General features: G+C 41.0%; 10 protein-coding genes and 1 long non-coding RNA gene across 21 annotated transcripts; 4 read left to right on the plus strand and 7 right to left on the minus strand.

Moving 5' to 3' along the window:
* Positions 1-25,205: 25,205 nt before the first annotated feature.
* Positions 25,206-27,771, minus strand: LOC120506400 (translation initiation factor IF-2-like). Of its 2 annotated transcripts, XM_039717936.1 has the most exons (3): positions 27,446-27,771; positions 26,877-27,268; positions 25,206-26,669 (listed from the first exon to the last, which is right to left on the minus strand). In XM_039717936.1, exons 1-3 carry the CDS (start codon positions 27,747-27,749, stop codon positions 26,643-26,645), a joined length of 723 nt encoding a protein of 240 aa, XP_039573870.1. In that variant the 5' UTR covers positions 27,750-27,771; the 3' UTR covers positions 25,206-26,642. The 2 variants fall into 2 exon arrangements, with proteins under 2 accessions (XP_039573870.1, XP_039573869.1); XM_039717935.1 differs by lacking the exon at positions 25,206-26,669 and having other exon boundaries at positions 26,807-27,268.
* ATP1B1 (ATPase Na+/K+ transporting subunit beta 1) lies at positions 27,695-41,912 on the plus strand. The gene is made up of 6 exons (XM_039717933.1): positions 27,695-27,992; positions 30,414-30,542; positions 37,371-37,526; positions 38,189-38,373; positions 39,816-39,896; positions 40,507-41,912. The coding sequence occupies exons 1-6, from the start codon at positions 27,893-27,895 to the stop codon at positions 40,771-40,773; spliced, it is 918 nt and encodes a 305-aa protein (XP_039573867.1). The 5' UTR covers positions 27,695-27,892; the 3' UTR covers positions 40,774-41,912.
* On the minus strand, positions 41,536-132,965 carry NME7 (NME/NM23 family member 7). Of its 4 annotated transcripts, XM_039717931.1 has the most exons (13): positions 132,785-132,838; positions 125,677-125,743; positions 114,028-114,135; positions 110,524-110,690; positions 105,416-105,526; positions 101,751-101,801; positions 99,148-99,355; positions 95,724-95,829; positions 82,599-82,663; positions 81,729-81,797; positions 78,048-78,149; positions 57,084-57,191; positions 41,536-41,988 (listed from the first exon to the last, which is right to left on the minus strand). In XM_039717931.1, the coding sequence occupies exons 3-13, from the start codon at positions 114,028-114,030 to the stop codon at positions 41,956-41,958; spliced, it is 1,023 nt and encodes a 340-aa protein (XP_039573865.1). In that variant the 5' UTR covers positions 114,031-114,135; positions 125,677-125,743; positions 132,785-132,838; the 3' UTR covers positions 41,536-41,955. The 4 variants fall into 4 exon arrangements, with proteins under 4 accessions (XP_039573865.1, XP_039573864.1, XP_039573863.1 ...); XM_039717930.1 differs by lacking the exon at positions 125,677-125,743 and having other exon boundaries at positions 132,785-132,965; XM_039717929.1 differs by lacking the exon at positions 125,677-125,743 and having other exon boundaries at positions 110,524-110,714; positions 132,785-132,965.
* BLZF1 (basic leucine zipper nuclear factor 1) lies at positions 132,898-141,387 on the plus strand. Of its 5 annotated transcripts, none has more exons than XM_039717924.1 (7): positions 132,898-132,992; positions 134,453-134,509; positions 135,846-136,285; positions 136,912-137,111; positions 138,674-138,802; positions 139,398-139,617; positions 139,795-141,385. In XM_039717924.1, exons 2-7 carry the CDS (start codon positions 134,491-134,493, stop codon positions 139,978-139,980), a joined length of 1,194 nt encoding a protein of 397 aa, XP_039573858.1. In that variant the 5' UTR covers positions 132,898-132,992; positions 134,453-134,490; the 3' UTR covers positions 139,981-141,385. The 5 variants fall into 5 exon arrangements, with proteins under 5 accessions (XP_039573858.1, XP_039573859.1, XP_039573860.1 ...); XM_039717925.1 differs by having other exon boundaries at positions 132,936-133,067; positions 139,795-141,386; XM_039717926.1 differs by having other exon boundaries at positions 132,991-133,072; positions 139,795-141,387.
* A 242-nt stretch (positions 141,388-141,629) lies between these two features.
* Positions 141,630-151,471, minus strand: CCDC181 (coiled-coil domain containing 181). Its single transcript, XM_039717923.1, is given in 8 exon segments — positions 141,630-142,993; positions 142,995-143,109; positions 143,682-143,836; positions 144,478-144,624; positions 146,633-146,877; positions 146,995-147,517; positions 148,019-148,197; positions 151,119-151,471. Coding segments are annotated over 7 exon segments (1,389 nt in total). The 5' UTR covers positions 148,175-148,197; positions 151,119-151,471; the 3' UTR covers positions 141,630-142,945.
* A 3,608-nt stretch (positions 151,472-155,079) lies between these two features.
* On the minus strand, positions 155,080-166,511 carry SLC19A2 (solute carrier family 19 member 2). The gene is made up of 6 exons (XM_039718048.1): positions 166,219-166,511; positions 165,470-166,075; positions 162,192-162,414; positions 158,812-159,004; positions 157,797-157,938; positions 155,080-157,560 (listed from the first exon to the last, which is right to left on the minus strand). Exons 1-6 carry the CDS (start codon positions 166,402-166,404, stop codon positions 157,435-157,437), a joined length of 1,476 nt encoding a protein of 491 aa, XP_039573982.1. The 5' UTR covers positions 166,405-166,511; the 3' UTR covers positions 155,080-157,434.
* Positions 166,512-172,701: 6,190 nt separating this feature from the next.
* F5 (coagulation factor V) lies at positions 172,702-206,809 on the minus strand. Its single transcript, XM_039717898.1, has 25 exons — positions 206,553-206,809; positions 203,419-203,510; positions 202,312-202,434; positions 201,027-201,239; positions 198,079-198,222; positions 196,940-197,161; positions 196,228-196,393; positions 194,386-194,563; positions 193,224-193,326; positions 192,637-192,848; positions 191,746-191,896; positions 190,899-191,111; positions 187,202-189,140; positions 185,009-185,174; positions 183,650-183,883; positions 182,954-183,164; positions 181,948-182,127; positions 180,766-180,882; positions 180,192-180,263; positions 179,036-179,127; positions 177,597-177,752; positions 176,602-176,746; positions 176,334-176,482; positions 175,394-175,576; positions 172,702-174,593 (listed from the first exon to the last, which is right to left on the minus strand). The coding sequence occupies exons 1-25, from the start codon at positions 206,711-206,713 to the stop codon at positions 174,405-174,407; spliced, it is 5,811 nt and encodes a 1,936-aa protein (XP_039573832.1). The 5' UTR covers positions 206,714-206,809; the 3' UTR covers positions 172,702-174,404.
* On the plus strand, positions 187,615-197,585 carry LOC120506385. The gene is made up of 2 exons (XR_005628505.1): positions 187,615-187,750; positions 196,947-197,585. It is a non-coding gene; the product is annotated as an uncharacterized LOC120506385 (long non-coding RNA).
* A 4,494-nt stretch (positions 206,810-211,303) lies between the features above and the next one.
* On the minus strand, positions 211,304-235,817 carry ATG3 (autophagy related 3). The gene is made up of 12 exons (XM_039718173.1): positions 235,649-235,817; positions 232,933-232,974; positions 229,737-229,786; positions 228,508-228,578; positions 226,733-226,840; positions 225,107-225,156; positions 223,125-223,206; positions 222,435-222,469; positions 221,544-221,699; positions 220,807-220,934; positions 215,307-215,375; positions 211,304-213,742 (listed from the first exon to the last, which is right to left on the minus strand). Exons 1-12 carry the CDS (start codon positions 235,718-235,720, stop codon positions 213,661-213,663), a joined length of 945 nt encoding a protein of 314 aa, XP_039574107.1. The 5' UTR covers positions 235,721-235,817; the 3' UTR covers positions 211,304-213,660.
* A 173-nt stretch (positions 235,818-235,990) lies between these two features.
* On the plus strand, positions 235,991-246,624 carry SLC35A5 (solute carrier family 35 member A5). 3 transcript variants are annotated; one of them, XM_039718170.1, is made up of 7 exons: positions 235,991-236,281; positions 237,235-237,387; positions 238,109-238,207; positions 239,366-239,502; positions 242,678-242,745; positions 244,005-244,800; positions 246,248-246,624. In XM_039718170.1, exons 2-7 carry the CDS (start codon positions 237,258-237,260, stop codon positions 246,314-246,316), a joined length of 1,299 nt encoding a protein of 432 aa, XP_039574104.1. In that variant the 5' UTR covers positions 235,991-236,281; positions 237,235-237,257; the 3' UTR covers positions 246,317-246,624. The 3 variants fall into 3 exon arrangements, with proteins under 3 accessions (XP_039574104.1, XP_039574106.1, XP_039574105.1); XM_039718172.1 differs by lacking the exons at positions 235,991-236,281; positions 237,235-237,387 and having other exon boundaries at positions 238,109-238,206; positions 239,364-239,502; XM_039718171.1 differs by lacking the exons at positions 235,991-236,281; positions 237,235-237,387; positions 238,109-238,207 and adding an exon at positions 239,002-239,163.
* A 4,063-nt stretch (positions 246,625-250,687) lies between these two features.
* CCDC80 (coiled-coil domain containing 80) lies at positions 250,688-271,937 on the minus strand. The gene is made up of 8 exons (XM_039718168.1): positions 271,328-271,937; positions 269,045-270,945; positions 264,740-264,896; positions 260,737-260,873; positions 259,954-260,102; positions 255,643-255,746; positions 253,992-254,072; positions 250,688-252,025 (listed from the first exon to the last, which is right to left on the minus strand). Exons 2-8 carry the CDS (start codon positions 270,935-270,937, stop codon positions 251,679-251,681), a joined length of 2,868 nt encoding a protein of 955 aa, XP_039574102.1. The 5' UTR covers positions 270,938-270,945; positions 271,328-271,937; the 3' UTR covers positions 250,688-251,678.
* Positions 271,938-288,358: the final 16,421 nt, after the last annotated feature.

Genomic DNA, 288,358 nt, shown 5'->3' on the forward strand with positions numbered 1-288,358 from the left:
GTTTAATTTCCCTAACAAATTGAGGTATTAGGAATCTTAAACCCTAGATGTTTCTCAAAGTTTTGTAAACCAAGAGCCACCCAGATGCTAACGTAAGAGTAGAGGGAAATTCCCTTTGGGAACATATGACTGGCCCATGGATGTAATGGGCTGCCAAACAGTGTTATTCAAACTGTGACCTGTGACGTGCAACAGGCTGAGATAGCAAAAGCCCAAGGCAAGGAGAATGAGGTGAAGGTGTAAAGTGACACACTGTTCCTTTTCTTTTTCCTCAGGTGGGCCCTGGGAAAATTAGAATATACTACAGCTATACCTTCCAAATCAAGAGTCAAGTTCTCCTGTGCATGAATTCAGGCAAACACCAGAAAGAGGCCTACAGGACAACAAGTATCAAAAGAAATAAGATGTAAGAAAACAGGTAAATGTTAACATTCAGTGTTTCCCAGTGTACTGTATTTTGTTTCCCCCTCCTTGTTTCATTCCCCTTTTAAGACAAAGAACTGTCATCTGGAAAAGAAGAAATTTCTTCTTGTTTTGTTGCTTTAGGGCATATAGGAAGGCTTGAAAAATCTTAGGTATTTGAAAATTACTATCTATTTTCAGAACTGTCACAAACACTGAGTCTGTTTCCCAGAGGTCTTTTGTGGTGACCTTCAGATGTTGGCTATGAAGTCTGAATTCTTAGGGAAAGTAGCTGGGTCTTTTTTTCTTTCCAACAGTTTATTTTGTCCTTTCAATTGAAGAGATGTTAATGAACACATACTGTTATAAACAGCTTTTCATGCCTTGTACTGGAGCTCATCTCCACCATAATAACTCTGCTGAAAAGAAAAAAATTATCTCCAAATGTGGATTCAGTCCTGTGTGAACTTTTGCTTTCCTTTCTTCTGCAAGGCTCTCTCCCTCACCCAGAATGGGCTGCCTGCCTCTGTCTATCCTGGGATGTCCTGTGTTACAGGGATCAGTGACACAACCTAGCCTTATCTTGTACTAGGAAATTATAGAGCTATCAAGAGGTCAGAAAATACCTTTTCTCTCCCTCTCCTCCCACCAGCCAACTGCAATCAGCACAAGCTTTACTGTAAACACAGTGGTAAGAGGAAAAAAACAGCAGCAGGAGGCTTTTTGCTGGTGTGGCTTAATATTACTATCTGAGAGAATAAACTCCAAATGCAGTACTGAGGTTTGCTGGTTACACCATTGCCCCTGTTACTGTATCTTGTTTAGTAGAAGCAAAAAATGAGATTGGAAACTGTGCAACCACTGTGGCAGGATTTTATGAAATGCTGCAGCATCCCAAGGAGTGAAGGAACTAAGCTGTAGGTACCTAATAAAAGCATTTGATAATGTTTTAAGGACATCCACATATATATATGGGGCCTTTCCAAGGGGGCCTTCAGAAAACACTGTGTGTCTCTTCTCATTCTATCTCGCCTCTGTTGAGATACCAAGGAATCCATAGCCAGGATGTCATCAGGCCTTTCTGGCTGAAGGGTACTGACTGCAATAGTGTCTGACTCAGTTTCAGGCTAGTGGCCTCCTGAAACTCTCAGTATGTGCCAGATATGAGGAGCTCTTCATCATGCAGGTATCTCCAAAGAACCAAATTGAGGCCAGTTTATCCTGTCATGTAGAGTACTAATCTGAGGCTGAGTCACAATTTAATCTCACCAGACCAGGTTTTGAATCAGGTCAGAGGATCGGTTGCTTATTGTCAAAATCCTCAATCTCTCCATCTCTACTTGCCAGGAAAGCTGTTTAGCTTCCCACCACTGTTTCAAACATTGCTCATTCAAAGTGGCCTGTGCTTGACTTCTCTTTAGTGCAGCTCCCTGGAGAGGAGGAAACACAGCACACAGCGTCACCCTGGGCCAGGGCTGGCTGCCCTGGGTGCATGACCTTTGCCATGCTAACCTGCCCTCATCTTGCCCAGCAACATTAATTGCCTCTTAGGGCAGCTTTGTCGCCAGCTCTGGGAGGTTGGGACAGACAGCTCATGCTTCCGCTAGTCAGGAGCCAGTAATAGCCACTTTGTGTCCTGGCATGAGAGAAGGAGAGGCTGGTAATACCCCTGTTTCAGTGCCCCATTAGAGTGGAGAAATCCTCAAAATGTGGGTTAGTTTCAGCTGAGCCCCTTCCCTCTCCATCCCAGCCTCTTCCTCATCTTGTTTCAGCTCTGCACCACAACCCACGTGAGGAGGGCGTGATGCTATTTATTCTTGTTTCCTCCCTTTCTGAGATCCTATCAGGAACACCAGTCTGAGTCAGAGGCAGAGGCTGTGACTGAAATGAGAGAGAAAACTTGGAAATGCACAGATTTCAGCCCAGTGTGGCTCTTTGGAAAACCGGGCCTCAAAAATGTGTGAGATACTCAGCAAAACAGCATGTAAAGAAAGACTATGTGAATTAGAAACTGCCTAGCAAGCAGCAAGAAAAGGAGTGGCTGGCTTGTCATAGGTAAGGAACAGGACTCAGAGGAGTGTTGTAGCATGGGTGTTACATGACCTTCTACCCTCTTGCAATAGCTGCTATTTTTGGACATTTGCTGAGAAGAATCCCTCCAAGATCACTCTGGTTTATTGGGTGGTGATAGCTGGGTTTTCCAGCACAAACAGAACTGTGCTACAGTGATATTTTTCCACATGCATTTGGATGAAAAGTCTTTTGAAAGACTACTCTCTGCATTTGGCAGGTAGGGGCGGGGTACAACAAACCAAAAACATATGTCCAAATATCCCAGTCCCATACACTTAGATATAGCTGCTTACAACATGTGTCATTGCATATTAAGCAGTACACATCTGGAAGGATCTGAAAATACTTTCCACATCCAGATCTCCCCAGCAATAACCACGTCTTGGGCAGATTGCATTTTTATTGCCTTCACCGGCCTTGCTGAAATTATACCCCAGTACTTAAGGTGAACAGTGTGAGTAATGGTACTTCAGCAGAACAGAGCCATTTACTTCTGCTCAAGTGAACTGGTGCTTAATGGTCTGTACAGTTATATGACCTCTGGTTGCAATCTGATCAGATAGCACAAACTAAATGCAGTGGAGTCTTGCTGATAATGGGAGGAGAATGGAGGCTCAGGATCTAGGATATTGCCCAAAGTAGGGACAACTGGTCAGCAGGTGGCAATCTTATATCTCAAGCAGGAAAGGCCCACCGCTGCTAGAAAAATTTGCTACCAGCCATGTCTTCTGTGAGATGTGTAACTGAGAGATCTGGATGCTTTGTGTATTGGTTCTAATAATGTTTAATTTTTCTTTACAGGTTGTTAACAGCCCACCTTTGCCATGTCCCAGATGTTTTAACTTAGTTTCCCTTCCTTCCATTCTGCTGTGCCGTCAAGTTGCAGATCTGATAGGTTATACTCAGCCTCCTCCTTGGCCAGACAGTAGTACAGGTCCAGATGCGCAGCCTTGCTATTTTCTGCTAAAAAGCTGCTATGGAATGGGTGCACCTAGCCATGTAGTCTCATTAACCAGATCTGGTGCTCAGGTGTGTGAGAGAAGGGCACCTTGGTCCTTGCAGGTATGAATGGCTCACTGACTTCACTTGCCTGGTTTGTCCATGCAAAGTCAGCTGCAGCAGTTTGATCAACACCACCTTTTACACAACACTTCAGCTTAAGCACTGCTGCTTATATAGTGCTACTTCCGGAATGTTTTAATTTGGGCCTTTTTATACACAGAAAAGAGTCGTACAAACCATTTCCAAAGCATTTGACCTCATTTTCAGCCTGTCAAGTGGGAGAGAGGCCGTGAAGCATAAGGAGAGTAGTTGAGACCAGGCAGGGAGTATGCAGCAATGGCAGCATTTATGATATATGTAGTCCTAACAACAGCAGCTTTCTCTAAGCCAAGATTTCCTGTGCTAACATCTTGGGGAATCCTTGAGTATGGCCTGTTACCTGAAAGGCACTTCATGCTCTTGGGGGGAGGGAGGAGGTGAGAAAAAAAAATTATGCTGCTGCTTTTAAACTGAATTTAGCATTAAGGAGAGTAACTTGTTCCCAAAACTGAAGCCACAGGGCATGGGAAACAGGCAGAGCTGGAGCCAATATCCCTGTCCTGAGTTGTCTAGGTGGACTGAGACCTTGCATCCATGCATGTGAAGTGCTGCAGGAAAGGGACAAGTGTTGGTGATAGCCAGCCACTTTCTTGTGGACTTTGCTGAGCCTGTATAGTGACCAAACTTCTAACAGACCTCAGAGTACCAGCCCCCAGTAGTCTGCTAACACTGCTTACACTGCTTTCAGGAAAGCAAGGTAAGGGGTCTAAAACCAGGTGACCTGGGCATGGTTACATGACAGGTTTGTTGCAAGACAAGCAGTTATACCAGAGCCTCCTGAATCCTTTCTCTTGGGTTTAGAGCAGCTGCAGTTGCCGGTTCAGATCTCAGCCCCAGAACAAAACAGCTAATTTGGGCCTATTGCAAGTGAGATATGAACCACTGAGGATTAAAAGTCACTTTTCTCATCCTGCCAACAGTCACCAACTGGAATTTGACAGCTAAGCATTGCTAGTCTGTGCTTCATCTAAACTGGCAGCCTTCTTGCTGAAGTCAAGGTCACCAGGAGTAGCACAGTACAGTGAAGAGCCAATTAAAGCACACATGAGCCACCTAGGCACTCACAGCAGGGTTGATTTCTCACCCCTTCTGTTGCCCAGTTTTCACAATGCATATCTAGAGATTCAGGTTATAACCCCAGAAGTGTTGCAACTTAGGGCTTGGAGCACATTTTGTCTGCAATGTTTGCACAGTCTGTCTCGCGAGCAGCCATGGCTGTCCCAGGCACACTGGCAAAGCAGGTGGGAATGGCTGGATGAAACTTCCAGGTAGCGAGCAGGGTTTTAGCTTCCATCCCATTGTAACCCAAATGGTGTCAAGCATAAGTTCCCTGAAACTGAAACCTCCCTACCTACTCCTTGCCTGCAGCATTTACCCTGAGAGCTTGTGGAGCTGCAGCAGTACAGATCAGTGGTGTGTGGGGAAAAAAGGGCGAGCATCAGAGTGGTGCTGGCTCAGACAGCTGCTCACACCCTGCCCACCAAAGCAGGAATCTGCATTCAGAACCTGACCCAATTCCAGGCCATGCTGGCTTCACAGTAAAAACACTGGGGTTCTCAGGAAGCACTTGCACAACAGCCAATACCAGCTGAGCTGCAGGCCGAGACAGATGTGTCATCAAAGCAGTGTTGCCACATGTGTTGCAAGGACAAGTGAAGGGCATTGGCTTTTTGTGTCATTCATATCTAGAGGGCCATTTTCTCTTTTCAGATGCAATTAAATTGGAGGGGAGAAGAGATAACCATGGTTGTGACTTCAGGACACCAGTTATCACTGTGAATGTGTACCTGGTATAAGGACAGTTCTTTCAGTAATGCTCATGTTGCTTTTATGCTTCTGTAGAAAACTCATTAGTGGATTAAGACCAGGAAAATTATAGGGGCCTTTTCTTCAAGAGAAGGGCTACGACCTGGTGGTGTGAAATTACTGTTTCAGAATTTTTCCCTTCATATTTGACATTTGCTGTACATCTGCCCAGGAGCTCTGACCCATCTCTCATGAACAGCCTCTAAGCATAAGTGAGCAAATGTGAAGGAAAATATATTTTCTTTCACCAGTATGAAGAGGGAAAGCAGCAATGATGGGAAAAGTCCTCTCTTTAGTATGAACCAGAAGTCTTCCAGGTCTATGGCTCAGAGTGGATTGGGAGTGCTGGGATGGATGAGAGGGCTTGGAGTGGTGAACCTGCCCTGACCTGGTCATACATGCTCCTTGTGACCTTTGATGAAACACTGGTTGTTTCTCTCTGAAAACCATTTGCTTTCCACCTACTGTGTCAATCCTCAGAAAAGCATGCCTTGGAAAAAAATGGCCTGGTCATCAGCCTGGTAAGTCAGACTTCTTGTCTCCTCTCTCTTGCTCTTGACCTCTTTTCTCAGTGAGAAGCATATATGCCCTAGACCCACAGAATCCACATCAAAAATCTCTGCTTTAGCTTCCCTGGATCTGGGAATATCTAGAGAACTAGAAGAAGAAAATGAGAGCAGAAGATGATGCAGGGAGATGTCAAAATAAATAGACAGGAAAAATTAGATCAATGTGTGATCCCAGGCTAGCGGATGGGTCTGTGAAGGAAAGGAAGGAACAGGAATTTAGAAGAGTTCTCACCCTAAAGGAGCTGGGTGAGAGATGTGGCAAATTTTACTATAAAAGTCTCCAAGACTGAAAGATGTCAAAAGGCTGCTAAGAGCAGGGAAACAAAACAGCATTCATCTTGGAAAATGTGAGGCATAGGGATCACCACAGCCCTATGGAGAGGTTCACATTTTTCCTTAGATGGCCCTTGTTTAGTTATGCTCTGCACCAGTACTTACAGCACAGCCCTGCTGATGCCACAGCTTAACCCTGCAATGTTAGCAAGTGTCTGCATGGCTGGTCCCAAACCACATGGGGCAAGGTGCCACATGGCTTTCCTTCTTGGCTAGCACCCAAGAAGGAGCTGTAGCAGCTCTACAGGTCCCATCCCCATCCCTGTCTGCCTGGGGGTGTCCCAGTGTCCTGGCCAGCTCGGGTGGGGGCTGGGAGGACAGCGGTGCTGGTGTAACTGGTTTGGGCAGCATACCAGACCAGAGCCAGTACAAGACAGTGCTGCCTTGGCCGAAGGGCTGTTCTGCTCCTCGGCACCTCCGTGGGGCACGGCAGCAGCAGGGACCGGCATGCCGGCTCCTCGGCACCTGCGTGAGGCTGGGCCGGGGCCGGGCCGGGCAGCGTGGGGAGGGAGCAGCTGCCACTGAGGAAGGGCCCCATGCTGTCAGGTGGGCCGTGGAAGGCGGTGTGGTGTCGGAGCAAGCAGGAAGGAGCACGCACCGGGGCCAGGCCGAGCTGTGGGGCAGGCTAGGGGAGCGAGAAGCACGGCGGAGCCTCAGGTGGCTCCGCCAGACCGAGCGGAGGTGCCTCACATCAGCTCCAGCCACGTGTGCACAGGGTCAGGGCATTGGCACCGCCTGGAGCACCCGCAGTGCCACAGTCTGGTCTGCAGGGAAGCAGTGTCCTTGCAGAAAAATGACTCTCAAGGTCCCTCTCCTTTGCTGTCCCAAATCGCCCTTGATGGTAGTGGAAAAAGCCAAGCCTGGAGTCCTGTTCTGCAGCATTTTCTCTTGAACTCCAGAAGGCAAGTTGATGTTGCTGTAAATGCAGCAACATACCTCGCCAGTGAGGCATTTCTGTGTGGCTGACAGGGATTTTGCCTAAATGTCATGCAGGAGGCCAGAAATATGTCATCCTAGCCTTAACCACTCTTTCTTCTCCTCCTGCTCTAAGGACTGGCATGAAATAATGAAAAGGGCATCTCGTAAGGACAGCTAGCCCGTCTTCTACCAGTCAAAGTCTTAGCTGGAGATTCCTAAGCCCAGGAAGCCTCCTTGGAACACGAAATAATGAAAAGGGCATCACGTAAGGACAGCTAGCCCCTGTCTTCTACCAGTCAAAGTTTTAGCTGGAGATTCCTAAGCCCAGGAAGCCTCCTTGGAACAAGCGAAACACCAAATCCAAGACCTTGAGCTGAGACTCAGTCCTCACTGTTATCAGGCTAGAAAGCATGAAGCCAGGCAGGATTATTTCCTACTTTTGTTTTAATTTCTTTTGTCTTGAGGCCCTGATGATATGGACAGAATTAAGAAACTTACCCTTGTGCTTCTTTGGGAATATTTGCATGCTTCTTGTATCCTGGGAGCATGCAAATTTCCCATCCTCTTACCACAGATTGTATGGTTTTTTAACCCCTGTTTTCTGCAATGCATTCCAGTGAGAAATGTGTCCTGTAAGTGTTTTGTCTCAGACCATCCTGGCCTCCACAAGCCAGGACTTGTGGAAAGGAAATCTATTCAGGCTAGGAATGTGTTAAGTATTCATTGCTGAGTCTCCCATCAGGGGCTGTGATGTGCCAGGGATTTTCCACCAGTTCTGCCTTTTCAGCTGGGTGCATTCTCCCACAAAGATCTAGTCCCAGAAGTGCCATCTTCACTGCTTAGTCACTCAGGTAAAGAAAATAGTTTGAGCGTGGTTCTCATGCTGCCTCCTTCCTACCAGGCACTTGCCTTCATCTTGCATTATAAGTGAGGCTAAATCTTTCTGAAAATCTATGTGTCAGCACTGAATTATTTATAGTCATGTCAAACATTCCTGAGGATATGGATAAAACCTGGAATAAAGTATCCTAGTGTGCCACTGATGACAAAGAAGTATTGTGCCAGTCAGAGAACCAGCTTTGATGTGATACAGACAAAGATGATTTTTGCAGGCTGGGGAGCAGGTGTCAGGGGGGTGGTGCTTGCTGTAGCAAAGTCAGTATGTTGTATTTCAGGATTACCTTAATAATCACATCTATAATAATTTTCCCAGCAGCTGACTGCAGCAGCAGATAAAAACCTAGAATTATGTTTGTGAATTTGATAGAGGAGATTGCAGACTGTTCCCAGGCCATGTTTGTTCTCTTTGCCAAAGCCAAGTGTTACTTAAATAGAAAGCTCGAGACACTAGGCTGCAGCTGAAATATGACCCATTATACAAGCCTGAGAAGCCACAATTAAAAACTCAAGAAATTCTAAATAATTTCCCCCAAATAAAACTAGAGATGGGGAGGTAATTTTATTGCTGCACAAGTTATAAATCCAGATCTTGCTTTGTAGATGTTTTTATTCTTTATATGCTACTTGTCCTTACTTAAGGAATAGCACAGGCCTTATACATCTGCATATAAAGTATGCAATAATACATCATTATCCTGCTTGTTCTTTATTCATTTTCTATTTAAAAATCTTCCAGCAACTGGAGCACTCATCCTTATATTCAAAAACTGCTTGACATTAGTAACTACCCTCTCCTATTTCCAAAATAATTAAGGTCTCCACACCTTTGCACTTTTTTATTTAATTTCTGTCTGTGTTCTGACATATGTATTAACCCAGCCCACTCCCACTACCCTCCCCTAAAGGAAACTGTGACTGACAGATCCTGTCTTCAGTTAGGGAAGGTCTCTCAAAACTGGCATTTAGGAATTCTCTCTGGCTGCTTTGGTACTAGGTGCATTGTTCACACAAATGGGCTGGACCATTGTCAAAAGAGTGGTTAAATCTCAGCCAAACCTGAGAGGGTTCAAGTGGGCAAGAAATTATAGCCTTTCACCTGTTTTGATCTTCTCAGTCTTATCATAGCAATATATGCTTGCTTGGTCACTCCCTTTCGAAAAACAGTCAGTCTGATGAAAAAATAGATCCTTTGGTTTGCTCTATATTTAGGTAAAATCAATCTTGATTCCAGGACTATAGAAATGTACGCTTTTCTTTTTATGGTAATGCCTAGATGGGGTAGAAACTTCAAAACCATAAAGGAACCATTGACATCCTCAATGTCCTGAGGGCTGAGGACAGATCATTGAAGGGAAAAGTGAAATAAAAGGTGGGAAAATTGGACTTACTGCTGTTGGCTCCTCAGCAAAGCTGTGTGACTTCTCACAGTGGAGTGAATATTTGTCTCCAGGTTTGTTTTTCCCTTCCTAAGGGGTAATGATGGTATTGATAACATGTATATGGATTATTCTGTATTAAAAATTTTTTGCTGTCTTGAGGTATACTAGTTGGGAGTATATAGGAGAATACACATCCAACTTATCACAGTTCTAGCCTTAGCATAATTTAAATTATACTTGAAAAAAAAATGCAGCATAGTCTATTTAAATAGCTGAGAAGATAACTTCTCTGGGGTATGAATGGCATCTCCATTACTGAAGTATTTTTGTCATGGCTCTAGCAATATATGCATATGCTGGAAAACTTTCATTGTAGGCATACCCTAGAGGAACTGGGTGTCCAGCTGGCTGATGAAGTCACCTATGTATCTAACTCTCTCAAACACACTCAAAATCACTGCCTAAAGTTTCCCTTTTGGAATAACAGCTTAACACATTTCACCAAGTTCCCTCCCACCCTTGTGAGGTCTGGATGAACAATGTGGTATCATCTTCTCTCAATCCTAAATCCAGCAACAGCTCACCCTGCCTTCAGTGCTGCCTTTCATACATACACCAGGCAATAAAGCTGGCAGAGGAAGCTTGGGGTGGGCTGGGCTGGAGAGAAAGTGGAAGGGTAGGATGAGGTCTGTCAACAACATGTTTTTAACTGGCATATAGAGGGACATTTCCCTTTAGTGACAAGACCTGCACCTGTGATGCAAATTAAGTGGAGTATTTGCAGTGTCATACCAGTTTGTGTAGGTTCCACTTGTTTAAGATACACACAAATCAAAAACCTATTTTCCCCTTTCTTTTCTGCCTCTGGAGCTAATGCATTTAACTCTCAAAGAGGAGACAGCTTATTGCTAGCTTCAGATTCTCTTGATGTTAGTTTTCTTTTTTAAAAAGCTTGCCTATTATTCTATATTAATTGTATCTTTCTGTAAATAAAATCATTGGAATGGGTCCACTTCCCTCCCCTCATTCTGCTCAGTTTCTTCCTTGATTTCTTTCACATGTCCCTTCCCCAGTGAATACATCTGAATGCTATGTGTTGTTAATTAAGGATCTTAATTGCATATTTGTCTTTGCAAAGCCTGCCAGTATTTACAGGCAACTGTGATTGATTGACAGTATGCGAAGAACAATGGAGAAGCCTTAACAGGGCTTGGTAAAGCAATTCAATCAGTGGAGAGCATGCTCAGGGGAAGAGTTTCAGGCAAGGATTTCAGGAAAATCTATGCTTCGTGACTTTTATTTCCTTAATCAACGGCAGGAAACAATTCACCCCTGCTGCAGCAGTGATAAAGTAGCTCACCTAAAGCCCACTGCTAGATTAAATAACCACATGGCTTGAGGTAGAACAAGCTGTTCTGGAACATGCACTTTTGTGGTTATTTGGAGAAGCCTTAAGAAACTGTGGCTTTTCTCAGCATTGACCTGGAGCTGGGATATTTTGACTTTGGGCTCTGCAGTTGTGCCAGCACAAGGTGCTTGTGATGCTGGTGCAGAGACACTCCCCTCCCAGCTGAGGTCCTGAGTGATTGACCCAATGCTACACAGGCCAGCCATCTGTTCTGCTGCCATCCCAAGGTAAAGCTCAAGCACACTGGAAGAGAAAAGGTCTGGATTACCTCAACTCATGCAGAAAGTCTCCCACAGACAAGGTGAGCTTCAGTTGCAGCCACCTGCCCAGGATGTCAGGAGAAAAGCTCATCCCAGATCTGTGCACCATCCACAGGGCTTGCCTGTCTCACATGCTGTGGTCATCTCTGGTACCACCAAATCTGAGTGCCAGATGCCTTCCCTCAAAACTTTGCCTTCTTCTCACATTCATAAGGGGCTAAAAATTGCTGCTAGCCCTGATTTACAGGAGACAAGTGGAGGTACAGAGATGTCACCTGTAACCTCTTCAGTTTCCTAAGCAATGATGAGAAATTTTAGGGCAAAACGGAAATTAAACCTAGGTTTCACAATGATGTTTCTTGGGGAGTTACCTCAGGAGCTTCCAGCCCATGGAGCCAAGTAACACATAGGAAGAGGTGCAGTGGTCAGGCAAAACTCTGAGACAAATCACAGCAGTCTGGGATCTGTTACATTTGGAAACAGTAGCATTATGCAGCAGAAACTGCTTTCCCTCCATCTGTCATGCCTGGAGTGGCATTTACGCATGTAGATCGCTATGCCAAGGGGTCACGTTACAGCCCAGTTCTCTGCTAACCATGTTACTGCATGTTTTTGTTTCACCTGTGTGTGCAAGTCCAATACATGTTACAGCTCAGAGGACAAATTCCTTGCTGAAACAGAGTTTGACCTTCTGTTTAGCAGCAGCAATGACCACTGTTGCAGCAGGAGTGCCAGGCGTGTTCGTTTTCTGTGCAGACAGATCTGCTCACACCAGTGAAGAAGGCCACCAAAGAGAGGTGTGCACTGTAAACCTCAGGGGCAGGAGGGTGTGATGCTATCCTGACCTATAAAAGTCTGCACAGCTATTATTTTTTGCCTATTTTACCTCCTCCTCCCTGTCCTGCACTTGTCTCCTCAGTTGGGTGCTGGCAAAGCACATAGGAGACCTGGAGTCAATATCTTTGCCTGCTGCAGTCCTTTGCATTTGAGCTGGGTGAACCTCTTGGGGCTTGTCTGTACCAGGTGAAGTAAATGCCTGGGAAGTCATACCTTCCTGTAGGCAGCAGTCAGATAAATTCACCCAGGAAAACATGGCATGACTGTCTCCTGATCGATTTAGAGCTTGCTCACACAAAAGAGGTTGCCTGGGCTGCGGGGATGGCCCAGTTCCTGAGGAAAGCAGCTGGTGAGCCCCTGTGGTTTACAGCCCTCCTCATTAAATTCTAAATGTAAATTAGCACCAACACAGGAAACTTTAAATAAAAAATGGGCACACTGGATCCCTCTATATGTCTGTCTAGTCTAGTATCCTCTCTTTGTCAGTGGTTGATAGCAGTTGTTTAGAAAAAACTATGAAAAAGGCAAGCATGTAGTGGTAATTCTCTGGTGTGCTTCCCAGGCTGTGGGTTCTTGAAAGCTTCCTAAAATCTTGCTGTTTAATAGCACTTAATAGATCTGTTTGCAACTTTGTAAAATCATTTTTTGAAATCTGTTTTAGGCATCTGTAGCACTGCTGGCAGCAAGCTCCAGAATTTAATTACCCATTTGATGAAGCTTTTCCTTTTGTTAGCCTTGAATCTGACACCTCATAACTTTATTTTATGCTGTTTCTTCTGTATAATCCTGTCATGTGACCAAACTGCGTGCAAGTCACCAGGACAATTCTCAGCCTGGTCATGTCTATAGCTGCATGCTGTGCAACTGTTGTGGTTATATTGTGAACATATGTGGCATATGTATTGAGGGGAGGTTTTATTTCACTTAACCAAGCCCATACCAATACCACTCTCAATTTTAAATTCCATTACAATAACCTGAATAGGTCTGCCAATTATTAAATTCTTTTCTTGGAAATGAAAGTTTTGCCAATGTGAAGCACTGATACATCACAGAAGCATGGAATATGCTGGGTTGGAAGGAACTCATCAGGATCATCAAGTCCAACTCCTGACCATGCACAAGACACCCCAAGTGTCACCATGTGCCTGAGAGCATTTGTTCAAGTGCTTCCTGAGCTCTGGCAGACTTGGTGACCATTTTCCTAGGGAGCCTATTCCAATGCCCAACCACGTGCTGGGGGGGAGAACCTTTTTGTAATAACTAACCTAAACCTCCCCTGACAAAACTTCAGGCCATTCCCTAGGGTTCTGTCACTGGTCACAACAGAGAAGAGATCAGTGTCTGTCCATCCTCTTCCCCTTATGATGAAGTTGTAGAAAGCAGGTGTAGTCAAAAAAGTTTGTCCTTCAGCCACAGCTTTGTACAAACCCTTTTCCAGCACCAGTGCGTTTTCAGGAGTTGTCGTGTCTCTCCATGGAAATGGTGTGTGTCAAGGCTGTGCTTTGTACCAGCCTGTAACTCACAGGCAGAAAAGAGTGCTTTGCTGCACAAGTGCTGCAACAAGGCAGCTCACCCCTCTTTGCCACCAGATCCATCTGTAGGCCAACAGAAGTCTTCAGTAATCCAGCCTTTGAGGCTAAACCAGCCTGATGGGGTGCAAAGCTGTCCTTCAAGTCATGTGAAAGAAAATGTAAAAATATCTTTGTGAGGTCTAAGGAGCCTCCCCACTCAATGCCTGTATGAATGGCACAAAGTTCATGAAAACCTGTGCCTATGATTTGTTTAAAAAGCCACATCCCCAGTCCATATCTGAAAGTCTGATAAGAGACTTGATTTCTCAGGAACCCTTGAATTTCCATTAAAAGAGGTGAGAGAGATTGTGAGTTCTGCTCATTTGAAATTCAAGTCATTCATGTAGGAATACAAATATGGAGTTGGACTTTTATCTTATGATATATTGGCCTTTGTCTTGGGCTGTAGTAAAGCAAATATGATAAGCTAACAAGTAGAAATTTTCAGCTACTTTCTAAGTGTTACAGCATCAAAGAACCAAGCAGAATTACTGAAAGGTCAAAGGCATAGATTAGAAACATCATTAAGAAATGGTAAGAATTACTGATAAGCTTTAGTGTCTTTGTTTTATTACTTCCCTGTCTCAGTCAGATCTGCAAACACACTGATTCACGTTTAATTGAACAACAGCTTCATTGTGAAACCTGCCATTTTTAGCTCCAGTAAAGAAAATATCTTTAAAAACACCGCCCTCGCTTTCTAACATTGTACAAAGAATTACAGCTCATCTGCCATAGGATATACTCTACAAGTGGCATCATCTCCCTTAAGTCTCCTTTTCTCTGTCATACATGGTGTGACAAGTAGCAGTCTGAGAACCTGTGTGCTGTGTGTGCCTCTGTGCAGCAGGGCTCCTTCCCCCTTCTCCTTTGTCCTCCTCAATGCCTCATTCATCACCAGCAGCCTCTGGGCCAGTGTCCCAAAGCTGCAGAGCAGGGAAGGCAGGTCATGCAGGAGGTGAGTGAGGGTGACTTTCACTTTGAATCCCCAAAGCCCTGCCCATGCTTCTGGTTGAGCACAAGCAAATGTGTCCCACTTCCCTGAAAGCAGCACTCCATGGAGCATGTTCTGCTTCCACTGGCCATGGGCTGTACCATTCACTGCCTGTGATCAGATGTATATATTTGATTGCTGTCACAGAAATAAAAAGGATTAGCTGGCTCTGTAGAGCATTGGCCTACATTTCACCATTTTGCTCATGAAGCTGAGCTGGATAGGAGTGTGAGAAAAAGAGCTTTTGAATGCCCTAGTGCTTACACAGTTATGTCAGAAAAAAAAACAAAACAAACCAACAACAACAACAAAAAACTTGTCTCAAGAACTAGTTTCCTTTTGGGTGCTCTTCTCTGTGGCTTTCACTGCTGCAGAGGCGAGCCCCACCTCACGCAGGTCATGCAATGCAGAGACGATAAGGGCGTGCAGTCCAGCCTGGCTGTGGCTCCAGGTGTGTGCTGCTGGCACCTGCTCTGTCCACGCAGTAGTCTGGTGTCCTTGGTGCAGCTCCTAGGAGAGGCACACACCTAGTGCAAAGTTTAGGCTTGAGGATGACACATGAGAGGCTTTTGACCGGTCTCTGATTCAGGATACTGCATCCACGTGCTCAAGGGTGCATTCACCTCAGATTATTTCAATTCCAGCATACAGGCACAGTGCAGTGGAAGGTGCAGTGTCTTGGAGAAGAGATATCCTATAGCAGATGAGCTGTCATTCTTTGTCTGTACAATGTTAGAAAGCAAGGGCAGTGTTTTTAAAGGTATTTTCGTTACTGGGGCTAAGAATGGCAGGTTTCACAATGAAGCTGTTGTTCAATGGATGATCCTTTAGGTCTGACAGTATGCAGAATGCCCCAGGGTATGTCATACATCCTGTGTCTGCCTCAGGCCGTGGGAGATTTCACATCTCTAGTGTCACATAACTTCACCACAGTGATCTAAATTGATGTAACCAAGGTAAAAGTGACACTTCAGTACATATAAGCCCTTGATTTTTAAGTTGGTTATTTACAGTAGATCAGCCTGTGTGAGTCACAGCATCTGACCTGAACAACACATTCCACTTCTTGGGTAAGGATTTGTCTTGTTCTGTCATTTTTTGCCATTTTTAAACTCCTAGTGAAGTCAAGGGTGACAGAAGGAGGCTGGAAACTTATCTGGACCAGTGAAGCCTTCTTTTGCTCTGGGTTTTGACCTTTAGTCATTTTACATTCAGCCAAAATTCTTGGAAGTTCTTTCTTCCTAATCTGTGCACTACAGATTATGAAAAGCTGATGAGAAAAGCTAAATCTCATTTGCTTAGAAAGAATAATTCCATTTTTTTCCTGTGGCAAATGAGAAAATCAGGCAAACAAATGCATTTGTCTTAGGCTTAGTTGAATACTCTGTTTTATTTGGCTTCATGTAAGGGTACTGTAAGAAGGGCCTGGGCATAGGTCCCTGATGGGTTAATAACTCAAACTTTTTTTCTACAGGGTTTTTCAGAACACTGTAGTTTTCCAGATGGAGAACTGGCAACATGAGGAAAGGTCTAGACCCAAGGGGTCCTGGCAGTAGAAAAGCAGGATGGGTGGTTGTCCATGAATGGTGCAAGAGAAAACCGTGTCTGTAGACCTTTACCGTACAACGGTGCCCAGTTCTGCTGTAGACCCCTGGCTTGGCCAGAGGGGTCCATGAGTCATGGTCCAAACACAATGTCACTATAATTTGATTTGTGAGTGATGTCTCCAGTGCCCTGGTAAACATCTGTCCATTGTGAACAAGGCTAAGTCACTTTTCTTGCTTTCTGACTGAGGGAAAGGTAAGAAGTAGTGACTTTTGTCCTTAGTATCATGTTAAGATGCAGCACTGAAGAACTGCTCACGTGTTCTGAGCATTTCTGATGATCCCAGAATGCTGAGACAGTGCAGCACAGTAAGGGTGGTGTTATATTTGAATTAATTAAGTCTTGAATTAAGACTGAAATATTTAAGAGTTAATTACCTACCCTAGAGAGGCTATTCTCCATTTTTCTGTCCTTCTCATTTTTATGCTTTATTCCAATGTGTGTTTACATCTCTCTGCACTGCCCAGCCTCATGCTGTCATTTGGGTGATAAACAGAAAAGGCTAAATTTGTGGCTTATGTATGAAGAAACCTCGAAGGTGCCCACGAAATCCTCCTTTTGGCTCCTGCAGCGTGCCTGAGGTTGGCACCACCCTGAAAAGGTTACAGGTTTTGCTGACACATTAAGATAAGAAAAAAGGACTCACCTTACGTCCTCAAGAACCTCGGCATAGCAGTGACAATAAGAGACAGGTATTTGAGGTCAGGAGAAGTTTGCATTCATTCTGGTGTAAAAATTTTAGCCTCCCCTGTAAAAATATTGGTGTTTCCCCTTTAGGTTTTTTTAACTGCTTGTAGACAAAAGCTGCATCCCCAAGAAGGCAATAACTTACGATTTTGCACAAAAAGGCATGTCTGTCAGAGGGAAAAAGATTATAAGGAGTAGTTTTCTAAAAGCAAAACTGATTTCAATTGAAAGCATGTATCCAGCAAAATGCCTGGAAAATGTGACTTCAGCAAATACCTGACTTTATGTTTCAGCCAAAGATAAACTATCAGGCAGACTCAAGAAGTAATGGAATGAAATTATACTGTCTGTGTTGTGCTGGAAGGGCATAATAAATGATCCCTAGACTGCAGTCTCAAAGGACTGTGGCATTTTCATGAATTTTCTGTACAATGTTGCTTGGAGTCAGACACAGCAACCACTATCTTGTTCTTCCCACTTTGCCTCTCCTGTTCAGGTCTGTTGCAAAGCCTGATGTGGAAAGGGTATAAAAAGAGTGCTAGATCTGCACAAAATAACTTCTGAAGTGGAAGAATGAGAGTGGAGAGAAAAGGTTCTTCCCTGCATACTTGTGTGTGTCTGGTCTCCCCCACTTCTGCTCCTGACACCTCTTTTAGATAATCCCATACAAGACCCTTCTCTCTCTTGAATAGCTTATTTACAAAAGAAAATGGAGGGGAAAAGTCATCTAAGTGAACAAGAGGCATGAATTTGAAATAGGTGAGTCAATTATATTAAAGTGGACACCTTTAATAAATGTGGGTTAAATCAAATGCTCTTCTTAAGCTAAAATGCTGGCATGTGGCTTTAAAGTGGTTTAAATAAGTTTTTAAGTTTCATCACTTGAAAAGTTCATTCAAATTAAGTTTCAGGAGCATCTCCATGTAGGTAAACCCACAGTTTCTCACACTGATGAAATGGGGACTTTCCTGCCTTAGGAAGATGCTGCTGCCAGACCCAGTTCCCCAATACCTAGAAAGCACTTTGCTCTGCCGGAGGCACGGGGTCAGACAGGCACAGCCCTCTCTCCTAAGTGCAGCAGACACAGGCTCTGGGCAGCTGCTCATGGCTCTGTGCACGGCTCCCAGCTGCAGCCTCTCTAGACACCTGCCATCTGGCAAGGACAGTGCTGTCACCTGCACAGAGCCATAGCTGAGGTGGCAAAACACTGGTACTGCTCTTTCTTCTGCCACCAGCTCCCCATGTCCCACATGCACCTACGGGGAAGCGAGGCCAGAACCATGGATGTGCACTTAGTCTCTAGTGTGCTTGGAAGTCCAGGGGGGAGAAGAGGATTTGCAGGCCTGTCCAGTGCCTGATGTGGATGACTTTCCTGTGCCATTTCATTAGGGAACTCAACTGCAGCAGATTCCTGGAAATCTGATCCCTGAGATAAATGTGGAAGAACAGAAACAGCACTATCTGTCCAGTGCTTCAGACTGTCAGTTCAGAGGCAGGTCAGAGCCTCCCTGACCTGAACAGGGCTGTCAGTATACAGACAGCTGCTCTCACTCATAGACACCCAGTGGACCTAAGTGGAGGCAAAAGTTATACTAAACAGTCACACAGCTTTCAGAGTCACATGAGCACTACTGACATGCATCTTCTAAGAGACTGATGACATTTAAAGCTCTTTGAGTAAACTATTTGCTTTACATTTATAACAGGATAATCATCCCACTGCTTGCCCTGGGAATGAAGCACACTGATCAGCCTTCCCAATGACCAAATGCTTGCCATCTCAAAAACATTCTCCTGGAGAATAAAATACACATCTTTATTGTACAGTTCTTCCTCATCAATAATGCTGGGACAGATTCTCTTACAAAGATATCAGGTTTAAGAGAGCAGCCATCTTACTAACCACACCAGCCTATTTCCAGATGGCATTTTGAACACAATATAGACCAGGGACCTTGCTACCTAATCCATTATGCAATTAATTAGCACTTATAAATTAAGTATGGGTCTAGCAGAATGTATCCTTCCATGTGGCAAGCCTCATGCATCAAGGACAGACCATGAGCTGGTGAATCACCACAGGTGACACAAAGGCCACCTCAGCCAGTCATTTCACTGGAAAAATGAGAGGCAATTCCCATGCGCTAGGAGGCTGCATCTGAAGAAGGAGAAAGGTTCTCTTTGTACACTCTTGTGCTGTAGGTTGTTTGTTTTCTGGTGGTGTTGACACGTGGATGCTCAAATAGCAGCGTGACAGTAAGACAGGCACCTCCCTCATCAGGTGAACTACTGCGTGTCCACCGAGGTTTACGGTTCACCTGTAACTGCACGCCCCGTGGGAAGGCTGATTTGTGAGCACCCTGAGGCTAATGGTGATTTACTCAGCCAGACCAGGAACAGCTCTGAACCCTCTTGCTGGGCTGTGGTGAAATGAACCAGTGACAGGCCAGTGCTGGCTCTTACTGTGCAGTGTGTGGCTGTGGTGACACCTCCCTCGCCCCTGCACCCCACTGGCCTTTAAAGCTCACCCAGGTGAACTTGCAGGGGCTGCAGTCACACCATTAGGCTGTGTGACCATTAGGCTAGGGTGAGGTGCAACGTGCTGGATACAAACTGCTTCTCCAAAGTGAGCCACAGATTAGGCTGGGGACTATGCCCAGTTTACTTAGCTGCCAGTGTACTCCTTGGCTTGGGAAATCCCTAGGTGGCAGACTCCTGGCACCTGGGAGGTCACACTGGTCCCTGTGTACTTGCTCTGTTCTTAGGCTCTTTTTCTAAATACTTGGTACTGACCACAGCTGGAGAACCCACACTGGATTAAATGGACCTTTGGCATGTTCCAGGTGTTTCCAGTGCTTGCAAGTCACCAAAACTAACAAAAGTGGTTAGCTAAGACCATTTTGGTAAGGAGTGTTCATTTGTGAAGTGCTTTGAATATCAGGCGATAGTAGTTAATCTTTGATTACCAGTAGTGACTGCTTTTCCAAAAGGAAATATGGGTGGGGAGAAAAAGGAATTTCTATTCAGTTCCTGGTCCTGGTTGCCTGGTGAATTATTTTAACATGCAAAAGAACAGATTTGCATGTTGGTATTTTGGGGATGTTTCCTGTGAAAGAAAAAGTGCAACTCAAAACTAGCTGACTTGGAGGTCTTGTCACAATTATATCCTCCAAGGATTTGTGTTATTCAGCTGATAAATAGGGTTTAAATAAGGGAAAAACAAAGGTATCACCTTATGTCAATAACAGCAGCATCACAGCACATAACCTGTCCCGTTGTTAGGGCAGACACAGTGGAGCTGTTTGCTCATGGTGTTCACTTCCCCGTGGCAGTCACTTGTAGTATCTTATTTAGCCAGGATTGAGAGTTTCTGAGAAATGCCTGATCAGTCTGTGGCCACAAGCAACACAAGTGGCCAGGTCCCATCATGATGTTGCAGGATAGATTCACTTTGACACAGATCTGGTACAAATGTCCATGTCAAATATATCCTGGCTATCTGAGCACAAAGGCAAAACAGATTTTCCAAGGTATACAAGCATCTAAAAATACACACTGAGGATCATCCAGCTTTTTTAATCATTCACACAGGTCAGGTTCTTAACTCCTACTAATTATAATAAAAAATTATATGAGAATTATAATGAGAAAAGTGCTTTTTAAGCACCTGTTGGATGTGTCTGCCCCCTTTGGCCTGCATGATAATGCCTCTCAGGCTGTATAGTGTGCTGCAGTCCACAGGACTGGCTTAAAGAGAAAAAGGAATTTCAGACTCCAAAATGGTTACCATGCCACCAAATTCATACAAGTGAAATGAAAGCAGACAGCTTCCATCACAGCTGCTGATGTCTCTGGTCATAATAACTGGATGTTCAGGACTATAGAGGGATTCTCCCGTGAAAATGTGTTTGGTTTTTACATGTCATGTGTCACTTCAAGAGAGGGTGTTGATCACTTCAGGATGTCACAGTGGAACCAGACATCCCAAGCCAAACCAAAGTCCACCAAGAAGGCCACAGTGGGAAGCAGGCTCTCTGGTTTGCAGAGACATCCACTTTCAGCTGGTAAGAAGCTCTAGTACGGACAATGCTAGAACAATCTTTAAAACTACCACATCCATCTGTGAATAGTTTCAGGGAAAAGACCTCCTATGAGGAGAAGGAGAGAGGCCTCTGGCAGGCATTGTAAATCATGTACCATCCCACTGATGTTTAGGAACAAGTCAAACCTGAACTTACCATTCCCACTGCCAGTTCCTGTGTGGTGCTGCTTAGATAAGTCTTGCTCCTGATGGCTAAAAATAGAAATGTTTTTCTGCTCTGATTTTGTTTTTCTTTTTAGAAATTTTGTTTTTCTTTTTAGAAATTTTGTTTTTCTTTTTCTTTTAGAGAAGGCCTCAAAAGAGTTTTGGAGTTTATTTAGTTCTCGTTCTTTGACTTGGTTTCCTGCTGGATGTCCTGGGCTGGCTGGCGCTGGAGACAGCAGAGCTCTAACTGGAGCAGACAAGCAGGCTGGTGCCCAAATACAACCTTCATCAGAAACCCATATGGGGCTCATGATGGGGGCCAAGTGGAGAATGAGGTCCTGTGATCTTACTACCTGATTTGAAAAGTGCTGGCAGCCTGTTTAGAGGGCGCACAATGTTTCTATATCCAGTAGGAACCAAATGGGGACAATTTTTTTGGACCAGCAGGGTTGAAGCTGTATCAATGCCTCAAACTTGCAGCTGCTGGCTGCATCAGGAGCTCATGTAGCTGCCTGAGCTTGGTGGCTGCATACCAGGAAGCTGGCTACTGCTCCAGTAAGGTTCCAGGTGCCTGTTATCACAAAATATGTGCTCTTGATAGCTTCATAGCTAGTTCCTGGGTAATGCTGCTTCCCTGTGTGGTGATCACTTCCAGATGTGCCAAGGAAAACAGGGTAGATTTCATGCAAGACAGTATTTTCGTATTATTTTCTGTGAGATCAGAGTAATTTTTTCCTTATAAACCCAAAAGCAAAATTCTGGCAATATGACGTGACTTCTGCTGCCTTCCCAAGTTGCCTTTGTCTCTATCAGAACAGTGTTGATATCTGGCAGGTTTCACTGTAGCAATCACCAGAACCCCATACTGTCCACTAGAAGTATCTATTCTAGTTGTCAAACAGCAGGCACACATCATGTAGTCTCTATTGCATCCCCCTTTTCTGTCTTCACCTGCCATCCAGTCCACCCCAAAACCCTTCCTTTGTCCTGCACATAGTCACCAGTTCAACACAAAGTGAATCTTTTTTTCTATCACTGAGCATTTAGACCTTCTCCCACCAGGACTGGTCAAAAGACTGCATCAGCTGGTCATTGTGGCAGGGAAAAGTTGTTCAGCTCACATAAACTAAACCAAATGAAATGGTTTATTGACTTATTAAGTGTTGTATTGCACTAAATAGTTATTTAGTTGTTTGGTAATTTGCACTGTTCATATGTTCTGTATTCTACCACCACACGGTCTTTTCCTATTCCCCCCCCTCTAAGTGTCCCCCTGGTTTACCCCTCCCACCCCCTCCCCTCATCCCCCCTCATTTGTATCCCATTGGCTGTAGTCCCTCTCCTCCAGCCCCCTTTCCCAGCCCTTAAAACCCCCTAGAGGCAGCTAGCCCGGCCTCTTTTTTCCATGTGGGTAGTGGAATCATCTGATGGTTCTCCTGGGAATAAACTGATGACATTTGTCCCCATGTGGAGAAGAGTGCTTCTGGTCTTTTGCCCTTGTCCATGTAAGATCGTGTGGGCTGGGGTCCATAGCTAGCCGGATTGGACCCAAACAGCCCATCCAGACACAGATTCATACAATTAAGGACATATAATTAATGGACAATCCATGAACTATACATTCAGAGTCTATGTCAGCAATACAGCAGTTCAACCACTAGGTTAGACACTTAGAAAACACTTATAAATATCTGTTGGTTCCTAAACACACCTTTACAGCTAATCCCCAGACACGTGGGCACCAACCCCTCTCTTATTGACACAGGAGTCACTTCTGGGAGCACAGCTCTCCCCAGTTATGTCCTACTCCCACTGGAGTTGTGGCCACTCCAGCGGTGGGGGTGCCCACACCACTCCCAACAATCAGCTAATGCATCTGCTGGCAGGAAGGGACACCAGTAGGGTCACCCTGTTCCATGTGAGTCCCACCTGCTGCACCCCATGGGGTCAAGGCCAGGTACTAGGTGCCTGCTGCTGATGGTGTCACATGGATGCATCTGAGCTTCACAGAGGCTGTGATGTGCCAAACTAGATTCTGACAGTCTGAGGCCTCTCCCTGCTCTGTTATTGGTTTTTATTTTTCTTTCATACAGTCTTTCCAACCAACTCATTCTTTGTTTCCAAATTGTCTTTGTCATTCCCTGGTTACCATTTAATCCAGCTGACAGATGACATCCTCTTTAGCATGATCAGCTGATGTCTGCTTCTTGTTTTCTTCTTCAGCAAAACAAGTTTGAGGCAGATGCCTCAGACACTTTTGGGTTTTCCATCCATACATGCTCCTTAGTGTCACTTGTTTTATTGGCTGTTGTCTTACACCTCATTTTGCCAAGGGTGAGCTGTGGAGGCACTCCACCATAACTGAAATTGACATTAAGGAAAAGAATAGTGTCCCCATTTCTGAATTTGGGGGGAGGTTATTTCTACACATATTTACTTTCTCAGGGCCTACCAGTTCATGAATCCTTGACCTTAGTTACCTCACCTTGCACAACTATGTGCAGTTAATCTGTTTAAATTGTGCAGTCATTGCGCTCAGAGAACCAACTGCATGTCTGTAAATCTAATCGCTAGTGACCCCACACCTGTAAGAGGAAAAAGGAGTGGAAGGAGGAAGACTTGAAAGACAGTTTTGTCCTGGGAGACAACATACCCTGCTTGAGCCAGTGTTATGTGTAGCAGCCCCTAAATGGGTTTTTTTCTTCTGAACATCCCAGGCAGAAAATTGGAGAACAATCCCAAGGCAGTGTCCTGCAGGACAAAGAAGCTGGCATGGGGACCAAACACTGGCATGTACTTTGCTGGGACCCTGAGGGCAGTTCTTGAGGGTCACTACTCTCCCGCTCAAGGCCACCAGACAACTATAAAATGGTTGTTTGCCACCTGGCATCTTGATAGCAGTCTGAGGGCTGCCATTCAGTTCCTTGTCCTCTCTCACCTGTTGAGTGTGATGCAGGCTTGGTGCCAAGCAGTTGAGCAGCTGAACTTTTCCAGCTCCTGGGCATACCCATTCCCATTTGTTTGCAGTGACAGCCCATGGAACAGTACTGACTTGAGGCCATTTTGCACACTTGTGTCGCCTTGTAACTTGCACTTGGGTCCTGTGCAAGTTACAACACCCTGAGTTGTTCCCTGCCCTGGCATGCTCATCACAGCATCACCCACAGCCATCTTCAGAGATGTTTCTAGATCACACATTGCCCAAACTTTCTGTGTGTGACCATTAGCAGCACAGTCTCCTTTCCCCCACAAAAATGGCACTTAGGGGCAGAAATCAAGCCAGACAAATCCTTACTTTGCTTTGCTCTGCATGGGCCATTTCTCTTTTGCTGCTACATTAGAAATAGTTGTCCACCCTCCTGCCCCATAGTGAGCACCTTTCTTTGCTCTGGGTGCTTTCTTCCAGTCCCACGAAGCAGGAGGTAGAAAGGAAGCAGGAAATCTCTTTGATGGCTATGCTCAAGGCAGTGAGATAAACGCTTAGCAACTTTCATCCTGTAGGCTGTTCCTTCCTAAGTGTCAGTGCACAGCTTTCCCTAACCCCATCCTTCGTACTGCAGCTAATCTCCTGGACATGCATTACTTTGCACATTTTGTTCTTGGCAGTTTCCACCATTGCCTCAGGCCCTTATCGCCTTAAAAAATCAGATCATACAGTTGTGGCCTTAGAGACTGCCTGATTGATATCTGAACAGCCAAACAAACAGTAAATTTGAATAAAATTTGGCACCTCATTGCCTATTAGTTCTGCTGATTCTGAGAGGATAATTCACAGACATCAAGGTAAAGTGCATGTCCTGAGCATGCACAGGACAAAGTCTGCAGTTTTGTAAAAGGTTGGCAGGAATGGTTTGAGACCCTCACAAAGGGCATTTTGCCCATTCCACATCCTGCATGCCCCAGCCTGTGCAGTCACAGGGATTTGATACTTCTGGCCACCACCAACCCAACAGGACTTGTCTGTGTATTTATACAGAAATGCAAATGCTTGCAGGAAGATGAGAAAGTTTCCCAGTGATCCTTGAACAAACACTGATGAAGTCAGAAGCTCCTGCAGCTCGGCTTCCACCAGCAGCACTGGAGCTTGTAGTGATGGTGTGCTGTGCTCAGAGGAAGATCGTGTTTCTAGGTGGCCATTTACTATGTAATTGTGATACAGTTCTTTAGATCTTCTCTAGTTGATTTCTTCAAAGTCACTTTCTGTGGTCATAGGAAATAATGCTCTGGTAGAGTGTATTCCTATTAAAATCTCTGATTTCAGTATCACCTTGAACCTCCCTGAATGTCCCATGCCTGTTTTATTTTGGATGACCCTATTGCTCAAGCAGTAGGCAGGAAGGAGAGGCTGCACAGACTGCTGCTGTTGCATGTGCCCTGAGCTAACTCATGTGCTGTTTCTCCCACAGGGCAGATGAACTGGGTCCTGTCCTGTAGAAAACATGAGACATAACATTGCAGGGCTGTCTGGTGAGCAGATATCATGCCTGGGTGACACCACCATGCACCCATACATAATTCCCTAACTGCTGTCCTTTGTAGGGTAGCACACCTGAGCTATAAAATTGCACCCTGGGTGTTAGAAGGATAGTTGGTTCAGCTCTTCTGTTGCCACTGCAGACTTGCAGCTGCAAGCTCTCAGCCCAGCAGCTGAGAGGAACAGACTAGCTGGCAAGAGCAGCAACTGCACTGTGGTCTGAGGAGTCAAGAATGGATGTTTTTTCCTTCAGCAGTGCTTGTGTAGTTATTGGTTTGATTGTAATCACAGCTGCCTTAGGTTGTAACTGATAGTACCCTCCCTGTAGCGTAGATGATGTTCGCTTGGGTATCGGGTAGTGCTGTCTGTATTTGCTTTTGTTATCAACCACCATCACCAGGATTCTTTAAAAGACTGGCTCTGACCAGACACCAAGAAGAAAAGAGAGATGTCAATTACCCTCTTTCCCATGGCTTTCCAGCTTTTTCCCATCACATAAACACCACTGAGAGCTGATTCTCCTAACCCAGGATGAAAATCTGTGTGGCACACCTGGCTCCCTTTGATCATGTATAATGTATCATGATGCATTCATCAGACCAGCCACTTCCAATTAAACACATGCGGCCATCTAGGCACCCAACCTCCGTGTGTCTCTAACCCATAAGCCTTCATGGCTTTGAGAAGTCTGGTTGCATGTCTAAAGCTAAGGAAGCCATCCTCAGTCACTGCCATGAGTGTAGTTGTAACCCTGAGGGTATCGGGCCTGTCTGGACCTAGACCTTGAGTGGCCCCAGCAAAGTAAGATTGAAAGCCTAAAAAAGCAGGTCCCTTAGTTGCTTCAGGGGCTGGTTCAGGATTGTAGCCATGGAGAAGGGTGACTCATTATCACTTGTTCCCTTTAACAGCTTAGGAAGGGTATGTGATAGTGGTGGCCAGACCACTTCTTCTTGAGACCTGAGAAGAGCATGTTGAGTTTGGGTGATCCTTGATTCCAGGCTAGGTCATTCTTGCAGGGAACTGCCAGAATGTGCACCTGCTAGGTAGTATTAGGTAGTATTATGGAAGGGCTCATCTTATGTGCATTCATTGCAGCTCCAGACCTTTAGAAGAAGAAAAAAAAAAAAAAAAGATGAAAAAATGGAGCTAAAGTTCAGAGAATGTATCAGTAGCTTAGGGGCAAGATAATATGTGGAATACAATATTACAACCCGACAGGAAGTTCAGAAGTAAACTCAAGTAGGCTTGCATGCACAAATTTAATTTAACTGTCCTGTAATGGTACCAGGGGACCAAGGCACATGGGTTACCTGTGATGACAGAGGTGTCCCCGCAGAGAACCCCCCAACCCCACCCTGCTGGGCCCGGGGTGCGCTGCCGACGGCTGGGTATTCCCCGACCCCGAGGCGGCTGTGGCGTTTGTGCAGTGCCCTGAAGGTCACCCCGCAAGGGCGGCGGCTGTCGCGTGTGTGAGTCGTGTCCCTCCCGCCACAGGGGACGGGCAAGTCCTGCTGCCGCTGGGGAGCTCCTGCCCGCCCCTCCCGGCTGGTGCTCCCAGGGTGCGGGCGACGGAGCTCGGGGCCGGGGCGGGAGTGCTGTCGGCGCTCATGATTCCGCAGTCGCGTTACACTCCGGTGAGCCCGCCGGAGTGTGGCGAGTCCGGCGGAGCGGGGCGGGCGGCCGTACGGGGCGCCGGGAGCTCCTGCTGGGAGACGGACGGTGCTCAGCAGCGCCCGGCCGACTGGCTCTACTGCGGGGAGCCGGGACCGCAGGGCGCGGGCGGGTCGGGAATACCGGGAACGGGCGGGCGCGTGTGCGGACCAGCGCGCTCAGGTGCGTGGGTGCGGACACACAGGCGCCCGCGGTAGCGCGCACGCACCTGCCCGGCCCAGCGGGTCGGAGCTCCGGCGAGCCGCGGGCGGCCCGCGCCCACCCTTCCCCCTGGTGTAGGTGCCGCAGCCCCCCGCCCCCTCCCTCCTTGACGCTCCCGCCGCCGGCGCGCCCCCACTGCGCCCCTCCCGCCCCGGGCCCCGCCCGCAGAGCGCTCGGCCGATCCGCATTGGCGGCGGCGCGGGCAGGGCGGAGTCCGCGGTGTATATGAAGGGGCGCTGCGCGGGGAGCGCGGCTGCTCTGTGCCCCGTGCGCTCCGTGGTGCTCCCCTCGCCGCTCCCGCGGTCCCCCATCCCCGCCCCCGGTCGCCTCCCCCGCTCTGCCCCGTCGGGCCGGCGCCGCCGGGGCGGGCGCGCCCACCCGCACCTTCCGGGTCCGCTCCAGCCGCTGAGGGCTTTAGATCTCTGCACGGCGCTCGCCCACCCCGCTGCTTGCCATGGCCCGCGGGAAGGCCAAGGACGGTGATGGCAACTGGAAGAAATTCATTTGGAACTCGGAGAAGAAGGAGCTGCTGGGCCGCACCGGGGGCAGTTGGTGTGAGTGCGGGGCCGGGGGGCGGCGATGCGGCGGGCTCTGCAGCACGGCCCCGGCGCTCCGCCTCCGCCGGCTGCGGCGGGGCTGCGGCCGGGGCGGGGGGGGGCTGGCGACGGACGGGGTCCCCCTGTTCGCTTCCCTCGGTGTCCCCTGGGACCCCGCGGTGGCTGGCGAACGCTGCCCCCCGAGTGCGGCTCCAGGTGGGTCCGGGGGTGAGGCGGGGTCGGGCCGACCTTGTCGAGGGCGCCTCGTCCTTGGGTCTCCTTCCTTTCCCGGTGGCTGGCCCGGCCCGGGAGCATCGCCGTCGGGGGACCTTGACCTCCCAGCTCTCATCTGCTATAGACCTTACAGAGGCTTTTTTTTTTTTTTTTTCTGTTTTCTCTGGATATGTGAAACTAAGCGAGTTTTACTCCGCTGAGAAAGAGCAATTGACTTAATATCTCCGCAAGAAGGAAATGGCTCTATGTGCATTCCTCATAAATGCTTGTGCTGTATTCATTGCATTTAGCTTAAAGAGGTTTTTAATTTCTTTACGCAAATAACAGTCTTCCAGTTGCTGCCAACCACAGCTGATGTTGCCACCCTTGCGATATTGAATTCAGCTCCTATTGTAATGGATCGGCCCGGAGGTGCCACGTCCAGAGCAGGCACCTCTGGCAGACGGACTAGAGCAGGCTTCTGCCGTATCTTTACGTGAGCAGAATGGGGTTGTGAGTGCGCATGGAGAGGTATTTTGTGCTCCTGAGGCACCAGGCAACTGCGCAGTGCTTCAAACGTGGAGGTTCAACCAGGTCCTTCTCCCACTGTCTGTACCTATCTGCCTAGGACTGATTTCTATTTGCTGAGTCGATCTACAGATCAGATTCTTCTGTTATAAGCCTACCTGTTGCAAGAAGCTTTTTCCTTCAACCCTGTGATGCACAATTTCTAGATCCACTGCGTATTTTCTGATATCTTGGAGTGGTTTTGACCTTTAAGGTGTCTTTGGCGTTTAGAGCATCCTGTCTGGCAACCTGATTAAATAAGCTACCTCCCAGTGTTTGCCTTTTGATGTTACAAAACTCAAAGGCATTATGCTGCAGACAACAGCATTAGTGTTTGGTTTGTTACAACAGCACCTCCTGTGACCGTGCTCTGGAAAAAATTTCCACACGTCCATGACGTCATGGCCATTTGCTTTATGCTGCCTGGATACCAAAGAGTGCTTTAACTCCTGGAGCACCGCGTGCGTGCGAGGAAGACAAGAGCATGGAGTGCCTTTCCGACAATGTCCCTCAGCCTTTGTTTCTCTGGGTGGCCCTCCTGTTTGCCTGTCTTTCAGAGACTTAGAACAATCACAACTGCCAGCTTTCATTGTGAGACTTCTCTAATGATGTAGGGTGTTTTTTTAATGGAGCTGGGCAGTGAGGAGGAATATTTCCACCCACTACTTATTCCCCTTCTCTGGTAGCTCATCACTTCAAGTCTTTCGAATAAACTACAGCTGTTTTGTTTGTGATTAGGTGAGGACAGTCTGAGATCAAGCAGGCTCGCTCTGAAGTTGTCTTTGGCCTCTGTCTGTCCCTGCAGCCTGATGAGCAATGCAGCTGCTTGGTATGGGCTGGCCTTGTAGATGGTGGTTCATAGAACACCATATTACCCTGCAGTTAATCTGTTCAGATAATCCTTGTAAACTGGTAACTGATACCCAGAGCTGGGCTGCATCTCCAGACTCTTCTCAGTTCTTCCCAGTTCCCCTTCAAGATGATTCTAGACATTTCTTTTGGACTGAAACTACATTCAGTCTTTGATTGTTATGTAATTCATTCTCTAATTGGTATGAGCAGTGCCCGAGTGCTTTCCTACATTTGAGATGGACTATTGAAGTTAATTGGGCCTGTACTCTTTACCCTTGTCTTTTTTTTTTGAAGTCATGGCCTGAATTACTAGAAGAGATCAGGCTTCACAATGGCTTGTAACTGTGAATGAAACACTTAATGGTACTGCTCCTGGAAATAGCTTTGAGCCCCAGAACTGTGTGGAATGAGTATCCTTCAAGCACACCCATGCTTGCTGTGGGGCAAGCACTTGGATCACTGACTATGTCAAGTGCAAGGGCCTGTGGTGGTGGTGCTGGGTCAGCCAAGGGATCCTTGAGGTGTGGGGGAATGTGGTTTATTTTTATATTTTATAAGCCCAAACCCTGATTTACAGATTTCTAAGTTTTCAGGGGCTCATGTTTCCCCACCACCAAACAACTGGAGTGCCTTATATTTCCTGTCTGCATCAGGGTATAATCTCACTGTTAAATAGATGTCTTTGCAACATCAGAATTCTGTGTGCTGGGCACCTCCTTGCAAGTGGCAAAGGTTGGAAGTACTGTCCTGAAACACGACTTTCATGAGGACTTGATTTGATTACTCTTTCTTTGTTTTCTCTTGCAGTTAAGATCCTCCTCTTCTATGTCATCTTCTACGGTTGCCTGGCAGGTATATTCATTGGGACCATCCAAGTGATGTTGCTCACTGTCAGCGAATTCGAGCCCAAATACCAGGATCGAGTGGCACCTCCAGGTAACTAAATAGGAGGCCCGTGTTTGACTTTGTGCAAGCTGTTCTGGGAAGGCGGGGTTGGTTACTCACCTCAAGAAGGAGGATGAAATAAGCATGTTGTTGCAGCAACACATATTTGTAGGGGGTGGGTATGATCTCAGCCTTCTGTGTTAATAGTACTGGGGCTTGAAGAAAATCTTCTAGAATTAAAGGTTCCATCACAGGAAAAATGTCTCTTCTCTGAGAGGAACTTAAACCTGCTTTGGTTTTCCCTTCTCCTAAGCTGAAGTGATGGGGTGAGGCTAAAAGGCTTCACTTTTGGGAACAGGCTGTATGAGGAAGCTGGGTTCAGTTTTTCTTTCTTCAGAACCACTCACGTGGGTAAGTAAAGGGATAAAGACAAAATGTTGGCTCTATCAGTGGAAGCGGCATGCACAAGGAGCAAGGGGAGAGTGCCAATTCTGGGAGTGCTCATGGAATTGCTTTATCCAACACCAAAGTACCCCACGCTCTAGAGATGCTGTGGCACTCACTAATAGGAATTGCAACTGACTGGCATGGGAGGTGTAGAGAGGGTGGGTCTGGTATCTGCTGATGTATGACCTGTCCTCACAGAGATGGAAATATCTGTTCAAAATGATGCCTGAGCAGTGCCTGTGGCCAGCTAGCCTTGGGTAGGGCAGAAGGAGTGAGTGGCCCTTGCCCAGGCTGCGCTGCGCCATCCGGCTCCCGCTGCGGCTGGAGTGCAGGGGGAGCTGCGCAACTGCTGCTTTCCCACATTGCAAATGACCTTGAGGCTGCCTGGCCTGGGCATCCTAACGATCCATCTTCAGTTGCTCTGTGAAACAGTTCAGAAGCTTTTAATAACAGTGGTATTTAAGTGACAATTGTGAGGCTGATGGCTTGTCGCTGCACAAGTCAGCCCTGGTGGTGCGCTGTGTCTTGCAGTTCCACTGCCTGCAATGCTGTGCTGTGAATCCCTGCTCTGAACAAAGGGAATGTCACAGTCACCAAATGGTGTTGCAGATCAGCTAAGTCATCTTTTCCACATAACTGCTTTTCTACCAGCATGCTTTAAACACAGAACAGAGGCTTGAACTGCTGTCTTAGTGTGTTATACTTCTTCATGTACCACCACCATGGCTGGGGCAAATGCTGTCTTAAGCACTGAAAGCAGTTCTTTTAATCCCTGCAGTGGACCCTTACATTTGCAGGAAAGACTTGTCACTGATACTTCCCAGAGCCCTTGGCTGGATCTGAAAAGCCAACATGGCTAATTCTAGGGTAACTGTTACTCAGTAATGTGTTTTTCCCCTTCATGAAATAATTAGCGAAGGCACCCATCTGAGGTCTCACCCAGATAGATCTGCTGTTCAGCCAGATGTCACATAATTACCTGTTCTAGGTAAATTGTTTGCTTTCTGTGAAACAGCAGTTTATGATTCCAATTTCAAAGCAGCTCTGGTAAAATTTTTGTGGAAGACTTCAGCCTTCAGACTTCAGAGGATTTTTACTAATACCTTAATTGCATACTGCACAAGTTTTTCTGGGGCTTTTTTTTTTAACAAAGAAAAGGAATTTAATTTCAAGACACTCTTGTAGTGTGTGCTGCAAAAATCAAAATGGAGGAACGATGACGAAGTTGTCAGCAATCTTTTGTAATAAGCTTTCAGGATGGGTACTGAAATTAAGGGGAACAAAATCCCACCTCCTGAAATGTGTGACAGTGGGCAGCCAGTAAACAAGGGTTTTGAACCAAGCTGCAATGGCATATGCATAAAACTTCAAAGAAATAATTAGTAAATAGAATAGGATCCTTTGCAGAGCATCATTTGGCAGCACTTCCTACAGATGTGGACAAGCTGATGTAGGACATGGCAGAGGCTGGCACTTAGTACATTCCTTGTCCTATAGCACAGCAGCCGTGAAACTGTGAGTCCAAAATCGCCTTTTAATGCAGGCTTTCAGAGACACAGACACATAGTGAGTGGCTGCACTGCTGTTTGGGGGCCAGCAATCCTTGTGTTTTCAGGCTGTGCAGGATTCTCCCCAGTGCTTCAAGCACAGCTGCTGTTCTGTCAAGGAACATGTGTGGTGAGCACCAAACTTGAAATTTCTGTGATCTGAGACACCTGCAGCTGATGAACTATATAAAGTAGGATGCTGTGCAATTCTAATTCCTGGTTCTTGTGGGAAAATTTGTGAGTCAAGTAAGTATACTGGCAGCCTGATAAAATCCTGGATTTTCTAGGGAACCAGAAAAGCTGCTTTTATTGTTGTTACAGTGCTCTGTCCTTCTTGGGCAAGTCACTGTTATGTCAGCCCAGAATGTTTTGAGAAAGGGAAAACTAACTTGCCTTCAGGATTTGCAAGCAAAAATGCTGTAGGGCTGCTATAATATCATTCTTGTTCTGAAATACAACAGATTTCATAACAGCAGCAGAACCTACAGGGTGTTGTATTGAGTTATTGACATGGGTATAACATTGAAAGCCATAAAGTGCTATTTTTGTAGCCAAGTGCCATTAATATGGTAATTGGTTTCTGCATTGAACACAACAGGAATGTTATACAGGGCTTCAGGGCAAGCTGAGTATTGTACCTTTCCATTACACTATTTTTTTTCGTTCTTTCATCTTGTGCTGGGGGAAGGGACAGTGCAGTTCACCTGCCCATCCAGCCCTGCCATTGCAACAGCCCCAGCTCCCAGTTCCATGTGTGCTGCAGGCTCGGACTCTGCTTTGAACACAGAGCACTTACCCTGCTACTAGTGAACTATGAGGATATTGCCTCTTAAGCATCATCCCTAAAAAATAATGCTTCACTCCCCCTCCCTACCCCAATACAAATGGAGCTGTGTATCCTGCCATCTTGTGGTGTGTGTCCCATGGAACAGCATTCCATCACGGCCTGGCTGAGGGGACGGAGCTCACTGCAGCCTGAAGCAAAGCTTTGTCAGTGGTAGCTGGAAGGAAGAATCCCTGCTCCAGCCAGGGGATTTCGGGTGTTCCTGCTTCAGGCACTGCTGGGCAGTGAATGCATCACAGAAATGCTGCTTTGGTGTGTGTCCCCCACATGGCTTATTTAGCTTGGACAGCAGCAGGAAGGTCACAGGGAGGCTTCAAAGGAATGCGTGCTGCCTCCTGTGAAGTTGCACTTCTTTGCTTCTCTCATCTCAGCAGCACCTGTGCTTGGGAAAATCTCAGTCTCTAGGATGTTGCAGCCAAGCAGGTTTTGCTGTGTTTGCAGAAAATTCACACCTGCTTTTTGCTCTATGGGGATGAGGTTGACTGGAAGCTTGGAAGGACATTGTTTGATATGGTGGCTTTTAAAATCTGTCCTCACATAGTGAGCTGGGGGAGGGTGTAGTGACCACTCAGTTTGTTGTTTGTGCCATCTTAGGAGTGTTCATACTCATTTGGAACAAAGATTGCATGGTACTTGGAGATGACCACAGTGTGATGGAGCAAGAGTGGTTACTATGGCCTTATACAACTGTTCCTAATAACAAGCCTAACTTCCCACTTTTAGTTTCTTCCTCTTTACCCTCAGGATACTTCTCCTGAAGTCTTGCTCTTGCAGCTTACAATGATAAAATCTATGTGGAAAACTGTTTATAAATGAACTTGAATAAACAAGATTTTAATCTGCAGTGGCATTTTGGAAGTGCAACTGTAGCTGAAAAAAAACTCAAATGACTTTACGTGGGGTTTTTTTGGTGCTTGATGTCCTTGTATAGTCACAGCCAACAAAAAGTGGTGTCCATTACCAACTCAAGGCATTGCTCATCATTTATATGGACAATGTCAGCCAAGTGAAGATGAGTCTTATTTCGTAACAAGGCACTCTGAAGTGCCAGTTGTGGCAATTTTCTAATTTGTCAGTATTTTAGCAATGAGTTACTTCATTCTTTTGTGTGGAACGAACAGCATAACCATGTGACACCACGGTGCATCTCTGTCATAACAGCTTGAGATGCAGAGCTGTGTCATACATATTATAGTCTGAGGATGGGGTTGTTAGACTCCTGGCTCTGAAAGCACCTGTGGGTTTGTTTCTTTCCCCCCATAGGACTTGCTCATGAATGGCTTCCTCAAGTGCATGCAGCCCCTAAAAGCTTCATTTATGCCAGCCACACACTTCCTTAGGTGTCTAGCAATACATGCCAGGTAGTACTGCAAGGGCTTGGCTTTTAAGTGTGTTTTCTTGTCCTGCTTGCTTAAGTTGCCAAGTGGGGGTGAGAGAATGTTCCAGAAAGGTTTGTGTTCTGCAGAGAACACAACATTGTACAACATGCTTGGTTTTCCACACAAGATTGCTTAAGGTTTCAGTGATAGCCCTGCTCTTCTAACACCACTGCAGCTTTTAGTTTGCCTATGGGATGTACAGAAGGAAATGAGACATCAGGGCTTAGGCTTTGCATCCAGTCAGTTGCAGGCATATGAGAATGGAGGTTGTGGTAGAAGCCATTAACACAGTTTTTTTAATTAGGATAAAGGTATTTTTCATTACAAGTCTTTAATATTCATAAAGATTGTCTTTCTTGCTTTGTAAGTGGGAAGATTGATCTCCACTTTGCTCTTATCTTAAAGCAACCACTTGTGTGTGCCAAAGCCTGATCTACTCTGGTTCGTCCATCCACCTGGAAATGCTCCCAATTAGGCAGAAAACAGCCCAGATTGGGCCACGGGCTACCTGGCAGGAACAGTGGTTCCTTTGTGCTGGCCGCTGGAACAGCTGTTTGGACATACTGCCTGGGCTTCATGGCAGTTCTGTGGAGATGTGCAAGACAGGGATGTTTTGGGATGGCAGTCTGTTCTCCAGCCAAGTCACTTGTCTGATGGGCAGAGGGTTGGCTTTGGACTTCACCTATCAATGGCCAGGATCTCTTAAAGAGAGAACAGGGATCTTCTACTGGGTGCCTTTTACAAACCACAGGGTTTATTGCTGACCTTCACATCACCTTTGCCAGGCCTGTGTGGGTGCCGTATGTGTTACCTCGGCCAAGAAAAGAAACAGAGATGGGGAGGTCCCGAGCAAAACTGACAACTTCACTTGCCTGACTGAAACTTAACAAGCCTGGCCATGTTTTCTTATTTTTTGATATTTATACACTTGAATATGTATGTGAATATGTATGTCACCTGTAACTTGAACTCTGGAAATGACAGACCCAGGAGAGGACCCAAGGCCTGGCCTGCCTCTGCTGCAGTTCCAGACAGTCACTTCAGGTGACTGAGTCTGTTCTTCCCAGCTGAGTGGTAACATGAGAAGGGCTTAGCAGGATGGGATTGAAGTCCCTTACTAAAATGGAAACTGGCGTATTTTTTCTATATATAACTGTTTGTCAAGCAAGAAAACTAGTAATTGCTTGAAAAAGGGTTGAAAGCCACTGACTTTGGAGGGTAGGATGTCATTCTGCTAGAGGAAGAGAGAATTGCTTCTAAACTTGTAAACTCAACCTGGTCTGTTTGTAGCAGAGGGATTTTTGAGCAGTTAAAAGCTGCTTCAGGAATTAAACTTGAGACACCAGAGCTCCTTGCTGGACTTCTCGCAATCTTTGGTGATCAGGAGCTGTTTAGGGGAACAAAGGTAATCTTTGTCCTAGGTTACACATTCCAAGTTAGTGTGTAGTGGCAGGGGGGTGGGGGGGAGTGGTGAGTTGGTTTGTGGAGGGACTGAGCTGAAGCACTCAAGTGGCTTTGGAAAAATTGCTGGAGTCACAAGCTCTTGTGGGTTGGGGCCAGCCAGCTAAGCTGCCTGAGTTTTGCACCAGAGGAGCTTCTTGGCAACAGGCCTGTTTTGAAAGCTGTCAGAGCAAATGCTGATCCGTTGCTCCTTTTCTTGATCTTGCTAAAATGAAGAGGACAAACTGAAGTCAGGACCTCAATAATTACAGCGGCTGCCACAAAAGCAGCATGAACTTGGTTCCCGTTACTTAAAAGTGTTAGCCATGCATCAATACTTTCAATTAAAATGTGACCTAAACATTGCACAGGAGCAACTATTTCCAAGCTCCACAATGAAGAGCAAAGGAGATGGTGCTTTTCATTATCTGTAGGCATTTCTTGTTTATAGTCTCTTCTCCGTGCATCATTATTATATTCTATATCTAGCTGGTTAGCACAGCCCAGAAAATGGAGAGTCTTTTAAACAATTCTTCTGTGTGGTGGCATTTCCTAGTCAACTCCTTGGTGATGAGCTGCTGATAAGAGAGCCCAGAAGATGAGTTTTACAGTCAGAAATAGCCAATTAGGCAGTAAAAACAGAGGAGGCAGTGCTTAGGCAGCTAAATTTACTAAGGGAGAAATGTCTCCTGCCCCGCATCCCACAGGGGAGACACAAAGGCCACATGGATTCCAACTGGCAGAGCGTGACTGGACTTGGGAAACCTCTTGTCTTTTGTTGCAGGAGCTCACGAGTGGAGAGCTGTGCTGTATCTTAAACACAGAGTTTGCAGACACTGAAAGCAGCCTATTAGGGATACTCGTGTTCTGTGTGGTTGATCTCACATGCCACTTCTTTTCTGTCCTCGAGGAGGAGGTAGAAGTGCACAGTGAACCTGTGGTTGGCTGTTTTTCTTGAAGGAAGCCTAGATTTGTAGCCTCACTTCTCCATTTTGTGATTTTTGGTTTTTTACCTGACACAAACATTGTGATAAGTATTTTAAGACAGTTGCTGGAAAGAGAGAACCTCTTCTCCAGTAAGCTTAAGCTGTTTTGTCAAAGTTCTTAAGTCTGAAAAATAGAGATTATTATTATTATTAGGAGTTATGTTCTTGGTATTGCCTGGAGGATGTGCAGCTCTGAGGTGTACTTAATGTTTTCTCCCTGATTTTGCTTTTCTTAGGACTGACTCAAGTCCCCCAGGTTCAAAAGACAGAAATTGCCTTTACTGCCTCTGAACCCAGAAGTTATGAACCGTATGTGAGGAACCTTGATAATTTCTTAAGGGACTACAGTGCTGAGCAACAAACTGAAAACATTGTGTTTCAGGACTGTGGAGGTAAGTCTTGATTTGTTTCCTACAGCTGATGACTGAATGACCTCTGTCAGGCCCACCAGAAGCTGAGGTTGAGCAGTGGTGGTCTTGGTCTTCAGTGGTTTCCAGCAGCATGTGTGTTAACTAGCTGCTCATTAATTTCATTTGGGCAGACCACACTGGGCCACTTAGCAGCTTATTGTAGGGTTGGGAACCCTCACATTTCACTTGGAGAACTCACTCTGAAGATGGCACTGACCTTATTCTCTCTGAAAGCCACAGGGGTTTTACTGATGACTTGCTAAAGCTAGTGTTGGTCCTCTTCGTGCATGCAGTCAAACATCTGGGAGGTGTTTACCCTTAATAGGTTATTTGTAATCATGTGAATGAGACTCTCACTTCATAATATGCCTCTATCAAATATGAGGGAAACCCACTTGTAAAAGCTGCCTGGAAAAAAATTAGTCTCTCAGCCAGATGACTCTAGAAGAAATCTCAGTTATAAAACAAAGCTCCATAAAACTTGCTGGTCTGGGAGCAGCCCTGTGTGGGGGGTGGCTGGGCATAGGTCTGTGGAGTGCCTTAACTGCCCTGGTGAGGGAAATCCTACCTGCCCAGGAAAGTGTAAGTGACACGCACAAGATCCCACTGCATATGGTTGTGTTTTCCTTCCCCTGCTGTGACAGAGACACCTACTGAATACAAAGAGAGAGGACCATATAATGATGCCCAGGGCCAGAAGAAGGTCTGCAAATTCAAACGTGAATGGCTGGAAAACTGTTCTGGATTAAATGATCCCACCTACGGCTACAAGGATGGCAAACCGTGCATCCTTGTCAAGCTCAACAGAATTATTGGCTTCAAACCTCAGGCAAGTATCTTTTTTCCCTTTCTAGCAGAAGCTACTGATCAGGAAGAAGGGTTGGCTGCAGATTTGCTGTACCTGCTTTTTGGTCTCCAGAAAGAGATCAGTATTAAACCCTTTCTGCAGAGGACAAACTGAGACAATTTGAGTAATTTGCTTTAAATATGCTTTTAATTGAAAAGCAATGAATGTTGTGCACTGCAAGTTGGTAACAAGTAGCACTGAACCTCACAGTGCAACCTTCTGGTTATTTATCTGGAAACTTCTGAGCCTGCTATTGGAGTTGCTGTAAAGGGGTGTTTTCTCCAAATGCCAAATTCCATTTTAAATTCCTGTATGCTTCCATGGCACCATCCCAGACCAACCCTGTCTGTAGTAACATCAGTACAATTTTTCATGCCCTGATGCACTCCATTGTTTTCCTCAGGCAGTGCCGTCTTGCCATAACTGCTTAATTAATTTATGAAATGCTAATATTAAATACCAGAGTGAAACACAGGCTCTAAAGAGTAAACTACATTTGAAAGTCAGGCACAGCTGAAAGAAAGGCGAGGAGGTCTTTAGTGAATTTAGTGTCGTTTTCCAGAGGCTTTAGGGTATCTCTGCCAACTGGTTGCTGTGTCCTTCACCCGAAGGGAAATCTGCAATAATGCCAGAGGGTGTTAATCTGGGTATTGATGGATTTTCCTTCTGTTTTTTTTTTCCCCCAGTGCATTAAAATGCTAAAAATTTCTTTTAAGTATTCAGTGGCAAAACATGTGCTGTTGAATAAGGTGGCGTGCAAAACCTGCCACTCTGTCTTCTGGATGGAGAACAGTGCAAATGGCGTTCTAGGCCACCTTCGCTCCCATCTGTCAGGGCACTTGAGGGTGGGAATTGGTGCTGAGGAGTCCTGAGGAATGTTTTCTTTCGAAGGGAGCTTGTCCTGTGCTACAAGAAATGAGAACTTTTGGTTTATCTGATGCGTGGTGGAAACATTTTAGCAGAATGTATTATGGTGAGACTGCCACTCTTTGTTTTATCCTGTGCATTTTCAGTCCTGATTGCACACACCTGGCAGGCAGGTGGCAAATCCTGCACCACTGCAATCCTGCCACTACCTGAGCTTGCAAAAATGAGCACCACTAGCTACAGACACTCTGCCATGAAACACTTTCCCCAGGGACACCATGGAATTACACCCAGCCTGACCTGCTCGTATCTGCAGCAGGTGAAGCTGTAAGAACAGCCAGCAGTTCTGATTGAGTCAAGATCCCCTGCTTCCAGTTGTGTTACACTACTTGTCTGTCCCAAGAACCACTGAGAGCTGTTGCCTCTGAACCGTGCTTAGAAGGGATTCCAGTTAATGGTGTGTGTTCAGTACTGTTGATCTTTGTTGCTGCAAAGGTGCTCCAGTCTGGAGAGGAGTGTCCAGTGTGTAACGTCCCCTTGTTCTGGATTTCTTCTAGGCTCCAGTCAATGAAAGCCTCCCTCCTGAGGTTATGGCAAAATACAACCCAAATCTCATCCCTGTTCACTGTGTTGCCAAGGTAAGTTGGAAATGCAACAGAGCAGAGTTGGGAAGCTGCAGGGGATGACTAAGCCTTTGTCCAAGTGTAGTTATCCCCTCGCCTGCCTTTCCATAGACAAATGGGGTAGTTCTTACTTGGGATAACAGAAGTTTCTTAAAGCCCTGCTGATGGATGAGTTAGTGCTACCTTCACAAAGTGGGGTAAAAGCAGGGCATGATAGTTAAAGGTATCGTCAAAAGTAGCCATTTGGCTTCCTAGTGCGGTGCTGGAGCCAAAAAAATAAAAAGGCCACCACGGAAGGTATTTCATACTTGGCATGTGCAAAAGCAGCTGAGAAACGGCAAAGTTTCTGTAGCCAAAGCCTGTCCAATTGTACCATGGGACACTCTGGTGGTTTCTAACTGTGTAAGTGGCTGTGGCTTTAAATTAAGCAAAGCCCTTTTCCTGGCTGATGTGTGCTGACACGTCCTGTGAACCATTGGCAGCTCTTGTACTGTCTTGGTGGGGACCAGCACTGACCAAATGGGAGATCAGAGTCTCAGCTGAAAATCAGCTGCTGTTTATACAGCTGAGGGCTGCCAGAGTTTGGGTGGTTGTCATTTCTTGTGCCTCCTCTTCCCCCCCACAGCGAGAGGAAGATGCAGACAAAATTGGCACGGTGGAGTACTATGGGATGGGTGGCTACCCTGGCTTTGGGCTGCAGTACTACCCCTACTATGGGAAGCTGCTGCAGCCACGGTACCTGCAGCCACTGGTAGCCGTGCAGTTCACCAACCTGACCTATGATGTGGAGGTGCGTGTGGAGTGCAGGGCCTACGGGCAGAACATCGTCTACAGCGACAAGGACCGCTTCCAGGGACGCTTTGATATTAAATTCGACATAAAAAGCAGCTGATCGTAAGCACAACTCTCTTCCTTCCCTCCTCCTCCTCCTAGCCATTTAAAAAGGTTAAAAAAAAAAAGAACAAAAAAGAAAACCTACTAGTCTTGAACAAACTGTCATACGTATGGGACCTACACGTAATCTATATGCTTTACACTAGCTTTCTGCATTTACTAGGTTAGAATGTAAACAAAGTGTAGCAATAGTGACAAATATTTATTCTACTGTAAATGACAAAAGAAAACAAAATTGAGCCTTGGGACATGCCCATTTTTACTATAAATTATGATTCCATAACTGACTTGTAGTAAGCAGTGTTTCTGGCCCCTAAGTATTGCTGCCTTGTGTATTTTATTTAGTGTACAGTACTATAGGTGCATACTCTGGTCATTTTTCAAGCCATGTATTGTATCTGTTTTCTACTTCTTGTGAGCAAAGACTTTTGCTGTCCAAGGTGTAAATACTCAATGGGACTAGAACTGGCATGAAACTTCTCATTATTTTGTTCCTTTTCAAAGAAAGACCCACCTGTGAGACAATATTAAACAGCACTCCATAAGGCTTCTGGCTTTTCTGTGGTGTTAGGGTATTTTATTTGGAGGGGTGGCAGGGAAACTAACTTAAGTGAAGTCAAAGAGACTAGGTGATTGTGTACTGTGCTTTGTAGTGAATGCTGTCTCTCTCTCCACCTCTTCCCTTATCCTCCAGTATGTTGTGTGAGAGACCGGGTCAGGCTATCACTCTCCGCAGTGATAGGCATAACTCTTTGCTTTGTATATTTTCTTATCTTTTTCTTTTTCTTTTTTTTTTTTTCCTGCTGAAGGCATCGCACACTGTGGTGCTAATGTCTTTATTGAATGTTTTAGCCATTTTCATGGTGGAAGAATTTTATATTTATGCAGTTGTACAATTTTATTTTTTCTGCAAGAAAGTGTAATGTATGAAATAAACCAAAGTCACATGTTTGAAAATAAATCTTTATTTTAAACTTTATAAAAGCAATGCAGTACCCCATAGAATGGTGTTAAATGTTGTCTAAAGTGCAAAACTCTATGTTCTAACATGTAATAATAGCCAGGAGTACAGTGCTCTTGTTGATCTTGTATTTCAGTCAGGTTGAAACATTGGACAAATAAATGAATGAACACACAGTTCTGTGTGCGTGTCTGTTGCAGTGGGTGAGGATGGAGCCTGTTAGTTGTCCAGAATCTTGAAGAAGTACTGCACCTATTTCAAACAGAAAATGCATCTTTATCATTCCCAGACAGTCTCAGCACAAGGGAGTTGAAATGCCTGAAACATTGAGCTGTTACACATCAGTGCTGGGGTCTGTTCATTACTTGTTTTCCCTCTCCCTGCTCTGGATGAGAGGCTGCTGTGCCTGTCAGGATCCCAAAAAGTCTCTTCCCAATTATTGCACATGCTCCACCTTGGGAGGCACAGCCTCTGTGTTCCAGACAAAACAAATCCTCAGTACAGGTTAAAGCTTCCAGCAGCCAGAAGGGAGGCTTCGCACTGAAGCCACAAGAGTTTCAGGGCAACCACTTGCTCTGTGTTACTGCTAGGCCAGTGGCCAGGGCTGAGGACAGGCTGTGCCTGCTGGGGCTGCTCAGAGGTGACAAAATGTGGCAGCTGGCTTTGTGCAGAAGTCAGGCTCATTTAGTGCTACATGATGCAGATTACCAGGGAGAATGTCTCCATGTAAAGTGATAAAACAGGACTATCCTAGAACAAGTCTTGATAAAGACTTCCTAAGTGGAACATACAATCCTGGAGAAGCAAGATGCTGAACTCTTTGCCATCTGCTGGAAAGAAAAGCATGGTTACAATATGCTGTGGTGGTTAGTGCAGCCATTTAGTTATTCCATGTTGTTCTCAAGGAGCAGGTGCCAGCAGAAATTGCACCTTCAACTTTCTTTTGCTGCTGTACATTTAGAGCAAGGATATAAAAGGCTGTGATGAGAACCATAAAATACTCCCTAATGGAAACTCCACCTGCAAAAAGAACTGCAGGAAAGCTGAGCCACTTTAACTCCCAACAACTGATGGGTTCCTACTGCTACCATTATGAGTGGGGATGGTGTTGCATGGCTCAAGGTTTGGTAGGCTCAACTGCCCCTACAATTCAGTTCCTAGGTGAAAAGTCTGTGACAACAACAAAAAACCCCAAACCAACCGACAAGGCAAAAAAATTCCCAATTTTAATTGTATAAGACCCAACTCATGGTTAGGTACTTTACTGCCTTTTAGTTCTCTATATGAGTGCAAAGTCCAAGCATGAGCAACTAATAAAGTCTGGTTTATTCCAGGGGTTGGGACAACCATTGCGGAAAACTTAAATGTGCTTGTGTTCGCTTCAGTGAACAAATGTCCAGAAGGGCTCGTGTAACATACTCTTAGGAATTGCATATGAAATTAGGCAAAAACAAACCTTTACCCAACATCCCTGCCCCAATCACTTTCTTGTCCCACATCAGTGAAAACAGAATGGCTGCTCCTATCACTAATTAACCAGGCAGGAAGGGCAGTAGTTATCCTAGCCACATGCCCTGCAGCCACCCACTGAAAAGTCCCACTGGCTCCCAGGCTTCAGGACAATTCTGCTACCAAAGGACCACACCCCCCCATGCCCCAAAAATAAACACCCTCCTCAGTGCACCTGGTCAGACACATCCAATTCCCCCATTAGAAATGGCACTGTAATTTGTCAGATCTACTGGCGATGGAGCACTAGAAGACTGCAGGATGGTAAAAAAAAATTCCCAAACAACTTAAGTCCAAGGAAACCTCACCCCACCCCACAACAAGCAGGTGTAGACTTTTAGCTGGGCACCCCGTTCGCCCAGTGCTTTGGATACACAACAGCCTTGATATCAAAACGACCTTTCACAAGTGGCACTGACACAGCCTCTTCTGGGCCGGGGCTGGTCAACAGCCCAGGGGCAAAGGGACTGCAGGCAGGGCAAGGGCCTCAAGGTGTGACATCTCACCAATCCAAATTAAACCATGCCTTCAAGATTCCTTATTTTAATCTGTGCTCTATCCACTCTCCTTAGAAGACATTTCTTTCCTTACTGCCTAATAGGACATTACATTATAAACTGCCAGTCTGAACATGCTGTGCTTTCTGCCAGATTGACTCAGCAGAGTTAAGTATAATTGTAGCCATTAAAGTGAGTTTTATCTCCTTTCTTGTTATATGGAACACCTGCATTTAATAAGAGAGACACACAAAAGCACTAGAAAAATAAGCAGAGAGAGACACATACATATATTTAACAACACAAGCCTTTAGGGCTGTGTCTGCACAAACACTTGCACTAGCACACACCAGCTATCAATTTTACAGCTCTGAGCACTGGCACTTCTGGACTTACGTTCCCAGCTTGGCCAAGGGCAGGTGTCCAGCACGGGGCAGGCACAACCCTTGGTGTGGGTGGGAAGCTGTGCCAAGAGCAAAGAAAAAGGTCAAGTGCAGTGGAATATGCTTCTTCCTAGGCAATAACTCCGTGTCCATCCTCAGCCCGGGGTGCTGATACAACTGCTGCCACCACAGGCCTGTTTCCCTGCTATGGAGTGGGTTTAATAGAGCTAAGTCAACTCCCCCCACTGCCTGGGCTGCCTCAGCTGGAGCTGCACAGCCACCCCTGGGCTTTAAGTACTGATCCACCCCTGCAGTACACACTGACAGAGGTGAATGCTGGCCTTGCCCAATGCCTGCTCACTTGACACTAGCAACAAAGGTCCCTTGATTTTGTACAATCAATTTTCCCAAGCTGGGCTGCACATCCTCAGTTTACTTAAAACCTATGCAAAATCTCTTCCTCCTCAATTAGCTTTTAGTGGATTGTTCAAGACCCACACAGACTCTATTGGCAAGGCTCAGACATCAGAACAAGCAACATTACATTTCATATACTGTGCAAAACCGGTGCCTGTATGTTCTCTTTAAGTATAATTATCTTTATGTGGGTCAGCTGCCACCCAGCTCCTAGTAAACCAGTTAAGAACTGGTATATCTGTGGTATGCAGAAAGGATCCTTGTCTCTATGAACCTCACTCTTGGGAGCATGGCAGTGCTGGATAAGAACCACCAGAACTTAGTCACCCATCCCATGACCACAGGTATGGTGTTATGAGAACAATCAATACTTCAGAAGAACCAAGATTTCAGCACTACCAAGAGATTTGGGGTGCCCCCATCTTATGAGGCCCCAGCTGAAGACACCTTGAAGAACCCCCATTCTAAAAGCACCAGGTCCTTTTCCAAGGGGATCCAGGACTTGGTGATAACTTGCATCCAGATGGGGATGGTATTGATAGTATTTTAGATAGTCCAAAATACCCTGTATTTTAGGAAATACAGTTCCTTGCTTACCCAAGGTCTGAGCATAGTCCAAACCACAGAAAGGGGAGCTGTGCCAGTACAAAACATCTGAACAAGCCTCACATTTCACCAAGGGCAAGGTCAGCCTCTCTGAGCCAAGCACACCTCTGATCTCTACAAGATCCAAGGCTGACAGAACACAAATCCACACCAGGAGCTGATCTGAAACCAACCAACACATTTCACAGATGCCACCCAAATGCTTTTCCAATGATGCTAACATTCAGGTCTGCTCACTGTTTCCCAGGGGTGAGACAGGATCTAATTTAACATCAGTAGTCCCCTTGCAAACCCCAGGAACCATCTACCTGCTTTGCAGCAAGCAGCTATGTCCTCTCTAGCTCCTGTTCAGGGACAAATAGCAATAATGCTCAGGAAATAACAACGGGTGAATAACCGTGACCTTCTGTCTCTGACCCCATAAACCACTTCACTGAGGAGGAGCTGAGACCTGCTTCAGTTCCATGAAGTTTTGCTTCAGTCACACTCACTCACAGCAAAAGTCATGTTAATGAAGTTGGCTGCTGTCTCTGAGCATTTCCACGTTACCACAAAGTTTCAGGAGCTGATACAGTAGGCAATAACAAAATCCAGCCAAATGCCCTGGCTGAGCAAGCAAGTATCGTCTGAACAATGTGTGCCCTAAGCATACGGAAAGGCTAGGCGAAATTATAAAGGGGGAAGCAAATCAAGTGAGACAGCCAGTTTTCCAAGGGAGAGCAAAAGATCTGGGGCCCTGCACAGGCACAAAGTGTGCTGAAGATTCCAAGTGTAAGAATTACGGGCACTTACAATATAACTCTCTTTCTGTCCAGAAAACAGTGCAAACAGCAGTGCTGATGAGAGGTTCCTGCTGAGCAGCTCTGGCATTAGAGCTTTTGTCTACAGGCCAGACCCAGGCACACCTTGGGCTGCAGCAGCACTCCACACAGGCAGAACTGCAGCCTCAAAGAAAGCCCAGCACTGAAATAGTACTTCAACTCTCATTCCCCTTGCTCCCCTGGGCTGGCAGTTTTTGGTAAGAGACTCTGTTAGTCTCCTTCATGGCAGAAGCCAGGGGGCTGACAGGGTGACACACTATCAAGAAAAAGGCTGAGTTCAAAGATTCACTTCTCATCCATCACCAGAAAGGTGACAGTAATTTTCAGTCCTTCCTCATCTCTGTAGAACCAAAACTGGCAGCTGGGAGATGGAAGCCTTTTCCATCCCTGTATCCATGTCAGGAATCTTGGTGCCTTCCAGACAGCTAGACAGACACTCACCAGCACCCTCTCCCCAAAACCACCACAACACTCTATCTCCTTGGTCAGTGTAGGCATTCAGGCACATGATCCAGAGTCTTTGCTGACCCAAAGTTTCAGAATCAGTACATTTTCCCTAAACATTAAGGTCTGATAAATTTTTACATGTTAGCTCAGTTTGAGGTCACAAGTAGGAAAAAAAAAGCTTTTTTTTGCCCATTAACATTGGTTTGTACATCTGCATGAACTCACCAATGCTGTTAGCAAAACACACTTACTAACACCTGACACCTATACCACACTTCAGCTACAGTTCACTCAGCTGATTCAGATGACTAAATCATTAGATTAACACATGGAAACCCCCATGGATTCATACCAACCTTTCAGCCATAAGCACTCCAGAAAGAAGACTGGTTGTCAAAGAAGATAGTCAACTTACTTACTATTGTATGTGTTCTGAAAATAAAGACTTATTTTCCCACAAAAATCTGAATAGGGTTTATTTTGTTTAAAAAAAAAAAAAGGGCATGTTTATCACTCCTGCCTCTCTCCCAGGCATCACACAATGTAAGAAATAAAGCCAGTCAGGCTGCCCAAGACAGAACAATTTGTACACACGCACTTCAACTATCCACATTAATTTCTTAAGTAGAGTTGGTCTAAAACCCCCTATGCACTAAAAAAGCCAACCTTGCAATGGAAGGTTTTATTACATAAACACTACACTATGTCATGTGCTGTTATAACTGTCACCTCAAAAATTGTGTATAGCTATGTTCAACGCTGAAAACACAGTGGAAGAGAAGGGCAAGGGAAGCTATTTGGAAATTGTAACAATAAAATAAAAGATTAGAAAAATGTGAATTCCAAACAGGATGGAAATGAGAGGACAAGACAGTAGTGCATTATAACACAATCACAAATACCAAGAAAGTGAGTTTTATGCTATTCACTATAAGAAGAATAAGTGAACTCCGGAACTACTTTAAAAAAACAAGATGTTGTTTTTATATCATGTGTAACTACTGTGCTGACTCAGATCACTGATACAGATATGTAGCTGGAACTGAACATATTAGTTCAGAACTGTCCCACCTGGAGTTCTGCTTCTTATCTAGTAACATCTTTGGTCACCATCAGAACACATCAATGGCTTGGTAGAGTCACTTGAATGAAATAAAGTGTAAGATCCCATCTCCCATCAGACATGACAAACTCCAACATGACAGCAAGTACTGCTTTCCTGAGGACCCCAAGCAGCTCACTGAGTGATCAAGATCACTGCCTCTGCACTTCACACTTATCTTGAGGGACACTTGCTTGCCTGCCTCACAGTCAGGAGTTGTTGTGGAGGCCTTGTAGGGTGCCCTTGAAGCAGCAAGCTGAGGTGAGACAAGACACCATAATTACACCACACGTGTCAGTGCAAGCTGCAAACACATCTCAGGCACTGGATAAAAACACTGGAAAGGGCCCTGCTGCTCAGAGATACCTGCAGTATCTAAGTAAACCTAGGTTTGGATGTGTTTGTACAAGCCACAGCCTGCTCATAGAGCACTGACAGTCATGGTCCTCACGAACTACCAGGTTATGGCCAAGACAGGAGGGAGTGATCACACAGAGACAAGAACATGTTTTCTAACCACATCATAGATTCAAGTGAGGATGGAAGCAGCAAAGAAGCAAAAAAAGTAGAAGGCACCCATCATTGAAAGTCCTTCCTGAGCAACTGTGATGTTCAGCAGATTATTACTTGTGCAGGAGACCTGTGGGAATCCATAGGATTGGAGGATTTTAGGAAAGTTGAGAAAAAGAAAGGCCTCAGAGACAGTAAGGATAGTGAAATGCTAAAGCAGCAGAAAAGATATATCGGCAGTAGTGAAGACATGAGAAATAGAACAATAAAGCTGCATAGTTTGGCTTTCTAAGTTGCAAAAAGTATATTTTAGTAAATATTTAGAAGGTTAAATATGAACGGGGCTCTATGCTTTGTCTCTTATAAACGAACCATTGTATGAGAAAAAAAGCTGCTATTGTTTTAACCAAAGCTACGTGTGCTTCATGTGGTTGGATAGAACTACTGTCCATATGCTTTTGCTCTATGTGATTGGCTGAGACTGGGTCTGAGACTGACTTAGAGTATGTTGCAACATTAAGTTTCCTTGACCTGCTGTCTGGATTGTGAGCTGCTCGCAAAGATCCATTGTCATAGTCATGTAATGAAATTGATGCTGCTTAAATAAACAGCTCATGACGCTATTCAGAAGTGGTCCCATTCCGTTCATGTCTGTATATAAACGGCCAGCGTCAGAGACCCAATAGGGTACACATGGCAAGAGTGCTAAATTTATGAAGGACAGCAACAAAATATCCTGAAAGAAATTACCAGTGGAAGGCACCAGCAGCAGGGGCCTTCCATGCGCCACCACAAGCCCCTACTCTGATTGTGGCTCAGTGTGCTGACAGGAAACATGCTATCTGCACCAAATTAATGGTCTAAATTCCCCAAGCATAGTGCTCAAAGTACCTCCTGAGAGATGCCACTGAATCTAGAAAGCTCCATTTCCTTGTGGAATGGGTCAGTATAAAAAGGCCAAGAGTTTGTTTCAAGTCTCATCAGCTTTCACTGATTTCAACAGTGCCGCTGAGTGCTGAACCATGTACTGCCATGGCAGGACACCTCAGAGATCTAGTTACTATTCAATGGCTGGACTAAGGCAGCTACCTGAGGAAGCCCAAAGTTCCAGTTTGTGGCTGGATAGTCTTGGCACACTGCGTCTCCCCATCAGAACAGTAGTAACTGGCACCAATGTAGAAGGAAACTTGCCCACTTAGCAACTCTGAATACTCCAGAGAGAATTAACTGGTCTGGTATTATGCCTCTTGCTCAGAGACTTGCTGACATCTGTCAGCATGCCAGCATATCTCAAGAATAGTTGCGGATGCATCATTACCGCCTATGTGCCAGTGCACTTAGGGGTTAAAGACAAAGAGGAAGAATGCAGCTCTTACTGAAACTAGAAGATGCTGGATGACTTCAAGGAGCCCTAGACTACAGCCAACATCCTTTCAGGTGACCAGTGCCATCCTATTTTGTGTTTGCACAGCTGCTAGCACAGGATCAACACAGTGTCTAAGCCCAGCACTACGACAGCACAAAACCAGTAGTGGCATGAGACTATGCTTTGAATCATTAGCTATTATTAATTGCTAAAGAAGAAGTAGTTTCTAGAGCTTGACAAACTATAAAGTCAATGTATCTCATGGTATTAGCATCTATGACAGACAGGAAACCTTATTCGCAGTTTTCTATCCATATTAACATACTTGGCTTTGAATTTTTCCTCCCATGCTCCATATATATTTCAACCCATGTATGAAAATAGCTGACTTAAATTCTCCTCTTAATTACTGTTGGTTGATGGTAGTCAGTGAAGGAAACTGCAGTGAGATGGGAATCCTAGGAAGCACCAGCAGAGATAATAATTTGTCTATTTGACCTCTGAGAGAGAGGTGGGAGGTGCAACTGGCTGAGGTCAATAACAGGAAACCACATAAAAATTTATGGGCATTTCATAGGATGTTTGTTATAGAACAACAGTGTTTCTCTTACCCCCCAAATAAGGTGCCCCTTGCAAGGGGCCCTTGCTCCAGAAATGAAGGATATTCGGAGCTTCTATGTGGCTGTACAACTACAACATGCCCTTACTGCTCTTGCTGTATAAGCTGTTCCCCTGGGCCTTTTTGTCTTCTTTGTTGTAGTTTGCCCATAGGGCAGCTGAGTTGCAGCCCAACTGTTGCTCTGCTTCAGCTCAAGGAAAAGGAGAAATGGAAAAAGGACCTGGGCTTTTTGGTTAAAAAATGAGAACATGCTGAGGGAAAGAAAGTAGGCAGCAGCCTCAAAGTCACAAACTGGGCCTCAGATGAGTTATCAAGAAGTGCCACACCTTCCCTCCACCTTGACCTCCCCTCCACAAAATTACTTTGCTCAGCGCAACACAAACATGTGCAAAGAGCCAAGCCCTGTTTATCACATAGGTTACCTTCAGGATCAGGTGAAACTTAAAAGAGCTTTGGCAGCTGCTTGGTTCACACTCATTAACTTCATCTCTCTGGCACTTATAGACTTGGCAGAAGAAGGGGTAATTGGACCTCGGATTTTACCCAGAAGTGGAAGCACAAGAGGTGAACTATTTCACAACTCTGTTTAAACAAGTTCCTGGTTTAGTTTGCCTGTCTAGCCCACAAACAGAATAATTATACAACCTATGCTCAAAATGAAGCTGCACGTGACCTAATAATACAATAATCTTTTAAAGAGAAATCACCAACGTCTCCAATATCCATCCATCTATTAATGATATTTCTAATTCTTAATTTCCTTCAGAGAGGCCTAGACAAAAGGATTACTTAATTTTTGGTACAAGTATATGTACAGCACCAGGAAACATTGCGAGTCAGCATTCCAGTGCTAGCTAACACGTTCTGATATGCAAAACCACCACCAAGTAAGATTAAGTTTTCTTACACTCCAGATTCTTTCCAACCTGTTCCCACAGCTGTTAGATAAAAAATCTCAGAAAGTTTAAATGGAGAAGCACTTGAATCATAATAACCATTACCTGATAGACCTCTCTAAAAATAATTTTGTACCAGGAGAGACTAAAATTTCCAACTGACAGACAAAAATATCTATTGCTTGGATGAAAACTTGGGAGAAAAAAGTGCTAAAGCCAACCTCACTCAAACCACCCAATCTGAGTGCTTTGAGTGAAAAGCATTTTACCCTGGATTATGCAGCTCAGTGTGGGCCTCTAATAAAAGACTTCATTCCAAAATTGCTGTATGACTGAGTGAAACAGTGGCTTCTTTATTAAAATATTTTAAAGACTCCTGAGGGAAATGCAGATGGCTGAAATGCCCTCAGTGAAAGGTTCATTGCCATGCTATGCACTTCTGCTGTGTAATGTTTTACAAGCTGGGCTGCTCTGTGAATGGGGAGAGTTAGTTTTCGGCTGGCAGAGGCAGCTTGCATAATACCAGACAAGTTAATCGGTAACAAGCTGTGCAGGAGACCTTTGTTCCAAGTGTGACACACACAAATTCCACACTAAGCACATCGACGCTTCTGACAGTTACTCATTGACATGCTTTATTAAATTGCTTGGACTATACCTCAGTGCACCAAAAAGGACTAGTTTAACAGAGCTACATCCTTCTGATGTCTTCCATCCTAAACTGTTGCACTTTAACCTCAGCCCACAGATCAGTTCATTACTGGTACAGAAGCATTTCCAGGGTGGATGATAGCGAGCACCTTGCAGCACACCCACATGTCCAGACAATGGCAGTGGGCAGCCAAGGAGGCAGCACACAGGAAAGGGCAAGGTGGCAGCCAGCAGAGTGCTTCAGTAACAGGAAGTGGTTGTGGAAACATGTGTTGCATTCCTCCCTCCAAAGCAACTGCTCTCCTGTCCAGGCTGAACAGCTTGCTAAAACCACCCTGCCCTCAGCCTCCCTGAAAAAATGGAAAGGGAAAGGAAAAATAAGGCATGCTTCTCCTGGCACAATCTGGAATGCCAGACCAAGGGCAGCTGGCCTTTAGCTGGTGGAATATACACTGAACCAAAAGCTTAGGAGCAGCACAGCTCTTAACACTCAGCAGAGCATTCAGCATTTCCTCCTCCCACAAGTCGGAGGAAAACTATCATGGTTTTCACTGTCCACAGCACCAGCCTGGACACAACACTTCTGCTGAACTGGACCATCCTGTCACCGCTCACAGTACAACATCACCTTCCATCTCCCCAAGGCCGGATCCAGGTGGCTGAACTTCCAATGCCAGAGCTATGGGAGTCTCGGTCCAGCAGATGACCAGAGCTGATCTGTCCCTAGGTGATATTACTTGTTTGCTTTAATGCCCTAAGGAGAAGTAAGCCAGTCTCTCTGGTACAAGGCTGAGCAAAGGAACAAAGAGCCAGCAGTTTATTGTACAGTCAGCCAGTCCCCAGCCCTACACCTGAACACCACTGTACAGCTGAAATTCAAAGAAGTGATAGCAAAAAAACCAACTGTCATGACAGCTCCCTCAGAAGACAGATGAAACCCACTCTTTGATAACAGCAAAGTCATCCCCCTTTGACAGGCTATTTTCATGTCTGTAAGTGCCACAAATAGCTCTAAGGCAAGGGAAAAGGCCAGCAAACGATACTCGAGGAGCTCCTCGCTCCTGCCTGTCTGGAGAGCTGCCCGTGACGCTGAAAACTGACACGGTGCCGATGCCCAAGGAGGAGCCTGACGCAGCCGGCGGCCATGCGGCGGCACACGCAGCGCCAGCTGAGAGCGCCCGTGGGGACACAAGATTGGGAAGGCAGTTGGCACATCCCTCACCCCCACGAAAGTGGCTTGAGAGATCACCCCCCTCTGCAGTTCCACTCGTAGCATAGCAGGCACACAAAGGCACGGGTAAGCACACACCCGCAGCAGCTGTCACGATATCGTCCAAGGATTAGTCACCTAATAACAGCGTCACCCTCGGCAACAGGGAGAAGGCTGTTTCACCCAGAACTCAAGTTTTATCCATCCCACAGCAAATACTTTCTCATGCATGTCTCGCTGAGGGCACCATCCTCTCCTTCTGTGTCAAAGTACACACACAAACACACATATGACTATTAAGCACTTGGTAATTATGCAAAGAAACTCCATGAGACTGACTGATTGCCCCAACACCATGGCACAGGAACACAAAGCCAGCCTGGGTGGCTCAGCAGGCTGCACTGCAATGGAGAGACCTCTCAGGTGACCCCAGATGTGTGCATTCTATGATCCCCAGAGTGATTTTCTACACTGCAAATGCCCTTATGGAACTGGTCACACACACAAAAAACCTAAACCAAAAACCTTGAACTGCACAGTATGAGCAACAAGTTACAGGAAGAGCATGCCAAACCCCAGAAACTCTGGTTTTGTTATAACTGCAGCTCTGGGCCACCAGTTTTTTAATTATGTGGTTTCCTGCATAATCTGAAAGGTACTGAGCCACTTGAGACCCAGAGAACTGAGGTGTGTGTACAGCACCACCTCCTGTGGGAAGTTTTACTCACTGTAGTTTCAGTGATGTGATTAAGGCCTTTATGACTGATTTTTAATTTGCATTCACTTCTTTAAAGAGGGACACAAACTATGAAGTCTGATAGCCACAATAATTGCATCACTACTTTGATTAAGAACTATTCCAGGAGTGATCAATTTTAAGGAAACTTCTTTTGTCTAGAGAATGATGATTCATCAGATCCAACGGTTTTCAAGCTTCTATTTCATCAAGATATTTATCAGAAAAGTTTCTCAGGTCAAAGACGGTGAGTTGAGAAACAGAATCATCTTTCACCACACATAGATGACACATCTCTAGTCTGTGAAAAAGAACAGTTCCTTGGCATATAAAATATGCATGTTCCAGTCCTGGCTCTACCTGACTCAGAAGGAACATGAAAGCAGGTGAGTACTGTAATTGCTTTCTCCAAATAGTACCTGCTTTATACAAAACAGAAAAAAAACTTGACTACTTGAGAGGTAGAGCTGTACCTGCTTTGGATGTGGGAAACAAACGCAACTGCCTGTTCTGAATGAATGTCCTACACAACATCAGCTGCTGGTTGAACCTTCAGTCATGGAACTGCACCATCTCACAAATACTCCATTGCTATCGGTCTCCCTTCTCTACTCTTCCTCCTTTCTTTCCTCTTCTCATTAAAATGGGAAACTGGTGACAAGGCTGAGAAAACAGACTGTTCTGAGCTATTTGTGTCTATCCATTGTCATTTGTAAAAATACATTTTGTACTGATAAGAGGACACACAAGTCTATGAAGTGAATAATTAAGTGCCTGACCTAGTAAGTCAAACAACTCATCTAAGAGATGAGGGCAATATTCACATTCCTGTATCACTAAACTAGAATGAAAAAGAGCACTTAAAGTTCAGCAAATGGAAATACACTGATTTTACTACTGTGACCAGCCGCATTTAAGGTTCAACTGCATCTTCCCTTCTTTCTTGAGCCAAAGTGAGTTATTCATTAATTCTGATATTCTTTAGTCACTGCCTAAAATGTGAAGTAGTTTGTAGAACAAAAACAGGAGTTAAAGGTCATACTGGTGGGAGCAAGTGCTTGTATTTGCTTTTGGGGTTGGTTTGTTTGTTTGAGGGGGTTTTAAGATTAAAAGTGAACTTTCTTTTTTTCAGATCCATGGAAAGGAGGTCTAAGAGAAAACCACTGAAAAATTGCTGTACTACATTATTTAAGTATAGTGTTTTAAACGACTGGTCCTTGTTGTTGTGTCTCCTTTCACCAAATGCTCCTCAATCATGATTTTTGGGAGAAAGGTCACAACCTTGCCCTTCCTAGTGACAGTCAATGAAGTGCAAAACACCAAAGCCACCAAGAGTTTGGCTATTGACTTCAGGAAGCATTTTATCTAATTTCTCAATTACCTAGTTCAATTCGTCTAAGAAGTCTCCATTTGTGGACAATGAGATAGCAGTTGCCATTGCAAATTCTTCAAATTTCAGCTAGATCTGAAACTGGGTGATGACAGCTGCAAGAGGGTGAAGAAATATTAAGATAAACAGTGTCTTGCACTAAAGGTACCAAAGTTCTCAGGAAGGCATCAGTGTATTCCCTTCTACAAGGGAACATGCTTCTGTTGTGCTTCCATAAACATTATGCATTTTAAGGCCCATCACAGAATACTTGGTCAACCCGTTCCATCTCAATTTGGTTCTGGAAGTTCAAAAGGCACAAAACCAATTAAGACACAAACAACCCATTCAGCTTTCCATACACAGTGTCAACAGCAGCAGTTCCTCCACATTTCCTCCAGGATCCCTTGGGCACTGCAGGCCCTGCACACACCCTGTGTGCACACAGGACACACAGCCACAGCAGAAGTCAGGACTGTGGCAGGAACACCTGATAAGCTGCTTCAGCATTAACAGTGTGAATACTCCACACACCAACCAACAGGTACAGCCAAGGCTTCCTTTGTACAAACCCACTGTGCTCAATTCAAAACATTCACTGCTCTATTTACTCACTAAACAACACTGAGTGATGTCCTTTACAAATGCAGGCTTAACCTGCAGAAGAAACTACAGATTGATGAACAGCAATATTCTGCACACAATTATGCCTATGGTAAAAAAAAATCTTAGATCCCTTTTCCAAAAAAATACAATTAATAAGCTACTGTTAAAATGATCAGACTGCACCAGGAATTGCAAAGTGTGTAGTCAGAGTAATACCAGATCAACAACTTTGGTTATGACTGAGCTGCAGGATTTGAAAGACAAACACATGTAATGGAGACCCTTGAGAAAAAAATGCCAGCCTCAGTTTTTGTTTTGGAGAAGCAATTCTTGCCTCACTTATAGCAGCCCTAAACTCAATTTAAACAACCAGCAAAACCTGCTTTGCACCAGTGGAAAGGCAACAGACAGTGGAAAATTCTGATGGATTACTAAAATGCTCTATGAGTGTTGGCCTGTTTAATTTTTCCCTTACAGGCTGTGCCTTTTGTTCTGCTGCCATGCCTGAGAAACTTCAGGTATGCGGTGAAAAAATACCTGTTTGCTTGTATAAATCCTAAGGGAAAAACAAAAAATTGTCAACTTTTAATGACATCTTGAAAACGGTCAAAAAAGATGCAACTTTGTTTATAGTGGTTGCCATGCTCAGTGTTGAATTTCACTAGCCTGTGCCTTAAACTAAATGGGATTTCCTAGCAAAAGCACTTTAACCCACAGGTTATTTCATGGAGGAAGATGATGTTAGCTCTTCCTCACTCCTCCATGAAACCACCATTTTGACAATGTAAAATTATCTAAGTATGACAGCACTTGCTGCTCAATGATTCTGCTATACCTGACAGCAAAGCACTCACAAATACATACAGGCAGCAAAAAATAAGCTGTGCATGCACTGGAAAGGCATCTCCATTGGCACAGAGATCCATCCAAGATTACACATCACTTCAACCCCCTGCTGTGGACCTTAGTCTTGAGGCACAGAATTAAGTGAATGAACTTGTTCTGGTTTTCTTTACAAATTCCTGTAATTTAACATTTTCTCATTTTATTGGACTTTTTAATTTTGGCATACAAAGCCAAAATCAGATAATAATTAGTAAGTTAATTTAGAACACAGGAAATATTAACTGATATGTGTAAGTATGACTGTCTACAAATAAACCTGGGCCCTATCTGGAGGATTTGAATCCCTAATGTCTGTAATATTCCAAGCTCCACACAAGTTCACTGTAGACAGAATCTAGCTCAGGAGTCAGGGTGGTCATCCAAGAAAGGGCTAAGGAAGTGTCGCTGCAGAAGCACTGTCAGGTACTGATGTTCAGACCCAAGGACACATTCAGACAAAGAGAAGACTCTTGAGTTTCATTCCATTGAATACTTCATTGTACTATATTCATTCAAGAAAACTGCATGGATGAATTTTTTTACAGTATCAGAATTAACTGAATCAAACACGCTTAATCAACTCTCTGTTTTTGTGTCTAGTCTGGTCTACAACACAGCTGCCCCACAGAGAAAACACTTACTGGCTTAAAAGAGTGTCAAAAGAAGCATTTCACTTTACAACTTCCCATAAGAACATGTTTGTCTAGCAAGCCTTACCTCTAAAAGCCCATCTTCAGGCAGGTCTGTGCAGTGAACAGCATTCTGAATCTTGTCCTTCCCAAAGACAGCACGCAGAGTTCCAGGTCGGAGGTGACGGGCCAATGCCTATTGAACACAACCAAACCAGACCTTTGTGAACCACACTGTTCATCTGTATCATGGATGCAAGAGAACCTTATATTATTATGCTATTAAAATATGTATATTAAAATATTTGTAGTACACTGTAAAAGAAAACATAGATTGAAAGCAGCCCACAGGAGAAGGACCTGGGGGTGTTGGTGGATGAGAAGGTTGACCTGACCCAGCAACATGCCAATTGTATCCTGGGCTGCATCAAAAGCAGCATGGCCAGTGGGGCAAGGGAGGGGATCCTCCCCCCTTGCTCCACACTGGTGAGACCCCACCTGGCATTCTGCATCCAGCTCTGGGGTCCCCAACGTAAGAAGATTGTGGACCTGTTGGAGTGAGTCCAGAGGAGGGCCCTGGACTGAATGAAGCACCTCTCCTGCGATGACAGGCTGAGAGAGCTGAGGTTGTTCAACCTGGAAAGTCTCCAAAAGAACCTTAGAACAGCTTTCTGGTACCTAAAGGACGCTACAACAGAGCTGGAGAGTGACATTACTAGGACAGGTAATGATAGGGCAAGGGCAAATGGGTTCAAACTGAAAGAGAGCAAGTTTAGAAATACACTACAAAGAAATTCTTCACTTTGAGAGTGGCGAGACACTGAGACAGGTTGCACAGAGAAGTTGTGGATGCCCCATCCTTGGAGCTGCTCAAGGACAGGTTAGATGGGGCTCTGAGTAACCTGGTCTAGTGGAAGGTGTTCCTGGTTATGGCAGGAGGGTTTGGAACCACTTGATCCTGAAGATCCCTCCCAACACAAATCATCCTATGAGTCTATAAAAGAGAAGCACTCCAACCTGTACTACACACATAGCTGCTGAAAAAACATGACCATGACTATGAATACCTGCTTGAAATTGGGCCAATCAAGCCAGATTGGCTGGCATACAGGACCCTTCATATTGCAGAAACACGTTACTGGTACTTGTATTAACACAGTCAGCTCATGTTAAGACCTTTGCAGGTCTCAAGCACAGGATGGGCTGTCTGTGAGCAGACACAAATGTGCTGCCTTGCAGATTGCTTCCCTTAACACGGAGCTACTTGCTTCAGAACATGACATTTGTGAAGTCCAGCTGCTGAACAACTTCTCAGTCTTCTCCTCTGACACTGTGACTAGTGCCAACATCTGATCCCCTCTAAGGAACAGTCCAGACCCTACATCTTTCTTTGTTCTTTGAAATTAGCATTTCAATACTCTTCCTCATCTACAATGCCAAATATCTCTTAGGACTCTCAGAGGTCTTTTTACTAGAGCAGATACTCAGGTCCTGAGATAACATTCCTCCCCTACATCTTTACTCTGGTATTTCCCTCATACCCCAGAGGACTGCCTTCACTGGCTCTCCCCTCCACCATACTCTTTCTTTCAAGCCACAATGAAGCCCTGCTGTACTTCTCTGCACTATCACCTTGCACTGTTGTGTTTTACCCATTTCCTATGCCACCCATTTCCTATGCCACCCACGTATGTGGCCTCTCTTCCCAACACCCTGGAGGTACTTCTCCAAGATCTATCTCATGCACAGTGAAATTAACCCAGTTTTCCCTTCTTAAAACCCTTTGGATGTTCTCTCACAAGTGCCTGTGAGGGGACAGGTGGACGACTAGCTTACACTACAGCTACTGAGCAAAGAAAAGAACTCTTTCCTTGCCAACAAAGCGTTCATCGGTCCCTTTCTGAAGACAAACTAGGTACATTAGCGTGTAATCACTTTGGAAGTGGCCAGTGCAATTTCACTGCACCACTCCCGGGTGTTTGTTTCAGTGTCACAGCTGGAGGTTACTGTTCCCACAAATGAGTAATCAAACTTGGATTGTCCAAGCATTTCTTAAGTTTCAGTGTCAAATGGGTTCAGACTGACTTAATCAGTAGCTCTTAGCTGACCTGAAAAACCTTGCACAGGTACAAATGAAAACCAGTCCATGATGCACAGTCTCCTCTGGGATGGCAGTAAATGTTTTAAGCCAGTTCCAAAAGACCTCACAAGAGCAATATCTGACAAACAACACCCTTTGTCCACTTTCCAGCTTCACCCATTGTTTATGTCTCATTACTAAGACAATTGGACTTTAGCTCAGCAAGTCCTAGATATTTTCCTGTCATAACAATTAACGATTATTATGGTCTGTTACCTACCCGGAAGACAATTAAACTGCTTTAATGTTTGGAGTGGGTATAACCCAAAATATGATATGAGGAGAAGTTTCAGTTCCTCATTGTTATTGTGTGCACATGACAGGTTATACAAGATCTTTTGATATGAATGTCAAGGACATTTGAATAAGACACACTCAACATCAAATGAATTTTGCTGAAGAGGAAAGTTCAAGAGTTTCACCTAAAAAAAAAAGCCCCGAGGAGAAAAAAACCCTCCTCTACATGGTCCTCATTAAAGGCTTGAGATAAGGAAGTCTGCTGGAGAAACAAAAGTCACATGCCAGTTAACTACGTGATACTTTAATCAAGCCTTCCTTCAAGCACCTGGTGATTGCAGTAACAACTAGTTGTCAGGAAGCCAGCAATAGCACTGAAGCTTTCAATCATTTTAATGAAAGTTTGGGAATACTAGAAAAAATGATCATGGCTATGAAACCTTTGGAAACAATTTAGGAACAGCTCAAATCCAAAAAGCTAAAGCTTGGTACTGTGAAAAATGTGTATTTTATGATTGGCTTTTCACAAGTATTAAAATGAATATTGTACGTGGATTACTATTAAACTTTTAACATTTCAAAAACAAGTGATTGGCATTTTTCACAGTACTTTATATTCGGTTTACTTCCTATCCAACAAAAACTCTCTTGCTCAAACTGTTCTTTCCTCCAACAGGTCCAGAAAGGCTGCTTCTTATGAGAATTCCACAAGATTTTCCTTGACTCATCTTCCTTATCAAATACACTTTTCTTTTTTTTTCTTCTCTTCTCTCTGTTTTTTAAGAGCAGCTATGGTCTATTAACTTACCATTTGTCCTAAGCTGTCATTTCTACTTCACAACTTCATGACAAAAGACATCGTGTTTCTTCCTGTGGACTCACTCTTTCTTATTTATGTGAGGAAAAGCTCCTGCTGTTGCACTGTGCAATTTCCTGTCCTTCCTTCCATTTTTCAATGCAGGCTGCTACACATTCTAGCGCCCTCCTGAAACTCTTGCACAAAGAGGGATGAATTTTGTTCTGCCTGGGATTGCACTGGGTCAGACCTGCTCAAAGGTAGCAACTGCTTCAGCACTTTACACTATTAGCACCTGATTAATAAGAATCTAAATAAGCCTTTCTTGCCATTAGCTAACAAACAGGATGAAACTGTCTCTACTTACATTTAAACAGCCAAAAAAAGTACAGTAATTGTCAACTCCAAAGTTTTACTATTCCACTGCTTTCTTATTACACCACTGAGGAATCATGAAGAAACAAGGCCTCTGTAAATGATGGAGAAAGAGCTGTACAGCTCATATATTGTGTCCTTGTGTATGTGTGGTTGAAAATCTTGGGAATGTTTCAGGGAAGAAGAGAGCTCATTATGGAATTTATTGCTCATAGCAATTATTAATACTTCTGGTCCATGACAGGAAGCTTATCTATCATTTTATTTATAGATCCTCATCTGTCACAACAGGGAGATACAAACAGTGGGCTTTGGGTCAGTTTCCCCATGCCCCAGCAGCCCCTTTTAAATCTTTTTCCTAAGATTTTGGCTGAGTCTAGTTTCTGGAGTATGTATTTTGTGCAATGGTTTTCAGAATTTTTTTGAAAGGAATTGAGAGTGGGATGATGGAGGAGTTAAGGGCAGCTACAGCTCTACCATATGCATGAGAGGAGACTGATGTGTGTGTGCTGGAGTTTCATGTGCATGTGCAAATAGGGATGACACAAAACTGGCACCTCCCACAAGAAGACACTGTCTATGGCAAACCAAACCAGGGCTGCTGTACCAAAAGGCTTCAGCCTCTGGTCTTATTCAGCAGGTTATTTGATCACCCCTTACAGCTGGGCTTTGATCTACGATAGCCCTTTGAAGATCCTTATCCCATGTGAGATACAGATGCATGTATTTTGTGTTTCTCTTTATCATGTAACTGTGTCCAATGCAACACTGCCTGCATGAAGTACTTAGCACATTTCTAAGATTTTTCTATTTCTACACAAGTGAAAAGAAACAAAAATGTCACCAATGCCAGTAATATGTCAAAATCAAACTGAAAAATTCATAAACACATTCATAAGCCAAGCTCATTACCTGCTTTTCCTCCAAAAGGCTGTTTTTTACATGGCCTGGATGGAAGTTATGTAGAATACTAACATGTATTCCAGCCAAAACTGCAGATTTCAAGAAAATTTAGCAAAATCTGAAAATTTCAAGAAAATTTGGCCAGCTTTTTTAAAGCACTGTCCTGAATATTTAATTGGTTATCTACATCCATCACTGAATGGAGCAAAACTACACAAAGGAACTTTTACAGCCTAAGATTTTGTTTTTCTTAAACATGAACTAGAGTGAAGGAACCTTGAAAATTTACCAGCCCTCTTGAATGAAGCAGAATAAAAACAAGAGTTTGAAACCCTCTCTAGCCAGGTTCCTTCTTTTAGGCAGGTTGCTTCTTTTAGGCAGGTTGCTTCTTTTAAAGGAACCTGCTTTAGTGGCAGGTTCCTTCTTTTAGGCAGGTTGCTTCTTTTAGTTTTGCTTGCAGATCAGCAGCATTCAGAGGATCTCTTGGGCTGCAACAGACTGCACAGATACCTCTACACTCTCAGTAAAACAGTTTTCCTATTCCAGCCGAGCCCTGACTGTGCCCCTGCTCCTTGCTCTTCTTGGCATTCCTCATTCATCCCTTTCTGAAGGCTTTGTGTTGACTTGGTTTCACCACCTCTGTCTTCCCCACCCTACACTCACGAAGCTTCTTCCTTCTGCAGCTCTCCATGCTCTGCTGCTGTCAGCAATGAGATGGTCCCTCTCTCCCCTTGAGGGTGCCACCAAATCCAGAAGGCAGAGCCAGCCTCAGACAAACAAGCAAATGCCTTTCTCCTCATAAGGACCAGTAATGCTTTTGTCAAGAGAACAGAAAACACATTAACTGTGAACAAATAAAATAATGTAAATTCCACCACTCACCTTGGAATTTGTCTGGCTGACCTTTAGGCATTGGAAAGCCTACTGCCTCGTCCAAGCAAGGCACCTGAGCTTCCTCTCTAGTGCATAAAAATTATCTAAAACAACATTTGCAGCACAGCAATTATGGAAGCTAATGGGTAAGTGCCTCTCTCTCTTCACACTATCATAGCTCTTAAGGTGATTTTTATTTTCAGGGCATTTTAGCACCAGTCATATCAAACACTGATGGTTGCATTAGGTAGCTGGACAAAATACTCATTCGTACAAGCCATCAGCAAGAAGTAACACGACAAAAGCAGTACAGTCTTTGTCATACAAAACAGGATACTAGACAGCACCTCCTGCAATGCTGATGGAAGCTATAAACACTTTTACACTACTGTTACTGTGAGAACAGCCTCAGATCAGTCCAAGAGAGTCTTCACAAAAGTTCTCATCCAAAGACAAATACTTAAGTGCCAAAGTGAAATCTGTGGTCACAGGTGACCTTGCGCATGACACCGAAAGGGCTAGCTTGCCTTGGCTTGCTTCACCTTTTCTTTGCAGGTCATACTCCCTCCAAACTCTAGCCAACGACTTGTGATGTATGTGCTTCCTGATTTGTTATCTCAGCTCTGCCCTCGCTTATGTTGCTCAGTTTCACGCAACAGACCACTTGGAAATTGTTATAAATATGGTTAGTAATTTGTGGGAATAAAAGATATATCAAAATATATATGTATAAAATGAACTACTGGTGTACAGGGTGGGGGGAAGAGATTCTTCCCCAGGATGGCGAAACCGTGGCAGATGGACAGAGAGGCACCACAACATTTGCATTCGAAGGAAACTTTGGCTGCACAGGAGATGGGCACTCACAGGACCCTACACCCAGTGACACCCAAGAGATGATGGCCCAGACAAGATACCTGTCTGAGAAGACCAGAGCCATCAACACCTTCCATCTGAATCCCAGATTCCGGGAATCAGGGAAGAGTATTATTCTATTCCTGGACGGAGGCTTTGTGCAGCCCGAGCCAAAGGAAGAAACCAACTTGAATATGAAGAACTCAGAAAGAAACAAAGACATCCTGCCGCGGGCGAAACAAACTGTATAAGAACCGCTGCCTCGGAGCAGCCAGTGTGGACAGGAAGAATTGGTGCTAGCGAGGCCAATCTCATGTTCACCCGGATCACCTCCCGGGGGTGATACGCTGTCTGATTGGTTGGTGGCTGTCGAGACTGTATTACGGTCACGAAATAAATTTTATTTTTTATATTTTTATTAAAATTGCTATTTTTCTTTTTTCATCTATAACAGAAATCAACATCAGCTGCTACAGAACACAATTTTCTATTCCTGCAGCAATTCAAGGTCCAGTTCATCACCCCTAAACTAATTCTTCTGTCTCTCTTACAGAGATACTAGGCAGCTGTAAAAACTTTAACTGGGGAAGAAGTTTGCCTTGAAACCTGGGGTCTGCCTGTAGAAAGGTGCTTCATAAACCTTCTAAATACAAAACCAGGTCAGTGTTAAAGAGTACGTAAGAGGCTTTCTTCAGCTTACATTTCACAAACCAATCCAGAACAGAAGTCACTTGTTGAGTGACGTTTTCTCTTTGTGTTCCACATGAGCTGCAGCAATGTCATGTACAAATAGAGAGTCAGTATCAAAGGCCTTAAAAAGACTTCAAGGGAGTCACTGTAACCTCAAAGTGCTTTTGTACTTTCCATGTATCACAAAAAAAAAAAATCAAGTCAAAGTAACCTCCTTTAAACACACACATTAAACTCCCCTTGCCTTTTAATTTTTATCACAAGCCAACCTCAAGAACCTGGAAAAGCTGCATTCAAACATTCAAAGTCTTTACAATACGTAGCCTAACCGTCTCTCCCCTTAGCGCTGTAAACTTCAGCTAGACTTCCAGGATGTCTTCTCCTGGTTGATGGCAGAATACATCACTTATTGTCTATTCTGACTTTTAACTAAGCCAAGTCCGTGTGCACCTAGTTCTGTACGTGAAAGAGGGTGGCTGTAAAGGTTTGTTCAGCAAATTAATTGATCTGATCCAGGCAACAGCAGTAAAATTTTCAATTGCAAGGCCTATAAAAAGTGCATGCAAGGCGAAACTCCTTCCAAAATCAAACAGTTTTGCAACAGTAGCAGCAACGTCTCAAACCATAGTTTATTTTATTACATAAGCTTACTCTTGTCTGTTAAAAAAAAAATAAATATCCGTCTACTTTTGTGTTGATTTTAAAGCCAGCCAACCTCCGAACTACCGGTCTGAAGCCCTGTGTCTTTCAAAGTTTTGTTAATGGACCTAAAATTATAATCCACACTCCAGTGTTGGCAGTTTTCCGGAAGCTCACAAGTCTGTACAAGTTGTTACACTGTCTCCTCCTCACCCTCCATCCCCCTCAGGCACTTTGATTCTCTCTGTTTCACTCCCACACCTTCCTTACCACTCCTCCTCCCTGGCAGCCCAAAGATTCTGCACCAGCTCTCTGCGAGTTCTCTGCTGTGGGCAGCATACGTGGCGTATTTTGCCAGCCTGAGACAGTATTTTCACTGGTCTTGGTGCTTCTGGTTGATGTGCAAGTGATTCTAATGATAAGTGCCCTACTCAGAAAGTTTGTGTGGCTGTCTGCCATAGACAATGTGCTGAACTCGGGCAGCCATATGCCTGAGTTAAGCGTAAATGGATGGTGAAGCCTTGAAGATAATTGAGCTACCAAATACAAGCTGGTCACAAAATAGGAATAAAGATAAAATATCCAGCTTATCCCATTATCTGGGTGCCATAAAGGATATTTATGTCACTTGACAAGCTGGAAAAAGAAAGCATTTAACAACTGAAAAGCATCTAACCCCACAAGACATCAGAACGTGCAGTATAAGTAAATTTCATTATTAGATACTTTAAGTTTTAAAGGTGAGATGGTCCTACTGATGCTTTTCCTGTGCTTTCCAAGCCACCCAGTATATCATCCATTTATTAATTCACCTGTAAAACAAGTACAAAAACACACTAGGTTGCAAAACATATTTTGGGATTTTATTAACTCAGATTAGCAAAATATGTGAAGAGCCTCTAGTAAAACCCACTAGAAGATTGCAAGACATTATTTTTCATCTGCAGATATTTTGGCTGATTTTTCCCCTGAAAGAACAAGAACAATTACAAATCATCTTTTCCTCTGATTTTTTTGAGATTAAATTCTACATTTGTGAAGCAGTCCAGGTATTGGAGCTTTACACTTTCCAAAGCAGAAAAAAATGCTTTGAAATTCTACTGAGACTTCCCAAGCTGAACCAATTTCGGACCATTCACTTCAACAGAAGATGGAGATTGATTGAAAGATAAAATTCACATTCCTGCTGCAAATCCCAGAGATCATTCTCATTTGATTCTTAGCATCAAATGAGAGAGACCTTCCCCTTCCTTTCTGTGCCCTAAAGCCTCTTTAGTGCAACCTTGGAGGTAGCAGTACTGCCATCTTCCTACACAGTTGTGAGCAGCCCTGTTCTGATGGAAGGAATCACTCATTATTTGTGTTACAACTGCTTTTTTAAAGCCCCTGCTCTGTTCAGGACTATCTGTATTAGGCAATGTGCCTATACATACTAACAAATGGTTCTTGGCCTGGAAAACTTATAGGAAAACTTATAGGAAGAGACACAAGGAACAGAAAATAGCAGAACAGACCCCATTTTCTGGAGTGGGAAACCAAGAGAGTGAGACAGTAATTTTCTAGGGGCACAAAAGAAATGTGTAATTCACAAGAATCACAAGTTCAATGTCTTAACTTTCAGCTCAGATCTTTAAAATCTCAGATTAGATCCTCAACTATTCTCTCTCCTTGATGTAATGCTTTGTAATTCCTGGGTAGCACTCTGACAAGAAGCTACCACCTGCAGAACTCAGACCATACCAGGTCACCTATGGGAACTTGAGAGCTGCCATGGGAATATGAAGAACTGCTGTTCACCTATCTTCCACTCTGACCATGTTCTAGTCCCTTGAGGTGGGAAGTCAATGGAAGCAGAAAAAGGAAAAACTTCTTATTAGGAGTATTGAAGGGAAGTCCCATGTACACATCAGATGCAGTCTATCATATTGTAAGTGAAAGCAGCTGATAAAAATTCAGCTCAGGTGGCCCTGCAGCAGAACAGAGAATGTCAGCCTGAATCAAAGAGACCATCAAGCAGTACCCCAAATTATTCAGCAAGTTCTCAGAAACTGAATTAAGCATTTTGTATCCAGCTTCTAAAATGCTTTTGTTTAGTTAACAGTATCCTCAGGCAATGAGACCAGTGATACATACTGAAAACTACTGCTGCAGTTTTTCTCACAACAGTGTTGGCTGTCAGCAGTTGATGAGAGGAGGAAGAATAATAACAATAATAACAACAACAATACCCATCATCATTACAAATGTGAAATCAGACTACTTTTTGTACAGAAGGGAAGGCTTAGGCCACAGTATTTGTCTTCATCCACTTTGAAGCATTCATTAATGTAGTTCAAGTAGAAAATAACTGCAGATACAGAATCACAGAATAAACTGCCTTGGAAGGGAACCACAAGGATTGTCAATCCAACTCCTGACCCAGCACAGGACACTCCAAGAGTCACACCAGGTCTCCAAGACCATTGCCCAAATGCTTCTTGAGCTCTGTCAGGCTTGGTGCTGTGACCACTTCCCTAAGGAGCCTGTTCCAGTATCCAACCACCTTCAGGGTGAAAAGCCTTTTTCCTAATATCCAACTTAAACTTCCACTGACAAAATTTCAGGCCATTCCCTCAAGTCCTGTCACTGGTCAGCAGAGAGAAGAGATCAGTGCCTGCCCCTCCTCTCCCCCTCACAAGGAAGCTGTAACTGCAATGAGGTCTGTCCTCAGTCTCCTCTTCTCCAGGCTGAACAGCCCAAGTGACCCCAGCCACTCCTCATATGGCCTCCCCTCAAGGCCCTTCTCCATCCTCATTATCCTACTTTGGACACTCTCTAACAGCGTTATTACCCTTCTTATGCTATGACCAGAACCATACACAATGTTCCAGGTGAGGCCGCCCCAGCTCAGAGCAGAGCAGGACAATCCCCTCCCCTGCCCGGCTGTGATGCTGGGCCTGATGCCACCAGGACAGGGTTGGCCCTCCTGCCTCAAATTCAACTCTCCATCGACCAAGACCCCCAGGTCCCTTTCCATGGTGCTGCTTTCCAATGTCTCATTCCCCAGTCTTTCTGTACATTCTGGGTTGCCCCATTCCAGGGGCAGAATCCAGCACTTTCCCTTGCTGAACTTCACATGGTTGGTGACTGCCCAGCCTTCTCATTTACCAAGGTCTCTTTGTGGGTTCTCTGCCTTTGAGGGAGTCAACAGCTCCTCCCAGTTCAATATTATCTGCAGACTTACTCAGTATCCCTTCCAGCCCTGTATTCAAGTCATTTATGAAGATGTTGAAGAGCAGAGGGCCAAAGATGAAGCCCTGCAGAAAGCCACAAGTGACAGGTCACCAGTCTGATGTCATTCACTGTAACGCTTTGTGCCCGACATGTGAGCCACCTGCTCACCCATCCCATGACATATTTATCCAGCTGTATACGGTACACCTTGTGCAGAAGGATCCTGTGAGAGACAGTGCCGAAAACTTCACCAAAATCCAAAAAGATTACACCAACTGGCTTCCCTTGATCAACAAGGTGGATCACCTTGTCATAAAAGAAAATCAGGTTTGATAAGCAGGACTTTCATTGCACACACAAAGTCATGCTGGCTGTGACCAATGATTGCATTGTCTTTCAGGTGTTTTTCAATACCTCACAGAATAATCTTCTCCATAACTCCAACTTCTCTCATATTCATCATTAAGAGTACCTAAGATACACTGTGATCTGCAGATCCTTTCTTTGACTGTTACTAGCTCTACTACCAATGTATTGACCGAGCAGAGCCTGAATAAGAAATCCTCTGGAATAAGGAAAAGAGAGAATTAAGTCATGCACTTCTAGGAATTGACCATTCATAATCTGCTGACTGAAAAACATGAAACTTTCTGGAACAGTTACAGCCAACTTCAGGATACTCACAATGACAAGATCATCATGGCTGTGATGCCTTGAGAGGCTACCTAGAACAGAGGCTAGACAGTGCTAAAGGAAGAGAGTTGGTATTTATTAAAAAGGCCTTCAAAGTATACACCTTGGGCAGTACGAGACCTTGGCTGAGGCTACATCCAAGAGGGATGACAGGTCATGCATTTTCACACTTTTCTAAGTTTTGCCCCATTTACATATTGGGGTGAATTGTTGAATTCCAGCTTCAGATTATGAAGTCCTGTCCTACCAGTTTGCTCTCCTCAATTCACTGCTGTTTACACCTTTTGGGCCTGAAGCTGTAACAGTGTCCTTGGTTCTCGGGCTGGAAAAGGATTGTTTTGTCTAACTAAACTCTGAGGAGAACTTGCTAACACTTTATATGAAGTTCAGAATTATATACCAATGCAGTACAGAATCTGGAAAATATGAAAGCTAAAACTTAAGGCATCAGTTGTGTGGAAAAGTTAACTGTTTCACTGCCCTTTTTCTACATGGTTATAACTTTCTCTATTGCACAATTTCATCAAGCAGCTTTCTGTGTTGACTCTTGCTAACTGCCCTCTACAGAATTCTAGAAAAAGCACTTGCTACTCTACCATGTTCTTCCTTGATTTTCTTAAACATTCAACCTTTATTATTTTCTTAATTTTAAAAAATGAAATATCACTCATATTACCTCATAACATGAAGTATTTGCAACAGCACAACATAACCAATATGTTCCAACCAGAGGCTGGGACGAATTGTAGTGAAGGACAAGGCTATCTACAGTCAATAAAAACCTGAGGCATGCATGTAAGCAAACACTCTTAATCTATTCAAATCAAATATTCTACAAACACACAAGGTCACCATGACCAAAGTGCTAAGAAACTAAAGGAGAAAATAGTTGTTTAGTGAAGTAATAGTATAATTTTCTTTCCCAGACAGAGTGACCTCAGAACTTGCCATATCTTTTGGAAACAATGCTCCCTTTTTTCAAGGAAGAACTGAAGATATAAGCTGGTTTATTTTCCTGAATATTTATTTTCTGGTATTTTATATATTCAAAAACACTGCTGTCCAAGGTAAAAGAGTGATTTGCTGTCTGCTGTAACAAGCAGAACATAAGGGAAGCAAAGAAAACAATCTCATAAATTGAAATTAACCCAGAACCACAATATTCCCAAAAATGTTCTTACCTTGCCTTTATGGACTGAATATATTAATTAATCTATTCTCAGGAACCTCTGCAACTACAGCAGAACCTTAAATAGGTGCAAAGGAAAAAAAAGGGAGAAAAAAATACTAAAAAAAAAATGAAAAGAAAGGGAATCACCAAGGAAGACAGACATCCTCTGACTGCAGGAGGACACTACAACCTTAAAGTTCTGATGATCAGCTATTTCTATTGCTGACAAAGACTGTTTTCATGAGAGGGTTATACTCTTGCTTTTAAACAGTATTACAACCCTCTCCTAGGCCAGGTAAATGACAATGTAATCCAGTGCAGCTATGAGAAAGAAGCCCTGGAAAGAACCCTGCAGATTACCTTTGATCAACCTAGCAGTGCAAAATTACATTGTATATTTGTCTATACTAGGCTGGTATCACATGATCAGCTGCTATGTTAGAAGCCTATCTCTTTTTCTACATCAGTGGGAACCAAAACTTTTCCCTTTAATCCATCTAAGATACCTAAGTAGATATGCAACAAAGATATGATATATTGAAACATACTGATTTTGTATTATTTAGACAAAAACCAAGCAAATGCCGAAAGAAACTAGGCAAGCACTTCTAAAATTTTGTGTGGTCACTTTTAAAATAAAATATGAGCCATCAGTATGAGATACTAAATCTGTAATACCACCCTGAAGCATGGCATTTATTCAAAGCTTGGAGAGAACATTACCAGGAAGATCCAATACAAACAGGGTGTAGAAGCATTCATTTTGCAGAACAAGACCTTAGATGGACAGTTATTACTAAAACTCTGCGCAGTCAGAAAAACCCCACCCCCTCAAGGCTGAATAGACAAATTTATGTAACTCACAGCATTTGTAAGAATTTTGTGTTCATCACAGTTGCTTAAAATAACCAATTCTTTAATAACACACACCTACCACTTTGATTTGTGCTCAGTCTGAGTGCACAGTGAGCCTTTAAGATTTCTAAGCCAGTCTTTCAATCTTCATTCCCACCTACGTACAGATGCAATTAGTCTTTGTAATTTCAGATCAGATTAAATGTCTTCGTGTGTCTGCAGAGCTGATCAGTACCAAGGTCTTGACCAAAAAAAATTGAGTTTTCTTAAAAAGTAAATATTCTAGGTGCAGCTTAAACCCTTACCAAAACGGCTAGTCCTGTGACACTTTTCAGGGAAAGCCCCAAACATCCAGCTCCAGGATATCCTGGCACATTAGCCATTCTGGAGAGTAACTAGGAGTTCTCCATGGTAGTTCAGCAAGCCAAGGAAGATCAGTAACCAGTGCTGTAAATGCTTTGTGGCACTGCCCTGCTTTCCTTCAGTCTCTGGGATCATGTTTCACTCCTATTGCTGAAATAGGGCAAGTTATTCCAGCCTGGAACAAGGCGAGAGGTACCCTGAAAGAAACATTTCCAAGCCAGAGACACATTGACTTAAGGGAAAGACAAAAATGCAGATGAGAATCCTGAAGCTTCTGAAGCTTATGCTACTTTCTAGAAGGACATACAGAATCTTTGACAAAATATTGTAACTTCCTGCAAATGTCCAGAAATCAATTTAAAACATGTCTTGTCATCAGGGGATACTAAAATATCATAGTGTCAGGTAGCAGAGTAAATTCCAAAAAAACCCTCTACTACATAGGCTGGAGAGATTTTGGTAGTCAACTAATTATAAAAAAATACATTTCAGCAACAGGAAATGAGATGCAATTATACTCTCAGTCCTCTACCAGAGGGCACAAATACCTTCTCTCCAGAGGATGAAAGCAGCAGACTCTCCAGTATCATGCCTCTGTGGTGGCAGTGGGCCTGGTAATGGACAATGCAGTATCTTTTATTAACTATTTTACCAAATTACTCAAATTTGGGACCATTGCACTCAAATCCAGTGAGCTGACATCCAGGATGTGTTTAGGCAGCAACAGTTGCACTGATAACACATTCAAGTTCAGTAGCTCTGGAGCCGTAGACAAGGAGTGGCAGATAAAAGTGGTTTTTTTCCAGCCGTAACTTTGCCAACATGCCTCAATCACACTGGATTTAAAGTAGCGTTAGGTCTTGAGGGCTCTGTCAATATTTAGTCTCCTGATGGAGACTGTCAGTCACCACTAATAACAGCAAATTTAATCTAACCATCAAGAATCAAAGTGAGCCTACAAGCTCCAGCTCCACATGACACTGAACAGCCATCATACGACAGCAACCTTGCAGCAACAACAAACCACATCTAAAGCAAACTACTTGCAAGCAAAGGGTTCCTCCACTACTACTGCTCTGATTTTTGTTCTAATCTCTGCACAAAGACATATTGCCCTGGGGCTGAAATCCCTCTTGCCGTTAAAGGCCTGCCCATCACCTTCAAAGAGTGGCTTGGAGGAGACAGTCTGCAAGAAACACAGCTCTAAGCTGGTCACCTCAAAACTGTAAGCAGATCATGTATCCATGCCACTACAAAGCACACACACATGCGATCAAAGCAAATAGGGCAGCAGGGGTAGGGTGGGTGTCAAGACCTATCAGACCTCTGCAGTACATATTCAGAAGCAAAAAAGGCATCAGGAGAAGTTACTATGAGCACTGAATTCATGCCTGTAAAAATTACTTCTTGGATTCTTGACTCTCAGCGGCTCCCAGGGCTACACAGAGCTTTGAGAGGAAGAACAAATAATTACCAGTTTTGTTCCTGGTGCAGTTAGTGCAGACTCCATGCATTTTAAACCAGGGAAAGCAACTTACTGCCACAGGTGTGGTGTTTGGCATCCACAGACACAGGCTTGTCTCTGGCAAGAAACTGTAATACTGTTGGAGGTAAATTTCAAATCATACACCAACATACCAACAGTCTATAACAGTGGTGACAACTCCTAGTTTGCAGTCACATTGCAGCTATGGGTCATTAGAGCACAGCTACCTCAGCACTTCCTTTCTTCTAGATCCCTTGCCTGTGCACAAACAGGTGACATGGAAAAAGGCAGGAGAAGTTCTGAACCTGCAGATACCTTGGGCTTTAGGAACCAGCAGTGCCAGCTCAGAAAATGGGGCTGCACTAGAAGGAAGAATGCATTTCCGCAGACAAAAACTACCCTCTACCCTGTCTCCTAACTAAGAGCCTTAGCTCTGTCTAGAACACTTTTTCATTAGACCTGCAGAAGCTAATGTAGAAATTAAAAACTGAAAGGACAGAGTCAAATGATTGACCCTAAATAACATCTAAGCAATTCAATCATGTTTTCCCATTGCTGGCTTAAACAGCAGGATATTGTAACTGGTATTGATTGGTCCATTTGCTACTCTAGCTGCTAACAGTCTGCCTCTGAATGAAAGTTTTTATTTTTATTACATGACTCACACTATCTGAGCAGATAATCAATTATATTAAAATCTTCTTCATTAAAGAGTTAGATTAAAATAATCTTATTTCTCTTGAAAGACATTATGTACTTCATTGTCAATACTCTCATCAGGGCTCACTAGGCTATAGGGAGAATCCACACTGAAATAGCTATAGAGGTATAACCAGAAAATGAGTACTTGGAAGCTCAAAAACAGCCTTTATATTCCTTTACATCTTCCACTGAACTATTCCTTATATGATGCAGTATGAAAATGCTGTGCTGATAATGTAGCTCTAGGAATGAACATGAACATTTTAGGCCTCACATATATCTATTTTTCACTGCTAGAGATTCACAGGAGGTCTATAAAAACAAAAATCTTACAGCAACAGTGCTCTTTGGCTCATAGCTATCCTTATTTAACTGATGTGATTAACTGAGGCAGAAAGATATTGAACTTTTTGTCCAAGGTCACACAGTGAGGTCAGGAATGGAGCTAAAGCAGACTCCAGCTCTTTCAGCTCACTGCTTTGTTTTAAACCATCTAATCTCCCTTTCAGCTCTTTCATGCAAAAGTCCAAACGACTTGATACACTGTTACACAAAAAGGTGCAAATCCCCAGTGTAAAAAGAATGCAGGTTAGGATTTAAAGCAAGCATATGAAAATCCCCTTTCAGTCCACAGGATGCAGAAATATTGCAGCACATCCCATCACTTTAATAGTATTTCACAATAGAAGGGACTTGAGTCACGTTTAGCGTACTGCCAATGCCAAGTAAAAGCTCTTAGGAATACTAAAATTTATGCAGTCAGCCAGGAACATGTAGCTGATGTAGACTCTTGGAATAATGTATTATAACCAACTTTTAAATTTGCATATGAACAAAAAAAAACCAAAAAAAAAAAACCACCCCAAACAAAAAACACCACCTTAATTTCTACAGCATTTTCCAAGTGTTTTATGAATACTAAGTAAGCATCTTGACAACTCCATGACAAAATGGTACCAAGCAGTTATTTCAATATAGAAGCTGCACAAAGATGTGAAAACTAAAGCTGTAGCTTCAGACCTAAGTAATAACAAAAAGTCTCCAACTGCTCCAGCAGCCAAAACTGTACAAACATTGTGAAATGAAATATCAATGCCAGCAAACTCAAGTGGTGACAGGATTCCCCGGCCACCTTCCCCTTGTTCCAAGGTTTTCCATTACCGATTTTACATCCTGGTCCATGTTAAAGCAAGCCAAATCAATGCAGAATAGGTTGTTTTCTTTTTCTTCCTTACTGAACTTAAAAAAGCTTTCTTCATAATACACACTGTGCTGCATTTATCCCTACCCCTCCAAGCATTTTAATTTCTTTACAACAAAGGAGAAACACAACTTCATTTCTGTCAGACTTTGGTCCAGTTAGTAACTTTTACCTCCAAGTAATAGTGTGTACTGAAAGTTGAAAAGACACATGTTCTGTAAGAATCAGATTTAATTAATTTTTTAAGTCCTCTTCCTAGCTTTCTAGAACAGTTACCTCTTTACCATAGGTAAATTATTTTAATTATTTTTTCTTTCATTTTTTTCCTTTCATTTCAACTGCACCAGTAGAAACAGAGTGAAATAGCACCCAGCAAAAAATGTGTAATTTAAGAACCTGCATAGCAAGATTTGATAGTGTATTTTAAAAAAGGGCTTAAGTGATCCAGACACACCATGGAAATCAGTGGGACCTGAAGTCATTTCATAAACGCCATTCTTATTTGTAATTTAAATATCTCAACAAAAGTTCTCAGCTGCTCATATGATGTCAGCATTTCAAACCTTATAGTTTTGTGTGCATAGCTGAGTCTGAGGATGCCTCCCCTCTCTGAAAAGCTGCAGTCTTGTGTGACATTCAGAGACCTTTTTAAACAGCTCTTATTAACATTGCAAATAAACATTTTCAAGATGGGCATCAGTATGACTGGTGGCCTTTTATAGGGGTGCTGCAAAAATAAGTGAAGAGTAAACAGCTGTTTATTACAGCAGATGTGGAGAAAACCTTCCACTTCCAAGGGCCATATATTAGCGACAGAGGCAAACCAGGACAGAGAAGAAGGGGCAGAGCAGGACACCAAGAGCAAGGCATACAAGGAGTCTGGGACCTGACTGGAGAGTGCAACTGGAAGACAAGAACAAGCATCACGACTGGACTACAGAAGGGCCTGAGGTGAGACCACCAATGACACAAAAGAATGAGCTGCATTCCAGCAGTTGAAGGCACGCATGATTGAAGAGGCTGACAGCTCACCAAGAGTAGAGTCAGCCAGGCAGACACTCAGCAGAAAAGTGCCAGCATACAAGAAGGATGCAAGGAGCAGCAAGATCTGCAGAAAGGCATATATCCTACTGCATGTACTATCTACTGGGGACAAATGTTCCACAAGCCAGAAATCTGCCACACTGAGCCCTTCAATCAGACCACAGTAATTTTGGGAGTGAGCACGTTCAGCACAGCTCTTTCCAGAGAAGTATCTTTATCCCACCACCTGCTTTCCAGGTCCAATAGAGCTCTTCACACATGACTACAAAGAAGCTCAAACCAGGTTTTTGTTTAGTTGTCTTCCCTACTACCACAGAGGAGGTTTTAATAAAGTATTTATAAATTTCTTTATAATGAAGGGCATTTTTGGCAGAGAACTTTATCGACCTGCAGTGCTAACAAACTATTACCCACTTATAGAAAATAGCTCAGAGTTCCAGTTCATTTTTGGCATTATACACTTGTTATAAATTGTTATCTTATTAAAGTCTAATCCTCAAAATAGAAGAATTCTAATTCTTTCCTCAGCCCTAAACATCCTGCAAAACCAAGAACAGACTGAAAGGCCTGTTAACATTCACAGCCAGTTTAGAAATCTGATGTGCCACAGAGTAATTATTACATTTGTTATGGAATTAAGATATAACTAACAGAACAGGTGATGGCAAAGATTCATTATATAAGTCAAATTCCAACACCTTCACTCACTTCAGATAGCACTTTGCCTTGAAAGCAATGACAGTGATTTCAATGGCAGATAATGTACTCTTCAACAGGAGCCAAAGTGACCCAAATGGGTCCATTTTTGTAGTGAACTTGGTCTTCTCCTGTGTTTTTGAACAGACTGGACACACATCAGAATCTAGCATACGTAAACAGACAAGATATAAAGAGATCCAGATCTCTTAACGGCAGTGCACTATTTGCAAGACACTTAGATGCTTCTTAACTACTAGAATATCCATCAAGTCCAAATTATCTTCATGGTCTGCATATATCCGCTTTCAGTAATGAAACTGCTGTTATGGTTTCTGCTACTCCTATTTTAGACAAAATTGTAACCACCTCCTATCGTAACCACAAAGTGCAGGTGTGAGCTTCTCTGGCAATTCCAGTTGGGAATGACAAAAGCCAAGATACCTTAACCTCTTTATCCTCATGGACAAGCTACAAACTATCTGAAGAGACAGATTAATTTCAGGCAATGACTAGTCTTGAGAGCATCTGCAGTTACTGTACATAGGCTTTATGTGCTTGGAGAATCAATTAATTTGCAATTTTTGCAGAAAGCAGTGCACAGAAATATAACACAGCTGCCTGTATTCCAAATGTATCATTAGTGAAACTGCTCTGAAGTCAGTCCAAACTTACAGCCTGTGCTTCCACTAGAAGCAGGCAGACACTCATTTTCACTTCACAAGTCAGACATTAAACCATTACCAGGGAAACACAAACAGCATCACTAGGTCACTGAGGAGCAAGAGATCTGGGAGACAGGAAATTAGTTCCCTCCTCTGTGGTTTTCTTTTGTTACCCAGAAAAGCCATCAGTTTATACATCCCTCAGTTCCTCAGCTCATCGACAGCTGCTTACACACATTGTATAGTTATTACAGTTTTTCATGTAAGTAAGGAAAACCAACGAAACTCCCCTTATACAGGAACAATTGTCTTTCATAAATAAAAGCCACCGTGATGTTTGCAAACATAGGTTGATTTTAATGCATCAGGTATTAAACAAGCAGACATATGAAAAATACGTAATAGGCCCAAATAAAATGACTGCATCTTTGAATGTTTTAAAGACCAGTAACCTTAAACATGGAATTTGAAATGAAACTGAAACCACTATATTGTGTACATTACTACTGACATACCATCCTATAGTTAAAACTAAGTCAGATAAATGGCTTATGCTCTGTTTACAAGATGCTAACCCAGGAGAGAAATATTTGAATGTTACCAAACAGAAAAGGCAATAAAGGTTTGGATAATGCCTTTAACCTGTGCTTTCTATAATGAAAACTCTGAATCTGAAGAAAAACATATCCTGAATAATTTGTTCTCCCCTTCAAACATTCATCTGTGTGATTATTTTCCAAGAAGATTGGTGACTTTCCTCAAGTCTGCAATAAAACATTAAATCATAACAAGAAAAACATACAAACCCTGACTTCACTGCCTGCAAATTGCCTTTCACCTCATTGCTCTTGTGCATAGATCAGGCTTCACTGTTTAACAGAAATCTGCAAACTTTTTGAGACAGTACTTATGCCTGTCTTCAAATTGCACACAGTATTTACAGATATGTAATTATACACCTCAAGAAATGAAAAATAAAAGCTAGAAGCAAACAGGTAAGAGAACTTTGACACACTTTTTTGTTTGCTTCCTTTTAAAAATCAAAGGAACCTATTCTCCTTTCAGTTTCATCCTAGGAGAATGCCACAGACTGCAGTAAATTAACATGTGATCACACTAGCATCCACAAGAAATAACTGCTCATTCCAGGGCTCTGAAGCTTTGCATTCTTATATTTGTGAATCCTTTAACAGATATTTTTGCCTAGATAGCTTTCCTTTCACATAAATGTCATCACAGTATTTTATAATTTGGTTTAGGTAAGATCAGAAAGGTTGCTAAAGTATTTGCAAATTGGTCCACCAAGGTCAGTGTCTGACCTCGTATAATAATGTAATACTGACATGTTCCTAATGAAAGCAGCAGGCATGTGGCAGCCATACCACATTTTGACACTTTAATTCACTTAGAACATCAATTTTTTATGCATTATTTATCACTCAAGAAAGTACTTACAGGGTCAGTAGGACCACAGAAGTCTCTGAACACTTTTGAAGGATCGAATTGTCTAATCTCCATTGCTATGCAGGGGCCTGAACACAATTCTGAAATCATCTCCTGGAAGAGAAAGCAGATGGAAAAAAGTTGAACACTTTGGGTTTCAGCAAGGGTTGCATTTCTCCCCAAAACAAGGCCCAAATTTATAGGAAAGGAACAATTAAGAAGTATGCATTTAGGAAAGTGAGGACACTAAACAGATACCATTGGTTTTCACCACAAAAGAAATGTTTTCCAATTTGCTACTTGGTTTAGAAGGAGGAAATTGAGAAAAATTGGATATTCAGCTTCAACAGGATTCTGAATAGCACATAACACCAACCACAATACTTTAAATTCTTTTGTAGGTACATCCTCATTGATCTGGACCTATATTCCATGGCAGTAACTTGTCAAACTAGACTGAATCACTGGAATGCACTTTGCTGGGTTTTAAACCTGAAAAATCATGCTATGTTCAGCCAGTTCCACAGGCAGCAATGTTCCCTGCCAGAAGCACAGTACACAGCCTATATCTGTTTTCAAATATACACTCACTCAATGGCTTTAAGTCATTAAAATGTCTCCTGGGCTTTTGGTTCTCTCTATCTTTTCCTCACAGATTACTACAGGAGCTGAAACACACAAACCAACAGAATCCGTGCCTGTGGCACAACCTGTTAGGGAAAGGGTCTGGCAACATTCTTGTGATGTACTAATATCAGGATCTCAGTTACAGTGAAATCATCTGTTTCCCTGGAGTCTCCAGAAGAGTAAAGAGACATCGTGAGTTCTGTGTGGGTGATGAAGATTGGTCTTAGTTTTCATAAGCTTAAATTAACTCTGGGCATTAGTGCCAATTTGGAGTTTGTTAATTAGAGGTATAGGTTTCACAAGCAGAAAGAATCTATTTTGATGTTCCAGTCTGACTTTCTTTTTTAAATCATGCCCTTATAATTGCATACTTGTCTAGAAATCTGGACAGACAAGTTTTAAACAAATCAAGACAATTAAAGGAATCAAAACCAATGAGGGAAGACAAAACAGAAAGTAAGCGAGGATAGGTAAGGACTAGCAAGGCTCTGCAATCATGCCCATCAGCCACAGGCAGATCAAAGATGAGCCATGGCAAAGCATACAGAGTGATGAAAGAGCAGAAGGAAAATAACAACTAAGTCCTTCTCGTCCTTCTATGAATCATGACAGAAAATAAATACACAATGACTCTGAGTCAAGCAGCACTGTTCCAAAAGCTGCTATCCCCATACTAGATTCCATACTGAGAACGTGTGCCTAAGCTCCCCTCTCTGAATTTTGTCTGGTGCCTCTATCATCAACCAGATCCTAGGAAATTTAGGTAGAAGTATTCATTAAGGACATGAAAAGAGTGCAGACTAGCTTCATGCTCTACAACATAAATAAATATTTTAATTGCAAAAACTGTTTCATCACCAACAGATCCTCTGTTCAAAACAGGTCAAAAGCCCATGTATTTCATTCTGCTAAGAAACAGTAAACAGTTTCTTCCTCTTTTAATTGTTTCTGTCTCAGCACAAACATCCCACCAGCAACAGTGAACAACATGACTGAAGTTACTCCTGACTCCTTCATTACTGCACACAGCTGAAGACCTGAAGACCAGCTGCCACCAGGTACAGCACAGAGGCAGGTGATTCTGTGTCAGACAAGCCTGATCTACTTACGCAGCATCATCAAGTCCAAAGCTGAGTCTAAATAGCAGACAGCACTTGTCTGGTGAGGATCCCAGTCACAGATACATCAAATTTTCGCTGGCAAATAATTTATTCATCAAATAGCATGGTTTGTCTGGTCAGCCAGAACCATTCCGGAAGGTGCATCAAGCGCAAGGATTTTTGATTAACAAAGTGAATTCTGAGCTGAAATAATCTCACTTCTTTTCCCCCATTTTCTATTCTGGCGAGAGTACGAAATACAAAGCAAAACAGCAGAAAAACTAAGCAACAATATGTAAAATCCCATGTAGGAGATACTAACAAAGCTAAAATTTTGGGCAATTGTACAGCTTTCTCTTTTCACAGAATACTTTATATACAATGTCAAACCTTTATCTGACTGACAAAAAATAACCAGAAGAAACGGAACTACAGTTTTTTAAAAGGATTTCTGGATGCTAGTATCTTCTCTGCTGAGTTATTTTTGGAATGATAAATAAAATTTAGATCAAAACAGATGTTCTGAGTCACATACAGAATTGGTCATATTCTTTTTCCAATATCCTGTTTTGTAACACACTTTCCTATTTGGACTGCACCAGCAATATCCATTGCTGTTCCTATGTGTGCCTTCTCTAGAACCCTTTACCATCATGATTAGCTTTTCTGTTTTCTGCTTTTTAGATATTGAGTGCATGAAAATATTAATTTTATTTCTTTTCAACTGAGTCAATCCAACAATATAACTTCCAGGACAGAGCCCCAGATTCTCACTTTTCTTGACATCACCTACAACGCATTTTATTTATTGACTTACCTTGTTTAAATGTCAACTTCCCTTCTGAGTAACTCTCCAATTAAATTATATAACTAAAATTTGCAACTTGTTAGAGGGTTAGAGATTTCCCATTTTGTTCAAAGCAGAGACTTTTGCAGCACTACAGGACTCCCCAGACCCTGAAATACTGGTCAGATACTTCAATTTTTAAATTCTGCCACATACCCACAAGTATGCCTGTCCAATCCCCCTTTGGTACTTGTCAAAAATGATTTTCAGAGGAGGCTTTATGAGTATCCCCCAATCTGAGAGTGAACAGCACTTCTAACCTATTTAAAGACAAATCTACAAACCCCGTTGAAATTAGTTAGCCTGAACGATCATAAAGGAGGAAGAAAAAAAATCATTTTCAGAGTAATATTAGTAAATATGTAGAAAACTTACAATAATGTAACCATTTAAAATTTAAGGATAATTTGCAACATAATAGCATGGCAGTGAAGCTAAACTCATTACTATGAGCAAATTACACAGTAAAGTAAAAATTACTATGAGTAAAAGGAACCAAAATCCTCTGAGACAAGGTGATCCAGAAATACAAACTCATCTTCTTGTATTCCCATTGTTCTATCTGCAGTCAGGAAGTTTTACGTGACAGTACAAGAAAGCATAATACTATAGAGAGCCTCAGATGTCCACTGGGATTACAGCATATCTCAAACTTCTTAATTTTTCTGAATATTTACGGAAGTCACATAAATAAACCAAAGAATAGTTCAAGATGTCATTACGAAAGCCTCCAACACAGCAGCCTCATTGTAAATAAAATTAATATGTATTTTGGTCCAAGCCACTGTTACAACATCCAACCAAAGAAAGACGCAGGTGTGATACATTCTCATAGCTCAACATCAATAAAATAACTTTTCTGGGGGAAGCCGGAGACATGTCTCTGTTGTATTTTACAAATTCCTCGACTGAACAATTTTCATGTAAGGCTCTCCTTGATTATGACACACATAACACAATTCTCACAATGAATTAATTTATTTGAGAACAGACTAGAACTGTACAATACCAGGTTCATAAAAGAAACCACATCACAATCCCAAGCAATAAGAAATGTGGTAATTTCCTCACTTGAGCATATTTTATTTTTAAACAGATTCCTGTTAAACTTATGCTTACCAGGTATTCAGGGACAACGCCTTTGTAAATCTCATAAAATTCTTCCACATTTGGACGCTCCATGTTGAACTAAAAAAACCAAAACGTTAGCCAGTCTATATTAAACAAAAACAGGAATACAAAGACACCCATTCTTAACCAGCAAACATTCAGAATCGTCTAACTTTTACTAGGTAAAAGGAATGGCTTTAATATTGCAATATGAAGCTTGTCAGCAACTTAGTGATGGCACAAGCAACATAGCACACAGTATCTTTTTCCACATCAAATACAAGCAGACAATGCAATGTTGGCTGATCCCACTAAGAAAGGGACTATTCTTCATTTGTGATAGAAATTGAGTGACAGAAGAATGTCAGATCTTGAGACTCTCACCACAACTGAAGGGCAGAACTCTTGGGAACAATCTCTGTGCCAAATCCCTTTAACTGCTGAGGGTATTCAGGGTGTCAAAACCCCTCAAGTACCTTTAAAAGCATTCCCCATAATTCATACTAAATATATATTTTTAAAAAAATTAAGGAAGGATATTAACAATAGTTTAATTAATCTTAGCTAGTACATTTCAAAAAGATATCTCAAATTGCTCCAGAAAAGGCGAATATAATTACCTCCCTGCTAACTACAGGGAAACTCAGATACAGGGAAGTGAAGTATCTTGGCTCAAGGTCACCAAGCAAACAGAAACAGATTAGCTGATCAGCCAGATACTAAAACACAAATATCACAAGGACAATGCTGATCCCAAAACACTGCTACAGCCTACACAAGAGTTTTATACTGCAGGAAGACACCTGTGCACAGCTATGACGTGCATACAGCACTACTCCAACTTCTGTTTATCATAGAAACACACAAAAGGAAACCTACCATCTGCAAAGCTGAGATCTCAAATCCTTCCTTGAGGATGGCTTTTATAATCTTTCCAGAAAGCCCTGAGGAAACATGGAAAATACAGCACTCAATTTCAAAAAGCAGATTTTACTACTGAAAGGTATTATGCCAATATACTGCTTATTCCCAAACTGAAAAAACAGTGTTTGTGTAATGCTTGAGAGGAAGAAGAGAACAGAGTTGAGTTCACACTGTGTTCTCTATGAGCTTACATGTTGATGGCTTCAAATAATTAAACTCCATGCAGGTGTTGAAAAGCATTTCTATTAAAAAAGGTAATTAGTGAAGGCTTTGCTTTTCTCAGATCAACTGCAAGACACCCAGTTGCTGCAAGACCAAGATTTAGATTTTTAATGAAGACCCTGGCAATACTGACGCTTAATCAGTCACCAATTCAGAGCATCATCTGTCTTTTTCTTTTTGCAGGTCCTACTTTAAGCCAGAAACAATGCAGGATGATAACAAATGTTGCCAGTAAACTAGCACAGGAGCTCATGTCTGCGATGGGAAAATCACATTGGTGCAAAATAACCTATTCCTTCTAAGTTTACAGCTCACAAATATGCTATTGCTGATGATACTGTTGCTTATTCTCTCCAGAACACATCCTAAAGACTGAATGATGTTGTAAAACAAAACATGGAACTTCAGAAAACAAGAACCACTGATTTTCCATCGAATGTATATTTTAGATTTGCCCATGCTTATAAGATCAGGCCATTTTGAAGATTATGTCAGCCAAGCACATTACTCTGTGTGAGTGAATTTCAGAGAATTTCTGGACATTTATCTAGAAAAGACTTAATCACAGAAAAATACCCTGTAACAAATGACAACGGCAGGATGTGACTCCTGGTCATCAGATCCTTTTATTAAGTAGTCTTTAAATTGCAGGATATTTAGTGCTGCATACATTTAGGAGATGAGAATAAAACAAAGATAGTATGGAAGTTATAGCATGCTTGAGATACAGCCTTCTAATACCTGTGGCATAGGACTGGGGAGCTTCCCTCCACATCAAAAGGTCAGTGGAAGCTCTGAGCAAACGAGACTGAGGGTTGAAAGGCTTTCAAAAATTGTATTTACAAATGAATATGAAAAAAATCCATGTCTCAAGTATTTTCTATCACATTTTCACACTAAGGTTTGTGTAGAAAAGCCTTCCCTCTACAAAATATTGCATATTTCTTCCAAAAATCTTCCAGCTACTGAAGGGAATACCTGAGATTTCAGTACATGCAGCTCTTTCTATGTTTATAGAACATAGAAACGAGCAGAGGCAAATACAATTCCTATCCCACTATATGTTCCACCACGTTTTGGTAAAAGTTTCCTTTTAACACTACTGTGAACCCAAAGGAAAAAAAAATCCCCCTTTTTTAAGATTAAAAAAAAAAAAATTGCAACCACAAAATGAAGGGACTTGGACAGGTTTGCCCAGGAAATGCAAGACCACATCAGAGAGAGAACCCAGAGCTCTGGTTTCTTTTTGTCCACCCTGCTGGAAAGGCTGAGCATCTCATATGCTTCCACACAGATTCCACTGAGGCAGTGAGCCTTCACTCTTGTTTTCAGAGATGAATGGGCAGTTTGTAAAGAGATCAAGTGACTGGCTGGGAATCATTCACGAAATGAATAAACAAATTGAATAAATAAATGCATTTAATTAATTAACTAATTTAATTAACTAATTAAATATGTGACACAGCATAAACATTTCCTCATTCTCAATCTTCAAAGACAACACTCTGGTCAACTGCTTCACTAGAAACCAGCAAAGATGAAGAAAGGGCACTGGCAGATAAATGGTCACTGTCACTTGCAGGGAAAAAGCTATGAGAAAGGTAAGGGATGGCTGCTTTGCCTGACAGATATCCATTTCACACTTTATCAGTCAAGAATGGGCTACTTGCATAGGCACTCTAAGCCAGCAAGGATCTAATTAAAATACATCAAGTTATGGGGTACTATGGAGAATCTGCTTTTTACAGAACTTTTGTCTTCAGCAGTTTTACATGCTACAAATAAAATCCATGTTTTAGAGAAGCAAAAGCCCAGCTTTCTGGGCTGTTTCTCTACTGAAGTCACTAAGACCTATCTCTTGTGTAGAGAGGAGATAGGAGACTTTAAGATTAAAGACCTTTGCATAAAGGTGTTTAATGCAAGGTTTCGTTAATAATTGTGATAAATCTCTCAAGATTTTCCTCTACACTATATTTCTGAGTTCACTCTCACTCATCAGAGCAGCAGAGCACTTCATTGCTCCAGAGAAATTGCCTATGTCTGCAACATCCAAAATGCTTAACCAAAGGACTTGTCAGCATTCAGACAGAAAGACACCTCATCCACAAAATTCAAAGTGCCTTGAGGAAGAAGGGCCATGAGGTTTCATTTATGTTTGCAAAGCAGGATGTTAGCTCCACTTCCAAGATATGGAAATTGAGGCAGAGGAGCATAAGCAAGTTGCCAGTGGCAGCACCGATCCACAGATCCAGTGATTTGCCCTCCCTTGTCCCAGTTTGGGCAATCCATGTATCATTCCTCCTAGGGACACTTTGCTTTCCATTTGCCTTTCAAATTCTACCTGAACCAAAATAGAAACAAAAAGCACAAAGGCAATCCCCAAGCAACAGATAATGTAAGCTCAAGGCTCAGCTTGGGATCTGTCTGAAGCTTTCAGCCAGCTGCATGACTGAACTGGGACATATCCTCTTCTTTGGGAGCAGATAAGGCTCAGGAAAATATGAGCTAATTAGAGTGCCATTTCAGCAGCTTTCAACAGTTCTTTTCAACTTTAAAATCCAAATCTGTAGTGAAAAAACAACTTTCTAAGGACCCTTCAAAAAGGGTCAGTGAATATTTAAAATGTAATTACAGTAAGAACACAAATCAAAGCCACAGATTAGGCACCAGTTATGATGAATTTTCAGTCTTAAAGTACAAAAGAATCCCAAGCATTACTAAATACAACTGAGGGAATTTAACACTAATCCAAGCACAAAGAGTGAAAGAAAGGGAGCACGAGCACACATTTTTTGTCTGCTGGGCAGCATTATATTACTACATACCTAGTACAGGACATAATTTTCCAATATAGACAGAAATAATTTTCCAATATATTTTAATCAGGTAAAATGATAAAGTACCAAGACTTCCTCAGTACACTGATATTATACCTTTGTTGCTTTACAACATACAGTATTTGAAAATTGTCCTCAATTAAGAAACAGAAAGTAGCAGGGAAGACACCAGACTGAAAAATGTTACCACTGTTTGCAGAATTATGCATTGGGATAAAATGAAACAGTTTAATGCAAGTCACTTTTAACTTTAATCAATGAGCCACAGCAGCTGTGCTACTGGGACCTTTCAGTCCCTGTACACTATGAACCATCACCCCTAGGAGTAGGAATGTTTCATTGTCTTCCTTTTCTTCTTGACCTGTTTCCTAATTTAACCATTCCTCTGTTAAAAGCTCATTAGGCAAGATAGCAGACTGCTCTCAAAGAAAGGCAAGAACTAGATTCCTCATCTCAGCCTTCATATGTAATTTTTTAAAATCCTTCCAATAATTAAAAATAATTCCTCTTAAACATCAGGGGGTTTTTGACAGGAATACAAAAACTGCCATGGCTGATCAGATTGATGATCCACCTCATCCAGTAACATATTTCTAAAAGTAACCTGTACTGGGTGCTTAACGTATCAGTAACTATAAGTAGCAATTTAATTTCATGTCTTTTTCTGACATTTTAAAATGCAATTTTGCTTCATAGTATAATCAAAAAATCTGATTCTTTCCTGCCAAGTGGTAAAGTCCTATTTCAAAACTCCAGAGAACCACAATCAGGCTTGACTCCAAGCAAAGTCCTTTTTGAACTCTAGAAGATAGAAAAGTGGGATTTAGAGTTGGGCCCTCCTGCAATGTATTTCAGTTGAAGTTCTTGCTAATCTTCGTTTCAGACAACATTGAAAAACACTGGTCAGTAAGTAAATGACAAATGTCCTCTCAAAAAGTGTACTTCTTCCTGTCAGTTGGTCAACCTATACCCTGAAGAACAAGGTTTCTCTCTTCTTCTTTTTCTACTTAGGAATAACATAACTCTACGCATTTTTACTATGCGGCATAAATACACCATTTCTAGACTCCCCAAAAGTTTGGTCATGGTAATAATCTATAATTATTGGTATCCCAGCCCCACTGTGTACTGTGTGAAAAAGGATATACAGTCAATTTGCACCTGTGCTCTGGCACACCAGGGAATGACAGAGGGTCTCCTGAGATGCAACAAAGGAGAGGGGGACCTCAAAAGCCACCCAGGCTAGTGATGAGGAGGGAAAGAAAAGACCAGTGGATACAGATGGGAGAGAGAGGAGCTTGTGAGAAAATGCTGAGAGAATATTGTTCATAGTGATAGAGTCCAGGATTTTCCATTATCCCTCATTTCTGTCTAGGTACTATATTAAAGGAGAACCTCAAGAAGTTTGAAGGGCAGTTTTACAGACATTTATGGAGAACTTTGTCAACACTGCAGCACTGGTAAAAACCTTTACAGAAAATATTCTTTGAAAATACTAAAAATTAAAGGAGTAAAAACAAAGATATCACCATGGCCTTACTGGAAAATAGAAGTCAGGATACTGCTAGCACAAGAAAAATTATGCATGCAGATATTAAATCTCAGGGGGCCTTGAAACCAAAACGACCAAGTGTGTGACACAGCTGAGAATGGGAACTGACACATTCAAAGGAGGCGGAAGGTTCAAAGGCTTAATTTTAGCTGAAACTTTCTGAACTGCTATGAACAAGGCAAGACCACACATGTGAATGCCAAACAGGGCATTATAAGATGCAAAATGATGAAAATCCATAGGGGAAAAAAGGTATTCTGGCAACTCTTGCATGGGAACAGATGGGAAGAGTCACACCTTTCAGATACAAAGGCAAATAGAGAAATCTAAGGCAAAGATCAGAGCCAGACTACACAAAGTATCCAGCAATTTGGGTGGGCAGTGTGAGCCATTGGAGAAGAAAATTTGAAGAAGAAAGCAATATTATGAAGAAAAGTCAGTATTTGTGCAACAGTTATGCTGAACTCAAACTGACAGCTGTGTATCTCAAAAAAAACCCAAAACCCAGAAAAGCTTCGTTTTCTGTCTTTCTTTGTTCTTGTGTTAAGAGAAAGTTTCAAAAGAAATATCCAGTTTGCTTTGCTCTTTCTTTCACAATGTTCATTACTTTACACTCCTTTAGCACATCCAATCAGATTTTATTTTTCTTTTAACTTAAGATTATGGTCAATCATTTTAGCATGTAGAATGTTTCTATGGCTATAATGAGTTTCATTTATTTTTGCTTATTCCTTATGTGTGAACAAAACTAAATATTATATTTTTAGCTGAGGCTGTACCACTGGATTATATGAAGGCATCTAGTATTGTAATTCAAACCATTCACACAATCTTAGTAGCATATCTTTCCTTTTCTCTGGTTATTCCTCCTGACCACTGTGCATGGGACTTCTCATGAATGGTTACAGCTACAAAGATGAAGTGTTTAAAATCACTCCTTGGAATGTGCGTTAGCTCATAATTACAAACAATAACTTTAATCTATTATTTCACTGTCAATTAAATGAATTCTGGAGGTTAAAATCTTCATGTGATCCCCTACAATCTGGAAAGTTCACTGTCCTTGAACAATAGTAAATACACTGTAAGCTCTATAATTTATTTCCCACATATTCCTATATTCTGTGCCTTGGCTGTTTTCAGATCCAGTATATCATCTTTCTCCTTACACCCTGATTTGAAAAGGGCAGTAAAAGAAGAGACTTCAATATATTTACCTTTTACTCCAAGGTACAGTGAGTTAGATTAGGCATGGCCACATTTTTTTCATTTTCCTAAAATGTTCACAAAAATTTCAGGTTCCGTTACATCACCAAACATCAGGCCAGTGATACGCTACAAAATATTCCTTAATGATTACATTAAATCTTCTTTCTTCTAAATTAGTAAATATGCTCATATTTATTACAGGGACATACAGAAAGCTGTATGTCCCTGTCTTACCCATCTCAGGTTAAATAAATTAAACCCATAAAGTTTCCATTGGCAAAATTTCTTATTCTTTTGCTCTCTTTTTTTGTTCTTTTTGAAACAGAGTGCCCAGAAACTGGATATGATAAGCAAGTTGGATTTGCATTAAGGAGAACTAGTGGGTACACAGTGAACACAGATTGTGCCTGTTTCATCACTACACCAACAATTTCTCAAACTTTTCACTGATACTCTGCCAGTTCTTCTTTATTTTATTTCTTTGCATTTATTTTCCCTTCTCCACAGTAGTGTTATGCAGTTTATATTTAGTTCCATCATCTTTGCATCACATAATTTCTGCAATTCATCATGAATGAATGTTCTGATGTTCTGTTTACAGAAATGTTCTGTTCACATCCTTCAAAATTTCAGTAGGCACTCGGTACTATGTGTGAACATTGCAAGCATGCTCTGTCCTCACCCATCCAAGCCACTAATGACAATATTGACAAGAACTGGCCCCAGGATGCCTCATAAGACTTCATTTGTAAAACCCTTTTAATTTTACATGCTCATGTCCAGCCCAACATTCAGGAAAACATTTAAAGCTATGAAGATGCCTATGTTGTAAAGACCTAAACATACAAATTATTCCAGTAAAGGAAAATTCTGGTTTCCTGGCAGCAAAGAACTTTCACAAGGGGACTGATAACCAAGTGAATTAGGCTACCTTACACTGTTTTACCTTCCTTTAGAGAAAGCATACTTGGAGAATTCAGAGATCAATACAGCATATTTTCCTTCACAAAAGACATGCTGGCAAATGCCCATCAACCACTGACTGATTCCAATGAAATTATACACTCCTGATTCATCAGTTTCCTTGGTATGAAAGAAGTTTCACTATTCTGGTCCACTCTTAACATTGACTTTTCTCTAACCCTTTACAAGTGAAAATCCCAAAATGCAGTAGAAAACACTCATTTCTAATGTCTTTTTTTTTTAATGATAATACCATCATCCCTGCACAGAGACGATTTCCAGTAACATGAACACCACCAGTGTAAGTCTACTGAACACAGCAGCAAATACATTCTTTCCAGTTGGAGGATATTTATGAGCTTCAGCAAGGATTGGCTGTGCCATTTGATTTGTTTGGTTCTCTGAAGTGTATCTCCTCCTCTTCCTTCCTGTCTCAAACTGTCAGAAAGGATTTCCAATTCAGTTCACCTCCTCCCCTACCAAAATCTATTCAAATGTAAAATATATTTTTCATACATCAAAAAAATAACGTCACTTTCCCAGTAGTCACTGAAATTCAGAATCACTCTAAGCTGGGAAACCAATACTAAGGTGCTAAAACTACAGGCAGAAATAAAGGAGAAACACTATGGGCTTGGTTTCAAAATTAAACATCCCAGGCAAGGAATATCCATCATTACAACTACAGCAAAGAATTAACAACACAGATGGAAGCGTATGGATGACAGATCTCATGAAAGCAAATTTTTTCTTATTCTAAAAAACGGTAATGAAGTGGCAAAGTAGGTTGTTTTCACTTTAACCACTTTTTTCTAGCTTGTCTAAAGAGAAAAAAACCTAACCAAACAACCAACCAAAAAAATCCCAGCACCACTAGACACCACCAAATGCTTCAACATCCTATATATTATATATATTCAAGGAAAACACAAGAAACAAACTGCATTTCATTTGACATAAAATACCTCTCCTCCCTGGGGAAGTCTGCAAAAAAATGCCTGCAGCTGAAAGCAGTGTTTTACTAGTTAGTAACACGACTGCAGCACTAAGATTGCCATATTGCATGTGGGAATACCCTGAGGTCACATCTCAAACCATCCACTTTAAAGTAGCTGCAAAGATTTGTGTTCATTCCACAATTTATTTTTTTTTACTTCCAGATTCTATCTGCAAATAATTCCTTCCACACTTCAAATCGTTAAGTTCATCAAGGCTAGCACTGATGCCCCTTTGCACTCAATCTTGTAGACAAAATCCAAAGAAAGGTTCTGCCTACAATGGGTGAACTCCACAGCATCTGCACTTCACCTTTCTATTACCTGCACACTTATCACAGACAGATGTACTTTCAGATAACTTATGAGAAAATTGGACTCCTCATTTTTTCTCAAGGCAGTTTTCTGAAAACCCTGTTCTAATTCTAGGTCTCCTGAAAATAAAAACACTTAATTATTCAAACAGTCACCTTTCTATTATCTGCACACTTATCACAGACAGAAGATGTACTTTCAGATAACTTATGAGAAAATTGGACTCCTCATTTTTTCTCAAGGCAGTTTTCTGAAAACCCTGTTCTAATTCTAGGTCTCCTGAAAATAAAAACACTTAATTATTCAAACATATGTCTCAAAGGGGAAAAAAAATGATAACAGTTTCCAGAGTTTTTGTATCTAATGAATACAAATTGCCTTGAGAAAAAACTATAAAATAGGTAAGTCATGCTGAGAATGATAATATGTTTGTATCTCTACTATATCATCCTCTTTCTTTTCCAGCTTATTCAATTTCCTAACTACACACAATGTAAGTAACATTATATGGAGGTGAACTGGACATTTTCATAGTAATGCCTTCTCTCTTTCAAAGAGCAACAAGTGTACTGTGTGTCAGGACAGTTCTTCAGCTGTCTGCAGTCAGATAATCCACTACAATGCTGGATTCCCATGCTCTACAGTCCTCTCCTCACTCTCTCCTGTACAGTAAATTTGCTTGAGATTCTACATAAGTAAACCTTGTTTCTGTACCTGCCTGAGTCTGAACTACCATCCTTGGTATTCTTTTCATCACATTTAGATTTGTCTTTGGAGCTACAAACTACTCTTTCAATTGGAATTTTTCTGCCTTTGAATAAAGAAGGAAATAAGATTCTTACGATTTCCTGTCGTGCAACGTTTTGTTAATCAATGTAAAGTTATACAACTTTCTATACAAGCTTAGTAGCTTGTCTGCTAGCTACTAAGTTAATATAAGTTTTATAAGTTAATATAAGTTTTATAAGGTCTCTAAGTTTTATCATCCACTCAGAACTGGTCTAAAAACACATTTCCACACAATATCTTTTCCATTTGGCAAGAAGATATTCCTGTTCCTTTTATTTTCTATGAGATTTGAATTGTCTTTAGTTGAAGAATACTGTGGAAGACAGCACTATTTTTTTTTTAATTAAGAGGAAAAATGAATTAACTTACCAGAAATGTTAGAAAAAAATCTCAAGCTTAACACATACAAGGAGAACAAACCTGTCTGGGTAGTCAGTCTCATGCCTAGGACCTCTCAAAACCATAGAGGCTTCCTTGCCTCTAGGCAGGGCTTTCAGTTTGCATATTACACACTTCTGACCTCAGCCTTTACAGCCTGATCATCTATATTTCAAAATTTTTCGCCTGCTAATTTTCCAAGGAAACATCAAAGAAACTTTAAACCCGTCACAAAAATACTAAAGTCTACTTCCTACAGCAAACATGACTAAACTGTTACACATAAAAATATTAAAAGTTAATCCCACTCGGGTGCTATTTCTGCTCACAAAACAGTCGAATCATAACTGTCCTAAGGGCATTAAACTGATGTTTATCCATTCTGGAGAATTTACATTTGGCTTCTGGGCACTAGTGCTAATACATCCAGATCTACTAACATGAGGGGAATGGCAAAAAGAGAATACTTAAGTGATTGCAACTATGATCATTTATCTCCAGAATCAGAACCCCATGAAGCAGGAGGATTACAGAACACAGACCCACACTAAAAATTTCAAATTATTAAACAAATTAACCATACAATCCTAGAGCTGTGCTCACTAGTTACCATCCTCCTTGACTGAAAACTGGTCTCAGAAGAGGAGGAAACTGAAAGACACCGAGAACTTAACAGATTCTAGAGGGGATAAACCACATCACGTCTCCCTGATGCAACCCTGGTCACAACAAATTTGCTTGGAGCAGCATCCGGTTGCTTTTGCATTCTTCTAGCTCTCAGTGAAGAGGAACTGGACTGCTCTTGCAAAGCCTCTTCAGAGTTCACCTCACTGCTGCCAGCCAGAGAAGGAAGGTCTCCATCTCCACTGGGAGCTGTCACCAGTGAGCTAAAGCTGTCTAGTCCAGAGCTCTGGGCTACACTGCCTTCCACGGCCTATCCATTTCTGATCCTCTCTCTACAGAAGATGTTATGCTAACACCAGACACAAAATAGCTATGGCCTGACTTCTTTAAGAGATGTGCATGGCACACATTCCTAGAGGGCCAGCGATGCCAGCATTACCAACACTCTTGACAGCTGAGCTTAAACTTCACCTTAGTCCCCCAAGACCCTTTATCAGGCCAGGGTTCCCCTACAGCCTGGCAGACATGCTGACAATCCTGCTTACAGGAATTCTCAGGTGCCTGGGCACTGCACCAGGTCCCACTGTGGTTGGCTGGGCTGTGCTGCTGTGGCTGCCTAGGACCTGACACTTCTGTACATCCGTCAGAAGAGAGGCAGCAAGGCCAGAGATAAAACCAACACTGATTTTCCTCTACTATATCACTGGAAAGGCCAGCTGTGGCAATCAAAGTCATTTCCTGAGAGTACTGTGCCCAAGAATTAACTAGCATAAACTGGAGATTACATCCAGCATTTTGTCAGCAAGTTAAGCTCACTGAAAAGCACCCTAGTTTACAGCTGCCATTAAAGCAAATCATCTTCCAGGACAGAAAATCAGGAAGATTTTTCCTTCTAAGAATCAGTTATGCAACAACAGACTCTGGAGGAAAAATAAACACTGAGGAAAAGGGCCAAAAAGCAAAATTCAAATAATTAATTCAGCCAAATGTCTCTAAAAAAATAAAAACTAAATCTCCGTATAAACTGAAGTACGTAAGTGAAACTTCATGTAATTGTAAACATGTAATGAGTAGCTTATATTCATGGTAATTAGATAGCCAAGTTCAAAGCCTCAGCAATGCATAGGAAATTGCAAAAAGGTTTATTTTTAGATACTCAATACTGAAAATTTGTAGAGCACAAATCAAAATTGCAATGCAAAAGAGGCTCTGATGCTTTGACCCACATGATTTTCTCTCCATGCCTCTGGCTTTGACAAACCACCTTTTCCCACTGAAGGCCACACAGGTTCTCCTTTCCTCTCCAGCTGCTGTGTTTCCACTTACCTGACTGTGCGTGCAGCTTTTGCTTTACCTACTAAACTGTTCTTATCTTAACCCATGAGTTTCATCACTTTTACTCCTCTGATTCTCTTCCCAGTCCCTGAGAAGTGAGTGAGTGGTTGTGTGGGGTTTGGTGGCCAGCTGCAGTTAAACCATAATAAAGTGACATAGAAAAGTAAGTTCTGATTTCTTTGTTTTTGAGGGTAGTAATCACAGCAGCTTGGAGGGAGAACACAAAGTGCACTTTTTGTCTTTCAAATTTTAGTTGTTTTTTGGCAGCTGTCCTCTGACTTTCCAGACCTCTGTGGTGTGAGAAAAAGGACTATATAGGAAACATTAAGACCTGAGGCTCTGTAAGACCTCAGGACTGTATAGGGGACATTAAGACCAGCACTCACACTGCAAAGAGCTGGATGTGCACATACATTTTTTGTTTACCTACATCCACACCACCTCTTCCCCCTCCTCCTACCCTCACCACCACCCTCACCCTCCTACTCATACTCCCAGAGGGATGTGCAAAAAGGGTCACAATTTGTCTTCTGGCAACTCAGAAAAATTAAGAAAGTTCAAGAAAAAAAAAAAGGAACAGACAGAACACTATGAAAACTACAGAGATGAGTAAGATTAAAAATAGGAAAAGATGAGTCTGAACCTCTGTATGTAATAGAAATTTTATCTTAAGTCTAAAAAAAGCCAGTCCAAGCCATCTACTTCTCTATTTTTACACTCAAATGAAGGACCCTAACAATCCTGCCACAGAAAAGCTTGTCCTCTGCAAACACATAGCTAGGTAAAATCAGAGTCCCAGCTGCTCCCCATATTTCTGTAAAAGAAACATCACTGTGTCTTTGCTGCATGGCAAACTTATCAGCAGCAGATACCATGCAAGGTCTGGAAGAGATAACAAGCGCATTATCAGGAGCAACCACAAAACTCCTTCTTGTGAAAGCCTTTTTTTAAATTTCAGCAAGCTCTCCAGACATCCCACCTGAGGTGTGAAAGGCCTGGAAACTGCTCCAGCCACTTCTGCTGTTTCCATTTAAGCTATCTACAAAGAAGCGATTAGAATGTTGCAGTGTGCCCTGCATCTTACTAAGAAAAACATGACTAAACTGTTACTGCTGATATTTATTCTGCATTCAAAAATACTGTTTCAGTGCCTGTGTCAAAATATTTTACTTCACTCACTGCTCCTACACATGCTCCTGGATCTAAGTACAGGACACACAAGCGAGGTCATTTTTGCATGGTAACAGTAGAGCATTAAACATTTCCAATACTCAAACTCCCAGGGCACTCTCCAGTACAGAAAGCATCACAGAATCAACCAAATGCTTTAGGTCTTTGGCTCACTTTCATAAACAAGCCTTTCCTAATTTCTGTCCCCACTGCATTCAGAAGATTTGCAACAGCACAAATCTCCCTTTCTGAGTTATTTTAATCTGATGTGCTAGTGCCTGAGTGGAGGGCCCTGGATCATGGCTAGGTGCCCTGCTTTCACTCTCTTGGAGGATGCTAACCTCCTGCAGGTGACTGTGCTGGGCAAACAGGAGCAAGGACATGGGAAGTGGTCTCAATAAGATACGCCAAACCTCACATAGGTTTTAATCCTTCTCTTTTTTGCCTCTCCCTTCTTATTCTGAAGTGAACAGATATTTGCATGGAAAGCAAATGACCCACTCACTCTTCATAGAAATGAACTGCAGAAATACTAAATGTGTATGAAAGACAATGTATCTGCAAGAGTTGCACATATTGTGAAATACACCCTGTGCTCATACAGTCTCATCCTCCCAAAAAGAGGGTACAGGAATGGTCATGGATACCATGGACACATACTGCTTTCTCCTCTGCTATCTGCATTGCTTACCTTCATTAACAGCATGAGGCTTAATAATGCAACAAGTACAGTTTGTGAATTTGGCACTGCTGACTGGTCCACGACCTCCACTGGAGGGAAAGAACAACTCCAGCTCCTGAAAACAAATGTAATTAAACACATTTTAATCTAGCTGCACATATCAGCTTTTATCATGAGTAACAAGATCTGAAGTATCCATAATCACAGAAGATTAACATTAGCACAGATTTTTTTTCTACAAATACTTCTTCCCTAAAATATTATCTCAAATGTATCTTCTCCTCTCTGGCACCATTGCTATAATAATAAAAACAGGACTGGAGTATTTCTTGCAATGTCTTTCTTTTCAGTTCTACAGTGCAATCTGTTCACACTCAGAGCACTCAAAATGCTGATGCAGCAATAATTTGGTAGAGGTGTTCCCAGTTTTACCAATGCTCACTCTTTTTTCCTCGGTATCCTTCTAAATCCACTCCCCTATACACATTTTTTATTTTTTTTTATTTTTTTTCAAATATTCTATTCTCTACATGACCAAAAATACAACTACTATCCATTTCTCAGTATGTTTTCTTTCCATATACAAAATGTAAATTTGGACCTCCTTCCAAATTGTTTACATTTTCTTCCTTTCATCTTAAGCAATAAACTTGATCTAAAATTGCTGTGTCACTTCTTAAGCCTTATTAGCCCTATAATTTTTTTTTAAGTCCTAATGGATTGAAGCTGATGAACTCAATTGTTTCAATTTCTCAGATAAATCAAAGGAAACGTTTTGCCTTCAATCTCTTTCTTCCCACCACCACTATTTAGCCATCAGATACCTTGGGTCTTAGACCATACTGGAGTGAACTTAGCAGTCAGGTTTCTTTCCTTGGTGATATTTTTTCCACTGTTCACAGCTTCACACTTTTTCCATACCATTTATTCACATATGTTACACAATCTGCCAATCAACAAATGTGCAAAACACAGGTTCCGTTTTTGTACCTATCCATCAAATTCAGTAAGAGAAATGACACATCTCCATTTAAGAGGAAACATTTCTTCCAAAAAATACTAGTACCAAATGTATTTGACTTTTTCCTGTGTAACAGTAGCAATGCTAAAGGCCATTTCCTGCAATTGTCTCCCTTAATTTACTAGCTCAGCTTAAATGGAATAGACTTTCATTTAGCTCATGGTACTTCAACAATTTCTGTAATACCTTGTTGAAGAATTACACAATTCAAACTTGTCATGCTTTGAATCTTGGACACTGGATCCTGGACAATGGATCTTTCAAAAGAAGGAAAAAGCACTTTTGTTTTTCTGCTGGCAAATAATCCACATTTTAAGTGGGCATACCTGAGACAATAGGGTTCATTCCTTACATCCTTCTACTGAAAAAATTCTGCATGATTTAAGGGACTTGTCGCACTTTCTTAATTGCTATTTACTCTAAAAGAAGCAGCCAGAAAAAGGCAGTAAAATACGTGTAATAGTTAACACTTCGTTTTATCCATTAAAATTCATAAAAGGAAATTAACTCAATAATGCTGAAGGACTTGCATAATGAAAGGCCAGACTATAATCTTGTGGAGCCTTAAAAAAAACCAAATAAAATTTCCTTACCCTTTATTCCTGATCTAAAGAAATTACAAAATTTGGCCTGCAGAGAGACAGCAGCTTACAGTGCATCAGAAACATACTTTCACTTGTTATTTAGCCATCAAAAGAACAATGCAGCTTTCCACTCTAACTGTTCATCTTACAGTACATTCATTAAATGTGGTTGAGACTTCAGTTTTCTGTCAAGAGAGTTCATTTATGTCCCTTTATCTTGTAATTCCTTCTTTTCAGCAAACTTCTGCAGGCACAGCCAACTAGTTTCCATAGCAACTGCTATACAGCCATATAATACTAGGCCTACAAAATTAATAAAGACACAGGGGCACTAAATTCACAATTTTGTTTGATTTATTAAAGATAGGTATCAATAACACCACAAAGATGCACACACCTACAGATGTTCAGCAAAATAATCCCAGTGTCATAAAAATGGTGCAATGAACAGGGCCTTCAGACAGCATTTCAAAAATAATGAAATGCAACAAGAACAAACTAAAACCTAAGCACATACTTATGCTTCTAACCAAGAATTTATGCTAATAGATACTCTTTCCTACACTCTCAGCTCAGAAGCTAGAACAGTTGTCATGGTAGTACACAGGAAAAAATAGAAACTTTCACCTGTATATTTGAAGACACCTAACTATTTAACCAGAACTCCAAAGACTTTGCTGACTATAACTCTCTTTCACCAGAAAAGATCACTTATCCAAACTTTTTCTGAGTCTGCAGTACGTTCATCAAGTCAGCCAACAGAAAAAGTTCTTCATGTCCACCATGTGATTTCTTGCCAAAACCTGAAGCACAGAGAGAGGATCCAGCAGCTCAGACACAGTGCAGAGCAGCAAGGTGAGTGCTTGGCCAGCAGAAAACTGCCCGTGCTTTGCAGTCAACCTCACAGCCTAACAGCATCAGAAGGGGAGGCTACCCAGCTCTGCCCTCAGCACCAGGGTATGATCTCTGGGCACATTTTCTAGCATATATTACTTGGCAGCTCATTAGGTATTCTGAGGCAGGTCTCTCTCCAGCTGTGCTACTGCAGCTGTTCCAATTTAAACAGAGGGAAGACTTGAATCAAGGAAGCAACAACTGGTATCTTCTCCTAGCTAAACTGGTATGCAGCTGAGACACAACAGTGACACATCAATCAACCATGAGATAAATTTTATTCTTGCCATCATTTATTAGCATATCTATCCCACAACAATGCACACAAAAGTCACCTTAATTCTATAGAAATGATAGTATCTATTACCCAGTCCCGGGGCTTTTTCTTAGCACTGAGAAAGAAACATGGCAAACAAAGCAAAACAGAACCAAACTCCGCAAAGCCATGTCCAGTGTGTTACCTCTCAAAGCACAAAGCATGACAAAGTGGCCTGGTTTTTAATTTTTCATTCTGAACAATAATAGCAAAGTAGGCTACAAACAGAGCACTAGTGAGAACTGTGAAGGAGAATAGATATGTGAAACACAAGAGGGCACAAAAGAATTTAATTGTTTAATCCCTTTCTTTTTATGACCAACATTGGTAGACTATAGGTAGATTACAGAGATTATGCAATTAACTCACGGTTTGTGATGTACAGGAGACATTAAAAATGACCAGGCATGCTCTCCTGATCAAAGCATCCAAGATTCACTTTTGTGATAAACAAGATTTCTGTTTTCAGTTTATTTTTCTATGCTAAAAAGGAGCACATGAAGAATATGTAAACTAGTTTTGGACTCCACTGTGGAAACAAAATGAGAAATTCCTAATCCCATTGTTAGCAGATGAAAGTAAAAATAAACCTCAGTCAAGAAAGAGTAAAAAACTTACTTTAGCAGCTGAAGCAACTGAATCTGGGCCATGAGCTGCATCTCTGAGGCCACAATGTCCAAAGCTTTCTGAGATGCTGTCCAGAGTATCACTCTCAGTCGTCACAGGGTTTGCTGGCCCCACTATTGCTCTCCACTTACTCACTGCATCATCTCCTAAGAGCTCCATAGCAAGGATGGGGCCACTCATTATTAACTGGAGAAGCTCACTGCAAAATGGAAACAGCACATGGTGATCCATGCTACAAATTAAAGCCAACAAAAATATGACCCAGTGGAGATGCTCAGAACTCAAACTGGCAAGACCTCGAGCATACCTGATCTAACTTTGAAGCTGACTCTGCTTTGAGGAAGAGGTCATGTGCAGACATTCCCTTATTATGGTTGTTGGAAAGAAACAACATGTAGATAACCCAAACTCACTCAAGCTACTCCGAAGAGTCTTAGATTTCAAAAGAATTTTTAAAGGATCCGCACTGGTGTCCTGGTAACAGTGAAAGAGAGACCCTGGTAACCACTTGTCTGACTGGAATGAGTCCTAAGCTTTCCTCTTCTGCACAGCAGCATTTCACGACTCTTATACATGACCTGGATGTGTATCCCACTGACACAACACCAGCACTGTTTTCAAGCTGAATTTTCCACTGCCCCACAGATCTCTCCTATGGATTTTGCCCAGCTAAAGTTCAAAGTGGGAGACAAGGGAAGGAGTTGAAAAGTCTGTGTGGGATAAAGGATTTACTCACAAGGTGAGTTATTACATCTTGGCATCTTGAGATTTTAATGGGATGAATCCAAGTAAGGAGAAGAGGTTGTCAGGAGCAGCCTGCCTCCCGTCCTGACCACCTCACAATAGAAAACAACCACTCAAAAGTGGTAACCCAAACATTCCATTTAAAAACCAAACAAAACACCAAAAACTATAATTCAGTATCCTCACAAAACATGCATACCAATAAGCCTGTCTTTTTCACTGTTTAATCTGGACAGAAGAACCAAGGAAAACACTGACCCTGGTTTTTGTACTATTTTGTTTAAAAGAAGAGCTTTACACAATTATAACAGTGGATGCGCATGCTTCTCCAACTACCTTCTTCCTAATGATCACTGGTCAAGAAGAGAAGAGAAATCCTAGTAGTTTTTTGAAAAAGAAACAATGTCAAAACTATTAAAAGTTACACAAAGAACACAATAAAAAGCAATTGGATGTCAGGTTCTGTTGGTCAGAGTCTGCTTTTTTAGGACAGTTAAATAGTACACATACATACACCCAAGAAAAAAGCAATTTCTATAACACTATTTACCGTGCAGACTAATCCTTGAATATTATTTTTTTAAAAAATATTTAATATGAAAACCATTATTTTCCAAACAATAGAATTGTTATTTTTTCCTTACTATTCACTAGACTTACATTGACTAGTGAACTTGCAAACTAAATCTGAATTTAAAGACAAGATACAACATCAAATATAAACGAGTTGTAGATTTCACACTTTACTGCCTTGAAATTTCTTGTTTCTACTTGACTTGGAATGCTCTAGAGAGCTATTTATTTCTAATTTAGAGAAAAATCCTATACAGAAGAGGTAGCCAATAGGACTGTAGGATGGGAAACACGCACATCACAGTGGACAAAGGCTACAGCTCCTCAGACAATTACCATTAGTATATATAGACACCTGTGAAATAACACTTCAGGCAAAATTCTTATTATTTATCAATATAATCAAGCAGGCTTACTCAGCAAAGAAAAGGCAATTCCAAATCATGCATTCTCTGACCTCCAATGCGGTCAGACACAGCCTGGGGCCATGTCTCTCTGAAGGGCTTTGAGTTTAGACCCACAACAAATCAGCTGCTGTTGATGGAGAGCAGCTGGCAATGCTAATTCTCAAGCACTTTGTGACAGTACTAAAACCAGGTCTTTCAACCACATCAGTGCAAACCCACACAACCAATATGGCTGAAAAACACAAGGCACTTCTCCCTAAAGAGGCAGAATGCACAATGGAGAGGGAGGAAAAGAAAGTTGCTGGCACTTTCAGGGAAAGTAGAAACAGCTCAGTCTATAGGTCATGAGCGTCCATCTGGTCAGTTATGGAAAGACTAAGGCTTTCTCACATCAGGTGGAGCAGTCTAGCATCATGCAAGTTTGACAGTTGTCCAAGGGTAGCAGTACAGTAAAAACTACCCCATGAACTATCCTTTCAGTTATTTATGATTTGGGATACTTGTTACAAAATCAATTCTTACAACTAAGTGTTTCCCCTAATTCTGCAAGCTCCACTCTGATCCTGAAGATACCCCTTCTCTTGGCTTTGAAGTTTTGTCCTGCTAGGAGCATTTTCACTCCTGAGAGACAAAAGACATTCCCCTGATACCACTGGGTTGTAAAAAGTGTGAGTTAAAATCCTGAATAGCTGAAATAAGGATCTCTCCCTGGAGGAAGAAGAAAAAAAGATGCATGCTTTGCAAAGGGCTCCACTCAACTAAGACAAGCTCTGATTTTCAGATGGTCCTGTGGCATCAAATACGGTAAATTAATTTCATGCATTCAATAAATAAGCTTAATACACATCAAGCTGAAATTTATATACCTACTGATAAAAAGGTTTTGCTCGATAATCAGCATAGAAATCAGCTGCTTCTTTTCTGAAAAAGTAAAAAGACACAGATATAGTTACATATATATATAGATAGATAGATAGATAGATACATACGTACGTACATACATACATACATACATACACACACACACACATAAAACCCCACCTGAAAACCATAATTATCATTCAATCAAATATCATTCATAAATATTTCTACAGGTAATGTCTCCCTAAGCTGGACAACTTGTTGGGTGCTCATGTCCCAAAACAGAAACTACATTTAAATTTGATATTTTGTGTGACTATCAGTACAGCTGACAACTCCTCGTTCTCCTGCTCTGAGAAGGATTTACTAAAGCCCATTTCAGGGTCATTGATGGTCCCTACATTCTCAGGCTGAGAAATAAATGCAGCAGAATCACCTTCTTGCTTATTTGCTGTTATGTTGGTTTTATCATTCATCAGTTTGAGCGGGAATACTGGTAAATGAATGGTTTTAAAGCATAAACAATTTATCTGCTCCACTGGAATACTTCTTTATCAAGGCTAGTGTAACAAAATATCACTCAGTGTCCTCAAATCTTACAAGTTGCATAGGCAGCACAATGCCCTCCATATTAAAACTGGATTTCTTCCACACTTTCACACTTCAAAACTCAATTTGGTCTTGCAGTCTCCTCAGGGAACACAGCAGTGACTACACAATGCTTTCCTCCAAAGCAATGGGGTTTCAGCAGTGACGGGTCTCCTTACACTGCCAGACAAAGGCTACTAGGCATACCCTGTGTGTCTGTAGCACAGCTGTTACTCAGCCTTTCCTCAGGAGCTGGAAGCAAAAAGACGTCCTTTTCAGACAGGGTGGTGGCGCTTCCCAAGCTCTGCATTGCTCCCACCAGCACTGGGCTCAGCTACCCAGCTACACAGGTTTTGGCGACCACCACAGTGCAGAGCTATCATCCATCCACCAATGGACACACCATTTTGTGGCTTTTCACCCCACCAGCGAACCTATTCTCTTCCCTGTCTTCTTCCCCAACTGCTTCTCATATTTTACTATTGCTTACTGAACTGCTTTTTCTGCATAGTAACAGCTAGAAAAATCCACGGAGTTTTTCAGTTCTAAACCTGCTATTGTGCAGCTTCAGAATTCCTGTTGAGAACACAGGCTCAGTATTGGCTTTCTCCAAATCCTGGTGTGTGTCACTTTTTGAAGCCAGAATTTGTAGAGAAGGACAAGCTCTTCAAGAGGATTGACAGGTGACAGAAAGCAATATTGCTGACCTCTACTCTGGGTACAGAGTTCATAATAAAGCAGGGCTGTAGGGTGAAATTCCAAATTGGAAAGTTGTTTCTACTTGCAGCACAGTCTTCTGATTTTTTCTGGTCTTCATGAGTTTGCTTATTTTCAGCAGCTCTCTTTTACTGACAGAAATTTCCTACATATTTTTCAAATAACAGATTCCAAGTATGAACAAAGGCATAGTTCTGTTATCTGAAATGGAACTTTTGACACCTCTCTCCCATTTACAGTCCAGACTTAAACCAAATATTGCCACAGGAAAGAAATAACATCAAGAAGAACATAAGAAGAATTTAATTTTCTTAACATTTATCAATGTTTGAACAGTAACATTTTTCTCCAGCTTTTTTATCAAAACAACCTGAGTAATTCCTGGTTTGTTGCTTTTAGTTCAGTAAAAGTATGAGCCATTCAAAATCCAAAATATTTTTATCAACCATACAGTAAATTTGCTTCCCTTCCATTTCAAATTAAGGCAGAAGCATGATGTAAAAATTATGTTAGACATAGGAACTCTTGCAATCTCATACTTCAAGCCCATACTCTGCAAAAAGTTTGCCTACAATTCATTATTTCACCAGATAATGCTCTTCTGAAATTAATTCACCAAAGAATTTTGGAAAGCAAATATGAAAAAGGTATGTGAAGAGATTAAGTATTACCATTTCTGATTGCAAAGAAGTTTTTGAGAGGTCTGTTTCTGAAACGAATTGAGCTCTACCACTCAGTTAACAATTCCCACTGAAATAAATATCAAAGTGCAGTTGTGTTGTGTAACTTGGTTCCTTTTTAATTTTATTATTAGTTATCTGTTTTCAAATAATGGAAAACAGTGTTCACCTATGTATAACAGACTGAACTGACACAGAATTAAAGGAAGAGACTGATGAAGCAAGTGCCTGCCCACACTTTCATATCTTGGCTACAACTTTTACAGAAGGCATGAATCTACTTAACAGTGATTGACAGACAAATGTTGTTAATAATCACTTTAAAGAAGGCAGTAGACGATGATGATGATTTGAACAAGCAACCCTGCAGAAATCTAAGGGTAGAAGATTTTAGCAAAGCCATAGTTCTATCACTTTAAAATGGCACAGTCCCAAGAAACGGAGTAGATAGTATGCAGAGAAACCACAAAACACTCAAGACACTATTTAAATTCATTCAGTATCACAGCCCATTCTTGTGCCTATTAATAATTACTTTCAATTATACAAGACAACCAGAAATTTTTATATTGCAGTAGGCAGTAAAAGTTCAAGTCTCCATTTCTTCTCTTCAACATGAGTCAACACTAAATCACATGACTTGGCTCAATAGTTTGACTTCTCAGACATCACTCAAATAAAGCATCACCCAAAAGAACACTTCAGGATCAAATCTCTCATATTGCAGGAGAGAGGAAGCAAAAAAAAAAGCTAGCCTGAAAGACATTATGAATTGCAAAGAAACATTAGAAACATGTTTGAACTCGTGGAGTTGTTGGGTGGAGGATATGGGACCAGTACCATCAGATATTGCAGCACATGCAAGCAGAGACAAGAGGAGGAAGTCTTATAGTTATTTCATCAGTATTTCAGAAAGCCAAAAAGGTTCTGAAATGAAAGAAAATTGTTGCTGACCTCACACATAAAAATAAGAATACATGAAAATGGTATTATGTAAGACAGATAGCTTTTCTTTCCAAAAACATGACGCATATGAATAGGTTTGGCAAAGCAGCAATGGAGAACTAATGCAGTAACTTTGGGAAAGTCTCCTAAGATAAAATAATTTATGTTCTCTTTCCTCTAAAGCATGCCTTCTTTTACATCTTGGGGCTCATTAAGAAGTGGAGAACACTGAAGATTGGGGGATTAGGAAGATGCACGAGTAAAACCTGTCCAACCCTGCACCATCAGAAGATCACTTGCTTTGCCTAGGCCTTTCAGCAAAAATCTGAGAGCAAAAATTAAGACAACAGATTTACTGAGAGCAAGCAAACCAAATACTTTAAAGACAACATTATTATAATGAGCAATGCCATCTGTATGAGGAAGCCTTGAGGTGAGGACATACAGACATGTCAGTAGTAAACACTGCTGGATTTCTAAAGCTGTGGTAGCCACCTTGGATTCATACAGACATGACATATTTCATCACCCATACTCATTTGCACAGCACTTTTTAATACTTAGCTTAAATCTCTAAATACTTTCAGAAATCTACAGAACTATGAAACTGATGAGTTTCGTGAGTTACCTCTCTTACTCACTGAAACGGATATGATGCATGGAACAACACAGAATAGCTTTAGAGAATATTCTTAACTGCAAAAATATTTAGATACAATAGAGCTGACCTTAAAAAATCCTTACCTTGAAAGCAGCATCATTTTGGCCTTAGTTATTGTCAATCCAACATTAATAATGATATCAAATAATTCTCCCATCTTACGCATTCCATCAGGTTTAATCAAAGCCAGTGTTCTAGGGAGGAAAAAAAATATATTAGAGAGGTACAGCCAACATAACTTTCCTTAGAGCATTTGGTGTGCATGTTTGGTCCATATTCAGACAAAAAAAACAGCACATCAAAGAGAAAAATTTTGTCACTGTCACATATTCACTGTCCCAGTGTCTCATCAATTTCCATGTAGTTCTTGAATGCCTGTGCAACACATTATTCTGATAAGAACAAGCTTTGCACATTTTAATTTCCTTGGCTTTCTAACCCAAGTCAGCTCACAATGTTCAACCAGCAGTTATTATTTACCAACTTCTCCCTTTGCTCTCAGAGCACACAATTTGACCACTTCTTCCTTAGATAACTGGTATCTCAACAGCTCCTCAGTCTGGGTCAGAACACAACTGAATTGTTAATCTCTCCCTATGCTTGCTCAGCTCCCTTTTTCCCTAATGTTAATCATACAAATAAAATTGAAGCTGTTAAAATTCCTGTTAAAAATATTACTTAAATATGTGCCTCTTCCATAAAACTCGAAGTTAAATAATTGTTTTATTAATACTTCTAAAATACTTGAAGTCCTCTATGAGAAGAAGATCCTCTTGTCCTTGGTACAGTATAAAAACTTCATGGTATAGAATGTGCATGCCAAATAGCTGAGACTGTTAATAGACACAATAAAAGGATGGAAGAGGAGGTTTTTAATCTCTTATACTGACTGACAGCTATATTCTATATTCTAAGGGACATAAACCCAAAAATCTCTACACTCTCCCCCACATCTTTGTTTCCAAGTACATCCTGTCTTCTAGGTAATTATCTTCTTACACTGTACATCCCCAGGGCCAGGACTGTTTTATTAGTGAGCTTTGCATAGCACTAAGAACACCATCAGCACAAAACATATTATTAATCAAAAATAACAAGCACCGAAAGAAGATTTGTAAAATTTCATTTTCTATTTGCATTTATCTTGTGGTGAGTCAGCTTCAAATGTGCTTGGCTTACAAACCAACAGATTTATTCAACCCTGCATCTCAGAAGCGCCACGTCTCTGACAATCCTAAAGAGCAGCTTCCATCTTTTACACTGTTTCCAATAAAGAAGGTTCTCCAAGATGGAATTTTTATTGCAGTACTTCCTTGAATGAAAGACAAATAATTGCAAATTTCCTATTTTATATACCAGCATAGCATGGAAAGCAGCCCTTAGGTTAGCAGCAACATATTCCAGTCAGGGCAAATATGCTGAGATTATAGGAGATGGATGAACTTCCACTACATTTGCTCTGAACCTTAACTGACCTCAGATTGACAGATGCTTTGGCAAGAGACAGACTATTTCACAGCAAATGCAGAGCAAGGGAGGTGTTAGGACCAGGAAATGTAATCAGGAAGATTTGAACATATGAGACATTTTATCTGCAATTAAGGGAGAGGTGTAGATGACCTTCAGAGCTCCAAAACAAACAAATTTCCTCAAGCACCACAAAGCTCCCATACACAGAGCACCTCAGGCTCAAACCCATTGGGAAGAACGATACAAAAAGACTGATGAATTAAGGCTGCAGCCAGAAACTGCATGGAAGCAGTCAACTAACACTGTGCTTCAGTCCACTGCAGTGCAGGCTAAAGTTGGTTTAACTGCATTTTCAGATCAGGAAGAGCTGACCGCTCACCAACACTGAACAGTTTGCCAGCATACTCCATGCAGCCTTAGAGCCTGGGCACCTCTTCCCCAAGGATTTCACAGCTCTCCCTCATTTTATGATATTATTTATCATATCACAGGGTGTACCTCGTGAATTGAGGCCCATGAGGAGGAGCAGCTGAATGTTTGACCAATGAGAATCACACAATGCATGACCTGCATGCTGGTACAAGAAGTTCTCAGTACTGTCATTTACCACCAACAATAAGGATCAAACCTCTGGAATGGGATCTCCAGCACCATTTGCATTTCCTCAAGGAACACTTTTTTGAGTTTATGTTATTACACAGGTTGTTTGAGACAGACTGGTAATGCTAGAAATAAATTGTCCCTTGCTTTTCTAATTTCAAGAGTTTTAGTAATAGTGTAATTCCTACAAATTTGCAAAGAAATATTGCATGATAAAGCAATTTACCTAGAAGACATTAATACAAACTGCAATAACACTGATATTTAAACTTTAACGTTTCAGAAGCAAGCAGGATACAAAAAGCAGACTTCAGGATGCTGAGGACTGTTTCTGAGATTGGATTTTGATTCATATGCCCTATTTTTAGTTTTAATTAGGAATACGTTTCATGGGGTTTGGCATGATGCAGTCTGCAGTGTAGATTTGAAAACAGCTTAGTTAGGAGCCAAGGAGAAAGAAGGAAAATTAAGCTCATTTTCAGAGTACTGTGTGACAGTACTGCAATGAGTACTGAAACGACAGAAAATGAGAACTGATCAAAGGAACAATGCACAACGCATGCTGTGACTATGCTTTTGAGACCTACTTACTTCTAATAATAGGACTGCTGCATGTACAGTAGCTTATGTCTTGAAGGGGAAGAAATGCTGATTATGTCAATGATTAGAAGCATAACATATCCCACTCAAAACAGAACTTAAGTATTTCTGGGTGACACACAAGTTTTCTAACATCATTTTCAACAGCAGTGATACTGACTCTAAGTAATGCCTATTTAAGCAGGACACACTGGCCAGACACATGTTTACTTCAGGTTACAACCATCCAGGATCACAAGTGAAAGGATAGAGAAAGAGAAAGCCCTGTTCCCTGCCAGTGATGCCTTATGTCGCACACTGTAAGTAAGCACATGCTGATCTAACCATTTTAGTCACTGTTTGTGATAGTTTTCTTATGATACACTGGGAAGAGAACAGAAATGCAGCACACAACAATATTGAAAAACAGACCCAAGACTTAAGAAAAGTAGAGATAGAAACTGAAATAAAACTGTCTTAATAATTCTAGCTTAATTCTAGAAAGTGCCTGTGCAAATCTAGCCTTTTTCTACGCATCTGTTTTGTATCTCATGTACCTAGAGTCACATTTACTTGTTTTGCTGACAAAAATAAAGGTTCCTAACTCAAAACATTCGAGATTTTTTTTTATATTCACTCCACAGTCTCCCTCAAAAGCCTCTACCGAGCCTGTCTGAGCACACATTGAGTGACCAAAGAATGTATTTCCAAAGTCAAACTGATCTGCCATAGTCCCGTACAATACAACAGAAAAAAAAAAAAAAAGAGAGAAACATTTTGCTTCATACAGCAACCTTCAAATTATTAATATAATTCCAATTGCAGATTATTTTGGGAATTATCACGCACTGCATAAATCTTATGACATCTAATAACTGCTGTAAAACCTGCTATGAATAGGCCAAAAAGACAAATAACTCACATGCAACTGTTTTGCTCACGGAAACTTTTTTAATATGACCCTATTTCCCCAGTGAAAGCTTCTGTGAAGAAAGTGAATTTGGAGGATCCCTTGCCTGAGTAAGGCACATTCCTTTGGGCTATTCTGAATGTGCAAAACCACTTGAATATCTATGTTATCTTTCAGCCAACATTCTTAAAATGTTTTCCAAACAGCTGACATGTCATAAATGCCTTTTCCTCCTTTTGTAGAGCAGTACAAAAATTTGCCTCCTCCTAAGACCAACACAATTACAGTGTTGCCATGTAGACTGCAACGCTTCCTACAATAAAAAATGTCATTTTATCATTAGCTGCCTTTTCCTGGTATAACTGCAGGAGCACTGCAAGAGCACGAGGCATTATGTTAGTTTAGGCAGAGCAGGAAATATACAACTTTACACTGATATAAAGATCTACCAAATCTTTATAATCTACCCAAAGCTGCACTGAGGAACAGAAAGAGTACCCACATATACAGAATCCATCCCTTTGTGTTCCTGACCTCCTTTGCTGCCCTTTCATCATGCCCAACCCCAGCTTAGAGAAGTACCAGAACACCTCTGGAAAGACATAATGGCAGGCATTTTCACAGCAATTTTTTTTGTGCAGTTAAGACAAAGATGTGTGTTAAAACATGCAGCTCTTCTTCTATGTCTGGTTATGTACAACTCTCCAAAAAGCATTCAGAACAAGCCCATTTACTGGGAAGGAGCAAGAGAGCAAGTGATTAAGACTCTCTGGAATATCATACCTAAGAAAATGTTCCGTGTTCTTTTCAAAAAGGCTGGAGGAGATTATAGAAGTGTATTAATTTGTAAATTCAGAGATTACCTGCACTGCCATTAAACCAGATGTAAATTTCTTGTAAATTAACCTTAGTGTCCTCATATTTTCAGTCCTGATATGTGCTCTCAAATGGCTTCTCAAAGTCTTTTCCAAAGCAAGTCTTTAAATCAAAAATATGAGTCTTATCTTCATCCATTATAAATAAACAAGCCTGTAATTTTTACCAACATTCTTACACTGTACTTTCTGTTCTCACGCACACAGAGATTCAGAGAATCTGAAAAAAATTCTCAGAAAAAACCTCCATAGTGAGGAAAAACAACAGAGAATGGGAGTGGTCCTCTAGTATTTTCATTTATTACTACTAACAGCAAGTAGATCAGACTAATGAGGCACTAGGCTTCTGCACATATTCCAGAGAGACAGCTGCAACTTTCACAAGGTCCAGACCTTTCAAGCCCAGCACACATTAGTTACCATATCAATTCTGCCCCAGGAGAATCCACAAATCAAAAGAACCCTACTGTTGCCTGCCCTGGCTGAGTAACAAAGCCAAATAGAACCCATTTTCCTCCTCCCCCTCCTCTCTCCCAAGATACCTAGAGGAGCCAGCAGCTGACACCATAGACAATCTGAAGTACCACAAGCATGTACCACTTTGCTTCTCGGCAGTCATGAGAAAATCAGATCCCTCCAGACTGCATGCAAACATGCAGCCATCTCCTCTTCTGCCCACATTAGTACAGAAACCTCATTTCTAGCAAACATCTACTTCGAAACCCCAACCACAAGATTCCAAAATCTCCCTTCTCACCTTTCTTCACGGCTCCCAAGCTTGCGAGACGTGTACAGATTCCCATAGTCCACTATGGTGAGGTGCCGGGAGAACACAGTGACTTTGCTGCCCACATAGAGATCCTCAAGGTGCAAGCTCTCATACTTGGTGCGCCTCAGGAACGTGCGACGGTTCTTCACATCGTACTGCAGCAAAAACAAGATTAAAATCTACCTAAGCATGAGACTTAGTTGTGGGCAAACTCAACTTAATCTTTACTGTCAGAAATTTCTATAGTACTGTGGGATTGAATCTGATCACTTAATCAACTTAATTCCAAGCTCTTTGAACTTACAGGTATACCAAGAAAGCTTAAAAGTCTAAACCACAATTACAAATTTATTCCATTTAAACAGTCTCAGGCTAAGAGCTATCTTTGAAAATTTCTGGTTTGTAATTTGCTTGTTCTAATTCAAGCTGTAATAAAAGGTTCAGGTTCCTGGTGAATGCTTCTGCTCAGCTTCACTGAGAGTTCTCCCAGCACATCTGTGCTGTTTTGCAAGCCCAGTGGCTCACACCAGAACAAGCAGGATACACACTGGCAGGTCTGCTCTTCAGGGCATCATTCCAGTGATATTATACGCTATTTGACTGCATAAGACTTGGCATTAGGGACGGAGAGATGATTGCAACACTCGGCTAAGATGTTCTCACTGCCTAGAGCTGCAAGCTCAAAAGCCTGTCAGAACAATTCAGTTGCATTATCACTCCAAGCAAGAAGCCAGACATTATTGTGTACTTTTCTGGGTGGGCTGGCAAAGCACAGAAGTCAACCTGCTGAACAGTTTCTTCTCTGCAAGTAGATATTACAGATGCCTTTCAATTCCTGGGGAAGTGGAAGCCTATGAAAGGAAGAGCTTTGTCCTCTTCAGGCCAAACTTCCCCTTCTGTCTCAACCTACAGGTGCTGTCCTCTACTGCAATGGTGTATCCATTAGAACAGCATTAAAAGAAAGAACATCATTCCCACAAATTTGGGAGGGGAAAAAAAATTAAGAGCAAAATTTCATGTTCTGAAAAGTGAGTATACAGTCCTGTTAGAAGGCTAGAAGAATTCTAATTGTTTTCAGGATAGCCAAAACTTTGCAGATTAAAGAACTGAAAATTATTTTGATACTGCCTTCTGCTGAGGTATGATTGTAAAAAAGACTCCTTCCCTCCTGAAATGTCCTTAGCCCCTCATATATGCTCCTACTAAGTGTTCACTATTCAAGTGCAGTAGGGAATGAAATGACAACATGGTTAAAAAAAAATCAAAGAAACCAACTTGAATTTGGCTACTTATTTCACCTGAACTTTGTCAGGAAGCCTATTAGCCTGTCTCAACCATAAGCAAATTATTCAGTATCTTGAACAAAAGTCTGAGTATTTCCTTGGTTATTTCACTAATGGTTGCTAGAAAGGCACCCCAAGGTGCTTCTCTCTTCTCAAAAAGAAGAGGGGATCCACCTGTGTTAAAGGATTCCTCTTTAGAGTGGACTTTTGAATATGTTTAAAAAACCTTTTTATAAACTTAATGATAAGCCACAGCAGAAGAAATATAAAACTGTTTGGACTGTTCCACTCCCGCCCATATACATGTAGAAGTAAATTACCCAAAACAAAATAGTTCTCTGACAACAATCTGTCCTTATTAAAGATTTCTTATCTCTTTTTAGGAAATCTCTTGTAGAAAGAAACATTAAGTCTTTAAGAATTCCCCATGAGAGTTGTGATCTATGGAAAACTTGGAGAATGGGGCCTCTGTCAAGAGATCCAGTTTGACTGAAAGAACTGCTTGCTGTCCTTGGACAAAAATCTATGCTGTCTTCTTACAGCAGCAAAGCAAGCTGGAAACTTCTCTCAGTATACCCACTGGCATTCTACTTCACCAAGCAAGACATGAAGGACAGAAAGAAAAGTTAAGCTCAGGACTTCATATAACACAAGCCTTCAAGAGCTCTGCTCCACCTCGGTGAGGTGTGTGATAAGGGAGAGCTGTTGTCAGGGATGGGGGGGAAGTGGATGAAACATCTTTCTCATACGTGGGGGAAAGCTAGCTCATAACCATCACCTCCCTTCTCAGATATGTTAGAGGTAAGAACAGGTTGCCATCTGCACAGGAAAGTACTAGAAGATGCAGAAGAATAAGGCAGTAATAATAATAAAAAAAAAAAGCACCAAGTTCTGCAGAAATTTAAAAAAACTCCAGAAAATAATTCTAAATGTAATATCTGTCCACAAACTCATCCTCAAAAGTGATTTTGAGATATTATTTCTCTAAGGGTGTTCACATTTTTGTTCTTCTAATGCCTGTGCTGCCCACATGCAGTCTATGGCCATGTACACACCACACTACTTTAACCTAAGAGCACACCAAAAAAATGCAAAAGTCTGCCAAGACACAGGTACTGCATTAAGAAGCTCAAGAACACCTTGGAAGCTCTTGGTTTTGAGACATGTAGGTGAAATGAACAACAATTTTGCCAGCCTACACATGGTTGTGTAGGAAGATTATTACAGTTCCTGACTGATCAGCTACACTGTTTCTGGGAAATAAAAATTAGAAACCTCACATTTTAAAAACTGTTCACATACAGACATCATACAAAGACCTAACTTGGTAATCAGTGCAAAGTGCATCTTTTCACACAACTGGGTATTACTGCTTCAGTGAGGAGCAGTTTGGGTAAGAAAAAGCCAATTCCTCTAGATTTCTTATTTCTGCAGTCAATTTTTATAGCAGGAAAGTTAAAATTTGATAATGAAATTCCTAAGTGTGAAAATTTAAATCTAGGCTATTCTTAGACTCTTCACTAAGAATTGGAACAGTCTAATCCCTACCATTTAATCATTCCTAAAAGGAAGCACAAAGCATTGGTTGGCATGAGGATTATCTTTACAGTACATATTATATTTTTATACACATGCCTGCTACTGCAAAATGCTGGTTTTCACTGCTGTCAATAAGCAATGGGATTAGTTGTATGAACGACAAGTCAAAAAGGTCTGTGCAAGCACCACTGATGAAAAAATTTGGATCTCACTGTCTGAAATGTCCTACCTCTCATTAAACAAAATTTACCATCTTCTCTATTTTAGTAAGACCCTTTTACAGTTTACTCTTCAGAGACTTCTGGAATTCCTGCTGAAGCTTAGTCTCCCGTTTGGAATTAGCATCAGCTTACTCTTCTCAAGCAGTAGGCCAGAGTTGCTGAGTTTCAATTCTGAAACCCACGTAGAGACTGAATGAAAACAGATTTATGAAAATAATCTCTCCACACCAAAGCAAGCTTTAAGAAAGAAAAAAAAAAAATCATAAATGCAGAAGCTATTCCATATGCTTCACTTGCTTTTCTTTTCATTTTAGAAACAGAGCAAGATACATTTTAAATTAAATTTTCTTACCTGGAAAATTATTAGGCATAGGCAGTGACTTGCCATTTTATGAACTATTTAATTGGATACTACATTTATGGCAACAGATTTTTTCTTACATCCTTACCATTTCAATTGATGAATCTTTCGGATAATACAGAAGTTCATAACGCCGAAAGAGTGAAGCATTTGGGTCGTACCATTCAGCAATGAAAGCATATCTCTCATCTTGACTCTGGAAGAAGAAAAGGGGCAAAATTGGCTATTACAGAAAGCATACATAGTCTATACAAAAAATACACAAATAAAAAGCTTCCTTCTTTTGTTATCAGAAAAGTAAAAAAAAAATCACTTGTAAATGGACTTGCACACTCTGCATATTATCTCCTGCCTACCACAGCTGGTGACATCTTTTCATTTGTTAGCTATCATCTTTTAAATGGGATGGAACTTGGATCATGAAAGTTTTCCAGACAATCTCATAACTTACCCAGATTTTATCATTCATGAAGCACAGACTGCTGCTGAAATTGTTGTCAGACTTCCCAACTTAGTCAAAGTATTTGATTTACTTTCTTTCATTAAAAAATAGTGTTCACCTACAATTAAATTGCAGACTCTTAATATATCTTCTATATATTTTACAAGGAAACATCTTCCTAAACAGTCATATCTAAATTTCTCTTAATGATGAGATGAATATAGTCAAGTTAAAGACAACATTAGTTTAATTCACTACCTAACTTCCTGAAATTTACATAAAGCATAAATAGCTCGACCTCATTTACAATTCATTTTCTGCCCCTAAGGAGTGCAGATGACAAAAATGGATTGCAGTAATTCCAGAAGTGTAACTACATTAGTAGCTTCTCTCCATGCCTCATCCTCAGAGGACACCAGCCCCCACCAAAGCAAGAACAAAGGCAAGGCAATGTGCAATTCTCATTCCTCTTAGTGGCACATGTTTGTTAGTTATTGATGCAACATCAGTTATTTGATATCTAGAATAGTTAGATTGAGCTCTAAATTTTTAACTCCCACATCTCCTCTAAATCTGACTGCTATTCCTATGGGCAATCACGGTCTTATCACAGACTTCCACACTTCACACATATCTGCACGCTTATACACTTTAAACGTTGAGGAACCACTGGTAGTTTAACTTAAAGCCAGGTGGGCCTCTTCAGTACATCAGATTTTAGAAAAGTGCAGCATTTCAGTTGTTACAAAGACCACTTAATAACCAAAAAGACAAAAGTTCTGTAAGTTCCATGACTATTCTAAAACACCAGCAGGAAAAGAATGATAATTTTCCAGCATCTTCAGCTTACCACTGATTTAGGACTAAGCGCTTTTGCAGGTTGAAGTTCTAAGAGAAGCAACATCAGAAAAGAATGAGATAATGAAGAACAAATTCAGAATTTTACCATGTGATGAATACTAGTACTTAGCATCATGTCAAATGCCCCACCATCCTGTCAGCTCTTATGGTACTCCCTACACTGCAAACACAGTATGACTGTACTGCAGAAACACTTATGCCATGGGGGCAGCACAGTGCCCCGTGAAGGATGCAAAGTTTCTATTTCTCTCTGTGCAGAAGGCTGTGCAACACTGGAAACCTTATTAGCATCAGCTACTCCAACTTCAGTATTATCTGTACAGCACACACTGCAGCCTTTGACAAGAGTTAAGCTCATCTTTTACGTGCAGCATCCAGCATGAAAACTCCCTAGGGACTTAGCCTGGTTTCCGGCCCTTGCTTAAGCTGGATGTGTTTGCGTCATTACTGCCACTGCCATCGTTTTGGAGAAATGCAAATCAGAACAAACTCTGTCTTATGGCAAAACTCAGTCCTGGTTTTTCTATATAGGCAATAAGGACTAATAAGGGTTGGCAGACTGATTTCAACTTCAATCTCACACTCATACTACTGGACAACAAGATATTTGATCAATTGATTTGTCTGACCATCACCTTGTCAAGAATGGATTCTATAGAGAAGCAATTATCTGCCAAAGAGCTTGTCTAAAAAGAAAAACAGACCAGTTTCATAGAACCATAGAACGGTCTTGTCATAGTTGAGACAGAGAAAATACAAAGCAACACACTCCATTTTCAGAAGGTTTCAAACCTGTTTTTATTATAGCATGCATGCTTTTTATATATTCTTACAAAACTCCTAAGTTTACACTTTACTCATTGGTCACAAAAGACAAACAAGGTGCATATTGGAATAGGCAGTTGCAGGTTTCTCTTATTAATCCTTTTTTCTTTCTTGATTTCTATGTCAATGATCTTGGTAGGAAATTCTTTTGGGGGTAAACATGGATCCGCTTATCAAATTTCTCTCTGGCTCACAGAAGTTGCTGTAAAACTTGTTCCACATGGTCTGGCTTGGAAGGGACCTTAAAAATCACCGAGTTCCAAACCCCCTGTCACAGCAGGGGCACCTTTCACTACACCAGATTGCTCAAAGCCCCATCCAACCTTGAACACTCCCAGAGATGGGGCATTTCTCAAGTACTACCTCCAGAAAAAGACTCTTGATGGATGAAATAAAATAGATGCACCATATTTAATCAATGCCTCTTCATAACATGAAGACATATAATTGCATTACTACATGCCACTTTTTCATGTTATAGCATTGTTTTCAACTATATTTTCCTGGTAGCAGTTGCCACAGAAGTTACCAATTTTCATTTAAGTAAAACTTCCAAAATTTCTAAATTATTTGTCTCAGGGAAGTAATGTATTTATGTGAACAACCAAAGAAAGCACCATTAGATTTTTTTATTTAGTCACCAGTATCAATCATCAGCACCTTCAGGTTTACAGTGAGAAACTGCATTGTGTGCCTTGTGTGGTGAGGAATTGCTTCTTTTTTTTTTTTCTTTTAACACAGTCTTGGATTTAAGAACCTGATTTTCATTAAGAATCTGAAATTAATTTTATAAGATTTTTAATAAGATTTTATTCAATGTCTGAGCTATTCATATTCGTTATCAGCAAGCCCTGCTGGCCACTAAATAGCAGAAATCACCATTCTGTATGATCTTGTTTTGGCATTGTAAGCAAAAGCAAGGTCAAAATGCTACTTAAACTCAAAAAAAACTGCAGAGCTAATCCTCAAACACGCAGAAAATGCTATCAGTAAGCAGGACAGCTTGAATCCATTACTGTTATGTATCCAGAAAATATGGAGACTTAATATTTTTCAAAAATGACCAAAACAAAGCCTCTAAAGCTTCTCCTAAGCCATAAATATAATTTTCTCTGCTGTATGGACACAGAATTATTGCAATAAATATTTATACATGTAGAGAACAGTATCAGAAAAAAGTTAAAAGCTTATGGGAAACATTCTGACTGGAAACATTATCTTTGTGAACATGTCAGTTGTTTGAGGCAGACACTGCAAAGTGAAGAAATTCAACATTGAAAGCAAATTGAAGACCCTGCCAAACATGTACCTAAAATAGAGCAAGACTCTGATCTTACTATTGCAGATTCATGCAAATAGTCTTAAAACAGATAAAAGGCAATATAGAATACAGTCATGATATGGTGAGCTTATTCTGGGAAGCGCTTGCGAGGCATTGCTGTGAAACTGCCACTCTAAGTCATCAAAAATACCAACCAATTTCAAAATGTAAGTTCTTAAAAGTGAGTACATATTAAGTTCACGATATGTTTTTAAATGAGAACAAAAACTTTTATTTACTTATTTAATTAAGTAGGATTTTGAAGGCAAAAACCAAGCACAAAAAACTGTCCACTTCCCATCACATACTGTGAGGATTGCAATAAATGTTTAAGCCTTCATAGGCCTGAAATTCTAATTTCTGAACACTTATTTTCAATCAGTACACCACTCAGTTACAGAACTTCTATAGCAAACAACCTTCCTACACCCCTTCACTAGTGTGTCCTGACTGCAAACTGGGAAGGAGTCTCAAGGATTAGGAAGAACTGTGGGAGGCAAGCTAAGTTTCACTGTTAGCTTCTGTCCACCCTCCTAACAAAGGAAACTCAGAGAAAATTACTCTCCAAAGAAGAGTGATTAAAGAACAGTGGTGACCTGTCAGGGGGTAACATGTTCAATGCACCATACTGCTTCAGACTGAGAGTGAGTCCTGAAAGGGGAATATTTCACAGCTCTTGACCAGAGAGCATCTCATTCCCTCAGGAAATAGGACAGGCATCTTAGTCACCACTGAAATCACACTCCTTGGAACAGCTCAAGTAATAACAAATCAAGTGAGTCTATAAGTACATTATAACTCAGAAAATTCTTCCTTCAAAGAATTAATTTCCATTCATTTCTGTACCATTCCCTCATTAAAATCACACATAGCCTCTGCTCTCATGACTATGCAAATTAACAAGCAATACCTAATGGGGGGAGAAATATTTTTCACAAATGCTCGCATTAGTGGAAAAATTAATATCACTAAAAAGCCCAGAAGCAATTATGCACTTTACATTCACTTACTGATACTTCCAGAACAGGTGTCTTGAGCTCGGCATTTACATCTCCTTTCCACGGTAAACTCTAGAACTGAGATCAGCAATGTCAAGAGTTCATCTACTGTGATGATGGAAAGAAAAGGCTTTTTCCTCTTCCTTCTATAAGTTGCCCAGAACAACATTTAAATTCTACCTTTTGCTTTTTGTTTATATTGGCATGTGTGAATATGCAGCAGGATGGCTCTACAGGCATCAGAAACACTTACTGAAGTACAGATGAAATAAAAATCCTAAATTTTGTACTTGCTTCTGAAAGCGATGGGGGAAGCAGTCATTCTTAGCCAGCATGGGACTAAGTTCTAGAAGGTAAATCCAAGCATCCATGAAAGAACTGTGCTCTCAGAAACTCTGCAGAGGGAAACAGTGTGTTTGGAACCAAACTGCTAAGGACATTCAAAACCAAAAAGCAGAACTCTTAACAAGCTGGACAGGACACGATATCTTGTCCTGTAAACCTTCTAGACTTACAAAGGGCTTCTGTTCACAGGAAAACAAAAGGACATCTTCCAAAGGTTTTCATGAGAAGCAACAGAAGTAAAAGGGTAGCTCAAGGACTAAGGAACTCCCATGGAAAGGTGGAGAAACCTTACCCCTCTGTTTTGACCTATGAAGAACATAGACCTGGATTTGGTTTTCCAAATGCTTCACCTGACAGCCACACTACTGTACTCTCCAGGGGTGACTACTTCTCTCCTCTTCCTTCTCTGGTTTTGACTAGAAATTTCATACTAGAGTTGACCTTACAATGGAGAACACAGGGAATCAGAAGCTGATTTTTTTTTCAGCTCAAGAGAACCTCACATGAAACTACCAAAATATTTCTTAAAATTGGAAAGCCCTGAAGTATCTAGAAAGTGCACCTTTACATGCTATTAGTAATCCTGGTTTTTATGAGGTTATACAGGATGTCAAGAACTTTAGCATGCATGACATTATCTGACACAGGCTGAGTATTGCTACATTTTAAGTGTGCAGCTCTGTTGTCTGCTGCTCCTTAGATTTTTCTCAGTGACTCAGTGACTCTGAAATCAGACCAAAGAGAAAAATCAAAGGATTTGAATCATCTCCTAATGAAGCAATAAAAAAACTGCACAAACCTCAATAAAAGCTGAATCTGATCCATCCTGATATCGTTCTATATTGACATTGTGTTCTATATTTTGTAAAACTCTGCTGTCACAGGGAAAACCTCCAGTAAAGCACAGACCAAGCTATTTCTATGAAATTCACTGGGAACAGGGTGGACCAGCAGACAGGAACTATTCACACACCAAATGGGTATTTCTCCTAATACACCAAAAAAGCTTTCTGGAAAGGTTGCTCTGAAGCTGCCTAAAATAAACAATTTTAAGGAAATATTTCTTCATAAACTGCTCCCCCTTCAAACCAGATTGGTGGAACTCTCAAAAATGCTTTGGAGGAGTAAGAGTATTTTTATAAAAAATAAGATGGTTTCAAAGCATAAGAATACTAGTTATTATAAAACATTTCATGTGAAGATATCATGAAGCTCATTGACTCCAACATCTGGTAGTCTAATTATGCATTAACCTGTACATACCTTACGTTTTTAGGAAGAAACAAGATTTAAAAAATCATAAAAGTATTAGAGCTAGTATTAGAGTTAGGCAACAACAACAAAAAAAAAAGCTGAAATGGCCTGTGAAGAAGTATCTTTATCTTTCCTCTTTATAGTTTCTACAAAAAAACCACCAACTATAGCTGTATGTGCTGGTACATTCCTTAGACAGACCTTCACAGAGGTGAAGTGAGGGACCAGACCAACTGCTTTCACCAAGAATATTATTTTCAAAATTAGGCCCAGAAACTGTTGTTATAAACATATAATCAACTTCTAAAGTCCAGAAGCTACTGCTATAAATGTATGATCAACCTCTAGCAGGTATCTAAGTCCTGTTATGAATTATTTGAAACTGTTCCTCAAAGCCCATAAATCTCCAAGTACTGCTCTCCCAGACCAATCCCCACTTCAGATTTAATGCTACTTCCTAGTCCTGAAGAGGACTTCAGCACAAATGAAAAGCAGTGACTGACAAACTCCTGCTCTGAGGAGCAAGAGCCAAGAATTTCAGCCAGAAGCAGCCACTGTCAGTGTTATACTCCCCCCACAGGCCAGTAACAGAAGCACCGTCACAGCAGCACCTGCTTTCTCCAGAGCCCCAGAAATACTCTGATTGCTTTAAATGGTTGACTTGATAGCTTTCCTGTTCTCCCATTTCAACATCTGGCAAGCCCTGCTTTATTTTCAGATAAATGCTTTTAGGTGCAGGTCCTGCATGCTGCCAAACTTCCCACATAGCACCGATTGTTCGCAGATTCAGACTACCAGACCAAAAAAATCTAACTTTAATTAGGCTAAAAGATAGTCTTAACCAGTTTTAGGAGTACTACTCTTTGATGGAAGGACATCTTAAATGTGACAATGCTCTGCAGACATAAAGCTGAAAAATAAAATTCAAAACATTTAAAACAATTGAAATTTCTGAAAAATCTCTTTAAAAACTCAAGTACTTCTGCAAGCATGAGAAATAATGAGGCCTAGTTCTCCATATTCATGTTTCCCATCCCTGACTGCTGTGACCAGAGCCCCTCTTCAACTCAGGTGCTTAATAAAGGCCCATACCCACCTGGATTCTCTGATGTCTAACTATAGTTGAGCTCACGGTGAAGTCTAACATTCTGTGTGGCAGAAAGTGCTCTAATTTTCAGCATTGTAGTGCACCTTAAATCCAAAAATGAATTCTCATCAATGTGTGGTTATTAAGCTGTGTTATTCAAGCCATCTTCTCCCTTCACAGTTTATGTAATACAGGATATTTTCCAGGCAAAACTTAAATCCACAACACTGTGTAGATAGAGCATACAATTAGCTCTGTCTCTTAAAACTCATTTTCCTGCTCTTCTTCTATTCATGTTTCTGAAATACAGGCCGGAATAATTTTTAGAACTCCAATTTTGCAGCCCACTCACTGCTATTGCATCTCCCACTACTTTCTCAACAGGCTCTTCTTAGTGAAAAAGTGAAATCAAAAGATCACTTTTCAAAAGGAAAAACATCTGGCAACTGCAATTCCATGACAATGTCTTGACTACAGACAATTCTCAACCTAAGCCATGCACTCAAAAGTGCACTGATGAATTTTGCAAGTGTGATGGACAAGTTTATAAGTTAATGCTATTGAAATTGTTACTGTAAATGTGAAGTTGCAATAAGTTAAGTGTGTTGTAAATCCTTTAATGTTACTGTTGACGTGAAGTTGTAATAAGCAAAGTTGTTGTTAGGATGTTAAACCTGTTAGTTACCTCCACTGTTAATCCCCGCATTTCACACCTACCCTTGTAACCTCCGTCAAGTGCTGCTCCCCGGGAAATATGCAAATTAAGGGGAAGTCAAGGGTATCTGACTAAAGACCCTAAAACCAACAAACTAAACCAAAATTTAAGAAACTAAGTGAAGGGTTCCGCTGGCAAAAAGTACTCCTATTCAATTAGTGAGGTTTTAAAAATCACTGTAACCTCAATAGAACAGAGTCAGAGTGAGGATGCTAGACTTCGAGATAGGCAGTTGACTTCCTAGGCACGCTCTTGAGGATGGAAGCCCCAGTTCTGCTGAGCAGCAAAACTGCACCTCCTCCTCTGCATCGCTACAGGGAGCAGTGGTGGTGTGCGCGACCCCTTGGGCCCCCACCCAGAGCTGATCATTTAATAAAGGCATTAAAAAAGGAGAAAGATCTCCTGCCCGATTTATTTCAGTAAGCGTATCTCTTTTTATCCTCTTCTTGTAGAAAGCAAAGTCTACCTACTGAAAATTTCACACAAATTCTAGACTACTTCAAATTAAGCAAATACTGGATGACCTGTTAACATTCTTAATCATATTTGAAATCTATTAAGTCAAACACTCTACTGCATTTGTGTTTACACTCCTCCAACTGCTGCTACATCCTTTGGATCCACAGACATCCAGTATTACTGGTCCCAGGATTCTCCGGTGCCTTTTGCACTGGATCTGTTCATATGGCTGTTGCTGCTTGGCATCTGTTGCCAAGCAGCATGGAAATACTTCTGTCCCCATAGTACTAACCAAAGGAATCTTCCTCTTCAGCTGAGATTTCAGTTCAGTAAATCATACCCTTATGCTCAGGGGCTGTGATAAACACAGCTCTAGAAGGTTGAAGGCCTCAAATTTTCTTCTCAGATTTAGGAATCTGCAATTCCATGCCACATCAGCAAAACTATCTGGATGTTCTGTTGATTTACTAAACAAGAAATCTGCCTTTACTACTAGATTATGTAAATTATGTAAGCTTCCTACAAAGCATGTAGGCATGATTAGCATAACCTAACCTTTTTTCCCCCAATCTCTCATATAAAATAATCAAGAATTGAAATTCTCAACCAATAACTTCAATGCTCTGTAATTACATGTCATACTTGAGTACTTAGTTACAGGATTCATGTTATTTTTCTAATTATGGAAAACAGTTGCTCTAAAACACATGAAGGATGCCATACTGCTCCTGCTCTGTCCCGACAGGTTTAGCTCTAGAAGACCAACTACACTACATCTTGTCTTTAGGAGAACATGTGGCCATTTAATGCACATTTATAAAGCCACAGATGAGAGGATCATATATTATTGCACTCGTAACACATGACCACAGGTAATTCCTCTCAGAGTAGTCAGTAGCACTCAGCACATGCCTATCTGCCTCCACTAACTCCAGCAGAGCCTGACAGTGATTTAAGCAAAAGCAGAGCTGTTCCCTGACTCAGAGCACGATTTGCAACGCAGGTCATCCCACATAATCACATCTGAGCACAAAGCTTAGGTGCTTTGCGCTTAATCAGCCAGTGGTGGCAGAACTAATGCTGCCGTGGTCAGCTGCTGAACACTGTATCTCCACTTCCCACCACAAGATTAATGCCTCCATGTGATGCCAGGAAGAGAAACACTGCCCTATCTGTGTGTGGTAATCGGCGGAAGAAATGCGGCACTCAATACGAGAGATCAGCAAATCTCAAAACTTTATTGATAGGCACATACATTTATATTGGTGTTAATGAGGCTAATACATATTGCAAAAGGCGAGCTCATTATTGGTTAGTTACTTATCAGCTAACTACGCCTGCCTTAGCATTCTTGTGACTACTATGTTGCAGCTGTCCACATATTTTCTTCATATTTCTAACTAACGATCCTCTCCCCCATCCTGATGTTGCACCAAGGGCACAGTGCCCTTGCCTGATTTAGACACTAACCGCTGGCTCCTATACCCATCTCCTTCGTCCTTAACTAACGGTATTATATCAGTGTGACCTTTGTCAGCTAGCCAGCTGTTCACAAAATCCTCCACACCTGTGCACACCCCGTTACAAGATCCAACCAATATTGTACTTACAGGAAGAACATTTCTGAAAGGGTCAAAATTTGGCCTAACATTAAAGCTGATGTCAATACTCAAATGTAGTTTTCTTTTACAGAAAACCATTCCTCTGCCAAACCTCCAGCTTTCTATTTCCAATATTTTGAGATATAAAGCTTTCCAAAGGAACACCAATCTGTTTTTTAGTGTTTTTATTAGGATTCTGAAGCACTTTCAGATTTTCTCCCCACACATTCTTATTTAGGTATTCCACGAAAATTTCAACCTCTTGTAGAATCAATCTGGAAATCTTCACATAGAATGGTTAAAATTGGAGAAAGTTACAAGAAGCTGAGAAGTAGAGCTTTGAAAGGAAACACCTACAAATCCTAAACCTTAGCTGTTAACAGCACTTCAAAGCACTATAATGCCTACAGCATCTTCAGATTATTTCAGCTCTCAATAATCTTCTGAAAAGCTTTTTTAACAAGTTCGTTGCCTTGGAATCACAGCTAAGGGAGAGCGAGCCAGCCAATACCACAACCAATTAGCACCCAGGACTTTGCGTGAATGCTCTGAAGACCACGCACCTGCATCCACCTGGAACAGTCAGGGCCTGTCATGTTCTAGTCACAATTTATGGTCCTATGAAGCTGACAAACAACCTTGCTGACACGTTTCTCATTCACTACTGTGGGCACCTAGAACAAGTATTTTGTCTGCACTACTGCTTTAACCAAATACTGGCTTTACTTTTTCCCAGATTGTGTCAAATTCTAAGGGAGTTGGACTAACTCCAGATTTCAGCTAGTAAGGATGTCATGGTCATAATTTATTCTGAAGTCAGACTAATGACGTTACATGCAAACAGAAGTTCTCATGATAAAAGCTGTTCAGCACGCTAGTAAAGTAAGAAATCAAAAAATTCTGTGGGGTACAGAAAGCAAAGTGGGTGAGTATAATCATATTCCCAAACTCTGGCAATCCTAATAGACTCTTACAGGTTCACTTTATGAAGATTTGTTCTACAATTTACAGGTTGTTTCTCTCCCAAAGCATAGGACTTTTGTTATCAGATTTGCACAACTGAACTATGTTATTTCCCTGAGATGTAAATGTCTCTGCTGGATGAAGACAGTGACTGAGAGATTCCAATCCCATATATAGTCTGAATAAGATTGCTTAGTTCCACTTACTCAGCTGCCCCCTGCATTAGTGCATTTGATGTTTGGCATCTTTTCAAAAAGGAGGCGATATTTCCCACTTTTGTAAAATGGGAAAAATCATCACCATCACTCCTTTCATGGAAGGATACCAAGATTTAACAGCTAAAATATTTGTACTATTTAGGCATCATAATCACTATTTAGGCGTTCATTTTGACAAAAACAAAGCAGAGGCAGGTTAGTCAGTTCATCCTGATTTCCTGCTTCCACAGACCCTTCACTGGAGCACAGGAACCAGGCACCTGTGGAAGAAGTCAGAAAGTGAAAATGCTGCCCAGCCCACTGCCTCTGCAGCTGCCTCCAGGAAACACTGCTAGTCCAGAATGTCAGTAGCTGCAAGGAGTGGATCCAGACCACAGTTCCTCTACTCCAGCCCAGTGATCTGGGAGTCTTCAAACTTAAAAGATGACAGTTCAAAGAGTGTATTGTAAAAGAGAGAGACCACGGGACAAGGCGAGGACAGCATTGCTCCTATGTACCTAGAAAACATAGAGCATGATACAGTCCCTACAGTAGGAGAAAGAAAACAAGGAAATGCTAAAAATAGGAGTACTAAATTTAGTGAAGGATCACACTTAAATGTGCAGTATGTGGAAGACCAGGTACACAGGCTCAAGCATGCCTACCCACCTCTCTCCACTTCCCATGCGTAGCCCTCTCTTATACGTGGCTCTCCTTCCAAGTGTGTTGGAGTATTCTGCAGAAAAAGTGTGATTTTTAAGAAAAGATAAGGTAGTTACAATCATTGAAGGATCCCATACAAAGAAAGATCATGAAACAGGCTCTCAGGAACACATCTCGGGAGAAAGCCACTTCTTTGCAAAGACATGAACACCCTCTGGTGCCCAAGGATAGGTTGAGCACCTTATTTAAACCTCAAGAATTCACTTCTGAAATTATCAGTTAGAAGCCATTGCTATCTCTTCCTAGTACACCTAGAGCTTCAAAACTAGTCACCTCGTAAGAGGAGGTAGAAATGACTAAATGATAAAGCACAGATCACAACAGCCAGGGTGATGAAGTCCTTTCACACAGGAAAACTGAGACACATGAGCATCCCTCGATGCCTGGCCCTCCTCAAGGCCCAGCCTCCCAATGCCAATCCCACAGCCTTCCAAAAATCTCAATGCCACAGTTTTTAAGTGAGTATCAGAGCTGCCCACTCCAGGACAACTCATAAAGGCACCTCACAGAGTTTATCTCATAACTCTAATAGGCATAGAATATGAGAAAAAAACCCAAAACCCAACTTCTTCCTCTTGTATGCGCTCATCTGACCTGAGATATGCTCATTATAGATGAAAATACTCGCTAATCTGTCATTCTTAGTATTAAACTGTGACACCATGTTCCAAAGCCCTGCCACACATAATTTACTCCCTTTATCAAACCTTATGCTGCAGTTTCTTTCCATTTGGCTGATTGGGAGAGAACTATGGGATTCCACCCACACAACGCTATTGAGTGATCTCAGTGTGTGGCTTGAGCATCAGGGCCTCTGGTTTCCATCTGAATAAGGACACAGGGGAACACAAAATAGTTTGGATGCATTAGGCCAAGCACAGCGCTTACTGTCAGGAAATAGTACTTTTGGTGATTATTCCTGGCAGATACAATTATAGTTAAAAGTCAGTGTTCATGGAAAAGCCCTGTTCAGACTTAGAGCAATAGATGCTCCATACAACCATTGTTTCTTACCAGCCAGTTCATGATTAACAGAGTATCCTACCCAGATATACTAGATCACCATAGGATTCTAGAAACTGACACTAAAATGGGCAACTGAACAGCCAAAACCACTTTTTGGAGGGTCACTACTCCTTTGGCTTAAAGGAAACAGACACTATCGAACAGAAAAACGTAAAAGGAGCAGTTTTTAGTGCTTAGCCACTGGCTATCAAAGCAGTCAGGGTCTGGAGAACAGGACACATGAGAGGAGGCTGGGAGAACAGCCTACTCAGACTAGAGAAGGCTGAGGGTGACCTTACTGCTGTCTGCAACTGCTTAAGTGAAATATACCAAAAAGATGGATCTAGACTTTTCCTCAAGGTGCAGAGTGAGAGCAAAAAAAAAAAAAAAGCAAAGGACACATGTGAAAACACAGAACATTCTAGTCACATACTAGAAAAACAAAGAATTACCAAGAGGGTGGTCAAGCACTGGCACAGGATGCCCAGAAGAAGTGTGCAATCTCCATCTTGGGAGATGTTCAGGACTTGCCAGGACACAGCCTGGAACAGCCTGGTCTGGTTAGACCTGTTCTGAGCAGGTTCAAGGTCCCTTCCAACCTAAATGATGATTCTATGGTTCTAATTATAGCTTGGTGTCTCTTTGCCCAAAGGTAATGCTCATCCTTCCAAGCTGCTCCAGATCTGACACAGACCAGCTGGGTTCCCGTACTAAGAATAATTTAGATGTACTTTCAAAAAGTGCTGAGCTCTGACAGTTAACTGTAAATTTTACCCACATCAAATCTGGCTGGAACATCTCTCTAAATAACTACTGCCTCTGTCATCAAATTCTATTATTTTTTACAGCTTACTGAAAGTTTGTAACTTTTCTTTATTCCTGGCACTGGTTCACTGAGTAATTCCTGAACTTCTAGAGTTTCTGCCAATATATATATTTAAAAAACCCAACATACCATTATGACCGACATGTCAGTTATTAAGATCAGTACCCAAAACCCGAAGGATCTGGACAGACAACTCTGGGTGACAAAGGGAGATCAGTATCAAACTTATCATCAGACATTGTTAGGCAACTTGACTATCACCATGTCACCTGTTTGAGCCACCCCATCAGAAGAGCCATCAATTCACCTAAAATTACATTTGGAAAGATGGCAATTTCTGCAAGCAAAGCCAAGAGCTGGCTACAGTAGGAGGTAATTTATCCCATGGATTCTGTCAACTTTGTATTTGTAGGGTGGTATTTTATAAAACACATAATGTCATAATAATCAAATCCAAAATGAGCTCCTGGAACAAAGGAAAGTTATGGGGTTTTCAAACAGTTTTCACTTGACTGACAGAGTGCCAAAAAATCTGTTATTTTTTCATCTACATCTTATGCAATGCACACAGTCTACCTGCTGAAGAAGCAAATTTCCACTGTTTGGAATCACCAGTTCAAGACAAAACCATGACACACTCCTGATGCTCACAGGAAGACTCACCATGCAATAAGTAGTTAGATAGAATTTTGCTTATTTTCTCCTCACACTGCATACAAATTTTTTTTCCCCTGTGATGAAATGCTGCAAATGAGAGTTGGCCATTAAGTACAGAGAATTGCCTTTGTGGTTGGTTCTGTCTTGCAAACTTTCAATTGACAGGATCAGGCCACTGTGCAGCTGAGGAAAATTCAATGTAATCACCAGCTGTCACTCTAGTGAAACTGAGTCCTGTTTGAAGATCCAAGAAGCAAAATTTCTTAAGCATTAGGAAAGTGTCTTTTGCGGAGATACTGCACATTTTCCTGGAAGAGTTTAAAATGCCTTTTTTTTTTTTTTTAATGGCAGCTGTTTTGCAGCAGGAAGTAAGCAATCTGAAAGTTACGAAAAGTAATTTTATTAACATGCACTTGTTCAGGAAAGTCTATTAGCAGGAAAGAGTTTAGTCTGTTTATATGATCAGTTCTGAATGACAGATCTTCATCAAAAATTATTCCATTTTACCAGATCATCCAACATGGTTGAGATCACCAGGTACCAAGACAAACTCCTATAAACCAATACAGCCCTAGGAGCTGTTCTGTCTTTATAAAGTCTTCAGCTGAAAACCTGAACATGCCATGAAAACCCAGGCCTCATTATTGTCAAATTATAGAAATTCCTGATTCATTTCCTAAGACCAATTTCTAAAAAAGGAAGTATTTTCCACTGATGAATCAAAGCACTTAAAGACATTTCTCATTTTTCTTCCCTATCTTGTCTAAAGGGTCATGATTTCCATGTTGATATTCTCCAAGCTGCGGGTTTTACTAATGAATTGATGATAACAATAATTACAGCAAACATGTAACACACAAGTTGTCAGATTTTCTGTTGAAGTGAGCTGAACTGCCCATCCTTTGATATATATAAGATTTTGGTCAAAATTACAAGACTGCAAGCTCTGGCAACCAGGAGAGCAAATTTCATATATATTTTCCCCTAACTCTGCAAAAAGAACTAAGGTAGTTGGACACTTAAATTTCACTAACCTGTCCTTCTACATCCACAAGGTCAAAACCAGAAATCAGACAACTCACCTGGCTTTTATGTGCTTTGATATCTCTATGCACAAGAAGGAAATAATTTGTTTGTCCTGTTGTTCAAAGAGTCTTTGTAATGTAGAATGTGGCTGTCAGGCTGCAGGAGTAACAATAACTGTTTCAAAGGGTGGAAGAAAAGGAAATTCTCTAAACTGCACTTAGGTGCAGAGTTTCCACTGCAATCAGGCTCCATATCTGCGGTGAACAGAGCCCACTGTCCCCTGGAAAATGCTGCACTTCCATATCTGGAACACTTTCAAGTGTGAGAGTGCACCAAATTCATGAATCAAAAGAAACTAACATTGTTAAGATCATGGACAAATACATCTCTGAATGTGATTACATGAAAGGTACCATGACAGAATAGCAGAGCATTCCAGCAGTTAAGAGGGAGAGCACATCTTGGGCGGAGAAAAGCAGGTTTCCCTCTGGGAATTTACTGCTCCCCATCCACAGCAGCCAGGTCACACAATTAGAAACCAGATACCAGAAAGCACCAGGACTGATCTGAAATGCTGCCATTTGATGACAAGGAAAGCTGCTCTCCACTGATTAGCAGGATGTAAAGCCAAAGCGCTGTCTTGACAAATAACTGCAGGATATTTCAGAACATTCGTCCCTTTACCCCAGTTTCTGCCACCACCAATATGCGTGCCCAGTTTTACAATGCACAAAACCACTTCGAGAGCACTGCTTGCACGTGAGTGGAGTACAGGGTGTGACACAAATGCATTCCAAACTGATTCCCATAAAAGTTACTACGTTTTTCTTTCTGTGGCCATGATATGATTTGTAATGGATATTTTTCTGAGTAGGTATTCATGTTAAAACTTACTGAAGCTGCATAATTAAGTGGAAGCAACATAGTACCAAAGATCAGTCAAGCTTTCTAAACCAAAGTTTATTACATGCAGAATCTAATTAAAATGCTGAGGCTAAAGTCCAGCCTGCAGATCAGTATTAGAATTCACCAGAAGGCATCTTTTATATTCTGATTTTGCTCCTGAGAAAAGATGTTCTGAACATGTTTAAGATGGGTCAGGTGCATAAAGTCATGTCATCCAACAGACACATAACTTAGCCCTTTCCCAGTATCCTGTGTCTATATGTAACTGAGTAGCACTCATTCCCAAACATCTGTTCTCCCATCACCTTCCAGCTCCCAAATTATTCTTAATGCATTTTAGGAAGCTGTCAGGATGAAGAGTACATGACTGGAAAAATTAGTGGGTTTTTAAGTATAAAAGAAACAAGCAGGACTCTGTAACTCTTGAAAGACCAGAGAAGAAAGGTCTCAGGGCACAGGAGAAGGGCAAGAGAGGTAGTGTTTGGGAAGATAATGGAAGGAGTTATTAAGTAGCTGGTTATTCAACATCTAAGACAAAAACAGCATAATAAAAATTTGTCAACAACAAATCTTTTACTGACACTGTGAGCAAGGGAGAAGCCACAGTTGTGACAAACAGGGAACTAATAAGGCTTTTAATCTGACACCTGAGAATCTGACAAGCTGAGTAAGGCATTATGGCCTAAACTAAAGAGCAGTTACATCTATCATATGAAGATGTAATTAGGAACACTTCCCTTGCCAACTGGGAGTCAGATGGTGTCCCACAATCCCCCATGCACCTGCCTTATTTTGGACTTTTTTTACTACACTGAAAATGAAACTGAGAAAGCACACTTCCAGAATCTGGGAGAACAGCTATGGTGTGGGAAAGATTGTAAGCATCTTAGAAGCAGAACTCAGAATGATAATATGAAAATTCTATAGAAACAAATGCAAAGTATTACAATAAAAATTCAAATGCAAGGGGAGAAATTGGCCAGACAACAAAACCACAGAAATCTGAAGTTACAGTAGGTTGCAGTGAGAGTGAGAGTGCAAAACAATTCAGGGAAAAAAATATGGTAACTTTGACAATATGAAGATCTAAAACACAAAAAACAAATATTTTGCTCTGTTCAGCAGCATTGGAACACAATACAGCTAGGAAGAAACATGAGAGTTAAAAAACACATTTAGAGAAAACTGCAGGCAGAGTAAAAAATGGTTAAATTTTAAAACCACATTTACCAGCAGAAAAATATCAAGCTATCAAAATTTGTTTCCTGAAGAAAAATGTGAAATGAGGAAAGGGCAAAGTTAAAATCTTCAAGTATTTCTAGAAATAAAAGACAAAAATGGAATATTTCTAACCCACAAAGAACAGAACAAATAATCACTGGCATAATTTCCAGTACAGAATATAATAGGAAAAAACTCAGTGACCTATAAAAATCATAACGCAATGAAATTATGTCAACAGATCATGTAGTTTCTATCACTGAAGACTTTTCAAAATAAATTAAACAAATATGCCATGAAACATTTTGTTAGAGTTGCTGTAAGATTCCGCACTGCTTTAATGAAGTTAAGTTGGTGTCACCTCAGAAATAAAAGGATGTTACAAACATGTCAAACTCAGTGAAAATCAACTAAAACAAAGCAAATGCTTTACAACTAAGGTACAACTCACAAAGCAGGACTTCTGCCGACGTGAATAAATTCAACGTGGGAATTGAAAATTACAGTTTTACCTGGATTAAACAAAACACTTGTAACTCCTGTATCTGAAAAGAAACAGTGGCATTGCTATTTAAGTGGCAAATGCTGACCTTGGGTTATGTTCCAAAAGCAAGGTGCAAAATAAGCTGCTGAAGGGGTTGGGAAAAGTTTGAGGTGCTGCAGACAAGTGTGTAAAGGTGGACCCACCCACAGGTGCATCTGCCTGGCTACTACATATGTCTTGTATATGAGTTTGAGTACAAAATACAACTCAAAGCTGTTTATTTTTTAATCAGTTCTACAGCATTGGGGTTTGCACAGCATCTTGGGCAAAGAGGACTCAGTTAAGCATCATCATAACCACAGAATATGCTGTGATGGAAGGGAACCACAAGGACTGTTGAGTCGAACTCCAGGCCCTGCCGATGACAGCCTCAAGGGTCACACCCTGTGCCCGAGGTCATTGTCCAAACACTTCTCGAACTCTGACAGGCTTGGTGCTGTGACCAATTCCTCGGGGAGCCTGTTCCAGTGCCCAGTCACCCTCCCCGAGATTAAAATGCAAACTTTTTTTTTATTATTATTATTATTATTACCCTTGCAATGATGTCCTGTCGTCTGTCCTGCATTACTACACAGCAGATCTAGTCAAGAATAAAGACCGTGGCACCTGAAACGTAGTCTCTCCTCCAAATGCACCACTGCCTTCCCTCCCGAGCTCCTGGCCCAGCCTATTCCCAACTCAGGGCGGCTCCGGGATGGCGGCAACAGCGGGGTACCAACGAGCCAGAACGGCCCCTTCAAACACCCCCGGCTGCGCCCCGCGGGCCCCTCAGCCAAGGGCCAGGCGGAGCCGGGCGCGTCTCTCCCGCGGCGCGGAGGCGCTTTGCCCCGCGGAACCGCCGCGGTGCCCGGCCCCGTGTCCCCGCTCACCATGGCGATGACGGCGATGAAGATGATGACGGCCACGATGGCGATGCCCGGCCCGCCCCTGCCCCGGCAACCGAAGCGCCGCCCCCGCGCCCGGGCCCGCGATTGGGCGGGAGCGGACACGACTCGCGGGGCGCCCCGCCCGCCGCCGGACGCGGAAGCCGCCGAGGCCACAACCGTGGGGTTGTCGTGACATCGCTGCTGCGGGCCGGTCTGTTGGGGCCTGGGCTGGGCGGGCGGTGGCTGTGGGAGGCCCTGGATCTTGCAGGGCTTGGCGTCGTGAGAGGTGCGGTGGGTAATGATGCCAGCAGTGAGGGAGATGGAGTAGGAGGGGGACGTGTTGGGCGGCTTACAGTGCTTCCGCACGTACCTGGCCGGGATTGTAGCGTGAGGGAGCAGGATCAGCGGCAGGTCGTGTCTGATGGAGCAGATAAGCCCAAATACTCCTAATCGGTCTTTCGTTGAGTATTCTTGTCTTCTGAGGAACTAGGCTTTCATCCTCCTCATCAAGTAAATAGAGATCCTTAATCAAAAGGAATGAACAGCAGTGGTGATTTTTAAGTAAGCGAACACACAAGTCCAGTTGTAGAAGCAACAGATGGTGAGACATCTCTGTATCTGTAGTTTGAGAAAGCTCCAGGAGGAAAAGGTGTTTCTCGTGTCTTCTGTTCATCTCAAAAGATAAACAAGAGAAACCTGTCTGACACAAACCAAATCTTTAGTCTAGAAACCCAGAAGTAGCAGTGTCCTCATTGCTGCAATTTTCTTTGTAGAGCAGAGAGCTGCTGCAATGGAAGTCAAAAAGCTATAGTTAAACCGTTTCAGTTAGTGGTACAGGGAAAGAAAGCAAGGGCCCCGGGGATCTCCATTGAATAATGGGGAAAACTCGGGAACAAAAACAGCCAAACAAATAGGAGTATCCTGATCTCAAAGGAACATAGACCCTAGAAAAGAGGGAGTGTAATTGAGAGTGGATGGCCCTGTGGTCAATACCTTTGGTGGATAAGGGAGAAAATGGCCAGGATGGTGGTTTGGATCAAACTGGAGGTCAACTTTTGTTGTTAGTTAAACTAACCATGTGCACCCATTCAGGGCACCAATGCCTTCTTTGACTCAGAATTTGCCCTATCAAAAAGGTTGTTTCAGCAAGCAGGACTGAAGGAATGGTGCAGCTGTGCAGTTACCATTGTTTCCTCCTCACCTCTTCATCGGCTTGAAGCAGTGTAGGATTTTCTTTTCTCATGGTTCTGTGATTATTTTAGGTTATCTTGGCATGGTTATGCAGTTGTACTGTGGGAGTGTTACAGGCTTTTAAAGGGTAAGATGGGGGCTCACTGAAGAAAGCGGGGAGGGAGACCAGAAAAAAAATAATTGAGAAATGGAAACTAGAACAAGATGAGGAGCAATGCGAAGGAGTTGAAGTGCAGCTCTTGGTGAAAAAAAGACACAAGTGCCAGAGGACTCGCAATCTTCTTCTTTTAACTCTATGGGTTTTGGTGTAGTTTTTATCATTCTGTGTTTTCACTGTTTGTTTTGGTGTGGGCTTTTTCACTGTGCTGCTGGAACTGGAGTTTTAAGGTTTTACTAGAAAACAGGATCATCCAAGATTAAGTGCTGTGGTTACCTTGCTAAAGATTTTTTTTTTTGCCCCCCTCCTTATTTCTTCCTCAGACTTACCTAGTTAGGAAGAGCTGACTGCTAAAGAGAAAATGACATCTTTGGAAAAAGGTAGGTTGTTCATAAGGCATCTAAACAGACTGGATTAAAAAGTACTATAACTGGAATTCTAAACACCAGATTTACACTGTATACCAGGCTCCTTTCATTTAAATTTACTCCTTTTATGCAGCTATGAGGAAGTAGTTCTGTGACTTCATTCTTGCAGTGAAAACCAGAGCTACCTGGATGGAACAGCAATTGAATGTAGTTTTTCTAATCCAGCTCGACATTGAAAAATAAGTTTGTCACTGGTACTGGGATCTGTCTGTACACTTGTCTGACAGCCTCCCCTGGTATTTAGAACCTGTTGGTACTGATTCAGCAAACTTGAAAATGAGGCAATATAATGGTGTTATTACAGCATTTTTGAAATACATTAATATTTGGATAGAGGATACAAGCTGACATTACTGCCTGCAGTATGAGGGAAAAAAAGCAGTATGTGTAGCTATGACCTCAGAAACTTTATATCTCTTGCCCATTGTGAGGAAACTGCACTACAATAATTATTTATTCAGCTTAAAACTTAGTGGTCTTAAATTAATTTCAGTATATGTCAGATATGTTTGGGACTATAGAGCAGAATGCAGCATTACTGGGAACACTGGATTCTGTAGTTCAGAAATGGAGCCAACAACTGGGTTGTTGACCTTCACTTGGGCAACTAAAACATGTTAGTACTTAAAAGTCTGCTAAATTTCTGAAGGTGTCAGTAGCTCTCTGGGTAATAGCTGTTTTTCATTTGCTTGTTTTTTAAATGAAACTGCTCTAATTCTGCCAGCTCCCAAAACCTGATTTTGTTGTCAGCCTACAAGTAATGTTGTCAGTAATTTTTTTTTCCAGGAAAGCTCTTTTTTATGTCTGCATTTAATCTTGTATGGCAGCAGGAGATTAAAATTAATGCAATTCAGATCAATGTTTGTGTCTTGTACTGCTGTTGTTAATGAGCAATGCACATCTAAATGAGGACTTACTTGATTAAGGGCTTACTGTGAGGGTGGTGAGACACTGGAACAGGTTCCCAGGGAAGTTGTGGATGCCCCATCCCTGGAAGTATTCATGAACAGGTTGGACGGGGCACTGAGCAACCTGGTCTAGTGGAAGGTGTCCCTGCCCACAGCAGGGGTGTTGGAACAAGATGATCCCAAAGGCCCCTTTCAGTCCAAACCATTCTATGGTTTTCTGACTTGTCCTTGATAATCACTGCTGCAATGGACTATTTGACACAAGCAGTATACAATTAAAATCTCCAACTCCAAAGTACAGAAATTAAGGGAAGACTTACAATGACACTATAACCAAGTGAAAGGTGGTAAACTTTTAATCCACAATTTCTAAATTTCAGTTGATGATGCCTCAGCACCCATTCGAGGACCTGGAGATGGCATGGAAACAGAGCAAACAGCTGGAGCAGTGGAAGTAATCACCGGAGCAAACAGTGCAAGCCATCACATCCACCACAGCCCCCATAAAAAGACAGCTTCTTCCCTGAGTCCTGGAGTTCTGCAGCTGGGGAAAGTACATCCAGATAAATCAGTAGAGATTGAAGCTATTCGATTATTAGTCCCCAAAGCAGCCATCACCCATGTTGTTCCAACTAAAAATGCTAAGATAGCTAAATCTGTGGGTCATAAAGGAGACACGTTCCATCAGTCAGATGGAGCTACAGACCCCAAGAAAGAACAGACAGAGCTGAAAAATGCAATTGAAAAGCTAAAGAATTCAGAAAAGCGGTTGTTACAGGATAAAGAAGGTCTCTCTAATCAGCTGCGTATACAGACAGAGGTAAGAAGTTAAAGGTGTTTTCTCTCCCACAGCTGAACTGTTTTGGTTTGTAGAAGCAGTTTGTGAATGTGACCAAAGAGAACTGCTATGACACTTTAGCCTTGAAACAAATAGGTTCCCTTTTGAACTTACCAGCTAAGATATAGAGTAGAAGCACATAAAAGTATTCCAGTGCTGCTTCTCTGACAACAGATGAAAGAGTCAAAGACTTAGCTGGGAGAAACATACTAGATAGCTGCAGGGAAATGAATCTTTCATGAGGAAGACTTTGCCCTGTAATCACTAAGTTAAAAGTGTTATGCCCTAGAAAGATTGACTATAACTTCCTATTTCATACACCTGTGGATGTCTTGTCTAATCCTTTGTTATCTTACTGTTTCAGGGGTTGAATACTACTGAAACTTTGTTTTCTGCAGTAGGCTTTTATTCTTCCTCTTTGACTGTTAGAATTTAAACAAGAATATGTTGGACATGCATTAGGCTCATATGTTTGTGCTTGCCTGGATAGGTCCCATTCTGGAATGAGAAATTACAAATTGCTAAGAGTAAATTGTCTAAGTTGCATTGCATTCTTAGGAGTGTTTATTGTCTATTGATAGTTACCAGGGAGTCTGGTCTAATTGTAGGTCAATCGGGAGTTGAAGAAATTACTTGTTGCTTCTGTTGGGGACGATCTGCAGTATCACTTTGAACGGATGGCTCGTGAGAAGAATCAGCTCATCCTAGAAAATGAAGTCTTGGGCCGGAATACGGCTCAGTTGTCGGAACAGTTGGAGCGCATGTCTATACAATGTGATGTGTGGAGAAGCAAGTTCCTAGCAAGCAGGTATTCCCCCTCATGGAGCTGTCCTAACAGCATTCTCCTTCAGTCCTTCATCACATACACTCATTGCAATGTGCTTACATATGCAGAGGACAGCCACAATAGCCATACTGATTCCTACTCATAAATCTGAGAATACAGGAAAGGTATAAAGTAAGCTCCTTGTAAATCTGAATAGTCCAGCTTTTCAGAAGTAATACAGTGAATCATAACCTTTCTAAAATCTCAACTACAGCTCTGTCAAGAAAGCAAGAGAAGCTCTTAATTTTGATAAAACCACATGCAGTTTAGGGTACAGAAATGTCTTCTAGGTCAGCTGACTTACAGGTAGTTAGTTGATTTTCATCCCCAACCCCCCTCCAGTATGATACAGTCATAAATTGGAGAAGAAGCTGATGTGTTTAGGAGCTCTGCTTACAGCGAGTCAGGGATCTACTATAGAAGAAAGAGATGGGGGAACGCTTTATCAAACACTGTGTTACTGCTTGGAACCTTCCTGTTACTTCTTTAACGATAAAAGCAAGTCTGAAAGTCAATATCTCATTTGACAATGACTTTAAACTTGCCTAGTTGTCTTACCAGAAAATAATGTAAATAATGGTCTAGGATTTTTAATTTTCTACTATACTTGGATATAACTGACTGAATTATGATGTTTAATGCGTATTACAACATACCTTACTGCTTGAAGGAAATGGCAATAGAATACAGTCTCCTCCCTTTAATTTGCTGAAGAAGTTTCAGCATATGGGGTGTAATGGTACTCGTAAGTCCTAGCTGAGCAAGAGTTACTAGGCAAACTAGGGGGTTATTTTAACATTATGAGGAGTTCTGAAATCAGAGCTGTGAGTCTCAGCAGTGTGGTTAAAGTAACACTCTTCAATATTGTAACATCCTGGTTCATTTTTATCTCATATTTCTAACTGGTGGTTGTTTAAATGTCATTCTGGTTTTGCATTTGGAATATCACAGGCATTTGAAATGCCTGCTGGAGCAGTAGTGCCAAGCCTCGTGACATAGCAAAAAGTGACAGCAGCTGTCTCCTTTGTAGCTCTTAAACACTCATATCTGGCATCTGGTGATTGCCCCTGAGTAGGCCAAAGAGGTAAATGAATGCAGTCTATAGCCATAGCTTCCATTTTTAGAGAAGACTGAACAGATGTGATTATAGCATACTTGTGAGAATTGCTAGTAAATGAAAAATGTATTTAGCTTTTTCTTTCACAGGATCCTTGTCAACTATTTCCAAGATGTTTTGAAATGTCTGTTACTAGATTTGTATTAAGTGACCTAAGATTGTTTAAGCTTTGTTTAAGCTCTGTCAAAACATAACCTTGCACCTAAGATTGTTTAAGCTCTGTCAAAACATAACCTTGCACTGATGTTGGCTGTAGTTGAACAGAAATTATTCTTAATTAGGTTGATGTAGGCTCTGCATGGGGAGGGGATGGTGAACAGCAGCTTAATACTCAAGTTGAGCAGACAAATTATGTTTTGTAGTAGCAAAAAGTGACTTACAAGCTGTTCACTTCCACTGATATACTGACTGGAGATTTCCTTTGCAGGGTGATGGCTGATGAGCTGACCAATACCAGAGCAATTCTTCAGCGCCAAACCAGGGATGCACAAAGTGCAATCCAGGACTTGCTGAATGAACGCGATCAGTTCCGTCAAGAGATGATTGATACGCACAAGTATGATTTTCTAATCCAGACTACCTCTGTGCTAAACTTCATTTTTGTCAGTTTATTTTAGGCTAGAGGAGAATCAAATAACTTTCCCCTCTTCCAGTGATATTCAACAAAAATCAGTTATGTTGATGTATGGTATGGTCACTTTTCAGTCTTAGAGATGAAAGAGCAAAAGTAATAGAATACTTGTTTCATTCCCTAGAGGTCTGAGGTCTTAAGGGTAATAAACTATGGAACTGACATCCCTCACATCCTCAGGCTTTCTTTCTCTAATCACTTACTGTCTTGACTTCAAGTCTTCTCTGTTTCCTTCCAAAATATCAAAGAAGAGATCCTTCTACCTACATGGACTTTACAGTGCTCATTCTGCCAGATGTCAAATAAGTGTTCCCAGGATTAATGTCCTGTGTTGGTGAGGCCTTGCCTTGGAGAATAGCCCATTTGTCTCCTTGTTCTTAAACACTTTTTTGTCCGTTTCTTTGGTTTAAGGTGTAGCTTATGTAGTAAGCCTTGGGAAGAGATGATTTCTCTGAAGTGTGCTGGTTATACAATAGAGGATACAAACCCTATTAACAGTGCTTGTTTTCTTTCTGCACAGGCTGCTGGAGGAGCTCATGGTCTCTCTTCAGTGGGGGAGACAACAGACATACTATCCTAGTGCCCAGCCTTACACTACAACAGAGCTAGCAGCTGTGAATTGTAAGCTAGCCAAAGCTGTAAGCTCACATCTTCTAGGAAATGTTTGCACTAACAGTCCAAAAAAGACTTCAACAGCTATGGAGTTTTGCAATACCCCTGCTGAGAAAATGGCTGAAATGGTAAGAACTCTTGATGCACGTTAATATTAAGGTTCTGGATAAACGGATATTTCATTTTCAAGTTAGAAAAAAGACGACAAATGGCTTTTGAGCAGAAATTCTTCCTAGCTCTTAGAGAAGGAAAAAGCACACTAAATTGTATAAAAGTATTTTCAGTGTTAATTTTTCCATCCTTAGATGCTGCATGTACTGGATCCAGCTGCACATCCAGAGACATCAACAGAAGTTTCTTTTTCTGAGACTTCTCCATCTTCTTTCCTTTCTACAAAGAAAAGTATTGGAAGGTTTCACCCATATACAAGATATGAAGATGTCACCTTCAATTGTTGCAATCACTGTCAAGGAGAGCTGATAGCCCTTTAAAAGCCCAGCCAAGGCAGCTGCACATGCACTCTTTCTGAAGAATTACACTAGTTGATGTTCAGCAGGTTTCCTTTGTCCTTTTTCCATAATGAGTAGGTATGGCATTGGAAATGGTGCAGTTTCTGCTTCCCTACCTCTTGAAGTTACAGATTGACAGGATTTCCATAGTCTCTGGGATACTTCTACTATTTCTCAGCGGGGAAAGCTACTTATTTTCTTATACAAAGGCAAGCCAAAAAACATTATGCTGGTCCAATTTGTAGAGCATAGAGATGCTCTTGACTATTAACATTTATAGTCCTATTAGCAAATCTTAATGAATTTCCCTTCAGAGGGAGACAGAAGTGTAACCGTACCAAAGCAAATGAAGTGCTGATCAGTTATGCCTAAATTTAAAAATAAAGTAATGATAAATGGTCAGTTATATGCCTTTTTTTTTAAATTTTAGCCAGGGTGATGAACTGCCCTCAAGTCTATGTTCTACCTTTTAAAGTTAGTCATAAAAAGGAGTATGTGCAATGATTCTTCATAGCTGTAAGTTCTGAAAGCAAGACTATGTGCAATGTCAGCCCTCCTGTCAAGAAGGAGATAAAGCTTGAGTGAACTCTAGCTATAATACATAAGTAGTAACTGCTTTCAAGTGGGTTCTAGAAAACTGTGGGGTGAGGTTTTTCTTGTTTCCACAGAGCTAAAATAATGGCTTTTCCATTGTTTCAGCTTCTAGAGTGAAGCTGCTGCATAGCTGATCCTCAGCAAAGGCAGATTGACATAGTTCCTTTACTACATAGCATTGAATCCTGGCCTGGCATTAGGACTCAGTCCTTGCCCAAGGTTTTCCTGAGTATTATTGGGAAGGTGAAGATAAGCACTAAGTTTGCATTGGTACTGCTAAAAAAAGTACTTTTTTACTTGTATGGTTTTATAATCTTTATGTAGATTTGAAGTTCTTGACATAGGCTTGAAGAGAATTTCTAGGAGACAATCTGCTAAATCCAAAGAAGCCTATTTAAGTTTCTTAGTTTGACATCCAAATTTACCATATGAAGCTGTCTAGTTTAGGGAAAAGGTTTCTGAAATGGTTGTTTTTACCCAATTTTCCTTTGAATCTCATACCCATGATCAGAATATGTAAGCTGTGAGTTCTTGCTGTTGCTGGCTCTGATTTAGTTTACATGGAGAAAGTTACAATAAACATCCTTTACTTGCTTTCATGTAAAGGCTGGTCTCTCCAGAGTGTTTGGGTCCCATCTGGCAAGCTTCGGACTGTAGCCCCTTGCAGCCTTTACAAGGACCAAAGTAAAAGACTGGAGGTGCTCTTCTCCTCTCAGGACCAAAGATCCCACAGCTTTGTTGTGGAATGACTCCAGGGGATCTGAGATGGGAAAGAGGCAGTGTCCCAGAAGAGAAGGAGACCTGGGGGTTTCCTCCCGAGAGCTTTAAGCTCAGAGGAAGGGGAGTGCAGGAAGGGGGCCACAGCCAATGGGATACAAGTGAGGAAGGGGCAAGGGGAGGAGTAAACCTGGGAGAAACCATTACCACCAGGGCTTTTGTGGGGAAAGGAAATGGGACAGACCATGTGACCAGTGCAAATTACCAAACACCCAGTGCAAAAACAACTACTAAATAAAATATTTAGTGCAATACAACACTTTCATGTTGCAGTTTTGGATTTAATAAAGTCACATTTCTGACCCTGTTTTCTCTGTAGTATAAATGGAACTACATGACATTGAACTGTGAAACCCTTCACCCTGCTGGTGTGAGGCAATGAACAGAGAAGCATCTCTTCTGTAGTTTTCTACAATTAGGGAGACGGTGTGTGTGAACCTTTCAAACATTCCTCCTGGATTTGCTTGCTAGACACAGGAAGCTCTTCAGGCCTTTAGTGTCAAGGAAAGGCACTGGAAGGAGGAAGGCACCTGTTACTTACGTGTCCCATTAGCATGTGATATTTTCATTTTGTGTCCGTACTTGCTCTCTGTGCTGGCAAAAGCTGCAACAGAGCAGCCTCCAGTCCAACACCAGTGCTCTCAATGTGCCTGTAAGTAGCTCCAAAAATAACCGAGAAAAATGCTACCAGCAAATCTGCTTTGCATCTACTACACTCCCAGAAAACACTGTCAATGTTGAAAAATTTAAAAGCAATGCCAGGATCATGAAATCTGTTGGGGCATACAGCTGGACAGAATGCTCTTCTTCCTTCACTAACTTTATGATTTCATGAGTGACGTTGGCATGTTCTCTATCAAGAGTTCACAATTTAGCTGGGTAAGGTGGTGTCGTTTGGTAGATTTATTATAATAAACATTGACATTTATATAAGGAACGTAGCTTCCTTACTACTGGAAAAAGGTCATAATCTGCACAACCTTTTAATTCCATGAATAGAAAACTACTGGATTTGACTCACAGAAGTAAGTTTCAAAACCTGTTGCATGATCACCTACACATTAGTATTCAAATCACCACTTTCCAGGAACCTAAAAGAACACAGTCCTCCAGTCTAGAGCTGGTCAACAGATCAATAGGAAGTGATACAAGAAACATGATTTTCCAACAACATAACACCTGGCACAGTCTTAATCACTAGCAGCATCAAACAGCAATATTAATCCACCAAAAATTCAACGTTTTACACAGTAGCCTGCATCAAGGAATCAACGATGGAGGAGAATATAAAGTGCCTTTTAAATAAGGGAATGTGTATTTGCCACCATCATATATACATCTTGCGCTCATTTAGATTTGGTTAAACCAAGAAGATCCCCGAGTTATGCAATAAAGCAGGCTTTTCAACTAAATTACAAATAAATAGATAGTAAAATCATTGTCACTGAAGGTAACTGTTAAACTTGCTTGAAAGCTTTAAAAACACCACAAAAAGTCAGTAGCTGTAAAGGACAAAAATTCAAGTCATAAAAATTAAGAAGATTGTCACCAAGAACTCCGTGGCTTCATCAAATTTTCAACTGTAATAATCTGAGAAACAAAAGGATTTGGGCTCTGAATTAAATATAGTGCATGTTCCGCATTTGTCTTGCTCTTCTGGCTTCTAGTCTAAGCTGCCTGGCTCTCTCTTTAGCAGCTAGTTCTGCTGCTTCTTTTTCTTCTCTCTTCCTTCTCAGCCAGCTGTGGAGAGAGAACGAGGACCAGAAGTACTGGCAGTTGTAATTTCAAGTTTTACATTATCCATTCAAAGGAGATTTGTCCCCCCCACTTAACTGGAGCCCACCATGTCTTGTAGGGTGAAGCTGGGTGTTATGGCTAAGACAGTCTAAAAGCCAGCCATACGCAAACACAGGAAGCATTACTTTCCCACCCCAATTTTCGTGTTTCTGTACCCACCTTCACCTCCCCCCTTTTGTTAAACCGGATTAGCTTTATGCTCTATTCATGGACTGAATCAACCCAAGGTTGCTCCAGAACAGGCAACAACGAAAAGATCCCTTTTTCAGCAAAAGTAATTCACTCTTTTCAGCTCAGGTTCTGACAAATAATTTCACAGCAGTGAACAAACAACATCAAGGAACTGACGTATTTTTGTTAGGGTGTAAGTTTAAAAGGGCATATTCATGGAGAAAAAAGCCCCTCCAAAACAATGAGGACTTCAATATCAAAGATGTACCATAAGATAGGTACAATTTTGAGATGACAGACTACAGAAGTTTCAAATGTGGTCCCTTAGGAATGACCCTACTCACTCTCTAAAAGCTCTGTCACAATCCTCTGGGCTTGGAAAAAAGGCTACTTCCTCAGTTTGGCGTCTCAAGACTTCTATCCGTCTTTCTCTCACATACTGTTGGTGCTTTTTTTTAAGCCATAACTGGTAGGCTTCTTCTGGATCCCTGTGCACCTCCTAATTAATAAAAAAGACATGTGTACACAAGGGTTATCGGTAAATAACCTTTATAATAATCACATTATAATAGGGGTTTTTTTGTATTCTGCCAGCATCTCCCCTCCATGAAACATACTTTATAAACACACTAGAGCATATGCTAATCTGGCATAGAATATATACATGAGCAAGCATTCAAAGCACCATGTTTAAAAAAGTACTGAATTTAGCTTTTCAAGCCCATTGCTTTAAGGCAGAAGAACTTTAGAACAGCATCTGAATCTCCAGGTTTTGATCAGGTCATGTGCATTAACTGCTTAGTAACAACTTCTGATGGTAAGGAACATACTTCAAAGAGTCTTCTGGCTGCTTGTTCACTCACAGCTCAATCAAGGCTTTCCCCTGGTATATGGCAGCATCACTGTAACCCCTGTGATTTATAGTTGAGTTCATGTGTGCTGCTTCTACACATTGCAAGCCACTCTGCTAAGATCAATCATAAATCTGTAAGTCTACCTCTTCACTGAAAACAATGTAACAACAATATATCCCATTGCTGTAAAACTTCATACATTTAGCTAAGAAGTCAGGTTTAGAATTTGGCTTTCCTATTTAACAAGAGCACTACAAATCCCAGTTCCACATTAGGGAGACCTTACTTTGATGCTCAGCTCTTCCATCTGTTTTGCACGACGAATTCGCTTTTCTTGTTGTACCTGTTCTCTCTTCTTTTGTAACCAAGCTTTAAAAACCATTTCACTCTGTCGTCTCCTCATTTCTTCTAGTTCCCTTTTCTTTTCTTCTTCCTTAAGTGGAAGGAAAACTGAATAAACTCAGTTTTTAAGAGAATTATCTTATTCTGCAAAGACTGTTGCAGGCAATAAATAAGCCATTTGAATTGCATGAGAGACACACTAAAATACAGATGAAACAAGAATACTCAAAGATTGCATCACAGCTGATACAACATTTAGGAAGAAATTGTTTGGAGTGCTTCTGTTTGTGATATATTCAGACACTTTTAGTCTAATCCTTTTTGTGATTACCTTTATTTCCATGACACCTCTCGACTCAGAGACATTCAAATATCATCAGGTGAAAACTCTTAAAATTAAGTCTGCCCCATATCTCTGGTTAGCTTAGAATCACTTTAAATTTATATATTTTAAAAATAAATCCAGCTCTCAGGCTTGATGGATCACTAAACCCTAATGGATATTTAACAACACATGGACTGCAGGCACCATCTTATAAAAAAGAACCTTTTTCGGACATGAAGTTGCAATATATTTACTTAAGGAGTATTAATAGCTTCAGGCTTTTTTCAAGTGTACAAAATGAACTGATATTTACACAATTGAGAAAAGTTTCTTTTACTTATTAATTACATTTCAGCTAATGATAAGTATGTACGAAGAGGAGAAAAATTTTCAATTAATGCTTCAGAAAGCTGATTAGGACACTTTTACCAGGATTTACTCTCTTTGACACAAAAGCTACAATCCGTACTCATTTCAATACTTCGAGAAATCTAATCTTGCAATTAGATGATGTTCCTCCCACCTACACACAACTTCCTTATATCCTCCAAAGTTACCATTTCTAATTTACTGGAACGAAAGGAACTCCACCAAAATAAAGCAGAAAGATTCTAGTAATGTCAAGAAATGTTTAATGCCTGTGAAATCCATCACAGAATGGAAGAATTCCATTCCAGAATGAAGAAATAAGGTAACACATCCTTACTTTTCCATAAGTCAGCCAACAAAGAAAGAAATTTAGCACGCACTGTTAGGAAAATAACCTTCCTTCCACTCACTGCCCTACCTCTTATATTAAATAATAGAGCATGGTTTCAAGAGATCTAGTCTTATATGCACAAAGAAAACACTTCAATTGCTCATCAGATTTCATACCCCTCATTACTAAGCTGAGCCTCAGCAACCTTTTCAAATAAAGCAGGCTAGAGCTGTTTCCACAGATAGAAAGTAATCTTGGAAGCTACTTAGCCAGCTTAATTAGTACATCATGGCGCAGAAAAATGGCAGATGCTTCATGCTCCGTTTATAGAGCAACACACATAGCAATTTACCTTTTTGTAATTGTATCATCATAATGCAAAAAGAAGAAAAAAATCACCATTTTTGAACTCTCTGATAAAAAATTTCTGAAGTCCTCATTACAGCTGTCAGAGGCTGACTCTCTTATTATATTTTTTTCTGTGTAAGGAGCTGAGAAAAAATTAAAATGGTTCTTACAGTTGCTCTGCTGTGTACATATTATATTATGACTGAACACTCTCCCATATGATAATTGCCCAATCCATACTTGTTGCGTACCCAAATGTGCCCCAGCCTTAAGTTAATGTAAACTTCCTGCACTGCAGTATAATATGTGCAGATATGACACCATGTGCTACATTCCATAAACTGTGGGACTGTGAGAGAACCTAGGTAGAGAGAAAGTCATGAAGCAAAAACAGTAAGAAAACTATAACAGAAGAAGGCCCATTTAAGAAGGATATATTAAATAAATACTTAATTTCTCCTCTGAGCAAGGCATGGTCATATGCCACTCTGGGAAAGGAGCTTTGAGAGAGTCTATACAAACGCCAGAGAATTACTGTTATTATTATGATTGCTGTTGTTGTTATTATTATCATTATATTATTACTATTATTACTATGTTGTTATTACAACTATTATTGCTGCCTCTTTTATCAAGGAAGAAGGGTGTAAATACCCTGAGCCCATGGTCTTTGTGGAGGGGGGGAATAGGATGGTCACTGTCATTTACTTTTCTCTATTTATTTACCTCTCTCTTCAGTCTTTCTTTCCTTAGTTCTATCTGCCTCCTTAATTCTTTTTGTCTGGGAGTAAGACTGTAAGTAGAGCTTTTCACAGGTATGTTTGCAGACTCAGTCTTCTGTTTTCCCAGATCTTTTGCACCATTCAAAGCAGAATCTGGCTGCTGCTTAGAGTCAGATGGAGGCATTTCTTTCGCTTGAAAGGTAGTAGGCAAAGAACCGAAGAGTTCTGAAGTCTGTTGAGTTTCAATATCTGTAAAAGAAACACTTATTGGGGCCAAAATGACCTGACTTTCAATATCACATAAACTTAAGAGTTCAAACTTTCCATCTTTTTTGACTAGAAATTTACCATTTGTCTTCTCCTTACCTAAGCCAGCATGTTCTGAAAGTGATTTGTTTTTCTGTCCCTTGTCGTCAGAAATATTCAGCTGAGACAGTCCATCTGAAACGTCTCCTCTTGCAAGGTCAGTTTTACCAACTTCAGCACCTCTTGGAGGAGGAGCTTGAAGATTCACTTCATCCTCAAATTTTAATTTCCGTTCTCTGTTTTCATTCACAGGAGCCTGATTTTCCAGCTCTTTGTTGGCTTCTTCAATCTTTTCCAAGACATAACGTTTTATTTCTTCATCGTCTCCCTCATCCAGTTCCTGCTCATTTTCCAGCCTGGATTCTTGTATAGAGCTTTCTCTCTCAGCATCAGATTCATGGTCCTCCTGTTCAATAGCTGACCCGGATTGCAAATATTTTTCATTAGAGTATATCACTTTCACATTTACATCTGCCTCTGAATGCTGATCTAGATTTTCTTTCATTTCTTCATTGTCTTCCTGAAAGTTGTCTGCAGTTTTAACAATTTTTGCTTCAACATCCTCTTCCTTTTCTTCAAGATTCTAAAAAAAATTAAAATAAACTAGTCTTTTCTCTCAACAAAGAACAGTTATCAAAGAAAGAGGAAAGAAACAATGAGAGAGAAGAGCAGTACAAACTATATGCATTCTAAACTGTTAGTAACTAACAGCTTTTTTGACACTAACAAGTCTCTTCATTTTCTTCATGTTTACATTCACACAAAGTTTAACTAACCAGTAAAGTGATTAGTGACAGCATAAAACCACAATGAGTGTTATACAAACACTTAAAGGAGTACAGAAGTACTTTTGAAAAAAAGGAACATTTTCAATGAACACTGAATATTCTGCTTTATGCATATTAGAACCAAAATAACCAGTTTGTTGAAGTGTTTTCCATTATAATTCCAAATAACCTTCCTTGTCAAATTTCAGTGAATGCATCTACACATTTCAAGCAATACTGAATTTATGCCTATGATTCCAAATATTACTCAATTTTGTCTTCTAAATAACACAACTAGCATTTAATATAACAAATACCTCTTTTTCACCAAGGTTTTGTTTTTCTTCTTCATCAGTTAGGCATTCAGTGTCTTTTTCAAAATCATCCTCATATTCTGCATTTTCTGTTGAATCACCCACATCTGCTTGATCTTCCTTTTGATCAGGATCTCTTTGAGCTTCCTTTTCACTCATTTTGGTGATGTATTAGAGTAATACTACAAAAAGGAGAGGGAATAAAATGTTTTCAAACTCTAGTGACAAATACTGATATCTCTTGTGACACCCACATCAAAATTGTGAGTAATATTAATACAAGCATGTTAGACAGTGCCACAGCACCTCAGGACTACGGATCACCAATGGCTCATAAATATGAATGGTTTTGGCCTTTCTAGCTCTGGCTACTGGGAAAAGGTTTGAGTTAAAGCAAATCAAGGTGATTTAATGTCTTCGACAGAGGTTAAACTCATGATCTCTTAACAGTTAGCCTTGTGCTTGGACAAAGAGACCACTATTTTATGTTAGGTTGAAGTGCTACAAACTTCTTGCTTGTATCTTACCTTGTTTGTATCTTATCTTGTTTAAATGCTCTGTAACTTTAAGTACTCATTAACCTGTTAATCAGGCTGGATATAATCATGCTCATGACAAAGCTGAAGATGAGCCACTATAATGACTGAATCTTTTAATAAATATTTGTACTGCATAACACACAGGTGCCACCAGCTCCTGAAGGACTGCTTAAATTCCGGGGCCAGGTGCTCCAGGCTGCCTGCTGCCCTTCAGTTCAGCTCACTCAGTACAAGGCATCAAACACACAGAAGTTTAAAGATGTGGACACACTCACGAGCCTAGAGACCTGATTTTACTCTGTTTATAGCTTTAGCCCCTCATAATTCCTTCAATAATTTATTACTTTTTACAAAAGCAGCACAGAAGAAGAAAATATCAATTATTCAAAAGTTCCTGCTCTTTTTGCACTATCTGATGTAGGCTGGAAGGTGCCACTTCTACATGCCTCTAGGAGGATTAATCAGTGTCATTTTCAATATACCAAAGATCATTACTGTTGTGACAGAACAAGGAGTAATGGGTACAAATTGAAAGAGGGGAATTTTAGGTTAGATATCAGGATGAAATTCTTTGCTATTTCGGTGCTAAGGCACTGGAACAGGTTTCCCAGGGAGATTGTGGCTGCCCTGTTCCTGAAAATCTTCAAGACCATGACGGATGGTGCTTTGAGCAACCTGGTCTAGTGGAAGGTGTCCCTGCCCATGGCAAGAAGGTCACAATTTTATGAGGTCCATTCTAACCCCTTAACATTCTATGATATGAAGTGGCAAGACAATATGGGGTGTAAGAGAGAGCTCTGACTCTGGATGGCCCTAGAACAGCAAGATAGCTCTTGCTGTGTGACCATCCTGCCCTTCCAGACAAGAATCACAGAACCAGAGAATCAACAAAGGTTGCACCTGGACTTTCAAATCTGTCTACACGTTTTGTAAAAACTCTTTCATGCAGCAGATGTTGCTTAAATTCTTCCAAGCTTTTGTTTGAGTTCTGATGAGCATCTCTGAGTTCTCAGTTATTTATTCTCAGGAACACCAGCTCTGCTCCTCAGAATTCAGTATTTCAAGCTGGTAAAGAGCAATGTTCTTTTAAGCCTCAAAGCTTAGTCAAGATTTGTTTTAGAATGTAATAAAGCTGGGCATTCTTTGCTGCAAAATTGTACAGAAACTTTTAAAAGCTCTTAATTTTCTCAGATCCATATGTTGTTCAAGAAAACCTGGCAGTTTTTTAACTTCTTCATAGCTACCACTTGCCACTGGAATCACTCATTCACACTAGATTTCTCAGAATTTAAATTTTAAGAGCTCACTCAGAACGTTTCCTTGGCTTTCCATAATACTCATGTTTTTCCTGCACTACTTCATATGACATGTAATGATTTTTGCTGTGAAATGCCCCTTCCTTAACAAGTATCCTTGGTTTGGGTGATGACATACCTGGGATCTTAATGGAGATTATTTTGCTCTAGTGCATATTCCGCACAAAACAACTATTACTCTGTGACTTCATTATAATGATAAGCAGATGCAAAAGCTGCACAGATGAATTGTGCCTTTAAAAAAACATGTTCACATCAGTCTGTGGCACTCAATACAAACACATTGAACATGCTGTTTAATTCATTTAGGTGAAGTGTAATAATGGGGAGCAGCATACAAATCAGCTTTTCCTGTTATAAGATAAAGTAGCCATTGCTGAAGAGTAAACTGCCAATTCAATTACTTGTTTCATAGAATGTTAAGGGGTTGGAATGGACCTTAACATCATCTAGTCCCACCTCCCCCTGCCATGGGGAGGAACACCTCCCACTAGACCAGGTTGCTCAAAGCCCCATCCAGCCTGGCCTTGGACACTTTCCAGGATGGGGCATCCACCATCTCCCTGGTCAATCTGTTCCAGTGTCTCAACACCCTCACAGTGAAGAATTTCTTCCTTATATCTAACCTAGACTTCCCCTCTTTCAAGTCTCCACTCATTTCACCTTGTCCTGCCTCTGCAGTTCCTGACAAGGAGTCCCTCTCCAGCTTCCCTATGGGTCCCTTCAGGTACTGGAAGGTTGTGATGAGGTTTCCACACAATCTCCTCTCCAGGCTGAACAGCCCCAACCTTCCCAGCCTGTCTCCACAGGGAAGGTGTTCCTGTCCTCTTACCAACCTTGTGGCCTCCTCTGGACTCGCTCCAACAGTTCCACGTCCTTCTCATGCCATGTCCTTCTGGTGCCTTGGGGGCACCAGAAAATCCTGAATCAGCCCCTATTCTATTTTGGATATTATGAAATAAAGTGATTCAGCATTAAGAGGGACCGAAAGTATTCAGGAAATCTCAAATCTTCATTTACACCTGCTTCTGTTCTACTTGTGATGTGTCTGTGGGGGGTGTGCGCTGTGACCATTTGTTCTGCACGGCTTAGTAACATCTCTACGCGGTTACACTCAGGCAGAGTCACAACAAAAGGCGAGACAGAGCGACGGATTTCTGTCGCTTTGTCCTTCGGCACTAAAACATACACACATACACACAGACCCACGAACCCGAGCTCCACGAGGGGGGTGGGGAACGTCCTCACCAGCATTCCCTGCTCCCCTGGGACACGCCAGGCGCCGCCGCTCCGTGCCGGGGACGAGGAGCCGCCGCCGCCGGGAGTTGCGGTTGCCGTGGCAGCGGCGGGGCCGCTCAGGGCCACGGCGGCTCCTGAGGGACAAACGCCGCCTCCCGCAGGCCCTGGCGCCCGCGAGCAGGCCGGGCCGCGCCGCTCTGTTGCCATGGTGACGGGCCTCCTCGCCGGGTTCCCGGCCTCTCCCCTGTTCCGTGTGGCACAATTCCACCTAAGGCCTGGAAACTCTGGGGAAGCAGAGCGCTGACGGGAGCGGGGCACACACACCCCACCAGGAGAAGGGCAGCTCTCCCTGTCCAGCCGAAAGCCCTTCTTTGTTGCTGTTAATTTATGCACTTCTCAGGGAGCAGCCTTGGTTTGTGTGTTGTATTATTCATCATGCTCCGGCTGGCAATGAGCAATCGGATCAGCCCAAGAGTGTCAGTGTCAGAATGTGGGCTTTTGTTAGACACAGAATCACAGAACTGTTTGGGTTGGAACAGGATCTTGAAGCTCCAACCCCCTTGCCATAGGAAGGGACAACTTCCACGAGACCAGGCTGCTCAGAACCCCATCCAACCTGGTGTTGAACACCTCCAGGGTTGGGACATCCACAGCTTCTCTGGACAACCTGTTCCAGCGTCTCACCACTAAAGAAGACAGCACTGAATCTCCAGAGGCACACCTCTCTGTGTTAACCACACACTGCTCCTTGAACTCGTACATGAAAAAAAAAACCCTCCAAAACAAACAAACAAACAAAAAACCAAACAGGAATGCCCTGAATTAATTCCCTTCTCGGTGAAAAAAAAAAAAAGGCAAAAAACCCAAACAAAAAAAAAACCCACCCTGATTTACCTGCGGAGCCAGGAGGGCTGGCAGAGCGAGAAGGATCAGACTCCTCAGTGGAGCTAGAGGGAGGTGGCAGGTTGCAGTCTCACCAGGGAGAACCAAACACCCCACTGGTAATGGATGCTGTGCCCCTGAGGCCAGCAGGTCCCCAAAAAGTTGTGTGACCACCAGACTCCCCACAGAGCTCACTGCAAGGGCAAGCAGCTGTCAGCAGCCATTCAGGGTGATAAAGTTCACTCAGCATCACAAAATGCTTCCCAGCACTGAATTTTGGGAGATGACCCTCCTCAGCTCTTCTACCAGCTGGGGCTGCAGTAGCATGGATCCCTCTGGGGGGAAAGAGGGAGAGAGCGAGGGAGGGAGTTCTCACTGGCAGGACTGACATGGTGCCCATCACACTGTCATGGCCCCAAGTTCTGGATACACTGGCCTGGCAAAGCAAAGGATGACTGTCTATAAGGCCATACACCTCAGAGGGCAGCACCTCCCCTGTACTAAAGGGTTAATGCTAATGAAAGAAAATACAAGCAGAAAACAGCCATAAAGCCAGAGCTTTGGTAACTCTCAGAGTAACTCAAGTAGGGTCCCCCCTTTCACTCAAAGTTCCACGGGACAGAAAAGCTGAACCCCTTCAAGGTGAGGTTCACAAGTTCTCTGAAGACTTCTGTCATCATAGGCCACATGCCATAGGAGGAGGCTGGACTCCATGACCTCAGGGTTTCTGCTCATCTTACACCATACAGTGAAAAAGAAAACCAGGTTTTGACATTGGTTCTAGTGGTCTGGCAGGCTCCCTTACACTTACCAGAGATAATGCTCAGTTACCAGCTTGGCAATAGTTCCTGCTGTACCTGGCAAAATTTCAACCAGTGACCTCACCCAGGGCACGCAGTTGTCCCACCCTTGAAGGCAATGTGCTGAATTTCTGATTTTCCACATTTCATTTTGACAAGTTCATAGCAGTCTAAAATACAGAGAATTGGGTACAATACCAAGGCTTTCTGGTCTGCTTTTATTATAAGACCATCATTCATCTTAAAAGCCAGTGCTATCCTTTTAATTCACAAGAGATGCTTTATGCAACTAATTACAAATCAGTGTGATTAAAACAAGGATTAGACCCTATTGTTGGGAAGTCAAGCTGTGATGTTTGAGAATAATAACTTAATGATTTAAGTCAATCAAAACTGATCTATGCATTATTAACCCATATGTCATTAAATGCTGGTTTTCAGATGTTCTCATGTGTGAGGAAGCTGCAGAGCATGGCTACAAAAAATGCAAAGAAAACAGCAGTAAAGCAGTGCAGGGCTCATAGGACAGACCCCCGGCATGTTGGCTGCTGTTTTCCTTGTCACTAATGCATCAGACACTGTTCAGGGAACAGATTCATGGACAGTGAGTGAGTGTGTTTTGCAGAGAAAGGCTGCGTAACACCTCCAGAGCAACATTAAACAAGCACCTTAACACCTTTTTTATATAGTGTAGGAAACAGTTGATACTGTCAAAAGCCACTGGTAACAGGGTTCAGAGCATCCAGTCTCCTGCCTCTCCCATAGCCAAAGTCCCTCTTTCCTTCCCAGTACTTAGCTACAATCACACTGATAAAGAAAACACAACCGCTTCCACACAGAGACCTTCCCTTTCCCTGAGAGCACTGCCAGAGCAGTCGGCTATGTCACACATGCACACAGCCACACCAGGGGCTGAGTGCAACCCTGCCTTGCCCTGGCGGACTCTCACAGCCACTGCTAGCCCAGGGGAGAGCAGTGGGTGCTGCTCCTGAAACAGCAGTCTCTCGCAGCTCTTACTATTTCTTGCTTTTTGGACAGAACAAGCCCAGCACCCAGTCCCTTGCTGTAGCAGTAATCCCAGGAACTACACCTCATTCTACCAGCATCACAGCAAACCCAGTGCAGGACAGAGATTCAGTTGAAACACTCACCTCCAGCAGCCCCCAGCATCAACTGGAACAAAGAAACAGCCCCAGCGTCCCAGACAGCCAGCCGTGTGTAGTGTTTATCTCATCTCCACCAAACGGCACTGCGTGCTAGATCTCCAGCGCAGAAATTCTGCTCCTTCACAGCAGCTGTGTGCCCCTTTCAGCTCTCTGAGCTGTCCATGATGTGGCAGGATTCGATGGGAGGAGCAAGGACTGCCACAATTCACGTGGACTTGCTTCACTTGCAAGAGAGAGCAGCCTTTCACCAGCACCAGATGAGAAACACTTGAACCCACCTTAAGGGTAATGCGTTAAATGTATGACCTATTACTTATATTCCGGACATATGCAGAGGTTTTAATCCCTGACTCTGTCAAGAAACTGATCCCTCCACAGCTGACTCCTGTATTCACCCAGGGAAGGCAGATGAATGAAATTCAGAACAGACCTGACATGTGAACAATCCTTCAGCAATAAAGGAAGCTCTGAAGGAAGCATGTGTAAGAAAGCCTGCCCTCCCCCTCTCCTCCCCAGAACACCCCTTTTCTTTTGTTTTTGGTGCTGTGCACAGGCTTGTTGGGCTACTACCCACACAAACCACTGTGCCCTCCAGCCTCGCCTGTACTATGAGGTACAAGCCATATCTTCTAGAAACACGGCACAGGAGTCTTCCAAGGCAGGGTGTGCCAGCATGGGGAGCTTACAGCATTTCTCCTTTAAGGCGTCAATTTTGTAATTAGGTCAATATAAGTAGAAAGGTCCTCCTGCATGGCAACCCTACACCTGCTTTCCCGTACTGTCATCCCCAGTTAGACAGGAGCACCCTCACCAGGGCTACCCTGCACTGGTGAGTGATGATCTCCCTCTGCAGACCAGTCTGCACTGGAATTAGAGTGGTGCTTCTGGACTGCTCAGCAGTTAAGAATCCCCAATGCAAGACACTCACACAGTTATACAAACCTACACAAGCCAGCCAGCAACTATCAGCTTCTTGAAGCCTTGCTTCTTTTTTGTTCAAAAAACACGTTTTGTTCTAAATTGTTTTTCTCTTTGTTACAAAGATGCTCAGAACAACCTGCAGCAGTAGAGCGATGGATCGGCAGGGAATCAAAATGGAGAAAAAATATTTTCCACACAGGATAGCTCAGAGTATTTTTATTTAACAAAAATACCTGTTTAATTAGAAACCAACAACGTCCACATGGTTACAGATAGGCATGACTGTTAACTCTGCATACAGCTCCTATCATCATCACCACAGCAACAGCAGAGCTCAGAACCTGAATGACATCTAGGTGTGGCTTCCATACTTTGTGGGCCTGAAGACATACACAACGCAACAAGCCTTTCTATTGTAGTTGCCACAGTTTCATTACTTTGGTGCAAAAATCACTGATATTGCTCTAAGTCATTCATTAATTTGTGACTTGCTTTTAAAATAACTGGGCTGTTCCCCATCAAAGATTTGATCTCTGTATGAAAAGTATGATTAAAATTGAGCTGCTCCTTTTGGTCACTTGACAAGGAGTGCTGTGCACCCATTCCCCCTGCTTTGCTCCAATTGCCATCAGACCAAGGAACTCAAAAGACAGACTATCCCTGTCCTAGGACAGCTCATCAGATAGCATTTCATGGCTTCAGATTTTATTTTTTTAAAAACAAAAAACCATAGAGAAAGGAATATATACATGGGTAGCTTCAAGTTTAGATTTCAGGATAAGGCAGTTAAGTTTACATGTGTAAATGCCAGTGCAGCTGAGCCCCTCTTTAGTGGGCTGTTTCAAGAGGCAGCATGCAGAAAGAAAAGTTTCCGGGGAGTGGGCTCCCCTGAGCAGCTGGCCTGGAAGGGCTCCCTGGATCCCAGACAGCAGATGCCAAACACATTAATCATGCACCTTGTGTAGTAAAGGCTGAGGCTCACAGAAAGTGATGGGAAATATCCCAGTCAGGAGGAAAACACCTTCCTAACCCCAATACTCTGAAATCTCCTTGGCACTAAAAGCAGGTGATGAACCAAAGATGTTTCTTCAGCTGAAAGAAGAAAGGAGCTCTAACGAAGACACAGAGAAGGCACAAAGGGAAAGGCTGCATTGCACCTTCTCCCTTGCTAGCTCTCCTGTACACTTAAACTGACTACAACCTGCAGAGAAACAGGCACAGAACCTGCACAGAACCTTACACAACCTGCACAGAAAATAGGCATTTATTGTTGTGCGGGTCATGCTGCCCGAGTATCCAGGTGCCCAAGCCCAGGACAACTCTGTAGAACTCCTCCTCACTGTTGAAGCAATTTGGAAAAAATAAATTGTTTTTAAAAACCGATGTGAGGCAAGTCCCAGATTGTTTAAACTGGACAAAACAAAAAAATTGCCCACTCTAAACATTCATTGTTCTGCTCATGTGGAAAGGAGAGGCAGAACTAGTGGACAGACACCCACCAGAAGCATAAAGGCATTTTAAAATAACAGTGGAAAAATGACAAACCATAAATAATCATTTTTCAAAGCCTCAGGCAGTCATTCTGCTAACTACCATAATTGAAGGTGTCAATTTAATCAACAGAGTCACAATTCTCTAAGGGCACAAAGAACAGCTTAAAATCCTGCGAGTTACCTTCCTTCTCAGTGCTATGCTAACACACACCACCCCTGAAAGAGTCCAACCCATGGGTTGTGAGGCAATAATTCCTGTAATCATAGGAACCTGCAGCCCTAAGGTACAAAGTTATCCAAGAGTATCTTGGATTAGCATTTTGCCTATTTCAACTCCCTCTAAGTTTCCCTTCCAGTTACAGTCCTTCCTGGGCACAGGCCTTTGTGGAACAAGTAGAGCTGCTGACAGTCCATCCACAAGTGCCACAAATTGCCCCAGCACACAGTTAAGTTTTTGGGGAAGCACCATGATCAGCTAAGGTAAACCTCTGGCAGCAGGTATGACAGACAGGAACAGGAGAAACAGTACAAGCTCCTCAAGGAAGCATGTGCATATTCAGAAACATAAGTGTACCAGTCCTCAAAACAGAGCATCCAGCATCACAGAGCAGCTTCACTGAGTGCCACACTGCAGAGCACAGTCCTCAGGCCACCTCCTATCCTAGGCCTGGGGCTCTCCACAGAGGTCTCTTAGTGTGCCCTCATTTCTGCCCTGTAGCAGCACCTCATGACAGAGAGCAGCAGTTGACCAGACAATCACAAAACTGTCTGCAGACGGACAGTGTTAGACTAAAATCTCCCAAAGTTCTCATTCTTTGAGAAAACTTACTGTTCTTTGCTGCACATCCCATACATGCAACAGAAGAACAAAAGGCATTTTAGAAAGAAGATATTTGTTCTTACTTATGTAAGAGCTAATATATTTACCTTCTAAAATGTGCTACTAATATAGTATAAATATGGATCATATACCATTAAGGTGATTGCCTTGGGAAGAAAAGGCAGAGATTAAAAACAGACCTATATCTTCATATGTAGTCACCAAGAGTCTTTGCTTAGTGCACTACTGGCTTTCAGGAGATCTGCTTTGTGCCTGCTCTGGTCTTCTGTAAGCTCCCACAATATTGCAGATGCCACTGACCAAGAACACCAGTGAGATGGCCGCAAAGTAAGAGGCATAAATCATGAACTGCAGAAAAGAAGAAAAGAAAATAAAAAGAAGTGGTTAAACCAAGCAGTTTCCAGATTAATAGGAATGTTAATAAAATAAATTAGTTTCCTTCCACTTCTAAAATATCAGGATTCAGTGGTTATTTCTCTGTCAAATCCTTGACCCAGAAACAGGTAGCTGAGCAGCTTTACAGCTTGGTTTATCTTCCTGCTTTCCCCACTTCCCATCAATAAACATAAGAGCATCTATCGTACCTGGGTGAAGATATCCAAGCCAAGCCCACTGGCATCCACAACAATCACAGTGAGCAGAGTCTGAAGTGCTAAGGCAATGAAAGTATTGACCCCAAACACCAGGGCATACCGCTCCACACTGAGATTTGTAGCAATCTGGAACCTGGAAAGAAAGGGACGACCAGAAACATAAGGGAAAGAGCAGAGGAATGCATGAATAGCAGGAACGTTTCTGGACAGAACAACTATGCAACTTGAGGAGTTACATTGACTGGTTTCATATTTTCCACAGCTAAATTACCTTGCATAGATAGTGTCCTTTTCTAAATAGGCTCACAATGGACTAACTTGGAAGCTAGAAGACACCCACAGACACAGGCAACCCCTTTTTTTTAAAGCAAAAAAACAACACAACCCACCACTAAGGGAGCTCTGTGGATTTCAGTGTCACTGAAGCAGCCCTGCTGTCTGATGTAAAGGATCTTGTCAACTGAGAAGATGCAATGCAGTCTGACCCTAGAGAGCAGCTGGCAATCTCAAAGCTTCAGTCTGTTGTTGTGTGGCCCATAACCTTTTGCATCCTTCTAACCAGAACTCCCTTTGCTGTTGCCAGTTTGAGCATCACCCCCGCTTCTTGTGCTTGAGGTGTCTTGGAGTTATTTTGTGCTTCAAAACCAGCTATGTTTTGCTCCCCAAAGTGACAAATAACATTGAAGTAGTTTTCCTACAGGTTAGGGTAAGTTTATGCTTCAATTCAGGCAAAGCACTGTCCTTTCCTCATCTGTTAACACTTCACTCCAGCCATGTTTATGAAAAACAACCCCCTAGCAATCAGCACTATCTAATATTTAGAAGTAGTCACTTCAGTGCCACAAGACTTTCAAGCTTGGGCACACTGCCAGCCAAATATATCCATGCCTCAGTTTCCAACCTGAATCACAACACAAACCCGTGCAACAGACTCTTGTTACAGGAAAGGCACTGCTTTCACACCAGCTGTAACCTTGAGAGCAGTTTACGTTACAGAGATACTCACGTTGCTATTGTGATTAGCATCATGTAGATGATTCTGAAGATGACATAGGATGCATAGCACACCCAGATGTTACGAACAGTGTCCATGACATACACAGCAGCAGCAATAAGAAAGGAGAACAGGGCAAGTGCCACTTCACCCCACTTTGCCCAGGATGTTTTTATGTGACCCACAACAACGACTGCAACAGCTCCTGTGAGGGGAAGGAAAGCATAAATCTTAGTAATTACAGTTGGAGCAATTTGGAGATGGTGCATTGGGAGCTCTACAGCCCCTAACAGCCAAACATGAATGAAGTGGAGGGCACAAATGGGAACACCTCAGCAGCTATCTTTCCTGACCCCTCCCTCACCTAGAACGCTGCTGTAAACTCCTATTTACTTTTACAGAAACAGGAAAAAAAATATACATAGGTCAATGCTGACTGCCTCTAAAGTCTCCTCTCTTACTCCAGAAGGATGACAGCTGCAGGCCTCAGACCACTGCCACTTACTCCTCTGTGCATGACTGTGGAAGTGTTGTCAATAATTAGGCAATTTCTGTTGAGAAATGCAAACCCTGGCTCTCAAAAGCACTCATCTAATTATTTAGTGGTGCTTTAGCAGAGGGTAGGAGGGACAAAGGCACTACTCACTTTAATGCACAGCTGTTAGAGCTCTCTCCTAGGAAGCAGAAAAACCTACATCTACTATCATCTACATACTGGGCTGTAAGATCAAGTAAGACAAGGAGTCCAAATCCACATCTCCTGGGATGCAGCCTAATCACAGGTTGTAATCATGAACTATCGATTGTGCAAGAACAATCCTTTACAAACCAGACAGGTTTGTAACTCTGGCTGGATTTTGTGAAGGGGGGATGGGGATAAAAGACAAATCTTAGGATGGGAAAGCAGGTGGTATTTCGTGCAATTCAATGAGCAGACAAGGTGTGTTTCATGCACTATCATAGTTGCAACTACTGAGAAGTCTAAATACATATTCATTAATAGAAAATTCTCATTCCAAGTAGGCCTTGTTCTGCAAATAAGCCAAATAGCAACCAACAGCATAATGGCTGTACACAGCAAACCAGACAAACTGCATACTGACAAAGGGAGGTTTACAGGACATCTCTGAAAAACAGGATTGTGTTCAGCAGTAGACCACTGCACAAAAGTGCTGCAGTGCACTAAGTTCTTTGTACCCCTTAGCTGACATGCTGTCTTAGAAAACCTTCAAGCACACCAAGACTCCTCATGCACCACCAGTTTGCCTAAGCCTTCAATCCTGTCAGACCTTAGATCAGTCTTGCAGACTGGTGAAGAAGGGCACTATGACAAGGGAAAGGATTTCTTTTCCCCCATTAAAATCTGACTAACATCTTGTTCTTTGAAAGTCTGGCTCCTCCAGTAGCAAAACTCTGAAATGCAAAAAGAAGCTCAGTCTTAGAGCATTCTTCCTACTGTCTCAGCAATTCTGAAATTTGAGAACAGACATGAGGATCTCATGTCAATTCATGAAATGGTAATCTTCCTATGTGCCAGTGTTGTATCAGCCTGACACCCAATTAAAATATTCAGTCTCTGTCCTTCAATGAGACACATTCAACTGCTCAGTGGTTTCACAACCCAACCTGACAAAGGATAGCCACACTCTGAAGAAGGTGCAGGGATGCAACCTAATAGTCAGCTGATCTCCCTAGAAGAAGTACTAATTCTCTTTCCCAGGACAGGGAGCCAACAGCTACAAGTCACCATGCCAACTTAAACCCTTCTGCAGGGCAGGGACAGCAATAGCATCTTATGTAAAGGTTGCCAAACATTGCTCATAACTGAGCACAGAATGACCAAGAGCAATGAAAATGGCAAATCAGATGTGGGACACAGCAGGAGAGATTTCTGATACACGGAGAAGAGCCAACAGCATGTTCTTCTGTAAGTCTGATGCCTCACTGAATAAAGTTGAGTGCAATTCAGATTATCCACCTTCAAAAGGCAGATTTGGTGCAAAGATAGGCACATTGTGTTCTTGCAGAATTAAGGAAGAGAACAAAGAGCTTAACTTTACCAAAGAACACCTGGCTTGTCTGGCCCAGAGCTAAGATTTTGTGCTAAAATACAATCTTGACATGACATCAGAGATAAATAAAGAGCTCATTAATAAGTTCAAACTGTAAATCAGAAGTTAGAGCATTTGCACTAGCGCCTAGGAAGTCAGGTCACTGCATGCTCATTCTTAATGAGTGTCCAGTCCTGTCACACACTTCAAGCTTTTAGTTGTGACTATTAATTCATTAAACTTTGCTTCTTTCAATCAATTAATCTGTATCAGCTGGAAGGATTCTGTCTTTTGAGCAGTTCAGGCTAATTTGCCTGAAAACATCACCCAAAATGATTCAACAATTTATAAAAATACTTGAGGAAAAAAAAGTCAAAATGGGAAACTAAAAACTTCAGTCTCACAAGAGTTTAGGTCCATTGTTCACAGGCCTTTTTAAAAAGGACCTTGTTATCAAAGGTGTTCATTATAAGGTTTGAAAAACACCCTTCTCCCCTTTCTTAACATGTTTTAAATTGTGCTGCTATTAGGCCACATTATGGGTCTTCTTTTCCTTGATATCAATTCTTCCCCGACTGGGACAAAGGTAGGATGGTAGAGGAAGCCAATCCAAACAAGAAGTAAGAGCCACAGGCTCATGCTAGAGTGGAGAAACAGTGTACAACAGCAAGCTACTTAAGGGCAGGTTTAGCACACCAAGGACTGAATAGACAAAGTCATCAAGTTGCCAACAGTTTCAAACCCAACTAGCAATACGTTGTGCACCAACTTCTGAAACTATAAACCAGCCACAGCTTCCTACTGAACTTCAAGAAGGGGCTGAGCACACCCAAAGAAGCACTAATAATCTGTGTACCTTGGTTTCTTTTTCCCCCGAGTAGGTGATGTCCACAGCAGATGATGGAATATCAAAGAAAAGAGACATGCCGCAGCAATATCTAGAAAACCTCTCCAAGGCTATGTAAAACCAAATGCACAGGACCCCATGTCTGACTCTGAGTGGCTAAAACAAACATAGCCCCACTTGGCTGTCATGGTGAACAGCCCAGAGCACACAGTCAGCCACATGCCTGGAGCCTTGTGCCAAGTATTTGAGAATGAAGATTGCCTTGGGAGGTTCCTCTAAACACCTATTCGATTACAAGAATCAGGGCTGCTTCAACAACTAACTCACACTGAGCACCCTACCTGTGCGTGTCAGGGAAGACCCACCCCAAATGCCAGGGTTTACCTATCCTGCATGCTTGGTGAAATGCATGGCACTTCCAAATCATGTTCTAGTGACCTTGAAGGAAACAAGACATTTCTCACAGCAGAGGAGGAGCTAAGCTGGAAACTTACCCAGGAGTGTTGAGGCTGCCTCCACAGCACCATTGTAGATGTCCGCGCTGTGAGAAGGCAGCACCATTTCCCACAGGCCCTGAGCATAGTTGATGACCTGAAAGTAGCCACAGGTGGACAGTGCCCACCACACGGACCAGCAGAGCATGGTCCTAGAGGAGTAGCACTGCAGGAAGTCCTGCCAGAGGTCTTTGAGCACCTTTGCGATGTCTACTTTCTGCTTCTGCGTAGATTGGAGAAGGAAGGAGAGAAATGTTAAGTCTTTGTTTAGGAACACTTCACACTGCTTCACATAATTGCCCCTTTCAGGTGGTCTGATCACTGGTGAGTGACAACACCACTCTTGGACACAAACCCCCACAGAGTAATGAATAAAAAGCTTTCCCATCCCACTGTCTGTGCCAAACAGGGCCGTACCCTTACACGCAGAGGAAGGGTTCAGTCCCAAGCACCTCCCCATCTGTGGCTCTTCCCAGCAGACAGCAGGGACTGCCACATGTTATGTGAGCAACTGAAAGGTACCACAGAAGACACACCAGAGAACAGGACACAATATCCACTTAGACAAGACAGGATCAGAAGCCAGTCTTTTACATCATAAAGGCAAAAAGTATCACTAAGACTTTTAAGTCCTGATTGAAATTCAACCAAATTTTGTAGCACAGAGAACTATATCTGTCCCCAAATAAGTTGATTTTCTTTAGAACAGGCATTGGGAGTTTATAAATACTCAAAGAAGCTATTGCATTACCACACACTCTACCCCTGTTAAAGCTCACCAGCGCTTCAAGAAGGTGAGGGATGTCACCTGGGAATCTAAAGGGAAACAGAAGCTACTTCCACCAAACACTGCTATTGCAAATGGCAGCACCTGCACATACAAGTGCCCTGACATATGGCAGGAGATAAAAAAATGAAGCTTTCCACTCTGAATCTTTCTAGAAAGAGCATGCAAAGGGGCAGACCCTTAAAAATAATTGAAAATAGATAATTTCTAGCAACAGAGGATGACAGTAATCAAAATTTGTTTTTACATACAGTTTGTTACAGTCCTGTTCTTTACCACTTTATGTCAATAGCAGCAGAGGAAAAGAGCATGTCTTTACTTTGTAGACAAAAGTTCTTGGTTACATTTGCTGCATACACACATGCACAGACATAGTGTAGACTCTGTAGGACAAGACCCTTCTAGTCTGAGTAGGAAGAGCAGTTACTTAATGTGAGACTGGGCAGAGCCCCAAGGCTCACCCAGCACCTCAGGCCCCTGTGAACTTGGATTCCCTGCAGGAAAACACACAGCATTGTCACAGGACTGAGCTATTGCACATTGTGCTGTCACATGCCCAGTTTCAGAGTGGTTTCCAGAAAGCAGCAGCAACTGAGCACTTGACATTATGCCTTCTCCCTGGGGCAATCATGCAGTGTGTTCCTGAGCAAGACTATTTTTCATGAGCAATAAAACTAATTTCAAAAGGTTTCCACTAAAACCCCAAAAGACCACAGCTTGAAACCTGTCCTGAACTTCCTTTCTTCCACCCCTTCAATTGCCACTGATTTCTAAGCATCTTTATTAAGCACCACACAGTCCCACCGATACCTTGCATACCTCTTGCTCTGCACGTGGATACCATTCCTCCAAAACACAACAGAACAACTTGGGAAGAAGTGAGCTTGTGGCAATGTGACTTTACACATAACTCCCACACAGACGATTTTACACAAAGCACAAGTTAAGGCACAGGAAAACAAGAGAAAGGAATGGTCACACACAATGCAAAAACTGATTTGACTGCTCAGCCCCAAGTGAGTGTCTGGTAAGACAGAAAGGCACACTTGCCCTGTCCTGGCACTGCCTCTTCAGTACAGTTATTCCTACAGCCATCCATGTTTGCGAAATATGCTATTAGCTCAGCAAGAACGACAATCATCACACTCCAGTGCTTCTCAGACTTTAGCACTTGGTGTAAGTGACCTCAGGGGAGTTAGGCAGGTGTACTCCCTGCTTTTCTAAGCTTTTCTCCACTACTTTGGTACTACATGTACTCTCACAGGAGAGGAGTAAGGTAAACAAAAGGGATGGATAAGTTATATGTTTACGGCACAGAATTCGTCTTAACAAATACCCTTCAACATGCAAGCATAGCTTGGGTAAAAATATCCTTGGTCACACAAGATTGTGCTGGAGGGGGCAGGATTAAGTCTCTGGAATGTTAATACACTTAATTCCCAGCTGTAGCTGGAGAAGCAGAAAGCAGCCATAGATGCTGCCTCCCCCAAGCCAGCTAACTGTGGCTTACTTTCTAAGAAATACCCACTGCTGACTAATCCAGCAGCTGCACTTACCTTCTGGCTTGTCCTCAGAACCAGCACGGCCTCCTTCTGTCTGAGGAGCAAGGCTGGCCTCTCCCCAGGGCCTCAAATCCCCCTGCCAGGAATCTCCATATATTTGCATTTCCTGGAGCAGTGTGGCCAGCAGGGACCTGCCCAGCAGACAACTACACACTCAGACTCGACCCCAAAACTGGAGGCTGTTTACCCATGGTGGGACTCAGCATGTCCCTCCACCAAGCAAGGAAAGGTCCCTGCACTTGTTTCCATATAAATGGCTTTGCCAAGTTACACAGCCCACAAAAGCCACAAGTCAGGGCACTACCTTGGCATTCTCAGGGGTTGCATTAAGCTGATATCATGTAGATGTGCTTCCTGCAATTTCTCCATATTCTGTCCTTCTATTACTAATCAATGTCTGCTTCCAAGTGCCCCCAAGAACTATTGCAGTTTCCTTCCTAGAGCAGCTTCCTTCCAGGATCATACGATAAACCCCAATTATTACACAGCATATTGCAGCACAACTCACGCAACAGTTGGAGTAACAATGCCAAAATCTGAGTACAAGAATCGCCTCTTCTCTGCAAATCACTGGGTGCATCCAGAAGCACACACAGAGTTTGGACATATGCTCAATGTTTAGTGTCCCAGAGATGTCCCCTGCATTGTATCACGGGATGGCAATCTGATGCCCAGAGTATTCAGACTGCAGCCTTGGTGAGACATGAAGAGCAATTTCACAAAAACTAAGGAGCAGCCTACCATGCTCAAACAGCAAAAGGATACCAGTAATAATTCTCCCTGTGCCACAAATAAGAGGGATATGTAAAGGGAAGCTTTCCTGCTGTTAGATATTACATCTCTACTGCTAGGTATATATATGTACCGCATGTATGACAACCACACCACTATGGCATCTTCTACTCATGTAAACTCAGGGCACAACTCACCTGTTTCTCTGCTGAATGACCCTCCCCGTTTAAGGGAACTTTTGTCTCATCCTCCCAGCCAGGTGCCCTCTGCACATCGGGATGATCTTGGACAGCTGCTCCATTTTTACAGTCCATGACCTTCATTTCACAACTAAGCCGCTGACTTGAGAGGTGGTGAAAGAAAAGGCTTTTTTGTGGCATGGGCAGGAACCACGCCGTGGCAAAGGCAATGGATATGCTGGTTAAGGAAACAACGTTCAAGCTGAAGAGGGACCATCCCGCCACTGACACAAGGACCTGCCCAGACACCGAGCCCACTGTGTAGCCCACCAGGGTGGCACTTCGGCAGTAGCTGGTGACCTGCTGGTACAGGTTGATATCGACGACACTGTAGATGTAGGAATAATAGGCGATGTCGGTGGCAGTCCCCATCCCGTAGAAGAACTCAAGGAACTGGAAAGCCCACAGCCCCTGGGCGTACAGCAGCATGAACCAGGTGACGATGAGGCTCAGGCCCTGCAGCAGGACCACAGGTTTGTACCGCAGGTAGTCCGTGGCCAGGAACACGGGGAAGAGCAGCGCCAGGTAGGAGTAAGTCCACACCGGGTAAATCTCGTTGAACACCTGCGGGAGGGAAAAGACGGCGGTAACCGCCGGCACTCCCGTACTGCGAACAAAGCAGACACACAGACACAGACAAACACACACTCCGCGGGGAGGCGGGGGGGAGCTTGGCGGGGAGGAAGGCACCCGGAAGGACGCGGTACCTGGGTCTCGGAAAGGTTCTTGTCCGGCTCCAACAGGTATCGAGTGAGGAAGGGCTCCGACGGCCGCACGCTGCAGAAGAAGCCGTAGGCGCAGAGCAGCGCCGTGGGCAGCGCCCAGCCGCAGGCGCTGCCGCTGGCAGCCCGGGAGGAGCGCCGCGACGGCCGCCTCCCGTGCGAGTCCGCCATGCCGGGCCGGGCCGGGCCGAAGGCGCTCCGGGGCAGAGGCGCTCCCGGGGCCGCAGGCGCCGGTGGCGGGCGCGTCCCGGTCACCTCTCGAGACGGGACTCCGGCCCGCGGCCCTGCGCCCCACGCTCATTGGCCGGCGCGCGGGGGGCGGGGCCACACACCGCACTCGGATTGGGCAGGCTGTCCCCGTGGGCGGGGCCAGCAGCCGCGCGCGCGGGAGGGGCGGGGCAGGAGCCGGTCCCTGGGCCGCTCGCCCGGAGCTCCTCGCGCCGCCGTTCGTGCGGGGCGGGCGCGCGCCTTCCTGAGGGACCTGCTCCCACAGGGATCCTGCCGGCTGTGCCCCGCTTGCTCGAGCTTTCCTGCCCCGGACGCGTGCGGCCGCTGCCCCCTGCCGCTTTCTTCTCTTTCGCGAGATAAGAGCTTTAATCACTTCTATGGTTTAATAAAGCACCACCTTGTTGTCCAACCAGAAGAAATATTAGATAAGTGGAGAAAATAAAACTACTACATTCATTATCTAAAGTTTTGCCAAGTACTACTGTTCCTAGAGCTTTGCCAATCCTCTGAACTATTTGCTGGTTTTCTCTTCAATGTATTCCTTTCCATCTACTTGATTTGCCTTTCCCTGTGCGCCACTCCCTTGATCTCCATGACATCACTCCGAGGGCTTCCTACTTTATACCTACAGTTTGTTCTCCAAACTGGCTGTTGCCAGAGACAATTCAGACTAGGGGTCAGGCCTCCCACCTGTGCAATTGCATATCCTGCCTCCTAGGCATCTGGATATACAGAGTTGGGTGGAAAAGAAAAGTTTTCTCAGCCCCACAACAGATTCCTTCTAGTGCAGAATTTTACTATCTATTAATATTATATTTTTATTACTATTCTATTACTGTAATCACCATAATCATGCCTTAGTAAACATAACTACAAAGAGGATTTGGGCCATAAGATTACTCAGCTGTCTGTGGAACACAGCTAAATATTTTGGTCTTGATCATTGGGCATCACTGGTTTGCTGCTTTCTCACTATATTCTGGGTGTAGAAAATTTCCTTTCTATTGTTCTCCATGTTCTCTTCTGTAGAAAACCTGTAAGATTTATTAGGAAAAAGAAAATATATTGCTATTTCACTACCTTTTAGCTTGAAGCAAAACTCTACATATAAAGTATCAGTTCCTGCTAATACTGGTGTCCATTCCAGCCACAGGCAAGGAACGGCTGATTTTTTCAAACAGCGTGGTTAGACTGAAATGAGCAAAAACAACGACTGATAAACGCATTGCCGGGGGATCCCTCTCTCTTAGCAGTGCCTCTGTCCCGCTGGCATGTGGCCCAGGAGCAGGTAATAAAGGGATATGGGCTGTTAGCACGCTGGTGTGCACCTTCTGACCATTGCTTGGTGCCGGGCAGGGGCAGGAGGAAAGAGAAAAACCTCGGAGTTCTTGGTGTGCCCTCTGTAGTGGCAACAGTTCCCACAGATCCAGGCTGCTCACAGTATCTCATGGGCCAGCCTTGCTCTTTTCCAAAACAACAATCCTTAGAGCTGTGCCACTGGAGCTCAGCTGCTGTTTCCAGTGGATTAGAATGAGTTACATCAGTTCAGCCCTTTTCCTTAAAAAAAATACACAGTCAGTTGGGCAACCTGGATTTCTCCTCCAAAAACTGGAACAGAAAAAGAAACTGCAAAATTTTGACTTAAGTGCTCCATGTTTTCTCAGGGTTTCGGTTTTGCTCTCAAAAGAATTCACTTTGTTTTATTTTCATGGAATATTTTCAGCCTTTGGGAACAAGATAAAATTTTATTCCCTGATTTTTTACTTCTATCTTTTCTTTTCTCAGCCTTCCTCCACATTTTTACTTTCCATCTCCCCACTCTACTAGAAAAAGTAAGGAAAGTTTAAACATGTTTGATAGCAAAAACCTCAACACTTCCAATATTTTTTCCTAAGATGGAAGACATAAGCTGTGAAAAGTAGGGTTTCTCACACTTTCCTTAATCTTACCCATTTCCTTCTTCTCTCAACTTCTGTCCTGCAGTGTATTGTGGAGGAATTAATAAAATATATGTGCATGAAAAGTTCTCCTAAATTCCTGCCAAGTTGTTTAGAGAAAATCTTCTGTAAATTAAAAACATTAAAAACTGCACTCTTGTGAAGCTGTTGTTCAGAATGCTTCCTCAGTATGTGAGAGCACTAAGATGGTACAAATATTTCAGAAACTGTCCTGAAGGAGAGAATAAAAGAGATTTGTTTTTTGCTGAGCATGGAAGGAACAAGGGCACAGAAATATGACAAACAGCAGCAACCACTTTCTTTTTATTTTTTAATTATTTTGGCCATTGTAACTAATCTGGGGAAGTAGACTCCATTAACTAGTATCTCTGTTGGAATGAACCAGAATTAGCAAGAACAAAACAAAAATCCAAATTATTTCTGAAATGCAGGCTGAATAGTTTAGATCAAAGCCTGTAGATTATAGCTGTCTGTTAGAACAGTAGACTGGCTATAACTTTGAAGGCCTGTGTCTTCCATTTCCAACCCCCAGCTGATCCTTTGATAATCTGGGGGCTTTCAACAGGGAACTCATAAATATTATACAGCCATAAAGGGTCAATTTAAAACCCCTGTACATGGTGGCGGGGGGGGAAGGCAGCATTGTAGTTCACTGGAGCACAGCTGCTTCAGAAGCCAGACTAAAATCCAAGCTTCCAAGACCTGCAGAAGCATAAAGACAAACAGTCATCTCTCCAAAATACAGGGTTACTATCAAAAGCCTCTTCTACTATCAAAAGAGAACTTCCCTTCTGCCCCACACACCACAGCAAGCTCTGCATTGAGTCCAACACAGACTGAAGCAGAGAGCTGTTAGAGATGAGGCATTCATGTCTGAATTTGAGGAATTACTTGTCACAGGATATCAGAATAACTCCTGCAATAAGAGGGGTCATGTTGTACAGCACTATAAATTTCCATTATGGATGTAACAATTTAAAATACTTTGTGGTCAGCTACGTGAGGAGAAAAATGGAAAAGCCACTGGAGTCTGCTACAAACAGTGGAAAGATTTTCATAGGAAGTGCTAAAAGAGAGTACAATAGTGATGTTACAAAGAAAAACAAGCACTTAGAAAAAAACATACCCTGTACTTTTATTAAAGAAGCAAATAGGTTGGTCTGAATTACTTGGTGCTTGGTGTATGTAGGTCACAGTGGGCTTAACACAGTATTGCTCCCATTAGGATGGTGTTACAGATGTGCCCAGGAATCCTGAGAATGAGCCCGTGGCCTGTTTTGGAGAGTGCTGTACAAACATTCAAGAAGATAGAGTCCTTACCTGGAGGAGATTGTAATTAAAGCATGTTTCAAGCACTGGGTGTAACAAACAAATGGAGAATGGGGCACAGTAGTGATAGGAAAGTGTAGATGGATAAACTGGTTATGATGCAGGGCTAGCACAAATAAACACAGCAAGAAGAGGAATATTTTACTTTGATTAAGAGGAATAACTGATTCATACGAAACAGCAGTCAGTCCACATAGGACAGTGCTGCATCTCATTTCTGTGGTGCTTCATGGTAACATTGAAAAACAGTCTTCCCTAGCACATATGTGGGCACGGGCAGAGCCTTTCTCTTCTTCTCTCAGGTATGTGCCAAAACAATCTTCTTCTGTCATGGAAGATACCTCATGAGTGTGAGTGCTTGTGAAGTTGCAAGCCCTCATTTTGTCCCTTGGCACCATCCTAAAATTCTGATCAACCCACCAGTGTTCACGGTCATTTCAGGAGATGTTGGAGGATGCTCAAAAGATTGGTTATTTGTCTAGAGTCCTGGCCACCTTCCCATTTGATGCTTTTTCTGCACGGTTTTCCTGGCACTTCACTCAGACATACTCTTGCCAGGCACCCTCACAGACTTCTTTAATGTAAGAAGAGCCCCAAAGCCCAGAATCATCTTTGCATCTGTGCTGATGCACAGTTCAGGCTTCTGAGTGGATACAGAAACAGGATCTAATCCATTGGGTAATATGCAGCTTTATGTCTCTACCCTGCTTTGCTATGCCAGCAGTGTGGAGGGAACCATCCAGTCTCCAGACTCCTGGGAACCTTGGTGAAGGTGAGCTGGCCCAGCTTCAGTGCAAGTATCCCTGCAGTGCAGATGTTATATTCATAACAACCAGCAGAAATACTAGCAAAAATGGAGGTGACATTTCCTCTAAAAGGCAGAGGTGTCTGTACCCATTCACATGAGACTGCCTGCATCTTTAGACTGTACAGGGCACCCTGTACAAACCTATTTGGATACTGACTACTGTATCAGGCTCTGAAGAAACTACTGTGGTGCTGATGCAATATCTATTTCAGAACTGCTCTACTGTCTTCACACATAATTCCAACTCCTTTCCAATCCAAGTGCAGACACAACCAGTTTAAGTGTCTGTGTGAAGGCGTACAGCCACCACCTCTGGAAAGAAAATGGAAACACTTGGTTGCACCTAGTAAAGCACAAGGCTTCAGGCACAGCCACCCATGTGGTATTGTCACTTGCAGATGGTCAGCTTTGGACACCCTGCAGCCTCTTGGAAGCTGGAATGAACATTAGAGGGCAGCAACTCCATTGTGATGCTGTTTGAGGCTAAAAGCAGTTAACAGTTGACTTTGGACCTTTGGATCAAAAGGCCAGTGTGAAGGCATCCATCCAGATTTGTGAAGAAATTATTTGCTGTATTACTCTGAACTTTGGTCACCACCTTTCTCCCTCAGTCCAAAAGAGTTTATGTTTGTTAACTTTAAAGATGCATGTGACAGCATGAGTCTCTGAGAAAATTGCAGGAATTCTTGCTCTCCTTGTGTACTTTGAAAATAATCTCAATATACACAGAATTTAATTCCACAGTGTATAAAAGGCTGTGCAGGACTGATTGTTTTAACTACAGATTTTCAAAAGCCTTGACAAATTCAAACAAAGATGGCTGCTTAATAAAATTAAAATACTTTGTGTATGTGGTTCAGCTAGGATAATTTTCTTCACAGCAGCCTGTATAGTGCTGTGCTTTGTTTTTTTTTACTAAACGAGCACTGATAACACATGTTGTTTTAGCTGGTACTGCAGTGTTTGCTCAGCACCAAGGCCTTTTCTTTTCCCCACCCTGCCCCACTGATGAGGCTGGGGCTGCACAAGAGGCTGGGAGAGGACACAGCTGAGCCAGGGGATGTAATATGCCAGACTGTGTGACATTGTGCTCAGGAGGACATGCAGGAGGAAAGGAGAAGGATGAAGGGGGAATGTTCTGAGTTATGGTCTTTGTCTTCTCAAGCAACTGTCAGGTACACACCTGAGGCCCTGCTTCCCTGGAAGCAGCTGAACACATACCTGTTGATGACAAGGGGCAAATGAATTCCTTAGTGTGCTTTACTTGCATGTGCAGCTTTGATTTTCTTATCAAATTGCCTTTATATCAACCTGCAAGTTTCCTCTCTTTTACTCTTCCAATCCTCTCCCCCCACCGCCAGAAGAAAGCCATCAAGTGACTTGAGTGAGGATATAGCTGCCAGCTGGGGCCAACCTACTGCAGTCCTTTTTGGTGTCCAATGTGAGACAAGAGGATTTTGAGATAACACCCCCAATCAGAGTGTGCTAGGAATTTATAGCTGTTATTGGTAGGGGTTCATACTTTTTGTCTTACTGGATGTAAGAGTCTGGCACGTTAGTGATTGGTTTGGACTTTTGCTATTTATCGTAGCACTTACCATCTTACTCTGCTGTGCAAGGGAATGTTTTCTTATCAGCAATGGCCTTGTGCCTGAGGTGGCACAGGGCCCAGACATCCCTGCTCTACAGGGCAGGCTGGAACACCACTGGAATGGGGTTAATTCCTATCACAGTTGCCTGGAGGGTGCTGTGGCTTAGACTGGTGACTAGGGCAACGTAAACAACTCAGGGGTGTTTTAGGTGGCACTGAACAGTGCCACAGAGTCCAGGCCTTTGCTTTTTACCTCTCTTCCCTGCCAGTGAGTAGGCTGGGCATGAACAAGGGCCTGGGGAGAAAATAGAAGCAGGACAGCTGACCTCAGCTAACCAAAGTACCGTTCATTACTAAGCAAAGGCAGAACCTTCAACTCGTAAAATTGATGCAGATGGACTGAGTCATGCTCCTGCAATCAGTTTGCAGTTATGTAACTTTACACAGAATTATATGTGTGTGTGTATATGTACATATAAAGAATGAACTACTTACTTAGAACATTAAAGATCACTGCCTTCTAAAAAATAATTTCACAGTTATCACATAAAAACTTGGTTCTGCTGAATTCAGCAAGCATTTATTGTCTGTTTTCCAAGGTAAAACCTCAATCCAAATTTTACATGTCTTTTTTTTTTTGTGAATATGGCTTGTGTTGCAATTTCATGGTGGTGTCAAACCAACATAAATTAAACACAATTACAAAATACTAAGAAACCAACCTTTAAAGATGAAACAATTACTCATACTGATTCACCATTTGAAATTAATTCTAATTGGCACTGAAAATTTTACTTTCCTGTTGCAAACTTTCACTATTACCAGAGCTACTACTGTAGAGGCAAATATACAAAATAAAATGTTGATGCCTTTCATGCTACAAAATTAGCTTTATTTTCCAGTGGAGAATTATAACAGTTTGTGACATAGCAAAAAAAAAACAAAAACAAAAACAAACAAAATAGAAGAAAATATTTGTTTAGTTTTTACACTTTTTTCACTCCTATTCTATACCTTCTCTTTAAAATGCAAGTTCTGTAGGAAAAAGAAATTAAAAACTACTGAAATAAAACTGGCTAACACCATCCAAGGTTCAAACACAAACTATTTTAAAAATCCAGCCTGCTGAATGGTATCTAGTGTTATAAGTGAAGTGCTGCAAATAAACAATTTACAGGATAGAAGTCCAGAACACTACTGAAAGCTTAGCTAAAATTCTGCTGGAATAATGAGTTCATGGACTGTGTATCTATTTTTCAGATGTAGTTATCCTGGGAAAAATCCACGTAAAATCTATGCACAAGAGTATTTCCATTAGTGAAACACTGTTAAATTGTAAGAGAAGATGCAGCTGTTTCTGTTACCCAGTTTCATCTAATCCTCCTCTACCACCACCAGGCTGTACTGTCACTGAACAGCTGCAGTTCTCAAAGCTTTCCTCATCACAGGAGCTCCCTGAACCAACAGTCTAAAAGTGTATAGGGGACTAAGCATCAGGAGTTCTGAATTCTTGTTTTGGTTCTCCCATTGCTGTTCCATGACCTGCCAGGTTAAATCACTTCCCTTCTTGTTTCTGGGATGGAAAGGCACTGCTGATCCCCTTTTCCCTTTCCAGGGCACTAAAAATGAATTCTTTGAAATCCACACCAGTCATTTGTACTGGGTATGCAAGAACCAAACCAACAATGCCAGTACACATTCTCTGAGAAGGGGTTGCACATACCTGAATGCTGAGACATGTCTAGCCTTTGCCACAGTGTAGGTGAAAGACATGTGGAGGAGAGGCCACCCCTACAATAATTTCTCACCAAGGCACTGCTGGAACACAGCACCACAGCTCCAGATAAGCACTGGTTTTCCCTCTCAGCCTTGTGTATGGAGAACATCTACCTGCTATAGCTTTCTATTCCTTATCTGCTGCAAAAGCATTACAAAATGGAGATAGGGCTCAGGATCAAGGCCAGAGTCTCCATTCCTAGGAATTTAGGACTTAATTTTAAGTAAAAATATAACAGAGTACTGGTTATAATGAAGAAGTGATAATACTAATCAGAAGGGATTACTATTTCTTCCAGAGAAAAGAAGCTGTTTTCTAAAGTGTGTATTTATAGGAATGAAACACCTTCCAGAGAAATCTCTCAATCCTGCTGGTAAAACATTATGTTCATTTGACAAAGCACACATCCAAACTACTAAGTGTGACTGTTTTAAGGGCTTTTCAACAAACAAGTTGTTCTGCATGATGACTGCTGGCAGGTTAAGAGCCCCCAGACTCATCAGTCCTTTTCACAGCCAGACCCCCACCAAAATCACATCCATAGAGTTCCACCCGAAGGGCAATCCCACGGTACCATGTTTTTGGAACAATGCGGATGAACCTGGACAGGATGGGTGGGTTAAAAAAATTCTTGATGTGCCCATTGCTGTTTGTATTACCCAAGAAAACCTGTAAATACACAAACACAATTAGTCAAAAGGTGGCATTTGAAAAATACTCTGCATTTTCTCTTCACAACAGATGCAAGCTGTTGCATTAGTCACACCCAGGGTAGATGGACTGGCTCATTTCTGGTTTTAAACAAGACCACAACAAGTCTCTTCCTAATGTGCTGGGTTAAAAGTAGTTCAGGCCAGCAGTACCTGAGTCTGAATGGATTAAACAGCCTCTGTTTCTATGAGAAAATTTGCCATTCTAATTTTTAATGGACCAAACCCTCAAACTCCCCTTATTTCATCACTGATAATAGCCCTTGTGGGTTAGGTTGGTGTGGTAATACAGGAAAAAATACAAAATACTCTGTTTGCTCTGTGGGTACATGAAATTCCCCAGCTCTGCTATAGCAATACTGCTCACTATCATTAATTTCACTTAAAAAATCAGGGCAGAAATAAAAAAAAACTAAAAGAGGCCCTGGGGAATCCATTATTCACTCAAATTAAATGTCCTTGTGCATTCAAACTAAATGTTCTCCTTTACAAACAGTGTCAGCTCCTTTTATCACAATTTGGCTGCATTCTCTGCAGATACAGCGTTCATTCCTTTTATTATGATTAATCATGATTACTAAAATCAGATGGGTACTGTGGCATTATCTGTAGTAACCTCAGCTCCCTAGCACTTTACAGTCCAGTGAGAATATCAGTTTCGCTGGGCATTCTGCCTTTGAGCCTTGATTGTGTCCAGCACCTAAAACCAAACAATTCAAAACAACAAAAAAAATAATTTTCCTGGGCTAACAGTGATACCTTTGGCATTGAGCTTGAACCCTCTGTGTAGGATTTCCACTCAGAGCCTTCATTGCTGTACAGAAGAACATAGGTTTTCACAAAGTTTTCAGCTGACATGGATGTGACCCCCTGCGTAGCAATAGCAGTGATCTTCTTAACTGTGAGGAGATCAATTTGCAGCCACTGTTGGTTGTTGTTAAACTACAATTGATATGAAAATTTGTGTATTAGCAAACATGTAAATGTCTGTATTTGCTTAAGTGAAAAGCACGTTAACAGGTAGTTAAAACTGTATCAAAGAAGTCCAGAAGAATAAAGCCTGAGGCAAGTCACAAGCATTCTTAGTGACCTATATAATTAACTTTATCACTGCAGGTAGTGTATTTGGAGTCTTAAGATTTAAGCTTTCATGTCCAATGCATAATGAAATATAACAGATTTACCCCCAGTGTTAAAACTAATACTAATACTTAACACTAATACCAAATGCTTATACAAATGAGCAGCTTCCATCATATCTCAGGGTGCTTTGTGAAGAAATGCAGCTCCATTTCAAAGACACAGAAGCTCACATGCCTTGCTGAAGGTCACCCACCTCCAGATCCACTAAGCTGCACTGCCTATAAGCCAACTCAGAATGGGTTTCTTTAACCCCTTTGAGAAAAATATTTAAATTGCACACATCTCCTGAAATTAAACAGGCTATTCCCACAGGGAAATTCTGCAGACTGTGGCCCAGAGGAGACCATCCATCTCTGAAAGTATGTCACTGCTGTTGCCAGAAGCTCAACAAATTTTCTGCTAAAGAGCTGAGTGGTGCTCTTCCCAAAGGATAGTTGTGAAGTGACCCTATCTGCTCAGCACTGGACAGAGCATGCAGGAAGCACCATGACCACACAGGCAGCACCAATTTATTAACCAGATGGCCCTGCTGCCTTCCCTGTTGTTCTCTTGTTACCTTGGCTCGCCAGGCATTCATCTTTCCATTCTGATTGAGACGAGCAAGTGAAGCATCCCATGTGTTAAACCAGGATGTCTTAGTAGATGAGGCTGTTATCTGGGTATTCTTGATCTCTCCACTTTCCATTCCAAGTGGCAAAGAGCAACCTGTTGAGAGGTGCACAGTGTCATCTCCAGTACACCCAAGTGGCCACAGCTAAAGCAACAGTATTGGAATGGAGAAGACCCACAGTTTGTCAGAATGGAAGCAATTGACCAATTCTCACCATCTACTTCACAGCCCAGAAGCTCCATGCGAAGAGTAGGCCTGTTGTAGGCCTCAGTGGAGTAGAGTCTGATGTACCTAGCAATAATAGGGGGATCAATGCTGTTCTCTTTTACATCATAGGCATTGGAATTTCCTTCAAAAATCTGTTAAAAGAAAAAAAATTAAAAACCCACACATACTTAATTTAATGCAAACACTAGTTTGGATGCTGAAAGCCTGCTCTTTTACAAATGTAGTCTTTTTTATGTCCTTAGCCCCATCCACAGTGATAGCACACCCTGTGGTGCAGGGCCACTTGAAATATCTCATGGTCCCATATTAGCATATTTGGAAGTGTCTGAAGGCCTCCGTTTAAATAAGGAACCTTTTTTTAAATGTAAGTCAATAAAAATACACGAGCAAAGAGGAAAAAGGAGAGGTAAAAGACAGCAAGCTTTCAGTTTGGGAGTTGTACCACAGAAACCTTGGTGTAAATTGAAGGGAGCTGTAATAGGCTGGTAGTGCTGGAGCAGCTGGGCATAAGATGAACCTCTTTCAGCATACAACCACACTCAGCACACAGGCCTTCTGCAGGCAAATCAGACAGTTGAAAATTCATCTGCTGGGACACATCAAAGGAAGGGATAAGAAGCAGAATCTAATCCCAAATGAGGTAAAGGGCTGATTTTTAGTTCAGCTTCCTGCTTCCTTCAAAAAAGCTGCCATGGCCTTAGGAAATAATATAGGGAGAGATGCCTGTGAGAAAGCCAGACTCCACACAGTCAAGGTCACAAGGCCAATCCAAATCCCAGTAGAGGTAGGTCCTCACCTTACAATTTGTCTTCTAGTCAGAATTTCATTAGTTTGGTAAATGCCCTTTGGGGTTTCCAGCTGTACCTATTAAGGCTCCAAAGGCCACAATTTTTTCCACTCTTTCTCTAACATTAACTAAGACTCACTGTATCACTCAGTGATGCCGCCTAGGTTATTGCAACCCCCATGGCACAGACAAACCTTTCTTGTCGGTGAGCTGTCTCCTTTGAAGGTGCTCCACGTCCGTTTGTCTTTGCTGTAAACAAGAAAATACTTCTGGATGTACAAGGACTTTAAAAACTGCCTGGCTCCCTGTGTTTGTATCCCAGTGAGCAAAACTTGTCTCTGAAAGTCCACCTACAAGAGCAAAGAGTGTTTATAAAGTCAATAATGCACAGCAAAACCCATATAATTCTTTGGCACTTTAATATGCAAACACTAACATTCTCTAAAGCAATAACAGATTCCAGAATATCTATCAGAGATCTATCAAATTAATGCTCTCTCATTTAATTTGTGGTTTTGCGTGTGCATTTAATTTCAGCATTTAATGCTGAGCCATTTTACAGGGTTCAGCACTGCACCACAAAGGCACCTCAAAAATATCTGTGTGTCTGTGGTAGGCACAACTTGCCCTCTGGCCCAATTTTACAGATAGGTAAAGGAGCACAGAGAAATTAAAGGCTCACACTTTTAGAAGCCACCTCTAATTTTGGTTACGAAGGCTGCAGAAAGGCATATGACATTCTGAAGTGCTGAAAAGCCACCATTCCTGCTGATACCATATCTAAGCACTTAGCACATAAAAACAAATCTGGAAGGTGTGCCTGTCAGCAGTGAAACTCATTCTTTGGGACATGCCCTCCACACCTCTGCATGCTTCACTGCAGCAACCTCAGCTTCTCACCACCACAGCCCCCTGTTAAATTCTTTCTCTTCCCAATGTTATTTACAGTTCCACATCAGATCTCCCAACCTTCTCCCCCTACTTCACTTCCACTAACTTGCCAGTATGTCAAATGCTGGCAAATCAAACACAACAGCCACCTGCTGAACTTGAGTCTCTCTTGTCTTCCAACCAATTTTAATGAGATTTATAAGAAATCAACTATTCTCCCCAAATTTGGATGCAAATGGCTATGTAGTGCAAAAGTCATTGGGATGGCAGAAAAACACAGAAGTAAGGTGACTGAATGATAGAGAGCTTGAAGTCATAATTATAAGCTTAGTTTCCCTGTGAAGATAACTGAGCTCTGTCAAGTGGGACAGCAGCAAACAAATCAAAGAAAAAACTATCTGAATCAAGGCTTGAGCATATGACACCTTAAATGATCACTTAACAAACATATACATACAAACATGTACTGTTAGGTAGACAAAGGAAAAATAAAGTAGTAGAAACAATGACCCCATTTACCTACAAAATATTTACAATCTAAATTGTGATGGTAACTGTCCAGTTAATGAGCCTCAATAGCAGCAGATACTGGGTAACCCCAGGAAAGAAGAAGAGTTCATGGCATGAAGAATCTTGCCACATTTTTTTCAGTCTTCCCCAACAGTCTTCTCAGTGACAAGAGCAGCTTGACCTTCTAAAATAAGCTGTAGGAAAATCATAACTCAATTATGTTGTACTTTACCTGGATCCAAGGGAGTTCTTCCTCCATTGTAGTACTCCAAGCATTGTACGTTCCATAATTATTTAATCGGGCTAACTTAGGTTCCCAATAGTCTAGACAGAAAATACAAATAAAGCAATAATTTTAAGAGGCATTGAAAAAACAAACTGAGGCTGTTATTAGCTTTGAGTTGGCTAACAAATTTCCCACCCCCCAACGAAAGGATTAAAGAAAAAAAAATACAAACAAGAGGTCTAAAACCATAATCTAGGATAATTTGGACATGGTCAGCAACTGAAAGTTATCTGCACTCTGCAAAGCTTTAAAGTTGGCAAAATGACAAAAATAGACTTTTATGTAACGTACTGTCTGCTAATTTGGAGCCAGGGTCTTTAGTTTGCTAAACAAATTTTGGCCCCCAGAAGGATCAGACACAAATGTGCTCTACATTAATGGAAGAGAGCTCCTCTTTGCATAACAAGGTTTCCAAGTTAAAAACTGGTATAGAATGTATATTACAAACCAGCTTTCAAGCCTTCATAACACTCTGTGGGGAAACAAAGAAAATCAAATCCATAAAAAATTAGGTTTCACAAAAGAAGTTATTTTTTATTTCAAGGGAAAGGATGGGAATTCCTGCATGCGTGTGTAACCTGTACAGCTTGATTTGACACTGTCCGTGTAAAATTCTAAGAAAATTCTCTAAGTAATGATCCCACTTTTGTACCACAGATAAACTTGACAAATTAAAGACTCTGTAATTGCTCTGGATGTCAGGGTTCCTAAGTCTTTCATAACAGATATATTTTGTACTTTCACATCTCACACTGCATGCAAATCTCAAAACCTTTTTGAACGCTTGGCGTTATTTTCAAACAGGGAATCCAAGGGACAAAAAATGCTGGATTTGTTCCTGATCATCCAGCAGGCCACAAACAGAGGGCCCTGACTCTCCATCTTGTGACACTGATAGCAGACCTGTGACACTTAAAATACAATGATGATGGCTACCTAACAGAGCTCTCAGTCTCTGCTTGCAGCACTGGTGAGACCTTTAGCCTGACAGCTGATTCACTACTGAACTGATCTTGAAAGACACTGGAGAAGCCAAAAGAAGACAGAACTGCAACTGGGGGTGTTCGGGAGCATGCACAGACCTTTTAAAGGATAAACTCACCTATGTGATGTGAAGCATCAATCTGTGAATCAAGTATAACCCCACTTGCCAGGCCCATTGGAATCCTGCACTCTGAAGGGAGCACAGTAAGTTTGTGGTTGAAGAAAATGAAGGCTATTCCAATATATATTCTGGTGAAATCTAAGACAACACCACTCAGGACAATAGTGTAATTCTAGTACACTATTAATTATAATAATTTTTATTATTATTATCTAGTAATTCTATAACACACCCTCTTCCCAGCGAAGTCTAAATTAATCTCTGCAATTTCTCTCAACACATTAATCCACTGGTCACCATAGGGAAACCTCAAATTCAAAGCTAGCATGCCAAAGGAATAAAGGTAGTGTGCTAAATATTTCAAAGCTAGTATTGCTGAAAGCTAAATTTTTTTTCTTCTAGAACAAATTTACAGTGACCACTCCACCATGTCCTTAAATGTGAATAATTTCCTAAGTTCTTTTTTGGTTTTTTGCAGAACAATCTCTCAAATTTATTTCTAGTGATCCTGAAAGGGTAGAGAAGACTTCATAACTTGACTTTCCCAGCCAAAACCCACTGTAGTTCATACCTTTCTCTATAACCAAATAGGATGCCTGCATTCCTGCTTGCTGGTATTCCCCTACTTCAGTGTCTAAAAGCCACCAGCCAGGTCTCTGTGGTTTCATTTCAATTGTTCTAAATGAGCCTTGAAAAAAGGAAATGAAATGTATCAGAAACATTTGTGTTAAAAGGCTGATATGAGTGAGGCTGAATTTTAAACCAAAGACCTTCCTATGACCTAATCCAGAAAATTTAAATACACACTGCAATGAGAGCAGTAACTTCCACCATATCAGTGATTTTTTTCTTAGCAAGCTAGATCTAGCTGGAGACTGAGATTGGAATCAGGTTGCCAGATCAAAACCCAACCTTTGGTGATGGTTCAAAGTACAAAACCTTGGCTGCCTGTACATAACAACAGATATCTGCACATTAACTACAGTGCTGAACAGTGTAGTGAACAGAGTTTATTACATAATGGTAAGTCTGTGGAGCTGGTTATGACTCTTACTCTTGCTGTGCCAGTGTGTTGTTCCAGTAATGAAAAGGATATAAAGAAGCCAAAAGTAGAAGTGGGAAAATTAGAAGTATGGGCCCTCCCCTCACTTTCTGCATGCTCTAGGCGTGCCAAGGATTAAGCAGGAAGTAGGTATGGTTTCAGTTGCTTGATACACTTCTTAGAAAGCACAGAACATGTTTTCATTGCTTTTCTTGTATTCCTAGTTACTGCTCCAGGTAATTCCAGCTAATTCTGGTTCCCATTTAAACAAAAATATGTAGATTTCACAATTAAAAGCACTACATTAACAATAATGAAATAAAATAGTGAATAAACTACCCCTAATATTCACTAAAACTCCTAGTATTCCAAGCCAGTCCTATTATTTCGATCTCCTTATTGTCTTTTTTCTTTCTTGAATTCTTGTAGCTGGCAATACAGGCTTCATAAGTGCTGTTATTGCACACTGGCACTGTTGACACTGATGGGGCAAAGGATTTCATCCTGCAGTCTAATGAATACTTACAGCCTCTTTCTCCCTGGAGAGAGAATAAGAATTCTCCTAGGGCGTACAGTTCTCATTTCTGTTCTGTATCACTTACCTGGACATTAAAACCCCCAAACTCTCACCATATGGAGACCTTTAAATTGGTATGATAATGACAAACTGCAGAGGTCACCCCTTAGAACTTACTCTGCTCTGATGCTTACCTGGGAGGAGAGTGTAAGTACCAAGCTGATGCTCTGGCTCTCCTTGTTCTATGAAAGTCTGTCCATGAAAATGAACAACATGAATGTCTTTTGGGCCACCCATATTCAGCAAGTGCCATCGGACTGTTTCACCTTCATACATCCTCAAGCCTTGCAAATTGTAGGTAATCCCATTAATAGCTGAAAATAGTAAGATTGTTAGTCAGGAAAACTGATCACAAAACAGGTCTCAAAGTGCTAGAAAGTAATTACTGAAATTAGCAACATATTTAATGAAGCAATGCATTTGGGAAAAACATAGTTTTTTCCAATTTCAAGTGCAACACACTTCACGGTGCATGTAAACAAACTCAGAAAATCCAGGGACCTTAACAGAAGATTTGAGCACAGCTTGGTAGCAGCACATGGCAGCCAGAAAAACAAAAATATTTAAATGTAAGATGGGAATATCAGGCCCAAAAGAAAGGACAGCTATCCAAAACTCTTTCTGAAGCTTCCATTTCCACAGGTACAACTGACATACCTCTATATCCATGGAGAGGTGTATGAAGGGCTGTTCTACAGCTGCTTCAAATTCCTCAATATTGGAATTGGTCAAATTATTAAAATAATGATTGGTCAATAATGATTGGTCAAATTATTAAAATATTTTTAAATTTCTTGCAAGAAGATGTGAGGGTACTTGCTTCTTATTGCAAAGAAGACTTCTTTGTTTCTTTTTTTCTTTTAATGGGGGGAATATACATGTGAATGCAAGAGAGAAGTTTTCTGTTGAAAGTTTCAGTCTAATATATCCTTTCTTTATTTTAACAGCAAATTTCCCATCACTGCTAATTTTTACATGTAAACCCATGACTGCTATCAGTACAATGGATAACAAAAAAAATTCACATAACTAATGTGGGGGATTTATGCATGTTGAAAATGACCATGAGCTGAAATACTTCCCCTGACATATTTCCCTCTACCCCAATAAACTGCATATTTGGCAAAATGAAATAGGTACCATAGAATTTGTGGCATTGCTGCATTTCTTGTGTCTTCTCATTACAAGGCCTTCCAGAATGTTTGTCGAAGTACCAGCTTTTCTCTTCATCAAAGACCATAAAAAGCAAGAAGAAGTCTCGGGTATATGTCCTGCTGCTGTTTGATTTGCTGAAGAATCCTTTTTCACAGATCAGTATTGGCCCTATCAAACCAGACTGAATGTCTTTCTCCTAGAAGGTAATAAACTCATATTAATGGTAAAAGTGGATTTCCGAAAAGATAAGAAAAACCCCATAGCATTCTGCAGGAAGGCATCAGCCCCTAAAAATCTAAAGCAGGTCCTAGAATTACTGCTCTCTTCTATCTTTACTCTTCCCTGCTCAGTCTACCAGAGTTGCCCAGTTCAAATTCTTCCATACTTTATGTCCTGCTTTAAATGAGTGCAAGAGATTAATGTCAGGTGGGAACATCGAGCCCAAAAGAAAGGACAGCTATCAAAAAATGTGTTCTGCAGCTTGCACTTCTATAGCCATGAATCATTTGGAGATATTCAAAACCCAGCTGAACATTGGCTCTGGATATACTACTCCAGCTGACTCTGCTTGAATTGCAGTGGTGGACTGGATGATCTCTGGTGATGCCTTCCAACACAAGTGTTTCTATGGTTCTGTGATCAACCCCAGCAACACCACCACTTCTATTTTCATTCCCTTACCAGGTTTAAATCAGAGTAGTAGATCCAGGACCGACAAGCTGCTCCTGACTGCACAGGGCCTGATCGCCGGTTTGCATACCATACATATATGTAGCTGTTATTAGGCTGAACTTCATCTTCTTTAAACCAAGCAGTAGATTCATCATCATAAACGCTTCCCTCAGAGGACTTTTCATAGAGGACTCCATGGGCGTGGAGAGAATATGGTCTGGATGCCAGATTCTTAAAATGAACCTAAAAAACCCAAAATAGACTCTATTCAGCAAACTCAGGCCTAAACCAAAGTCCCCACACACTATATTTCCATGACCTCAAACCAGATCAAGATTTGCATAAAGATTACAGGCTACATTGTACATGGAAAAGCCAGCAGAGAGAGATTTTGATCTCCAGGCATCTCCATGCAGAGTCTCCACCTTTGATACAGGTAGTTCTCTGAAAAATCACAAGTCTAGCTCCCTGTCTTCCACCAAGTCGAGGCTCCTAGGACATTTACTGCTGCCCCTCATACCTGGAGCTGCTTAGTTACTGCCAGCAGGGAAATGGGGAGTCTACCTCTTATGCTTTGTTGCAGTTGTTATAGTAACTCTAGACCTCTGAATGTATCATTCTTGCTGAAATCCGTGCTTTCCACTTCTCCCAGAGAAACACCAGGATAGTAGGATTACTTATTTACCTCTTCTTAGAAAATATCACTCCCAAGCTGCAATATCTTATTCTTCTCTGACTCATGATTTAAACATAGCCTGGTAAGTTCCTGTTGCACTCCTACTGAAATAAGCAGAAAGCACTGAGATCTATTCTCCCTAAGTCCATCCCTGTGTGTTGGAAGACTGGATGAAGAAGAATAAGAGAAGGGAAATTTTACAGCAGTGCTTCCTAATGCAAATATATCTCAGTGTCACCAGGGATATGGTTCCTCTTCATCCTTGTTGACAGTTCTAATAAAATCCTGCACATTTACATAGCAAAACTTTTTAGAGGAAATTGTGTATTTTCCCAAAAAGTATATCTTAATCTTGAACACACATATACTAATTTTTAAGTTTAGACAACTCATTTTTCATTAACATTAAACCTGAATCTTATTTTACAGTAGACCAGTGAGCCAGTATTTAATGTTGGGAAACATAAGAAAGAAAAACAGAATTTAATTTGCTGTGGACAGGAGAGAAAAAAGATATGTTTCAAAGAAACACATCACAGTGCTTACAAGTTCACAGTGCAATTTCTAGCTTTGAAAACTGTTTCCCCTCCATCATCTTTTAAAAAATTGTGGTATTTTTAGATACATTCTGTCACACTCCAAGATCACTGTAAGAATCTTATTCTGCACACACAATCAAAACATTGACCTACTAGGATAACATCGTCCACTTCAGCCCGAATAACTGGTCCCAGGATGCCAAGATGTTCTGTATATTCATCTTCATCCTGAAGAGTCAAAAAGGTACTGTCTGTATAGCTCTGGAAAATCACCTTATGTCTGCTGCCATCTTTACAGGTTTTGTCATTCCTCATTGCACTGAAAGGAAAACCCCAATTAAAATCCCACACAGGGAATCAGAAATAATAGCTTTGATAAAACCTGACAACTCGTACAGCAGAAACATTTTAGAATTCTGTGAATATAAAGAATAAACACTCAAATGGCTTCAAACTCTGTCAGGGAAGGTTTAGACTGGATATTAGCAAATATTTCTTTACCAAAAGGGTTGCCCAGGGAAGTGGTTGAGTCTTGGTCCCTGGAAGTGTTTAGAAGATATGTGGATATGGTTCTGAGTGACATTGTTTAGTGGTGAACCTGGCAGGGCTGGGTTAAAGGTTGGACTCAATGATCTTAAAGGTGTTTTCCAACCTTCTGTGAATCTACAAAATGAGTGTCAGATGATTCTGAAAATCATGGCTTGCAATGTTTAAGCAATTCAAGTTCTACAGTTGGATAAGAGATCCCCCAACCATTTGGTAAACTATCCCTGAAAAACTCCAACAAGTCTCTCAAAACCCATCTGAGCTCTATTTTCCTGTTTTTTTTTTTTAGCCTTAATAATCTGAATTGGAGCTTGGCTGAGTGTAGTGAGCCTATCACCTACACCATACCGTCTCTCAAATATTTACATCTGATAATACCTGCATTTAGCTGGTGTTAAAATAAACTCTTACACCTTCAAACTGTTGTTCAGATCTTAAATAGGAGCGCTGAAACGCTATTATAATTACCTACAAATCTTGCTTTATTATCAATTCTGCAAAAAACAGACATTTAACATAAGCTACATAGCAGAAAAGCTGCTTTTAGCTCTTCAACACACTGAGACAGGATATGCCATGGGCTCTCATAAATTCACTGGAACTATTTAGCTCACATCAGCTGAGTATGAACACTGCTGGAGAGACCTATATAGAGGTCTAAGTATAAAAAAATTCTTGATTTTGCAAGTGCCCAAAGAAACTGTCTTGTTTCTGCTATTTTTGCAAGTGCCATTTATACGGACTGAGATGAGGCAGGAGTAAACCTGGAGAATACTGAAAAAGTTTTATTTTTATTTTTATTTCCATCAAATGAAATGGAAATTCAGTTTAAGAAATAATCTATGTTTGGAGATTCATTTTGCAAAATGAAAATATTCTTGCTCCTGTTTTGGCTGCTTTGATAAAAATCCAAAGTTATGCAAGTTTTGGTTCAGCTTTTTGATGAAAAGTGACAAGGAATTCTATGCCTTTTTAGGTGAACACTGAACCTAACCTGTATCAATTAAGAGAGTGATTTTTTAGTACAGTGATTCTCTCAGTATATTCTCACATATTCTTTGCTGTGGCACAGTAGTAAGTCTTGCCTGTCAAAATGTAAGAAAATCCCCCGGCATTAGGATTTGTGATCAAGTCACCTTCTGATTTCTCTAAACAGCAGGAGCAGCTTTGTTTTTACTTTTAATATAAGGCAGTCACCAGTGTGGTTAAACACCTTGCAGCTTTCATATACTTTTTAATACTGCAGCCTTGTGAGGTTGGAAAGTGCTGTTATCCTATTTTCCAACAGAGAACTGAGACACCAGAACTATTTCCTGCTAGTGCTAGAAACTGATTTCATCTACCTATAAGCACATCCCATTCTAGATTCAATCAGTTAGTCCATTAAATTCCTGGAAAGACTTTGCACAAGGAGGTCTCTGTCCTGTGTACATGTACCAAGAACAGAAGCACAAAGTAAAACATTCAAGTAGAACAAAACAAGCAGCAAGATTCCCTATTGACCTCTCACAGTGAGTTTTATAAATTATGTATTAAATACTGTTACTAGCGAGTCTACAAAAGGGAGTTAAAAAGAAAAAAAGAGTTCTTAACTGTGTTGTGCTTGATTATGGTAATCTCACTCTGACATTTCTAAGGGGGGTGAGTCTCCCGTGGAAAATTCTTATGGTTCTGCCACTGAAATGTCAGAAATCAGATGGCACATTACAGATGCTTTTGACTTTATCAGCATGTGAATCAACATTCTGCAAGGAAATTTCAGGATGGTGTGCCAAGTGAAAGCAAATGATTTAGGCAAACCTTTTCTTATATCCTGCATAGTTCCAGCAGACCTCTTTAGCTGCAATGTAGTATCTTCTCTTATTTCCTCTGCTGCGCAGGTAGTGCTCAGCAATGTCGTCAGGGTTACGCTGCCTGCTAATGTTCACCTTGGGGTCTGTCATGTAGGGGTCATCAAAGCTCACATAATGGTACTCGTATTCCCCGCCCGAGCTCTCATCGCTGTAGGATTCTCCTATCACATATTCGTAGTCGCCGTCTGCTCGGGGAAGCCCGATTGTGATGGATGGCCTGAACTGCCGCGGGCTGAGGGTGTTACTCAGAGACTCTCCGTGCCTGGCTCTGTTCACATCCACCCTCTGGCTGACCTCACTGGCTGCCTTGGTGGCATCTGTGCAACACGGCGCTGCTGTGTGGTTGGTCCCACCCGGAAACAACACACGGCCAAACCCTGCCATGGAATTGCTGGGCTTTTTGGGGTATCTACTCCGTGGGCGCAGCAAGTAGGTAATTTTTGCGTCTTCCTTCTTTCTCCTTCGGATCTTGATGAAGGTTCCAGATAAAGTCAAGGTACTGTTGTTTCCCTCCTTTCCTTTCTGAGTTAGGTGAATGTGGCTCCCTTTCTGGTTTTCCCCCATTAGATGTGAGAACCCTTGATACTTCTTCATATCCTCCTTATTTATGGATGCTGTACCATTTCTGCCATGATGATTTAACTTATCACCAGCAGATTTATCTAAGCTTGGCTCTAATCCCGGAATCATCTTTGCAGACACCAAATTCCATTCCTCACTAGTCATTTTAGATGAATATTTCCTGGCCCCGGGCAATGATGCTTCTACTAAGTTCTTCACTACAGCAGGACTGGAATTAGGGTTTTTATTGTCTAACATATATTCTAAAGAAACAACATCTGCCGGTTTATCTTTGGATATCCTGGGTTCAGAAAGGCTGGATGCATTAGACCCATCTCCTACTATGAGGTCCAAATCCAGTGTCAAGTTAACTGTGTGCATGGCATTTTCCATCTTCTTTCCCTCCTCTTCCAGATCATCATCATATTCATTTGGCAGTTGGCCAGTTCCCATCATGGCTTCATTGGATGTGTTCTCTGTATGATGCACATAATGAGGTGCATAAGTCTTGTCAGAAAATGAGACATTTTTATTTCGGATATGATTTAGAAGGGCATTCATCTTTTGGACAGAGTAAAACTTAATGGCCAGTGAGCTTCTCCTTTTCCTTTTCTTGTTAGCGGTATAATTTCCTCTTTCTGTGCTTTGCTCTTGATGTTTTTCTGGAAAAGGTTTAAAGTCCTTTCCACCAGCTGGAAGCTCTTCTGCAATATTCACTGGGCCTTCCCCATTGCTCAGCAAATGTTCATCTGCAGACATATTATTGTGAGCTATTTCATAGTTGCTTTGGTTTCTATTCTCAAATACCAAGTCAGCTTCTCCATCACTTGCGGAAGCTAAAAATAAATCCTTTTCTGCTGTGACTGATGTGTGATTTGAATGGAATGTTTCAGCCTTGACTGGGGGAAGAGGAGTGATATGAGTTTCTAAGAACTTAGAGTTGTTTGTTGTTCCACTGCTATTTATAGCTGTCCAACCTGAGCCAACTGCCACTTCAGAACTTGTGACATCAAGGTCTTCATACTGCTCCCAGGCCAGTGCTGTAAGATTCTGTTTTTCTTCATCACCTGCTGCCTTTCTTGAGCCTCGGATGGAGTAAAAAGAAGCCAGATAATCTTGGTAATCTGATTCCTCCTTGTTTTCTTCATTTTCCTGCACAACTTCCTCAGCTGAGGTAGTAACAGCCTTTCTTTCAGTCTTGGTGGGACTTAAAGCCACAAAATCAAATGTTTCATCTTCCTCATAGTCGCATTTCGCATCTCTGAATCTCAGCCTCATGCCATAACTCATTTCCGGGGTGCCCCAGGATGCCAAAAGCCAAGTACCTGCAGTTGAAATAAAAGTGTTATGAGAATGGACATTGTCAGTCATGTAAGCAGTCAAGGCAAATAGCTGGTGCTGCTTCTACAGCACCTGCTATAGCAGACTGCTAATCTTCATCCGGGATATTAATGAGCTCTCACTGCAATGAAAAAGAATTATTAAATGTAGACAAATAAGAGCACATATAAATACATCTAGGAGATGGAACTCTTTTCCACAGATTAAGCTGTAACTAGAACCTGAATCCAAAAATAACCCATGAAATAGATGGATGTGAAAAAGAAAGAAACAAATTAAAGGATCCTATGTTTAGATCTGGATCTAAGGGTGAGACCTCTCAAGATGAAGTTTCAATTTTATCCTGTCCTTACTGGTGCATGCACTGCTACCTAGATAGAACATTCTGAGCAGAGCAAATGCATCCTGAGACAATGCTGACAAACATCTGACAAACACTGTATTTTAAAAGCTTTTGGATGAATCATGGATGATCTCTACTAAGTAAAATAAGAACAAAGCAATTTGAATTTCCAATATAACACTAGCCATTAAGCTGCCAATCTGAGGCATCTCAGATTAATTTAAAGGTTTTAATAATTCCTCCAAAACCTCATCACAAGGTAAGTTCTCTATTGGAAATTAGAATCTTCAGAGAATAAAATAAAATCTGTTTCCCTAAACAACATCAAATCAAGTTCTTTGCTTGTTACACCTTGCTTTTGGAACTAGTAGAAAATACAGCATAGACAGACTAACACCCTGAGAAACAGGTTTTTTATTGAAAAGGTCACATACAATTCTTCCTGTATTGATCAGCTTCAAGTGACCTGCACAACTTTCCTGATTTCTAACAGCAAATTTATCAAAGAAAACATGTCCTAGGTGGAAAGAATAGATTGCATACCAAAATCAAGTAAAAATATAACTTTATTACTGGGGAGGTTTCCATAAAGTCTAATAGAGTTCTAATGATTCTCTAGTGTTGAGCAACAGAGGCCACTTAAATATTTTTAAGCTATAAGGTCTTGATGCTATGCAATACATAAAATATATATATATTTAAAAATAAGATATTTTAAATGCGATAAGGAAGTTAGAATTATCCTTAGAATTAACCTTGAAGGAAGTTAGAATTATCACTCACAATGCACAGATTTCAATGACACAGAATCTGTCCTTTTGGAAGTAATGCCTTAACTTTAAACTACATGGGTTCTGATGCCCCCTCTTCCAAGACATGGTGTTAATTCTAGACATTGAGATGCATCCCACAGACCAGTGACCCAGTTCAGGCAGGCAGACTTTACTGCTGCTGAATGACCTCAAGCCTAAGGTCAAGTGTGGCCATTTTGCCCAGTAATGACCAGCAGAACTTGGCAGTTTCAGCCCATTTTAGAATGCTCAGAATAGACAAGAATGTGGCAAACCGGGAGATCATACAATGGAGCTCATACCAGTTTCCGAGAAGAATCTTACCTTAAAATTATCATTACTAACCCCAGTATGAATTGTGAAGTGAAAAAAAGACAAATCACAAGATGACCAACAAAAAGAACCTCAGTACAGCATACAATTATGCTAAGTTGGTGTAGCCAGCAAGACTCCATGCACATCACTTGCACTGGTGAATGATTCAATGTTTTCTGGCACTGTGTTTATCAGAAGAGCTTTCTCCCCTGTTTAGTTAGATAAGCCCTTACAGACTGGAGATTAAATAATGTCTTAGAAGAGCTGTCAAACACTACAGTTCCATCACTTACCACCATTGTCCATTTCCACTGTGACTGATTCTCCGCTCATTGGGAAAAGGCTCAATGTATCCTCGTATTTCCCTTGATACAGAAAAAAGTGTCCAGCAAGACGAACAGAGACAATCTCATCATGAGTGCCAACACTGAAAAAGTGCCACTGAACCACAGTATCTCGGCAAAACCCAAGGATTTCGCTGCTGTCAGACACATAGCCATTTATTGCTAAAAGGAAAGCAAAGAAAAAGTGGTTTCAGTATTTTTGTTTTAAAACCTCCTGTTCTTTGATGTCAGTGCACTGGAAAGAGACTGGCACAGGGCTGAAACCATGGTATCTGAAAATATTATCTCTAAGGCAGCAGGGTGCTGCATCAAAATTTAGTTAACCCTTGTCTTTGCTTCAGGGTCCAGATCCAGCCTAGCTACTAGTGGCAAGGTGTGGGTAGGCCTTTTCCCCCTGGCAGCTAGCAATAAAACAAGTGGAAATGGCCTCAAGCTGTACCAGGAGAGGTTCAGGTTGGATATTAGGAAAAATTTCTTCACTGAGTATATAACCATTATAACAGGCTCCCAAAGGAAGTGGCAGAGTCATCATCTCTGGGAGTGTTCAAAAAACGATTGAACATGGCACTCTGCAATATGTTTTAGTGGGCACACTGGTATTAGGTGAGAGGCTGGACTTGATCTAGGAGGTCCTTTCCAACCTTTCTAATTTTATGATACTTCCTTTTTCTGTCCAGTGCCACCTGGCACAGTTAGAAGTTCACTGACTCTCTGGAGGATTCCCCAATCACATGTACTTCTGAGAACAAGCAATCACTGAGTGCTCAGCTATTATTCATCTCAGTATTCCACTCACTGTGCATTATGTTCGAGTTATAGAACTTGGGATCATCCCTTTTAACAGTGGCTGGGTTGCTGCAGTACTCCTTGATGTTATCCTCTAGGTACCAGCTCTTATTTTCATCGAACACAGCAAACACTGCCTGCTGCTCCTCATCTGCCTTTTTCTGAAAAACAATCAACACAGCAGTTATATTTTATCAGCAGACACACATATTAAAAATTCAATCCTACAACCTCTTACTGTGTAAGCAACACAAGCTTCATCAGAGTCCTGGTAAGTGTTATCCATAGGTTATGTGGAAGGGAGTAGAGGCTCCAGACTTCAATCCTACTACTGCAACCAACCTGCAGTGGAACGCTGAGCAAGCCTCTAGCGCTGGTGATACACCACCAGCAGGTGGTTTATGACTGGGCTCTCTGTAACAGAACCAGACTTCTGGTTTGACCTGACAATGCTTCTGACATTTTTTTCTCTCCAGTGATGCTGGAGAGAAAAAGTCTTTGCCAAGCAAGATTTCAATAACTGGTAAAGGGAAGCCCTCTCCCAGAACTCCTATGCTGTTCTGGTTGTTCTAGATTCATTGTGCTTGAGATTGTCAGATGCTGTGGAGTTGTCTCTGTTACAGAAAGGAACCATTAGATCCAGAGTATGAAAATAATAGCAGGAAAATTTATTATCAAGTCTAGAAATAGACTTTAAAGTCAGGCTGACCTTTTGTTGACCTTTCTTAGTGCTTGCTAAGAAACACAGAACATAATTCCTTTACTGCTGGGGACAGTTACAGGACTGTTTCTTCAGGAGCCTGTTGGTTTAACTGCTCTCCAGAGAACAGTTCTCTAGTAAAATTAAATTCAGTGTAGAATAAATAGCATTATTTGAGCAAAATCTGCCCAAACAAGTTACCTGCACACCCTTTTGCGTCAGTGCTTCACTTTTACAAATCAGAAGTGGGCCAATCAGTCCAGAGGCTATATCTCTCTCAATATTTACAGCACTGTGATACAGCCTTGTAATACATTGCGCATCCTTTGCAGTGGGTTGATCTGTTTTAGCAATTTTCCACTCATAAGTGTACATGTTCCCTGGTTCAACTCCTCTGCTCTGGGTGCCATTGCCTAAGGAAAAACAAGAACAGTAATGATACAAATTCAGAGACAGCTCTTAGTATCAAGCTGCACCTTCTAATTATATTGGTGTAGTTTGGCCATTAAAAGCTACCTTGAGATAACTGAAATTCAGCAAGAACCTTTGTCTCTCTAAAATCACAAACAAGAATAGAAAACTAATACAACTAATAGAGGGTATTTGTCTCTGCTTTGCAGATAATACCTTGGTTTCTCTATAAGGCAACACAACAGGCAAGCAGAGGCAGAGCACAGAACTGAGGTCTCCCAGTCATGCACATTCCCAGCTACAGCACCTCCTTCAAAGCAACAAAACCATCCGTAACAGTTAGTGATATGCAAAAACGTATTTCACAAATTTTTTACTTGTGGGATCCAGAGGATAATCAGCTCCTTCTGCATTCTTTGCAAGTGTCACTCCATGGAAATAAATACTGTAGGGTCGACTGGCCTTATTTTTGAATACAATCTATATTAATAGGTAAATGAAAAAAAACAATTAGGATTCAACAAATCCTTGTCTGAATACACAATAAAGTTACCACTGCAGTAGAATTTGCCTGGCTTTAGCCCAGAAAGTGTCAGAAAGGCAAAAGGGTGTCTTAAGTATTGTTTGATATATAAACCCAAAGAATAAATGCTGTTACCATTCTGCTGGACTTTGTAGACCCCACTGAGTGAAGTTCAGTTGCTTACAGCTGGGCTCTGGAAGGTCTAAAAAGAACACTTGTTCTTTTTAGGCACATACTATCTCTGGAAATACAAAGTTACTGACTGAAGTTCTTACAAACCTTCATTATCAGAGAAAAAAAATTAAAACCAAAGCTTGTCCCAGATTCTAATTCCCAGAGTGGATATGTACAGAAAAGGCAAAATTTCCTGCCTATTTGACAAAATTGGGATTAAAAAAAAAAAAAAGAAAAAGAGAAAAGGAAAAAAGGAAAAAAGGAACATGCTAAGCTCAAATTCAGAACCACAGAGTCATGGTGGAAATGACAGAAGCTAAAGGTTATGGAACTTTGTGATGCATCATTAAATGACAACAGTAAGACAAGTGGATGTTGTGGCAGCACAAGTTGTAATGCAAATATTTTGTAGTTTCATGGTATAACCTCATGAAATAACATTTGATTATGGAAACTGATTACCTTTGTATAAAACAGCCAGAAAAAATATCAGCATAAGAAACAAGAGGCTTATGAAGTTCAGCCTCACAAATGCCCTAAGAAGTCCACATAGGTCTAGGGCTTTTATCCCATTTTGGACCAGTGTCAACATATATTTTACAGAGTGTGTGACTGAAGCATGTTTATGTAAAATAAAGCACAATCATGGAAATTATAGAAGGAACACTGAAAAATGCAAGCTAAACACTGTTACTTGTGATCATACCTTTTAACAGGGCCAATATTTAGAACATTAGCTATATTATTTGAAAGACAACAAAAATCACACTAATTCCTTTGTATCTCTACCTCAATGAAAAGCATGCTATAGTATAAATATTTCCTGTATTTGTGTAACTTACTCTGACTTTATCATTGATTTGAGCTCTGATAATAGGGCCCAAGATTCCAGTTTCCTTGGGACGAGGATTTTCCAGACGTTTAGTGAAGCTGGCATCAGTATATTGTGTAAAAATAGCCTTTTTATACCTTTTACCTATGAGATTGGAGAAGTTGTCCAAGTGTTGTGATTTATAGTGTCTTAAAAATAAAGGAAAAGAAAAATTATCAACAAAACTTGAATAGCAGCATCTGTTAAAATACAAAATTAGTATTTAAGCAACTGTTAGAAATGTCACTGCTTGAAAAAAAAATCCAAACCCTAAACTAACCTAATGCTTTTCACCCCAAATTTTAACCTAAATTAGGTAAGAAGAATCTTCAATCATTACTTGTGTTTTACATATGACCAATTAATATCATAGTTTACATTTAATTTAACAGTGTACATACAAGTATGAAACAAACTGAAGCAGCAGGTACACTTTCAAGGTAAGATAGAAATCACTGTTCTCCTTTTTCAAAGGCCTAGTTGAGCATGGAGAAAAAAAATCCCAATTTGCTCACACTAGCAAAGACTCCAGGAGAAATAGGAACACAATCTTAATCGCAGTCAGGCACTATACAGTAGTGTTATACTGAGGTTTCAAACTTTTTTTTGCTGTCACCCACACTTGAAAAAAGGTTACTGAAAAGGGATAAACTCTGAAGTTTTGAACAAAGGAGGAAAAATCAGAGAACTGAGATTATTAAGTAAGGCAGTGTGACTGGGAGGAAAGATATAAAAGATTGTTCTGTGCAGTTCAAGAGCACATAAGGGAAGCAAATGCCAAAGGAGAATGAATTGTGCAAACAATGTATTTCTAAGAAGGCATATGAAACTATAACCCTCACAGAATAAGGAATTTGTTTTGTTCTGCTTAAATCCTTAAAGATTCTTATGAATATCAGCTTGTAAAGGCTCGTAAAGGCACAAATAGCACTGGGGAACTGACAGATTGCAAATTTAACCCCACAGTGCACTGACAGCACTGTATACATCATGTATGTTACAGAATTCCTTCGATTTGTCTTAAGTTGAGCAAAATAGCCCAACAGACTTATTTATTATGACTTCCCGTCCATCTATATTGGTACTGTGCAGATATCATTTATAAAGAGCTTTCTCCTGTTCCCTAAACACTTTATTGTACTGAACTTTTAAAAACTTTTAATCTCCAGAAATATTCCCTTCCTCCCTTTCTCTTCCTTTTAAGGATTGTTTATTTCAGCAGAACTGATGCTGAAAAGTATTTTAGAAAATAAGCTTGTATTCTACTTTGTACAATTCCTCAGTCATCTTGTTATTTTGGGCTCCCTGTGAGAAGAAAAAGAAGGTGTCTACTGTTGGGCTTCTCAGCAAAGAAAGTCACTGACACTGGTGAGAGTCCAGTGAAGGGCCACCATGGTGATCAAGGAGCCAGAGCACTTGGCATAGAAGCAAAATTCCACTTTCTTCAGTCAGGCAAAGGCATAGCTAAGGGAGCATTTTATGTTTAACCTCAACTATCAAATTGACATTATAGAGAAAACAGGACCACATGTTTCTCAAAGCTGCATGGCGAAGACATGAGACACAATGGCCACAAGGTGCAACATGAAGAACATTTAGATATAAGGAAAAACTTTTTCACTGTGAAGTTTCAAAGATGCCAAGAGAAGCTTAGGGGTTACTGTACTTGGAAAAAAATAAAAATGCAACTGCATAAGGTCCAGTGCAACTGGATCCAGCCTTGCTGTTGGATACCAAGAGGTTCTTTCCAATGACAATTATTCTGTGATTTCATGTTAGCGTTCCCTATTACACTGACAAACTAGTATTTTACCTGTCAAGGGTGTCTGGAATACTTGGGGCATAATCCCAGGTAACTTCTTCTGCAGCAATGAAATAGTCCCAGGTTTTGACCATAAGACGTTCTCTATAGGAGAGACGACTCTTCTTCAGCTCTTTGTCCCCACAGTCCCTTACAGTGAGGTAACCGTGCATTCCAGCTAATTGAGAGGAAACAGGACCATAGTGATTTCCCATCTGAGGAACTCTTACCACTTCAGCTGTTTTTTATCCCCCAAAAGATATCTCCACCTCCTATAAGAGAGATATTTTTCTCATTCTTTAAAACAGAATTCTGATCATTGCTGAAAGATATCACTTTCAAATGGCAAACAGAAAACATTTTCATTACATGGAAGTACCCTTAGCTGAAAGTACTCAGTTTCTCAGGAAACAGGTGGCTCTTACTAATTTTATAGTGACTAATTTTATAGTGATGCTTATCTGAACAGTTTACAGAGACTTATATGCTGGAGTATTGAATCTCTGTTGTTCTATGCTGTGGAGACTGCAGTAAAGCTGCAGGTAAGTACATCTTTCAGTTCACCATGCACTTCCAACACAATGTCTGGTTCTTGGTCAATTTCTTAGTGAAATGACAAAACCACCTGAAACAGATTAACTGTACCACTGTAAAACAGCAGAAGCCATTTGAGACATAGAAAAGGACAGCTTTTCAGGTGCCTAATAACTAGATGTTTCCTTGCCTTGCAGGTGCTTTTGGACAAGAGACGATATGAGCCACCTTCCTTCCTCAGTCACTGTCATGTTTACGGTGGTTGAGGCTCCTCCCACCAAATTAACAGCAGAAACTCGACGATGTTTTTGCTCCATGGACTGGCCATTGATATGAATGGAGAAGATTTCTGGCTTGGAACTCATTCCTATCAAGTGCCAGCTAATGTTGTCATATGCGCAAGCCTCTAAATCTGAAAGAGACATGAGACAGGGTTCAGAATACAGGCAAATCATGCAAGCTCCCCATGCACCCTAGATTTGAAGTGAGTCTTCACTGAAAACATTAAAAAAAATTGCTGTGATCAATGTTTTCAACAAGAGGAAGTTTCAGAAGCATGTAAGTGGAACAGATACCAAAATCATGTGTCAGTGGAAGACAAATGTTTAAATCTTACCTACAAGTGACAAAGTGACTTACAACAAGCTGGCAAAAAACGGGGAAAAAAACCAGTGCCTTCTTTCGGAAAGCTGACCTGTCCTTGCTTGGGGAGTGAGGGGAAAACAGGGCAGGCAGGGAATGGAAAGAACAAAGCAAGGATCTAAGCTAAAGACTGATGTGATACCTAGTGACAGTAACTACCCTTCTCAAAATTAAAAAAAACCCACTTAAGACAACCTTTTGTATTTGCTCAATGGATGGGAGAGAGATATTAAAGTTTTTTGTTAGGAAAAGCCCCACTACCATCTTCCTAGTCTTCTCACTTGATTGTGTCTTTTAATGATAACTGTCTTTCCACTTTCAGGAAGTTTTGCACCCAGTATTTTCTATATGATGTAGAACCAACAATTCACTTAAATCACTCTCTCACCATCAGCTTGTTAAAAAAAATGAGGAGCTTATTAAATATTTTTTTCTTTTTAAGTTAGTAATCCTTTTCTTCAAGCAGAAGTCTTCTTAGAAGTAATCTCATTGCTCCTATCAGTAATCTGGTGTTACTTCCTTTCAGCAGCACAGTTTTTCTTCCAAAATTCAGATGCTCACAGACATATTCTAAAAAAGACTGTATTCCATTTCTCCACATTGCCATTCCTGTGCATAAAAAGCAACTAAAGGTGATATTCAGTGTTCATAAATGTTAGTTTCATTTCACATAAGCCGGAACAGTACCTGGTAATGTTCCATCAGTATAGCCATTAACTGTATACTTGACCGATGCTGATGTTTGCCAACTCTTGTTCTCATCAAACACACCAAACAACAGTACATATTCCCTGTCAAAATGTTTCTGTGACCCATCCTCATTTAGACTTCCTGTGAAGGAGAAACAACAGGTCTTAATTTGAAGCAGAAATAAAGCAGATTTCACATGCAGTTGCATTAATATATATGTAATGAGCTTATTTCACCTGTTAGTATGTACTGGCTGAGCCTAATCCAAACAAAGCCTTAAGAATGCTCATAATGTGATTTTATATCTGGAAGTACTTTTGGATTGGGCAACCACAAAATCAAAAGTCTGAAGAATTCCAGAGAAGATAAACATCATGCAATGAATTGTCTCAGTCAATTTCTGGCAATGTGTTGCAGAGATCATCTTAAAGAAGGGGAGTGTCAAACACCTTTAGTTCACAATCAGGTGCTGCCCTCTCTTTTCAGACTGTGAGGCAAGGAGAAGAGCAACGGCAGAGTCACCAGCAGTGTGAACAGCACCTTTTCAAACACTGAGGTCATGAGCCTTTAAAAAGTTTAAAACCAGCCACTCAGAGAATAACATTTACACACAAAAGACTTCAACAGACACTCCTACACTGGATCAGTTACAAGAAACTGTCCTGGGTGATTTTGTGATACAGATGTAACTTCTGTCAAGAAGTAGAATTCATTCTGGACATGCCACACAGAACTGGTGTGATTTTTACGGATTCTTTCTGTAGATCACTCACACTAAAAACTTCCATTTGCTACTTTCAAAACATAATCTGGTCCCTCTGGATTGCAAGAATGAAGATTTTGCAGACTTATTGATTATTCTACCTAGGAAAAGAGGCAGTGGAAGAAATTATCATTAATATATTTTTTATTTATGGGAAGCTACAAAGTTCTAGTTTTCTTCACAAAAGAAGCCTCGGATCAACAGAGGAATTTATCTACTTGCCACACAAAGAACATTCAGGCAGTGCTTTAACTCAAAAGTCCACTTTTTTATAACCTTAACCACCTATTAAATGTGTCAGACCGTGGGGAGCTGACCCTAACCAGCAGCCAAACCCCCACTTCAATGCCTTCCCATCCCCAATGGGACAGGAGAGAGAAAGGAGGAACAAAAATGAGAAAACTCATGGATCAACAGAGACGGTTCAAAGGTGAAGGAAAGGGGGGAAAACAAGCAACAACAGAAAAAAGTCACTCATCTTCTACAAGCTGACTGATGCCCAGACAGTCTCTCAAAAACTGTCACATTGGAAGTAAACACCCCTCATTCTGCCCACACTCTTGCTTCCTCCTCTGCTCCATTTTTTATTGCAGAATGATGTTAATGGTAGAAAATAACCCTTTGGCCAATCTGTTTCATGTGTCCAGATTGGTCTCCTCCCAACCTCTTGTCCACCCCCAGCCCACCATTTGGGGAGGTCTGAGGAAAAAGAGAAAGCTTTGACATTGTGCAAGTACTGTTCAGCAACAGCTCAAACATGGGTGAGTGTATTACTGATGATATTAAGCCACAAATCCAAAACACAGCAGTACATGAGCTGCTGTGAAGAAAGTAAACTCCATGCCAGGCAGACCAAATCCACAGGTACGTTGCACATTTACCAGACACAGTTCACAGTCAAAAATCTGTGTTCAGCAATCTTAAAAATATGCATAGTGAGCTGTTTGTCTTTGTTTTAGCCAGAAACATGCACACAAATTTTCTTGAAGGCAGTGGTCACACCAGTCCATCTCAAATTCATGACCTACTCAAGACCAAAATGCATGAATTTGAGAAGCCTGAGAAGGAAGTAGTTTCAAAGTAGCCCAGATTAGCTCAACTAGTATGCCATAAAATATGCATATACACAGAAAGTCAGAGAAAGAAAACCCAGGAAAATCAGGAAAGCAACAAGTCCTAAATAATACTAAAAGCACCAATCAACAAAAAAATTCAAGAGGAACATAATTAATACTAACGCAATTCCTTTGGGGTGATAAGAGTAGGTGTGTTCTGCATTAAAATGGGTATCTATGGGTGAGGAGACGGTCCTTGTGCAACCCACACTGAACCAGTGCTCTGTTTACTTTCAGGGAAGCTTTAAGGTCCAAGTCCATGCAGTTTAGTCTACACAAATTTTTCACTCAAACTAAATCAGGCTAAATAACTCACAGCACATGCACCACAAGAAGAATATACAATTTGGAAAAAACTTGGATTTAAGGGACCACTAAGTAGTTTAAGTACTTTACACGGTGGCATGTTGTTTCAGTCATCCTTCAAACCAGGGAGACAGATCTAGCAGCTGTTTACAAGTGCTACAAGACACCAGTTATTAGTGGAGATAGAATTCAATGGTTCAGACTGCTAAAATCTAAAGTCTCTGATCAGAGGCAAAAACAATTTTAAGACTTAAAATCTGTTCAAATTTGGCCATATCTTCAAATTACTAGCAAAAGACAGACTGCTCTGCAATTTTAAAGCCATGTTACAGAAGAGAGAGTGTTCCAGGCTCTTGATCAGACAGCCTTTAAAAGACAATGGGTAAAACAATTATTTGCCGCCTTATTCTCCAAAATGGGCAAACCATTTTGAATGAAGTTTTAGAAAAGATTTATTCTTAGACAGGAAATTTGAGGTCATATATTTAGCAGTTAAGCAACTGCAGATGCAACCAGTGCAGGCAAATGTATCTATATATTAATGTTTTCTGCCCGTTCTATAATTATAGGATGCAATTGCATGAAAGCTGGCATTTAAAAACTCTAACATCTAAAAGAATGATGTTAAAAAACATTCATTTTACACTGCATGTAAAGATGCGAAAAAGAAAATAATGAGAGAAGTCTCATTATCATACATCATCCTCTTTGTTAGAAATAAAAATATATTACCTTATAGTGGTCTTAAAGCATTTCATTACCTTTCTTACAGATCAGCAATGCTCCAATCAGACCAGAGTTAAAATCCATTGCCATGTTCTCATGAGAATAATAAGCATAAGTAAGACAAGGAAGGTCAGCTTCTCTTGGACCAACTTCTTCTGGTATATCCCACACATATGTGTAGAGCTGGCCTGGAAGTACAGCATCATCTTGTTTTTCTGCAGGTGATGTTCTGTCATCATACAGGGAGCCTGCCAAGAAAAGAGTCAGTAGGGCGGCATGAAGAAAAAGAGCAATTAAAATGCTTGAAATATCTTTCTACAATCAGCTCCAAAAGCTTGGTTTGATCTTGCTTATATGATACTTCAGCTTCAAAGAGATAACTCATGATTCCACTCACACATTGCTGACAGTAGCATGGGGAGAGTAGCTAATCCACCACCATCCTGTTTCTTATAGATTAAAGATTTCCTAGAAGTATCATCACTGCCAAAAGGCTGGGCTCTTGATCAGTCTGACTAGGGTTAGGACGGGATGAAGCTTCAGCCTCTGCTCACTGATGCTCTGCAGAGGAATGCTGCTGACTCTCTCACCTTTCTAATTGTCTCTCAAAGCCACTGCATGGGCTGGCAATGCCTTGCTGCCTTAGGCCTTTTGTATACTGCACATCCACATATGGAAGCAGTTAATGGCTTGTGTCTATGCCTGCTATAGCCAACAGATCTGCAATATGACAAAGGGGAGACAGAGAATCGAAATCTGAAGTGCAAAAGGTACATTAATTAATTTGATAGTCAAACTGAACTGCCCATCCCTTCCAATGAGATGTTCTGTTCAACTCCATGAGATGGAGCTGCAAGACTTCTTTTGCACCCACACAAAAACCAAAGCCTTGCATGAATTTGTAAACTGTAGGCCAAAGCTCTGGCTAAGCACCCAGGGCAGGGCAATCCAGGAAGTATGAGCAACCAAACTCACTTCGTGCTGGGACAGATATTTTACTGTCCATTTGGTCAGAGTTTACAATCTCTTTTTGCTGGTCTCATGAGTGTGTGGAGCAAAGCACCAGGAATCTGAGCATTAAATGCTGAGTATCAGAACAACATGATCAGCACTGTTAGGAAACTGTGCTCATGACATTCACATTCCTAGTGTTACACTGATGAACAAGAAAGGAGCTAACAATGGAGGTGAAGGTGTAATCCAGGATCAACAGATATCTGTGTTACACATAGCTTCACACATTGATCTGGATCCCTATCAACATTTCATGCAGTAGTCTACAAGCAAATGAGCAAAACATGGAGTTTCTACAGTATTTACCTTCTTCATTTTTGCTGTAAACTAGGCCTTGAGGATGAATACTGACTGGCTTGTCAGCCATATTTTTAAGGTGAACCACTAAAGTATCTCCCACTTCAGCACGCAGGGTTGGTCCCAGAAGTCCTGTAGTTATTCAAGATAAAGAAAGAGGAAAATATTAATAAAACAGTATGTCCAGTGAAACAAAGAATTTTCTCCCCCCTCAGAAAATACTAGCTCTCAAAGTACAAATACCAAAATTAACACAGAGAATGTAATAACACGGCAATGGAGATTTACCCATAAAAAGGCTTATGGAAAATTAAAGCCTATAGTGCATATTCCAAAATGTTATAAATTTTGCATCTGGCAACTAGCACTTCAAAATCATGGGAAAATAAGGGGAAAAAAGTTATTTACAGATACAGAAACTCTATTAAAAGATTCATCCTGAGGTTCGTTGAAAATTTCTAGACATCTTTCACATACAACTTAATTAGTTTTAGAAGATAAATATTTTATAGTTTAAGAGTTTAGAGAAAGGCATTCAAACACATTACTTTAAGTAGCATTCTGAATGCCAGAAGTCACAGAACAAAGAGATCTTTCAATTCCCAAATGTTATCCAAGTAAATAATCATTTCCACACTGCAAATTTCTTGAGGCATTTCCTGCAAAAGATTTCAAAAACTTGTATCCCTACTCCCCATGTTACAAAAATAAGCAATTAAAAAAGCTGGTAAGACAACTTTTGGCTTGTAAGTCTCTTTTTTGGTAAACTATTTTGTATATATGTAGTTCAGGCCTTAGACTCCTTCACAAGGAATTCATAGTGTCATCACTGCGGCTGTGCCAAATCTAAATGCATGTGGTAAATCTCATCAGATGCTGAAAACAAAGGGGACAACTTTGTATGGTGCAAGCGATTTGCACAGCCACATCCTCTGAAAGCCCAACTTCTCTAATGGCCTTTGGAAGCCTCGTTCCTGCACTGTAGAGACCTCATGCCCTGTGCCTATTTGGTTTATGTGCAAATAATGGATGTAAAAATACAAGCGTGCTTAGGTTGCCACTGGCTTTAAAGTAAGGAACAAATCAAAATACTCAGAACATTTAATTCCTGTTTACCTGCAAATGTATTTGCTGGTTTTTCTTTTTTAAAATCCACTTCATATTCTCTGTAAGAAATTTTCTTAAATACAGGATCTGAATGTTCCAATCTGAAACCAAAAGAGTTACAAAAAAATATTGAAAGGACAAAGATTCTCATTGCTGTTTGATGGGAAACTCAAAAACATGAATCTTGGAAATATATTTAATCACGTGCATGTTTTGCTGAAGGCAAAACACACATTCCAACTCTTGGTAGTATCTTCACTTCTCCCTCTTACTCTATTGAATTTATGATGTTCCCAAACCAGATAATGTCATATAGGGCATCCAATATCCATATCTAGAACAGCTCACCACTGATGTTACTGATGGTTTTTATAGTCCTTTTGATTCTACAAAGGCATAGAGATGCCTTTGTTTTGTCCGAGACATAGAGGAAGATGTCTCAACCATACTTAACCTAGAAAGCATCTGACAAAGTAGAGGGAAAGAAACCTTAATTTCTGTTTATTCAGCCCTATGTTTGAACTTTAAGACTCACTAGAAGGGTTTTAAAAGAGCATTAACAGCAAGTTCCTGTCACAGGAATGACTCTGAAAGAAAGCACAAAGCTGTTCTCTGACAACAACCAAGGATGTCACAGCAAGTTAGAAAACGAGAAACACTGCAAAGTACCCTTAGTCTTGTTACATAAACAATTTGGCAACCAGGAGACCACACAATGTTTTCTTAGAAAATATTGAGGCAAGCAGAAGAAAATTAGCAAACGACACTTCTGCAATGGAAATAGTAACTACAAAAGGGCTGAAAGGGTAACAGTCCTTCACATTTATTGGTTGATTTACTATAGTATGTATGATGACTGAATCCAATAGCAATTCCACTTGCTCTCTTTGTAATGCCCTTTCAGGCATATTTGACAGTGAGGAGCTGAGGGGCTGCTCAAGCATGGGGAGGCTGAGCAGAGAGAACCCACTTCAGTGACATCCAGAGTCCATAAGGGAGGCAATCTCTTCTGGAAGAGATCCCTTGTAAATTCCTCTGCAACCTTCTCTCAACACACCAGAGTCAGGCAGAAGCAATTGGTGTTTCAATTAATTCCCCCCTCCTTAAGGTCACTGTTAAAATTTTGTTTAACTCTTTAAGGGCAAGGATGAGATCTACAACCTTCATTGACAAGAGCTGCCCTAATGTGGCAATGTTCAAGAGAATATGCATGAAAGACTGTAGGGTAGAAGAGGAAATTGATCAGTGTTAATTGTACAGCGAGCAGGAATAAAATACCTAGCACACTAACACTCCAGAAATATCACACTATGCAAGCAGGCCTAGTTACAGAACGCTTAGGAATTGCAGCAGCAACACTACAAGATAATGCACAGATAATACATTCTCACTTTGTGCTGAAGTGCCTTATAAATAAATAGCGCTTATACATAGTAACAAACCTCTACAAAAATAAAACTGACACTCAGAGAAATAAGGTGTCCTTTTCTAGTAAAAATTAAGGAAATAGCTCAGGAAGAATCCATTTTCCTTTCAGCCTCTCAAGTTATTTATAAACAAAAGCACCAAAGTATCAGATTCTTACACTGCATATAGATATTCAGCTTCTACTGAAATCAGCACAATCCCCAATACCTTCAGGATCCAAGCCATCAAGCCATTAACTCTTCCTCAGTGAGTATATTTGTGTTGTGAGGTCTTTTGTTTTTCTGTTTTCTTTTTTTTTAGTTTGTAGTTTTGTTGGGTTTTGTGTGCTTACTTGTTTGTTTTGGGTTTTATTTAAATTTCTATAAGCTCTATAAAATTAATTAGATCCATCTGGGATGTGACTTGCTTTAAATACTTAGGCAAGGTAACCCAATAGACATTGCACATAAAATACTGCTGGGTTATCTCAGAGAACTTCAGCTGAGGTTTTTGACAGTCTCTACTGCATGAAAACACTCCATTCACAATGTGAATCTAACCAAACAGCAGCTGACTCTTACATTGATGCACCCACTGTAGAAGAGAATGAAATTTTAACTAGTAAATCCACATGTCCAGGTCAATACTTAAATGGCAGCTAGCTTCATGTTCCTACCTTGAAATCCTATTTTCCTCTGTCTTGCCAGTTTTACATTACATTTATACCAGCTCTATTAAACTTTCAAGGGGGTTTTAAAATCACAGGAACTTTGCTATAATTAGAGCTTGGAAAAAAAAATAGTAGGTCATAATCTGAACTGTTTAGAAAAAAAAAAATCACTAACAATAAAAAAGCACAAGTCATCCACCTATAAAAAGCAGGAGTCTAAAAAAACCTTTTAATGTAGGAGGAGTAATTAATTAAAAAGTAATTTTTAATGAATTTTAATGTTTTAGTGTTTTTTAGTAGTTTCCCCCCTAATTTAAACAGAACTCAAAATTACATCCACGTTCGAAATCTGTAGTATTGCACTTGCAGTGTTTATAATCCTAAAGACAGTAGTAGTAATAAAAAAAACATATTTTATATTCTTCATTGGTGGATGCAGGTAGGCTGGCCACTGTGTGATACTATCCAAAAAATAATAAAATTCAGTATTTCACTTAATGAAGCAGAGTAATGCTTGATCTTACCACCTTTACTCATCAGAATGTACATTTCATAAAAGTCCTGAACAACTCAGAAATGGTACAGCTAGTTCCAAAGTTCATCTGGCTCTGATTTAAGTGAAAGTGATAGCATCAAAACTGGATCATAACTATTCCTTCAGCAAATTCTAAAGTTCTAAAGTTTTTGAGATCTTACCAAACCATGGCTCAACTTAACATTGCTCAACATCCATGTAGCTAAAATAAACACATTAAAAAACTCCAAGCAATCAACATTAAGCTATTCAAAAATGACAAAAGCAAGTCCTGGAGCTTATTTAACAGAAGTGCTCTGAAAACATAAAAATAATTCTATCCACTAATGCAGCAAATAAAAAGGAGCTTCTAATATATCACTGGCTCTAGTTCAGATCATGCTGTTAAAGTCAACCAAGTTTTCTGAAATCAACAGATTGCACTCCAAAGCTCTCCTGGCCTCTGCAATTCCACAAGAGATGAGAGACAAAAACCACTTTTCAGTCCCAAAGGAGGACTAACTTTATCCTTTTTATCCTGTACTTTGTTACCTGGACTTTTCCTCAGGTTGTGGTTTGTAGGTCCAGCTCGTGATCTGTGCAGCTATATAGTGCTCCCTGACCTTCACAGCTCCCGCCACATGCTGCTCTGAGTCTGGCCACCATGAACCAAGCAGAAGCAAGAGAAAAAGCTGCAAGCAGTGCAGAGTCATGGTAGAGATGCCTGTTAAAGCTGCTCTAGAAGACAAGGGAGAAACCACTGCTTTTATTGCTGTTGTTGCTTCTAACTTCCCCTCAGAAATGAAATAATTATGATGCAACAGTGTAACAACATTTGCTATGCTCAGGTCATTGCTCTTTACTCCACCTCCCCTTACCGAAAGCGATCCAATAGAGATAAAAAACTGTTTAAACCACCTTCCTTCCCCTCCTCCACACCACCTCCAGCATGAGACAAGCACACCAAGGAGAAGCAGCTTCAGCCCCACTAGGTGGTTGGGTCATTGTGTACTGAAGCAGCAGGATATCAGAGGCAGAAGATTATTTAGATTGTGTCAATTACAGGATGTTTGACTTACGTGGTTAGGAAGAAGGATATTTTCTATCTTCCCAAAAAACAGAAACCTACCACATGGCTGGCACTGATGGAAATTTTCCAGGTAGATGCTACACCTCCTAAGAAATCATTCCCAGGTTAAAAGCAAAATACTGAAGGATTAGGCACAGGGAGTAGAATTGGACACAGAGCTAAAATCTCGTTCAGATCACCATGCACTGCATGCTCAGAACAGCCGCCCTTCCAAATGTTGCCAGCTTCAGCTTGATTCCCACTACACTCCCAAATACCTCAGGTAAAAGCCAATGGGCTTCTCAGAGGCAGCCAGGAGACTTTTAATCTAGTCTGACCAGGTCAGACAGGAGACTTTAATCTAGTCTTGACTAGGGTCTGTTGGCATTTATCTAACAAGAAATGATTAGGAAAATACCTTTTGATAAGATAATTACCAATGTGAACTGTATTACCAAAAATGTTTCCCTGCTTTTGCCAGTACTAAGAAGCTGGTCAAAACAACAAGTAAATTGTTGATCATGTTTCCCACACACTCAATTACTAGAAAAAGAAAAAATCTTATCTATTTTTATTGTGGCCAGAAAATGAAAATAACATTTTCAATAATGTTTTCCTAATATTTTAATGAAAAAATTACCTAAATTCCCAAATGAAAATAACTCCAAGTCCAGGACTAGACAAAAAGAACAACATTTCATTTTGGACTACTGCAAAGGAAAACCTGATCAATTTTTAACAGCAGAATGGCCTAACTGGCAGGTTGGTTAATTCTATCCAAACTATATGGATAAGACATAAGAACTTGAAAGACACAGGGGAGATGGCTCAAAAAGAAAAAATTGATGAAGACCAACAGCTAAATGCTCACTACCAAACATCAGGATCATTTGGTGCAGAAACCCGAGAACAATCGTGCTCACTTAGCACATGACTACGAAGATCATGGTATATTTCTTTAAACAAACCTTCCTGTGATTCTGTTTAATGAACTAAGTGTTTGTGATAGAAATATCCATTATAAGTAGGCTTCTAAGAATTTTTCCTTTGAATAAAAAGCTACAATAATGCAGGCTAAAAATTAATACTCAGATTACATGATGAACACCCCCTGCTTTGTGCCTGTGAGCTGGGAATCATCAAAGCTTACATCAATTGGTTACTTCCCTTTTATCCATTTTGAGGAATTTGGGAGCTGTATTTTTTAAATTTCTTAGTCAACGAATTATACAGCATCACTCTAATGGTAAGAATTTCTTTCATAAGTGTGGCTGATTATATTGATAATTTTAAAGATCAGTATTGAATTGAACTAGAGATACTTTCCATTAAGCTACACCGACTACCATTTGTTACCCTTCTTTAATCCTTTAAGAACAAGAAATCCAATACTGGCTGCTTGCTTATTTTCTCCTCTTCTCACATTTTAAGTATCAATGTAAAATTGACCTGCCTGAAATCACCTGCAGCAGCCTTAGGTTTTTTTCTTTTATTTAAGCTATTCCATAACATTGTATCCTCTAGGCTTTATGAAGTTTCAGTGTTCTGAAAATCATCCAAAGATGTTGCTCCCTTCCACCTGATCATTAATTTCTAATATTTGCAATTATATCCTCTCTAATGTTGTGAAAGTCTAATACATACATATAATTTTTAAAAAATTAGTATTGGTTGCCTGCAAGCTATTACTATTAGTCCCTGACAAGTGACTACAGAATATATTCTTTCAGGCTGGAATCTTCCAAGACAATGAAACTTTATTGGTTATTCATATATTTAGTTGTGATCTTTTTTTCTACTTCACAACACTGCACATGCTGCAAACTCCATATTTTATCCTCGTTGCTTACTGACATACTCAAGTGTAAATTTCAAGTCAACAACATCAAAACATCATGTGGCGGAATGTGGGCCCATTGCAGGCTGGCATGACAATCTCTGCAGCACAATGAACAAAGCTGCTTCTAAAATAAAGCAGTACCTTTGGGATGTACTGATACTGAAATGCCAAATGAAAATCAAGCAAGGAAAGAGAAGCCTAAAAAATATCTTTTAGCACTAAGAGCAGGTCTGCATCTTCCAACTGGGCAAGATTATTATCTGACACCCAGTAATTATGGTCCTGATTTCTTATTATGCTATGTATGAAAATATACTAAGGGTATACTTGCAGTCCCACTCTAAGAGCTGACCAGTAAAATTAACTGGCAGTGCCATTTTCCACCTAGGCTGGGTGAAGTGGCCTAGGCTGATTCGGAGTGATCATGAACAGATCTTTAAAAAGAGATGTAAAGTGGTGATATGTATTTTGCTGTAAATAACAAATTAGGATCCACAACAAACTTGGTTCTACTTCATAAAAAAAAAAAATACCCTAAGTGCCAGCAGGCAGGCAGTCATATCCTGATGCCTGCCATCAGCTTTCACAACTGGTGACAGACAGGGAGCTAGTACAGAGAAGAAAAAGTTGTACAATTGTGGAATTGCTTGCTAATAATGCCCTAAGAGAGATCTCTCTCTCATTCAAACACACCAATCAATGCACAGTGGCCCAGTGGCGGACTTGGTTTAGTTCAGGGTTAACAGGCTTCATGGGCAAACAAGGAGTTATTTATTGAATCGGCAGTGAACACGTGGCTCTGAAGTAGGTAAAAAAGAAGGCACTTACCAAATCTGCCAGGTACTAAGGGGAACAGAGGCCATCAGCTGAATATCTTCACTTCTGCAAGTGAGTGCTAAAGCCAAGAAAGGTTAACCTGTGAAACAGCTCAGTTTAGAAGCCGAAAGTAGATGTGCTATGCCAAAAAAACATATGAGCAGGCAAAAAGAAAAGAAGGAAGAGAAACTAAGGCTGTCTTTCAGAGAACAAGTCACACAAAAGAAGATGTATATGCCTTGATGATGGCCCACACAAGAAGACATTGTGTACACTGTTAAGGGTAGGCAGGCTGTGCGACTTCTGTGGTCATAAGCAAACTAAAAGGCAGTAAGAATGTAGAAGGGCATTTCAGTTTGCCTTGGCACTTCAGAAGACAAATAATCATGTTAAACCTAAATACATTCATGTTTTAAACTTGTATTTCTCCTTAGCAGAAAAGCAGACGTCCCTTGTTAGAACTGGATGTTTCTCCAGTAGATGTTTGCCAAAACCAATTATTTAGCAGGACTGAAAACAATTTGTACAGAGATGCTGAATTCAGTAAAGTTACAGAAAAAAAAATAAACATGTTTATTTTCTAAACACCGTAAAACCGAATTTCAGTGCTTTAACAAATTTGTCTAAAACCACTGGCTTGTGGTCTGAAAAGAATAATTTTAAGGAACAAACAAGGATATACAAGCTTCCTTTCTTAAAAAACGGTGTTAATGATATCTCACAATTTTGGACTGACTCAAGTGAAGCTTATTTTTTTCTTCCTGAGTGTTTAATTTTTGCCAGAAAAATTTCAGTTTGACTCAACAAACTATTTTGCTCCTACTCATTGTTTGTGTTCTGTGTTCCAGTTTGTCTTCTTTACCAAGAGATTTCTGTATTTGCCCAAGCTTACAACTGATATGCACCATGGGAGCAGCTGGCCTCATGCTAAGTCAGTCTAGCAGCATATTCATCTTGGATTTCTTTCTGTAGAGAACAACAGTAAGGATACCAGTGCACTCATTTGCAGCTAGGAAGATTCATATTCTTTTCATAATAAATCATTGTTGCAACTGAAACTGGACTATCATAAAAGAGAGAGAGCCTCTTATGAAGTTGTACACACCTACTTCCAACAATAAGGATGATACTCTGAATGAATGAAATTTTTCATCCTTTATACAGCTGAATTTTCTACATCCAGCTTTTTTTTTCCCAAATAATAGACTTAAAACAGATCTTGGAAGTTACTGATATCAAAGGCTATTTTTCACTAGAAAAGCAGATAGGCATGTTTCAGAAAGAAACATGAAATCAGTAAGCTCTTAGCACAGTAAGACTCTAAATTATAAGTGTCCCTATAAACTTCACAACATAGACAAACTCAAAGCATTCTAGTTCTCTAACAATGGCTCAGGCTGTTTGTTAGAAAGCTGGTTAAACAAACTCTACTTTCCCACACCTAAAAATGCTGCTGCAGAAGGACAAAGTTGAAATTGCCCTGTTTAACACTATCTCCATACTTCATTACTTGTAGCTTAGGCTTTGATCAGACTTTTAAAATAATAAATACAGAACGGCACTTCCCACACTTACTGCTTTGATTTTATCTTCCACTTGTATTTTTTATTGGAAGCAAGTATTTATTGGTATTTTAAAATTTTTTCTATTACTATTTTTACATTTCATGTACATTGACAATAGGCTGTGATGGTCATTATTTTACATCTCTATGAGTTAATTCCCTTTGCATCACAACTCACTCATTCTACCTAATCAGTGGATCAAAAATTCACCTACATTTTTACTGCATGCAGCACCTGTAAACAAGAACATACCAAAAGTCCAAGGTCAAGAAACAGAAGGCAAGAAAAGAGCCATAAGAACTGTAAGGTGTGTAGTAGGAAAGTGAGCAGAGCAGAACTTCTCAGAAGCTCTTCTGATGCCAACACAAAATTCAGGTAATTAATAATCATGTAGGATTTGACAGAAGCTTTAATTGAAGTTACCATGTTTAAATGTTTATAGTAGTTCCTACAGCAGCAATCTTTGGTTCTATCAGGAATTTTAAACATTAATACCAAAGTAAGCAGAGGATTAAGGTACAGCACAAGTACACCACATCAAATTTGCTTGTAAGTGCAGCCACTTTGATAAGCAGCCAAACAGAACACCATGTCTTAGTCACCAAGGATTGGCTTTTGCAACATCAGACAATGTAGGGCTAGAAATGCCATAAGATATCTAATATCATGGTGATGCTGGAAGCCATTGCAAGTTCTCTTCTGTTCTGCTGTGCCTCTTTTTCTGTTAGGTTCAGAGAAAAAGGCCTTCTTTGGTTTATACATTAAAAATAAAAAAAAACAAACACGCCACTTGCTTTCATCAAAAGCCTGACAAGGAAGAATGCAGTATTTTATAACTTAACTTACTGGAGACTTATGAAACTAATTCACCTTCTTACAGGAGAACAGATACCTTTTAGGGAAAAGGATGTTTCAAAAGATTCCGATGCATCTGATGCAAAGGAAAAACATATACATCACCACTGCCTATTTTAAGTCATACTCCCTCTCTTTGCTCCCCCATTTATTGGGTGGAGGACAGCTGCTTCCTTTGTTACCAGAAAGCCCAAAACATCTTTGAGATTAGCCTCCTAGGCAAATTCCTATGGCATGACTCAGTGGATGTGGTTAAGTTTTTAACAGGTTTCAGCCAGCATTACTCTTCACTTACATAGACATTGCTTAAGATATGTCCAAAAAAAGAGGAAGTGAAGACATATCAAGAGGAAAGTCAATTTTAGCATGGAACACACAACCTGATTATGTGTTCCCATGTAAGTAAGAGCATGGTACAAAGGACAGCCAAAACAGGGACCAGCTGTGCCAGGACTAGGACTAATCTTCCCACCCAACAGTAAATTCAGTCCAGTGCAGACACCCAGCTTCTGGATTACCTTGCAGAATGCAAGATGGATGCTTGGGAGACAAAAGTGCTTTCCCGAAAGACAGTTTAAGTGAATCTAATGACTATAAATATATGCACAAATATAGATACAGAGACATGATGGTCCTTTCCTCCAAGTTTCATTAAAGTAAACCTTACATTTTACAGGACAGAAAGTGGTTGCTAAAGCCTGGATGCCTATGCAATGTCCGAATCCACAAACAACTCCATGCAATTTCATCCCAAGGAGGAAACCACGCTATCATACTGGCAATTAGTATAGCTAAGGTAGACAAATAATCAAGATTGAACCTTGCTCTGCCATAGCAATCTTTTCCCTTTACCCTCAAGCTGTATTTTTGTCAATAAGACTGTTCTTTATTACAAGAGAAAGGGACTACATAATGAATATCCCTTCTCTGTCTCCTCAAATATTCCACCTCTAGTCTTGCTCAAGTGGAAATCACCTCTCAAAGACTGGTTAGTTACAGTTACTTATTTAAGCTGTAGTCAGACAGTTTTCTTAACAACACAATCACTTATGTTTTTCATCTTTTAAAATATTCCTCCAGCTAGGGGAAATATAGCCATTCATAGCTGGAAAAAAATCCCTCCACAAAGCTCTCAAATGAGTTTAAATTGAAGAGGAAAAAATAAACGTGCATTTTTAGGAATCAGTAACAAAGCCAAAACTATTAGGCTTCTACTACAAAAGTAGATTTCAGTTTCTAAAATACAGGAAAATTATCTCATGGAAGGAAATTAAGGAATTATGGAGAAAAAAAAATCCCACCTCTTAGTGCACTATCTGTACTGGAATGAAAGTGATTTATTTATATTACACACAGAGATTTTTATTAAAAAGGCTGGTAATGGAACATTTTATTTTAATGCATCAAGTTGATAAAAGATTAGTTACAGAAATTGAGTATAATGTTGTATAAGTCACATGGATGGGTTATTTAAAAAAAGATTTGATAATTAGAGGAACACATCTCTTATTTCAGTTACATCGTAAAGTGCCTTGTGTAGTCGTATTCTATCGTTGGAATGACTGCCTGTACAAATTTCAAGAAAATAAGAAGGTACCTGAGTTTCTTATTAAGGAAAATGTACAATAGCTAGAAATTCAGCAAAACAAAGCAGAAGTCACATTCAATGGTCTGCTCAGCAGTATTTCTTGCTAATAGGAAAATACCACCTAGCTACTTTAGAGTTAAGAGAGTTGGAGATTATTATTGCAGAATTCTGGTAATGACATTCAATGCTTGACCAAAAATAGACAACCATTTTTTAAAGTTTAAGTAAATGCAGGGAACCAAGAGTTATTTTCACTATATCTTGCAGACACCACAGAAACATTATCAACTCCACTTACACTCTTAATATTTGTTATTAACGAATGCCAAGGTAAATTCTACCCAGCAAGGCTAATCCCTAGCTACCTTCCTGTAGTTGCAGGGAAAGAAGGCTCCTCTCCTCAGTGTTTTAGGGGCTCAGAAAAAGATATCAGCTCTTATTCTGAGCCATCCTTTGAAAGAGTTCCTGCCTGGTCAGAAGGGAAAGTAAGGAGATTAGCTTAAGCAAGCTGAATGCTCTGCCTTTGCAGAGAAGAGTTCCCTTGCACATATCACTTTGAAATGCATGTTGGGCCTGAATTTGCAATCTGGAGTATATTGAATAATTACAATCTAAAGTCTCTTTCCATGTGAGAAAGAGGTAGATAGTTGAAAGTAGTGATTTCTATTGAATTTTCAGTTCCCTGACTATTAAGTTACACTGGTACTGGATGTAAGTAAACCCAATGGTTTGACATAATAGTCTCACTGACCATTTCTTCACAAACAGAAGATATATGAAAATGAGTCAAGAAATGTTAAAAATGCCCCAACTGAAGTGATTTTTTAAAAAAAGAAAAATAAAAACAAGGGGAAAATCACCTACTTGCAACTATAAGAGGACTAGGAAACCTGAACAACTCTGACAGACAAGTTATTTTCCAGTTCAATTCCACTTGCTTGTTGCACAAATTGAGCAAGTCTCAACTCATACAGTAAATGAGAATTTTACTGATTCAAGACCTTTAGCTGCTCAGTAATTCCTGCTTATTTGCCCTACAGCAGCAAAGAACACTATTTTGAAAGGACACACTTGCTTTTATCACAGAGGTTGCTCCAGTCAGAAATTATACTATTGATTCCTACAAAGCATAACTAAGATCACTCAGCTCCCTGAAAGAAAATTTTAATTGTGAGGCATTTGATATTGATGTTCAGAGTAGTTTAAGTGATTTTCATTGCTTTTTGTCAGCAATGTTGTTTTACTACGATATTGCTCACATGCAGAATAGAGAATAGTGGGACCTCTACACCTTCCAGAAATAAATTTCAGATTAACATCTAATAAAAAAGCTGCTCCGTAAGCAGTGATTACACTCTGGATGGAGGCTGTGAACCTCCAGTCTCACCCTCCTACACTGGCATCTCCTTTTCATGCTCACAAAGGAGCTCATCCCAGCACTCCAGCAAGTGCTACCCCAAGCAGCTAGTCACTGTTTTCACACACAATTGTGTTTCAGCTTATGAACCTTGAGGTAACAGACCTTACACTGCAAGCAGTGTCCAAGAATCTGTGTAATAATGAAAAAGGATACATGTGAACTCCAAGTTCTCCCCCACCTTCTGCAACAGTCTCGATTATTTTCTTCATGACTTCTGCATGCCTGAAAAACAGATCAGAAACAAAACATTTAAGGAAGAGGCAACTCCCTCTTCATCAGGACGAATAGGTTTTGTGCAAATTAACTAATTTTGGACCATTAGGTTCAGAAGCAGCAAAATGAAATTTTCAGTTTACTGAGAAAGTAAAATAGCAACAGTAACTGAAAATTAACATTTAGTGATGAATGTAACATTATTTAACAGCTCCTTACATTCCCACAGAAAGCAAAAAATGTTGTATGCTACAATGTAGACTCAATGTCATATGTCAAATGTTGTATGCTCAGTGTAGAGTGCCATGAGAGTGAACGCATACTGCTTGACACCAGTATAACTTTTAATTGCTAAATGCCAATAAAGCCCCCAGATTAAGTCTCTAGAAGGTAATACTGGTGGCAGCCAGCCACCAGAAGTTCCCAGATGCCCTCTGAAGATGATGTCTAGAAACTGCTGTATCATTTTTAGCTGCCTCTGATGCACTCAAACTTGTAAAGCTTGAAGAGGTTTAAAACACTAAAACAATTAATCGTTTCCTAGGAAAGGCAGATTAACTAAATCCTGCACAAATTCAGAACTATTGCTCTAGGACTGGTTTGGGGTATGAAAACTTTCACTGGTGGTAACTTGGGTTCTATAGCAAACCAACATTTTCTCAGCTAGTTTCTTCTTTCTTGTAACTCTATGATTGTAAAAACTCAGTGAGCTGAGAAGTGTTCATCCTTCCCTGTAGTGCTTTACATTCTCATTGGTGACATCCCTGACCTACTATGAACCACACGATATTTGTAGACAAAGCTGGTCCTGGGAAAGCAACACAAAATTACAGAATAGCAAAGGGTGGAAGAGACTGGTCACCATCTAGTCTAAAGCCCTCCTTGCTCAATGAGCAGTCAACTAGAACAGATCACTCAGTGGTGAGTGCTATAACTTGTCTGCTATAGTTTGGAATATCCTTAATGATAAAGACTTCAAAACTTTTAATGACCAGTTACAATTTTAAGTAATGTTCCTGTGTTTAAGGCAGTTCTCTCCCATAAACTAAGGGAGGAAGAACATATCAAATCAGAGGGGAGAACTACTGTATGTTAAATTATGTTTTATTTATGTACCTTTAACACAAACTCCCAGGTTGTATAATTAATCTTAGTTTTATCTATACTTCAACCTTGTTTTAAATAGAGGATTCTGCAGGTAATCTTCACCAGTGACATAAATAATACAGGTTTATGGGTGTCCATATACACAGCACTGCAGGTAAGTGAGCAGCAGTAGTTTAAAATACCCATCCCAAAACAACCAAAGTGCCAACTGAGAAGAAGGATGAGTGGGAAGCAGAGTTTGCATAACTTTCTGACCATGTCTTGATACCAGTACGTCAATCTAAATAGCTGACCAGCAACTGGCATTTAGTAATTATCTCCAAAGTTAATCATGCTGCCAGTGGCTGCAAACAAGGAAGGAAGCTGTTGCAAAGTTACCAAGACACAATGTAAACAGGAACATGCAAGTCTGGGGAAATATTAAAGGTCAGCATTTGTCATTTACTGTTGGTCTTTGCAAGTCAACTAACTCTCAGAGCCGATTCCAGCTCTGGATCCCCATGATGCCCTGCGGAACACATGCCATTTCGGGTGCCAAGGCCAGCTGCTTCTCTGTAGGAAGCTGGCCACTGCCAAAACTTAAGTTTTGACCTTATGCATAACTGTACTTTTTACTGGCTCAGAAGGCAGGTCACCATGCAGGCATTAGAAGTCTTAAACAGCATACTGACTCAACTTCATACATCTTAATGACATTTGCTCTTTTCTGTTTTTTAAGAACTATTCAGGTACCTCAAATCTACAATGGCCACAGAGTAATGGTCATTCTCACTGTCATACAGTTACTCATGAAAAGCTTTGCAGGTGTTTTATAAACTTCATAAAGTTTGTTTCCTGTTTTCAGCCTCCTCCTGTAAGAAAACTTGGAGGAATGAACATAAAATATATAAACACACTACAAAGGAAAGAAATAACTTTTGAAGAAATGTAAGCTAAAATATCCTGCTATCTACAATTTTTCCCTGCAGATATTTAGAGCACATTAGAAGCAAAAAGAGTTTGGAAGCTTATCACTATTCTGAAATGAAGACAAATAAGTCCTTGGAATCAGTGCAAGTAATTACAATTTAATTGTAAATGTGTTTAGTAGTTAACCTGTTTGATAGTCCCTTCATAGCACACAAAGAAAAAGCTGAGAATCATGATTAAAGCAGTTTACAGCAATTAATGAGGAAGTTGACTATGTTCCTCCCAGTACCATAAAAATGCTGACAAGAACTACAACTTACAGAAGAGCTGTACAATGAACAATTTTCACTAACTACTCAAAAGAGAAGCCATCTCAAGCAGCTGACAGTGTGATCCAACTGCTGTTTCTTTCCTTTCTTTAACACCTGACATGAGGATACTCACATTGCAATAAAAAGGTTTGGAATCATACAAATATCCTACATTACACAATTTCTATAGCATGATGGGAAGCAACAGCAGCAGATGTAACTAAACACTCATAGTTCCTAGCTGAATTAAAAAGAAAGCAACAGTTTGGCTATTGGTTTTTAATCCAGAAGCCCAACCTTCTTAGCTGTTAGCCTTATCAATTTGAAAAAATAGCTTAAAACCTCAATTTCAGATATGCTGTTAGCCTCTTTCTTCACAGCCTCAACAATACCTTTTAAACTCTTTCCAGTGTTAAGCAGGTGCAGAACCACGACATCACTTTTTGAGAAGGGCTACAGTTTCCTCCATTTTTAAGACTAGCAACAGACCTGTTTCACTTCACTATCAATCATCTATTTCATGCTTAAAGCTGAAACAAGTGTCATGATGTAAACCATTGCTTCAAGCGTAAGTGTAGATTACATAAAAAAGGAACTGGCACTTCCCTGGCTTCAGAGAAAGTGAAAACATGACCACAGGGCTCTCACCTGTGAAGAGACTCAACCCAAATTCACAGATTAGCAGTGCACTGCTAACACCTCTGCAGAGTAGTAACTAAAATTAAGCAGATAAAATTGCAGCCACAGCCCAGTATAAATCCCACAATTCTACCTAGTCCTAGGGAGATATTTCAGCATGACAGCCCTAGTGAGGGCTGTCATGCTGAAATATCTCTGCATCTTTGTTTGTTCTCAGAGTGCCCTCCAAATACACATCAACAGGAGCTTCTTCCCAAACAATTTACTATCAAGGCTTCCACAACACAAAGTAAAATTAAATTCTGGCTTCAGGATTTTTTTCCTCTTTTTCTCCTATTAATCATCTTCCCGGTCAGTCTGCTAAGACCTCCTACATTCCTCCCACTTGACACTCCATCAAAACCACTAGTTGCACAAAAAAAGATGAATCCATTTTTTGTCCAAAAATCCTTCAGACAGCAAACAAAAAGACAGTCAAAGTCACCAACAGGTTGAGATTAAGACTAGTATGTTCGTATAAGGTACAAGAACACCTTACTGGATTCAAACCAAAGATCTACCTGGTTATCCTTCCTATTTTATAGTACATGCTCAATAAAGAGGCTGGAACAAGCATCTCATAAATGCTCTGTCCAAAGCACTACTAGAACTGCATTTCCAGCATACTGATGGAAATTACCCAGGGACTTTCTTATTCTGAATCCTTCTACTAACTACAGTTTTAATAACCTTGACAATTTTTTATTTCATTAACATACTATGGCTTAAATAAGTACTTAATTTAGTTAGGTGGTGTGTGCAGAAATTAATCCTTTCTGGCTTTGAAAATGCCAGCAGAGTAGCATTCAATGCCACCAGTTTCACTACTGGAAGAAAACTTAAATCCTATTACTTCACCTCCTGTATCATTCATAGCGAAGGTCACAGATATCATAACGTCCTGCTCAGCTTTTTTCAAATATTAAGGGATACAGATTATTCTATCATTTATCATGGGAAAGAGCTTTATAACTTTAGTTATCCCACACAAATCTCTGTATCTTTTCCAGTTTTAGTCTTCTTTCACCTCACAGACTACAGAACAGATGACCAGAGCTGTACTCCAATATTCAATATGTGGTGGTCTCACAGATTAACAGAGGTCTTATGTTGTTTTATGTTCCATTCTTTATCATTTGCTTTGCAGTTCTTCCAGTTCTGCTTCTTGTATTACTCTTGAGTACCCAGACTGACATTTTCATGTTAGTGCAGACTTAAACCTGATGATTTAAAAAGCAAGAATAAACTTTACTACTCCAAAATTTTCAACTAGACCTCAAGAGGGGAAAAAAAATACTTCCCAGTACAATGGCTTCTCTGCTCCATACTGTCCACATGTAAGTCTGACTGCTTGGCAAAAGCAAACAATTTTGAAAAGCAGTGGCTAATGAACTGTGTACTGCAAGAAACATGATATACAGATTTACAAAGCATATGAATATCTATCTTCTTAAGACCAAAATTAGCCATAAAGTACTTGTTGCAAAGTTCCCTTGCTCTCTTCTCTAAATGCTAAGCCAGAAGCAAGAATGCTTTGAGTCTGTGAAAATGACCACAAGCTTGTCAACAAGTTGATTATTTGACACTCAGCTAGTGACATGGATAGCCTAATTGTTTAAGTCAAAGGAAATTAAACTGGCAATCTGAACTCTAATTTTTTCTTTTAAACATATGCACAGTATAATACAAAGAGTATCTTTTCTTAAAAGGTAAAGGCCCAAACTTGTACCTTCAGGAACTTCATACTGTCAAGAAGAATTACACTGTTTCAGATACTGGCTCTGTATCACTAAGACACCCAAAAGGATGTTAGGGCCTACATCTAAGACAAGATACACCTTCCAAAGGCCTAGAAAAAATATCTGTGCAGCTAGTTGAACTATAGGCTCCCTATGTCTTGGGTAAGAAACATGGAAAATGGAACAATACGCAAAAAAACCAACTGCATTTTGCAGTTGTGTTCAACAAATACTTCAGTGTGACAATCACAGGATCTCTATTAATCAGTGCAAAATGTAAAGGGGAGCAGGAGATAGTTAACATAAATAAGAAACTGCTATTTAATGTTCAAATAGCTTTTTCAGCTGCCAGAAGTATACACTGTACTTCTACTCTCCCCAAAAAGTAGACAAAAGGATAAAACTTTATCTCATGGAATTCTGGTAGTCTGCCATCTCCTGGAGTACACAAGGAAGAGGAGTTAAAAAAGCAAGTTGATCAGAGAAGACAGTGCTAACTGCAGAACACAATACACTGAGCACTGGAATGAACTCAGAGAACTGCTGATCCTTTCCTTTCATACTGCCTCAGAAACCAACAGACCAATACAGCAGCCAATTGTAGAAATATGTCCAGAAGACCTGAACAAAAACCTTAACAAGAGCAGTGAAGTGCCTTGTATTGCAGGCACTATCAGACCAGAAACAAAGACTTACCTGCATGGATGAACTGAACACATGGGAGGTGGAGGAAGATGAGGATGGTTTTCAATGGTCACTGTTTTTTTGACATGATCTTGACTAATATCTTCATACATATGCTCTACTGTTAAAGGCTGCCGCTGCTAGAGGGGAACAAGGAACACGAGAACAAAAGCATTACTAATAAAGACTCTTGCTCCTTTCTAACATCAGTAACAGACAATGCTCCAAAAATTACAGGCATCTAAAATATAAAAGTTCTGAAGGTACAGTGAAAGAATTGCATAAAAATCCATATGGTATAAAAATAGTACTGCACAGATTTTCCTTTAAGCAGTGTAGTCAACGTATTTAACAACCAGCTAGGTTCCCACCTCAGTATTTGAGCAGTGGGCCCTACCCAACTTTAGCTCAAGAAACCTAGTGATTAAAGGGAAGAACTATTCATATATTCCTTTCCTTTTGAAGGAGATGAAAGCACATACCTGCTTACTTGACCAGTTCTACAGTGCTAACAAAAACACCAGTGCCTTCCTTCAAAATACGCTCAGTTATCATGTGCAGTTTTTAGTGAAATTGTTCCAACTTGCTGCAAGTACAATAAAAGTCCTACCTACAAGCCTATATTATTTAATGGTTTTCTTACCATTTTTTCCTTTAAATTTCTATTGTGAATAAGCAACAAAATAGCCTATTTGACACAGCGAGCCACATTTCACAGACGCAGGAAAAAAACCCCAACATAGATATACCTCATCATATCCAAATAACCAGAGCCTTGGAGTCTGGTAATATTTGTCATAGGTGATGTAGAGGTCATAGGTTCTAGTCTGTAGAATAGCATCTTCCCCTCCAACATCAACTTTAGTTTTGTTAGCTTCTACAATCTGTCGTGTGTCAAGCGTTGCCTGGTTCAAGGTAAAAATAACAAGATTAGAATAATCTTGCTTGAGTTCCTTCCTTTCCCATCCTAAGTAGTTATGTAAAACTGTTAATAATGTTCTTAAGTGGGCACAAAAACCCCCCAACTTATGGTTTGTTTTTATTTCTAAATTAGAAGCATCAGTTTCTCCACCAACAAGTAATTTTTTGTTTTATTTTCGGTGATTTTTTTTTTTTACTTTTCAAAAAAGGTCTGATTTTTCAAGGAAGTAGGCAGCTATGCTGTTACACCCCCTACCTTCTTTCACAAATAACAGACAATTCCAATGAAATTCACATGGCAAAGGTCTCAGTTTGTGCAGGTTCATTAAGACTATAGCATAGTACCACAAATAATGAGGCCTTCTGTTTTCTCTATAAACATCTGAGGTATTGGTGTAATCTACTGAACCTACAGGCCACTCATCCTCCCTGTGTAAGCCCCAAGAATCACCGCTGCATTTTTTAACTTCTCGTGAATACAGCGGTGTTTGTACAAGCAGAGCAAAAGGATTAGCAAAACCAAGGAAAATTTCTGTGGGACAAATCTTTGAGGACCCGAGGGTTCAAGTTAGTGCAGTAGATTGGCAGGAGACAAATCCATAGAAATCCAAGCTCAGTAATCCTACTACTCATAAGCTTGTTATTTCAGCCATTTATCATTATTTTTACTTTGCTTGTGCTTATATTGTAACAGGCAAGAGAGAGAACTGTTCACTCACATCATCTGTCTCCAATAGCCCACTCTCTTCATACTCTGAAAAGAAGACCCATAAAATTTTGTGTTCAGCTTGTAGCCAGTCATTATATTTATCATTCATAAACAACTACTTTAAAAAAATCGACATGTATCTAAACAAGTTTTATTCAGGTAATCTTCCCAATCCCCAAACCAGACTATCTCTTTTTAAACACAAATTTGACCAAGACTACAGTAAGTAGCTGGACTGATACTTCAGCTATACTTCGCTGAAGTATAGCTCCACCTACTTACTGTAGGTAATAAATAAAATATAATAATTCCTGTAGGTAATAAATAAAATATAAAATTTTATATAGGCAGATTTTATATGTAGGTACGATGTAGTGTTCATACCTACACTTAAAATCAACTACACTTGAGTTTAAGTGTAGGTACAAAGCTGGAAGGAAGCTGTGCTAAATCCCTAATTTAAACTTTCTTAGATTTGTTCTGCTACACAATTTTCCAATCACTAATATTCAGTCAGGTTTTTAGCACACAAGTTAGAGTAAACATGCATCAATAAAACCATACAAAGGACATTTAAAGAGCACAGGCCTACTGAAGTTTTCAGCATGAATTCCTTGCAAAGAATGAGTAGTGTTTTAGAGTGTACTGCTTTAGTTAAAGACCTGAAATAAAATATGTCCCACACAAATTAAGGAAATACCTTCCATGTCTGCAGCTTCTCCTTCATCTTCCTCGTCATCATCTTCACAAGATGCTGAACACTCTGGTATTTTTATATTATCCTTCAGAAGTTAAATTGAAAATACTGCTTTAATGACTGTTCCAGCTACATAGCCTAATAGCCCCAAAAAACTGAAGGTGTTAAGTCCAGTCAACACATTCAGTGAGCCAGAAAGCTAACTTCTGAAATATTGAGAACTACACTGAACTCAAATACTTGCTTAATAACTCATCCTTGTTTCAAAGTCCTAGTATGACATTAAAAATCCATTTTAAAAGTTTTCCTTTCACTTTGCAATCTGGAATGCCTTAATCCCTAAACAAAGAAAAGCAACCATGGTGTTAAACAATCAAGAGATCCACCTATCACAAATGAAAGGCAGTAACTAAACAGCTAAGACTAAACATGTAGGTTAAGTATTTTTTAAGTTGCAACCCACAGCCAACTATGAAGCAGTTATCATAAAATATCTCAAAGAAGGGACCCATAAGGATGATCGAGTCCAACCTCCTCCTCTTTGTGGGACTACATGAACTCTATTATATGACTAAAAGTGTCACCCAGTTTCACAGACTATGAGCCCCGTCCAGTTCCATAATTGTTTTAAACCACTAGACAGTCACAAAAGGTATCACATTTTGATATAATTCTGCAACACAAGAATTAGAGTCCAACAGAAACAAATACAGCACAAGCCCACAGGTAACTTTTGGGCCTTGCACAGCATAGAATCCAATGAACAACTCCAAAGAAATTCAGAAAGTAAAGGTCTCAATTTACAGAGGTTTCATTAAGATTTTAGGAGAATACTCCAAATAACAACTACATTTGGAAGCTCCTTTAATTCTGAGCATCAGGTGGCTGAATTTTTCATTAAAAAACCCAAACCACCAAAACCAATAAAAAACTAAGTGACAACGTGCATTGTCAAACAGAACCTGGATTGGACCCACAAGCAAACAAGTTTTTCTACACACAATAGAGATAAAATCCAATGCAAAGCACACAACAGCAGTTATGAATCACAGTAACATTCTGCAGGTATTGTGTTTTGCAGAAAAAGTTATCAACTTTAGTCATTCCTTGAGTATTTCTTCCACTCTCATGTTACTGACTTGTAAAAAAGCAGTATTTTTACTATATTCAGCAAAGTCATTTGGTATACCTGCACTTCACTGTTCATCAAATCGATAGCATTTTTTGAGCTGTTTATAATTATGCAGTAGCATAGGACAGCCCATTTTTCCCCATTAATTTTTAGAATCCAAAGCTTCTTGGATGCTCACAGCCCACAGCCAGAACTCCCCATACAAACTCATCTTTAAAAGCATTTTGTGTCTCTGTCACTTTCTTCATGTTTCTTAAACATGTTAGTCAATACATTTGCATTTCAAGTACTTCCTGAGGACATAAGTTTCAGGTTTGTTTCCTGCTGAAGTGACTTTTTGGAAACATGCAGAAACTGAGGACTACATAACATGTATACATTTATACAAATAAAGTTCTTCTAAACTGAAGGGCATAAACCTGTCAAACTGGACCAATGTGCTAAAAGTCTACTCGCTGTAGTTGAAGATCACAAAGAAACACTTTACATTCCCACATTACTTTTCGACATAAAAATTTCTTTACATTGGATTTCCAAACACTAATGTCTTGAAAAACAAATGTGTGACATCAGTATGAACAGAATTTAATTTTCAGTTTGTAGAAGCCTGGCACAGGAGCACTGGCTAAAGACATTGCAAAAAGACAAATGCCTCAGTAAACACAGCGATAAGGAGACGCACATGCTTAGACTAATATCACAGGCTCTGAGGGTCAATGTACCTCTGCAAAACAATTTGTAATGAAGTGCCATTTAATCTTTCACAGGGAGTACTGAGTACTAGATTGACACTGGTAAAACTACTATTACCTTCAGGGCTGTAACAAAGCAAGAGAAATTTAGAAACAAGCACCTTACTGTCTAGTGTGATCTCCTTAACTGCTTCTGTTGCACCCACTATACCTGTAAATTGAAGAAGCTTGTGTTAAAAAAGCTTGGTTCTTGGTTAAAGAACAGCATAGAAAGAGTTTGCAAGGATTTTAAAAGCAATGTCTCATCTTTAAAGTCATACCTCAACAACCTTGATATGTGAGAGGCTGTTCCTTCAGTATTGGTAACATGCTTAGTGCAGAACATCCCTAAGCAAACCATACCAGTAACACAGAACACCACAGCACAGATGTGCCACATCTTAAAAAGTCCGTGATGGAACTCTGAGAATTTGGACTTCTATTTTAAGGTCTTTTTGCATAAAAGTGAATTCAGGAGAAGCACTCACATCACAACAATGAAACTCAACTTCATGAAAAAGGCAGGCATTTATGAATATTTCTGAGCTTCCTGAAAGCAATGACAAAGCAAAATGGAGCACAGCAATCAATGCTTTTAGCTGAGGGAAAGTGGGGATATAAAACCACACCAAATCATAGAAGTTTCCGATCTTGAGATACTCCCCATTAGCCTTCTAGTTCTTACTGCAGTTCTCACATAATACCTTTTGGCATACATGCCAAGATTCTTCTTTGACAGAGTACATTTGTCTGATTAACTCTTCAGCTGTGGAAACAGATTTTATCTCATTTGACAGCATTCAGACACCTGGCGAGGTTTAGCCAGGGTGTTACAGTTGTGCTGTACTGTATGGTGCCCAAACCAGTCAACTGTAAAAGGAAAAACCTGGCAGAGGAGTCTATTCACAGGAGGGACGGATACTGCACACTTAATTCAAGGACAAGACAAAGCTATTCCAAATTATTTCTTTGGTGTGGGGGCACTCAATTATGAACTATGATACCTTTAAGAATTGCCAATGATGAAAAATGTATGCCTACAGAAAAAAAAAAGCATCATCTCCAACCCTTTTCCTCCCCACCCTGGCAAACTATTTAGAGAACTTTCTCTATATTACAGCAAAAAAATTTACACCAAAGAAAGTAAAAACTTAGAGAAGTACTTTTGGAAATGGTGGAGAAAACATCATTGAAGGACAGAATTGTATTAACACATGATGGAATATCATGAAACAGATTAAAACTAATATCATTGCCAACTAGAAATAAACAGAAGTATTTTTAAAACACTGTGCTAGAAAAGCCAGTGAGATAGATTCATATAAGCAGTATTTTTTAGACTTCTTTATAAACACAAGCTCATTTAAGGGATTATTGTAAAATAGGATCATCTTCCACTCTCATCTCTGTACTTAACATCTTTCTTTTTAGTACAGTATCCACAATTTAAAATAACATCATCTTCACAGGATTTCCTTAATAAGGAATGAGTACTACACAGCTCATACTTTAAAATAACTTCCTAGAACTTTAGTGTCATCATCTCTGAAAAGGAGCCTTTTTCAAGCATATACAGCCACACAGTTAAACACTGTGTATCAATCAGATAGGTAGCTGATAATGTAACTTATTTCCTCCAGACTACATATTGGTACACAGACGTGTATTTAAGAAAGATTTTACTTTCTAAGAGTGGAAACTGAAAATCAGATTGCCAAATGCAAAGCCTGCAGCAAGACCTTGAATACCTGCATTGTGAAAAGTGTCTACCCATCCCCCATCACCATCATCTTCTTCTATAATTGCCTCCTGCTCATCTGAGTATTCCATCTGCTTACACCTTTTATAGCACGGCACTACAAAAAATGACAAAACAAAAAGAATGCAGTCAGTCATTCTTATACAAAATCAGACTGGAGCATGATATTGTCCTACAAGGCCTTCTAAAAATGTGTTTTCATATATCCCTATTTAAGGAATCCTAAGGCTATATTTCAAATGCAAAAGTTTGAACTTCCAAAAATATGTTGATATGCTGTACTACGTATTTTACTTAATGTAAAATACAACTATTGCTATAACCTTAGAAGTTCATCTTTCTGTTAAATATTAGAACAGTTTCATCCAATCTCTTAAGGATTAGAAAATAATTTCTCATTTGCTAACAACTGGAGAGAACCTGTAAGTTTTCTTCACACTGGTAAACAACTAAGGACAACTTTGCCTGGATTTTCATCAGTTTTCCAAACTCATTTAGGCTCTAGAATGCTGCTAAAAGTTTGCAGCAGCTACTTATGCAATACATTAGGTATGTTTAATTATAATTTAACATCTAGAAATTTAGATGGTAAGAATTCATGTGATATTAAGAATAACTTCTGTCATATGCATTACAGAGCCATTTAAATTGAGATTTAGAGAATGCTTTCAGAAAATAGTCAAAGAAAGACTGAATAACTGATCAGGACAAAGCAGGCATTTCCCAATAGTGTGAACAAGCACTATGTAGAAAATGCTCCTTCCTTTTCTATTAATGTGGAGAAAAATAGATCCGCTACATGAAGTGCAGCATTTGAAAACTGCTCTTTAACCTTTCAGAAAGGGATAAAAGAGGTGTGAAAGTCAAAGTGAAGTCATCCAAAGACTTCTAAAATGAGGTCTGTAGGATGGTTCCCAGTCTCAACTACAGCCCACACCTTTTACTCAGGTGGGAGGCCAATGTGACACCAGCAGCAGGAAGCACATTATTTTGGAATGTGATCAAGACGATCGAAGCAACAAGGAACCTCAGTAGTGACAGGGAAAGAAACAAAGCAGATCAACTGGCTATCACACCATGAGGCCCATGTCAGGAGAATGTCCAGTGTTACTGTAGTAATTTTCTCATGATAGCGCAAGACCCCAGAAGCCAGCAAGGAAAATCCAAGTATATAATACATTCCTCTGCAGGCAAAAATTTCCTCAGGCTTAGTGCTAATGCTTCATCTAATAGCTTTGACACATTTTGATACAAGATCTTTCGTATCTCCCCATAGTTGTGTCAAAATGTTATCCTTCTTATCCATTAAAAAGTCATCACCACATGTATTATATAAACACAACTGTGAAGGTGAAAAAAATTAATTCAAGATTGTATTTATATGATTCTAATTGACAAGGGCATTGACATTAACTACATATTCAATTCTAATTCACTTGAATTAGAAGTATCAGTGTCAGCATAAAAAACATTTTGAGAACTCTTTAATAGTCTAAGTTTCCAAAGGAATGAGGAAAAAAAAACATATCTTCATTTTAGACACTGAACATGAGTTGAAGCAAAGACATACAAAGAGGTTAATAATGTTTAAAGTTCATTTATACTTCATCAAGGCAAGCTTTATGTCTCATATAAAGCTCTACAATAAAGTGGTCTAAGAAAAAGAATTTAGGAGTGCAGGAAAAACTTCTTTAATATTGCAAAGCCAGAGCATCTGAAGCGTAAGGTATTCTAAGAACACTTACATTTCAATTTCAGGCTTACCATTTTTAGTTACCAGAAACTGTTTGTCTGTTGGCAGATAAGCTTTGACTTTTAATTCTTCTCCTGAAGCCCTGTAAAATGAAGCACACCATTTGAGAATCTGATGACCTGCAAACAAAAGATCCCTTCTATTTTCATGTTGTGTCAGGAATGTTTTATATAATCCTCTTGACCTATTCTCAGAATTGGTTTGCTATGACTTTACTCCTCCCTATATACATTTGGTATGGTGTTAGAAAGCTTGGCCACCCCTAACTGTTCTGAGATCAAAACCATTTTATGCCTCAAAAACTTTCACTCTGAGATGGCCAAGGAAAGGTGGATTGACGAAATAATCTATTCTATATAAAATTTTCTGGGATCAGCAACAACAAAGTAGCAAATGCCTAAAGAAAACAGCTTCAGAAAAGCAAGAAATAGACCTCTATAAATACAAAATCTGTCCATAGTCACTAATGCTTAAGTACACTTAATTTCACATTATTCATGCATTTGCCTTCACCTTGAGTGTTTTTTTTGTTTGAAATAAGAGTAACATTCTAAACAGCCCATTCCAAAATGCTGCTAGACTCAACATCATGTTTTCTCTGAAGGAGGTGGCAAAGGGGCAGGGAAACAATGATTCAAACATAGTAATTTTTGATTCAGCCATTCGAGGCTCAGTACAGAGCCAAGACCCTGATGATACCAACTGCACAGACAATGCTCATTTAGGAGCAGTTTCATAATGCAAGACACCAGTAAAACATAAGGAAGCACCTTATTTGAACCCTTACTGTGCACAAAACAGAAGGGATTTCCAAGGGCAATCACTGCACACGATGAACTGCTGTGGGCTAACTTGAATATATTTATTAACAAATGCTTGTCAAAATATACCATTTACAGCTACTGGCAAACAATTCCAGTTGTACATGGCCTTTACTTTTTCAATCACCAAGACAAACCCGGGGAGACATGCTGCTACTGCAGCTAAGCACTAAAAGCATTTACAGTATATAACAGATTATTTTCCCTAAAACCTTAGGAAAACAAACAAAAAATCCCCAAGCAAATCTTCATCTCAGCTACTGCTATACGGCAATTAGTAAGCTCTATAGAGCCATCATGAAAGTTTTACTGGAAAAGTACACTTACTGCTCTGACAACTGTATGGCTAAATCCAATGGAAATACACCAAAGCCCAGGTAAGAATGCTAGCTTTCTACAATTCTTTCAATTTTCCTTACCATTGCCAAGTAGGACAGTGGTGAACTAAGTGGTCTCCAGCTGCAACAAACTGTTAAGGCAGGAAAAGAAATTACTGTTACATATGGCCAAAGACAACAATCTCCATTTTTTTCTCAGCATTAGTATTTCAGTTCCACATTCCTTTGATCGATTAACTGTGTAATTAGCAAATGTTTCAATCAGCTTGATGCTTTATTTTAACTCCATATCTCAGCTAACCATGAAAATGGAAAGACTAAATCAACTTCACCTGAAATGCTTACTAAGCACCATAGCAAATTCAGTGTTTCAAAACCTGTGATACTACCTGCCAGTCTAGTAAGAACCAAAATAGTATCTGGACCTAGTAAGACTATTTATTTTGTAATAAAGAAATTATTTTTATTTGCCACTATTCAAACTTTTGCAAAGATAACAAAGAGCTTAATGTAAAAAAAAAAAAGTTTAATTCCCTTTCCTTGTTCAAAACAATTTTGCAGTAAGAAAAGCGAGACCATCAATCCACTGAGTCAGTGAGAGAACTGCAACAAAGAAATAAACAGCATAGATTTCATATAATGACTATCACTATAATAGCTGATCACTGATGTAAACTAAAAATGGATTACCACTTACCTAGTACACTAAATATCATATCAGCAACTTTGTTCTGAAGAAATAGTTTTTAAAAAATTCACTCTGCTTGTTCTTAGTGTCAAAGATAAAGCCTGTTATAAAATTGCATTACTATTTCAAAGTGTTACTGTCATGTTAAACTTGCCAGCAATGTCATGTGTGTACAAACTAAAAATTCATGCAGCAAAGCGTAACCCTCTGGGCTTGTCTTTGTACACATGAATTGAGGAAGGCAAGCCCGCACTCAAGTGATTTTTGTGGCCTCTGCAGCACTCCCTTTGGAATATGAGGTGCACAGCCATTGCTACAGGTGCTGTCTTGTCTTGAAGTGCCACTTTCCCTCCCCAGCTGCCCAGGAGCTGCTGCAGTGTGATGTAACAGGCTTGCAGCAGGTCACAGCCACTTCCTCATCACGTCCTCCATAGGCAGGCGGATCAGTGCTGCAGAAAACACCACAGTGCACACTGCACACGGATTAACAGGCTTAATCTCTGCAAAAGTGCTTCTCTTTCACCTATTTTCAACAAAAACCTCTAGCAAAACTCAATCCTTTAAAAAAACCCAGCAAACTCTTCCAATACACAGGAAAATTTTAAAACTCATTATCTTTTACATAGTAAACATAAATGAAATTCCAGAAATATTTAAAATTCTCTGTTCAAGGAATTGAAGCTCTGTTTATGACAGCAATGTTGAAATATATTACTAAATATGAAAAACAGTGTAGTTTGTGGGTCTAACAGATACATAGCCCTAAAACAGCACTTGAAATTTCATCTATTTTTTTTTCACTTGAGGCAGCAAAATTATCTTGCTGGTTTCACTTTCTATTTCTCAAGCACTGATGCTACCTCATATCTGAATCAGTACTGGAAAGCAGAAGGAGATCAATTTTAGGACATCTTATTTCTAGTCCTGAAGAAAAGTATTTTAACAATTTCCCTCTATTTACACACATAATTAAAACAGGTGTCATCTTTTGGCAGTATTAACTAGTAAGAACTCATGACGGGCAAGAATTTTTGAAAATAAATCAAGTGCACAGATAAGTGAAAAAAAGGGAGTAGGTGTTGAGTTTGATGAGTCATCTTTAGTCTCAATTTACTCATCCTCAGAGGCAAGCCACAGGTACCCCACAAAAATCTATACACCAGTTAAGTGTCTCAGACTAAAATACAGCTTAAATTACCCAAGAAATACAAACTCATGCAAAGACAACATCCTAGTGTCATCATTCTTCTTTAGCAACTATTCCTATATGAAGACTGTCAAAGGGGTAATCAGCAGGTCCATGCTCCAGCTTCATCTAAATTTACCAAAAATTTAATCTTGCTGTATAACTGGTTCCCTTGACTACTGTTTTGAAGGATCCAATTTATTCATCCCAGCAGCATCTAACTTGACACACAGAACATGGACTATTCATATTCCTAGTGGTGTTTAAAGGCTGCAAACTGTTTAATGTAATACAGTGTGGTTCTTGCTATGTTCTATAGAAGATACCTTTTCTTACAATACTACTGCAAATTCTTCTCCCATAAACCACAAAGGGATTAAGTATTGGTATAACATTTGTCCAGACTTTCTCTGTTATTCTAGTTTATATACAAGACCACATATTATTGCATAACATATATTAATATTTATATACACACATACATACGGTTGTCAGAACAGAACATCATGTTGCTAAGCCTGTTTTTCTGTGTGGTACTTCTGTGTCAGAGGGAGAGAGTGAGGGTTTGCTTGCCAGGGCAACACAGCAGAAAAATACAGGCACCAGTATTAGGAAAAATATTTCTGTCCACATTATCTACCCTAATCAATCATCATTTGTTCCTTTTTTTTTCCACCTCATCTTTACAATTTTTTATCGTTTCATTTTTCTTTCATTCTACCTAACAGTCTTGACCCTGTTTTATTAGAACTCTGTAAAGACTAAGTTTTTGCAGATCAGTAGCAGTTCAGTATGAGAAAAAGTGTAAGGGGGAAGTTAAAATAGCTCAACATAGCCAGTGTTCTTACTGTTCCAGGAAAAAAATCCTGTTTGTTGCTCTTTGCATTGGAGTTCTTAAAAAAATACAACTGCTTGGCAGCAATTCAAAATACAACCAGACTAAAGAGAAGAAGAGGGAAAAATAATAATCATTGGATACATGGTGTGAACAAATATATGATCTTCACAGAGCCTTGGAAGGAACAAAAACAGAGGTAAGCAAAGACTGTTCCAAAGATAAATGCTCCCATTCAAGTTCCTCAGAGGAAAGAAACCAGTATATTCCTACTTCAGTCCTGAACTCCCATGACAAATGGAGCTGTTGACCCAGCTTCTTTACAATCTTTTCACAGCATAATAGGGGAAAGAAGCATCCCACATTCAGATGCCTAATGCCGTTTCAGAAAAAATTATGTTGATCTATTTTAATCTGTAGAGTAAAAAAGGCCACTTAGAAATTTCACTTTGTGGAAATTATTTTAAGAAGCAATAATTGGCAAAGACATGATCTGTTTAACATGGTTATTTTGCATAAAAAAATGCATCATTACTTCCAAAATAAATTTAAGTTTCTAAATACTTACTTCTTCAGGTGTAATTACTCCAGTTTCTTTAAACTTGGACTCCTGCAAGAGAAAAGTTTTTGAGAACTACTGACAAATCAACACAATCCACTTTACTGAAGACAAACATCTTCTCTACTCTCGTTTTGCAATTAGTTCTGTCCAAAGATCCAAGAATCAGCCTGGAGGCAACCTCTGCCACAACTGACAGTCAACTTACATTAGAAAATACGGAAGGAAGGCTCCCCAAAATTGCTTGTTGCAAAATATGAGCTGTTATGAAAAATTATCACCCAAATTATTTTTTTTGCTACTGCAAATTATTGCAATAATGAAGAAAAGATGGCTGGCACTCAGTATTTCGTTTGCCAGTAAGAAACAGAAAATCAGTTGAAATCAGTGATCTGTCAAGGACTCCAGAGTTCTAGGCATTGAACAGCACTGCAATTCATCAATATGAGGTTTGCAGTTAAGTAAAGTCATGAATGAAAGACCAAACTAACTCTGCTCTGGGGTAAAAAAAGTTAAATACAAAGACTTAGTAATATACTCTCTTTTAGTGCCCATTTCTGTGCTTTCATCATGCATCCCCATGGAAACAGCTTCAGTTTTTACATATTGTTGTGGGGAGCTCTGTGTATGAAAGAATAGATGGTGAGCAGACACCAGACTTATTCTGCATGGAGAAATTAAGTACTTTAGCATTAAAGGCAACACTTATGAAGCTTAAGGATAACACATCTTGTGTCATACTCAAATCTAGACTAAGTGTATTATGTTTTGACTTCTGGTTGTTTCTTCAGAAAAGCCTCAAGCACCAAGGTATCCTACTGCTCCCCAGCATTCGAGCTGTTCAAAACCAGCTTTTGAAAGAGAATAAAATTTCAACCATGGCATAACTGACCTCTTGCCCTAAGGAGCATATTTTTTTCCCCTACCTAGACTAAAAGCATCAACTGAACATGCCTTGCTCCCAGCCACAACTTCGCCATATTCAACCAGACAAAAACCACTGAATAAAAGCAGCCCCAGCTAAACTTGGGTATTCACATTCCTTCCCTCAGTCTGTGCTATCACCTGTGCTACAGAAAATGAAAGGAGCACACCTGTTTCATAGGTACTGATTACTGCTTTTCTGCCCCAGTCCTAAGGAAGATACACTTAAGAACAAGATAAAGATAAGGAAAACAGCAGCTCTACAAACATTGTAACATCATTATATACTAGGTGACTGAAATCAAAGTAATTTCAATTGCTATAAAACTCAGAATCCTCAATAACACATTGTGCAACACCACAGTGGAGACAACTTACTAGTTCCCCTCAAAATGAACCATAAGCAGTAGGGAACATGCACAAACTCTTGTCTCTGTAATTACAGAAAGAAAACAGGTAAAACATTCATCCTTTTTTCCCTGAGGTTAAATAGCTCATTTTTCCACGTAAGTAAATCCTTCAACTGGGAGAGACAAAGGTCTAGTTTCTTTCAAAAATTACCAAGTTGGAGTATTTATTTTGCCCTCATAAATGGAACATATACACACAATATCAACACCTTCCATTTCTGGAAGGTTCCACTCCCGCCTCCTCCCAGTAATGCATCTGGAGACAAGGATTCGTCCACTACTACACCAGCTGTGCAACAATAACTGTACTACTGAACAACTCACTTCACCTTCCCATGGCACAACTTCACTGCAACTCATACATTTCACATTGGTGGGCAACTCTAGGCAGGTCCACTATGCAGACAAGAGCATCCCAAACACCACAGAGGAACAAGTTCAATTAATAATTGACTGTCCCTGGTATTTACGCAGAGAAGTAAGCTGCAGGGTGCAAAGCACATAAAAGGTCAAACCACAAAGCCACAGGCAGAGAGACTGTTGTCATAAACAAGTGTTTTTTTCAAAAGCATGCAGAAGCATCAAAATCAGTAGTGAAAAAACTGCTGCGAAGTTAAGCACTTGTATACAAATTTGGGGTTTCTATAAAAAATTGTTTGCAAATAAGAGTCAGAGAATGGGATGTAGTCTAAAAACTGCAGAAAATTATAATTTCTTTCTACCTAAATATGCAGTAACAGGAAATATGACAGATATGCTGTCTACTTTTATAATGACCCAATGGCTCATTTCTGCTATTCTCAGCTACTTTGGTACACAGAGGCTTGTATTAATACTGTAATTCTGATACAGGAATAAGCTGGGCAATGTAAAACCTGCTCACCCAACGAAGGTGTGTGGCTAATTTTGTTGTTTTGGTTTGGATTTTTTTTTTTATGTCAGCTGAAAAAGTTGCCCTTTACCCAAAATAACCATGCAATGCAATTCCTGAAACCAGGCTCAAGCCTCTCTGTACGCTCGGATTTCAATTCCTGGACACACAACCACGTAAGACTTTCGTAATTTTAACAGAAAACAGCAACACATTTAAGTTATTCCCTGAGAAGCAGGAGCAGCAACACCTGTTCTTCTCGAGGCCCGCCCCTCCCAGGTGGATGCTCCCCCTCTGCGGGATGAGCGCCAGCCGAGGTCCCCCCATCCCCTCCGGGCCGCGGGGGGATGAGGGCCGACGGCTGTGCCAGCACGCCCAGCACCGCGCCCTTCCAGACCCGCAGCCACGCAGCTCCTCGGGCCCGGCCGGCAAGGGCACCGACAGCTCCCGGGGCTCACGCAGGGACGCGCGGCCACGGGCGCCCTTCCTCCCCGTCCCAGCTCCTGCGCAGGACCGGCACCTTGAGTACGGGCGTGAGGTACTCGGCCACCTCCAGGGCCTTCCCCTTCACCGTGTTGATGACGTTCTGCATTGCGGCGGACGGACGGACGGACGGACGGACAGCGGCCGCGCCCCCGCCCTCGGCACGGCGTTCCCGCGGCCACCGCCCACGTGACCCTCCCCTCACGTTCCCCCCGCCCCCCGTCGCAGGCGCGTGACGACGCACGGCGCGCGCGCGCAGGGCGGGAAGGCGGGGCCGTGGTTTACGCGGCCGCCGAGGGGCGCGCGTGAGCTGAGGGGGGCGGAGCTCGCGCGTTCCTGGAAGCCGCGGGGGCGGGGCGGGGCCGGTGGTGCCGGGGGGAGGGGGGGGGGGTGAGGCGGGAGCGGGAGCGCGCAGAAGGGGCTTCGTGAGGGACCCCGAAGGGAGCCCAGCCTTGCTTGGCGGGGATGAGTGCTGCCGCAGCCTCCCGGGACTCGGTGCGCCGGGGTGCGCCTGGCCGCGGCGTCCAAGCCCCAGGTGTCTCGGAGCCCCGCTCGGCTCGCGCGGCCGCCGCCCCGCTGCTCGCGGCTGCAGCCTGAAGCAGCGACGTGGCAGGAGGCGGTCGGCAAAGCCCGGCGACTGTTCCTCCTCCGCTGCGGAGGGGGTGGCGAGGTGGGTGTCCTCCCGGTCCGGTTAGCCGCGCTCCGGCCGCCCTGCCGGTATGGGACGGACCGTCACCGTGGCACGGAGCCCAGCTCGCATCTGGTCCAGAGGGGTTCTCCCTCCCCGCTCCTCCCTCGGCCGGCTGTTGGGGGCCCGGGGCCCGTTAACGGGTTGGGCGAGTAACGGTGGCGCTGGAGGCGAAGGACGCGGCTCCGGTGCTTGGCTTAGGCTGCCCTGTGCCTCCCCCGCCGCTGGGAACGAGCCGGCGCCAGGTCAGCCCCAAGGGGTTGGTCTCGCTCTGCTGCTGTAGCGTTTGTACTTGCTGGGATTAGGAGCAAGACCACTTGAAAAATATATTAAAGAAAAATCAGCATGTGAAATATTTAATCCTTTTAGCTAGTCTGTATGCCGTAGTTGCGGACTTCTCAGGGAGCAGCCTCCTTGTGCCACCCTCAGAGTCCCTGTGTATCGTTTCACCCCCTTCGATGGTCCTTGTAACACATCCTTCTCTCAGGGGTGACCTTATCGCTCTCTACCTGAAAGGAGGGTGTAGCCAGGTGGGTCAGCCTCTTCTCCCAGGCAACCAGCAGCAGGACAAGAGGACGCAGTATTAACCTCTGCTACAGGAGGTTTAGGTTGGACATCAGGAAGAATTTATTCACAGAAGGGATGATTATGTGTTGGAATTGGAGGTGATGGAGTCACCATCCCAGGAGGTGTTTTAAGGAAAGATGGCGTGGCACTTGTTGCCATGGGCTAATTGACATGGCAGTGTTCGGTCACAGGTTGAACTCGATTTTTTTTTAAGTAAGAAAACGATAGTTGTAGAACAAGATCATGGCTTGTTCTATGATGTAAGCATCTTTGTATATCACAAAGCAAGTAAAACACACTTAGATTGGCTCATGTAACCAGTTTCTGGAAGTACTGTTTACAGCGGATTTTTATCCTGCCATCCAAAGGGCACTGACGGTGAGGCAGCAGGATGAAGTTGGAGTGGTGTAGTCGACTTGCCCTTTGCTCCAAGACAACCAGCCAGACCTTTCTGCTTGGAGGAGTGTTCATTGCATTGGGTTCAAGTCGAATCCTCCTGATGAAGTATTCTGCCAATGAAGGTAGAGTTGGGCAATACCCATGATGAACCTTGAATAAGAAAGTGTTGATATTTGGGCTAAAACATACCCAAAAAGCCTAATTTGCATAAACATCCTATTATATTTATAGGGATGTGTTTCTGCACTGGAAAAATTCTGTCTAGCCTGTGGACTACCATAAAGGTGTAACTTGGGTTGCAAGGTGTATGGTCTGCCTTTAAAAGATGAGGCAGGTGAATTATTTCATAGCTAACTCTTCAAAGATGACCTTGTTGTGTAAGCATTCTTGGCAGTACATAATTTGATTGAAATGTTTTCCTTGCAACAGGCTTAGAAGAGAAGTGGTATCCTACTGGATAAAGTGCTGAAACTGGCTGCTATTGCCAGTTCTAAAAGATTATGTCATCGTGGAAGCTATCTTTTGTGGAGGTTAAAAAATACTATATTGGTCTTTGGGGAAAGCCTTCCCATTGTAATTTGTTTTTAAAACAGCCGCGTTCTTAAGTTCTTCCAAAAAAGTTCTGCTGGAAACTGGGACCGAATGAGGAATGATTTCAACTCAGAAAAGAGGCTGTTCAGGAAGTTGTATGTCATAAACTTTGAAACATTTATAACTGAAGTTCTGACAAAGCCTTTTATGACTAAAATTATGATTGTAATGTTTAAAATAGATTCTTGCTCAAATTACGAATGCAGGAGACAGAAACTGATTGTGTACTCTTTGATTTGCTGGATCCCACAGATAACAAGTATGATTATCTTCCTACGACAGTGAACATGTGTTCTGAAGTAGTAAAACTGGTCCTATGTGTAGTGTTGGCACTCTGGAATAGGAAAAAAGGTAAGTACCTACATTTTAAATAACTGAAATGTGTTTACTTTTTAAGATTTGCTGTCCTACAAACACTTTTTTTTAACAATAGATGACACTTGCCACTTGCCACAAGTTTTGCATTGCAGGTGATTTTTGTTTTTTCTTTCTTTTCTGTCCTAATGTAAAAACAATGAGAGTAACTTAATAGCATTTCAAAATGTACAGAACAAATATTTGAATTGGGAGAGGGCATCAGGCAGTGGAGGTTCATGTTAAATTGAACTGTTGGTTTTGTCTACTTCTCCAGGAAACAGTCATGGCTCTGGCAAACTGATAAAATTTTCACCTTCCCCATTTAGTACAGACTTACCTAAGATAGTAAATATATTCAATCAGTGTTTGCCATCATTGCCTACTGCTGACTGCATGTTTTCTTTCTTTCTTAAAATCCAGATGTTTGAGTTTTGCTGAACTCAATGTGTCGGTGCTTCAGGAGAGGATTAGATATCATTGGGTAGTTTTAAATCTATGTTAACAAAGTACTTTTGGCATCAGCTGTGGAGTAGTCTAAAGTTTATTACAGTTTTCCTCCTAAAGTTTGTGTCCTGAATACCTAAGTAAATATCATTCTTTGTGCTTTGTCCTTTCTTCCTTCTTTTCTTCCTCTATGTTCTCTTTATACCCAGATCATGTGCTGTGGTCTGCAAATACTGAATTCTGGTTTATTTTGTACTTCTGACTTTACTGGCTGACCTTTGGGTGCTCTATGAAGGAATCCACTGTCTATGTCATTGTTCCTGTTGTAGATTTGATCAATAATCAACAGGAAGTCACACCCAGTAAGGATGTCACTGTTGTGTAGGGCCTCTGGGGTGCTTTTTGGCCCTCAAAGAATGGTTGACAATGGAATTTTTGCTCCCAGTGAACAAACACTGTGATGGATGTAACAGGTTCTGTGACGTTTTCTCTGCTGAAGCAAGGAGGTGAGCACCACACAGGGTTGTTGCTCCAGCTCTGTGTTCTGTCCTGGAACACAGGTTCCTGTGTTGGCAGAGAACTGTGGAACCCAAGGGTTCAGTCTAATGGTGTTCCTCAGAAGAGGACAGTGGTACCCATTCTGTTACAAGGGAATGGGCTTTCAATAATAGGAATGATATCTTTCTTACTGATTTATTTTCCTTTCAGAAAAGGGTTGTATGGATCATCTCTCTGAATGTTTTTCCTGGAAGAATATATGCAATTCCATGAAATGGTCAGTTCCTGCCTTTCTTTACTTTTTGGATAACTTGATTGTCTTCTATGTACTGTCCTACCTCCAGCCAGTAAGTATACTTACACTGAACATGACTTCTCATGTCTTTGTGGGTAATGCTGCTCTTAAGCTATCTACCGTGGTAACACTGGCAAGGCAAGATTGTAACTGAGCAGTCTGCTGTTTTAACACAGAAGGAATAATCTGTTACCTTCCCATTCTCTTTCCTGCTCATCAGTGTTGTACACCTTTAAGCGCAGACAACTCTTTATATTTTCTCTATCCAATGTGATTTAGAAATAGGGTGAAGAGCTTAAGTAGGAGGGTTTTTGGTACTTTTCTTCCTTTACCTTCTTCAACTCTGCATTTCTTCTTCAATCAATTTGTTTCTCTTGCTATTATTTGAGCTGCAATTTTCTGTGGGGCTTTTACCACTCCATGTATGTGATGTAAAGTGAGTAAATGTAATCTCACAAAGGGAATAGGTGTAACAGAAACTGGGAAGGTAATGAAGAAAACTGACTTAATTTTTGCATTTGTTTGTTAGCTATGTTTAGGTACAAAATTTAGTTGGTACTTTCTTCTAGATACCCTCATCCTTTTGGATGAACCTGCATATGCTGAGGAAATTTTACAAGTTTTGTCCTTGCTTTTATTTTTGTATCATGATACTTTTTGGTTCAGAATCTATGTTTGCAGTATGATGGAAACAGATGGTTTGTGCCTGCTATAAAATACTGTGGCTGCCCCTGTTGAACATTAAAATTAAATGGCTTTCTACCTTCTCTATCAGAACCCCTCTTTAAAATATTATTCTCTTAAGTGTGTATTTCTGCCAGGGACAGACCAGTCCAGAGTCTAGACCAGGACTTATCTGACTCTTGATTTTACTAGGTTTTTTCAGCTATCTTAAAATAACATGCACAGCTGTTTGGTTCTGTGGTTTGTTGTACGGGGTTTTTTTGTTGATGAGATTTTTTTTGGTGGTGGTGGTGGTGATTTTTGATTGGTAGAGGTTGGGGGTGTTTTGGTTTTGTTTTGGTGGTTTTTGTTTGTTTTGTTTATTTGTTTGTGGGTCATTTTGGTTTGTTTTGGCTTTTAGTTTTAAGAAGGAAATTCAGCTATAATATTTGTAGAAGCAAATCCTGATGTCTAGGAGGTTACATAAATGCTATTTTTCTCTTAATCAATTTCATTTGGTTCAGTTAAGGTAATCCTTTATGAAATGGACAGCTTTTGTTTTACATACATACACACCCAGACATACCTTGTCTCTGTCCCCTCAGAACATGTGCTCTAAGATTCCTCTTTTTAGAACTTTTAGCATCTTTTAGTTAGAGAAATTCTATGATGAATAGTTGAAACTGTAACATTATTGTGATAGAGAAGTATTAAAAGAGATAACTAAATATCTCTAAGATAGAATATCTTGATAGTGTATGAGACCATTAAAGTGAAATGTGAAGATGCTTAAAAGGAAGATGGCCATACCTGACTGAACTTGGTCATGTGACTTAAAATACAAAGTAGTTTTGGGACTAAGTACCTGGGTGAGCAGCTGCTGGAATTAAAGAGTTGCTTTGGTGAGATTTTTTTTGCTTGAAACTTCAGCTATAACTGTGGATACTTTTTAGTGGCTAAGTTTCCTAGGGACTTACCTTTTGAGACTTTGCTTGTGATGTGCAGATTAGTGGCATGGGGAACTTTGATATTCGTACTCCTTTTCATCTAGGACAGAGATATCTTGAGGTTTCAGAGAACAAAGTGACTCAAAATTAATTTAACTATCCTTCTAAAGATTTTGCTCATAATTTATCAGAGATGTTGGATGGGCAGCATTGACTGTGAAGCAGAATCAGAGTGTGCGTGAAATACATCTACATTTTGCATAAAGGCTATTTCTTTCCAGAGTGACTAATGCCAAATTTCCTTGTTTATTCAATATTTTTCTCCTTCCACCGTGTTCACCTAACATGAATATTTACTGAGTTTCAATTTTGTAAATTAAGATGTGTTTTCTTAGGCAGGTGTCTCATTGTCAGTAAGTGTTCAGCTTATTTGAGAGCCTTTGTTGTGCTGTTTCATCAAAATTATTGTTCAGCAGACAGTATGTTGGGATAAAATGGAATGAAGGTAATGAGAAAAGAGTCTGTGCTTTTCCTCTGGTGAATGAAAAAGACACTCTATAGCAGAATTGGGAATGTGGAAATGATGAGAAAATTTAAGAAAAAGTCTGTGTTTTGTACTCCTGAATCCATATATGCTTGTGTGTAAAATTGTCTAAAAAGGTGAGTTCATTCTGAGGCTCAATTGGACCAAAAATTTCAGATGCCTGGATCTTTTGTACATGTACTGACTATACATGGCAGTTAATAACAGACAGTTTGCAAAACATCCCCACCCTCAAAAAGAGGATTTTGTATTCTTGCTGGTGCTGGTGGATTCTGATTTTTACTGGCAACTGGACTGCTTAAAACAGCCTCTTCTTAGTCCGGTGCCCCAGTAGAGAGAGTCTAATACAGAGACAAAACAGACAAGCCTTGCCACAAGGATTCTGCAGCTTGGGATCATGGATTAGAGAACTGATGTTATTATGTAGTTATTCCGAAATTAAACAGAAGCTTTAGAGTTGTCTTCAGTTGTACTTCAAAATTGATTATTTATTTAAAATTACAGTTGCAGTCTTAAAAATTCAAGCCAAGCATCTCTTTCTCTTTAATAAATTCTACAGCAAAAGCATTTGACATAGAAGAAGTTTGTTTTTTGCAAGTGGCTTGTCCAAGTCTGGAATTTCATGAGCACTGCAAATGGCACTGCAGCCAGGAGCAGCCTCACCTTGCTTTATTCTTTGCTTATTCTCATTTTGGAGCAACTTCCTCTTTTGTGCAAACGCAGCTGTTTTTGCAGCTGACTGGTCAGCCCAGCTGAGGAACTGATCTGACTGGAAACTAAACTGTTCTCTGTTAAGTAAGTTTTCTGTTGCATTGGTTTCCTCACATCTTCATTTCAGTATAGCTTTCCCCACTGCAGTGGAGCTTGGGCTCTGTGGTTTCCCTGGAATTTTGAAATGGGACTTGACTATCATTTTACAGGTGTGTTATTGTACCATTTGAGTGAGGAAGAAAATTCAGAACCAGTGCTTTTCACTCTGACACATTGCAGGAAGGTGACCACTTGAAGTCTGTAGGTTTTGGTGTCTACAGCGTGTCTGAAGTATAACTTTATTTCTCTCCTTCTCTTTCAAGGCAATGGCTGTACTCTTCTCAAATTTTGTCATTATAACAACAGCTCTTCTCTTCAGGATAGTGCTAAAGTAAGTAGTATTTGCTAAAGTAAATGAATTTAAATCTTCCTAGCTTTGATGAAGTTAAGCTACATTTTTTTCCTCTGTCTGATGGGAGCAGTAATTCTCTTTTCTTGAGGCTATACCAGCTTGGAGAGGTGGTTTTGTTTTCTACATCTGCAGGTGTAGGAAATACGTTATTAGGAGTCCCTTGATATGTCTACACATTTGGTCAACTCTAGTAGAAAACATGATTATATAGTTGAAATCATGATTATATGTTATGATTATATTATATCATGTCATTATATGTCATGATTATATTATATCACAAGTCATTGAATGGTACAAATGAAGCTTTCATTTATACATTAAATATCTTATTTCATGATTGCTAGTACTTCCTACCAGTCTGTTGCAGTTCTTAATTGAATGTAAACATGGTCTAGTAAGAGGAAATGAGATACATAAGAGTGAAAGATAGAGGTGTGTTTGGTTTATTATTCATGTGACAAAAGCCAGACTAAGTGTTCCACTTTGCTGAATTTGTGCTCTTTATAGTATTATTTTGATTGAAAAAAGACTGTCAGGGAAATGTATTAACTTTACACTGTAAAAGTTGCTTGTGTTGAATATGGCACAAATAAGCCTTTCCTGTATGTGTTAATTAAGCCAAAACAGTGCCTGATAGTCTGTCTCGTAATGCTTTTTCTCATTTTAGTTTTGTGTCTCTTGTGATGTCACAGTTCACTTAATCTTCCAAATGTTTGATTTTTCAAGATAGACAGGCTTTGTTTGAGTGGAAAAACATTGTAAATAATTCTAATAGTCTTATAAATTACATTTTTAGATTTATAAGAATTACATCAGAAAATACTAGAAAAGGGCTCCAAATCATGGGGGAAAAGAGCAGCATAGCGAACATTTTACAAAGAAAGATGGTAATTATTTGGATGTCTGTGATTTATTCATCAGACCTTTGTTGCCATGGAGACAAGAGTTGCTTTTAGGCACTCAGTATCTAGAAATAAGGTGCTCTTGAAAGGCCTTCTTTATTTCTTCAGAATACTTCATTTTGTACTTCTTTGTTTGCCAGACTTGGCCCCCTTTGCCATAGAAAATCATGCTGCATTTTTGCATTTTATTGTATTCTGAAGAGACTTTCCTTTACACCTGTCTGTCTCCTTATCTGTGGCATGATGTCTTTTATATGTTTTATAGATCTGGATGTTCTGTCATTTAATTTATGTCAGTGTGTTTCTAAATTTAGTGGCTTTTTCGTGTACCAGGCGAAGACTCTCTTGGGTACAGTGGGCGTCTCTGGTGATTTTATTCCTGTCCATCGTTGCCCTGACTAGAGGAACTGGAGGCCATCAGCACAGCTTGGCTGCACATGGATTTCATCACAGTGTGTTTTTTAGGCCATCTAACCACTGCCTTCTTGCTACTGGACCTGAGGAAGCATGTGTGGAAAAGGGCAACTGCGCAGCACCAACTTTCCTTCACAGCTTCCAGTGGAATGTGACCAGTACCATGGCAGGAGCATTGAAGCCTCTCCGCCTCAGCCTGGGCCATCTGCTTATTCTAGTGCAGTGTTTTGTGTCTGCCCTTGCTAACATCTACAATGAAAAGATGCTGAAAGATGTGGATCAGCTTGGGGAAAGCATCTTCACACAGAACAGCAAACTCTATGCCTTTGGAGTGCTGTTCAATGGGCTCATGCTGGCACTGCAGGCTAAGGACCGGAGACAGATAGGGAACTGTGGCTTCTTTTATGGGCACAACATCTTCTCCGTGGCTCTTATATTTGTCACAGCTTTCCTGGGGCTGTCTGTAGCCTTCATCTTGAAGTTCCGAGACAACATGTTCCATGTTATGACTGCTCAGATCAACACTGTCATCATCACCACTGTGTCTTTCGTCATCTTTGACTTCAGGCCTTCTCTGGAGTTTTTTTTGGAAGCTCCTGTGGTGCTTCTCTCCATATTCATTTATAATGCCAGTAAAGCGAGAGGCCTGGAATATGCCACTCTGCGGGACAGGGGAAAACTCATCAAAGGAGATGCATGGGAGAGATCAAGTGGGGTAAGACTTTTCAGTACTTGTCTTCTTTGGTTTCTCTTTTGTCTCACCTCCCTTTATGCTATATGTTTGGAAGCATCAACTTCTGTGCGATGGGACTCATCCCTCAACACCAAAGTTCTGCAGTATTTCTTAAAATCTTGGGTATTGCTTTCCATTTGCCACTTTTTGAAATCATAAAGCCTAGGTAAGCATTGCTTTCCTGCTGTAACTGTAGACAGTCCTGTGAGCAACTTCAGCTTTATACAAACCTATTCTTGAAAGCTTTATAACAAAGAGAGTTTACTTACCCAGGGCATTCAGAAATTGGAATTGATGCCTGGGTAGTGATTGTACCTAAGTAGAACTGGTAAGTCTGTCTAGCTTAGGCCACACAAAAAGGAAGTTAACACTTTCGATGTTAAGGTTCTTTCTACCATAGCAGTCAAAGATAGCTCAAGACAAAAAGGCAGTGTTTAAACAGAGTTTTTGGTGATTTGGGTTTTTTTTCTTGCTATATATTTCCTCCAGGCCTGCTGTGTTTTCATGTTCTGATTTGAACAGTGATCTAGTTAGCTAGAAGGTGTCGGGGATGGCTTGCTCTTAGAGCTGTCGTTCAGCTGAGCTGAGGAGTCACCTGATGGGAAGGGTTCGTGTTGGTGCCCGTCAGCCCGCGGGTACGGACGGGACGTGGATGCACGTTGTAACCAGCAGAGAGCGCTGTCCCCACTGCGTTCCAGCAAACATTAAACTTGGAGATGTTTTTCAGAGATTCCACATGGTGCCTTTTTAGATTGTTGTTTAATGAGCAATAAGTAACACAAATTCATATATTTTTGGTATGCTAGGTGTCATCTATTTTTGCACTTACTACTAAGCAGCTGTTGTAGAAACGAATAGCACTGTGTGAGCATGCAAAGCCAGCTATATCTTGTGCTGCATCACACTGCATCAGTGTGACCAACAGGTCAAGGTAGGTGATTCTGCCCCTCTGCTTTTGTGAGACTCCACCTGTAGTGCTGTGTCCAGCTCTCGGAACTTGGATCTGCTGGAGCGAGTCCAGAGAAAGATGATCAGAGGGCTGGAGCACCTCTCCTATGATGAGGCTGAGAGAGTTGCCGATGTTCATCCTGGAGAAGAGAAGGCTCCAGGGAGACCTTCTAGCATCCTTCCAGTACCTTCCAACCCAAACCATTTTAAGATTGTATGGAAGAAGGGTCTACAAGCTGTTTTAGGCAGTGAGTTACTAAAAAGTGTTAAAGATGTAGGGAATGTTTTTTATGAGTATGTATTTCCTAAACCTTATAACACACTTGTAAGAGATTTAAATTACAGTGATTACAGGATTTTGCTTTAAGTGGTACCTTTGAAATAAACCTTAGTCTTTTTTTTTTTTTTTTTTTAATCCAGTGGTATTAATAACAACATGATTTTTGCTCACATTGCTGTCTTTTACTTCTGGTTCCCATAGGATGGAGAGGAATTTGAGAGGTTGAACAAACCAAGCAGTGACATCGATACAGATGAAGATTCCCTTTAGCATGAGGCTGGCTTGGAGGAATGCTGTTGCTCACAGTGAGACAGAGTTAATCTTTTATTAACATAGGGATGAGTCGTTTTTCCCCATTGACAGACTATTTGGAACTGTTTGGGGGCTGGATGTCAAATGTGAATGAGGACAATATTCAAGCTGTATATATGGAGAGTTGTATTCATTTGTGCCTGTCTCCCAGTGTCTGGGGAAATGGAAATCTGGAATGCCTTTGTATCAGCCGGTGAATTTTACGTGCAGCTTACTTGGCGTAACTTTGAAAGAGCTTGAATAAAACAAAAGTGCATTAAACAGTATGAATGCATCATCTTTTTTGTGTGCATGTGTAGAGGCTTAGTTTGCACTGAGCCCACTACTGAAAACAAATATTATGCAGCTACAGTAATGCCCTTCAACATCTGGAGCACTGACCAAGAGTGCAGGTGGCAGTATCATCTGGTGTTGTTCTACCCTAGCAGACTTATAAGGTCTTGCATTCATTTTATAGAGAGAGAAGTCATTCTGCAGAGTGCCAGGCATAGTGATCTCAGAATTTCTGTTGAGGCATCTGCTGGATTCTATTTTGACTGAGATGAAAAATAGGTTCCAAATTATTCAGAGAATTTTGAAACAGCAAGGGAACAGGGATGCCGATAAGGGATTCCTGGTATGTTCCAAAGCCTCTTCTCTCAGAGCAGTGGAAGAGATGTTGGTTTATAATTTCCTCCCTTCAAAAATGTCTTTCATAGTTGAAAGATACTGTCAGAAGAATTCTTAAGATAAGCAGTGAGTTCAGTGTCACAGCTCAGAGCCTCATACCAGAGTGTATAGTAAGCAGTAAGTGATGCATTTCTCTGGAGTGAAGACAGTCCTGCCTTTGTTCCCCTCTGCCGTCCTGTCCAGGCTCTGTGTATAAAGCTTATGTGTACTGTATTGATGGCTTATTGCTATACCTCCTGTCTTTGATCCATCAAGAGGGGCAGCCTGTTTTCATATGCAGCCCATGGTTTATAACTTTCAAGTTAAAAATTAATCTAAAATTTATATTTTTTCTGTATTTTTAGAGTATATATTAAGAATAACCACACAAAATTAATTTAATGTTGTTGGTGAGAAGTTTTTGCATCTAATTTCATTGTGCTTGTATAGCAGGCCATTTCAACATAAGGAATCCTAGTTGTTTGCATCAGAATTGTTTGCATCAAAATCAGTTTGTACAGAATGAATAGAAGGTATATTTCAGTGCAAATTCCAGAAACACCGTTGCTCTCATTGATGTTGTATTTTGGGAAATGAAACATGAAAAAATCCTCAAACTGTTAAAGGCTTAGTAGCAATAAGACTTTTTTTTCCCATTGCATTCAGCTTTGCAATATATACCTGAGTTTGTTGCCTTTTTCAGTCACAGCTACCAACTTTAGCAGGTACTTTCAAAGAGTGAAAGTACTGTTAGCTTTAGATGGCTTTGCATTTACATGAGCAGTAACATTTTACATGTAGTTCCAAAGCCTTGCATCAAGTGAGAACATAGAAATCAGTCAAGATCATACTTCTAAAGACACAGCACCAAACCAAAGATGAATATCTTAAAAACCATATTTGACCTTTGTGCCTGAAGTATCTGGATGAAGAGACAGGAAATATGGAAATGACTGATCTTCAGCTATTATAAAGTGCATTTAGTTCTTGCTTTCAACTCTTGTCCTGCTTAATGATTTTCCTTTCTGTAAATTTCTCCAGTGCTATCATGCTTATTTGCCAAAGTCTAGGTTGCGCAAAGGTATTGGTTATATAATAGTTGATCCAAGTTTTTACTCATGCTGCAGATTTGGTTCTAACATGTAGAAATCTTTCTGTTATCTTCAGGTTGGAGGTCTCAGAGAAATTATGTTGGATGTCTAGGGAGGTTTCTTGTTATGAAGGAGAACTGTAGCAACAGGAATGTTAACTGATGTCTAAAAATGGGTAAGGATTTGCATCCACTTAGCAGTAACATAGGGTAAATAGTAACCCAAAGCATAACATGCAAATGTTTGCAGCTGTGCTATCCATGGTAATGGTAAAATTTAGTGTATAGGTGAGATTTGTTAGACGATGTGACTGAACAATTGTCAGCTGGTGAGCAGTGCTGGTGAGCAAGAGGGAGCAATTCTATGGAGTTACATGTTTCAGATTGTTCATGTGAAATCTCACTTGATTAAGTACTTCCACTATATGGAAACTACTCCATGTTGGAAAGCTTAACTTATATTTGCTCAAAATTACAATAGGGAAATTTATGAGGATGTTTTTGGAGAGCAACATTAGTTTGGCACGTAGTCTTTAATGAATACATTGGGCAGAGTGCTCATGCTCAGCTTTGATTTAGAGCCCAGATTCACAAATGTTTGAGCTTAATTGCTGCTAAGGGTGTTATGTTCCTTCCTCCAAGTCTGAGGAAATAGTTGACAAAACATCCCAGGAAGAGAGGTGTGTTTGTGTTCCTCTTGCTTGTAACAATTCAATTAAAGAAGTATTTATTTTGGTTAATTTCATCTATTTTGTGAATGTAGCAGCTTCAAAGGCAGACTGTGGATGAAAACAGCTTAGAGCTGAATCAAATGCCGTAAATATATATAAGAAAATTTTTCTGTATCACATAGAATCTTCCCAGTAAGATATGTTGAAATAGAATCTTAATCTCAGTAAGTCTGTCTTGGAGTGATGCTGCAGGGACAGATTCAGTGATCTGGATTTGTTTTACCAAATGAAGTCTTCATTTGGAGAAATATAACTCCTGAATGCTTATAGCCTGCAAGATAACTACATGTTGTCTTTGAAAGAATATTTTGGCTTGGTGCTCCTTCTGGCTTTGCTTTTAGTTTTCCATAAGGAAAAGTGGGTTGCAAAATCAGGATTTTAAATCATTGCTATAAGTTTCTGCTGATTTTGTATCATTTTGTAATGAAGGCAGAAATAGGCACCAGAATGTAGAATAATAGAGTCTTCTACAAATTCTGTGAATATTTGGATGTGTAGTTTTGGTTAAGAGCCCATCCCTACCTCCCTTGATAAGTAGGCCACTTGTTTGGAGTTGACTTTTTAATGCAACTTCCACTGAAAGCCTAGGCTGGGTTTGGTACTTGCACAACTTGACTTTGAATTTCAGACAGGGGTATTAAAAAAGGCCATTTGGATCAGGTGCTGAGCTCTTTTTAATGTAAGTTAACCCTCACAGCACAGGACATCTAATTTATGTGATTTGTAATGTGAGTTAAAAGGGCTTTCATTTAAAGGCTTTCCTGTAGTCTTGTTTTTATGTAAAGTTTAAATGAACAGCTGAAAGAAAATGCTCCAAGGACGTGTTTCTTTTTGTCTACAGGAGGTGCCAGTTAGGCATCTGGTATACTTTCCTCTGCTTTTGCTTTAGGCAAGGAGAGTTAGGCAGCTGACCTTGATACAGTAATGCAATGAGCTCTTGTTTTCTAAAAGTGAGCTACAGGACACTCCATTTTCTTCTAGAAACCCTTCCATCCTGTTATTCTTTTCTGGTTTTTTGAATTTTGAATTTTTGAATTCTGAATTTTGGAATTTTGAATGTCCACTGCTTTCAGCTGTGGAAGTGCTGTTGTCACTGAGAGCTCAGAAGCTCTCTGCAGGCAGCAGTCCTCTCAAAATCATTCTGTCAAATGCCTTCCCCCAGTTAGCTCCTGTCACCTGACGAAGATTAGTCAGGAGCTGTACCATGCACTGACTAGAGCTTGTGATAGGGAGGGCAGCCTGCCCCAAAGAGTGACCAGGTTTGTAAAGCTAAGGCCTTATGACCATTTGTCTGCCTTTCTGAAATTCAGAAGGGCAAGTAAAGTGCCTGACCCTTTGTGACTTAAATTTCTAAAGAAAGCATCTGTTGTTGAGTGAATTTGTTGCTTTAGCCAGTTTTGTTTTCATCTGGGGAAAAAAAATCAAGTCAAAATGCAGAGCATGCTCTGGCCAGCTTAGAGCTGTTCCTGTGCTACTTCTGTGATGGCAATGCCCAGTACAAGTGCCCTGTTGCGTGCATCTATATGTGGTGTGCACCCACATCATGGATTATAAAAAGAAATGTGACTGGTCAGGCATACCTCTGACATCAGAAGTGACCAATGTACCATTAAAAAGGCTGACATGGTATCTTCACTTAAAGATATTCCATAGTCTTTCTGATGCATCTTAATGTTTAGAAATCTAACCCAAATGGCTAGAAACCATGACTACACATGGTTGAAATCATGGCTATGCATGCAGTTTCTGACACTGGTTTCAGTAGGGTAGGGTGGTGCTGCAGCTTCAGTGCTCAAAGACATCAACGAGAAGGGAGAAAAAAAATTTCTGAAAGTGTGGGAGAAATAGATTAATCTCAAATACTTTTATAAACATTTAATCCAGATCACTTTTATAGGTGAGAGTATGAGAAGAAAAGGTAAAAGAAAATCTGACATTTAGAATAGCAGTTTAGTTCAAAGCATTATTATAGAGAGATAGTTACAACTCATTGAAAATATACTTGAATGAGATTTCTTTTTCTGATGAAAATTATGCTTTTTTGATTTCTGTATTTCAGACAGTGCTAACCCTGGTTGGTGTTTCCACTTAGCTCTCATTAACTTGGATTTAACAGTGAGGTGGGCAGGACCTAAGAGAACAGGGACCCCAACTGAAAGAATAAATAGCCATGCAGTAAGCTTTGTAGTTAAGAACTTTACATTGTATTGTATTGGAACAAGTTCTGCAATAGCCATAAATCTTATTTTCATTCATAAAGGCAACTAATTACAATGGTAATGCACTCTAGAAGGGATGCTGTCTTTTTAAACATGGTGTTTCAAAAAGATTTTATTACTGTTGTTGTTATTATTAAAGAACATGCCCCATGCTTCTTTCTTAAATTTTTCTTTTCTGGGAGAGACCCAAAATGTGGTTTTTTGTTTCTCTTCATAAGTATAATGAAATCTCACTTTCCAATAAATATACTTTTTTTCCTCCTTAGAAAAAGTAATAAAAAGCACATTGTTGGACAGTTTGTTTCCTACTCTACTGTAGTGCCGATGGCTGGGGCTCTTTTGTTTTGTTTTAATATAAACAGCACCTGCTGATAGCCTTTGTTTATAAAGGTTTAAAAATATAAAGGAGTCTTTATTGTTTAAAGCTTCAATGCTACTGGTTTGAATTGCTTCACTGTCAAGGCTTTTGCATTTTTTGAGAAGGCAAATGACCAAAGTCCCTTATTGAACAGTAGAAGAATGAGGCATGGATATCTAGGTGGCCTGGGAGGATTTTCTGCAACTGGCCATCTGTTGATTGGATAGCTATTGGAAGACAGACACTGGGGCAGCCAGAGACTAAGTCACTCTGTTCAGTATGGATATCCATGGTGGTAACTTCCGTGGTGACGGTAGTCATCTTGGTAGCCTTCCTGGTAGCCCTGGTGGTAGCTGTGGTAGCCGTACCCACCATACTCATCATCGGGGCATTGCATGCCCAGCGACTGCTGGATTGTCATTTCCTGGCGCCGGAGCTGCATGGAATCAATCAGGTCATACACAATTGCCATAGACCACATGGGAGAAGGATACCAGGATTTGACGTTGCCATCTTTCCCCACAAGAAGCATGGAGAAATATTCCGGACTAATTTGGAAATAATTCCGAATGTCTTTCACCAAATTAGGTGGGATGTCTTCTCGGTCTACAGTTGAGCTTCCTAGAAAGTGATCACATAAAATCAGTATTAATGTTTTGTTTAAGCAATGATGATGGTTTCTAGGTTAAAAAAAATAGCAACAGGAGATAGGATATAGCCCAAGAGTTGACAATATAAGCTTCTTGTCATTTTAAAGTTCAGATCCATTTCCTGGATAATTTCTGAAATGAAATTATTGTGAACTAAGGATGTATTTTTAACAGCTTTTTTAAGTTTAGTAAACTTGTCCTTATTCCCCATCCTGAAGCTACTGAAGCGTGCTACATCTTTTTGTCACCCAAAATCCATTGATTTCTTTGATGTATTTTCAGCTTGGGTCACCAGTTTATGTATTGCAGAAGGCATATGTGGAAAACAGTAACAGTGAAAGAAATTAAAAGAATTGAAGTGTGATAGAAGAATTGCAGGATATAGAACCTAGAGAGTCTCACTCTTGAACTGTCATGATATATGAGGTATGGGATGTGGTAGATGTAATTTCCTTTTCAATGTATATGTTCTAGGGTAAATCTGGTGCACTCCAGGCTTTTAAGTGTGACATCGGTGTTGGACAAATGGGTAGAAAGTGTAAGGCAGTAAGTAAACTAAGATCAGTGGGCACATATATACATAGTTGGCTTGGCAACAGGACTCTTACACGGTGGCACCCTACCTTACAGACTTGAGGTTCTCTGAAAGAGGTCAGCAAGGTTAAGCGTGGCCTCGCTGACAAAGGCTATGTGAATTTTCAGAAGGCTTCAAAAGGTCCTTTGATAGCATGGTTGAAGCAGAAGCAAGGTGGGAGAGAATGTCAGTGTTACTTCAGGGATGGATATGGATTAAATGTTCACCTTTTTCCCCACACAAGAAATAAGAGGAATCGAACAAAGGTATAGGGGCCAAATAAAAGGTACCTCTATAGAAGTTCTCACAGTAGAACATGTGCTAGAAGTCAACATCAATTCAAGGGGAGATTAGACAAAGATCTGTTGATCTTAACAAATAGGAGCTATAAACAAAGTCATGAAGCCACCAGTGAAAAATCAGTGGAGGCTGTAAGAGTGTTGATGGAAGAAGTCTGACATCAGCTTCCTCTGTTTATTTTTTCCTCATACATGAAGTTAAAGTTTCTGTGCTATAGAAGGACTAGAATGCTTTCATGCACAGAGTAAATAAGCTGCTTTCTGTCTTTGCTCCTCCACTGATAGAGGCAGTTGTTTGTATTAGGTAGCTGAGGAACCCACAGCATCTGACAGTGAGACTCTCTTAAGGATACACCTGGAAGAGCCTGCTGGGATGCAAGTGGAATAGTAAAGAAAGCTTATAAGATGGGTAAAGACTTTTTAACAGGGTCCAGAGACAGAACAAGGGCTATTAATTTTACACAGAAACAGGGTAAATTTAAATTAGATATAAGGAAGAGGTGCTTTAGGATATGGGTGGTGTGACCCAGGAGCAGGTTGCCCATATGGATGCACTGTCTCTGGAAGTGTTCAAGGATAGGTTAAACGGGGCTCTGAGCAACCTGATAAAGTGAAAGGTGTCTCAGCCCATGGCAGGGGCTTGGAACTAGATCATCTTTAAGAGATCCTATTCACTCTAAGCCATTCTGTGAATATAAATGAGGGATCCATAGAGGAGAGTCTGTGAGTGTGTGTTCTGTTAGCCCTGCAAACTCTTGAGCATGTAAAAAGGCACAGACATCCCTTTGATAGCAAGGCTGGCAGAAGAGTGTCTTGGGGACTATAAGTTTAAGCAGGAAATCAAAATGTGAGATGAACTTTAGATATTTGTCCTTTTCTTTCCTGAAGAACCCTTAAAATATTCAGCGCAGAAATACCAAGAAAGCTTTTTGGTTTTTTTTGTCTAATTTCTTAAAAGAAACAAAAGAGGAAAACTCATCCCTCTAAAGAAATTACAGTGAAGAAGTACTCAGCCCTGTATAATGCCCTTCATGGGTAGTACTGAAGAAACTGGAAACAGTCACCATTAATTGGATACAGCTCTAAGACACCTCCAATGTCTTCTCCAACTCCCAGTAATTTGAGGATAGTTATGTGGCGCAGACCTGTGGAGGAAATAAAGAAGGTTTTTGGGTCAGACCAGATCTTTGGGCAGATTTCAGTTTAATCAGCCAGGTCTGTGCTTACTACATTAGAGCCCAGTCTCAGCCAGCCCTCCAGGAGAGTTACTGATTTTTATGGCCTCCCTGCCAGTTATGTAATCTGTCCCAAACATAAGGATAAGCTGATGTGTTGAGTAAATGTGGTATCAGTTGCATACAGCTGTTCCAAGGTCAAGTAGCCTGGTGATGTGGTTCTGTAGCATAGGGATACCAGCATCAGAATTGCCAGTAAATTGCAGAGGCCATTCTCCAACTCCAGAATCTTCCTGCACTGTTTTCTTGACTAGTAAAGCTTTTACATATCGTACACACAGCAAAAAATTATTTAGCAGCAACATAACCTATGCCAGTTAAACTCTGAATGACTGCAGGGAATAGCTTATGACAGATACTTACTTCCATTTGTTCTGCACAGAGGCTTGGACTGTTGCCTCTGCTTTGAAGAAAGACCTTAGGGACAGCAGGAACTGTTCATGTAACATGAGTCAGTACAATATACAAAATCTTTGATGTAACTGGTTTTATAACTTGGAGGTAAGATGCTTGGAAACATACCACTTAGTTAAAACACACATTGACAAGTGCTTTAGAAACTCACGGGATTATGTTCAAGCTACCAAAGGGTGGGGATACTCATCTGTTTTGACTACATTTTATTCTTCAGAAAGCATTTTCAGTGGCCTATGTCACAGTTTACTTTGGTACTTTCTAAATGAGGTGATGCTGATGCTCTGAATGAAAGGCAGGTGATTGTGAATAAACAATAATACTTTGCAGATCTCCCTTCTGGTGCAATTGAATGCATTGAAATAGCAGCTGTTGAAAGGGACCTGTTTCATTCTGTTTAAGGATTTGAGTCTAGACCCTGTATGGTGTGTGCATTGCTAGGAACTTAAGGAGTACGTCTCTGCACTTCTTGACATGAGGACAGAAGAGTGCCTCTGGGTCTTGCCCTTAGCTGTCTCCTGGAGGAGCCCTTCTCTCTCCACTGACTGTGTAGGTGGATGGGTCTGGGAGGGTCTTTACTGGATTGAATTGGATTCCATTAATATTTTTGCAGATTTTGGCAATGAAACAGTAAGGAAAAGAAAAAAACCTCTGATGTCCATGAATCTCCTTGATGCCTGCCCCAGTTCTCAGTTGGATTTTAAAGGATCTGCCCTTACCAAAGCATTTTCCTTATATTGTTAAATTGTGCAGTACAAAAAAGCCCCAAAACCACTATTACTCTCCTGAAGTACAAGCCTGAAGAGAAGCTTTGGAGTGCTAACATTTCCTGCTACATTAGTGTAATGTTTCAAAAATGATTCCAGGGAATGCTTCGTTTAGCTGTCTCTAGCCACTAGCGTGCTGTACTACCTGCTTAACACAATCTTCCGTTTGGATCTGGAGGAAAGCTTTCAGTTTTCAGACTCCTCAGACTGTCCAGATTCAAACTTGACCAAAGGAATCCATCACATCATCAGGAAGGATGTGGTTTGGGGGAGCAAGAATATAATTCCTTCTGACTTACCAAAATTGCAGGCTTGTCCACTGAGAGCAGCAAGCTGCTGGGAATAAGCCCAATCTTCATCACTGGGAGCAGAGATCACCACCAGGCGCCTTCTCCATCGGAACCTAAAAAAGAGCGTGGCCAGGCATGGTCATGACATGTGACTCCAGTCCTCTCAGCATTTCTGTTTTCTGTCGGGTGAGATATGTCAAATCTCTCACAACTTCTAAGTAACAGCAGATAGGAAATCTTCCCAGTTCTGTCCATCACTGGGAAAGGATAAAGTTTTGTTTTAATTTTATAGCTTGTTTTGAACTTACAGCTCCAAAACTTTCAAAGAAACACCTGCAGGGCTGCTGCTCCACCAAACAAACACTGCAAAGTTTATGATCTTTGCTCAAAGCCTTTCAGTAGTTACAGCAGTACTGAGAAGTGTATATTCAAAAGAGAAGGATTCCTGTGGAATTCCTCACTAGGCATTTAGCTTTCACCTCATTCACCACTGCTGGAACTGCAGAGTTATTTTGCAGTCCAAGGGCTGTCTGAGAACTGGGGTGGATCTTCATTTCAGACATAACTCATACTTCTGTTTAAATAATCACTGACCTCTTTTTTCTTTCCTGCACCACATTTGCACAAAATACCTTCGACATGGCTCTAAATCTGAGCTTGTTTGTCAGTTTGTGATTGTGTCAGCCTGTGGCTTTATAGGGCATGCATGGGACAATAAAATAAATGTTAGAATATTTCTTTAATAGGGACTGCACCATCTATCCAAGATTTTGCATAAGGATCATATTTCTTTTCTGTCAAGGAAAGGCAGTGCCATAAGGACACTTGAAATTTTTAAAAATTCTAACCTCTAGATGTTTTTAACACTGTTTCAACAACTTGATTTTTAAATATAGGTACTTCTCCACTTAACCTAAATAAATCAGATTTATAGGAATTTGCAAAGCTGCAGAGATATTTTTACAGCAGGAAATGATCTTTTAAATGGATGCAGATGTTACTCTGCTATAATAATAGCCTGCTTTTCTGCTGTACCATGTGAAGATCTCAAAATGAAGGCTAATGCAAATGGTCAATTCTGCTTCACTTAAGAGAAGCTGAAGATAAGGTGGGACTTGCTGAAAGTCAGAGAAGAAGTTGTTAGAAGAGCAGGGCATGCTGATGTCTTTTCTTGTTGATTGATACTGATGTTTGTTTGTTGGAAGTTTTTTGCAGGACAATGGACACCTACAACATATGCACCATCCAGCCTTCATAGAAACTGAATAAGGTCACTGTGCCCTTGAAGGACACGAAAGAAGAAGAACACGCTCAAAAGCAGACAGTTCAGGATGCAAAGGCAGGACAAGAAATCCGCAGCGAGACACCTGAAGAAGGAAGAATAACTAAAATTAACTGATATATTAAAATGCATGCGTGAAAAGGACTTAACCAATCATGTATTAGCTTGAGGCATGACCAATAGAAAACAGCATAAGTATAGCTTGCTTTTTGTAATAAACTGGCTTCACTTGATCATATGGCGTGATGTCCCATTAATGATCCTCCACAATATTTGTTTACAATTAGAAAAATTAATTCTTGAAAAGCAAACCTCCTCAATTTTAATCTTTTTCAGGAGGAACAGCAAAGAAACTTGAATATGTATTGGTTTCTCTGGGTCTGGATTGAACGCACTTGAGATGGTAGCTCATGTTCGGACTCGGGTGTTTATTATTTCTTATCAGTAAAACAGTCTCACAACCATGAGTTCGGCAGCCTTTCATTAGCAAGGCACAAAATGGCTAACAATCTCTTGTTACAAGGTCTTTTAAGACTAAACTATCCAATTAAGAAAGGACGCCTAGATTATTTTCCCTTTTAACCCAATAACTGATCCCTGGGAGCCTGTAATGTGAACTTTTCTGTGCAATTACAAAACACCACTCAAACTCAGGAAGAAGAAGGAAGAAGAAGGTGAAGAAGAAGGAGGAAGAAGGTAAAGAAGAACAACCTGCCTCCACCCTAAAACTTCCATCTTGCTTCATAATTATTTCCATATTCTAAAATCCCAAACTCTAAGTTTTCCACCCTGTGATATTGCACACTTCTAATCAATTACACACCTGTAATCCCAGTACTATCAATCAATTTTGGAAGCTTTCTTCACAGCCCCGGGTCAAATGCAGTGCTCTCTTGCAAGTCTGTGCCTTTCACCACAGAAAGTTTAAAATTCTCAGCATCCAGGGTTCCAACAAATGTGCATGTACAGTTAAGTGAATAGGAATGAGAAGCATTAAGAATCACATATGTGAAGAAAAGGAGGGAAACTTTGTGTCATTATTCTACAATTGGGGAACAAAATAATCTTTAATTTTGTATAGAAAAGCATCTGGTTACTTACAAACAGTGAGTGAGAATGTGGCCATTGGATCATATGTTGCCTAGGGAAAAACTGTGAGTCACTTTTAAGATACTTTTTTTTTTTTTTTTTTTTTTTTTTTGGAGTTAAACAGAGCTGAAAAGTGTTGAAAGCCATTGAAGTTGTTTATTCCCTGGGCCCAGGAGCACTTGGTGTGCTCATCTGGGACTACATCTTAGAAATTAATTCAGTTGGTCCCTCACAGCTGTTAATTTGCCAACACTAATGTACAGATTTCTGCTTTATTTCTGACATCAGAAGCCATGGATCAATACTCCTGAGAAATCTGCCAGACCCTTCCCTTTGTAGATTCTTTCTTCCTCTTCTACCTGTTTTGTATCCTGTTCTGATGTGTGAGCTCAGAGAGCAGCACAGCCAGCATCTAGATCTTAGAGGAGGACTCACCCCCAAATTTAAGTTTTTCTTCCTTCTGCATGTGGCTTTTAAGCATTACTCAAGCTGGCTCTGGCTCACATGGTCTCCTTTCACACCAGGCAAGTTTGTTAAGAACAATATTTGCATTATTACAACTTAGCTCTGCAAGGAGCAACACCAGGGAGATGATGCCAAGGCTCTTGTTCAACTGGAAAATGACATTGGACAAAGCTGGAATTAATTTTACTGGGAATTTGACCAGTTAATGTGGCTAGAGAAGTCCACCCAATATTTAAACCTTGATGCTTGTTTCACAGACAACTAACGCATTCTGTGCAGCCGCAGTTCTGTTCATAGATGCAACGTTCTGTATTTTTTGTGCCCAGTTTCCTAATGTGTGTTTATTGCTGGGCTGTTTCCAAGCAAAGAAGGATTTGGGGCCTGTCCCTTTCCAGTACACAAGATCTTTCTTGTGCTGATCAGCTGTTTCCAAACTGTGGTTCTTCTTGGTGGTCTCAAGGATGAATCACTGGGACCTAAATGGGAGGTGGTGAGGTGGGTGGGGTGGATCTTGTTAAAGGTTCTCTTTCTGTTGAAGTGGCCATTGAATTTTAAAATGTTTATGAACCAACAACCTATTCATTTACTTGTTGCTCATTTCCTCCTCACCATAATCCATCATGCTGCCTCACTTATTTTATAAAACCTATTTTAAAGCTTATTTTTAAAGCTTAGTTTTAAATTAACAGTGTGTTCCCATGGATTCTCATAGTAGGTGAGGAGGATGCAGTGGAAACAGGTAAGGTCTAGAATGATGGAGTAGCCCTAATTTCATGTCAATTATCCTGTGATAATTGAGAGAGGGCTGTAGCTGCACAGCTCTTCTGTGGGTCTGAATGCCCACAGTCCAGAAAAATTTATTGCCTGGAAATCAGGTCTCAGAGTAGAGTAATAACACAGCATGTAGGGATTGCATAAACAAAATTGTCTTTCTGTAGAAGGTCTCCAACATTTTGCAAAAGACATCTGCAAGACCTTTAATAATATGCATGACTAATACTGGCAAAGACTAACTGTTATGTCAAGCAGGATAAGAAGGAAGTTAGAGAGAATTAATTGCTGATTTGAACTACATGGAAGGGATTAGAATGGGATTAATAAGATTGGGATAGCTGATGATCAAAACACATAAACACTGTGCTTCATACATTCAAAACATTGAGCTAACATCTGTGAATTAATCCTTATTCACTCTTCTAATACAAATCAGTTTTATTATCTCCATGTCAAGATGGGGAAACTGAGGCACTGAAAATCAGTGTCCAAGGAAGACTTAGTTCGTCAGGAAACATGCTTCCTGTTTTTCAGCATTCTGTACAAGACTGCATGCAGCTCTGGCTGTATGTCTATATTTACTTAACATTGTAAATACTGACAAATCTATATTTAAAAATCCCAGAAATAGTTACAGGGGTATTTTTCCAGTAATAATAATTAGTAAATAATTAGTAGAACTAGCAGCAGATAAGAACAGAAGGTGATACCTGGATAGGAAGCTCTCAAGGGATTGCTTCTTATCTTCTTTGCAGACAATGCCCTCTTTTTTCTGTCTTTCCATGTCTTTAATTCTTGATTGGAAGGTGTCAATCAAATCAAACACAGACTTCATTGCTATGGGTACTTCATAGTATTGCTGTGAAGAAAAAAACCAAAACAGGTGGGTATGAGGATGCTCATATTAGCAGCATTTCTGCATGTATCACACCACTGTAGGATATTTAGAGATCCAAGTATTCTAATTTGCATGCAGGCAACAAGGCCTAAAACAGATCAGAAACTATGGAAAATAGAGTTGTTTTTGCAGTCAGACTGCCCTTTGGAAGTGGCATATTTTCACTATTTGCCCAAAGTGATAAGGCCAGGACATTGCAGTTATTATATTCTTTTGTAAGGCCATTGAGCTAGAGGATTGTTCTTTTGCAATGTGCTGTCATCCTGTTGAGCAGCCAAACTGTGTGTTTTAGAATGGCAGGTACTACATTAAAACCCTCTCAGGTTTTTGGGAGGTTCTGTTCCTCATCATTCCAGCAGAAACACACAATTCCTGAGACCCCCTAAGTGCAGAAAATGAAGATAGCTATCTAAGTTATGAAAATTTCACTTATTGTTCTTTTGCTTGTCCTCCAGCAATAACCAGGTCCTGTATCGGTATCTTACGTGCCTCACATGCAAGTGAAGTATAATTTCCTAAATTTTTCAAATTTTCTTTCATATGTCTCCAATGTATTTTCTTTCAAAAGAGCTGAGTTCAGAGTTGAAACCCTCACCTTGACCCTCATGTCAGTGTCTGTCAGCACCATGAAGAAATCATTGTAGGTCATCCCATACTCTTTCCTCAACTCACTGATGAGCTGCTGGTCCACAAGATCTTCATCTTCTATCACTCTCATGGGCTTTTCATTATCTTAATGTGAGGCAAAGGAGAAATAAAAATAGTCATGGAATCACACAGCACTCTGTCTTTAATTTTGCCTCAAAAGAAAAGGGAGAATTAATTTCTCAAAAACTCTCTTCCTGCTGCATATTCAATGTATTACAAACCATGTGTGTGAACTTTTCATTCATATGACTTTCAACTGTCTTGTTTTCTATCCCAATAGTCTTTGAAAATCAGTTGATCCTAGGGCTCATTCTCTTCAGTATTTATCCTTTGTATGTTCTTTTGAGAAATCTTGCTTCTTCCTGGACAGGTCTTTGAGATTTTTTCAATATGCTCATATGTGTATATGCATGTACTCATCATTTCACCAGCTCCTGAAATGTAGCCACTTCTGCAGTGGAAAATATAATTTTGACAATGTACACCATGTGCAAATGAAAAGCATAGGTGATTTGGGTCAGTAAAATATAGCTAGAACAGCTTGAGGTAGGCCAGAACAGTAGAGTTAAACTTACCAGTCATAAAAAATTATGTGTAGTGACTATAAGAAACCAGAAACTGTTTAACATGTCTTGAATGCTGCAGTGCTGGCAGTATACCTCTCTAGATACCCCACTTTGGCACTCCTTCCTCCTTCTGCTTGCTGATTCTAGAGGCCTGACAGGCAAAAACTTAATTTTGAGTACGACTTGTACCTACTCAGTGGTCCATTCTAAGACAATATTCTGAAACAATGAGAAAAAGACTTCTGAAGACAGAGATTTGAAGACAAGCCTGTGGAGCTACTTAGGTTCCTTACATCCTTTGGGACCAAGATGCATTGTAGTCAAGGTCTGTAGCATCCAGCTACATCCAGCTGTAGCATCCAGCACAGCCCTATACAACTGCAACAGTGCTGAAACAAGCTTCCATATGCAATTGTAGGCCTGGAAAGCTAAGGACTAAAGGCTAAACCACACACCAAGTTTTGCAGGACACCAAGAGCTCCCTGCAAACACTGCTTGCCTATGCCCTGTGGCACCACTATGAATGTGATCTTCATATCCTCACTTAGAAATCTCAGCCATGGCTTAAGTGACTTGCCTGAAGTCAGAGACACAGCAGGTCATCAAGAAGTGGAATCCAGGGGTGCAACTTTTCAGTCCCTTGCTTGATAATTGTCAGCAAATAGATATATGATTAACTGATCCAAGTTAAGCACATAACAACAAGAAAGATTTTAGTCATTATACAGCAAAGCATTTAAAATAGTTTTCTAAACATACATGGCTTTTAAGGAGCATACTGATCTGATTCAAATTTTGCAGCAGGTCCATCCTGTGTATACATGGAATGAAATTTCTGAATTAAAATTTTGGGGAAATGTGTGAATTAGAATCTGATCTTTAGGTTTCACACCTTGAAGCCACTGTTACAAAAAAAAAAGCCAGCAAATATTAAAATTTGATTATACTTATCATGTTATATATCTAATTTATATGAGTTTTCATTGTTATATGTACCTCAGTTCAAAGTTTTATAAAGAATTAACAAGCAATGCTAGGACAGGAGCTTGGATTGGATTGGCTGGATTGCTAGATGTGCTAATTTGTTATCCACTTCAAAATCCTGCCTCAGGTGCTTGAAGAGTGAGATTTATGTATTACTAATGGCAAGTATGACCATTAAAACACAGACTAAAATTTCATGTTTAAAAGCCAAGACTATCTCTTTGGCCTAGATGGAGATAGAAATATGCAAAAGTTGTCATTGTGAAATGTGATGGAAAACAGCTAAGATACAGGAGTACCTTAGACCCACTGACCTATGGCACCCTTCTGCTTTAAACTCTAGATATCAACATGAAGTTAACCATTTAGAGTTTCCTTTTGAGGAGATTTTCTTTCAAAACTTACAATGAAAAGAAGAATATTAAATTACAGAGTGATAAACAAAATTCTGTATCAAGGACAAAAATAATGCTACAAAGGCTGACCTGCCTTTCAAACTTGGAAATTATTTCTGTGGAGAAAAAAGAAGAAATTAATCTAATTGTCTCTTTCCTTCCAAGTCACTACTTGTCCCTGACTCCCTCCTCATAAAGGATATTTGGGATCTGCATGAAGATCCACCAGAGCTGAGACTATGCTGCTACCTGCAAAGTCCTTGCTCTCTTTGCTTTTTCTGTGAAAGAATGGAGAAATATTTCTCCATACATCTTTGGCAGCTAGACAGGCTGGGAAGATGATTGATCTTTAGAAACAGTTCCAACGAGCTTACAAAGAAGGCCAGCAGGTTGTTTTAGGAGTACATTGGCCTAATAGATTAAGTACATGCTTTGATTATAGGATGGGTAGCCAGGGGCTGATGTTTACTTGATTAAAGCCCTATTTCTCATGGTGAAAAGCGACCACATTTGCTACCTTGGGCTGAAGAGAAGACCTCTGCAGTGACACTCATCTTTTGTATCATTCCAGTGGGAAAGTGGGAAATATTCTCTGGTATCACTGTGAGCTACATTGACCACTTCTAAATGCATTTGAAATTTCAAGTGAAAAGTCTTTTCTGTTGACTTTTCTGTTCTTATCTTTTGCATTTCAGTCCCAAGATGCAGCACTCCAAGTAGACCTCATTATGCTGGGGGCTCAAGCTTCTCACTACAGAAACATACTGTGTACAAAATGTTTCTTAGGAGCTTTTGCTGCCTTTGATGCTCACAGAGAGTGAGCCTTGAAGAGGCCATACAAACAGGAAGGGTGGAGGAGAAGGGGTGGTAGAACAAAAAGATATTTGTATTATTTATTCGTATTATGTGTATTGCTATAAAGCCCAGGATTTGGTGTTTTGGGCAAAATTGTAAGGTGAATTTCATCTAAGGTTTAACCTTTACCCTTCTAAATCTCCTTTTTCCTTCAACAATTTAGTTTCTCCTGTGAGAACTCAGATGTTATATACACTTATGTGGTTTGGGGCAAGTTTGGATGTAGGTTAAGTTTGGAACAGGCTGAAAGAGTATGGTCTATGTCAGAGTGAATATCTGAATACTAGCCAGACTGGAACTAAATATAATCCTAAACAGTCCACTGACAGGCAGATGGATCTAGGTACACAAAAAGTAACCTTGAGTAACCTTGGCCTGATGTGGAAAATCCTGTACTGCTCCAGATTTGTCAAGGAGGTGCACAAATGGACAGTCTGACAGGATTTGTGACTCACTGTCACTCAGTGACACAAGGCTAGATCCTGTCTCTCTGAGAGTAGCAGAGGCACAGCTGGAAGCCAGACATGAATCTGTGATCTTCTGGCCATTTATATGCCAGACCTGAAACACCCCACAGCTGGTCAGGCCCTGAGCTTTCTGTTCCATCATGCATCTTTTCCCAAGGTTTGGTAAAACCAGATGAACTTTGAGGGGAAAGATGTGGTGGACTTGTAAGCCAAATTAGAATCTTTTCTTCTATTTGGAATATAGAACTGTAGAATATTTGTATTTCTTTGGCTTAATCCAGCAAAGCACTCATGATGGTGTTAACCTTTAGATTCAGACAGAAATGAGATAATTCAAAGATTCAAGAGATACCTAAGCTTAAGTGCTTTGCTGGACTGCAACCTGAAATCTTTGTCCAGCCACTATTGTTGGAAAAGGACAGGTTTTCACTGGCGTTGGTGGGTGCTTCCCCAGGACCTGAATACTGTCAGCAGTTGTTTCAAAGCTGGCTAAGAGAGATGGATGCCCAGTGTCACCTGTCCACATAGAAAATCTGAATGTGAAGAAGGTGGCACTAAATATGTCTAAATGAGGTACTTTAGAACTCATAGTCTTAGATTTTGACCCAAGCTGGGGTGATTTTTCCTGTTGCTGTCTGTATTGTGCCCATGAGATGGAGAGAAAGTATTAAAAGAAAAAGAACCTAGCTGGAAGTGGTCAATTTTCATGCTGCTGTTGTTCATGGTGCCAAAAATTGTGATGACTGAGATCTTCCTTGTTGCCATCTTGCAGAAGCTCTCCAGATACTCGTCTCGCTGCTGTATGTACATGGTGTTGTCCACCTTGGGGGTTGTGATCAGCTGGTTGGTGGCAGAGACAAAAGAGTTTGTTTAGTATAAGGAATGAAGCGATTGTTTTACTGAAGGAGAACAAGCGGCTGTCTGCAAAGTGGGCTCTCTTTCCCACAAAGCTGTTATTTATTTCTGCTTGGAGTGTGCCTTCATACCCAGGCCTGACCCAAAGACATTCAGCCAGTTACAGGAAAACCTTCGGAAGCAGGTACAGCTGGTTGCACCAGCTCCTCTGCTGCTTCTGCCACAATGCAGGTAGAAGAAATATCACAGTATTTTACAGAAAGCCGCATACTCTCCTTTTATCCCTTGCCCTGCCAGGCCCACCAGGTCTCCCTCACAGCCTTCAGTGGCGCTCTGACTCACTCACAGGGCAGCTGCTCTGCCCTCGTCCCATGGTTCAGGCAAATCTCCCTTGCCTGTTTTGACTGCCGAGGGGTGAGTACAACTAGGGCTACATGAGTACTTATCTAACAGATGGCCATCTAGGAAGACCTTCAGGACTTGCTAAGGCCACTGTGAACTCATGTGAAAATGACTGATTTTGCTTTTCTTTGTTCTAAGCCACTTCGCTCTCTTATGGGACTTATACTTGCTCAAAGGCACAACTGTGGGCAAAAAGGAAGAGGAACAATTACAACAACAAAAGTATAAAAAGTTCTACATTCTACAGTACTTATTTCAAAGCCTCCTGAGGATTACAAATATTTAATTTTTAAAAAGTTCAGAGCACTCGACTGAGATCCTTCATCAGTGACTGAAATGAAAATATTCCAGGGAAGAGGTGTGCATAACAACATTCAGTGATCCTGTGCAGCAGTTTCCAGCAGAAAATGCCTAGGAATGCTGCAGCTCTAGCAATGTAATCATTCTAACTGGCAGCAGTGAACTGCAATCAAGCACCTGCCACTGATCCCCCAAATACAAAGGGAGCTGGAATACAGACTCAAGTTTTATGATTTAAGGTCACAAATAAACACCAAAATCCTTCAATTACAAATTTATGCTTTAATCTGTAATAGGAGTAATAATTTTTTGGCTGTCTTCTGAAGTTTGTGGCGTCTGAAGGCTAATTTTTACTGTACATTCTTTCTAAATCCAGATCATCAACGTAAAAATATTTCTAGGCTTATAAAATCCGCCTCTCATTTATGCAAAGGCTCCTGGCATGGCTACAGCTTTGGGACATGAACGTGAATGAGAGTGACAGACAGAAAGAAGATTTGGTTTCAGGGCTACAGCATGTAACACATTGCTTTTAAAATGCATATAAAAAAAGCTTCAAATAAAAAAAAAGGATTATGAGAAGGGCTTGAGGACTGAGATGAAAAACAGACCATTGATTTGTATTGTCTCCTCCTAGTTTTGGAGATCATAAGCTGGAATGCAGAGTCAAGACTGAATCTGATCTGCTTCATCAAACCTTGTAGAACAAAGCAAATTTCCCACCAAAGCTTTGTGCCAGGTCTGTTTTAACCCAGGCTGTATGTGCACTGTCTCTATCAGTGTTTGCATCACAGAATCACAGGATGGTTTGGGTGAGAAGGGACCTTCAAGATCATCTTGTTCCAACCATTCTGCCAGGGACAGGGATACCTTCCATTACACCAGGTTGTTCAAAGCCCCATCCAGCCTGATCTTGGACACTTACAGGGATAGAGCATCCACAACTATCACTCTCCCTCTTTTTTATAAGCTCTCTTTAGGTACTGGAATGCTCCTATAAGGTCCCCCTGGAACTTTTTGCTCTCCAGGGCAAACAATCCTAACTCTTTCACCCTGTTTCCATAGGACAGGTGCTCCAGTCCTCTGGTTATCTTCCTGTTCCTTGTTTGCACGCATGTGCGCGCGCGCGCGTGTTTCTGTGTGTGTGTGTGCATTTGGGCATATATGGAATGTTACAAATTAACTGTCAGTTGGCATTTCATCACCACAGAGAAATAAACAAAAAGCACAAACTCACAAGACCAAAATTTCTAAACATTTGTAAGACTGCAACAAAAGCCCCACTTACAGAGAGGTGGGGCTGTTGGACTGAAAACCAACACAGGTTTTGTTTTTTTTTCAGTTTCTGCACCTGGGACCTATATTTGTCATTAATTGAATTTAACCCAGAATACACTTCAAAATTCCAGAAGTTTGAAATTCACACTGAAATCTGAAATTGTTAATGATGTAGAGCTTAAAACCCCATGTCCTTCTTAAAAGATGTTTGGAAAAGGACTGAATCAATGTCCTTGGAAGCCAGTCCAAAAGACAAAAATATAGCAAAGCAATGGGGATGAACTTGGGTAGAGCCATTTCTGCAGCAATGTGGGCTAATTCTCTAGAGAGGGAGTTTAAAGACAGAGTTAATTGTAAGGATTTTTCTCCTAAGGGAACTGAAGAGTTTGATTGGAAGGAATGCAAATAGGCATGTATGTGGATTCAAAGAAGCTTGAGAAGTCCTTTATTTTCCACATGTGCCATGAGTGGCAACAAGAAAATAAGAGTTCAGCTGCTGCTTTTACTAATAACCAAACCAAACCTATTCTTCAGGGGCTTCAGAGTAAGCATGTTGAGGATGTTATTAGATTCTGGAAAACTGAGGTGCAGCATGGCATAATCATTTGTCTTCAGTGAGTTCTGGCCTGATAACCTGAGATTGTGCAACTCTTTTCTCAGAGATCCAACTGTGAGGTGGCCCAGTATCAGAAGGCTCAAATTTCAGACAATCCTTTAAGTTGCCAGGACTGTGGTGGTGTTATAGATTAGCAGCCTGACATCTGTGAGCTCTACTTTTGGGTCTTTTATTTTCAAGTTTTTTTATATTTGTCCTGATGCTACATATATTCTTGAAAACCACAACATTGAAGCCAAATTTCAAGGATCCCAACTTCTACATAGTTTCTCTCTCTGAGCTTTTGTTTTGGCTAAATATTTGTTAACAAGTAACTAACAGGCATTATTTGCAAAATTCAGTCAAGTTCAATTTTTTAAAATATATGGCTTTTTTCCACTTCTAGTGCTAGCTCTGCACATGCCCTACATCTTGAAGAATGGGCATGGGGAGAAGAAAGTTGCCTTGTTTTCAGGCCCATGAATCATCAGCAGAATGATTCATTACATTCCAATGGTTGAAATCTTAACTTGGCATCTTAGCTTGGCACCTTAGCTATTTGTACTGGAATATGGAGCATGAAAGTCAAAGGTGTTTGTAACAATGACTATTGGACAATAACTGTGAAAGAGACCAGCTTGCAGTAGGGTAATTGCAAGAAACCAGCTCCCACAATAATATTTTTAAAGAACTGTTTTCCAAAGTGTACCCTTCAGGATATGTGTCATCTGCCAGAAAAAACATTTGTACTACAACTAAAACTGTTTCCTGTCCCAGGTGAAGTGGTTTTTATAAGTAGTTGGAAAAACATACAGTGCTATAAAACGTGGAGACAAGTAACTCCAGACCATGCTGAAGTTCTCAAGCTTGAAAACTTAATGGAATGTTACAGCTTAATACAAACAGCAGGAGAAAAACCCAAACCAAAATAAAGTTTGCACAGGATCTGTGAAGATGTCTAGGAGATCTGAATGCCAAATTCCTATCAGATCTTAATCCCAAATTCCCCATCCCTCTGGGCATCTGATCACAAGCCTTTGTGCATATCCTCAGTCAGATGTGCACTAGTATTGCCAAGCCACCTGGCTTGCTTCCAGCTTTAGGACACCAGCACCAATACGAAGCAGGTGTGCAAGCTGGCAGGACAGGCAGAACACTGAAGCGTGGTAACTTTGGCAAGTACCCCAAGGAGACAAATGGATGTAATCCACACTGGAACCTCATTTTATTGATCATAATGATACAGATCCTGACACCTACATATCCACTGGAAGCAAGATAATCTGATGGCTATATGATGGCTCATGGAAGTGGCTGGGAACAGGTTTTATCCTAATCTCTGGATGACTGATTCTTATACTGCGTGTAAGATTTCCAGTATGAGGCTGTGAAACCTGTTGAAAACAATCATTTAGGTCTACAAATTTTACCTGTTAAGATAAAGCACCAAAAAAAGAGTGATAGAAACCCCCTATAAGCTTATATTTCCATATACTCCTACTATGAGGGAGATAAGACTTTATTTAGGTAATAAAATTCAGATGAATGAATTACTTACAATGAGTCTCCTCTTGCCTTCAAAATATTCCAGGAGGTTAGTTACTGATTTCCTGGGAGGCTGTAGGAAAGTCTTCTTGTTAGACTTGGGAAAATCCTCATTCTCAGTCGTGCTTCCCTTCTTCTTCTTACTGCGGTCTTTGTCCTGCTTGCTCTTTTTTTCAGCTTTGACCTTCTTGGACTGCTTCTCACTCTTCTGCTGCTTGTCAGGTCTGTCCTTCTTCTTCTTCTTCTCAGGTTTATCCATTCGGTCATGCTTCTTTGATTCTTTTCCTTTCTTTTGGGGAATATTTCCCACTGCAAACTGTTCCTCTGAATGGGAACTAGCAGGCTTGCTCGAGTCATATTTATCTTCATACTCATTACTGAGTATCTTTTCTTGGGTCTTCTTTTTTGGTGGTTTTGTCTTAGTTGGTTTGTGTTGCCCAGGTGTGACATTCAGGTCCCTGTGGTTAAAGTCCTTTCTGTCAGTTCTGTTATCTTTAAATCTACCCACGTTTGCCTTTGTATAGTGCACTGAGGGAGATGTTGGGCGTTCTGTGAAACTGTCATAGCGGGCAGTCTTGTTTGGTTTCCGTGTGGCTGCCAGTTGTTTCTCTTGGTGGCTGCGCTGCCGGTCCCTGCGGTTTGTTTTCCACACAGGAGAGTAGGAGTCTTCAGAGGCTGTGACTCGTGGTGTGGTGGTATCGGGGGCTACTGGCAGCCTGGGGTACTCTGTGATGGAATGTGACTTCATGGTCCAGGTCCACTGTGTGCTGGGCAGGGGTGTAGTTGTAGACTGTGTAGACTGGCTGGCTGTTGCCACTGCATGGGTGGTGGCACGAGTAGTTGTGGTGGGAGGGAGGGTAGTGGTCCTTACTGTAAGCAGAGGAGTGGCCACTGTTGTTGTCATTGGTTTCCTCAGTATTTTGATCCTTGTTTGTTGATGATTGCTCTTCCTTGGATCCTCCTTCCTTGCTGACACCTGGATATGTTCACTGCCATGGGTAGGCTGCATGGTACCCCCATTATTGCCTTCCTCAACCACTTGCCCCTCTACCCCAGCTGCTTTGCACGTCTGGATGAAACCCTTTTGCCTCATCTTCTCAATTTTTCTGATGGGGTTCTGATCAATGACTTCATACATGGCCTCTAGCCTGACTGGATAAGGATACCGTTCCTCCACTTGCAGGGTTTTCTTCAACAGTACCATGCCAAATTTCCCTTTCTCTAGTTTCAGAAAGCTCATGAGCTTAGGGATGAGGGCAGGATCTAGTGGCTGTTCCAGGATTTTTCCTTCATTGGTTATCCTTCTAACTTTTCCCCCTTCCTCCCCGTCCTCATGGAACAGCACAATCTGCTGGATGTGCCTCTCAGCCAGTTCACAGTAAACATCATTTTTCAACAGGCTCATCATGAGCCGGTAGTAGCCCTCAGAGGCATGGGGGGCAGAAATAACCCACACACGATTTTTCCCAGCAAAGCTGGCCAGGATATTGGGAGAACTTGATCCTGAAGGGAAATGTACCCCTCGTGACTGGGTGGCAGAGGATACCCCTTCATCCTTAATCATCTTGGACTTGGGGTATTTGGCTGCAGCTGTGAGTCTCTGTACCAATCTCATTCTGGTCCCTGTGCCCCTGGCCTGGGAATGTGCTTCCCCTTGCAGGAGATTGGCGGGTGGCTTTGGAGGTGCTGAAGAATCCCTCTTGGTGACAGGGTGTTGAGGATTTGGGCTTGAATTCCTCAGGGATGCTCCAGACCTTCTCAGGAGGCTGCCTGAAGCCCTGTAAGGCAGGGGCACTTTCCTAACTCCATGGCTCCCCCTTTCCTCTAGCCTCTCTGTCTTCTCAGAGCCACACACTAACCATGCTGCCCACAGCAGGGCTAAGCTGAGAGCTGGCCTCCAGTTCATTGTGCAATCTGTTCAGTGGGGGGAGAAGGAGAAAAATTAGATGTTAATAGTATGATGATATCTTGCACAAGTGATTAAAAATGAAAAGCACAGACTGGCTAAATGTGTGATTTATAAGTGCTTGATTACACCTCAGTCCTGCCCTAGTGGCTTTGTGAGTTTTACAGTTATTTTTGCAAAAAACACAGAATGGATCACTTTATGAAAAAAATGAGATCATCCTTCTGTAACATGATACTGTCTATCCAAAAGGACACTGTGATCTGCATCCTTCTCTCTCTCTCACTTTCCCCATTTCTCTCACACTCTCACTATACACACATGCAAAGACACACAGAGAAAGGGTCCCATATAGACAGCAGAAAGACAAGAATTTGACTTGAAACTTACACTCTCAGGGAAGTTCCCCTGCCAGAGACGAGTTCTCACGTCTTTTTCCTTTAAAAGGAGACCAGTGCCATACAGCTTTACTGTTGTTCAGTGATTTATCTTTACGCAGCACAACAGATCGCAGAGCCTGTTGTGTGTCTTATAACTTTCTTCTTCACCTTCTTGACAGGCGGGATGAGGTTAGCGGAAATTTCCTTTGTGATCTCTTCTTCTCCATTTACCTGCAGGTCTGGATTTTTGCTGTACCGGTTACCCACACAGGCAGGGATTTCATTTAAGAAAGGGAACTTCTGGTTTCTCCAAGTCCCTCTCTTTTAAACTTCCCAAACCTCCTCCCCACTCCTTGTTTCCTCAGTCCCGTCTAGCTTCTTTGTTTCCAGAGAGAAAAGCACCAGCACTAATATATTTTCCAGGCTGAAGAAAAACACAGGAATGTGATGCTGGGGGGAAAAAAAAAAAAAAAAAAAAAGGTCGCTTCCCTTTCCCCTTTCTCCACACTTTGACAAAAAGCAAACTGTAAAACACTCGTCTTTTTTTCTTCTTGGCTGGCCGCGGTCCCAGAAATGTCAGGGCAACACCAGCTCTGCTCCGAACCAGCCTCAGACAACGGCGGCCACTGGAAATGGGAGAAACTTCACTCACGACTTAACAGCTCAGCAGAACCCGCCTCCTCCCTACTCTGACACAGGGAGGGCGGAGGAGGAAGGCTCTGGGGGCTGAAACACTGCACAGCATCACGGCACTTCAGAGAGGGTGACTCCAGCCTTAACTCTTTCCTTCACACATCCCAGCTCTATGGTGTTCTCCGACCGCAGCTTTTTCTTGCCTCCCTCTCACCAAACGGACACTGTCTGGATAAAAAAGTATGTTTCTCCATTAGTCTCAATAACAGCTCTGGTGTTTAAGAATTATTATTTAAAACCTCATTATTTCTGTCTTGTCTTTCCCCTTTCCTTGTTTTTAATTGTTTTCTGGGAGTTCCTCAGTGAAATTCAATTTTTCTTCACTTTCCAGCCAGTTTCTCTTTCAGGTTCTCATGTATGTCGATATATTCTTTCCTCAAACATCGTATGGGCATGACTGTTTTTAATTTGTAGTTTTTAAAGAGATCGGGTTGTTTACTATTGTACTAAAATTAGAGTCATATCTATTTCCCGTGAATGTGCACGAGCAGTGGGGAAAAAAAAGAGAAAAGGTACAAAAATACCTGCAGAGACAAGGGTAAAGGCAGGGTCATGTCCTTTGCTCTCCCTTCATGTGTAAATGACACCATTCTATTGAGCTGATGTAAACTGGCTCAGCCCTGCTGGCAACACCTGGTCTTTAGCTGATTCATACTGGCTTCAGTGTGCCGAGCACCCTCAGTGTAAAACACCACTTAACTGTAGTTAGTGGGTAGCACCTAAAAATATCCAAGTCCTTAATACTACTTTAACTGTTTTCCAAGATTTTGCTTATTGATAGGGATGCTGTTACATGTCTGTGATAACACACTGGATTTGATCTCAGTTATATTGTCTGGAGGTGAAGGTGCACCTTCTACTTTCCTTGAAATTAATGTTTCAAAAAAAACCCCAACTTTCCTTTCTTTCTATCTTATTTTCATAGGTATTTTTTAAAGTTTTCAAATGCACTGATAAACATTAGTGGTTTTGCTAATATGCATTCCGTTTGTGTTTTGTGGCCAGTGATTTGCCCTGGAGGTAGGGGAGAATGCTGAATGTCTGTGCTCATATTAACACGAGGGCAAAAATTCTCAGCCTTTCCCAAAATATCACATCCTACATTCACTGGGAGGTAAGGGGACTGTCCCTCTCACAAGAATCACAAAACTGGAGTTCTGTGGAGTAAGAGTGGGTAACATTTCCCACTTAAATTACTGTCCAGCTTGCTGGTTTATTTATCATGACAAGGGAAAAATGTAATTAAAAATTACCTTGTTTCATGATGACATTTTAAACAGACTGTAAATAAAAATGAGGTTTTAATTTCAGTGTTTCATCTAGTTTCATTACAAAGATTTTAAAAAGAAGTGACCCTACAGTGCTGAAGCCAAGCATTTGATTTGGGGAAAATCAATTAAAAATTCAAACTTCCTCAATTTTCTTGGTTTGGTAATAATTTGAAACCACACAGAGGCAAAACATCACTCATCTGCACAAGTCTAATGATGCCAAGGAAAATACGCTCAGTACATAACTTTAGAGGAAAGAAACAGATTTCCATATTAGCTTTGCTGTCTATCCTGTCCAATTACACATGTGCTGAAGATCTTCCGTGAGGACTTTCCTTTGCTTTCCCAACCTGACTGAAGAAGGAGAACACTACAAAATCTGCCTTAAGTGTATCAAAGGGTGGCAAATCAGTGAAGATGACGGGTTGTAAGGCAGGTGTAGGGAGGATCTAGCACACAAGAAAACATGCAACCATGGGGATTATTCTCAAGGCTGATGTTTGATAGTTTATTATGATGTTTGATAGTTTATTCCTCGCCTTTGTCCAAGGTGAGGAATAAACTTGAAATGACTGCTGGAAATATTTGACATGAATATTTCTTAGAAAGTAAATAATTTATACAGGCCAACAGGGGACTCCTAGTAAAGTGAACACATATTTTGAAGGGCCAATGCAAGGTTTTGCAGCAAGAAGAAAAAAAAAAAAGACGTAAAACATTCATAAAATTCAGAACAATTTACTTGAAGGGAGCTATTCAGTAAGAGACTTAAAGGTCACTGTATACAAGCCCCTGGAAATAGGCTTTTGGTGTGATATTGCAGTGAGGAGAAAGCCTGCCAGCAGCCCACTGCCAGCAGTTCAATGGAAGTTGGAAAGTCATATGTAGTGTCAATACTGTGATTTATGCTGTACACATCAGGCTTTTTAAAAAAATTGTAAAGGGTTCAAAAAGTGATGCGATAGCTGGATATGATCCTGCTGAAAGGGAGGTGGGGAATTAAATGGGTGGAAGGCACAGCCACACATTGTTCATTATTTTCTCATGCATACACAGAAAAGAGACATGTGCAAATAAATTGCTTTTTAATCCAGCAGGGAAAGGCAGAAGGATAACCAATGATTAGGAATTAAATCTTGCTAAGTGCAGACTTGAAGTAATTGCAATTACTTGAAATTTTCACTAATTACCTTAGTTAACTCTGGAATAATTTGGTCAAGAATGTAGCTGTTTTCTCTGTCCTAGTCCTCAAATCAAAGCTTTAGGACACCTTCTTGGCTGGACTGGAAGTAATCACAAAAGGATGGAGTGAACTCCCCCTGGACACTTCTACACAGGAAATCTGCAATCAAAATGACACCCACCCCTGAAAAGCACAGCTCACTGGAGGCTTATGGAAATTAATTCTGTAGCCCACTGAACTGAATTGAGCAGTTTGAGAAAGGTGGAATGCAAGGTACAAAACCTGTATCCCTTAGAGTGCTTTTAACAAGGAACTGAAAATTAATGCTATGTCCACAAAGAGAAATTATGTATCTGTTTCAGGATGACACACTGCGAGTCTTTTTATACTCTGCTTTAGGTATCAGACTTAAATATATCAAATGTGTCAAGAGGTGTGCACACATGTACAATATTTCAACTGCTAAATAATTAATAGGAATGTCAAGTACCCCATGAACTGGGATTCCTTCTCAGTCCTTCAAAACCTGGAGAAATAAGGTAGTAGCAAGAAGGAGATAGCCAGAGGGCCAGCTGAGAACTTTCCTTTAAGTAGGCTTCAAGGCAATCCTCCAGAGAGTGTGGGAGAAACTGCTCCCAAGGAAGGTGAAAGGAGGCAAGAGGCTTAGGAAAACTGGCATAGTCTACTTTGCACAGTGCTGGGAAGCTGGGAGCCAGAGAAGCAGGTGTAGGCTCCCCTGCTGATGCCAGTGGGGGGTTATTAGGGTGGAGAGCACCAGAGCCTGAATCCTGTGAAGCCAGACATTGTTTAAGCAGGTGTAGGCTCCCCTGCTGATGGGGGGTTATTAGGGTGGAGAGCACCAGAGCCTGAATCCTGTGAAGCCAGACATTGTTGATGCTCTAAGGGCCAGGTCTCTTGATCCCTGCTAGGTCCTCACTTTCCTGAGGGGGAAAGAGGCTATTATTAGTAATCCAACTAGGGTCATAACCCAGCCAGCAGCTGGAGAAATAACAACTAGTAATGTAAACAGGGGAACTGCACTTCAGCCCCCTGTATGTGAGCAGGAAAGGGAGTCAGTACAGGGAGGCTTGCAGATGCAGTGACCCGTGATGGAAAGAGCAGTGCCTGGTTAGTCAGATCAAGCTCCTAAAATAGAAAGGAGCTTTTGATAAATGGGTTGGCTGGACTAATTTGAATCTTCACTTTTTCAATATACATTTTTCTGTAGAGTCCTCAAGAATGTTGCCTAGAAACAGGTGATGCAATATGACACTCAAGTATTAAAAATAAATATTACAAACTATAACATTAAATGTTTTGAACCAAGGCTAAGCTTCCTAGGTACTGATAGGATTGTAGCCCCAAAAGTTGAGTCTATAGTTGAGATTCAGGGAAGTTCTGATGTCTGGATGTTATTAGTGGCCTATGTTCAAGCTGACCTTGACTTTAGCAGCTCTGTTTGTCCAGTTTACAGAGCTTCCTGGTGAGAGGAAGGCTCTCACATAGACCCATTTCTTGTTCTACATCTGGCTGACAGCTAGGATGGAAACATCACCCAGGGAGAACAAAATATCTTCTGGAAAGGACTGACACAAGTTCTGCACCAAGCTGACTGATGCAACTGGTGTTATGATCACTAAGATGAAAGGGTTATACAGAGAGCAAATGAGTACAAAGGTTGCCATCTGCCGGCCTTGCAATTGGTGTTACCCAGCCACAGGCTGGGGGGTGGTAAAGCCACTTCAGCATGCTGCAGGTGGTCTCTCCACGATACATCTGCTGGAGTGAAGCATTCAGAAAACCACAGGAGCAGTCTCAGAATAGTTACAGACAGACAGTCACAGGAATCGTTCTTGAGATGATAAAGAAAACAGGCTTAAATTAACATAAATTGTCAGTGGGTGGGACCAGCATCCCTCTGTTACAGTGATAGAACCACACTGGGAAGCTGTGGTAAAGCATCTCATAATGCTGATGTTGAAGACTGTCCCATGAAGTGCTGTTAGTTACAGCTACCAAGTCACATGCCTGCACAGCTAAATTAATTTGGCCACTGCAGTGAAGCCATCAGCTGCAAGGGCTTGGATTCCCATCTCAATTTCACACCTCTGTAGCAGAGGGCTTTATGCTAGCCCAGGTGTGAACACTGACCCAGGCCACATCCTTTCTCTGGTGTGTTTCCTTTGTCGGTCTTCCTTAGTCTGGAGGCTGCCAGCTGATATTGAGCCTTTCTGAGCAAGAGGGGAAATTGCCTCATGGCTCTCACAGCCCTGCTTTGTGGTACAAAGCAGATTCAAGCAGGATAGAAGCTGGTGCTTGTGCACTTCTCACTGCACAAATATTTGGTTTCTTAATGCTGAGCTCCCAGGCCTGATATCTTTGACAGCTGTTTTTCCCAAATACAACCACTTATGGCTTTGCACACTTGGAATAAGATCAAGTAGAAATTGTCTTGCAATACAATCAGCTCATTCTCTTACCAGGGAAGACTCAGCTCTCCTCTCCACTGGTAGAGGAGCTTCAACGAGATCCTGCCAGAAAACAGAGCCCACTGATTCAGGAATGATTGTTCCCTATATATGAGCGGGAGTCATTACCTATCCTAAAATATCCTGCCTTGCAAATTTTTTTCTTGCACCCTTTAATTTACATTTTAAAAATATTGATTTGTTTGTTTGGGTTTTTTTGAAGACTTGTTTTGATTATGAAATTGAAGGGGTAGAAATGGAGTAGTATCATGTTTAAAAAACAGCCTGTGCCACAGTAGAAGAGTCTTCCAAAACGGGCTGTGCACAGTGATTACTCTCAGGGACTACATGTCAGAATACCTTGGGGATGAATACAAAAAGTTACTAGTTACATGGCTGCACACATTCTTGACTAACATTCACTGGTAGTCAATGGAGAAGATTCAGATTCTCTGATGATTTTAAGTCAGAAATGCAATTAAACATACACTGAAGTACCATCTCACTTTGCATGGCTCAGTAGAGGGAAGGCAAGGCAAGACAAAAGATTGACGTAGAATGAGAATTTAGCATTTATTCCCCATTACTTCAGGTCAGACTGAATATAGTACAAGTCTGAAAGTGACAGCAGGAAATATAATGCACTCTTCAGGCTGTTTATGCTCACTTGCAAGCACTTATGGCCCTTGTCTTTATTTACAAGTTATCAGGTACATCAGGGCATTTAATCTTCAGAAGAGCCACTCTTCTCTCTTTCCTTCATGAAAATAGGCACTCTTGTGTCTCACTCAGTGGCAACCTTTGGCTCTCCCTTGTCTCCTCTGGCCTGAACCAGATCTTCTCTGCCAGACATTTTTGGAATTTTTCCTTGATGGATGGCAGAGGAGGGGGCACCCACTGCAGGGGTCACTCTGTCAGGTGCTCCACAGGCCAGGTGTCTGTAGGTGGAATCAAAAAATTAGGAAAAGGAGTATAAGTAGGTGGAAACTCAGGGCCCTATAGTTATTTTCTTGAAGTAGTTTTCAGCAGCGGTGTCTACTATCCAGTGTCCACTGGGAGACAGAGAAGAAGGGGACAAGTATTGGCTTAAACTTGAGTGTTTAGAAAATCAAGTCAGAAGCTATCTTATTTAGAGGGAGAAAAAGATTCATGTCCTTCTTTCAGGGGTTTCATTTGCCTCAGGAAGACCCATGCTAGCCTCCTGAAAACTCTCTTTGGCTGGTGAATACAGATATTCCTATTTCCTTACAGAATTTTTTCCTTCTGTGGCTATGTAGGGTCAGAACCTACTCACCTGGAAGAGGGGGAGAATGGCTAACCTGGTTAGTGTCATCATTCCACAGACAGGGACATGAAATCCTGTGACTTCCCTATGCTACTTCTGGAAGTAGAAGTATGCACAGAACAACGTAGGTAGCTAGTTCTTAAACCATAATTCATGAGATGATGGTGAGTGGTCATCAGCTGCCAATGGAACAATGCTGACTACTCTAGTGCTTTCAGCTGATAACAGGAAGAGGGTGAAAAATAGTGTGAGAAGTCATGACATAGGCCCAAAGGTTGGGAATTAGGAGTTCTCATGTCTGGTTTTTTTAAGTCTTTGACATAGTCTCAGCTCAGGTTGGAAATGTACCCTGGTGTCATGTGGATATATTCCCACCAGGCCAAAACCTAACAACACAGTTGAATCCTAATGGTTTCCTTAGCAGAAAAAAAACGAAGAATAAAAAAGACTCATCCCTGATAGAGTGTCTCAGATTGAGAAGATGTACATATGTATCTCTTTGCTGATTGGCAATACTAATACTACTTTTTAATCAAACATTAATAAAAAAATCTGTTTTGTTTTGTTTTGTTTTTTTAATTTTGTTGATGTAGGTACTTCACAGGCAATAAATTCCCATAAACAAAATTGGTGCTGAAGGGATTAAGATATACAGCAGAGGTAGGGAGTGGTTTCTGCCAGGCACTGGCAGAAAATCAGTGTCAGTATTTTCATTCAAGATAAAATACTTTTAAAGGGTGGAAGAAATTATGCACATAAATTCCACAGTTCAATTTTGCACTGCAGAGTAAGAGACATTTTTCACAGTTATTGACAAAGGACATTCCATCAACTAGATCTGGATTTCATTATCTGTTTTGGGCTACAGTGCAAAAGTACTATCTGCCAGAAAAAATGTGGTTGAAGCATGTTTTATTAATATATTGCTGCTGTTCTTGGATTATACCCCTGTAGAGGCTCGCATCTGAAATGACACATCTATGTATTAGATAGCATTTCAAAGTTTATTTTTTGGATGAGTTTCCTTTACAATATACTGGGGCCATGCATATTCCTATTTTTAAGTGAAAATTTTCAGAGAAAAACCCTTAGTGCCCTTCTCCAAAAGATCATTGTGGGCTGCTCATGGAGCACATTAGTGCTAGAAGCACAGGTATAACTACAGTGCAGCTAGCTCTTACCAGTGAGTTTGGTACCTCTGTACATATTTTATGATAAGAGAATGACTTTCTAGCCCAGGCAGCTTCTGTCTAAATACATGGAATAAAGCAGTTCAGTGCTGCCAAGATTTCTGTCCAATGAGTGGGCTGAGTCACTGGAAGTATCAGGAGGCCCAGGAAGACCTGGAAGACTGTCATCTCAGTGTCACCTCACCTTGCAGAGTTATGGTAATGATAAAAACTCCCTGTCAATTCACAAACTCCAAAAATAACAAAAAAAGAGAGGGTAAATCTGTATAACAGATTTCTTCAGAGAAATACATGGTAAGGACTGATACTTCCATTGCTGGTTTTACTTTCTTATCTTCATGTTAAAGGCAGCCTTGTATGTGAAGCCACATATGTTCCTGATATATGGAACCCAGCTGCCTTGAAATCAATGGCAAGGTTCCTGTGTTCAGTGAAGACTCTTGGATTTTGCTCGTATGTATAGGATACATTTAAGCTGAAAAGTGAAGAGACACCACAGCCTTCCAAAAATTAAAGAGGAAAGAGAAAGAAGTGAGAAAGCAAATATGTGGTGAAAGAGATCCCAGGTGAAATCATTGGTCCAAGTTTTCATGTCTGGATGTTGTTATTTTTTCCATAATTGCTATAACAAACTCCTGCTTTCACCGAGGGGAGGTGACCTGGGATTTTTCCAGTAGCAATGGAAATTTAACACACAAATGACCAGAATTGTTAAAGCTTTTTTACTCATGTATGTCAGAACTGGGAGATTCAAGATATAGCCAACATAATTTAGTCAAAAGCAAAATTTTGTGTATTTGTATGTCCATGCACTCAAAATGGAGACCAAGGAACCAAAAACCTCTATCTACCAAGAAGAGATTAAGTACCAAGTAATGCACAGTAATGTAGGCATGGATAAAACATGATTTAGATATCTCATTTTGTTCAGTTATCTTTGAAAGTCACATTGTTGGAGTCAGGAAGTGCAATTGACACTGATACCACCTTCAGCTGACACAGCACATCTGCTGCTGTTGGGAATGCCACTGTATTTGGAGCTCCAGTTCTCTTCAGTGTCCTTTCTACAGAGGTGACTAATATTACAGTAGCCAACTCACTTCACTTCCCATAATGAATGATTTTCTAATCTCCAGAAGCATAAGAATATATCCACGCTCTCCAAAATCATTTGAGATCTGCCTCATCTCTGCTGGATACAAAGCAGATTATCAGATACCCAGTTCATTTAATTCCTTTTCCACAGACTTTCTTCTCTGATTTTCATTGTGTCACTAGGATTATAGTTCCTAACCCTTTCAGAGGACCAAAAAAACCCCCCAAAAAACCAACCACCACCAATAAACAAACAGAGACAGCAACCCAGTCCTACTGTGGACAAACAACACTGCAATTTATCAAAAACTACCTACTGAAAAGTACTGTTTCACTCGTCAACTGATGTCTCTCACCCCACCTTGAAAACTGTCTGCAAATATCTCTTGCCAATATTTGTCTGATGCTAAAACTGTAGCCAGCATGCTGATCCTATCTGTCCTTAATCTCACCCTTGGAAATATACTATTGCATCTGAAAACACCTTACTCTTGTTAACTGCTAAGAATTTCTGTAAGGAGTTTATGGTTTCACCCATGGCTATTAGTAGCCTGACTGTGGCCATGATTCTATTGTACCTGCAGTCTGAAACCTAGGACATGAAGAAAGTCTCCTCTTCAGAGAGATTATAATCTCTGTTGAGACAAGGTGGAGAGATGGATGCAGGGCTCAAGGGACAATGAGAGTATGGAGGCAGGAGTGTCAGGCCGTTGTGGTGGTGGCCAAAGTTTTGTCAATTAACTCAGTGGCAGTGGTGTGGGGGCATTTTGGCTAAGAGATTTAGGGATTTTTAAGAAACAACATGAAGGAGAAGAATGAACACCATTTTTCCCAAATGTAAGTGGCAAAATATGATGTTATTCATCAACAGCAAAAAGCAAAGGGAGCCCAGTACAGGACTAGTCTTTCATTACTTAGTTCATTTAAGGCAAGATCTCAGGTTTTTGTGTTAGAGAAATATTTCTTTATTGCTGTACTGGTAGCCAAAAATGTCTGACATCTGCATGACTAACATCTGCATGCCATCATGCACAGATGGTGGGCTATAACATGTCAAGAAATTTTGGTAATGGAAAGATCAGCAGCAGACTGAAGCACACACCAGAACTATTTATAAAAGGAGAGTTTTCATTTTTTTTTTTGAGAAGAACAACACAGGCGTTTGAGAGACTGACTTATGAGGAGGTAGTGAAAAATGTAGCTATGTTAAGCTTGGGCAAATGACCAGCCACCAGCCTGTGATATGAAGAATCAGAGAGGAGATTTCTTGCTGGGGAGCCTAGAGTGATGGCATTACTGGTCAAAGACAAGTCCAGGGTGAAGCTTTGGAGGCTAAGGAGAAGTATTAAAACTTTGCAAGTAACTCTCCAAGGGAGATAGCAAGAACTCGTTGTGAGTCATGTATATCTGAGCTGGCCAGAGCACTAGAGGATCTCTTGTTGGCAGGGGATTAAGTCCCAGATGACTGTACTGGCCTTCTGCGTCTGCTCCACCTCAATCTGGCATTCTAGTCTTGGAGAGTGTTGGGTGTATACACACATCCCGTGTAGAAAGAAGAAGGAAAATAGGAAGTGCCCACCCAAGCTTACAGGTGTGACTTGGCCTTTTATAAATATGAGCCTGCTGACTGCAGAACAGGCACAGCTCTTGAAGGGAGCTGGGCTGTGCCAGGCTCACACATCATTAGCTAAACTGTACAGGTGCAGCCAAATTGTTCTCCCTTTTAATATCTGCCAAATCTAAAGCCTCCAGTTCAGCTACACAGCTGTAACTGAGCACAGACCTCAGAGGCAACGGGCAGTGCAGCTGTAATTCAGAGGTAAATTCAGCTGGCAACCCTGGTCCAGGTGGAGACGGGATACTGACTTCATTCCCAAAGCTCCCAGCAGAGCAGCAAGCTAACTCCTAGCTTTTACTTTTCACATTGTCAGGGATCCATCAGCTAATCTTAAGTATTAACAGACATATGACCTCCCCATGTAGATTTTGGAAAATCGGCTACACCACAAGCTTTAAGGGAAGGCAGTGACTGAATTGGCTGCTTGACATTACAATGTGCCTGACAAATTTTCCAAGTTAGGGCCATATTCAGTATGGGAACAGCCCCAACTTTGCCACTTTCTCTGGTTTCAGTGGATTAGCTTGGTATGAGTGAGTGTGTGGCTTCATTTGCAGGAGCAGCCTGTGGTAGAGAAAGAAAATGGATGATTTCTGTATTGATTCTTTCATTTTATTCATACGTGAGTTAAATATGATTAAAAGAGATAGGAGCTGGTACCCAAGCCTGTTTTAGTGACCGGGTAGACATAAACAGCCTCTCTGGGACATTGCACGGTAACAGAGCAGTCTATTACACAACTTTCCCAGCCCAGCCCTGTCGTCTGCCACCAAACCGTGCCGTAACTGTTTTGCAACGCCATCTAGTGCCACATGGGGACCCGCGGAGCGCTCGGAACACTTGGAACACTGCTTTTTCTTGCACCGACTTAAACAGCCAGTGGCTTTGCAAGGAGAAGAAATGTTTACATTTGACAGCACTGACAATTAAACCTACAGACAGGAGAGGAGCATTTGATCCACAGGATTTGAGCTGTTAGTTTATTCTAAATGGGACAAAAATTGTGTACTGAAGCAATAACCAGTTCCTGGGCAGTACTCAAGAGTTCTACCCCAGCTTCATGTCTTGGTGTGAGGCTTCATGATATACAGATTGCCTTTGCTTTTAATGTCAATATAAAACACTATGTCCATTTATGTTCCATGGAAAAAGACCCCTAAATAAGCACAGTATGTAAATTATGCTGGTGCTCTTTTAGACCAAATTAAAATACCCTTCACTTAATCATAGGCCTATTAAAATGGAAGCCATGGAAGCCTTGCTGAGAAGTTACTGATGAGTTCCCCCTTTGATGAACCTGCTACACAGCAAGCTTCCAAGATTTATAAATCTCTGAGGAATGAGAAGGGAGAAGAGTGATACAGTCCCAGTAAACCCAAGAACCTCCTTCTATAATATTTAACTGTCTAGAAAGCAACAAACCATTTCCCCCCTTACTTTTTAAAACTTTAATATTTTGGAAAGTGTTGGATTATTGCTGGATTTATTTTTTTTTAACTGATATTTTTTTCTCAACTTATTTTTAGAAAGGGATTAATGAAAACCTTACGCTTGAAAAATGTAGTGATTTGGAGGAGTGGTGAAGCCTTTTTTATCCTGTAACAAGTTAATAACTGAATTCTCCGCCTTTCTAACAATAATTCTTACTCTGGTTCTCCATTTGCTTTCTTGGACGGGATATAATGAGAAGTTACTTTCATCTGCTAAACTCTTCCCATTCTGCTCCTTTTGAAGGGTTCTGCTCTGTTCTGTTCTGTTTCACAGCACAAACATTTGGTGCTGTGTTTTTTGCATTGAACAGAAAGTTTTGGAACAATCCCTTAATCCAAACCAGACATCTCTTCCCTCATCCTTCTCTCTAGCTGACTTTCTAGCCAGAGGGCTGTGTGATTAAGGGATATGCTCTTCCCTCAGCAACAGCCAGCACAGGCCAAACTCACTTGTAGAGGGAAAAATGGTACTTAAAACATTCTACTCCATGTGTGTGGGGAAAAAATGAACACATTCTACCCCAGGGGAATTCTCCATCATCTGTGCTGAATACTGGGTGCCTTCTAGAAGGCAGCCTGTAGTTTGAGCAGAAGCTGTGAGGGTGCATGCGATGCAGTGACAACCAGAAGCTGCATTTGTGTGATAAACCTCTTTTACTTATAAAAATCTCTGCCCACAGATCCATGTCTGTAGGAGGTAATTTCCCTTTCTGTTATTCCAGGAAACAAGTGTAATAACACACCATGTAACAGGTCAGAAATACATGTGTCTAGGCATTGCTAAGTGTTTTTATTAGAATCAAGTGAGACAATGCTGAACAATGCCACAGTGCCTTCATTTAGTACCTACACTGACCCATCTCCGGCCAGTGTTTTTAGTGGCTCTATACAGACTTATATAAATACAAGCCTCAGTCCCTGTCGCGCCATTCACAAAGGAGATATTATGGCAGCGCTGTGGGTTTTTTCCTGTTTCACGCATCGTGGCCTATCTTGGAGGATAATGTTGTCTATATCTATTATTTCCTATTGGAGTTCCTAAACTGGAAGCTGACATTTAGCAATATGTAAGCCTCTGCAATAGAGGCACTTTTGAAATACAGCCTTTGCCTCATGACAGCCTTCCTGTCAGCCAGAGTCTGTAAATATAGAAACAAAGATTGTAAGAAATTCAGTGGCTTTCTCTGTCACTCCTATTTTGAATAGACTTCAGTAATGTCAGCTCCTACTCCATTTTACCCTGCACAGGACATGGACTCAGACCTGCTGTTCTTGAAAGTGGGTTTATATGTCATCATCACTTCTAGTCAATAAAACTATGCAGAAGTGTGGGGGGGGGGGGGGGGGGGGGGGGGGGGGGGGGGGCAGATAGTCGTGTGGGGGAAAGTACATGAACAAACATGTAGATGATCCTTCATTCTTATGCAATTCTTGAAAAACTTCCTAAGGATATGACACAAGTTCCATCATTCTAGTTTGGAAATGCATGGCCTATAAATGTCCTGTTAAAGCAGCCAGTCTTAACAAAAGGCATGTTTTTAACTCTGGAATGTATGATTCATTTTTTTAAATGTCTTTTTTTCTGTTGCTGCTTCTAGTGGGCCTCTCATCACCTCCTCTGTGTATTTCTGCCTTTTCAGTCCTTACTGACAAAAGACAGGATTCCCATTAATGCAGCTTTTCCATCCCATAAAATGCTACAGTGTTAGCTATGGGTTTGTTGGAACATCCCAAAGTGTCCTGCTCCCTTTGACTGCATGGGTAGCAATTACTACGCAGCCCTGATATCAAGGAAGGTTTTTACAGTTTAGCAAGCCTTGCAGGCAGCTGTGCATATAAAAGGAAACCTAAAAAGGATAGAGATCCAAAATCACACTAGGAGAGCAGCAGGTGGAGCACAGAGCAGGCTTCAAAGCCAGGCAGGAACTTTTAGGCTCACCTAGACCAAGTGGATTGAGAGAACATGGCCTTACCTACCAGAGCATAAACATATTGGCTGACAGACTGGTAGCTGATGGCAGGATGGAGGCTATAAATTGCAACTCACCACTAAATTCTCCCTTCTCAGCACCTTCTCTTCTACCCTGATCATGGCTGGGAAACTTTTTCCTTTGGTTTTAAAAATAGTTCTTTATGCACTACTGTCCTAACTCTTCACACACTGCCACTATTTCTGAAAGTGTTGTCATCTCTTCCTTTGCTCCCTGGCATATGACCCCCTTCTCCCTTTCTCTCCTCCTGCCCTGGCTGGGAGGTTGGAGTTAAACTTGGTTATGAATGACTTGCTTATAATTACTGTTCTTTGCCCATTTCATTTCTACTTTGGCAGTGGCCAGGGCTTAAATCATTGCCTGCAGTACCCAGTGTCAGCATGACAAATCTGAGATAGTAATGACAGTCCTGGATGTGAGAAGACTGACCCTTCAAGTTCAGAGTTTGAGTCCCAGCTCAGTTAGAAAATTAGAAGTTCTGATGAGGAAGAGGAGTAGGAGCATATATGGGAGAGCTGACCTCAGCTATTGACTTCAGAAAGAGCTTAAATTTCTTTGGACCAGGTCTTGGATCTTGGCGTATGCCTTAATCTTCATGGAAATTTTATAGGTCCAGAGAAGGATTAGAGTCAAGGATGAGGACATGGACTGCATAGTGCACTATGTGAACTCCAGATGTAAGTGAAGCAGCTACACTCACAGTCCTCCTCTTGAGCTCAGACATCCCAGGTGTCTTCCTGCAGAGCAGGCATAGCATGCTGCACTGCTGGTGTCCTCTGTACAGCAACAGCTTGTTATGTTTTCCTTGGTTTCTGAGCATTGTGCAGATGGTGGCCTGAGGGAGCCTGTTACCCCAGGGAATGCTGTAACACCTGTAAGATACTGGGGTGAGTGTTGTCAGTGTCTATGAAGCTCTGTGGTCCTAGATGGTTTGAGAGGAGAGAATTTTGTTTCGTCCTCAAAACCAGAGCAGGGATAAGGGATCTGTAGGTACATTATGTTGCAATATGCAGCCTTGGTGTCTGCAGATAAATTTTCAGAAATAGTGATTCTCTAATTAAAGGGAAGGTGGTTTGAGGATTATGTGATTCCAGCTTATTTGAAAGACTGTGAGAGAAAAAAGTTAGCCATTAAAAAAAATCACCAAAATACCAACATGAGCAGAATTGTTCAGGGGAGGGAGCAAAAAGTAGATATTTGAGTAGGCATTTGTGATCAGCCACTGCACTGGTTCAAGCTGAAGGAAGGGAGAAGGAAATGGAAAGCCTGTAAGGAATAGCCCTACTTTTCTTGAAATTTGGTATATTGCAGCCTGTAAACAGTGAGGTAAACTGAGGATCTTCACTGAGTTAACAGTGAATCTGGCACAATTCATTGCTGATGATGGCAAACACAGCTACTTGATTTACCAGGAACAGAAGAAGTGAAAGTCCTCCATGGTGTTTTCAGTGGGTTGAGATTGCCTTTGTCAGAATATTTGCAGATGTCAGTTTGGACAAATGCTTATCATTCACTTCCAGTGCTATTCCTCTGTCAGTTGAACCAAGTGCTAGAGAGATTCCTGAGCATTCATAAGACTTTATAAAGAGATTGTAAGAGGCAAATGGGAAGGCTGCAGAATACCAGTAACCAATAATCCAAGAGGATTCTGTGGCTCCTTTTTGAAGGAACATTTTGAGAGCTACTTGACTTTGGAGGAACCACTAATGATACATGTTCACAGCCAAAATCTCCTAGTTTGTGACAGCATCAATTAGCTCCTTGTGCAATGGAAGTGAGAATGAGCAAGAAGGGAGTAGCTTCTCATTTGTGTTGTGCACTGTCCAGTTGAACTGGCTAGCTGAAACAACTCAGACATATCTGAGAACCTCTTACATTTTACTTGTTCTTTTCAGAACAAGGGTGAGTTGTGGAGGCAATTGAACCATCTGTTGAATCATGACATCTGATAGAAAATCCAGAAATCCAGAGTTTTTCTTGGTTTACTACCTGGGTAAAAAGTTTATTTATATGAAATGCTGGATTGCTTTGCGAACTACGCTAGCAGGCCAAGCCAAGTTGGTCTTCCAACACCATGAATTTATGTCCTTGCTGTGGCTTTCTGCCAGCATCCTCTCCATTGAACTGTATTTACATTAGCTCTGTAAAGCATTACTTCATTCAAGTGTCTGAAGTGAAGCACTCACTCCATGCACTTTTGTCCTTGACTGTTGCCAGCTGGTGAAAAGGTAGCTGGTTGCCTTTTCCAGCTGGGCCCTGCCATTCTTAATGTTATGAGAATTAAAGCCACTGATTCACTGGGGCTGCTCAGGTTCCAATTTTGAATTAAGTTGTCTTAGCTAATACAAATGCAAAATATTGGACAATTAATTTCTTCATCTAAGATTGAAAGTAAATCCTTTGTTTGAAAAATAAATGCCTTCAGCAGGCATTGCCTTTGGCATCAGTTCTTGGCATCCTTAGGTCCATATACTGGTAAACTAATCTGGTTGATGGTTCACTACATTTCAGTTTGGTTTTTTGGTTTTTTTTCTTCTTTCAAAAGAAGAAAACAAACTTTCAACTTTCAAAACTCTTTACAAAGTGGAAGGGTTTTCATTTTATAGAAGGGAGAAATGGAGGGAGGAAGAGGCAGATTGTATTGTCTAACATAGTATAGATCCTCATGTGAAGCATCTTGAGTTTGATGAATAAATGTGGTGTTCCCAAAGTCTCTTAATGACAGAACTAAGACAACTTCTGTAGGAATGAAAGGTA

Source organism: Passer montanus, unplaced genomic scaffold, assembly GCF_014805655.1.
Source record: "Passer montanus isolate IOZ18808 unplaced genomic scaffold, ASM1480565v1 scaffold39, whole genome shotgun sequence".
In the NCBI taxonomy this organism is placed as follows: Eukaryota; Metazoa; Chordata; class Aves; order Passeriformes; family Passeridae; genus Passer; species Passer montanus.

Bases quoted from the DNA above. Each gene is read 5' to 3' on its own strand.
- LOC120506400 (XM_039717935.1), bottom strand. From the start codon at position 27,749: ATGGGGGACCGCGGGAGCGGCGAGGGGAGCACCACGGAGCGCACGGGG. The intron at 27,269-27,445 runs GTGCGTGCGCGC...GTCTCCCAGCAG, and splicing joins CGACCCGCTGGGCCGGGCAG to GAGCTCCCGGCGCCCCGTAC.
- ATP1B1 (XM_039717933.1), top strand. From the start codon at position 27,893: ATGGCCCGCGGGAAGGCCAAGGACGGTGATGGCAACTGGAAGAAATTC. The intron at 37,527-38,188 runs GTAAGTCTTGAT...CTGCTGTGACAG, and splicing joins TGTGTTTCAGGACTGTGGAG to AGACACCTACTGAATACAAA. The intron at 39,897-40,506 runs GTAAGTTGGAAA...TCCCCCCCACAG, and splicing joins CTGTTCACTGTGTTGCCAAG to CGAGAGGAAGATGCAGACAA.
- NME7 (XM_039717929.1), bottom strand. The intron at 82,664-95,723 runs GTAAGCAATGCA...ATGTTTCCTCAG, and splicing joins GCCTCATGCTGTTAATGAAG to GGCTTTCTGGAAAGATTATA. The intron at 57,192-78,047 runs GTAAGTACTTTC...TGTGTTCAATAG, and splicing joins TCTGTGGTCCTACTGACCCT to GCATTGGCCCGTCACCTCCG.
- BLZF1 (XM_039717924.1), top strand. The intron at 137,112-138,673 runs GTATTCCCCCTC...TTTCCTTTGCAG, and splicing joins AGCAAGTTCCTAGCAAGCAG to GGTGATGGCTGATGAGCTGA. The intron at 139,618-139,794 runs GTAAGAACTCTT...TTCCATCCTTAG, and splicing joins CTGAGAAAATGGCTGAAATG to ATGCTGCATGTACTGGATCC.
- SLC19A2 (XM_039718048.1), bottom strand. From the start codon at position 166,404: ATGGCGGACTCGCACGGGAGGCGGCCGTCGCGGCGCTCCTCCCGGGCT. The intron at 166,076-166,218 runs GTACCGCGTCCT...TCCCTCCCGCAG, and splicing joins AGAACCTTTCCGAGACCCAG to GTGTTCAACGAGATTTACCC. The intron at 162,415-165,469 runs GTGAGTTGTGCC...CAATCTACGCAG, and splicing joins GTCATTCAGCAGAGAAACAG to AAGCAGAAAGTAGACATCGC.
- F5 (XM_039717898.1), bottom strand. From the start codon at position 206,713: ATGACTCTGCACTGCTTGCAGCTTTTTCTCTTGCTTCTGCTTGGTTCA. The intron at 185,175-187,201 runs GTTTGCCTAAAT...TTTTCCTTTCAG, and splicing joins TATGCAGGATATAAGAAAAG to TGCAATGAGGAATGACAAAA. The intron at 177,753-179,035 runs GTAAAGTACAAC...TTGCTCTTGTAG, and splicing joins AAGAACTCCCTTGGATCCAG to GTGGACTTTCAGAGACAAGT.
- ATG3 (XM_039718173.1), bottom strand. From the start codon at position 235,720: ATGCAGAACGTCATCAACACGGTGAAGGGGAAGGCCCTGGAGGTGGCC. The intron at 221,700-222,434 runs GTGAGTGAACAG...ACCTTGAACCAG, and splicing joins GGCTATTGGAGACAGATGAT to GCAACGCTTGACACACGACA. The intron at 213,743-215,306 runs GTATCCTTTTTC...TAAGAAACTCAG, and splicing joins GGAGAACTTGGAGTTCACAT to GTACCTTCTTATTTTCTTGA.
- SLC35A5 (XM_039718170.1), top strand. From the start codon at position 237,258: ATGAAGTTGGAGTGGTGTAGTCGACTTGCCCTTTGCTCCAAGACAACC. The intron at 237,388-238,108 runs GTAGAGTTGGGC...TGGATCCCACAG, and splicing joins GAAGTATTCTGCCAATGAAG to ATAACAAGTATGATTATCTT. The intron at 238,208-239,365 runs GTAAGTACCTAC...TTTTCCTTTCAG, and splicing joins ACTCTGGAATAGGAAAAAAG to AAAAGGGTTGTATGGATCAT.
- CCDC80 (XM_039718168.1), bottom strand. From the start codon at position 270,937: ATGAACTGGAGGCCAGCTCTCAGCTTAGCCCTGCTGTGGGCAGCATGG. The intron at 254,073-255,642 runs GTAAGTCAGAAG...TTTCCTCCACAG, and splicing joins TGGACAAGCCTGCAATTTTG to GTCTGCGCCACATAACTATC. The intron at 252,026-253,991 runs GTGACTGTTTCC...ATCACTTTCTAG, and splicing joins AGAGCTGTATCCAATTAATG to GAAGCTCAACTGTAGACCGA.